General features: G+C 43.0%; 1 protein-coding gene across 1 annotated transcript; it reads right to left on the bottom strand.

The window, feature by feature from the left end:
- Nucleotides 1-69914: 69914 nt before the first annotated feature.
- On the bottom strand, nt 69915-227689 carry LOC126298181 (uncharacterized). The gene is made up of 4 exons (XM_049989489.1): nt 227611-227689; nt 113042-113276; nt 94253-94568; nt 69915-74026 (listed from the first exon to the last, which is right to left on the bottom strand). Exons 1-4 carry the CDS (start codon nt 227687-227689, stop codon nt 73361-73363), a joined length of 1296 nt encoding a protein of 431 aa, XP_049845446.1. The 3' UTR covers nt 69915-73360.
- Between the last annotated feature and the right edge of the window lie 60669 nt (nt 227690-288358).

The following is a 288358-nucleotide window of genomic DNA, read 5'->3' on the forward strand; positions in this document are numbered from 1 at the left end:
TGCCTGTTTCTCGTTGACAGACTGTTGATACACGCCGTTCTAATTACATTCGTCACGGTGACTACGCATACTGTATTTAGCATCCCTCGCATGTGTGAAATTCAAATTGTTCCTTGTGGACGGCTACTAACCACCCTAAAAGTATTGACTGTGGTATATGGTCTTTTATGCCACTGTCCCTACACTTAGGTTGTATCTGTTTCAAAGTTATTCCATGCTTATAATGTCCACACTTCGTAACCGAATTTTGCTGCACATTCTCTCAGTCTCTTACACTTTCACTATGAACCTTTGTGCTAACACTGACGTTATTGGAATGAGATTTTCACTCTGCAGCGGAGTGTGCGCTCATATGAAACTTCCTGGCAGATAAAAACTGCGTGCTGGACAGAGACTCGAACTCGGGACCTTTGCCTTTCACAGCCAAGTGCTCTACTGGAAGGTAGGAGACGAGATACTGGCAGAAGTAAAGCTGTGAGGACGGAGCGTGAGTCGTGCTTAGGTAGGTCAGTGGGTAGAGCACTTGCCCGCTAAATGTAAAGGTCCCCAGCTCGAGTCTCGGTCCGGCACACAGTTTTAAATTGACGTTATTGTTCGGGGTTGTTTGTTGCCTACAAAATGTTCAGTATCGCACATGCATCTTATCACTGTTCATAACCAGTCACAATTTTGTTATTTCACTGTTTGAGAGCTTGTTTACGAGTCCATAATAATATGTATTTACATTTTCAGTCGTGTAGAGACTGCCTTTTCTTGCATTGACATTTTAATATATATTTATATTCTCAGTATGAATATATTATATACATATATATGATGGGTATACAGCCCTCCATGTCAAATATTTGTCTCAAAGAGATTCTTATAACCTTCTGTGCAGACTCTGACCTGACTTTACAATAGCATTTATATTTTATCTTAATTATGAGATCTCGCTTTGTAATTTTATTTCTCACCTACTTAGGGCCGCAGTACATCTTCTCTACAGAGAAACAACACACAAATATCAGTTATAAAAATATGGTAAAAACAGATGTAACAGATGCTTCAAATTAGAAGCAGGCATACCATGAAGGCGTTAGTCTGATTCTAATAAAAAAATATTACTGGCTCATATGGGCTCTGAGAGCACACAAGATAGCTTATGGTGTCTCAAAACTCTGTTGTTATTACTCTATGAAACTCCTTCCTACTATGTCATATGACAATGAACTCATGTTTTTCAGAAACATAATTAATCAATTCACTATACATTTAGCAAGAACACTATAAGATAAAATATGACATTATTTCTTTTAAAGTTCCTTTGTAGCCTAACTTTTACTTTTTATTCGAGAATCGACTATGTTATCGCAAAACTTGTATGAATTAAAACATTAAAGCATCAGAAGATTTCATTCCCTATACAGGGTATACTGACAGGTTTATCTATTAAGGAATGTTATTCACTGACATTGCTTAATCAGATAAATATTCAACAATTTACATACATACTAGACACAAATACCATATACAAAAGAAATTAAAAACACTTATGAGTGCTATATAAAAATATCAAGTCACTATTTACAAACAGTTCTCGCTGGACATATTTTTTCAGATCATTGTAAGGATACAGATTTTTTTATTTTGACAGCTTCCACATTGGCCAGTAGGCATCTGCTTCCATATGGAATAAGATCTACTATGTATGATCTGGCATAAATTAATTGGCACTTTTTATTTCTCTTGTCTGGCACTGAAAACTTTGAGTGTACTTTCAGTAACACCAAATCGCATTGTTGTAAGAATGTGTTATTCTTACTTATTTTCTTATTGTGTTTCATTTTTCTAGTTTGAGGACATCATGCCAAGTTATCAAATACATCCTCTTCTATCTCCTTTTTAGTTTTTACTAACTGAGGTAGCTTAGGTAGATGTGCTGATCATCTGTTGTCTCCTTCTTCCCCCATCATGAGCCCAGCTGGTGAATGGCCAGTTGCTGAGTAGGGTAAGTTGTTATGTATACTCTCAAATATTGGTAATACTCTGCCCACTTTGTATGTTGGTTGGGTACTTATGTCCATATGTATGGTTAAATTCCTTAAAATAATGTCTATGAGGATGGCTTCAGGATAAAAGCGGGATGCTAATGTTTGTTTTACTCCCTGTTCCTCTAGAAATGCCATCCATTTATAGCTAGTGAACTATGTAGCATTGTCTCTCATAATGACCAGAGCTTTACCAATCCTTGGTATATACTCAGTTGCCATCTTCTTTACGATAGGTGCCACAGTGGCACTTTTTATCACATACAATTTGATGTATATAGTGAAGATGTCATATACTGCTAATACATATGTGACTCCTCTGACTCTTGGAAGGGGACCTGCAATATCCACGGGAGTTAAATTTAGTGGTCATATGGGAACTACAGGGCGTAATTCAGCCTTCCTTGCCCTATTTGAAGATTTTGTCTTTTGGTGTGTCATGCACATTCTCAACAATTGGTGGTCACAGAATTCCATGTTGGGCTAATGTCAGTACTTTTCAGTTATTGCTATGCATTTACTAGTGCCGCAATCTGCCCAAGTAAAGTTGGTATGCCACACAAAATCTCCTATATATGAATTTGATATAGACACACATCATCTACCTGAATTTGTATCTTTCACATGAAATAAAATGTTATTTTCCACCTTGAATTGTTTATGTTGTTCACAAGTCGGGATCTGGGCAATGGTCTTGCCACAGTGGCTACACCGGTTCCTGTGAGATCACCCAAGTTAAGCACTATTGGGTGTGGCTGGCACTTGGATTGGTGACCATCCAGGCCACCATGCGCAGTTGCCGTTTTTCAGGGTGCACTCAGCCTCATGATGCCAATTGAGGAGCTTCTCGACCGAATAGTAGCGGCTTCGGTCAAGAATACTGTCATAACAACAAGGTGAGCGGTGTGCTGACCCCATGCCCCTCCTATCCGCATCCTCCACTGAGAATGACACAGCGGTTGGATGATCCCGGTAGGCCACTCGTGGCCTGAAGACAGAGTGCTTTTAAAAACAAGTGGGGATCTGGTTTAAAGTTAATTTTATGTTACCCAGGTCTGGGTCTGCACCTGCAAGGTCGTGATGGTTTTGCACATTTTTAGGAATTTTTGCTTAAGTGTTTAACTCAGGTAATCCTCTGAGCAATCGAGATAATGCATCCATGACTGTGTTACCCTTGCCCTTAATATAAATTAATTGAAACTGTTATTCTTGCAGTGCTAAGGACCACTGGCTAACCTAGCATGCCACAATTTGCATGTTAATAAAAAGACTAATGCCTGATGGTCACAAAAGACTTTAATTCATTTTCCAGAGTTGTAGTAATGGTATTTCCTCATAGCCCACACTGCACAAAATGTTTCTAATCCTGCTACTGTGTACGCCCATTCACAACTAGAAAGGACCCTGCTTGAAAAGCTGATTACTCATGTCACCTTTGTATCATTCACTTCTTCTATCTGAAACACAGTGCCCCAACCCCCTTGAGGACACGTCTGTAGCAATGCAAAAATCCATTTTCCATATTGGTGCAGCACAAGATTTCTGCATTTCACAATGCTTGCCTCATTCTCACAAATTCTTCTTGGCACTCTGCTGATCAAACCGATGGTGTGTTTTTCTCTAACAGGTTTGGTAGTGCATCACTATTCATTACTTGATCTGGTGTGAATTGCCAGAAAAAAGAAACTAATCCAATGAAGGCATTCAATTGCTTTTTAGTTTGAGGCCAGGGAAATTCCCTTATTGCTATCAGTTTCATAGTGGGTGATATCCCAGTGGGTGAAATAATGTGACCTAAGAATTTTATGTCTTCCCTGCCAAACTTGGATTTTTCTAAGTTGGTGTCAGCACGTTTTTTTCAACACTCTTGCTAACATGTCCATATGTTCTTCCCAAGTGGTTGTGGTTGTTAAAAGATTGTCCACATAGAATGCCAGTTTCTCTAAAAGCCCTGGACCCAATATTGAGATTAAAGCAGTTATACATACTCCTTCAGTGTTCTTCAACCCAAATGGCAACACTCTGAACTGATAGCTGCTCCTACTAAAAATGAAAGCAGTATATTTCCTTGAACTTTCTGATAATAGGATCTGCCAGTGAGATGACTGGATGTCCAGTGAGGTTAAATATTTCCCACCAAAGAATTTTTAATGTACATGGCCAGGATTTCCGGTCTAGCGTGAACCAGGACTATGACTTTATCAATGTCACTAGCGTCTAGAATCGTCTAATTTTGCCTCCAACCGTAGCTACAGCGACTAGAGGACTGCTATATGGTGACACTGATGGTTCAATTATTCCCCAATGAATCAGTTTTCTAATCTCTTTTGTAACTGCTTACTTCTTTTACTATGGAACAGAGTAAGCAGCATGACAGAAGGTTTTGTGTATGGTATGTGGAGCTTTTGATTATTGCATGTTGCTCAGAAAATACCCATACATAATTGGTTAGTAATTGATTGAGATCGTTCTGTAGCTCTGTGGTTAAATATTTAGGTTTCTTAACTTTGGAGCTAATCAATTGTAGCTTGGCAGTTAATTCCTGTACCATGTCTGAGTAATATGAGTAATACTCTAATTCAGATAGTTCATGTGTGATATGCAGTACCTTCAGCCATTCATATTTTACTTGAATCTTCCCCAGTAAACAATACAGGCTACCACAAGCCCTTTAATACAAGAAAAGGGCATCAGTCACTTTTCTCTTATTTTAATCTCCACTTGTACTTGATGCTTTGTAGGTTGTGTCTGTACACCAACGGCCCAGCCACTTTACAGTTACAAACTGGAAATGGCAGTTTTTGCTACCTTGACATATTTTTTTAAGAATTGCATATCGATAATATTTACTTAGGTCACAATATCAATAATTAAATTTACAGGTACTTTACAGATATCTGCCTCAGCCACAACTTGTATCAGTTCGGTGTTGGATTGATTGCATTTGCGGTGTTTGGTCAACAGATCCCGTTCCATCCTGACATCCTCATTGTAGTGCAACATGTTAAATTCGTTTTCTGCATAATTGCTGGCGCTCTCACTCCATCTCACAGCCAACAATGGAGAGAAAATTGCGGCTGTCTCTAGTTTAATTGTAGTGAGGGTCCCGAACAGTTGCCATATGTTATCCAAACGATCAGAACATTATGATTTTAATTATAACATTGAGGCAGCGTGTTTATTTCTTGTTATACTCTGATTGTTAGGCGGTGGTATTTGGTTTTGCTCCCACTAACGTGGGTATCCACTTTGCCCTTAATCATGTGTTTTCCTACCTTTGGAAATGCTGTTATAATTTACATTATATGGGTCTTCATGCCTACGCTTCTTGTTGTAGTGGTATTGGCCATTCTCGTTCGGTGGCCTGCTGTTATGGTTGTACCCATTGCGTCTGCCATTAGCTTTATTGTTATGGTTTGGTGAATTATGCCGGTTCTCATGTCAGGAATGTTATTCACGACTATTTTCGTGACCGCTGTTCTTTTTGACATCTTTATGTATTAAATCGATGGAGCCTGACACTGAGAAAAGATGTTCAAGTTTATGTTCTAGTAGATCAATTAATTTTTTCTTCGCGTTATTCGGTAGCCATGCCTTCAGCAACCGAATCACGTCTCTGCTTGAGATAGGCTCATCCCAGTAACTGGTTTTGTTTATACACTTGCTCACAAGTATAACAGATATCAGCAGTTTCCATTGCCTGTAAGGTTGCGTCACCCTATATGTGCGAAATAATAAATTATATCTTTTTTCTTTCCGTCCATGCTGATAGTAAAATGTTTCTGAATCCCGTTATAAATACCACAGGGCGAACTGACTGTTTCTCGTCTGTGAACACTTCGAACTGGCGGTGCTTAATTTAACTTTCCTCGAACCTTACATCTTACTCGTTTAGTGTGAAGCAAAATCTTTAACATGCCTGGTAATAGACAAAAAATAAAAAAATTACGTGATTAACAGACATGTGTGCCAGCCATACATACTGTAATATATTCAGATGAAGGTATCAACGTCAAAATCTACATATGTAGGTACCCAGTAACTGCTGGTGATGGACTGGATGCGTCTGGTAATTATATAAATAATCGAAGCCAGCAGAGGACACTAAAGCTAGGACACATGAGTAAGCAGTATCATAAACTTAATAGTTAAAATGCAGTATACATAACCACTAATTAGTAGTACTTCATAAGGCAAAATGAGCGTCTGACAATAAAACATGAACTGACACACAATATGTGGAATTAGATCCATATCCAAAATCCACATAAATAGTGTAAATAGTAATAATGGGAGCAACGTTTCAGGACATCTAATTCCCAAGGAGTCCATTCCCCACTGAATCACTGCTTGCACCCAGGCCAGCTCTTCTTGGATAGCAGATGCAAATACGAAGTTGTTACGATGTTCCTGGTGAACAGTGTGGAACCCTCCCTTGTGATGGTGAAACATGATCGATGAACACAGTGCAATGCCACTAATCAGCAGTTCATGCTTCCCAGTCATGGCATCACTCCAAATGCAGTTCTTTGTGGTGTGGTGTTCACAGAAGCTCGCACAAAGGGCGTCGATTGGCTAGTCTGGTGGTGGATAATACAACCTTATTCCTTTGTGGTACCTCAACATGGTCGACAGGAACCTTGCTGACAAGTGTTCCTTTCCTCATATTCCAACACTGGACATCTATCACATACAAATGCCTCACAAATGGATGTTGTGTAATTTGACCACCAAGACAAATGGAGACCTGCAATGAGGACGCTTTGAGTTCTGTCAGGTGCAGTTCACACAAGCAGCATCTCCATGTACGTCACATTGAATACTTAACATCTGACACTGTTACTGCCCCTTATGCACCCAACAAGACCTGGTAACAACATTAGTCATGAACAGCACTGATCCACTTTGGTGACCATTCCACCTATCACAGGGAACTGCAAATATAATGATTTACATAATTCACCATGGTGTGTATGTGTACGAAGTTCCTTTGACATCCAACCACATTTTCTTGCAGCTCAATGTTTTCCGCCAGGCACTGTATAATTAAGCCTGGCTCCATAGCTGCCATGCAGGGGAACTGGGATTTTTCCTTGTTAGAAGGAGTAGAACAAATGCACTCAGCCTCGTGAGAGCAACTCAGGAGCTGATCAACCAATTAGTACTGGTTCCAAGATCAAGAAACACGACAGCGACCAGAAGAGTGGTGTGCTGACCACAGACCATTCTAAACTGCATCCAGTGTCACCACTGGTAGGGGACAACATGTCAGTCAGTTGGGCCCAATTGGCCTATTTAGGACGAGAAATGGAACTTTACCTACCTTTAGTGTATAATTAACACATAAAATAATAACAGGGTATCTAATCCTAATATAATATTTAAGTTTCACAAGTTCATTAGAAGAAACACAAAAAATATCTAAATTCATCTTATAAATTCATAATTTAATCACTAAATAACAAATTATTTTTTTAACCACTGATATTCACCTTTATCTGCTGTGTTGCTGTAGCTGCTGTCATGATTTATTCCGATGCTAAACCAAATGTAAATTCAAAAATCGCTTGATAATTACACCAGATTACTGCAGAAGAGAACACTTAGTTCAATGAAACTAACATACAATAGAAAGAGAAAGTCAACAAATAACTAAGAAATATTTTTGTGAATAAATATACAAATTGTAATATTGATTTTGAATTAATTAGTTTACAAAATAATTAAGAAAAAGGAAGAATAAAATAAAAATAGACTATAATATCTATATGGCCATAACAATGTATTTATTATATAAAATAAAGATAAATACTGGACTGGTATTGGAACAATTATTAATGAAGAAAGATTAAGTAATATAAATTAATATAATTCATACTTTGATATAATAAGTTTTAGTGTATAGTTAAATGTCTTATATTAAATCATAATAATATTAATAAATTAGGTTATTAAAACAGGTCAATGAAATTTATAATTTTGTATGGTAGGGCATCCCATTCTTCTATCAATGCAATTAATATATGCTTGATGGTCGTTGTGGATTGGTTGTATTGCAATACATTTCTGCAATGTGCTCATTGGAATCTGATTTGGTAGAATGTGCAGGCCAGTCCAACAGCAGTATATCTCCTCATTCCAAAAGCACCTCTGCTTGAACTGTTCTAAGTTCTTGCTCATTGTCAGCATACCTGTGCAACATGCTGTCTCCTCACATCAAAACACTGGCGGTATCGATGTCATGTGGTAACTGAACTGTTTTGTGTAAATGATGGATCTGAATGTTGCACATCGATGAGGAGGTCATTGTCAATCAACTTGGTGTTGAGATCTTCAGGGAGGAAATTGTAGATACCAAGTTGCAATGTGAAGACCAAAAGTACATCAGTAGTAGTGGGAGAGACGTTGGATGAAGTAGTGGGGTTAGCTTGGAAGGACTCCTCATTTGATAAAGCTCCTTACAGTGTCCACGCTGGCTTAGGATGGCTAACGGACACTTTCGTAGGTTTTGCATTAAACAATATGTCAGAGGTATGGCCATCACTTCAAAATACCTTGTGGGGACCTGCATATTGGGGTTGTAACGCTGGTCATTCTGTGCTATCGTGTAACATCATGAAATCGCAGTCTTTGAGAGCCTTCTGTATGAAATCTTTAGGACTTAGTGCAGAAGAGGGAGGTACATGGAGGTGTGTGATGTGTTGCTTAACTGATGAGACTTGATTGGACAGATGTAGAGGCTTAATCGATAATTCTAGGAGCACAAAGCTCACCAGAGGAGACAACACTTCCCTGTATAGAATTGCAACACACGAGGCTCCTAGTTGATATTAGTGGACTGTATGGACTCCCAGAAATAGCCACAATAATGCCACTGTCCAAGTCTACCATGTCACATAAGAGGCACAATTAATGTGGGGTGCCTCCACTTGATAAGTCCATTGCTCTGTGGGTGATACACAGTTGTTCTAAATTGCTGAGTACTGACCATGTTGCAGAGTTCAAGGAAGAGGCTTGGTTCAAACTACTGATCCTGTTCGGTTGTGACAGACATGGGCAGCCATAGTGTGAATACAGGGTTTGGCGGTGGACTTCGCTGTTATATGCTTAAGCAGTAGTGCTCCTAGCCATTGTGTGAAGTGGTCGATCACTGATGGAATGTTATGGGTAGCGGACCAACGAGGTCAACGTGCACATATTAAAAACGTCCCTTTGGGACTTCAGAGAGCCCCAGAGATGACTGAGCATTGCATGAAACTTCGCTCTTTTGGCACAGGACACACATATGCATCTAAAGCTTACAACCATTCTTCACACTAGGCCACACAAAATGCTACATCACGAGGAATATAGTCGGATTTACACCAGTGTTTGCCAAGTTATGTAACTGATCATAGCTGTTTACCATGTCTATAGAAACAGATGTAGTTCTTCATAGTCTGTAGTGCTGCATTTGTTGAGTGGTCTATGTACGCTGTGGTGTAGGGTGAACGCCAGAGGAATTTACTACATGACAGAGGAAAATGATTTCTTTCTTTCAAAGTGACAATTTCTGTTCTTTGATCACAACTCCGTTATCAATTCTTTTTAGATACAAACTATGAGAGTTATCATCCAGTGAGTAAATTAGGATATCGTCGAGATAGGTGTAACAGAACAGAAACTAGCGTACCATGCCACAAATAAAGCACTACCATGTTTAAAAAGCGTTCTTAAGTCTGTACAGCATAAACATACACTCAAATAAGCCAAAAGACGTAATAACAGCTGTTTTGTGAAACTCGTCTGGGAGTATAGCGATTTTCAGATGTGCTGTCTTGCAGTCAATGACACTAAACACAGAGGTGTTGACCAAATAATGAATGAAATCTTGGGTGTTCGGAACTGGGTAGTTACAGAGTACAGAGCGAGCACTGAAAACGCCAGTCACCACTCAACCTGATAGACACATCTTTTTTGGGAACTAATTTGATGGGTGAAGCCCAGGAACTATGAGAGGTACATACAATGCCAGCTCGAAGGAGTTCGTCTACTGCTACCTTAGCAACGTGGAGTAAATCCGGCGGTAGTCAACGCAGTCTGTCACGCACTGCAGATGTGAATGCAGTGACAGTCTTACGATCCATTACAGTTTTAATGGCTCACTGCACAAACCATTCTTGTGACGGAGACACTTTAGGGGTGTGTGTGTGAAATGCGCAGTACTAACTGTGGGGCATCCGTTGTGCTGTTTTGCATACCCCTATGATGCTAAAGTCCGATCTCTCGCGATACAAAGAGAAGAGAAGCACAACATATGATCATGAAAATTCATTAAAGGAACGATAATGTCGTACAATGTGACTTTTTGGGTACCACATCATGCACATTGACGTATTAACAAGAGCAGCGATAATCTAATCTATAATAGATACATATGGTCACTGTAACAGATTTGTACACGTAAAGTAAGGCACATGAGTTATCCACTACACTGTATAAACAATTAAACATCAAATACCTGGACAACAGGGTTCTAATACTGAACTGTAACCTTGGCACAGGAATGTAGGCTTAAGAAATGCACAGTTATGCAGATGATACACTAATACACACAGTGATTGTAAACATAGATAGTAAATTACAGGTAGAACACGGGAAAATAGGAACACACACCAGTGAGACCGACAAAGCGCACACAGAAAGCAAACTAGCTGACTGCGAAGTATTAAAACGGAATCACTGGCTGCTGATGGGAGTAACTAATATCGCGTCCCTGTGGAATTGCCGATTGCAAAGATGTTGCATCTTACCACACCCATACCGTAATGCAGAAGGCAGTGGCAGTAGCGGCTGGATGCTATGAGTTCAGCTCTCTCTCTGACCACAGTACTCAAAGAAACATCTGTCCGTATGACCGCAAGGCTCAGCTCATCAGTCGTCCAGCAGCCTCTATCATTACTCTGCCATAGCCTAGCGTGAAGTCATCACTCTCCAAGACCCTAACGAGACGTGTTCTCTTTTAGGACACTCTGTAACTTGGCTGCTTCTCCGTCAGAGCAGGAACTCACCTCCTAATACTCGCAAAGATTGCGAGTTCCGTCCAGTGAAACTGAAGTAAAGACTTTAAACAACCTCCTACTCTTTCGGATTTTTACTATTTATAAACAATGGTGCTCTGAGATGGGGAGGAGAACTGAAAAATCTCTCCCACTACAATGGCACAATATTCAAAAGGACCAATAGGAAGCCTGAACCCAGGTGCAGCCGAAAAACTGCGTGCTCTACGAAAAAATAAAGTGAGAACCAACTAGAACGCTGGATTCTATAAGTTTAAATCAAATGTTACTTCGAAGCGTCGTGAGTAAAATTCACAAAGTCGAATGGATAGCTGTCTCTTATTTTGCTGAACGGTTTCTGCAAACCATTCTACGTTATTTTTGACAGGAAGTGGCCGTCCTAAGTCCCCCCTGGATAGTGTACAGTGAGAGGGAACGGAATGATTATTCGTCTATCTGCGGCTGCGCCTCTATCTCGGATTTGGAACATTTTTATGGTAGCCAATTCCTCTTAAAAGGGTTCTTATCTTTCACTAGGCAGCCATTTGGCTTCCAGCTGAGGATTCCCTTCACTGCACTAAAAAGAGAAATGAGGAAAAAGCAGTAAAAGGGACAGGTACTGGAAGTACTGATTCTCGATTGCAATTTTTGTGGATAATCAGAAATCGACTTTGTGGTCAAGGGAAATGAGTGTAAAATACTCTAAAATATGTTGAGGAACAGTTCCACAGAAAAATGGCCTAAGATTACCCTCCTGGTTGCAAATAAAATGTATGCCGATGAGGTTATGCTAATAGTCATCTGCAGCATAAGTTCATCAAGGACATTTTAACATTTGTTTCGCACGCTCATCGTCTGATAAGTATCGTGCAATGGTTGAGAATATTTAGCCAAGTGTCTAGGTAAACATCCTGAAAATACGAAACACACATTAATATAAGAACTCGTATTCATACACTAGGACTTGTGCAATTGGATCTTTATTTGAGGAAACGTATAATAGTAAGGAGAACACCAGTAATTACAGTATCAGAAATTCATACCAGTTAGATTGATAATGTTCATCTATGAGGAGAGTCTCCTTATAGACCCCCCCTCCCCCCCCCCCTCCCCCAACACACACACACACACACACACACACATTGAGATAGCTTGTCGCTAAGATCCAGGTATACTCAATTCGGAGTATATAAATTACACCACACACACTAATAATTTTACTGCATCAGACCAGTCCCTCCCTGGAAATCATAGCCTACCACATAATACAGAGTGTTACAAAAAAGTACGGCCAAACTTTCAGGAAACATTCCTCACACACAGATAAAGAAAAGATGTTATGTAGATATGTGTCCGGAAACGCTTAATTTCCATGTCAGAGCTCATTTTAGCTCCGTCAGAATGTACTGTACTTCCTCCATTCACCGCCAGTTGGCCCAATTGAAGGAAGGTAATGTTGACTTTGGTGCTTGTGTTGACATGCGACCCATTGCTCTACAGTACTAGCATCAAGCACATCAGTACTAGCATCAACAGCTTAGTGTTCATCACGAACGTGGTTTTGCAGTCAGTGCAATGTTTACAAATGCGGAGTTGGCAGATGCCCATTTGATGTATGGATTAGCACGGGGCAATAGCCGTGGCGCGGTACGTTTGTATCGAGACAGATTTCCAGAACGAAGGTGTCCCGACAGGAAGACGTTCGAGGCAATTGATCGGCGTCTTAGGGAGCACGGAACATCCCAGCCTACGACTCGCGACTGGGGAAGACCTAGAACGAAGAGGACACCTGCAATGGACGAAGCAATTCTTCGTGCAGTTGACGATAACCCTAATGTCAGCGTCAGAGAAGTTGCTGCTGTACAAGGTAACGTTGACCACGACACTGTATGGAGAGTGCTACGGGAGAACCAGTTGTTTCTGTACCATGTACAGCGTGTGCAGGCACTATGAGCAGCTGATTGGCCTCGACGGGTACACTTCTGCGAATGGTTCATCCAACAATGTGTCAATCCTCATTTCAGTGCAAATGTTCTCTTTATGGATGAGGCTTCAGTCCAACGTGATCAAATTGTAAATTTTCACAATCAACATGTGTGGGCTGACGAGAATCCGCACGCAATTTGTGCAATCACGTCATCAACACAGATTTTCTGTGAACGTTTGGGCAGGCATTGTTGGTGATGTCTGGATTGTGCCCCGTGTTCTTCCACCTACGCTCAATGGAGCACGTTATCATGATTTCATACGGGATACTCTACCTGTGCTGCTAGAACATGTGCCTTTACAAGTACGACACAACATGTGGTTCATGCACGATGGAGCTTCTGCACATTTCAGTCGAAGTGTTCGTACACTTCTCAACAACAGATTCGGTGACCGATGGATTGGTAGAGGCGGACCAATTCCATGGCCTCCACGCTCTCCTGACCTCAACCCTCTTGTCTTTCATTTATGGGGGCATTTGAAAGCTCTTGTCTGCGCAGTCCCGGTACCAAATTTAGAGACTCTTCGTGCTCGTACAGTGGACAGCTGTGATACAATACGCTATTGTCCAGGGATGCATCAGCGCATCAGGGATTCCATGCAACGGAAGGTGGATGCATGTATTCTCGCTAACGGAGGACATTTTGAACATTTCCTGTAACAAAGTGTTTGAAGTCACGCTGGTATGTTCTGTTGCTGTGTGTTTCCATTTCATGATTAATGTGATTTGAAGAGAAGTAATAAAATGAGCTCTAACATGGAAAGTAAGCGTTTCCGCACACATGTCCACATAACATATTTTCTTTCTTTGTGTGTGAGGAATGTTTTCTGAAAGTTTGGCCGTTCCTTTTTGTGACACCCTGTATATGACGTTGCACAAGAGAATTACTTTGAAAGAAAAACATGAGCAGTAAAACATATACAACAATAAGTACGTAGTACTTCACGTCAGGTAAAAGCTTAGTACATATTAACATGCAGATGTGCAGCCCATCACATTTGTTAATGAAAGAATGACAATCATAGACACGTGTTCTAAACAAACAAGACATAACAAGTACAGTTATTATTATTCTTGGGTTACTGTGCGGTTGCGTACTAGTATAAATTAGTAAATTCTAGATGTTAAACATACAACAAATGAGGATTACAAAAACGACTGCTAACACTCTCGATGACTGCTTATACGCAAACACTTTGGTATCGGTATGGACAATGTGCACATCCACAAATGAGTAAAATGACTGCGACAGCATCGAGGATAACTGGTTCAAAATTCATCCCAAAAATGGCCAACTCAAGGCACTAACAAATTGCGGCATCTCTGATTGAAAGCGCAAAAATTTTACAATGTGCGTCGAGCCTAATAGCCAGTCTTTATCATTGTCCCTAAAAAGCACACAGAAAAGAACATTACAAAATACAAAGTATGACAATCACTTCACTATTCCCAAGCAGTACATTGTCCGTCACACGGATTGTTTCTGCAGTAAATTTGACGCATGAGAGAAGCAAAGAAGAAATGTTTAGTGGTCACAGTTTCAGTAGACATTCTCACGGAAGCGTGACACAGTTTACAAGTCCAGATTTATCAACTTGTCCAGAGGATACACCCTGACTATTATTAATATGTTGACTAGCATAAGGTTAATGTCCATAGTCTGTTTCTTATAACAATTATTCCTTCTCCACATCAATAAAAGTGCCCAGCTTCGTAAAGTTCGACAGTTCCCTGTTTTAAGATTTGATCAATCATCAACAGACTTGTGAGCAATCGCAAAAGTGTTCATGACTCACAAGAAATGATTTGAGATTGCGGCATGCCGAAAAAAAATGAGATCACTAGATATGGCCTGCACCTCAACAGGTATGGGAAGGGAAGGTTAGCAAAGCTTATAGGTGACAGCATAGGTGGGGTTGGTGGGATCACTCATGGGAAAATCCCTGCAGTAGTGGGAGTTAGAGCTGCACCTTTTTTAGACTGAAGTCAGCTGATAGGTATTCCTGCTTAAGGGAAGTCTCTCTAACAAAGGAACCACTTTTGACAAAGCTTAGGTATCCGAGTAATGAGGGAATAAGTATATTTCATCAAAATATACAAGGTATTAGAGATAAAGTTAGTGAATTGCTTATAGATGTTGACTCTGAAATTATTGGTGTATCTGAACACTTCTTAAATAAGGAGATAATTCAGAGGCTTCCTTTACCAGGATACAGGTTGCTGGCAGCTTTTCGAGGAGCTTTTTGCGGTGGGGGGAGTAGCCATGTATGTGAAAAACGGATTCCCATTTGAGTCAATTGATGTTTCAAAGTACTGCACTGAAAAGGTTTTTGAATGTTGTGCAGGTATGGTTAAATTTAATGGAGCTAAACTTCTAATTGTTGTTATTTATAGATCCCCAGACTCTGATTTCACAACATTTTTGCTAAAGCTAGAGGAGGTTCTTGGTTCACTTTATAGGAAATACAAACAGTTAGTTATATGTGGTGACTTTAATATTAATTGTATAAGTGAATATGTGGTGACTTTAATATTAATTGTATAAGTGATTGTGCAAGGAAGAGGATTCTGGTAGACCTCCTTAATTCATATAATCTTATGCAAACCGTATTCTTTCCAACGAGAGTGCAAAGGAACAGTAGAACAAACATAAACAACATTTTTGTTCATTCCTCATTACTAGAAGGGCATTCTGTTAGCAAAAAGGAGAATGGGGAGAATGGCCTTTCAGATCATTATGCACAAATTTTAACTCTAAAAGATTTTTGTGCTGCAACGCGTGTTAAATATAGTCATCAGCTGTTTAGGAAAGCTGATCCAGTTGCTGTAGAGACCTTTGTAAACCTTATCAAGGAAAAAGAGTGGCAAGATGTTTATAGCGCTGATACAGTAGACGATAAATATAATGCTTTTCTCAAGACTTTTCTAGTGCTCTTTGAAAGTTGCTTTCCGTTAGAACGGTCAAAACAGGGTACTAGCACAAACAGGCAGCCTGGGTGGCTGACTAGAGGGATAAGAATATCTTGTAGAACAAAGTGGCAATTATATCAAAACATTAGAAACAGGCAAGATCTAAATGCAGCAGCCCATTACAAACAGTATTTTAAATTGCTTAAAAATGTTATTAGGAAGGCAAAAAGTATGTGGTATGCAGATAGAAGAGCTAAGTCTCAGGATAAAATTAAAACCATATGGTCAGTCGTAAAGGAAGTGGCTGGTCTGCAGAGACAGGTCGAGGATATAGAATCAGTGCGTAGTGGGAATGTCCGTGTTACTGATAAGTCGCATATATGTACAGTATTTAATAATCACTTTCTGAATATAGCAGGTGAACTAAATAGAAACCTAGTCCCAACAGGGAATCATATAGCGCTCTTAGAAAAAAGTGTTCCGAGACTGTTACCTGAAATGCTCCTCCATGATACTGATAAGAGGAAGATTGAGTTAATAATTAAATCACTAAAGACCAAGAACTCTCATGGATATGATGGGGTATCTAGCTGAATACTGAAGTATTGTTCTATGTATGTTAGCTCAGTACTTAGCCATATCTGTAACTTTTCCTTTAGGAGTGGTCGGTTTCCTGACCGATTAAAGTACTCGGTAGTGAAGCCACTTTATAAAAAGGGAGACAGGGATAATATTGACAATTATAGACCTATTTCTATGCAATCGGAATTTGCTAAAGTTATCGAGAAGGTTGTATATACAAGGTTACTGGAGCATTTAAATTAATATAATTTGCTGTCAAGTGTTCAGTTTGGTTTTAGAAGTGGTTTAACAACTGAAAATGCTATATTCTCTTTTCTCTGTGAGGTTTTGGACGGATTAAATAAAAGGTTGCGAACGCTAGGAGTTTTCTTTGATTTAACGGAGGCTTTTGACTGTGTTGACCACAAAATATTACTGAAGAAGTTAGACCATTGTGGAGTAAGGGGAGTAGCTTACAATTGGTTCGCCTCTTACTTTAAGAACAGAAAGCAGAAGGTAATTCTCCGCAATATTGACAGTGGTAGTGATGTTCAGTTCCAATGGGGCACTGTTAAGTGGGGCGTTCCCCAAGGGTCGGTGCTCGGGTCACTGCTGTTTCTTATTTATATAAATGATATGCCTTCTAGTATTACAGGTGATTCGAAAATATTTCTGTTTGCTGATGACACCAGCTTGGTAGTGAAGGATCTTGTGTGTAATATTGAAACAGTATCAAATAATGTAGTTCATGAAATAAGTTCGTGGCTTGTGCAAAATAATTTGATGTTAAATCACAGTAAGATTCAGTTTTTACAGTTTCTGACTCACAATTCAACAAGAACCGTTCGGATAGATAGTAAGCTGTTGTGGAAAGACCATGCCCAGGATCTTGTTCAGAAACTAAATGCTGCTTTATTTACTATTAGAACAGTATCTGAAATAAGTGACACTTCAACATGAAAAGTAGTCTACTTCGCATATTTTCATACGCTTATGTCGTATGGTATTATTTTTTGAGGTAATTCTTCTGATTCAAAAAGGGTTTTTTTTGGCTCAAAAACAAGCTGTTCGAGCTATATGTGGTGTAAGTTCAAGAACCCTTGTCGACCCCTATTCAATAGTCTGGGAATTCTGACATTGCCCTCACAGTATATATTTTCTTTAATGTCGTTTGTTGTTTGCAATATTAGCCTATTCCCAAGAGTTTGCAGCTTTCACTCAGTTAATACTAGGCAGAAAGGAGTGCAGTATTCTGCTGCATCCATTTTCAATAAGCTACCACAAGAACTCAAAAATTTTAGCAGTAGCCCAAACTCTTTTAAGACTAAACTGAAGAGTTTCCTCATGGCTCACTCCTTCTATTCTGTCGAGGAGCTCCTGGAAGATCTAAAAATTAAGCAAATTCCTGTGTTACATTGTTGATTTTCTTTATTTAAACTTACTTGTCACCTGAATATGTTTTTTATATTTCATTTTACCTGTTTCTAATATCGTGTTATAATTTCAAGTATTGACTTGCTCCATGACCATGGAGAGTTATCCTTAATTTGGTCCCATGGAACAATAAATAAATCATAGTATCAGTACTGTGGATGTCTCTGAATAGCATAGTTCAGGGCCGTGTTGGATAACAAGACTTCATGTTGGTTGACAACTGTATGATTCAGGTCAACTCAAAGCATGCCTGACAGTTCACACTGGCCCAGTTGGTTTGGTGAACTTCGTTGCGTTGTCTCATAGTCTTCAGGTCAGGCGAGTGTGATGTTTGCAGTAAATGGATCTGGCACTCATTCATCCCCTGTAGTGGCATGTCCGCTCCAGTGGAGTGAGCTGGCCCTCTGGGCCAGGAATCAGGTTCGCAGGACACTGTCACTACTTGAGGCCAAAGCTGGTGCGTACATAGAAGAATGAAGCCTCCCCCGTTTGCTCCCAGGGGCTGAGGATGGCGGTCGGTATGCGCTGGCACTCAGCAGGGGATCTCCTTTGGAGGAGGCGGAGATTAATTTTGAACGTCCCATTGACAATGATGTCATTAGAGACGGAGCACAAGATAGGATTGAGGAAGGATGGGGAAAGAAATTGGCTGTGCCCTTTTCAAAAAATGGTTCAAATGGCTCTGAGCACTATGGGACTCAACATCTTAGGTCATAAGTCCCCTAGAACTTAGAACTACTTAAACCTAACTAACCTAAGGACATCACACACACTCCCATGCCCGAGGCAGGATTCGAACCTGCGACAGTAGCGGCCTCGCGGTTCCGGACTGCAGCGCCACAACCGCACGGCCACCGCGGCCGGCTGTGCCCTTTCAAAGGAACCATTCTGGAATTTGCCTGAAGTGGCTTAGGAAATTCATGGAAAACCTAAATCAGGTTGGCCAGACAAGGGTTTCAACTATCTTCCTCCCGAATGCGAGTGTAGTGATTTAACCACTGCGCCACCTCGCTCGGTGGTCTCCTTTGCAGCTTCGGTCCTGATGACTCAGCTGTCTCTGGTCAGGTGCATGCATCAACTTCACGTGTGATCACGTGTCTCTTTACTGGATGTACAAACCCTCCAAGAGATTGCAACATCACATTAGACGTGCACTAATGAAGTTCCAAACAAAACCATCACACATAGCACTCATTAGTACATCTGAAAAGAGAATTCTAACCAGTTTGGAGAAAACTACTTTTATCATTGAATAAATGCAGTGGCTCTTAGACTTTAAAACTCTTCTCAAATATTGTGGCTCTTGGCCTTCAAACACATAAAGAGTTTACACATCTTGTCAATACGACTTGGGCTCAATAGCCCAGCAAAATTTTACTCGGTGTCAGAAAACATTCGTATCCGATTACAGTTCGGAAATTATGGTAAGTTCACATTATCACCTATTAAATGATCGTCAGTGATGGTAAATGCAAGTGACGAAATGTGACGTCTTACGAGAGTAATTCTCTGTTCATTTCTTAACCACGAGATTTCATCACGAAAAATCGTCACCAGTGCCAGATGCTAGCCCAGACTGCTCTCTGTATTTAACATGAACCGGAAGTCAGGAATGATAACTTTGTGTTCCAACAAATACTTGACAACATAATCGAAGAGCAGTTAAGAGCTCTCCATAGTGATCCATGTTTAAGAGTACAAGTCGCACAGGTTCACCACAACTGAATGTTCAAAATTACTTGGCAGAAGCACATATTCGTTTTACAGTTGCTCCATATGCAGGTGGGATAGCAAAAGAGGCCAAAACTCCCCTCCCTCTTTCAGTGTGTGTGTTGAGAAGATCAAGAGATGCACATTCATCCTTCTGATGGTGGACTATTGCTATATTATAAATAACATTTCAACATGGGAAACAATCACCAGGACACAAAATACAACACTGATTATGTTTGACAGAAACCATTTATAGATTTATGAAGGTGTATAGTAGCAACTGTTAATGAAATTCATATCCAATTACATTTCGGAAATTATGGTCTTTCACATCAACCTCTATAAAATGATCGTCAGTGATAGTGTAAGTATGTTACGAAACAACAACATCTTTCAAGAGTACTAGATTGTTCACTTCTTATCCATGACAATTCAATATTAAAAGCAGCTGCCAGTGTCAGACACCAGACCACAATATACCCTGCATTTAACACCGACCAGAAGTGAGGAACTTCATGTTCCAATACACACTAGACGACATAATCGAAGAGTAGTTTAAGATATATATGTGGTGTCTGTACTTTCGGACAGATCCAAACAGCCGCAATTAATTAAGAAACACAGGAATAAAATAAATTAATGGCCTGTGGGCATTGGTTTATATCAATGGGACAAGTTGAAAATTTGAACGATCTGAACACAGGTCTCCTGCGTACCAGGCAGGTAAGCTGATCACTACAACATCCAGACACAGTGGTCGCCACAACTGTGCAGACTACCCTAGAACACCACCCATCAGACCCAAATTCTCAACTTATACCACACACTACTCATCTAGTGCCCATTAGCCTCGTTGCTCATGCCACCTTGCTGATTTCCACAGCAGTTCGTGCTTGGTGTGCATCTGGACTGAAGGGATCATTGGCCATCTTTGCCTTAATTATATGAATGTGATGTTTTTTCTTTCAGACATGTCTGGAAGGATGGATACCATTTTGATCCTGCAGCCTGCCCCATTGATAAAAATCAGTGCCTATTGGCAGCTAATGCCTTTAATTCCTTTCTATCTTGTAGGGTCAGGGGAAACTTTATTGACACATTCCTGGGGTCAGATACATCACATGATCACACTGACAGAACCACAGGCACATAGACACAGGCAACAGAGCATGCACAATGTCGGCACTAGTACAGTGTCTATACACCTTTCGCAGCAATGCAGGCTGCTATTCTCCCATGGAGACGATCGTAGAGATGCTGGATGTACTCCTGTGGAACGGCTTGCCATGCCATTTCCACCTGGCGCCTCAGTTGGACCAGCGTTCGTGCTGGACGTGCAGACCGCGTGAGACGACGCTTCATCCAGTCCCAAACATGCTCAATGGGGGACAGATCCGGAGATCTTGCTGGCCAGGGTAGTTGACTTACACCTTCTAGAGCACTTTGGGTGGCACGGGATACATGCGGACGTGCATTGTCCTGTTGGAACAGCAAGTTCCCTTGCCGGTCTAGGAATGGTAGAACGATGGGTTCTATGACAGTTTGGATGTACCGTGCACTATTCAGTGTCCCCTCGACGATCACCAGAGGTGTACAGCCAGTGTAGGAGATCGCTCCCCACACCATGATGCCGGGTGTGGCCCTGTGAGCATCGGTCGTATGCAGTCCTGATTGTGGCGCTCACCTGCACGGCGCCAAATACGCATACGACCATCATTGGCACCAAGGCAGAAGCGACTCTCATCGCTGAAGACGACACGTCTCCATTAGTCCCTCCATTCACGCCTGTCGCGACACCACTGGAGGCGGGCTGCACGATGTTGGGGCGTGAGTGGAAGACGGCCTAACGGTGTGCGGGACCATAGCCCAGCTTCATGGAGACAGTTGCGAATGGTCCTCGCCGATACCCCAAGAGCAACAGTGTCCCTAATTTGCTGGGAAGTGGCGGTGCGGTCCCCTACGGCACTGCGTAGGATCCTACTGTCTTGGCGTGCATCCGTACGTCGCTGCGGTCCGGTCCCAGGTCGACGGGCACGTGCACCTTTCGCCGACCACTGGCGACAACATCGATGTACTGTGGAGACCTCACGCCCCACGTGTTGAGCAATTCGGCGGTACGTCCACCCGGCCTCCCGCATGCCCACTATACGTCCTCGCTCAAAGTCCGTCAACTGCACATACGGTTCACGTCCACGCTGTCGCGGCATGCTACCAGTGTTAAAGACTGCGATGGAGCTTCGTATGCCACGGCAAACTAAACTGGCTGACACTGACGGCGGCGGTGCACAAATGCTGCGCAGCTAGCGCCATTCGACGGCCAACACCGCGGTTCCTGGTGTGTCCGCTGTGCCGTGCGTGTGATCATTGCTTGTACAGCCCTCTCGCAGTGTCCGGAGCAAGTACGGTTGGTCTGACACACCGGTGTCAATGTGTTCTTTTTTCCATTTCCAGGAGTATATATATATATATATATATATATATATATATATATATATATATTGGGGAGGGGGTTATATATATATGGGAGGAGGGGGTTGTCTGTTCTTTTGGAACAGAAACCATTTTGACCCTGCAGCAACTATATATGGTTTCTGTTCTTTTGGACATGTCCAAAAGAACAGACAACCCCCTCCCCCCTTATATATATATATATATATATATATATATATATATATATATATCAGAAACCATTTTGACCCTGCAGCCACTATGAAACAAGATACAAAGGAATTAAAGGCATTAGCTGCCAATAGGCACTGATTTTTATCAATGGGGCAGGCTGCAGGATCAAAATGGTATCCGTCCTTCCGGACATGTCATATATATATATATATATATATATATATATATATATATATATTGTGGGAGGAGGTTATATATTTATGGGGTATATATATATATATATATATATATATATATATATATATATATATATGACAGGATATCAGCCATCAAGCTTATGCTTCAAAAGACAAGACGGAACACTGGAGACAAGTCCGAAGAAAAACTGTGAAATATTAGCCAGATACTTTGAAACGTTACTTAACTGTGATAAACCAAAACAGAGATTACAGTTTACAAAACTAGAACCCAACCGGGACTCCGAACCCCCAATATATGAAGAAATCGTGAAAATAATAAAATCATTGAAAAATAACAGGGCACTAGGTGAAGATGGACTGATTGCAGAAATCTGGAAATTAGACCATGAAAACATTACACCCAAAATTCATAGTATAATCAAAAACATCTGGGAAACAGAAAAGATACCAGAAGAATGGAAGTCAGCCCCAATACACCCCCTCCACAAGAAAGGAGACAAAACAGACCCAAATAACTACAGAGGAATTTCGTTACTGCCGGTGGCATACAAAATTCTATCAAAAGCTCTGTTAAATCGCCTAGAACCTCAGATAGATCCACAGATCGGAGAATACCAAGGAAGGTTCAGGAAGGGAAGATCATGCAGTGAGCAGATCTGGTGTCTGAGAACATTATTAACAACGAGAAAGTCCAGAAACACCACAGTAACATTTGTTGATTTCAAGAAGGCTTACGATTCCATAGACAGAGAAACACTTTTTAATACACTAGAAGAAATGAAGGTATACAATAAGACCAGAAAACTAATTCAGGAAACATTAACAAGTACAAAGTCAAAAGTGAAGTTCATGGGTGAGATCTCAGAATCTTTCGAAATCAAGACAGCAGTGAGACAGGGAGATGGCCTGTCACCCATTTTATTTAACGCTGTTTTAGAGAAAATAATCAGGACGTGGGACAAAGGAGTCAATGGGGAAAGATGGGGAGAGAGAAAAATAGAACCGTCAACATAAAATGTCTGGCCTTTGCCGACGATATAGCCATCATTACAAATGACAGAAAAGAAGCCAGAGAAGCCCTAGAGATATTGCATGAAATCGCAGCCAGAGCAGGACTACAAATATCATATGAAAAAACACAGTACGTGGGCACAAAATCTACAGACAGAAGCCCATTGATAACAAAGTACGGAAAAATAACACAAGTAGAAAGTTTCAAATACCTGGGAGAGATTATACAGAAAACAGGACTGAATTCAACAGCCAATGAAGAAAGGGCTACAAAACTACAAAAAGCATACGGACTTACATGGAACCATTACAATAAAAGAAATATTTCCATCAATGCCAAATTAAGACATTACAAAACAGTAGTCTTACCTGAGGCCTTGTATGCCTCAGAAACAACAGTAATCAGAGGAAGAACTAAAATCAAGGAAATGGAAAAGGAAGAGAGGAAAATTCTGAGAAAGATCTATGGGCCAGTTCAGAGACAGGGGATCTGGATAAAGAGACCAACAAAGGAATTGTACAAACAGGCAGAGACAATTACAGACAATATCAGAAAAAGACGGGCAAAATTCTATGGGCACATTCATAGGATGAATGAAAATAGGCTGACCAAGAAGATTTTTAACATAGTGGTGACGAATAAGGTGAAAACTAACTGAGTAAAGGAAACCATGGAAGACCTTAAAAATCTTAACATCTCTACAGAAGAAATATCAAACAGAGGAAAATACAGAGAAAAAATCAACAAACAGAAATTCGATGAAACACCAAAAGAGGAGAAAGCAGGAAGGAAGTGGACAGAAGAGAGGAAGAAGAAGCACAGTAAATTTATATACACTCCTGGAAATAGAAATAAGAACACCGATAATTCATTGTCCCAGGAAGGGGAAACTTTATTGACACATTCCTGGGGTCAGATACATCACATGATCACACTGACAGAACCACAGGCACATAATCACAGGCAACAGAGCATGCACAATGTCGGCACTAGTACAGTGTATATCCACCTTTCGCAGCAATGCAGGCTGCTATTCTCCCATGGAGACGATCGTAGAGATGCTGGATGTAGTCCTGTGGAACGGCTTGCCATGCCATTTCCACCTGGCGCCTCAGTTGGACCAGCGTTCGTGCTGGACGTGCAGACCGCGTGAGACGACGCTTCATCCAGTCCCAAACATGCTCAATGGGGGACATATGCGGAGATCTTGCTGGCCAGGGTAGTTGACTTACACCTTCTAGAGCACGTTGGGTGGCACGGGATACATGCGTATTTGCATTGTCCCGTTGGAACAGCAAGTTCCCGTTCCGGTCTAGGAATGGTAGAACGATAGGTTCGATGACGGTTTGGATGTACCGTGCACTATTCAGTGTCCCCTCGACGATCACCAGAGGTGTACGGCCAGTGTAGGAGATCGCTCCCCACACCATGATGCCGGGTGTTGACCCTGTGTGCCTCGGTCGTATGCAGTCCTGATTGTGGCGCTAACCTGCACGGCGCCAAACACGCATACGACCATCATTGGCACCAAGGCAGAAGCGACTCTCATCGCTGAAGACGACACGTCTCCATTCGTCCCTCCATTCACGCCTGTCGCGATATCACTGGAGGCGGGCTGCACGATGTTGGGGCGTGACCGGAAGACGGCCTAACGGTGTGCGGGACCGTAGCCCAGCTTCATGAAGACGGTTGCGGATGGTCCTCGCCGATACCCCAGGAGCAACAGTGTCCCTAATTTGCTGGGAAGTGGCGGTGCGGTCCCCTACAGCACTGCGTAGGATCCTACGGTCTTGGCGTGCATCCGTACGTCGCTGCGGTCCGGTCCCAGGTCGACGGGCACGTGCACCTTTCGCCGACCACTGGCGACAACATCGATGTACTGTGGAGACCTCACGCCCCACGTGTTGAGCAATTTGGCGGTACGTCCACCCGGCCTCCCGCATGCCCACTATACGCCCTCGCTCAAAGTCCGTCAACTGCACATACGGTTCACGTCCACGCTGTCGCGGCATGCTACCAGTGTTAAAGACTGCGATGGAGCTCCGTATGCCACGGCAAACTGACTGACACTGACGGCGGCGGTGCACAAATGCTGCGCAGCTAGCGCCATTCGACGGCCAACACCACGGTTCCTGGTGTGTCCGCTGTGCCGTGCGTGTGATCATTGCTTGTACAGCCCTCTCGCAGTGTCCGGAGCAAGTATGGTGGGTCTGACACACTGGTGTCAATGTGTTCTTTTTTCCATTTCCAGGAGTGTATATAAAGTCTAAGATGGTCAATGATTCCTTCAGTGTAAATGCACGCAAAGCTCGAACTGTTACATGAACTAGTGAGATGCCAGAAGTAATTAGGGTAATGAGCATGGTTGCTAACATCAGCAGTGTGTGGTATAAGTCCAGAATTTGGGTGTGACAGGAGACATGCTAGGGTAGTCTGCGCAGTTGTAATGACCACTGTGTGACTGGTCAGTGCATGGGCCTACAAAGCAGGAGACCCAGGTTCAAACTCCAGTCCGGCTCATCATTGATAAAAATCAGTGCTCACTGGTAGCTAAAGTCTTTACTTCTTTTACGTCTTCAGTTTAAGATATGCCCCTCTTAGATTGAGCCTTTCCATAGGGATCCATGTAAAGGCTCACCACAACTAAGTGCTTAAAGTTACTTGACTATGTCATCACCTTGCAGGTACTAACCTACATGTTTCTGAGTTTAGAATTTATGACGTCTCTGAGGATGTCAGAATCCAAAAAGATTGAACTGAGGATATGGACGCTGTCCAAAATAGCTGTTCCAACTGCCATGGTATTGTGGTTGTCTACCTCCATCACTCATCCTCAGCACAGGCTTACTTGTGCTCTGTACTTCATAGTAAAAGACCTATCATCATCATCATCATCATTATGAGATGCCATCCGATATGTACCACCTTCATGGAGGAGAAACTGGCTCGCACACTTGATAGTAAGTGTTAAACCTCTCCTCTCTCTCTCTCTCTCTCTCTCTCTCTCTCTCTCTCTCTCTCAATGATCATTGTTCGTCATGTATAAATGCGTGTATGTGTCGTTTCTCAAACAGGTAAGAAATGGGAGTCGCTTTACTTTCCACTACCTTGTTTCGACTACTGTTCCCAGTCACCCAACTACCCACTTTCTGTTGCTTCGCTAGATAACCATTCAAAATACACATGTGCATTATCGTAAACAGCGGAGTATTTATGGACTTTTGCCTGAGTAAGGTGTGCTTGCAATGCAATGAGTAATTGGTTGACTTGGAAAAGTAGTCGAAACTAAGTAGTGACAAGTACTGCGACCTCAATATCTTACCTATATGGCCGAACAAGTGCTTAAAGTTTAGCAATTTTTTGCACAAAGAAGCAATATTCTGTACAAAAATAAAAATTTTCCACACTTTTCGATCATATAGGTATGAAACGAGGGCTGTCTTGCTTTCAACTACTTAGTTTCAAGTATTTTTCAAGCTTGCCGATGATCTATATGATGGGAAGTGCGTAGATCGGTGTTCTTGAAAAGTAGTCGAAACTGGGTAGTTTAAGGCAAGGCAACCATCGTTTCTTACCTATAAGAAGTGTAAAGTCTCATGGCAATTGTGTATGATGGAATATAACATATTTTCTTATAAAGTAATAATGTTATTGATTGATATACGCTGGTCAAAATAATTAGGAGCTCAGTTGAGACATCTAGGTTCTGAAGTATTGTCATCAGCAGAATGAACTAAAATGGTTGGACGTCGGTTCTATGAAGTGGGTACAACAACATTACGATCACCGAGATAGTGGTAATAACGGAAAGCTGTTGGGTTCAGATAGTATAGTGAGCAGACAGTGCAGTGCAACAACAACGTGACTTCCCGAAGCTATGGCATGGAGAGCGATAGGACGGTTGGAAGCGGGACAGACACAGAGGGAGGTGGCTGCAGCTATTGGAGTGTCCAAAAGCGTAATTTCCAAGACCTGTACGCGATTTCAAACAACAGGAACCGTTAAAAGAAGGCAAGGCCAAGGTCGTGCACAGGTAACATCAGAAAGAGATGACCGTTATCTCCGGTTAACAGCCCGTCGACAGGAGGCTGAATGCAACCCAGCTGCAACGCACCCTCCAGGTAGCAACTGGACGCGCAATATCAACATTAATGGTCCGAAATCGCCTTCGGGTATGTGGCCTCTACGCACGGAGGCATATGGTGCGTGTCTCATTAAAACCACGACACCGTTTAGCCCGCAGAAACTGGGCGGAGGAACATCACGATTGGAGTCGTAACGCATGGCGCCGGGTGCTGATCACAGATGTGCCAAGATTTTGTGTTCAGACGGACAATCGTCGTTCCCTCATCTGGCGAGAGCGTGGAACTCGAAACAATCCTGTTTATGGGCAGGAAACATCACCATATCATGTTGGTGACGAATGGTGTGGGTAGGAGTCAGTACTGGCGCACGTACGGACCTTTGTGCCGTTCAGAATGGCGCTTTGACTGCTCAGAGGTATGGAGACGAGATCCTTCGATCTTTTGTTGTGCCCTACGCTGGTGTCATAGGCGATGGGTTTCTTCCGGTGGACGACAACGCTCGTCCCCACAGATCTGCACTAATGGACAATACGCTTGAAGCTGAGGAAATTGATCGAATGGAGTGGCCAGCTTGTTCGCCGGACTTAAACCCAAATGAGCATGTCTGGGATGCACTTGGCAGACGCATTGCATTCAGACCAGTACCTCCCACAATGGTAGAAGAGCTGGATATTGCACCCATGGGAGAATGGCCAAATATCCCTCAAGAGCTGATTGATAACCTCATATTGTCCTTGCCACGCAGGTGTGCAATTGTGCTGGCCGTCCAAGGTGACCACACACCATGTTAGTGTTCAACGAGAATGACTGTTCCACTTTTATGATAGCCCCATGGTGCCTCGCTTTACGTAAACGCCATTTAAACAAAAATGGCTCTGAGCACTATGGGACTTAACATCTGTGGTCATCAGTCCCCTAGAACTTAGAACTACTTAAAGCTAACTAACCTAAGAACATCACACAAATCCATGCCCGAGGCCGGATTCGAACCTGCGACCGTAGCAGTCGCGCGGTTCCGGACTGAGCGTCTAGAACCGCTAGACCACCGCGGCCGGCGCCATTTAAACCTCAAGTAAAGAGTTGAGATAGCAAAATATCGTACTGTGTCACACACAAATTACAATTGTAATCGATATCTGAATAAAATATGTTACCATATGTCTATTGACTATTGTGTATGGTATCTCATCTGATGCCGTAATTGTGTATATATTTGCGATACAACTTCTATACGTTGTTAATACAGTTTTGGTAATTCGATCACTTGGGAAGTAAATAATAATCCTTAAAAAAGCATTTCCATTCTCTTTTTTCTACATCAACCTTACTCGTCACTCTGCAGTACTTTCCAAATAACTGTTTTTTATACCATTTAAATCCAGCATGTATTTCTCACATTCCAACTGGATCACTAATATACTCAAGAATGCCGTCTGTAAACTCGGTTTGCTTGGAATTTCTGTTTATAGGAGTAATACTAGAAGACTTAGGTATAGCACACATACACGCAACGCACCTATACATATAGCTCCTCGTCCTCATCATGAACTTTGTGTTCCAATAGAAACTTGATAATATCATCGAAAAACGGTTTAACGTACCTTCGCCATGGACTGAGTTTTACCATGGCGATCTGTATTGAATTGTACAGACCACACACGTGCATGACACTTGACACTTTAAATATCTACAATGTGTTGGACCTTGCGATGTTAACTTCATTTATCACTCCCACGCATTTCGACGATGGATATACCGTTCTTGCCGAAGATAATTACGTCTCAATGGAATGAACGGTTCTCGGTTGTAATGCGACCATTGATGTATTTCAGGTTGCTCCCTAGGTGATCCCACTCCATATGAATTGGACTGCACCTTTGTATCTCGCTGGAAATTCTCTATTTCCACTATAAATTTGAAATCTATATCAGGTGATAAACCAACATCAGCAGACTCTGATCAGTTGGTGGTCAGTTGATAAGTAGTGATGGACAACACTACACAGTAACTCGACGAGTGGTGCAGATTTTGGATACAGCGAAAAGTCGAGGAATGGAAGCAAATCCGTGTTGTGTTCCGATGTATCAGGTTCTGCATCAGGGAGCTTGTCCACATGCCGATTTAGTGGTGCCGAAGTCTGGAAATAATTCTCGTCCAGCGAAAAATGAGTGTCTTTTTGGATCTTGATGCTTCCATGTCAACTTTTTCTCATATTCCTCTTGCTGCCATGTACTTGTTCTCACGTATAATAATTTTCCTACACCAAGCCATATCACTGATGTCTTTCCAACCCTTTCGTCCATGTGAGCACTGTTCGTTATCACGTAGTACAGGAGACCCATGCTTTACAGCACTTGTTTGAGAGAGTCTTGGCAGGATGCAACAACCTCCAGGAGCACTTACTGAAAATACCCAGACGGCCAGAGTGGCCGTGCAGCTCTAGGAGCTACAGTCTGGAACCGCGTGACCGCTACGGTCGCAGGTTCGAATCCTGCCTCGGGCATGGATGTGTGTGATGTCCTTAGGTTAGTTAGGTTTAAGTAGTTCTGTGGGACTGATGATCACAGCAGTTAAGTCACATAGTGCTCAGAGTCATTTGAACTATTTTTGAAAATACCCAGATGCTCTTCTCCAATCTGAATGGCTGGAAGACCTATGTGTCAAACAATTTCCTAGTGCTGAGGAGAATCAAGACACCTAGCCTGTGTGAATATTGACATTCAATAATTTTTTTGGACACTATACACATATAAATGGATAATTACACTACTCGTCTGGAATGTGTATGTCTTGCAGCGTAAAGTTATTATGATCAGTGTTCCAACATGTGCAAAGAAAATGATGAGCATAGGCCTGTGTCCAGTTGTAAAGCAGGTGTAGATCTGACACGGAAAACTGCAATTTCAACTCATTGATGGCCATGAATGGTACGAAAGATGTAAGATGGAAGAGGAGGATATAGGTTTACACTGGAAATTGGTATTTCCCGAGCTACAGTCGTCATACGGAAATATTTCCGATACTTCACTTATTGTCGAATCTCACCAGATTAGTGCTGCAGTCGTAATATTTGATTGTAACTACACTGAAAAATATGAGGCTGGTATCCTACAACTCTGCCCGGCATCTGGGCGCGTGGTGCAGGTAGCTGGTGGCTTGAACAAATGAACATTTCTGGCTTAAGAAGCGAGCTGCTGCTGAGCCTCCCAAAGCAGACAGGCGTGGTGCAAGTGTGTAGTTGAGTTAACTGTATGGCCCCCTGGTTGGGTGAATAGTGAACTAATACTCAACATATACTGGGCGGTCTTAGCGATCATGTGGGTTGCAAGTATTCTCAGATTTTCTTTGTAAATCTGAGAAGATTCAATATGGCAAGTGGTTCCATTGGACGATTACTCCCCCCTCCCCCTCCCACTCCTAAATTAACTGGTTGACTGCTTGTCAGTTATGGCAACAATCTCCCCAGCCACTGAGCATTTGCAACGGCTGCAGATGTGCACACAAGTGCCAACACAGCTGATGAATGTACTGGCATTTCGCAACTGGCACGCTCCCAAAATAAAATTGTTATGTCCTGGCTGGCGCTGCCTGTCTCACCAGCATCAGCAGACAGCGCGCTTTGCATTTGCTAGTGTGCGCGATCGGAGTTTTTTTTTCGCTAGATATGTCTAGTGGAAATATTGTGGTAGAGGAAAGTGCCAGTGTTCCCAAACGCCGGTTCATGGAAGACCTTGTACATATTTAGTGCTATGGTGTAGTTGTGTCTGAAATTTAATAGCTTGATTTGAATAATATTTGTGTGTGAGTCTCAAACGTCGAAAATATGCTTTATTCCGAAACAGGAGCATCATAAGGTGGTAGTGTGTGCCGTAAGCGACCTATATGACTTCTGCAAACTGTTACACAATTAATTTGATATGGTAGTGCAAATGGACTAATTCCCACCATTTTTTATATCACAATTGCATGAGCTCTCCCTTTGTCCCCTGCATTAGCCAATAGGACCACAGTTTTCTGAGGAGGGATGAAAACCTCCATCTGCATCTTTGGAGATATTGGATCATGCACAAACAGGGGGTAGCCACTTGAGAGTGAGCGGATGTGGTTCCCCAGGTAGCAAATGTCAAAGGGCACCGAGTTCTGCTCCATGGTTACCGGACTGTCCAGATAGCAATGCTCGAGGTGCCCTCAGGGTGGGTGAATTGTGAACTACTGCTTAGTATGCATTTGGCTGCCTTCATGATAGTGTGGGTTATGAGCAGTGTGTGGAGGAAGGTGCTCATGTTCTCAAATGTCTCTGCATAGGAGATCCCTGATATATGGTGAGTGTTTTTGAAATTTAATTACTTGATTTGCTTTCATCTGTCTATACACATGAGAATGGACATCGTCACTCTTTCTGATGTAATCAGCAATCAGTAGTTCCCACTGATGTTAAATAGGGCACTGGGATCATTCACCAGTTGTCTGCAGGCCTGGACACAAAGCTTCTGGACACTGTCAGGCAGAGATGCTTTCCTGATGGTCCCAGCAAAGTGCAGCAGGTGATTAATTTATCTAGAACCATGTATCTGCTCAGAGCTGTTAGTGGGTGCATGTTTTACAGATACTATCCAGTATAAATGCTAGCTGGTTTTTTGTCATTTTTGTGGAATGTTACGTCTCTATTGGCGGTAATTTTTGTGATATGTTATTCCCACCAACAATCTGCAGCACTGTAATCAGAGCTGGATATCACATCTGATGTATGTGTCAGAAGAAAGCTAGTACCTTCTATCGCCTCCTAACTGTCAGCATAAGTGTGCAAAGGATTGCCATCGACTGAGATTTTGTTTTTGGGATTAGTGTGACGTGCAGTATGTGCACCACAAGCCAGCCAGCCCTGTATTTGGGTCTCTCTCCCAACCTGCATGAGACGGAATATGTGAGGCGGCCATTGCGGCTGTCCTGTGGTCTCTGTGAAGATGGAATAGGAAATTTTTTTTCGCCAGATGTGGGTTGTGGTGGTAGAGGAGGGTGCTTGTGTAGTCATGCATCAGTGCATACAACACCTCAGTTATATGACGACTTTCTTTTCGGAAATTGCAATATTCCACAAAGGCAATCAATTTGATGAGACATTTGCCATCAAATATGCAAGTGATCAGACAGCACTGTCTCAATATTTCCAGGCAACCTATGGGTTGTGGGATTGATACAGTAAGAATTTTGACCTAACTTCATCAGTATCCACGAATAGGATGAGAGGTGACATCATAAGAATGGAGGTACCACAACTGAGCTATTTCCCACCAGTAAGGAGCTTGTCTCCCTAGAACTGATTAAATAAAGAATATGCAGCGTTATGTTATCATCATTGACTGGTCCTTTCCCACTGAATTTCAAGATGGTGGGAGGGGAGATGGGGAGGGGAGAAGGGGAGGGGAGAAGGGGAGGGGAAGAGGGTGGGAGGTTTCTCAGAAGAACAGGTTTTCCCCATGGGTTCATAAGCCACTTAGCAGAACAAAATGTTAAGTGACCCCTGAGTCAAGGGGGGGGGGGGTTACATCAAAACCACTTAGCTGAACAGTAGGTTAACGTTATACATCAAGCAATTGTCTCTATTTAATAAACTGCTCACCGATAGATCTGTACCTACAGACTGGAAAATTGCGCAGGTCGCACTAGTGTTCAAGAAGGGTAGTAGGAGTAATCCATTTAACTACAGACCTATATCATTGACGTCGGTTTGCAGTAGGGTTTTGGAGCATATACTGTATTCAAACATTATGAATCACCTCGAAGGGAACGATCTATTGACACGTAATCAGCATGGCTTCAGAAAACATCGCTCTTGTGCAACGCAGCTAGCTCTTTATTCGCACGAAGTAATGGCCGCTATCGACAGGGGATCTCAAGTTGATTCCGTATTTCTAGATTTCCGAAAAGCTTTTGACACCGTTCCTCACAAGCGACTTCTAATCAAGCTGCGGAGCTGTGGGGTATCGTCTCAGTTGTGCGACTGGATTCGTGATTTCCTGTCAGGAAGGTCGCAGTTCGTAGTAATAGACGGCAAATCATCGAGTAAAACTGAAGTGATATCAGGTGTTCCCCAGGGAAGCGTCCTGGGACCTCTACTATTCCTGATCTATATAAATGACCTGGGTGACAATCTGAGCAGTTCTCTTAGACTGTTCGCAGATGATGCCGTAATTTATCGTCTAGTAAGGTCATCCGAAGACCAGTATCAGTTGCAAAGCGATTTAGAAAAGATTGCTGTATGGTGTGTCAGGTGGCAGTTGACGTTAAATAACGAAAGGTGTGAGATGATCCACATGAGTTCCAAAAGAAATCCGTTGGAATTCGATTACTCGATAAATAGTACAATTCTCAAGGCTGTCAATTCAACTAAGTACCTGGGTGTTAAAATTACGAACAACTTCAGTTGGAAGGACCACATAGATAATATTGTCGGGAAGGCGAGCCAAAGGTTGCGTTTCATTGGCAGGACACTTAGAAGATGCAACAAGTCCACTAAAGAGATAGCTTACACTACACTCGTTCGTCCTCTGTTAGAATATTGCTGCGCGGTGTGGGATCCTTACCAGGTGAGATTGACGGAGGACATCGAAAGGGTGCAAAAAAGGGCAGGTATGATACGCGAATTGGGATGGAAGTCATTACAGCAAAGACGTTTTTCGTCGCGGCGAGACCTTTTTACGAAATTTCAGTCACCAACTTTCTCTTCCGAATGCGAAAATATTTTGTTGAGCCCAACCTACATAGGAAGGAATGATCATCAAAATAAAATAAGAGAAATCAGAGCTCGAACATAAAGGTTTAGGTGTTCGTTTTTCCCGCTCGCTGTTCGGGAGTGGAATAGTAGAGAGATAGTATGATTGTGGTTCGATGAACCCTCTGCCAAGCACTTAAATGTGAATTGCAGAGTAGTCATGTAGATGTAGATGATTTGATGTAAAAGTACATCAGGATCCGCTTTGCCCTACTACTCTCACTATCTCCAAATGACAAAATGACAGTGAGAGAACTCAAATACCAACGCTGAATTACATATAAAAATGGCAGTCCATAAATAAATTCGTAATAACTAGCATTCTAACATACAAAACAAAATGACTGCAAAGTTATGCACCAACCTAACAATTTGAAAGCATTTCTACAATTGGAGCTCACTTTAAATAGTGTTATCGTGGTTTACAACAATATTAGCGGCTTCCTGCAAAGAGAAGTAGTGGCTTGATGTTAAGGAGTCAAACGTCCCTCCCATTTCGTTAACATGTCCCAGCAAAGTCTCACGTTACATCCACATCTGTAAGGTGACAGCTGTCTTCACGAAGCTGCTGCTATAGTCCAGACATTTGATCCATATAATTTAACGTGGACAAATCCCACTTTATATGACATAGCCAAAGATTTCTTTTTTTTTATTTCCTCGAAATGATTTTCAGTGTCTCCCAGATTGCGTTTTACTGATGCAGTAGTACCCACTTGTAATGGATAATGGCAGTCTCGTCTTGACACCATCTCACTAGAATATTCCATATTTCCACTATTAAAGCACACATGTGTGGAGTTGTCCCTCTTCTACAAGGACGTACTGAAAAGTAATAGCTCCGATTTTTTTTGCGTTCTCGATATTAGTTGACATATTACTTGTCGGGCATATTACTCGGTCGACATTCCCGCTTTGCTGAAGCAAGCTGCAATCCTCTGCCACTAAAGTGCTCCGAATAGGAGCAGATACATGGCGGTTGTAATTTAGCTTTGAGGGTGTGCTGAAAAGTAATACCTCCGAATTGTTTGTGTAAAAACTCGCAAACTCACCCCTACTAGCTTATTTGATTTCATCATATGCTATTATCGAGTCTGACTTTTATTCGCACACGAGCTTGGCTGATCATTTCTTAATAGTTTTGATGGTTATCGCATGATGCTACCTCTCACTGCTTGCTATGGCTAGTGACAACATAGCACCTTTCCAATTATAGCCCAATTAATGAAATGAATAATATTAATTAACTTATTTAACTTAGATTAACTGAAATTATGCACAACATATAATGCTCCCTGACACTGCATCAGCCAGTACAATCACTACGGGGGCGGGGAGAGATTTCCTTTTGCCCATAAACTGTTGTACTTCAACTTATGACTCTTCATCATTCTGAACCCAATTTCCTTCACTTATTTAGCTGTCCTCCTGAATAAAATACACTCGATTATTGGGAATTTACTTTGACTGGGAATCAATGAAGGTTTCCTTCATATCAAGAGCAACACAGAGATATTGCTACACAGAATTTATTTCTCAAATTGATACTTGTAACATAGTTTCATCTCCGCTTCGGGTTAGGTCTTTTACATCTGCAAGACTGCATGCAATAACTCCCAGTTGGGATTAATCTTGGTCTCCTACGGCTAATATCAACTCGTCGCGCTTTTGGGTAGCAGGAAGGTTTCATACAATGAAAATAATCTCGTCTCACAACACACAGTTCTCGCTAGCTTGCAAGTCACACTCTCTATATGAACTACTGCAGTCTGAATGTCACTGGCAGTGGGAAGGCCAAACATGGGAGATCAGCAGAGTACAATTCTGACAATCAGACATCATAACAATGTGACGGCACTCAAATGCTATCCTGTTGCTTGGATAATTAAGGAAGGTATCAGTCAATGTAAGCTACTCTTGATTACATTAACAAGAAATTGAATTAAATTTAAGTTTAGTAATCACTGCACAGAAAGTTTTCAAATATGTAGAGGCTATACTACCACTCTCGTGATTTATGGTAAATACAACTAATTGAAATTGTCAGAATTTCGTTACATGTGTGTGATGTTCTTAGAGAATCTACTGTGGTGGTCTGCCGAATTTGACACAGGGATTACAAAATTCTATGTTAGATAAACTACCACCACAATTTTGAAATTAAACTAAAATTCAGGCACTCAGAGTTCAATCACTATTCACCACACATTAAAGATCGCATAGTCAAGCTATAATGATTCTCTTATTCACTGAAGTAAACTTTCATCCTGAACCTCTGTACATTGCACAAAACATACGTAGAAACTCAAGGCAGACCATGTGGTGCCTCCAACCATCACAAAGAAAAGATGAAAAATAAACATCATTAATCAATAAAATACACTCACTGGGTTCTATTTTTCTTAGCAATGACAGAACGTTAATGAAAAAAAGACACTAATGATGACTGACCACTGATAACTGGCTCCCTAACTTGGCGCAAAGCAGATGGTTGCAAGGCAAGTAAAAAGAAAACGGTTTCTAATCTGCAAAATGATAAAGGAAAACTATCTGCAGCCCATCAATAGCTGTTCCAGAAAATACCCTTTAATTACAATGATTTCTCATAATTAATCTCCGTTATCAACAGGGGTGCAAGCCGTTACTCATCTCGGAGTCCGAAGATGTTAAAATTGATTCCTTTAAACTATTCTGATTAACCTTGTAACATATGTAACAATTATTAGTGGTTTGTAAGAGCCAGTTAAACTTTTAAATTTTAGAGCTTAAGGCTCCTTTATGTGTTTAGTGCCAAGTGCAAACACTATCACAAAAGGAAGATATGTGGCGTCTCTGCTGAAAGAGCACAATGCAGGTGCACACGCGAAGGTGCTATATTGTCGAACATGGAGCTCCGCAGCAGACCACCCCTATGTGTTCACATGTCGACACAACAGCATCCTCAGTTACGATTTCAGTGGGCACGGGACTATCGGGATTCGACCATCGATCAATGTAAACGTGTCGGCTCTTCGGGTAAACCACATTTTTGCTACACTAGGTCGCTGGTCATCTCCACAAATGCCGTCATAGAGGCGAATGGCGGCTCGATACGTGCAGCGCACCACGAACGCAGACTGGTGGGTCAGTATTATGCTATGATCGACATTCTCCTGCGCTTGCATGGAACCTATGGTAGTAATCGAAGGCACTCTGACAGTTGCCAACCACCTGCATCCCTTCATGCTTGATGTCTTCCCCGATGGCGATGTCATCTTTCAGCAGTATAACTGTGTCTCGGAGACAGAATCGTGCTACAGTGGTTTGAGGAGCATTATAGTCAACTCATGTTGATTCTCGGCGACCAAATTCACCTGATGTAAACTTTAAGGAACCAATCTGGGTCGCTATCGGGTGCCATCACGGCATATGCAAATCAGCGGCCCGTTCTTTACGCGAATTACATGACCTATGCGTAGACAAGTAACGCCACGTACCTCCACAAACATACCAATAAACTTTCGGATCCCTGAAATGCAGAATCAGTGATGTATTTCATTTCAAAGAGGGACAGAGAAGTCATTAAGCAGGTGATCATAATGTTTTGGTTCATCAGTTTATATACATAAGGCCCAATCAAAAAGTTACCATGTCCTTTGGCTTTCGGGTCAAGAGTAGAAGCATTTCAGAAATGCCTAAGTTTCTAAACTGTTCGTAGTCCTCTGAGGTTAAAGTATCCCACGCATAAGAAAATGATGCTATTCAAAACTTGCGCCGAGATAACTGTGATGCACGGTGATTCATATATGATAGGGGTGTGCGACAGCTGCAGAGATGTGTACGGGCGAACAGACGTGCAACTGTTGAGCAGCTGACAGACCAGATCAACCACGTGACTAACAACAGTGTCTGCTACACGACGGTTCAGCGAATGTTGCTCAGTATGGTCCTTTGCAGCATGAGCTGGTTCATGCACCTGTGCTGACTGCTTTTCATTGGCGACGAAAGATGGACACCAATACCGCAACTGGACGTCCATTGAGTGACGACAGGTGACCTTTTCAGATAATCACGTTTTATGCCCCATCGGACAGATGACTGTTGGTGTGTATGGCCCTGCAACAGTCGTCGGAAGGGCCCAGGCTGGAGGAGGGAGCGTTATGAACTGGAAAATGTTTCGTAGGATTCCATGGGTAATATTGTAATTCTGGAAGGCAGAATGTGTCAACAAAAGTATGCTTGGGTACCATGCCCACCACTTCATGCAGTTTGGTTTTTCCTTGGCGCGATGGCATCTACCAGCACGACAATGCAACGTACACACAGCTCGCAGTGTACTTGCGTTGTTCTAAGAGCACCATGATGAGTTTACCCCACTCCGCTGTCCACCAAACTTGCCGGATCCAATTGAGAATCTGTGGGACCACCTCGATATGGTTGAGCGCGCCATGGATCCTCACATGAGAAACGTAGCGCAACTGGCCACAGCACTGGAACTGCCATGCCTTCACATCCCTGTCTGTACCTTCCAGAACCTCACTGACTCTCTTCCTGCACGTCTTGCGCTGGAAAAGGTATTTATTCAGACTTTTGACTAATGTGACTAGACAGTGTATATACATATGTTGCATCATTGCATTCACAGCTGTGGAAAAAATTTCATATGGCAGAAGCATTCACAACAGTACGTGCAAGGCCACTCTCAATGACCCAGTGCCACTATCGTTATAATGACTTATAGCAACTTATGAATTTTTATTTTTAACAGACAGTAAGGAAGATAGTGCAAATGGCGCGCCTGCTTCCATTACACGGCGACAACATTCGGTTGGCACAGTAATTACAGCTGCCACGCTATCAATAAACAGGAGTGTATTGAGAAGACTGAGTGGCTCCTGTTTGGCACCCTTGGTGCGTGCTGGCAGCGACGCTGTTCTACACTCAGTCCACACCTTAATGAGTAGAGACTTCGTGGCACCTTCTGGGTTTCACAAATCCCTTCAGACATGCATCTTCAGATTTGAGAGAGTGTTCCATATGATCGGCGACCAGCCAGATCCATTTCCCTCATACAAATACCCCACGTAGCTTAAGCGAATATGGGACTTCGCCAAACATGAAAGGTTATGGAACAATGGGGTAGTTACCCAAGGTTGAGTCGTAATTTAGCGTCGAGGATTAGTTTTACCTACTTTTCTTCTTGTGTGCCCCTCAAATAGCTTACCGTTCAGCCAAAACAGTGGTTAAGAAAAAATGCAGGAGGAATTAAAGATCAAGGAGAAGTAATAAAAACTTTGATGTTTGCCGACTACATCATAATCCTGTCAGAAACAGCAAAGGCCTTAGAAGAGCAGTTGTGCGGGATGAACAGTCTCTTGAAAGGAGGATACAAGATGAAGATTGTTGTTGTTGTGGTCTTCAGTCCAGAGACTGGTTTGACGCAGCTCTCCATCCTACTCTATCCTGTGCAAGATTCTTCATCTCCCAGAACCTACTGCAACTTACATCCATCTGAATCTGCTCAGTGTATTCATCTCTTGGTCTCCCTCTACGATTGTTACCCTCCACGCTGCACTCCAATACTAAATTGGTGATCCCTTAATGCCTCAGAACTTGTCCTACCAACCGATCCCTTCTTCTAGTCAAGTTGTGCCACAAACTCCTCTTCTCCCCAATTCTATTTAGTACCTCATCGTTAGTTAAATGATCTACCCATCTAATCTTCTGCATTCTTCTGTAGCACCACATTTCGAAAGCTTCTATTCTCTTCTTGTCCAAACTATTTATCATCCATGTTTCACTTCCATACACACCATACAAATACTTTCAGAAACGACTTCCTGACACATAAATCTATATTCGATATCAGCAGATTTCTCTTCTTCAGAAACGCTTTCCTTGCCCTTGTAAGTCTACATATTATATCCTCTCTACGTCGACCATCATCAGTTATTTTTCTCCGCAAATAGCAAACTTCTCCTACTACTTTAAATGTCTCATTTACTAATCTAATTCCCTCAGCATCACCTGACTTAATTGACTACATTCCATTATTCTCGTTTTACTTTTGTTGATGTTCATCTTATATCCTCCTTTCAAGATACTGTCCATTGCATTCAGCTGCTCTTCCAGGTCCTTTGCTGTCTCTGACAGAGTTGCAATGTCATTGGCGAACCTCAAAGATTTATTTCTTCTCCATATATTTTAATTCCTATTCCGAATTTTTCTTTTCTTTCCTTTACTGCTTGCTCAATATACAGATTGAACAACATCGGGGACAGGCTACAACCATGTCTCACTCCGTTCCCAACCACTGTTTCCCTTTCATGTCCCTCGACTCTTATAACAGCCATCTGGTTTCTGTACAAATTGCAAATAGCCTTCGCTCTCTGTATTTTATCCTTACCACCTTCAGAATTTGAAAGAGAGTATTCCAGTCAACATTGTCAAAAGCTTTCTCTAAGTCTACAAATGCTGGAAACGTAGGTTTGCCTTTCCTTAATCTATCTTCTACGATAAGTCGTAGGATCAGTATTACCTCACGTGTTTCAACTTTTCTACGGATTCAAATGGTTCAAATGGCTCTGAGCACTATAGGACTTAACATGTATGGTCATCAGTCCCCTAGAACTTAGAACTACTTAAACCTAACTAACCTAAGGACATCACACAACACCCAGCCATCACGAGGCAGAGAAAATCCCTGACCCCGCCGGGAATCGAAGCCGGGAACCCGGGCGTGGGAAGCGAGAACGCTACCGCACGACCACGAGATGCGGGCTTTTCTACGGAATCGAAACCGATCTTCCCCGAGGTCGGCTTCTACCAGTTTTTCCATTCGTCTGTACAGAATTCATGTTAGTATTTTACAGCCGTGACTTATTAAATAGATAGTTCGGTAATTTTTACATCTGTCAACACCTACTTTCTTTGGGATTGGAATTATTATATTCTCCTGGAAGTCTGAGAGTATTTCGCCTGTCTCATACATCTTGCTCACATGATGGAAGAGTTTTGACAGGGATGGCTCTCAAAACGCTATCAATAGTTCTAATGGAATGTTGTCTGCTCCCGGGGCCTTGTTTCGACTGAGGTCTTTCAGTGCTCTGTCAAACTCTTCACGCAATATCACACCTCCCATTTCAAATTCATTTACATCCGCTTCCATTTTCACAATATTGTCCTCAAGTACATCCCCCTTGTATAGACCCTCTACATAGGCCTTCCAACTTTCTGCTTTCCCTTCTTTGCTTAGAACTGGGTTTCCATCTGAGCTCTTAATATTCATACAAGTGGTTTTCTTTTCTCCAAAGAACTATTTAATTTTCCTGTAGGCAGTGTCTATCTTACCCCTAGTGAGATATGCCTCTACATCCTTACATTTGTCCTCTAGCCATCCCTGATTATCCATTTTGCACTTCCTGTCGATCTCATTTTTGAGACGTTTGTATCTATTTTTGCCTGCTTCATTTCTTGCATTTTTATATTTTCTCGTTTCATCTATTAAATTCAATATATCTTTTGTTACCCAAGGATTTCTACTAGCCCTCGTCTTTTTACCTTCTTGATCCTCTGCTGCCTTCACTATTTCATCCCTCAAAGCTACCTATTCCTCTTCTACTGTATTTCTTTCCCCCATTTCTGTCAATCGTTCCCTAATGCTCTCCCTGAAACTCTGTACAACCTCTGGTTCTGTCAGTTTATCCAGGTCCCATCTCCTTAAATTCCCACTTTTTTGCAGTTTCTTCAGTTTTAATCTACAGTCATAACCAATAGATTGTGGTCAGAGTCCACATCTGCCGCTGGAAATATCTTACAATTTAAAAGTGGGTTTCTAAATCTCTGTCTTACCATTACATAATCTATCTGAAACCTTCCAGTATCTCCAGCCTCTTCCCTACATACAACCTTCTTTCATGATTCTTGAACCAAGTGTTAGCTATGATTAAGTTATGCTCTGTGCAAAATTCTACCAGACGGCTTCCTCTTTCATTTCTTACCCCCATTCCATATTCACCTAATACGTTTCCTGCTCTTCTTTTTCCAACTGTCGAATTCCAGTCACCCACAACTATTAAATTTTCGTCTCCCTTCACTATCTGAATAATTTCTTTTATCTCATCATACATTTTATTAATCTCTTTGTCATCTGCGGAGCTAGTTTCCATGTAAACTTGTACTACTGTGGTAGGCGTGGGCTTCGTGTTTATCTTGGCCACAATAATGCTGTTTGTAATAGCTTAACCGCACTCCTATTTTTTTTAAATTCATTATTAAACCTACTCCTGCAATACCCCTATTTGATTTTGTATTTATAACCCTGTATTCACCTGACCAAAAGTCTTGTTGCTCCTGCCACCGAACTTCCCTAATTCCCATTATATCTGACTTTAACCCAGCCATTTCACTTTTTAAATTTTCTAACCTACCAACACGATCCTTAGAACGCCAATAATGTTTCTCCTGATAACGATAACGAAGTCCTCCTGAGTAGTCCCCGCCCGGAGATCCGAATGGGGGACAATTTTACCTCCGGAATATTTTACCCAAGAGGACGCCATCATCTTTTAACCATACAGTAAAGCTGCATGCCCTCGGGTAAAATTACGGCTGTAGTTTCCCCTTGCTTTCAGCCGTTTGCAGTACCAGCATAGCAAGTCCATTTTGGTTAGTGTTACAAGGCCAGATCAGTCAATCATCCAGACTGTTGCCCCTGCAACTACTGAAAAGGCTGCTGCCCCTCTTCAGGAACCACACGTTTGTTTGGCCTCTCAGCAGATACCCCTCCGTTGTTGTAGCATTTACGGTACGGCTGGCTATCTGTATCGCTGAGGCACGCAAGCCTCCCAACTAACGGTAATGTCCATGGTTCATGGGGGGCAGATGAAGATTAACAAAAGCAAAACAAGGATGATGGAGTGTAGTCGAACTAAATCAAGCGATTCTGGGCGAATTAGAGGAAATGAGACACTAAAAGTAATAGACGAGTTTTGTTATTGAGCAGTAAAAAACTTATGATGGCAGAAATAAAGAGGATATAATATATAGACCTGGTAATAGCAAGAAGTGCGCTTCTGAAGAAGTGAAATTTGTTAACATAGAATATTTATTTGAATGTTAGGAATTGTTTTCTGGAGTGTAGCCTTGTACAGAAGCCAAAAATGGGTGATAAACAGCTCAGACAAGAAAACAATACAAAATTCTGAAATGTGGTGCTACAAAAGAATGTTGAAGAATAGGTGGGTAGATCGCGCGAGTAATGAGGAGGAACTGAGCAGAATTGCGGTGGAAAGAAATTTGTGGCATTACTTGACTAAAAGAAGGGATTGGTCGATACGACACATTCCGAGACATTAAGGAAGCCTGCATTTAGTACAGGAGGAAGGTATGGGGTAAAAATTGCAGAGGGAAACCAAGAGACGAGTACAGTAAGCAGGTTCAAACAAATGTAGGTTGCAGTACTTATCTGGAGAATGAGAGGCTTGCACAGGATACAGCAGCGTAGAGAGCTGCATCAAACCAGTAATCAGACTGAATACCGCAACAACAACAACAACAACAAGACAGTGGTAAGACAGCCCTTTGGCGGTAGCAGTGTTTAGTTCTGCCACGTTGTACATAAATAATTGCATATAGTTACAGGGATACTACGATGGCAAATGTGCGATGGGCTGACATCGTGTAATGGTATGCAGAAGATTTTGGGTAGCGTATGGACCTGAGATCCATGTGATGGATGATAATGTCAGATCATGCAACCCAGTGGGCGAGTAACTGTAACATGGGGAGAGTATGCGTCTAGAGCGGCCAGTTCGCCCACAGATTAGAATATAAAATAAAAGAGCACCGGAGATTATTGTTCATAGTTGAGCCTGATAGAATATTCATAGGTGGCTTTAGGACGAAGTAAAGCGGTGCTAACATGACAACTATACGTTGATACTGACCTGACTTGTTCATTTACGTGAGGTGTTAGCACAAAGCATACTGGATATTTGGTACAAGGTATGAGAAGTCACTGTGCGTCCTGTATTGTCAAGACAGGTTGTTGCACCTGCTATTGATGATCTATGTGACTCCACCCGAGTTACACCGTACACGGTAAGTGCATCCACTGATAACGTCTGATTTACTGGTACAGGATACATTCTAGTGGAGACACTATCGCTATGTATCACGTTGTTGCGGCGGTTCTTATTACAAGGCGCCGGATATTGTATTCATTTGCATAATTTTAATTCAAGTGAAGTTAGATACTGTAAAATATTGTAAAGGCATCTCCGTACGACACACGTGCAGGGCTGCAATTGAGAGACACCGAGTGGTCGTTGCCACGAATAGGAGAGCATAGGCGTCATATTCTATGCCCGATGATCTGCCATGGAGTCATGGTATAAGTATAAATCGACGTCGTGAGATAAGATGCTATCGTGACTACCGTACGCCGAGAAATTCTCGTCGTTTTGGTCCCAAATTGTAATATTTTATTAACAAATAACAACTATTCTAGGCAACGATCTCATGTGAGGACTGAGGGATGGCCTAAATCTCTTTATACACTTCCTGTATTATTGCTGACTCCAATAGCAATGAAAGTAACACTTTTAAAACAGCTGCCAGCATTATGCCAAAACAGAAAAAGGTGAATATGTTACCCGTAGCGTGATGGCTGGGTGTTGTGTGCTGTCCTTAGGTTAGTTAGGTTTAAGTAGTTCTAAGTACTAGGGGACTGATGACCTAAGATGTTAAGTCCCATAGTGCTCAGAGCCATTTGAACCATTTTTTTGTTACCCGTAGCAAAGTCACTCGGCGCTCACTTATGGTTGGTGTCACACCGTGCTTCACTTACTAGTAATTATTTTTTTCGGCAATATTTGTTTGGAGTGTATCTACCGCTCGAGTCAGGTTGAGGTCGGACCACATATGATTTAAATCTGTTACTATGTTTACAGGACACTGTCACGAAAAGCCTGGATGTGTGAATTAATTTTCTGTGCATTATGCACGTTCGAGGTGAGAATACAGTTGGCTTGTTTGAATAAACTTCATTAAATGACATCGTATTATTTTGAGGCGGTTATACGAGGACTCACACGTCAACTAGTTAGCCACCTATTTACAGGCTTTAATTCAAGGCAGCAAGCGCTACATCTGCGACGGACAACGCAGTGACCAGACTAACACCAGTTCAGGATGCAGTAAACTCCATGCGAACAAGCCTTGAAGGCCCAACAGTACCTACCGACCGCAGTGTCATTCTCAGTCTGCGGTGACAGAAGGGCGTGTGGCCAGCACACCGCTCTCCCGGCCACTGTCAACGCTTGTGACCTGGAGCCGCTGCTTCTCAATCAAGTAGTTCCTCAATTGGCGTAACAAGGGCTGAGTGCACCCCACTTGCCACCGGCGCTCGGCGGGACAGTTACCCATCCAAGTGCTAGCCAAACCCAACACCGCTTATCATCCGAGATCAGACGAGAATCTCTGTGACCACTGCGGCAAGGTCGTTAGGATGGTACAGTAAAGGTGAGTGTTTTATCTTAATAGTAGTTCCCAGTGTGATGTATCCGTCACAGTAATTTGTGGTGACGTCAGCGGAGGCTACAGGTAAAGTGATGGGCAGATTTATTGCAGACCGTGGAGGTAACTCACTCTGTTTTCTGTGTCTTGAACATTCATTAACTTAATGGGCATGAAGCACAGGCGCGTGATGTGTTAAGAGAGCTAGCTTATGAAAATTTTGCTTAACAGAAGGTATAGTTAGTATACCAATCTGCCGGAATAAAAACGTGGCCGCGCGGTGTAGCCACGCGGTCTATGGGGCGCCCTGTCACGGTTCGCGCGACTCCCTCGGTCGGAGGTTCGAGTCCTCCCTCGGACATGGGTGTGTGTGTGTGTGTATGTCGTCCCTAGCGTAAGTTAGTCTAAGTTAGATTAAGTACATCTACATTTATACGCCGCAAGCCACCCAACGGTGTGTGGCGGAGGGCACCTTATGTGCCACTGTCATTACCTCCTTTTTCTGTTCCAGTCGCGTATGGTTCGCGGGACGAACGACTGCCGGAAAACCTCCGTGCGCGCTCGAATCTCTCTGATTTTACATTCGTGATCTCCTCGGGAGGTATAAGTAGGGGGAAGCAATATATTCGATACCTCATTCTGAAACGCACCCTCTCGAAACCTGGACAGTAAGCTACACCGCTATGCAGAGCGCCTCTCTTGCAGAGTCTGCCACTTGAGTTTGCTAAATACCTCCGTAACGCTATCACGGTTACCAAATAACCCTCTGACGAAACGCGCCGCTCTTCTTTGGATCTTCTCTATCTCCTCTGTCAACCCGATGTGGTACGGATCCCACACTGATAAGCGATACACAAGTACAGATCGAACGAGTGTTTTGTAAGCCACCTACTTTGTTGATGGACTATATTTTCTAAGGACTCTCCCAATGAATCTCAACCTGGTACCCGCGTTACCAAGAATACATTTTATATGATCATTCCACTTCAAATTGTTCCGCACGCATACTCACAGATATTTTACGGAAGTAACTGCTACCAGTGTTTTTTTCCGCTATCATATAATCATACAATAAAGGATCCTTATTTCTATGTATTCGCAATACATTACATTTGTCTATGTTAAGGGTCAGTTGCCACTCCCTACACCAAGTGCCTATCCGCTGCAGATCTTCCTGCATTTCGCTGCAATTTTCTAATGCTGCAACTTCTCTGTATACTACAGCATCATCCGCGAAAAACCGCATGGAACTTCCGACACTATCTACTAGGTCATTTATATATATTGTGAAAAGCAATGGTCCCATAACACTCCCCTGTGGCACGCCAGAGGTTACCTTTACGTCGGTAGACGTCTCTCCATTGATAACAACATGCTGTGTTCTGTTTGCTAAAAACTCTTCAATCCAGTCACACAGCTGGTCTGATATTCCGTAGGCTCTTACTTTGCTTGTCAGGCGACAGTGCGGAACTGTATCGAACGCCTTCCGGAAGTCAAGGTAAATAGCATCTGCCTGGGAGCCTGTATCTAATATTTTCTGGGTCTCATGAACAAATAAAGCGAGTTGGGTCTCACACGATCGCTGTGGGTGGGTAAGCTTAGGGACAATGACCTCAGCAGTTAGGTCCCATAAGGCTTTGCCATAAATTTAAAATTTAATTCAATAAAAAGGTGAATATCGATGTTTTTCTCTTTAAAAAAAAGAGTAATGAGGTTATATAAATGCGTGGTGTCTGTTCTTTGGGACATCTTCGAATGAACGGACACCACTTATTCATATGACTGATTCGCCTCGACGGGTAATGAACCCACAACCTTCAGTGCGTATGCGCAACATGGTTCTACCTCCGGTGGGAATATAAAATTGGCGAGCATGGAGGACGTGGACGGGGATTGCGGGTAGGTGGCACTAGGTGGGAATGTGGGTCGGCGGGGAGCGTTCCGAGATAGTCCGTGCATTTGCAATAAGCACTACGTTCGGATGAAGCAGTGGTTAACGCAACTGTAAGAAAGAGAATCCGGAGTCGAGTCACGGTTCGCCACACATTTTCACTCATCGCCACCTATTCTGTATAAAGCACCGATGCGGCTGATATCACCAGTTCCTTCCCTTTCTTTTTCTTTCTCCCCCCTCCTCTTTCAGTTCACATAAAGCCTGTGAGAGTGAGAAAGACGGTACCTCAGCAGTAGATTATTAATCTTCTGTAAGCCTGCTTACGTGAAATTTATTTTCGTTAACATGCATATTAAAACTGAAGAAACTGCAAAACGGTGGGAACTTAAGGAGATGGGACCTGGATAAACTGACTAAACTGTGGTTGTACAGGGTTTCAGAAAGAGCATAATGGAACAATTGACAGGAATGGGGGAAGAATGGGTAGCTTTGAGGGATGAAGTAGTGAAGGCAGCAGAGGATAAAGTAGGTAAAAAGACGAGAGATAGTAGAAATCCTTGGGTAACAGAAGAAATATTGAATTTAATTGATGAAAGGAGAAAATATAAAAATGCAGTAAATGAAACAGGCAAAAAGGAATACAAGCGTCTCAAAAATGAGACGACAGGAAGTGCAAAATGGCTAAGCAGGCATACCTAGAGGACAAATGTAAGGATGTAGAGGCTTATCTCACTAGGGGTAAGATAAATACTGCCTACAGGAAAATTAAAGAGACCTTTGGAGAAAAGAGAGCCACTTGTATGAATATCAAGAGCTCAGATGGAAACCCAGTTCTAAGCAACGAAGGGAAAGCAGAAAGGTGGAAGGAGTATATAGAGGTTCTATACAAGGGCGATGTACTTGAGGACAATATTATGGAAATGGAAGAGGATGTAGATGAAGATGAAGATGAAGATGAAATGGGAGATACGATACTGCGTGAAGAGTTTGACAGAGCACTGAAAGACCTGAGTCGAAACAAGGCCACCGGGGTAGACAACATTCCATTGGAACTACTGACGGCCTTGGGAGAGTCAGTCCTGACAAAACTCTACCATCATGTGAGCAAGATGTATGAGACAGGCGAAATACCCTCAGACTTCAAGAGGAATTTAATAATTCCAATCCCAAAGAAAGCACGAGTTGACAGATGTGAAAATTACCGAACTATCAGTTTAATAAGTCACAGATGCAAAATACTAACGCGAATTCTTTACAGACGAATGAAAAAAACTAGTAGAAGCCACCTCGGGGAAGATCAGTTTGGATTCCATAGAAATGTTGGAACACGTGAGGCAATACTGACCCTACGACTTACTTTAGAAAATAGATTAATGTATGGCAAACGTATGTTTCTAGCATTTGTATACTTAGAGAAAGCTTTTGACAATGTTGACTGGAATACTCTCTTTCACATTCTGAAGGTGGCAGGGGCAAAATACAGAGGGCGATAGGCTATTTACAATTTGTACAGAAACCAGATGGCAGTTATAATAGTCGAGGGGCATAAAAGGGAAGCAGTGGTTGGGAAGGGAGTGAGATAGGGTTGTAGCCTCTCCCCAATGTTATTCAATCTGTATATTGAGCAAGCAGTAAAGGAAACAAAAGAAAAATTCGGAGTAGGTATTAAAATCCATGGAGAGGAAATAAAAACTTTAAGGTTCGCCAATGGCATTGTAATTATATCAGAGACAGCAAAGGACTTGGAAGAGCAGTTGAACGGAATGGACAGTGCCTGGAAAGGAGGATACAAGATGAACATCAACAGAAGCAAAACTAGGATAATGGAATGTAGTCGAATTAAGTCTGGTGATTCAGAGGGAATTAGATTAGAAAATGAGACACTTAAAGTAGTACAGGAGTTTCGCTATTTAGGGAGCAAAATAGCTGATGATGGTCGAAGTAGAGAGGATATAAAATGTAGACTTACAACGGCAAGGAAAGCGTTTCTGAAGAAGTGAAATCTGTTAACATCGAGTATAGATTTATGTGTCAGGAAGTCGTTTTTGAAAGTATTTGTTTGGTGTGTATGGAAGTGAAACATGGATTATAAATAGTTTGGACAAGAAGAGAACAGAAGCTTTCGAAATGTGGTGCTACAGAAGAATGCAGAAGATTAGATGGGTAGATCACATTACTAATGAGGAGGTACGGGATAGGATTAGGGAGAAGAAGAGTTTGTGGCACAACTTGACTAGATGAAAGGATTGGTTGGTAGGACATTTTCTGAGGCATCAAGGGATCACCGATGTGGTATTGGAGGGCGGCGTGGAGGGTAAAAATCGTAGAGGGCGACCAAGAGATGAATACACTAAGCAGATTCAGAAGGAAGTAGGTTGCAGTAGGTATTGGAAGACGAAGAAGCTTGCACAGGATAGAGTAGCATGGAGAACTGTATCAAACCGGTCCTAGGACTGAAGACTACAACAACAACAACAACAACAACATGTTTGCTACATCTTAAGAGAAGAGAAGGAAGATTAGATTTTAACGTCGCGTCTACAACGAGATCATTAGAGACGGAGCACAGACTTAGATTCTTTCCTTCTTTCCAGGATGGATAAGGATATCGGCCGTGCTCTATCAAAGGAACTATCTCGGCATTTCCCTGGAGCGATTTACGAAAATCACTGAAAACCTAAATCTAGATGGTCCTCCGGAACGCTAATCTAGTTACTACATGTAGGTGACTACTGAAACTGTCTACTGTGTTCTTACATTAGGGTGCTTTCTATCTATCTAATATTTGTCTCCATAAAAACACAGTGAGATGACAAAGGTCAAGGCAAAGTTATATGTACATATACAGATGGCGATAGTATGGTGTACGCAAGATATAAAAGAGCGGTGCATTGCCGGAGCTGTCATTTGTACTCAGGTGATTCATTTGAAAAAGTTCCCGAGAGATTATATCTACACGGCTGGAATTAACAGACTTTGAACGCAGAATGGTAGCTGCAGCTAGGCGCATGACACTTTCCATTTGCGAAATCGTTAGGGAATTCTGTATGTGGAGATCGACAGTGTCATGAGTGTGCCGAGAATACCAAATTTCAGACACTGCCTCTCATCTTGGACAACGAAACGTCCGACGGTTTCCGCTTAACGACCGAGAGCAGCGGCGTTTGGGTAGAAATTCGGAGATTTGTGGCAAGGTCTTATGGGACCAAACTGCTGAGGTCATCGGTCCTTAAGCTTACGCACAACTTTTTTCCTTTTTTTAAATAATAAAATCTTTATTCTTCAGATACAAGATACATAATAACCCACTACCTAATACATTAGTGGGTCCTAATTTATGCTTATTACAATTACACTTACTGCAGCTTATCTAGTTCTAGAATGTGGTGTTGTTCCTGTTTCCATTATGGGCATTACTTGCTGTGTCTGTGGGTTACCAGTGTTATACTTATTTACTACTTATTTCTAGTCTACTATGTCTGGAGCGATACAGGTGTGCCAGCGTTTATAAACCTGCATTGTTGGCCATGCCCACAGAGCTAATCCCAGTGGGCATGCCCCTGGCACCGGCCTGGCCCGGAATAGTGAATCGCCGGAGTGCTATGCTAATGGAGTTATCCTATCTTATCCCACGTGTAACGTAAAACTAAATTCTACAGTCATATTCGGTGAGTGTCTGAATCGGTTAGAATGTGCACACTTCCCCCTAATCCTAGACATGGCGTGAAGCGGCTGGCCAGGTCCACGCCTCGTCAGAACAGGATAGGTGTACGGAGTCTAAATCAGGTACGATCTATTAATGGTTGTTCCTTAGGAATTCTTTTATAACTTTGCTTGATATTTCATTTGCAAGTTTATTCGAGATTTGGAAGTGGTCCTCTTGCCTGAGCAGGTTGTACGTGTCGTAATTGGGAAGCTGTTGTCTTAAAATGTGCCGCTACATCGTCGAAGAGGTGGCACTCGTACACCACATGGTCCGGGGTGACTGGTGTGGCCCCACAATCACACGTTGGTGTAGCCTACTTCCCAAACCGGCGTATGTATGCCGGGTAGGGTCCATGTCCAGTAAGGAAGTGCAGCAGTCCTCTTGATGGCTTAAAGTATTGTAGCTGTAACCGCTCTAAGATGTTGGGCAGCAATTCGTATGTTGTACGACCCGTTTCGTCATTGTCCCACCTTTCCTGCCATAGCTCCTCCCCCCTACGTTTAATTTTTGATTTTTTCCCCACGTGAATCCCCATTAATTCGTTTATTTTGTCCCTTACGCACTACTTAATCTAACTTAAACTAAGTTACGCTAAAGGACAACACACACACACCCATACCCGAGGGAGAAGTTGAACATCCGACCGGGGGAGCCGCGCGGGCCGTGATAAACAAGACACCGTAGACCGCCCGGCTACCCAGCGTGGCGTTTAGGTAGAGTTTCAGTACTAACAGACAAACAACACAGCGTGAAATAAGTGCAGATATCAATGTGGGGCGTACTACAGAAGTATTCGTTAGGAGAGCGGCGATATTTGTCGTTAATCGGCTATGGCAGCATAAGACCGACGCTGGTGTCTTATCTAACAGCACGACTTCGCCTGCAGTGCCTCTCCTGGGTTCGTGACTATATCGGTTGACTGAAAAACCGTGGCCTGGTCAGATGACTACCGATTTCAGTTGCTAAGAGCTGACGGTAGGGTTCGAATGTGGCGCAGACCCCGTGAAGCCATCGACCAAAGTTGCTAACAAGACGCTGTGAAAGCTGGTGCTGGCTCCATAATCATGTGGGCCGTATTTACATGAAATGGACTGGGTTCTCTGGTCCAACTGCACCGATCACTGACTGGAAATGTTCATGTTCGGATAAGAAGCTGGAAACAATTTGCAGCCATTCATGGACCTCATGTTCCAAAACAACATAAACGAGTTCGTGCGCAAAATTCAGCAGCGGAAACATTTTCGCAATTATGGACAGCTACAGAGGGGCAATTGCTTGATACTTCTGCAGGGACTCGCATCGACTTACTGCACTTCACAGGGCAAAACAAGGTCCGTCACTGTATTAGGAGTTATCTTATGATTTACAGCTAGTTCCACAAGAAAGTGTGCGCCATAGTTTGAAACGTAACGTTCGCAGCCACATCTATAGAAGTGGTCTCGAATTTGTGCTCAATGCACTTTTGCACAGTGTATAGATACGCAATGTGAGAGTTGAATGTTTTGTTTTGTAGGTTGCAGTTTAAAATGTGTGCAGAATATAAGAAGCGTCACGAGGCAGTGTGCCTTGTAAATCATCCAAAGGGGCTAAGGCTTTCATATGGAGCTGCTGCTAAAATTCGTAGAAAGTCAAAGATATTAGTTGCGAAGTGTGTCAAGACAATAGGCTGTTAACGATAGATTGGCCCGCAATGTCTCCGGATGCAAAACTGATCGAAAATGTTTGGTCGCATATTAAGATGAAACTTAAGGGAAACCAAATATACAGGGTGGTCCATTGATCGTGACCTGGCCAAATATCTCACGAAATAAGCGTCAAACGAAAAAAACTACAAAGAACGAAACTTGTCTAGCTTGAAGGGGGAAACCAGACGACGCTATTGTTGGACCGCTAGATGCCGCTACCATAGGTCAAACGGATGTCAACTTTTTATTGCATGTTCGTGTGGTGCGTAAAGAAATAAAAATGTTTTAGTTGGACAATTTTTTCCGCTGTCTGATAGATGGCACTGTAATAGTCACGAACATACGGCTCACAATTTCAGACGAACAGTTGGTAACAGGTGGGTTTTTTAAATTGAAACACAGAACGTAGGTACGTTTGAACATTTCATTTCGGTTGTTCCAATGTGATATATGTACCTTTGTGAACTTATCATTTCTGAGGACGCATGCTGTTACAGCGTGATTACGTGTAAATACTACATTAATGCAATAAATGCTCAAAATGATATCCGTCAACCTCAATGCATTTGGCAATACGTGTAACAACATTCCTCTCAACAGCGAGTAGTTCGCCTTCAGTAATGTTCGCACATGCATTGACAATGCGCTGCCGCATGTTGTCAGGCGTTGTCGGTGGATCCTTCAGCTTTCCCCACAGATGAGAAATCCGGGGACGTCAGATCCGATGAGCGTGCGGGCCATGGTATGGTGCTTTGACGACCAATCCACCTCTCATGAAATATGCTATTCAATACCGCTTCAACCGCACGCGAGCTATGTGCCGGACATCCATAATGTTGGAAGTACATTGCCATTCTGTCATGCAGTGAAACATCTTGTAGTAACAACTATAGAACATTACGTAGGAAATCAGCATACATTGCACCATTTAGATTGCCATCGATAAAATGGGGGCCAATTATCTTTCCTCCCAGAATGCCGCACCATACATTAACCTGCCAAGGTCGCTGATGTTCCACTTGTCGCAGCCATCGTGGATTTTCCGTTGCCCAATACTGCATATTATGCTGGTTTACGTTACCGCTGTTAGTGAATGACGCTTCGCCGCTAAATAGAACGCGTGCAAAAAATTTGACATGGTCTCGTAATTTCTCTTGTGCCCAGCAGCAGAACTGTACACGAAGTTCAAAGTCGTCGCCATGCAATTCCTGGTGCATAGAAATATGGTACGGGTGCAATCGATGTTGATATAGCATTCTCAACCGCGACACTTTTGAGATTCCCGATTCTCGCGCAATTTGTCTGCTACTGATGTGCGGATTAGCCACGACAGCAGCTAAAACACCTACTAGGGGCATCATCATTTGTTGCAGTTCGTGGTTGACGTTTCACATGCGCACCGCACCGCAGACCATAGCGCCAGGTGTAGATCCAGTGTGTCTAGCACACAGATAGTTTGGCTGCAGACCCTCAACTGACCTTCTTCTAACCGACACACAGCCATCACTGGCACCGAGGCAGAACCAGCTTTCATCAGAAAACACAACAGACCTCCAACCTGCCCACCCATGAGCTCTCGCTTGACACGACTGAAGTCACAAATGGCGTTGCTTTGGGATCAGTGTAATGCACGCTGGCTATGAAGTAACCGATTTGTAATCGTTCGTTATGTCACAGTAGTGCCAACTGCTGCTCAAATTGCTGCTACAGAATGCAGCGCAATGCTCCAGTGACACACGCCGAACATGATGGTCTTCTCTCTCAGTAGTGCCACATGGCCGCACGGAGCCCGGTCTTCTTGCCATCATACACTCCTGGAAATGGAAAAAAGAACACATTGACACCGGTGTGTCAGACCCACCATACTTGCTCCGGACACTGCGAGAGGGCTGTACAAGCAATGATCACACGCACGGCACAGCGGACACACCAGGAACCGCGGTGTTGGCCGTCGAATGGCGCTAGCTGCGCAGCATTTGTGCACCGCCGTCGTCAGTGTCAGCCAGTTTGCCGTGGCATACGGAGCTCCATCGCAGTCTTTAACACTGGTAGCATGCCGCGACAGCGTGGACGTGAACCGTATGTGCAGTTGACGCACTTTGAGCGAGGGCGTATAGTGGGCATGCGGGAGGCCGGGTGGACGTACCGCCGAATTGCTCAACACGTGGGGCCTGAGGTCTCCACAGTACATCGATGTTGTCGCCAGTGGTCGGCGGAAGGTGCACGTGCCCGTCGACCTGGGACCGGACCGCAGCGACGCACGGATGCACGCCAAGACCGTAGGATCCTACGCAGTGCCGTAGGGGACCGCACCGCCACTTCCCAGCAAATTAGGGACACTGTTGCTCCTGGAGTATCGGCGAGGACCATTCGCAACCGTCTCCATGAAGCTGGGCTACGGTCCCGCACACCGTTAAGCCGTCTTCCGCTCACGCCCCAACATCGTGCAGCCCGCCTCCAGTGGTGTCGCGACAGGCGTGAATGGAGGGACGAATGGAGGCGTGTCGTCTTCAGCGATGAGAGTCGCTTCTGCCTTGGTGCCAATAATGGTCGTATGCGTGTTTGGCGCCGTGCAGGTGAGCGCCACAATCAGGACTGCATACGACCGAGGCACACAGGGCCAACACCCGGCATCATGGTGTGGGGAGCGATCTCCTACACTGGCCGTACACCTCTGGTGATCGTCGAGGGGACACTGAATAGTGCACGGTACATCCAAACCGTCATCGAACCCATCGTTCTACCATTCCTAGACCGGCAAGGGAACTTGCTGTTCCAACAGGACAATGCACGTCCGCATGTATACCGTGCCACCCAACGTGCTCTAGAAGGTGTAAGTCAACTACCCTGGCCAGCAAGATCTCCGGATCTGTCCCCCATTGAGCATGTTTGGGACTGGATGAAGCGTCGTCTCACGCGGTGTGCACGTCCAGCACGAACGCTGGTCCAACTGAGGCGCCAGGTGGAAATGGCATGGCAAGCCGTTCCACAGGATTACATCCAGCATCTCTACGATCGTCTCCATGGGAGAATAGCAGCCTGCATTGCTGCGAAAGGTGGATATACGCTGTACTAGTGCCGACATTGTGCATGCTCTGTTGCCTGTGTCTATGTGCCTGTGGTTCTGTCAGTGTGATCATGTGATGTATGTGACCCCAGGAATGTGTCAATAAAGTTTCCCCTTCCTGGGATAATGAATTCACGGTGTTCTTATTTCAATTTCCAGGAGTGTATATTCCCGCGACCACCGCCGCTAGCAATCATGTACAGTGGCTACATTCCTTCCAAGTCTTTCTGCAATATCGCAAGGTAAATCCAGCTTCTCGTAGCCCTATTACACCTCATTTAAACTCAGTGAGGTGTTGATAACGGCGTCTTTGACGCTTTCAAAGCATTCCTGAGTAACAACAGATCACGTCCACTCCCAAAGGTGACTAATGCTCACGACCGTTACAGCGTGTATTTAAAGCAAATATGATCCGCATCCTCTTAGTGGCGCTACTAGCACGACTCTTATGCAACTGGCGCGGCGTTTGGAGAGACATCATATTCCGATGTAGAAACACGCCTACCAATTTTCATTTAGGTAGCACAATTCTGTCTTGGTGTTACGATTTTTTCCCGTCAGTTAATAAATGTAGTCAAGGTTTTGTTCCCTTGGTATACAAGTCTCGTAATTCATTTGTTAATTCTGAGGTAATGTTTTGTGTTTCAACAAAGAAACATGGACATATTTCCAGTATTTCATTTTAATAATATATAACTATCAACAGATGATTATATAGGGTACTTACCAGTCTGCCATTACGTCACTGATTGATGTCTTTTTATTTCCTTTAAGGTAAAGATATACGAGAATTGGTTTCATTGTTGTGTATGTATGCAGAGTACAATGTTGCTATTTTTAGTGCGACTAGACAGCAGAACACCCGACGACCCATGATGTCATTAGATCGCCAGGAAAGCCTGAAGGGTTAGACGCACATTGTTTTCGAACCTCTAACAGTTTTTCAAAGTTAGATTCAAATAGTTTTTCTGTACCTTTATTTACAAGTTATCACACTGTTTGCACTCTACGATGTACTAATTGAATTAAACTTACAAATGATAATTTGAGCATTTTAATTTCAATCGTTTATGGAAAGTCTAGTTTCATTGGTTAGCCTCGAAAATGGCGTTGGGTGCAAATATGAAACATGTTGTTCCATATTACAACCCCTCTATCGTTTTGTAGGTGTTGCCATGCCAAGAAGCATGTTATTACATGGAAAAACGGGAATGCAACAGAAATAGCGCCCTGAATATATGTTTCAAGCAATAATGGTTGTCAGGGATGAAACTAAAACTCTAAATCAAGCAGCAAGATGTTTCAGTATACTAAAAGCTACACTCTTTAAAAAGGTGGCTAGAAAGGATATAGACTTAAATACTTTAATACATCAAGAATAAGGTAGAAAACCTATACTTCCCGAAAGAATTGAGAAAGACGTTGTTGAGTATTGCCTATTCATGGAAAAAAAGTTTTATGGGCTCACTCGTAATGAAGTGAGGAGAATGGCTTATTAGCTGGCAGTAAGAAACCAAATCAGCAACCGAGCGAGGTGGCGCAGTGGTTAGCACACTGGACTCGCATTCGGGAGGACGACGGTTCAATCCCGTCTCCAGCCATCCTGATTTAGGTTTTCCGTGATTTCCCTAAATCGTTTCAGGCAAATGCCGGGATGGTTCCTTTGAAAGGGCACGGCCGATTTCCTTCCCAATCCTTCCCTAACCTGAGCTTGCGCTCCGTCTCTAATGACCTCGTTGTCGACGGGACTTTAAACACTAACCACCACTACCACCAAATCAGCAATCTGTTCACTGACGATATGGCTGGAAGGCATGGTTCAATCATTTGATGAACAGACACAAGAATCAGCTTTCAGTACGAAAGCCTGAAGAAGCATCACTTGCTCGAGCCACCGGCTTCAACAGGCAGAGTGTCATAAAAAAATTTTAACTTCTGGAAGCCGAATACACTAAACAACGTTATCCTCCTGACCGGACCTTCAATTTTGACGAGTTGGTCTTAGGCTGGTATTACACTATCATATTTCTTTGTCAAAGTTGACATGTCAAATATTTATGTCAAAGAAATTTGGTGGTGTAATAGGGAACTTCATCAAATAAATATGATCGAATCTAGGGCCTCGCCGTAGATTTGATCATAATGGTTGTTCGTCTTATGTTCACTGCAGTGTTAAATGTAGCTGCTTGGAGCGCTGGCGTCGCAACAGCTATTTTACGTCTCTGTAGTATGTTTTCAAACATGGCTTCAAAGATGGTGTGTTTCTTCGACGTTTTTTTTTAATAAACTTGCTTCAGCTAGGGTGGGGGGAGGGGAGCAAAGGGCGCAGTACATGCTATTAATTGTTGTTGATGGGCAGGTGGAAAATGCTGCAAGCGTCTTCATATTCACAATCACAGCTACAGCCATCCATTTCTACATCTGGAAATATCCACGCAGCTTTTCAGCAAGCCGGATTAGAGGATGTGGTCACACTCTAAATTAAAAAATTCTTTCTTAGCTTTCCATTCTACTTTGTTTATTTTTGAACTCTGGATGCCAGAAGCTACAAAGCGCTACATCTGTTTCGTTCTTTTTATTAATTTTGTAGCTTTAGGAAAACTTAATTCAATTAATTAAATTATTCAAAAATAAAAATAGTTCTTATTGCCCATATAGTGTTGGGTTGGATTGTTTGGGAAGGACACCAGACAGCAAGGTCATCGGATTAGGGAAGGACGGGAAAGAAATTCGGCAGTGCCCTTCCAAAGGAACCATCCCGGAATTTGCCTGGAGCGATTTAGCGAAATCACGGAAAACCTAGATCAGGATGGCCGGACCCGTGATTAAACCGTCGTCCTCCCGAATGCGAGTCCCATATAGTGTGCTAAACATTTATTCATCTTCACATATTCCCCTCCAGTGCTTTATAAATCGCTTCACACTTTTCTGTTATTGTTTTTGATTAATGTGCAATGTAATATTCGAGTTTGTACTGTAAACCAGAGTAGCTCTTGTCTGTATTGAGAAAGCGCAGTATCACAGTTTGCCTGTCTTCTGCACATACAGCATTTCTCAAAAGAGAGTTCTGTTTTGTAATGTGAGAAGTCACTTTACAGAGCAAATTCTGAAATACACTCTCATCGATTCGTAAGTAATTTATATGTAAGACTCGACGTCCTCCACTTGTAGCTCTTGTAAAAATTTTTGCTGAATGTTTTTATTATCTCGACTTAATACCTATGGCTTCATCCAAGCATGTTTCTTTCTTTTTCGCTGCTTTTGTTCGAAATACCCACACAATGCTACTGCAGCGCATAATGACAAGTTGTTGTCCACCATCCTGAAATTTGACGAATAATATAACGGCAGTGTAATGTCACTTGTTAGCACTATGTCAAAGAACTTTGTCAAAGAAATTTCATTAATATTTGATTATATTTCTTTGTCAAAGAAATATGATAGTGTAATACCAGTCTTAGTGTAGTGCACACAAAAATTCCATAGTTAATTGGCATGAAGGGAAGGAAACAGATAGGAGCCCTCACTATTCGATTTTTCCATGCATCAACTGGACAGACAGACTGATGAAAAGTGCACCTCCGGAAGCTATTAGAAAATGTCATCCTTCAGGCTGGGTGCAGTTCTGTCTATTCGCTGAATGGTTTACCCACTTCATTAAACATATAAATCCTACAGCTGAATTCCAAGTCTTGCTCACACCAGGAATACAGATGTCATAATAAAAGCAAAAGATAATCTTGTGATCATTCTCTGCTTTCCACCTCATACTACACAGACTACAGCCCCTTGATAGGAATTTCATGGGTACACTAAAGACATACTACAGTGAAGAGATTAGGCAGGCACTAATAACAGGCGGTATGGACACCTATCATATGGCGGTGAAGTTCGAAAAGACATACTGCAGAGTCCAAAGCGGTGCAGTAGTAGTCAGTGGATTCAAATGAACCGGCATTTATCCGCTAAATAGAGCTGTTTCCACAGAAGCTGATTTTATTGCAGCTGAACATGAGGCAGAACAGGTTGCTAACAACGGCGAAGCAATTCGTTATGATGAAGATGATGACCTAAAAACTTCTGGGACTGACACCGGAGATGATTTGAAGGAAGGCGATAGGGGGCGAACGGAAGAGCATACAGCAGTTCCATAAACATCTGTAGGCTATGTCAAGCCACAACACATCTCTCCTGTCCCAAGTTCAGAAAAAAAGACATCAGGCAGAGGTCTGAAAGCACTTTCGGCTACAGTCCTGACCAGTTTGCACTGTAAAAACTCACTGAAGTTTTCCAAAGACAAGAAACAAATTTAACTGAATCTACGGAAGGAAAATTCAGGTATCTCTCCTATTGGCCTAACAAAGGTCATCAATACCAACCAGCAACCAGCTAAATCTCAAATATACCTACAAGAGGAAAGAATGTTGACACTGGGAAACTAAGACTGTTCTCCACAACAAAAAGAAATGAGGACGAAAGTTCTAGCAAGGACGAGGAAATAGAGCTATTTCTCATAGTTCAAACCTGATGGAATCTGTTAGGAAAGAAGTTCCTGAAAACGATGGTCCAGACTGTGTGTTTTGTGGTGAGGCATTCAAAAAATGAAAATCTGGGGAACTTTGGGTTCAGTGTGCCATGTGTCACGAATGGGCTCATATGCTGTGCAGTGGGTGTGAGACTGACTTGTTCATTTGCGACTTTTGTTAATGAAGAACTTTAAATTGTGAACCGCAATGGTTATTTATGGCTCACAAAAACAACTTTCCTACAAATTTACAAGGTAATTTGTGAGTTTTTCCATGTGGGGTCAAAATAAAATTTTATAATTTTAGTAATAAAAATGTAAACTGTCAGTGTTTTTTATTATTTTTTAAAAATCTGTTTCATATTGCCACCCCATTTCAGAATGCTCGTAATTTACAGGTTTCTCAACAAAATCATTACTGATTCTTTATAACAAATATATAAACCAATACAGGTCAAATTTTTGACAGAAAAGTCGCGTTTTAAATTCAGTATTTTCCTTTAAACAAAAAAGTGTTCCATATTACCACCATATTTTACTGTTTCATTTCAGATATGTAATAGAGCCAAATGTTATAGGTTACACTTGGTGCATCCGGTGGGGCAGGCCCTAGCATGAAGGTACAGGTGGTCAGTTTGTATGCTGCACGGCGCACGTTCCTAATGTATGATACTTCTCCCCATCATTATAAGCAGCAGCAGCAGCAGTAATCTGACATCAATTACTGGGTAATGGCCTCCTCTAGACTTTTGTACTCATTAGTCTTCAGCTATACACATCCATGTGACTCATGCATATTATGAAATGCCATCTAAACACCTATCATTAGTTTTCATCCGCAGTCATGTCGGCTTAAGAAAACCCTTGTCAGTTGCAATGGGCTGGACTCGGCAGCTTCGTGCGCCTACCTCAACCAATCACGTAACGCGATTTTCTAAACGTCTCTATGGCAACACCTTAGTGATGACAGACCTTTACACACGGCTATTGTTTTCGCCTGCAGCCGTTTGCGCATCGCCATCGAAACCTGCCAACAGCACTGCAAGCTATCACGGATCTGCTTACCCCTACTCGACTAGAGGTCTTTTCTTATCTCTTGGAGTCCAGCAAAGAATTCCCTTGGTGCACCTACTAGCCATTCACAGGCTACTTGTTCTGTCCGCCTCCGTCTCATTTACATTATGGTCGTAACTACGCCTACAGCTCCAGTCTGCTCTTTGATCGATTTCCTGTTTTTCCTGTTTCTGCTATTATTTCCCAACGTGGATCTCCATGCTCAAAATCCATGTCTGATTGTCACAAGTGAAACCTTGCGGTACAAACGTATTCTACACTTTACTTTTCAGGACATCAGAAATATAATTTTGAACATCATATTTGTTTCACCAAAAGTACTGCAGACCATTTTGATTCTTCAGTTTATTTCCTTTTCTCTCCATTCAGTGATTATCTTCAACTGTCCTGAATATAAAAATACGTCCACAGTTTCTATGACTTATTTGTTAATTTGCCATATTTTCTTTTTAATGTGTTGACTATACATTAGTTTAATGTAATTACAACTGATTAACCACCCTAGTTTCAAAAATTTTCTGCTTTGTTCTTAAGTTCGTTGTTGAAGTTTATGTACACTAGAGGCAAAAAGAAAAGTGTCATCAGCAAAAAGAAGGTGATTCAGGAGTTTTTTTATTAATACGCGTTCCTTCTTCTTTTTCAGTTTCAAGATGTGGACACTGCCTCTGGAAGTACAGAAATTAGTAATGGTGTTATGGAATCTATTTACCTGGTTCCCCTCTTTACCTGAATTCGCCCTATTAAGTCTAATGGAAGCTGTATCACTGACATGTGTACACGTCAGTACACTCACATTCGTTGAGTCAATGCCTTGTGACTTAAGGGCTGAAAATATTAACATCCAAACTATAGTCTGTGAGTATTTCCTTAGGAAATTGCGATGGGAAGACGCATAATCAAATAACGAATTGAATGATGTGATTTAAACTCATATTAGTAATAGAAAGAATGCAAATTATGCAAAGGTGGCCAAAGTTACTCGATTTATTTTGAAGGTGCGCAATCTGTGTGATAGAAGTGAATGGTCGTCATTACTTCAGGCTATTTGAGAACGTTATGTTCTAATATCTAGTATGGGTAATGTTGCAAATATTAGGTGGCCATTCGGGCTATGAATAGTCTGAAATATTTAATACAGTTTATCTTTTAAGCTGTGTCGCTAGTCCGATCCCCGAGTCTGTTAGGAATAGCGAATGGAGGCGATAATTCTTGATTGCTTGAGGATAGCTAACGTTCGAGACTACTAAAGCTAATTACAACTTAAACTGCAGTGGTCGCTCAAGAATACCAATAGACACTGCTGCTATTGGGACGACCCAAAACAGATAAAAGTAACGTTAATCGCTCATAATGGGAATAATACTAAACACTACATGGGATGAATGTAACACATCTTCCCTTTTTTGTCATAGGCAATCAGTACACATTTAATTTCGATATGGAGCTGTTTCGGCGTCATTGAGCATATTGTATGTTGGAAATCTGCTCTTGGATAGCCATGCACTGTTACTCTTGATGCTCAACGCTCGATCACATTGACCTTAGCAATGGCTAGACCCATTTTAGTGCTCTTTCTGCAAGTCTTTATCGGATATGTTTAACATTCCATTGTCTTAACTAATACAGTGCTACGCTTTGTTTTAGACAAAGTCCCTACAATATTATTGCTGTATTATAATACGTATCTAATGAAAGACTAAAGTATATGTGATGCTCAATTTCGGTTGAATTGTTGGACAAGAGTGGCTCAGGGTTGCAGCAGCGTTCCGATTTACTTATCTAAGTATTTTTATTCCGTACTCTTACGGGATGCCTGCTGAAGTTTGCAATATGAAAATACAATCGCATTTTGGTATGCAAATTATCCAGCTCGTGTAGAGATTGATAGTAAGGTCTGGTCAATATGCTAGCCGTTCTTCAGTGCGAGAATAGACTCTCTGTACAGTGTTTCCTCATTTACTCCTCCAACCTCATATCCGCAACACTGACAGTTCCCTGGTTTGAGAAATCTAAGAAGGCGGAAAAACTTAGTTGTCTTTAGATAGATGTGTCAGAGAATTTAAAATACGCCAATGACACTGCGATAAAATAGCGTTGTACGCACACAAGTCGAGGTGTACTCCCTCCGCCTGTCGTATCTTGCCTTTGCGCACACCTTCACAAATGACTTTCATCGTGAAAGTTGCCTGGTTCGAAGCACTGCGATAGTGCTTCTTATAACTTCCAGCATTGCTTCCGGCATTCTCACATGGTTTCACGATTTTTTACACTTTCCAAGCATTGCACAAGTGTACCACGTTACACCTGCACATTATATTGCCTTATACAGGTTTTGAGACCCTAGATGATACATTTTTACAGTTCTCACTACTTTAACAGTTTCCGTCTTTTCTATACTTTGTAACCATTATGTAACTGTTTCATTCAAATCACATTGCTTGAGCGAACCCAGTTCGCTAATTAGGCACTTTTCCTTGACTATTTCACTAATTCCGACTGATTCGCTAAGGATGTCACATGTACATCTCCGAACTGTTGTTGTTCTTGTCTTCAGTCCTGAGACTGGTTTGATGCAGCTCTCCATGCTACTCTATCCTGTGCAAGCTGCTTCATCTCCCAGTACCTACTGCAACCTACATCCTTCTGAATCTGCTTAGTGTACTCATCTCTCGGTCTCCATCTACGATTTTTACCATCCACGCTGCCCTCCAATGCTAAATTTGTGATCCCTTGATGCCTCAAAACATGTCCTACCAACCGATCCCTTCTTCTAGTCAAGTTGTGCCACAAACTTCTCTTCTCCCCAATCCTATTCAATACCTCCTCATTAGTTACGTGATCTATCCACTTTATCTTCAGTATTCTTCTGTAGCACCACATTTCGAAAGCTTCTATTCTCTTCTTGTCCAAACTAGTTATCGTCCATGTTTCAGTTCCATTCATGGCTACACTCCAAACAAATAATTTCAGAAACGACTTCCTGATACATAAATCTATATTCGATGTTAACAAATTTCTCTTCTTCAGAAACGCTTTCCTTGCCATTGCCAGTCTACATTTTATATCCTCTCTACTTCGACCATCATCAGTTATTTTACTTCCTAAATAGCAAAACTCCTTTACTACTTTAAGTGTCTCATTTCCTAATCTAATTCCCTCAGCATCACCCGATTTAATTTGACTACATTCCATTATCCTCGTTTTGCTTTTGTTAATGTTCATCTTATATCCTCCTTTCAAGACACTGTCCATTCCGTTCAACTGCTCTTCCAAGTCCTTTGCCGTCTCTGACAGAATTACAATGTCATCGGCGAACCTTAAAGTTTTTACTTCGTCTCCATGAATTTTAATACCTACTCCAAATTTTTCTTTTGTTTCCTTTACTGCTTGCTCAATATACAGATTGAATAACATCGGGGAGAGGTTACAACCCTGTCTCACTCCTTTCCCAACCACTGCTTCCCTTTCATGCCCCTCGACTCTTATGACTGCCATCTGGTTTCTGTACAAATTATAAATAGCCTTTCGCTCCCTGTATTTTACCCCTGCCACCTTTAGAATTTGAAAAAGAGTATTCCAGTCAACATTGTCAAAAGCTTTCTCTAAGTCTACAAATGCTAGAAACGTAGGTTTGCCTTTTCTTAATCTTTCTTCTAAGATAAGTTGTAAGGTCAGTATTGCCTCACGTGTTCCAACATTTCGACGGAATCCAAACTGATCCTCCCCGACGTCTGCATCTACCAGTTTTTCCATTCGTCTGTAAAGAATTCGCGTTAGTATTTTGCAGCCGTGGCTTATTAAACTGATAGTTCGGTAATTTTCACATCTGTCAGCACCTGCTTTCTTTGGGATTGGAATTATTATATTCTTCTTGAAGTCTGAGGGTATTTCGCCTGTCTCATACATCTTGCTCACCAGCTGGTAGAGTTTTCTCAGGACTGGTTGTCCCAAGGCCGTCTGTAGTTCTAATGGAATGTTGTCTACTCCGGGGGCCTTGTTTCGACTTAGGTCTTTCAGTGCTCTGTCAAACTCTTCACGCAGTATCGTATCTCCCATTTCGTCTTCATCTACATCCTCTTCCATTTCCATAATATTGTCCTCAAGTACATCGCCCTTGTATAAACCTTCTATATACTCCTTCCACCTTTCTGCCTTCCCTTCTTTGCTTAGAACTGGACTGCCATCTGAGCTCTTGATATTCATACACTTGGTTCTCTTCTCTCCAAAGGTCTCTTTAATTTTCCTGTAGGCAGTATCTATCTTACCCCTAGTGAGATAAGCTTCTACATCCTTACATTTGTCCTCTAGCCATCCCTGTTTAGCCATTTTGCACTTCCTGTCGATCTCATTTTTGAGACGTTTGTATTCCTTTTTGCCTGCTTCATTTACTGCATTTTTATATTTTCTCCTTTCATCAATTAAATTCAATATTTCTTCTGTTACCCAAGGATTTCTAGCAGCCCTCGTCTTTGTACCTACTTTATCCTCTGCTGCCTTCACTACTACATCCCTCAGAGCTACCCATTCTTCTTCTACTGTATTTCTTTCCCCTATTCCTGTCAATTGTTCCCTTATGCTCTCCCTGAAACTCTGTACAACCTCTGGTTCTTTCAGTTTATCCAGGTCCCATCTCCTTAATTTCCCACATTTTTGGAGTTTCTTCAGTTTTAATCTACAGGTCATAACCAATAGATTGTGGTCAGAGTCCACATCTGCCCCTGGAAATCTCTTACAACTTAAAACTTGGTTCCTAAATCTCTGTCTTACCATTATATAATCTATCTGATACCTTTTAGTATCTCCAGGGTTCTTCCACGTATACAACCTTCTTTCATGATTCTTAAACCAAGTGTTAGCTATGATTAAGTTGTGCTCTGTGCAAAATTCTACTAGGCGGCTTCCTCTTTCATTTCTTAGCCCCAATCCATATTCACCTACTATGTTTCCTTCTCTCCCTTTTCCTACACTCGAATTCCAGTCACCCATTACTATTAAATTTTCGTCTCCCTTCACTATCTGAATAATTTCTTTTATTTCATCGTACATTTCTTCAATTTCTTCATCATATGCAGAGCTAGTTGGCCTATAAACTTGTACTACTGTAGTAGGTGTGGGCTTCGTATCTATCTTGGCCACAATAATGCGTTCACTATGCTGTTTGTAGTAGCTTACCCGCATTCCTATTTTCCTATTCATTATTAAACCTACTCCCGCATTACCCCTATTTGATTTTGTGTTTATAACCCTGTAGTCACCTGACCAGAAGTCTTGTTCCTCCTGCCACCGAACTTCACTAATTCCCACTATATCTAACTGTAACCTATCCATTTCCCTTTTTAAATTTTCTAACCTACCTGCCCGATTAAGGGATCTGACATTCCACGCTCCGATCCGTAGAACGCCAGTTTTCTTTCTCCTGATAACGACATCCTCCTGAGTAGTCCCCGCCCGGAGATCCGAATGGGGGACTATTTTACCTCCGGAATATTTTACCCAAGAGGATGCCATCATCATTTAATCATACAGTAAAGCTGCATGTCCTCGGGAAAAATTACGGCTGTAGTTTCCCCTTGCTTTCAGCCATTCGCAGTACCAGCACAGCAAGGCCGTTTTGGTTAATGTTGCAAGGCCAGATCAGTCAATCATCCAGACTGATGCCCCTGCAACTACTGAAAAGGCTGCTGCCCCTCTTCAGGAACCACACGTTTGTCTGGCCTCTCAATAGATACCCCTCCGTTGTGGTTGCACCTACGGTACGGCCATCTGTATCGCTGAGGCACGCAAGCCTCTCCACCAACGGCAAGGTCCATGGTTCATGGGGAAGACATCTCCGAACAAACCCGTTAATTTCACATGCTCAAACGGTAGTTTCCTGTGCTTCAGTTATGGGGGTAGTAAATTGGGCGTACAATTAGTTGATAAAATGATGTCCACATGTTGATGCGAGAGATTCCACCAGCCGAGCCCAGAGCTGGATGACCCCTCCCCCCCCCCCCCCCAAAAAAAGGTCTCTGAGCACTATGGGACTTTACTTCTGAGGTCATCAGTCCCCTAGAACTTAGAACTACTTAAAACTAACTAACCTAAGGACATTACACACACCCATGCCCGAGGCAGGATTCGAATCTGCGACCGTAGCGGTCACGCGGTTTCAGACTGTAGCGCCTAGAACCGCTCGGCCACCACGGCAGGCGCGGGTTCTTAGCATACCTTTTTCTTTGAGATAATTAGTCATATACTTACCAAGTTTCGCTAAAATTGTCCCAGAGTTTCCAGAGCGTTGCAGCGCATACATACAATACTTATACAATGGAGACTCGTTTAACCGCCCCTCATTATTTCGAAGCTCTGGTTCATACGGGTCGACTTTATTTTTTCCACGTATCACCTGTACAGTATGTGATATTCTGGAGATAAGGGCAGCAATAATCGCAGACTGCAATCATTAAATTTAAATTTAAATTCAGTGAGTTGCAAGGCGTTGATTAAGAAGTTACCATTTAAGTGTACAGTAAGGGAGAGAGTTGTACCTAGTTATATTACACCTAATAATACATGACGTTTACTGGTCGGTGTTTCATTCTAGTAACGGATTTCAGAATCACATGTAGGAATTCGCACTACAGACTGCAATAAACAGTTTCTGGCATTTTATGTTGTTTTGGTTGTTGTTAGACTTGGGATTGTGTTTTGTGCAACATTTGTGAATATTTTGAGTTCTACACATGTAAGTGCTGTATAATACAATAAAGCTCTTTGGAAGATACACTTAATTCTTCAGTTACAGGATTTTACATCTTTTTAAAACTAGTTAAATAATTTGTTGACAGTTAGGCCATGCTTCGCCGGTCGTGCACCATATTGTACCTTGAAATGCAAGGTCTTTTACCATGCAAAATGTGAGATCCGGAAATGATCTCAGTTTCTTTAATTTCTCAACAATGTTATCTGTCTTGGAAATGAAAATTTGTTTTAGTTTTACAATAGCTTCAATTTCAAAAGATGTTTAACTTATAACCAGTTTTTGATAATACTTCTACTTAATTTGATGTCACTTATTGATTGTTGGTATGTAGTAATTATGTAGCAAATACGCTTTTAAAGCTATTAAATACAGTGCAGACAAGATTTTCACGACTGAAATTGACTTAAATTTGTTCCTAGGTACATGAACATATTGTACCTTGAAAAACATCTTCACATTTGGAAAAAAACTTACTATTCTGGAATAATTTTTACAATTGCAGAAGAAGCCTACAGTACTAAAAAAAGTGAATGCCATAATTTAAAAATGGAATCAGAAAATGTTTTAAACTTCTATTACAGGGCTGAGTTCAGGAGAAAATCTGAAATGTGTTTCAAAGTACAAGACCTTCACCTACCGTGTTGGCCCGCTGGTTTTGCGAGTATAAAATGATATCGCAGAACAAGGAGGTGGTTGTATTCACGAAAAGAGAAGTTGCACACACTGCAAAGATATTGAAGGAAAACGATATCGCTGAAGTATTTGCAAACTTTCCCGACTGCTCAGACATGGATGTTAATCACGAAAATGACTGACTGCGAAATGACAACGATACTGGCCAGGTACGATTTCTGATTACGAAATTATCGTCATTTGATCCTCTGCACACTTTGGTGATAGTGATGTGTGATTAAGTTGGCGCTCAGTATAAAGACATTATGACACATACAGAAGCCACAATGCAGATGGACAAATTAATGGTTTATTTTGGACGCTAGGCGGAAAGGAGTTAAAGCGAAAAATTGCTGTCGAAACACCTTCATGATCTTGCTGCCCGTGAACGACATAGGATCTGGCTTAAAGGAAGCATACTGATTATTTTGGGGTATAAAAGCTCTATATTTTTTCAATATTTGGACAGAACTTGCGTGTAAATAACGTGTAATTTGAGTGTTTATACGAAAATAATTATAACGCGTGTTTTATGGCATTTAACCCATGCCATTCTAACTTTCTGAATTTCCAGTTAATCCAGATTTTTATAATCCGTATGACTCAAGATTCCTCTGACTCTGGATAAATGAGGTTCCACTGTACAGCAATTTATATATATATATATATATATATATATATACATATTTATATTGTTAGCAGTCCTCATCTACAAAATGGTATCGACTTTATTTACAGAGTTTATAAAAACTACAATGGTGGAGTACACTTTTGTCTTATTTTAACACTACAGGGACAGCTACATGAATATGAGATACAACAGACAGGACTAGACAACAAAATGTAAAATGAGGAATTTATAAATTAGTAAATATTAACACTTATTTCCACATATATCTGTTACTGTCAAAACAGTGATAACTAATGTTTTATCTGCAGCATACTCGTACCAAAATTCATTTGTCTTTTGAATCAACTGGACGCTAGAAAATTACAATATAATACTTAAATATTATTTTATTCTCGTAAACACATGGCAGTAGTCAATGCGAACTAGAAGTAATATCTGTTTTAAAGGCAGTGTCAAGCAGCCTGAAACTGAAGAGCAGATTACATTGTTTTCTAAGATTACTGACGCTGGAAACGACTGATATTCCTGCTTTATCACAGATCTTATCTCAGGGTTTCTGCATTACAACAGAATTAATTAAATTTTGAAGTACGAAATAAAATATGTAATGTCTCTACATATGCCTTTTTATTGTGTATAGGTATAAGAGCACTACTGAAAACTGTCCATGAACGGAAAACGATGGAGAATAATTCGAAAAAATGACATGTAGATGATACGAGAGCTTGACCGATTAACTGCGACGCGGAAGTTAGCGGAATTACAGCATTCGTAAGAACGTTCGTGATTTATTTGCTAAGTCGACTTCATCATCAAACTAAATCTTTCCTGGTTATAAACACAGAAAAAAAGCTGCTACTCGTAAGAGAAACTATCACTTTTGACTGAGAGAATGCTTCCATTAGATGAACTGTTCCGCATAAAAGTGAAACTAATTAGCATAGCTGTTAATTTCACTCTAATTACAAACACACAGTAAAATCCTTAAACAGCTTCTGCACCGCCTTCTACATGTCTGCGGAGATGACAGGACAGATCAATGAGTACCAGCTGAATTGAATTCAATGTGGTGAAATGCGCGGAAACAGTGTTGATGATTTGAATGACATGCAGTTACATGAGACTGTATCTGTGAAGTTCACTCGGAAAATACTGGACTCCGCTGCGATGAATAAATTGTGACTAATGGAACATGTGAATGGAACCTGAATTTTCTGCTTTTTTGCAGTCAGTCAACCCAACCATTAGGCTACCTGACCAAAATTTTCGTTGTTACTGATGTTTCCACCTATTACTGTAGAAACTACTACCTATGGATTCAGTATTTCTGGCCACATCTGGCCCTTGCCATTACATCTTCGCTGATATCATATCCACTGCTTCTATCACTTTCGTCTCAGTGAATTCATTTCCGCTGGTATAAGAGTAAGTCGCAACCCTCCGACACATTAGTCTCCTGATGGTCATATTCCGGTGTAGAGACCCAGCTACGTTTTTCCGGAAGTAATAAGAGGAAACATCAGTGCCAATGAAAGTTTAAGTCAAGAGTGGAGGCTCGCTCAGATGATGCAATGGTTAGAGAACCTGCTCACAAAGAGGAGGAAATATGGGTTGCAGTACCAGTCTACCACAAACTGTCAGTAGTCATGATATATTCAGATCACTGAGTCGCATGTCGAAACTTATGCCTAACAAGAAACGATGACGCTTCATACTACTTTTGGCGTTTAGCTATTTGAGATACTTGAAAGACAGAGATCGGTGTATACTGTCACACAGCTGGTGACACAACAGTCGTAAACAAACGAATTCAAAGCTGTATTAACAGTGATACATCCAACCCAAATGATTCGACTGATCCATTAAGAAGCATCGAATGTGGCCATGAGTGATGCTAGCAGGAACTAGAATGCAGTGGGCTGCATACTATCTAGTTGATTGCTGCCTAAGGCGTGAAAGTCGCTCTTTGTCAACAGCGACGTTGGCATTCCGTATCTGCGACGACGCATCAAAAATGAGACTTTTTACTCGTAATCCGCGCGGTTAGGGGGTCACCTCCATGGATTTCCGTCATGATTACTTTTGTCTCTTTTCATATCTGTTCGTGGCAGATATCCAACGACGCTACAGATATTCATAGATATAAGCGCCGGCGGCTGCCACTAGCCCACCCCTTCGGCAGCAAACGTGACTTTGTATGCTGTCGGACCGTAGGCGCAACGTCTCGCGATGTTGTTTGTTATTCAGTGATCGCTACTGATTACCACGATCGCGAGTGGAGAAGATGTAGCTAGCTGCTGCATAGACAGGCCTTGTCTACTAGAATGCGATATTCTATTCGCTTGGATGACTGTTTCAGACATGGGTTTCCATCTGCAGTTTATTTTTCTCCAGTATACAAGAAACCCTCGGAGGTTTCAGAGTGTTAAAGGAGAAACATCAACTGCAGGTGAAAACCTGTGTCCAAACTCTTCATCCAGCAAGGCAACAGAACATCACATTCATAGCAGACAAGGCCTTTCTGTGCAGCACCTATCTCCATCTTCTCCACTGGCGATCGCTGCCAGTCGCTATCAATGAATAACAAACAACATTGCGAGACTTCCCACCCATGGTACGTCAGTACACAAAGTCACGTTTGCTGCTGAAGGGATGGCCTAATTGCAGACGTCAGCACCTATAACTTCGAAGCTCCATAGAGTCGTTGGATGACGTTCCTGGACACGGATTCCTATCCTCCGTTTGTTGCTCAAAGCAGCCTCTACATACCCTCGAAGTTTGTTGCAAAATTTCTTGGACACCCTGTGGGGGAAAGATACAAATAAGTGAATGAAGCACAGCACATTAAACTCTATGGATTCGGATTTAGATTCCAACAGCACATAATTTCTTAACTTGAAGCATTTGAGGAGAAATAAGTTTTCCTTCACTTCTTTTTAATATAATTATTTTCTTTAAAGAAATGCTGTATCTGAATTTCGTTGATAGGTTGAATTAAACTGCAAATACTCCATTTAATATTTCAGTACAGTTTTTTACGTCTGTTCAGCTTGGAGATACGTCTAGCTTCGGGGAAACCGAACTATTTCTGTAGCTTATGAGAGCTGTAACTGGCATTGTGTGCGGGCAGATTTTATTATAAGGAAACCTTTTGCTGCCGAATCACTTTAAAGGAAAACGCAGCTGGTTGCCAGCTACGTGCTGGGCAGTGTCAGTCTTCTGCTAGGATGTGATAAACTGTGTCGTGTGGTGTTCTATGGTTATTACAGGTTTACCTCAGCTCTAATCGTAGTTAATGTAGTACCTGCGTGTGGAAGAGGAAACTTTGCAGGAGGCGCCTCGAACACTGCACTTGCCGGCTCTATGCAGGGACCTGGGCGTGATGGGAGCAGAAACTGGAGAGTGTGTTTCATCAGCGCAAGCACTTCCTATACTCTGTGAAATTTAAAGTGTCTGTGTCAAATTTTAGTTTTACGACGAAGGATAATCGGAAATCTCAGGTCATACACGAACGGATTTTCTCTCTGCCAAAGGATCGTCTTCGGGAATTGTTTCCGTGAGTCTCTTCCTCTTGCGTAGCGGCCTGTCGGAACCGTGCCGTGGTGGTTGTGGCGGTGCTGGAGGTGGCGGAGGCGAAGTCGACGGCGGCGCGGGTGGTGGAGGCGGCGGTGGTGGCGGCGGCGGCGGCGGCGGCGGTGGAGGGGGCGGCGGAGGTGGCGGTGACGTACGGGGCGGAGAGCAGAGGCCGCTGCGTCGGGGGGCAGATTTACGGTCCGGCGCAAACAGCGGCAACGGGATGGGGATGGGGACCGGGATGGGCAGAGGGATGAGCACGGGGTAGGGCACCATGACGGTCACCGGCGGCAGCAGCGGCGGCGGCGGGGGTCCGGGCCGCGGCAGCCCGAAGGCGCGCGTGGGGGGCGGCGGTGGCGGACGCGGGGGCAGCGGCAGCGGGGGCGGAGGGTCGCCGAAGAGCAGCGACTTCGGCGGCGGTGGTGGCTGCGGCTGAGGGAAGGTTGGCCCCAGCAGAGGCGGCGGGGGCGGCGGCGGCCGCGGCGGCAGCGCCAGCGGCGAGGGTGGCGACGAGCTCCGTGGCGGCGCACCGCAGCCAGCCGTCCTCGCGCCGCGACGAGACCGCCACTGGCGCCGTGGCGTTTTGGCCTCCATCTGAGCAGACAGACACACACGAGTCAAACGACATTGCCGTACCGTGTGCGAGAGGTTTAAACAGAGAGCACAGATAAAGGCCTTTACAGATACGTAGCTCTCTGCCGCAGCAGTTCTGGCAGCCACGTCCATCCGAGGGAGGCCACACTAAGACCAGCCGGCCACAGAGACTGCCGCTGGTGCCTCAGCTGCTACATTGTGAAAAGAGGCAAAAACCACGACGGTATTCAGTTTGCTGGCGTCGTGCAGACTATTTGAAAACGTTACATAAGATAAGTACTCAGCATATTCATGAGTAATTCTGAAGAAGAATGACTAATCTCCATTCTGAAACTGCCTAACACTCCAGAGAAAACACTTTAGGCCAGCCATATATTAACTATAACATATAGTTAATATTCACAGGAAATCACACATGTCGTTGGAATGTCTTATATCTGATGGGTGCGCCAGATAGCTACTGAGAACAGTCAGTAATTCTAGGAAGTCTCCTGTATTACAGGTAGGGGGAAAACCGCTCCATGACCTCTGAACTGAAAATGAACCCTGAGATGTCTACAAGCATGTTGATCAGATTCCCTAAATTCGTACCCACTACGTTCGGAAATAAAACATTGCAAAACACTCAACAAATGTAATGAACTGGGGACAATGAAGCCGCAGCGGCAGCATCTAAATATATCTTGGCAGGCAGGACATTATACTTTTATTTTATGGCTTACAGCCGTTGAGCAGTTATGTCATGCAGGTTATTGGCCAAAATCGATTATAACCGGTTTCTTATTTCCAGAGAAGGTGAGGACAGTAGTAGCGTAGGGTTCCTACGAGCGTAGATAACGATCTTATCTCAAGGTCACAGATAAGATACGGTGGTATCAAAATAAACTTCCAGTGATACGCTACATACTAGGGATCCTTACATTGAAGGTAACCTCCCCTCCTCCCCCCTGGGGAATCACTGGCAATAGTTGTTGGTAACCCGGGGGAACCCCTGTCCTACGCATGCACCATAGGCAACTGGACTAGTTATATTCAAGGTCATAACGTAGCTCGATATTGGTCAAGTGGTCTCGTTTAATTTCAATTGGTGGGAAATACGTCCTATCTGTCAGTCACTGGAAGCACATTAAAATCGTGGGAAAACCCTCTCCTTCCCTCCCCCCTCCACTGTACCAGTAAGATTCAACTTCCTCTCCCCCTCCCAATCCTTTGCAGCTATTTCAGTTGCGTAGGCCTCTTCATTCGAGGCCTGTACATCATGCGAAGTGCGGGTTTGTTATTAAGGAATTATTATTAACAATATTCCACAGTGAAATGGTTTGGAAATAATAATAATGATGTAACAAATTAACTAATGGCGCGCTACTAACAATTTTTTGCAATACAATTAGCTAACAGTACTGTCTGATTTTTATTAACAGTTTTTTCTTTTGTGTTTGGTGGCATGTATACAGCAGCTTTTTTACATTTTTTTGGTGGTTCATTTACAAAGCTATTTGTTTCGCATATAAAACAATTTGCATAGCTAATGTGTATGGCATACATACACTGGTTATTCAGAGAGCTAATAATTTCTTCTGATGCTTTATATACATTATTAATACTATCAGGTAACTAAAAGCTTAAATATTATGTTTACCATAGAATTTTTTGTTTTTTTCATTCTGTATACGATATTTACATTTTAATCGTTTTCTTTCTATGTACGCCAACGGCCTTGCCGCAGTGGTAACAACGGTACGCATCAGGTGCCTCTCCATATCTGCCTTCCGTGACGTCTATGGGCTGAGGATGATACGGCGGTCGGTCAGTAGCATTGCTCCTTCCGATGCCTATTCAGACGTTTTTCACAGCACTTACATTTTCGTTCTGATCATTCTATGTACAGTATTTACATTTTAATCAGTGAGCAGTCTCTATACATTTTTCTAAGTGAGGACTAGGAGCAGCAATTGAAACAATTCCACCCTCCCCCTCCACACACACACACACACACACACACACACACACACACACACACACGCATGCTCACATTTGCATTCAGTATTTGCAGGCACATAGCGTGGACATGATTTGCAAGCACAAATGGCGTGACAGCACACATTCAAACACACAAATAGTTATGACAAGTGGTTCATTCAACTATTTTGCATACACAACCACTATTTACAAATAAATGAAAACACAGCCACACTCTCAAGCACTGAATGAAGAGTTTGCATACGGGAGGCTGCCAATCCTGTCCTCATAAAAGATCCATTTGTCGTAATGTCGAGACAGTTCCACTTTCAGCTGCAGTGCCGTGTGTACCTCCTGGCGCACCACAAGTGTTGTGGCGCCAACATCCTCGAACAGGCACCTCGATAATCTTTGAGGTCACATGATGCACATCCTTAGTCCGCCTCTGGGTGGCAGCTGCATCTATGCGGTATGCGTACATTTTCGATCTGAGCCCCATGAACTCGACAATCTGCAAACGATTCTCCTCGCCTATCGTCAGGCCGATAATTTTTTTGTGGTGTTATTCGATAAGGATTATCGAGTTGTAATCCAGACGTATCAAATTTTTCGGAATTGTACATAATTACTTCATATGAATCGTAGCCGTTCACACAGTAGATGAAACTGTCTGTATCCCTATAAAGTTCAGCTTTGAAAACTGATAGTGGAGTTGGTACACGTCGAGTTTGGAGAGATCCAGAAGACACGTACCGAAATATACAAGCTTCGTGAACTGCAATGAAATCGAGACCAATTCCACAGCGAGTTGTCGTCTATTGAAGGTGGTGTTCCACTTCATATTTGGTCAAGTTTTGTAATCTCGTCCACCAAAACAACTGCCTCCTCTATGCCACCGGTAAACTAAATGAATTTCCCTGTATTCCCTAACATTTTCCATTGTTTTCCCGAAAAAAATGAGTTGTTGATTAATTTGTAAATATCTTTTTCAAAGTCACACATCCCAAGAGGTATTTACATCATTGTACTCCATAAACCAGTGACATTGCTTGAAGGATATGGCACAGGTGATGCTAACAAGTTCCAGCCTTAATCTGAGACATTGCTGGTGTCCTCAACCAGCACATTTGTGTTTATGTGTATCATGCAAATGGGTGGGATATGTCAGTTCTGCCCCCAGAACATATTCCTGACGAGAATCATCGGCGAAATCATGCATCTTACCCTGGCTGTTTCCTGTTTGGACATCCATCATAACCCTGAAAATGGCAGCCTTCGTTGCATGGCATAACCAAGAAGTTGTTCAGATCTAAGTAAAGGAGGCAACTTAAATCGTCAGGCGGCCCGTACTCCTCCTTGGTCATTTGCAAGTTATTCTCTTTGGCAACCGGTGCAGGCACTGTCAAACTTCCTGTCCCACTGTTTCATCAAGTTTCTGAAGGAACGCTTACTTGAAATGTAGCTTATCCAGGAAGCGGAGTATTAAGTTTGAGTGGTTCGCTTGGAAAATGAAATGCACTCTTCACTGGTGTCAGGTATGACATTGACCCTTTCATCTTTCAAGCCAAAATCACTCAAATGTTGAACAAGGAAATGAGCATCACACCCACTCATATTATGTTAGAAGACGGTGTGTGTTGTGTCAGTTGATATTTCAAGTTGCATATTTTGTGAGCTGCAAGGTGGAACTTCCCCATCCGATGACAGTGGACTCTACTTGTAGTTTGCTCTTTTCTAACCAACGGTAACCCAAAAATATTACAGTCAATTGCCTTCATGTATAATGCGTCGTTTTCCTGCGAGCTGATCATGTGAATGTTGTTGCGAAGAATCCCATCAACTTCGTACGCACGTTTTTCGAAAAAAATGGTTCAAATGGCTCTGAGCACTATGGGACTTAACTTCTGTCATCATTCCCCTAGAGCTTAGAACTACTTAAACATAACTAACCTAAGGACATCACACACATCCACGACCGAGGCAGGATTCGAACCTGCGACCGCAGCGGTATCGCGGTTCCAGACTGAAGCACCTAGAACCGCTCGGCCACAACGGCCGGTAAGTTTTTCGAGTTTAAAAAACAGCCATCTAGCAGGATTATCACTAACTTATGATTCGATTTTGTTGAAGTTAGAGACATATGAGCACACATATTGATATGATGCCACATATCTGCCGTTCCGTAGGGTTGTAAGAGATGCATGGGCTTCGGCTTCACAGCGCATTGCAGCGACTAGGAGGCACTCGAAGTCAGCGTACATGATGAAGGAACATGCATGCTGGTCGTGGATGTTCTTAAACTTTAGCAACTTTTTAACCTCGGTGAGCATTTCCACACATACCGTTTCTTTCGTAAAGTAGTCAATAAGATGATTTCCTAGATACTCACTCTAGGTAAAAACTCCTTGCACCTTTATCTTTGGACAGTTGTGTGGACACATCTAGTGTTGCTTCTTTCCCTCTGGGTATAGCAGCAAATCTACATGTTTGGGACGCTGACCGGCAGATTTTTGATAGTAGAGGTGTCCAACTATTATATGCACTACTCCTTTCTGCACAGTGTTCTCCTCATAATCTTTTTCCGTCTTCCTATCATCAACATCCTGGCCATAATCGTGAATTCAATAATCAGCAAACCAGAAGTGACCATCTAATGCAATATTTATCCCCATTATCTGAATTCTGGACATTAATGCATGCTTTTTTAGCAGTAATATCTTTAGCATCGGAGATGAAACTGGACTATTAATGCGTGCTATTTTAGCAGCAATATCTTCGGAAGAGATATCGCACTGGGCGGCCCATTAAGCGGATCAAAGACATGCAAGTATGCATTTAGGCGAAGTATTCGGCTGGGCTCCTTAACAAACCCTCTTTCCCGCGTTTCAGAAAAATGGCGTAGTACGAAGCTGTTGGTAAAAATTCTGAACCATTCAGCAGTTGACTCACCCCACTATATCATACCAGTAGTTCGCAAAATTTGGACGATGTACTTTTCCCCAACAGCATCACTGCACTCTTTCTTGAGGGGGGACGAGGGGCATAAATATACCATACAAAACTACCTTACACTTAATAGCGCGATACTGTATCGATGAATCTGTGCTCATTTTCCAAAATGGCTTCGCAAGCATTAAAGAGAGTCTCAAGGTGTCGATACCCAGCATTAGTTCCTATCAGTGTGAGGTTCTCAGCAGTCACGGAGTAATAAAATTCCGCAATGTGATTTACCTGATGATACGTAACAGAGCAGGCTGTAGGGCTGCTACTGCTAGATCCATGGCGATGCCATAATGATGTCCGATGCCGGCTATTGCGAGATGATCTAGGGTGCAAAGAAAGTGGCAGCATTGACAAGGAGTTTATGTCCGATGGTGACGACTGCGAGGTGATCTAGGGTGCAAAGAAAGTGGTTGCATTGGCAAACGAGCTTGTGTCCTCATTAACGTGGTATGGGCTGATGATCGCAGCTCATTTGCCGGCGCAGCCATGCTGTGCGGGTCGTGCACAATCTCACAGTTGTCATGAACCTTTGTTTCTGGGGGGAGGGAGAGGTGCACTTGATGATAATATTGCGATGGATGTTGATACGCAGGATAAGATAGTGCGAGGGATCATGGCAAACAACTTGTGACGAGAGGCTTATGAACCTACTCAGAAGCTTTAAAAATTTGAATGTAAATAAAAAAACTAAAAATTATTTTTATAGATTTTTGCATATATCTTTTTTATACGTGATTATTATTTATATTTTTTTGGTTCTTTGCACATGTGAAGGACGTGTACAGACTCGAGCTTGCATCTACCACAACAACTCGATGGCCTGACACAATGATGATGTGTTTGTCACCCCAACTCGGTTCGTCAACGATGTATTCACCATGCACGCAAACACCACCACAGCCCGATACATCAGCAACATGGTAAGGGAGCTGACACCATCTCGTTTGTCGGTACAGCCGTTGTGCCCTAGACCATCTTGCAATCGTCGCCATCGGACATCATCACATCACCATAGACATGACAGTAGCAGCTGGGTTGCAGATTATCAGGTAAATCGCGCTTCCACATGGGACTACTCTGCTGGTGCTTTTGGAGACAAGAGCTCAGAAGCTCGTATTAACATCGCTAATGCTGAGCACCGACATCCTGAGACTTTCATTAATACTTCTGAAGCTGTTCTGGAAAGGGAGCCACCTGGGTTCGTCACCGACCCGCAGAACAGCTCCATTAAGTGTAAGGTAGTACTGTATTGTGAACTCACTCACGTCTCGAAAGAGGACACTCATGCTGTTGAGGAAAAATGCAGCGTCCAAATTTGGGGAGCTAATGATGTATTGTGAGATGAGTCACTCGCAGAGTGATTTGGAACTTTTACCAAGAGCATCATACTGCGCCAATCTTCCGAAATGCGGATAAGAGAATCTGGTGAGGCGTTCAGCGAGCACCCCACCTTAATGTATACTTGAATTTCATCCCTGTTCCAAAAGATTTTACAGCTAAGAAAAGCATGCATTTATGTCCAGAATTTAGATAAGGGAATGAATATTGGTTTGCATGGTCGCTTCTGGCTTGCAATATAATTATAGTGTTAATCCTGAGCATACTACTACATATCAAACCTCCTATGTCTGTGGCATTACAATTTCAAAAACTTTTCATTCACTGTAAAACTCCAGGACCTACCAAAATTCGAGAGATAGAACCCTGCGTATTAAATTCACGTTTATGGCTAAGATGTTGATGATATCAAGCCACAAGAAGATGACAGGCAAACACTGTGCAGAAAGAAGTAAAGCATAAAGTAGTTGAACCCCTCTACTTTTAAAAATTAGCCTGTCGGCGCTGCACACATGTAGATATCTAAATTTGTTAGTGCTCTTCTAGGATGAAAAGCAGCACTATGTTTGGATCAAAAAGATGTCCTGCCTACTTTCCTCACAATTTTCAGAAAATAAAGGTGCAAGGTATTTTTGCCATAGATGCCTCAATTCTTGTACTAAGAGCTAGTATCTAGAAAGACACTTTATTGACTGCTCTGCACAAGAAACGGTTTTTGTGAAAATGCCTACTGAGGATAAAATTTTCTTAAAGCTTGAGAACGGCCAGTGTTGGAATCGATGTCCCTTCACCTCATATATGCTAATTTTGAGTGCCTCCTAGCTCCTGTAGTGTGTGGTGGAGGTGGTTCCAGTGTCTCCCACACAACCTTCACAGAACTGCACGTGCTGAACACGACTTTGTACCAAGTTGTATGCTCGTAAGTACCTAACCTTAACAAAGTCGAATCATACGTCAGGGGTAGTTCTGTGAGATGGCTGCTCTCTGAACTCAATAAACGTGGGTGGGAAGTTGATGAGACATATCGCAAAAACAGTCAGATGACTGACTCTCAGGAGAATCATGCATTATACAGGTAGCCATATTTGTAGGTTGCCGTTGGATAGACAAGCAGGAATTCTACGTAAGGACTGCTGTCATCTAACAGGGAAGTTCCACAATGGAGTTCAAAACGGAAGCAACTTGGAATATCAACTGTCATAACATACATCCATATTCTTTGATAATTTGAGCTGATGTGTTGTTCGCTTCTTTGTTGAGCACTTGGATGATATCAGCTTGAAAGGTGACAAGATCAGTGTCGTACCAGAGAGCGCCGGTCGGGATAACCGAGCAGTTCTAGGCGCTACAGTTTGGAACCGCGACACCGTTACGACCGCAGGTTCGAATCCTGCCTCGGGGATGGATGTTTGTGATGTTCTTAGGTTAGATCAGTTTAATTAGTTCTAAGTTCGAGGGGACTGATTACCTCAGAAGTTAAGTCCCATAGTGCTCAGAGCCATTTGAACCATACCAAAAAGCGTTGCTGAAAAGAACTCCTATGAATTTTGTATTCTGTACTCAGAATCGGTTGAAGTATTACATATCAAGCACACTGTTCAGTCGACTTTCCCAATTCGCTGCCACAAGTTGCTGCCCTCTGCTACTAGATGGTTCCGAACTGTAGTGTGTAACATGGTGATGTACAATGTAACTATGTCGATGCATGAGAGACAGCGTGCGGTAATCGAGTTTCCAACTGCAGGAAACGTGCCTCCAACTGAAATCCTTAAAAGAATGAAATCTGTGTACGACTATGATTGTAACACATAGTAATGCGCGACGTTGAGTTATTAGTAATCGTAATGAAAGAAACCGTGATGTTAACCTCATTTGTGTGTCACAGAGCTTAGAGTGGACGACCATGCATGGCAACTGCTGAGACACTTTTGAATCGGGTTGATGAAGTGATGTGAAAAAATCGTCAGACAACACAGGAACAGCTCTCAGGTTAGTGTGTCGTATGACAAGAGCGTGCACAGGACATAACTACAGAACTGCAATGCAGAAAACAGTGTGCATCATGGGTGCCTCTAGCTTATTCCTGACGGGAAAGAGGGAAGACTGGACATCTCTCAACAACTTCTTTTGAGTTTTGAGCATGAAGGTGATAGGTTATTTAACAATATTGTGATAGGTGATGAAAAGTGGGTTCACTATTTTGTCCCTGAAAATACGAGAGTATCGGTGGAGTTCCACCACAAAAGATCGCCGAAGCCAAAAAAGTTCTACACTGTGCCATTAGCAGGCAATGTTAATCTCACAGCATTCAAGGTGTGGTGCATTTGGAATTATTGCCTTAAACCATCATCATAAACTCTACAAGGTATTGCGAGACAGTCTGGAAACTAAAAGCGCAAATTAGAAGAGTTCGTCCACACGAGGCGCATCCTCTCCTTCAGTATAACAATACGAGACAACACACAAGCGCTGCGACATCTACAACAATCCGACGCCTTTGGATCAGTGTCATTGCTGATTCTCCACACAGTCCCAATTCGGCCCCATACGATTTTCATCTGTTTACAAAACCTAAAAGAACACCCTCGAGTGCTTCACTTTGATAGGGACGACATAGTGCACATAGAGGTGAGGTTGTGGCTCTATCAACAAAGTCAAACATTCTACAGTGACGTCTTTATCAATAAACTGGTCACTCACAGGGAGAAATATGGTCGTCACTGGGGTGACTATATCGAGAAATAAATATATAGACATGATGAGGTCCCATACTCCGAGGAGCGTAGGGGACGATGCGGGAGACCCGCACCGCTGTACTAGCAAGGTCCTATGATGATGAAGACGACATAACAACACCCAGTCATCTCAAGGCAGGAAAAATCCCTGACCCCGCCAGGAATCGAACCCAGGACCCCATGCGCGGGAAGCGAGAACGCTACCGCACGACCACGAGCTGCGGACATAGACATAAAGAATAAAGATGTAGAATGTTAATTAAAATTATTTTATTTAAAAAGCTTTAAGAGCTTTGATACAAAAAATTTCTTTCCAGTACACCCTCATACATTTCATTTTCCACACGAATCAAGCCAAAAATAAACCTCCACACCTCCACTTTCAGTAAATTATCAGACACAGCTGTAACAGATGTGGAGTATGAGCAAGCGATGAATGTTTGGCAGCAGTTCGGCATCTGTTATTTAGGGGATATGCTATATTATATGTGAACACAGACGCACGCATACTTGCACAAAATTTTGCGAAATTCCAGAGTGTATGCGTGGGCACATTCTCTTTGGATCCTACCTTTCATGACACTGTGACAGGGGTTTAGTGGAAGCAATGTTAAGAAGAACACGTGTCAGCATTAAAATGTTGACCAGCATGCTGACTTTCTTCGAACGCGGGATTCGTGGGGACTTTGCCAGTGCATGCACAGGTATGCAAACGCTAACGACCCGCGAATGAGTGAAGAAGACAATTTAAGTTACATCCTTTACTTGGATTTAAACAAATTCTACGGGGTCGCCATGCAAAAAAAAAAATCTGCCATTTGGATGGTGTCGATGGACGTCTGAAGAGGAAAGCGCCAGATTTAAGGAGAGGATCCCTGATGTAGCCGCTGATTCTGATGAGGGATTGGTTCTGGAGGCTGAACTGATATATCACGCTGACGTGCATGCTGCGCCCAGCGCCTTGTCACCGTGTCCAGAGCGCGTAGTTCCGTGATGTAACTTGTTAGAATCACCAGCGTTGCTGGTTGAATGAGTACGTTGACGTAAACACCAAACAGAGGAATCTCGTGATTTATGATTTTGAAACAGACTTTTACAAATTAATGAACGAATCAATTTTGGGAAAAACCATGGAAAATGTTAGAGAATACCGCGAAACTGATTTAGTTTACGGTGAGAAGGGGGGGGGGGGGGGTCGGCGCAAGAGATTACATTGCCAAACCAAATTTCAAGCAGGTCACCATCTCAAATAAAAGACTAGTCGCTGTGGAGATGGCCAAGGTTCTAGTGCAGTTCACGAAACCTGTCCATATTGGTATGTGTGTTCTGGACCTCTCCAAACTCTACATGTACTGGTTACACTATCAGTCTGCGAAGTCAGACTTCACCCTTCCCAAGTTACTTTATATGGGTACAGATAGTTTCAACTGATGAGTGAATGGCTACGATCCGTATAAAGTAATTAGGTACTGTCCTGAAGAACTCGACACGTCTGGGTGTGTGGCCGATAATTCTTATGGAATAAAGCCACAAAACAATAACGTTATCGGCTTGATGAAAGACGAGGCGAATCGTTTGCAGATTGTAGGATTTGTGTGGCTCAGGTCGAAAATGTATGCAAACAGCACAGATGCAGGTGCCACCCAGAGGTAGCTATGTATGTGCATCATGCATGGCCATCATGGAAGTTATGCCTCCTCGAGCGTATTGGTGCTGGTCCATGAATGGTAAGCCAGGAAGTTACACAGTTGTGATGCCAAGAGGTAAATACAGCACTGCAGCTGAAAGTCGGTCTGACGTACCATGGCGACGAAAGATTCATCTCAGTGAACAGCATTTGGTCCTTGCCATATTCACACTACTCACTGAGTGACGGGATGTGTGGCTATTTATTTACTGTAAATAATGGTTGGTTGTGTGCATTTCGTATATATTTGAAAAATATACAGAGATTGATCAGCGATTGAAATGTTAATTATGTATATAGAATGATTAGAAATAAAATGATGTAAATATAAATACTGTATATAGAATGTACAAAATCAGTAATTACTATGGGAAATGTAGTGTTTAAGTTTTTAGTGTATGAGATAGTAGCAGAAAAAAACATAGCTTTGTAAATAAAGTAATGTGTGTATGTTATATAAATAGCTTTGCAAATTTCTGTACATGCGGAACAAACAGCTTCATAAATAAACCAACAAGTAAATTGTTAATTGAAAAATCAAACAATTGATTTAAGTAATTGTACTGCAAAATAATTATTAATTCACTGTTAATTAATTTGTTATATCATTGTTATTATGTCCAGAGTCTTTCACTATAGAATTACTGTTAGTAGTAATTTGTTTATACCAAACTAGTATGTCTCCCTATCATGTATAAATCTCGATTGAAGAGGACTATACGACAGAGCTAGGTATAAAGGTTGAGGAAGGGAAGGTGGAACTTGAATCTAGCTAGTCCATGGGACAGAGGGGAGGAAATCGTTACCTGCCATTTCAATATGCTCCCATTGGCTGGTAGATGGAAGTGGTTTCCTGCCAATTTTATACCATACTAGACCATCTGACCGGTATTAAGTTACATAATAAGTTTGAATATAACTAATTCAATTGTCTAAGGTGTGTGGGTAGTACAGGAGTTCCTTTGGGTTACCTTGAACAATTGCTGGTGATCCCCTGGGGCGAGGGGAGTGTGGGGTGATCTAGAATATGGCTACTTCAAGTGTGTAACCTGACACTTGGATTGTAACCTGATACCCCCTTATTGTATCTGTGACCTTGAGATAAAATAGTTATGTGGGCTCGTAAGAACCTTGCCCTCCTACTCTCCATACCTTGTCTAGAAGTAAGAAATCAGTTGTAACCTGTATACGTCCAAGAGCTTGCACTACACAAATACTATGCTGCACAATGAATGTTGGCATGTGCTGTGTTACCATGCTATATTGATGAGAAATGGGACAGCATTAAAAAAAGCACATCCATCTGTTGAAAAACTTATATTAGTTTCTATATCTCGATAAATGAAAGCCGGCCGGAGTGGCCGTGCGGTTCTAGGCGCTACAGTCTGGAGCCGAGCGACCGCTACGGTCGCAGGTTCGAATCCTGTCTCGGGCATGGATGTGTGTGATGTCCTTAGGTTAGTTAGGTTTAATTAGTTCTAAGTTCTAGGCGATTGATGACCTCAGAAATTAAGTCGAACAGTGCTCAGAGCCATTTGAACCATATGATAAATGAAAAACGTCCCGATTATTTATCATTATAACACAATATTCGCCTCTTTGCATAATATCGTTTGCCAAAAATCTTGATTCGATATTTAAAACTGTACATGGAATAATTTCTCCAGACAAAATATTTGTTATCCCCTTAAAAGAACCCAGTGGTCGCTATGGACGGCTATAGATGGCGTAAAGCTGGCATCTGACAGAGAACCCTCCACCATTTACGGCAGTGAAGCAGAGTGAATGTCCACTCTCCACCATTAGATGAGTTGGCTTGGAGACTTCACAAAACCAGAGAAGAGTGCTATCGAGTTGGACGTGCTCGATTTGTTGGTGTATTAACACCATCTGTCCAACATGCCTACAATGAATTGTGTATGACTTGCAGCCAAGTGACATGTTGTAAAAACAGTGGCCGTAAAATGAAAGTAAGTGGACGGGGAACCGAGGCTAGGGTTACACCTTATCACTGAGAGTCGGTTTCAAACCCGACAGCAATTGCTACCGTCAGTGAAGGGAGGCCCATTTGAATCAGCTTCCGAGCGAACAATGCGAAGGGAACTGTATGCAAGGGATCTTTGTAGTCAACAGCTCAGTGATACGTTTAAACTGCTGTGTGTGAAGGATGTGGCTCAGGTCGGAGGTGGTTCTTTGATGTTTTGAGGGGTCTCTTACATCTGTCAAATAGAATTACATTATTGAACAGTCGAGCCTTAAAGCAACCGAAAATAAAGAAATTTAAAATTAATACCCTATCATTAAACCCTTTTGATATATCTTACTGTAATGTGGACAGATACAACCACATGCCAAAATTCCTCAAATTTAGCTTGCGCTGCAATGCCTCTTAAAAACAATTTATTGCAGTAATTAGCATACAGTCTTCATGAGTGTAGTAATTCATTGGACAACATAATAACCAATAAAAGGAATTAATTCATATTTTACAACGAGAAAACAGCATGATTCCATCATGTAGTAATGACTTTGAAAATGAAAACGAAATAAACCCAAATGTATATTTATGTTAAAAATTAAAAATGGCTCTGAGCACTATGGGACTTAACAACTGAGGCCATCAGTCCCCTAGAACATAGAACTACTTAAACCTAACCAACCTAAGGACATCACACACATCCATGCCCGAGCGAGGATTCGAACCTGCAACCGTAGCGGTCGTGAAGTTCCAGACTGAAGCGCCTAGAACCGCTCGGCCACACCGACCAGCTTAAAAATTACACTATACTAGTTAAATGTTACAGAAAAATGTGACCTAAACCCGAATCATAGGATCAAAAATTGGCAACTATACCGACTGAAGCTCAAATACTCACCGGCGGACGTGGAGAATGATCACAAACCGACTGCGCATAATGCGTCTTTTATCCAAAAGAAGGCAAATGTTTGACAAACATAACAAATTAAACTAGGATGCGGATACGAATAGTATAATTTTCAAGCTCTATTTCTTTCTCAAAGGGTGCGTTTATCTATGAGAAAATATTGCCCAACAAAATTATGAAAGTTTCCGGGCAGGTCTAAAGAAAATACCATATTTGTGTAAAGACTGGCAACTAGCAGCAGATGTAGTGATTGTTAGTTTGTGTGCATTAAAAATTTTAGGACCTATGAGTGACAAGTGGAATTATCGCTGTCGTACAAATACATACGACAAACAATACGTTGGTTAAGGAGTTGCAACTGCAACATACTTTATGCTGTAGGAAAGGTGCGCGGATAGCTCCAGTTAATTGATAGATTACTGGAAAACTACATTTTTTTAGGAAATAGGTTACTGTCAAAGCACTTACAGTGCGTGAAATCTGTATTAGGTCGATACAAAAAGAGACAGTCAACATTCTAAAGACGGGCAAGCCCATGCTCACTTGATAATGATTCCAAACGCTGAAGAATTGGCCCAACTAGCGTCTTCTATATGATTTCCTTTACAGATGCATTCCACTTTCCGTGAACCCCTGCAATAAACCGGTCTTCCACTCTACTTTCCGTACCATAGTTTTAACACATCCATTCATTTTCCCGTAGCTTCTTAGTATTATCCACTCTGTAAACAATGTCACAGGTTCAAGACGTCCACCACTATTCGACTGATCGGATACTCTATTCCAGGCATTAACCTGCATTTATCAGGAGCTTTCATTTACGCTGAGGTGATAGCAGTCTTGAGATAGCGATATGCACGTATACAGATGGTGGTAATATAATAATACAAGGGCAGTTCATTGGAAGAGCTGTGATTTTTACTTAGGTGATTAATGTGAAAACGTGTCTGGCGTGATTATGGCCGCACGACAGGAATTAACAAACTTTGAAAGCAAAACTGTGGTTGACCCTAGACGCATGGGACATTAAATTTTGGAAATCGTTAGGTAAGTCAATATTCCGAGATCTACAGCTTCTAGAGTGTGCCGGGAATACCAAATTTCAGCACGACATCGTCTGCAGCACCTTGTGACCATATCGGTTGGAGCCTAGGCGACTAAGAAACTGTGGCCTGGTCAGATGAGTCCCGATTTCAATTGGTAGCAGCTGACGATAGGGTTCGAGTGTGGCGCAGAACCCACCAAGTCATGGACCTAAGTTGTCAACAAGATACTGTGCAAGGTGGTATTGGCTCCATAATGGTGTGGACTGTGTTTAAATGGAATGGACTTGGTACTCTGGTCCAACTGAACCGATCATTAAACATATGCAGTCGCTCATGTACTTCTTGTTCCCAAACAATAATGTAATTTTTATGGGTGACAATGCGCCATGTCACAAGATAACAACTGTTCGCTATTTGTTTGAAGATCATTGTGGATATTTAGCTTGAATGATTTGGCCACCCAGATCGCACGACATAAATCTCATCGTACAATTATGGGATTTAATTGAGAGGTCGGTTCGTATACAAAATACTGCACCGGCAACACTTTCGTAATTATGGACGGCTATAGAGGCAGCATGGCTCAACATTTCGGCAGGGGATATCCAACGACTTGTTGAGTCCATGCCATGGCGAGTTGCTGCACTACGCCGGACAAAGCGTAAATACGTCAAAGTCTTTCTGCATATCTTTCCGATCGGTACGGGCTTTTGTTGAAGTTTCGAGAACATATCTTCACCGAAGAGTCAAGCAGTATATTGCTCCCTCCTACGTATATCTCGCGAAGAGACCATGAGGATAAAATCAGATTGATTGGAGCCCACACAGAAGCATACCGACAAACCTTCTTTCCACGAACAATACGAGGCTGGAATAGAAGGGAGAACCGATAGAGGTACTCAAGGTACCCTCCACCACACACCGCCAGGTGGCTTGCTGAGTATGGATGTAGATGTAGATCGTTCAATGACGTTACTTTTCTTTAGATAAGAGCGTAATTAGCTATCAGTCTGATGACCCTATACATAGTTGATCTATACCCTTATCCTTTGTCCCTAGAAAGCAATAAGAAGCAGGAAGATGCATTGTGAGCGTCTGAAGATAATACACAGTTGGCATAAAAACGGTGCAAGACTGGAACACTAGAATTGAAGTAGTTATTGCATGTTATTTGACATAAATGTTGTTAAAGTCAAATATGTGAATTTTTAATTAGTGTTAGGAGATAAAGCAATTGAATTCCGAGGGGTGTGGCGATGATGATTAAGGCTAGACAAATCTGGCTGCGGGTAGCAGTGTTTTGTAGTCATCGCTCTTATAAGTTTATCCGTCTTACACCACCACAGTTGCTGTTCGTCTTAGAAAAGTTATAATTATTGCAAAATTGGGAGTGTGTTTCTCTTATGCAACGGTCAAGTAAAAATAGACAGGCCGTTTCAGACATTAATGTACTGTATTAAAAAATGAACACTCGAGAAGCATAGTACGTGATTAGGCTTCGCGAGAGCGTACGTATGTTTACCCCATTGTTCACACCGTGTGTGTGTGGGGGGGGGATTCCTAAGGGATTACTGAGGTCATCCGTCCCTAGACTTTCTAACTACTTAAAGTAACTTAAGCTAAGAACAACACACACACACACACACACACACACACACCGAACCTCCAGCGGGAGAGGCCGCGCAATCGTGAGATGGCGCCTCTAACCTCACGGCCACTCCGCGTGGCTCAGGCGACTGTCCTAACGTGGTGTACGTTCTTCCATACCTTCCCTTAAGATGGGTGAAGGCTGGTTCTGAAGCCATTCTTCCATATCCTCGTACCCTACTTGTTCAAAGTTGAAGTGATGACCTTTGCCATCCGTCTTTACGGGTCGGAAGACATGTTAGTCACAAGGCGATAGGTTACTACTTCAAGTCAATGATCCACCCACACATCCCGTCAGAAAAAAGGCAGAGTGTCCTGTGCTGCACTGTCAGAGCTCAGACTTGCTTTTTAGTGAAGGAAAATCACATTGCCTTTAATGGTTGTGCAGAGTGGCAGCATAACGAACAAATGTTTTTGGTTTGCAAATGAACGATATGGCCGGTCTTCAGATGAAGTACTACATGGTATACATCAGCCATCTTCCCATTTTTGAACACTGAACAGTGCCTGTTTTCCTTTCTTCCGTTTACAGAGTGGTGCGCTCTGAAAACTACGTCACTGAGCGATTACGAATGGAAACTTGAAGAGATGTTCTATCTATTGATATGTGTCATTTTTGTGTGTATCTTCCAGTTTTCGCACAGTCGTCTCCAGAAATCTGAGAGCCACTTATGAATAACCCTGCATTTAGGGCAGTTAAAGGTGAAGACTATGCTAACAGCAAAATAAATAGGGTAGTGATAATGGCCTAAACCGCTTCTGGTAAACTAAAAAAGGTTTTCGGCACAAAGCATCCAATGTTTCTGAAAAGGAAACCTCCCGCCGGAGGTTCGAGTCATCCCTCGGGCATGGGTGTGTGTTGTTCTTAGCATAAGTTAGTTTAAGTAGTGTGTAAGTCTAGGGACCGATGACCTAAGTAGTTTGGTCTCTTAGGAATTCGCAGACAGTTTTGAAAAAGAAAGTTTACAGTCAGTGAGCATTCCCAGTTTTCACTTGATACATGGAGTCTTAGTACGACAAAGTCTAAAAACTGGAGATTACCCAGCAACCAACAGAGAGACATGGTAAGAACTACCAGGGGAAAAAGTAAAAAGAACAACTAGATCAAGAAACACACTGAAGTTGAAGCCATAGCTATGACAGTAATAAAAATGAAACGATGGTTCGTGGGATATGTAGACAGAGATGGAAGGCAGATGGACAGACTAAAGTTACAATGAACCATATCTGCTTCTGGATTTCATGCCACTGTAAGTACGCCTCAACGGTCTATCTTGTCCACCCTCATTTACATCCTGTACACTGCAGACATTCCGACAAACCCCTCCCCTCCCCTCCCCCATCACCTACCTCCTGTAATATGCTGATGACACCACTTATCTACCTAGCTACTCATTCCCCCCACCAACTCTCCCATGCCTTCCCCCTACATTCTTTGCATCTCCTGTTTGAATGATGTAATATGTGAAAACTACAAGCAAATTCACATAAATGCCAAGCCACATTCCTTAGTAGCGTTAGTGTCGTCTCGACTGCCATATCTCCATCTACAGCCAGCCCTTCCCTCTGACAAACAGAAAAGTATTTAGGACTAAACCTCAGCAGAAAACTAGCATGGAATTCATACCTTCATACCGTCCAATATAAACCCGAAACTGACGAAAGCAATGGGTGGTTGGTTGGTTGATTTGGGGAGGGGACCAAACAGCGAGGTCATCGGTCCCATCGGATTAGGGAAGGGTGGGGAAGGAAGTCGGCTATTCCCTTTCAAAGAAACCATCCTGGCATTTGCCTGAAGCTAGACCAAAACAGCAACGAGGCCACACCAGGGGTGAGCAACCTCCTACCATCATCATTAACTACAAAACACATCTGCCCCATCCTAAATTACGATGATGTTGTTTGGATCTCTACCTCCCCTAAAAGCTTGAAATCCTGGATATAAGTACATGCCACCTCGCTTTCCCCATATGCATACCTTCGACTCACATCCTACATCAACTCATCCACTTCCCACACCTTCTTCTCTTCCACAGCACCTTTGGATCCAATACATCAACCACAAAACCCAGTCCCAGCACGCAGTATCCGACCCACTAATCAGCAATATAGATCCTTGCCATGTCACTACATCCAGATTACACTTTTCATGGACCTTTACGCATTATTCATACTTTTGCACTCTCCAATGATGAAATCCGTTCAGAGATATGCTCTCCTACCCAGCTGCGATCACAATGCTCCAACCGAGTGGAGTGGCCGTGTGGTTTGAGGCGCCATGTTACGGATTGCGCGGCCTCTCCCGCCGAAGGTTCGAGTCCTCCCTCGGCCATGGGTGTGTGTATGTTGTTCTTAGCATAACTTAGTTTAAGTTAGTTTAAGTAGTGTGTAAGTCTAGGGACCGATGACCTCAGCAGTTTGGTCCATAAGGAATTCACACACGTTTGAACATCTGAACAATGCTCCACCCCACGTCATCCTTCCACTTCCTTCTCCTTCTCTTCCTCCACTTCACTGACTTTTAGTCACTACCTCCAATTCCACAGAGCCCCATAGTCATACTCATCGAGACCATGACGATTCTCATGCACACCACCATTACAGCATAGCGCCTTTATCATCGGTGAACATGTTTCCACTGCAATATAAGATAATCTAAAAAGGATTAAAAATGTATACTAGTAATAAAAATTCTGACCGATGTAATGCAGCAACTCGATGTGGCATGGATTCAAGAAATCGTTGGAAGTCCCCTGCAGAAATATTGAGCCATTCTGCCTGAATAGCCGTCCATAACTGCGCTAGTGTTGCCGGTACAGGATTTTGTACAAGGACTCTCGATTATGTCCCATAAACGTTCGATAGGACTCATTTCGCACGATCTGGGTGGCCAAATCATTTGCTCGAATTTTCCAGAATGTGCTTTTAGCCAATCGAGAACAATTGTGGCCCTGTGGCATGGCGAATTGTCATCCATAAAAATTCTATCATTAATTGGGAACAAATGGTCTCCGAGTAGCCGAACATATCAAACTCCTGTCAGTGACGGGGTCAGTTGGGTCAGAGGACCAAGTCCATTCCAAGTAAATACAACCTATATCATTATGGAGCCTCCACAAGCTTGCACAGTGCCTTGTTGACCACTTGGGCCCATGGCTTCGCGGGGTTTGCGCTACACTCCAACCATACCATCACCTCTAACGAACTGATATTGGGACTCGTGTGACCAGGCCACGGTTTTTCAGTCACCCAGAGTCCAATCGATACAGTCACGAGCCCAGGAGAGGCGCCTTAGGCGATATCGTGCTGTTAGCAAAGGCACTTACGTCGGTCGTCTGCTGCTATAGATCAATAATGCAAAATTTCGCCCCACTGTCCTAACGGATACATTCGTCGTACGTCACACATTGATTTCTGAGGTTATTTCAAGCACTGTTGCTTGTATGTTAGCACTGACAACTCTACGGTAAAACGCTGCTGCTCTCGGTGGTTAAGTGAAGACCGTCAGCCACTGCTTTGTTCGCATTGAGAGCTGCTGCCTAAAATTTGATATTCTCGGCATACTCTTGGCACTGTGGTTCTCAGAATATTGAAAATGGAAGAACCGCTAATGCGCTGACCCTTTATACCTTGCGTACGTGATACTACTACCATTCGCTATGTGCGTATCGCTGTCCTATGACTTTTGTCACCAGAGTGTACACACTGCTTCACTGCGATGACTTAACGATAGCAGTGAGAGATCGTATGACCCCCTGGTACTTCATCTAAAGCGCTACCATGCGATTAGTGTGCCCCTTTAAGGGGGCGAAGAATATTTTTAGGGTGAATACGTGTCATCGTGGCCCAACACTCTGTCCAGTCTACTCATGCCGCAAACTCCCTAATAGATACGGATGTCTATGACAGGAGCGCAGTTTTGATACCAGAGGCAGCACGGGTTCCGCCGGCGGCAGCGACGGCGGCGGTGGCGGTGGCGGCGGGGGCGGCGTCACGGTGGCCTCGGCGTCTGCGGGGCTGGCGGTGGAGGCGTCCGCGTCGGAGCAGGATGGGGGTGGCGTGGGCGAGGCGGAGGCGGAGGCGGCAGGGGGGCGGCAGTCGCGCAGCCACAGGTCGGGTGTGATGAGCGCGCCCGACGAGCCCGCCCCCGCGACCGCACCCGCCGCCGCCGGGTGCAGCTGCAGGTGCGCCTGCGCCTCCTTGCAGAAGATGTTCATCTTGTACTGGTTCAGGCACTTGTCGCTGCAACACACCACATAAAGACGCCGTTACTCGCCTAGCTCGAGTAAATAGTTTAAATGGCTCTAAGCACTTTGGGACTTGACATCTGAGGTCACCAGTCTCCTAGATTTAGAACTACATAAACCTAACTAACCTAAGGACATCACACACATCCAGGATTCGAACCTGCGACCGTAGCAGCAGCGCGGTTCCTGACTGTAGCACCTAGAACCACTTGGCCACAGAGGCCAGCTAGCTCGAGTAAGATACCACAAGGCCTGGATCTGCAGCGTTTACTTTTAACAGACTATGATTCTTAATAACAGTGTTACTAATTTGTCAAAATTGTTGTTAACCTGCTTTGGATTGCACTGTCAATGCAGGGTCTGGCATGACGTGCAAAACTGTACTCGAGCACGATGTGCTGCACACATGCGGGCAGAGGCTTGACCTGTCTCGACTTTGCTAGGTCCTTCTCTGAAGTACTCGGTACAACGCGATACTTCATTTAGCACTGCGGTGTGGCATTTTTCGGTCGGCACGATATTCTTCAGTCCAACAGAAACGTGGTGTCTTCGCTGTTTACCTTTCACTATTTGTTTGTTGTATAAGGGAAGTTGACGGATCCAGTGTCTCTTTGCACAAAAAGTGGTAGTTTTATGATCCGTCGTCACAAGATTTTAAAAGATGACAGATGGCTCTGAGCACTATGGGACTTAACATCTGAGGTCATCAGTCCCCTAGACTTAGAACTACTTAAACCTAACTAACCTAAGGACATCACACACATCCATGCCCGAGGCAGGATTCGAGCCTGCGACCGTAGTGAAAAGATGACAGGAAAGCAAGGTGAGAACCCTCAGTATCCATGATGCAGTCACGTAATCGACAGGTACCGCAAATTTGCTCTGGAATAACGTTAAACGCCACGCAGAATTTTTTTAAAGATTTAGTTGATGATGAAGAACACTACAAAGCTCGACAGACGGGGTTCATTGTTATATAAATCGAGAAGCGCCTTGTGCTAAATCTGCAAGCATGGATTCTAAAGTGGCGCGCATTATTTAACTGTCAGTTACAGCATGTTTTGATAGGACTGAACGAAAAACATGAAGACTTTATACATTACTGCAAAGTACGATGGTTAAGTCAATGGTTTTTTTAATTTGAAACATGCTATTGCTGAGTGTATGAAGGGAAAAGAAAATTAGGAACGAAAATTAGGAAATCCAAAATAGATTGCAGACCTGGCATTTCAAATGGACCTGATTACGCACTGCTCACAGTGAGAAACTGCAAGGTGAGAAACAACTTATTTCTGATTTAATGGCAATCCATTTAAAAAGGTAATCACATTATGGAAGGGACGAATTTTGACAAGAAATGCCGACCATTTCCCTAACCTAACTGGCGTTAAAGAAAACGAGAGTTTAGAAGAATTCTTTGTGGTCTTGAAAAAATTACAAAGATAGTTTTCTAAATGTTTTGAGGACTTCGTCAATATTCATCTGTCTGAGAGCTGTTTTCAAGACTGTCTGTCATTTCAGTTCAAAGCACCTGTGCCCTTATGCAAATGGAACAGACAGATCTGCCATGTAATTTACGTTTAAAAGGCAAATTGTTTTACATTAAAACTGTCCAGAAGATATACGTTATTTTCTTCGGGATGAGTTTCCATGTCTACATAAGAGATAAAATATTTCAACATATATACGTTATATACTTTTAACGATTATGAAACGAAATAAGTCACGATTACGTTGCAACATGAGTGCAAAAATCTGTGAAATAGGCTGCATCTATCTGTCCATATTCCCACATTTTGACGAGACAGAAATTATACTACGTCCCTGTGCACCAAAAATAATGAAATAATACTGAAAATATATTATGACCAAGCTTTCATCGGAACAATATTTCATCGGAACTGTTGTGCACAGCGACTGTCGGATATTTCAAAAAGGGAAAAGGAATTCAGGAATCAGTCGCAAATTCAATCTCTATTTTCATTGCACATCTAGATTACAGCTATTGAATAGCTGTCTTCAGTGAGTTTAAATCGAGTCATACAGGGTCAGATAAAGTCAGAATCAGGCCATGTACGTCTTAATGTCGTATGGTCCCCATTTGTTATTACAGGCTTGACGAGTCTAAATTGCTCGATTTAAAGCGAAATCTGTGTGGGTCCTAGAAAATGCGGTCCTCATGGATTGTAGCCAACATGAGGGGGTGAAAGGTGGCTAAAACAGGAATCACCGAAAAAAAAATCTGGTGGGTCACTTGACTGCTCTGTCAAGAAGCCATTACCTTCTCATAGCGAAATAAAAAAATGCTCTAAAAATTTTCACAGAAAAGAACCGAATGGTGCTCAGGGGACTAGGAAGCATATTGTTTGAGTGAAGCCGGAATAGATTATCAAACAACTTCATGACACGAATGAGATTAATTCATGACGGTTTTTTATTTCTTAAAGGAATTTAAACAGGGTGGTCAGAAACTGCCTGAAAAACTCATAGGGTGCTGAATGGTAGGTTGTGCTGAGAACAAACTGTTACGAAAAAAAAAAAAAATGGAGACGTTGCGCCGTTTCCAATTCAATTAGTCGGGTAGTTGCGCCTGTAAATTCAAGCACCTGCCAGAGGTGGTGCTGCCCAAAGTGTTTTTCGTTTAGTTTCCTAAAACCGAACGAGAGAGCGGTACGCAAATTGGACATGGGGCGATAGTAAGGATCGAACCAGAGCCAGTAGCTGAGTAACCTTGTGTATTATCATATACGCTGTGAGAATAACTGATAATAATTGTATCTGACATGCTGCTTGAATTTGCGTGCAATGACATGTTTGGTTAACTTCAATGATAACTAAACTGGAAACGGCGGTACGTATCAAATTTTTTTGTTAACAATTATTTCTCTGCAAAACCTACCCTGCAACAAGCTTGTAAGTTTTTCAGACTGTTACAGACCATCCCATATAGTGCGACGAATCTGTATGTTTCATGGTTGATTAGTATATATGCTGTTGAGGCTTTCCACGTTTAGTTAAGCAAATCTGCTGTTCCACAATTTTCGCCTCAGAAAATATGATACGCAGACAGTTAAAAAACGACAGCATACAGAACTAAGTTTACACATTTCACAGACAGATAATGAACACGATTCCATAACTTAGCTTACCGGAAAACTGTGGTGATAGGAAGGGCACTCTGGTGCAACTTTAAAATTAAAGAAATTTGCCAAATCATGAAAACAGGGGACTTTCTACGACGGCGTAACCACTGAGAGAGTGATGCATGTATCTGAATACCTTAATGCACAAAGAAGTCTGTGGGAGACCTTTATCCATAAAGATGTTATGGAATATAAGTCTAATGAACATTAGCTACAGAGAGAGGAAATATGGTACAGTGTGGCTTCATCATAGCAGGAATGTTCACTTTGCACGATAATGTTTACTTAAATACCTATTCACTGGTATTAGTACGTCATCACACATATATTTCTACCAATTTCCATATTTAAGTAATGGTTTTCACTATTAACAACCTACGATGCAGTTTTATTAGTATTGTTGTTACTATTCTTGGAGAGCTGACCATTTAAGATCACGCTACAACTTCATTTTTTCCTCATTGTCCAGAGTTTCTTCTGTCTCCAACAATCCGTCATAAGTCTGTTTACTGTTGCTTTTGTTCTTCAGTTATTTGTAATTCTTCTTTCGACTCTGTATTCTGTTTCTACACACGTCCCCTTCTAAAATGAGTTCTTACGGAGTGCTGGGTCTCTGAAAGTCTTTCCCAGTGTCTTTAAATGCACGTCATGGTGGTCTTCTTGTTCCAGAAATAATCAAATATTTGATAGGATGGTCAATTTTTGTCGATTTTTTACAACTGTCTAAGAAACATCAGCATCCTTGGAGATCCTGTACACATTTCGGTAGCCTTCTTTGCTACTTCGAAGTCCCCAGTCGGCCTGAGTGTGGATCACATTCATAATTTTTGGTAAGTTTTTCCAACTTCTCTAGCTTGTAGCTCATCGACAGGCATTCAATGGCGTGCAGGCATTCTGTTTTCAGCACAGCATTATAGTGTCTTAGTTTGACGCTTCAGGAGATGCACGTCTTGTTGTAAAGGATTTTAGTGAGCTGACACGATCCGTCCAATTCTGAGATGCGATCATCTATCACAGCTTTTTCTAGTCCATTTTCCTGTGTGATATCGCCGAGGTATTTGAATTTCTTTACCCTCGTAATACGTCCTATCTCTATTTCAAGGAATGTCGGCCGATATTTGTCACTCATCTCGAATTTGATCTTTTCTATCCAGATCCTCAGCCCCGTCTGACTGGCGATGCTTTCTACAAAGTTGGATGTTCGTTATTCGCAAATGTCCGCCTTGATCGCATGTAACTATAGTATTCACAATATCCGGTTTCAGCTTACTGCCACCGTCAGATCTGTTACAAAATAGAAAAAAAACCACTAATGTGACACTAATACGGTCAGTTGGCTGAAGACCAAATATACAGAAAATGTAAGAATACATAAAAGGATTATTAGATTTTCTGTACATTTGGTATTCAGCCAATTGAACCTATTATTGTCACATTAGTATTTTTTCTTTTTTGTAACAAATCTGATAATGGCAGTAAGCCGAAACCAGTCACTGTAAAGCTATATGCGAACAAAACGAACATTTACAGATAAAGTGTCAAAGATGATCGCGAACTCGTTTACATTATATGTCTTCAATTAATTGGTCTGAATGATCACTTCCTCTGGGGTTATTTGAAAGTCATCTGCAAAGGTCATGCAACTGAATTCCTTCAGATTTTGTTCCTAAGGAGATCGGGCCTATTCCTTTATTTTCGAGTTTTGATTTCCAAATTTCTACAATCTTTTATAGAACACAGCTGATTAGTAGCGGTGATAGACCGCCATCTTGTCTCAAGCCTGTCTTTATTTTAGAGGGCCTGAACTATTCACCCATGAAATTCACCTTGGAGGTTGACACTGTTCGGGTCTCTTTGATTTTACTCGCCACTCTGGGTTTCACTCGGAATTCCCTGATGAACGCGTCCAGGGTTCACTGTCCACTGCGTCAAAAGGGTTTTTGAAATCTATGAAAGAAACCACAATTTTCCTGAAACTCAGCATTCTTTGATAGATTATTGAATTCAAATTACGGATTTGCTCAGCACAGTAGCAGCCGTTCCGGAGACGTCCACGATATTCCCTGAGCTGTGTATCTGGGGTCATCTCTGTTGTATTGAGAAGCGGGAAATAACTGCAGAAATCAATTTGGTACGTACGACTAAAGTATCCGTTAGGACAGTGCAGCGACATTTGTTGTTAACGGACTATGCGAGCAGCCGAACGTTGCGAGTGTCTTGGCTAACAGCACGACATCGCTCGCAGCGACAAATAACGATATTGTGTCACTGGGTCATAACTGTTCGCGATTGGTTTGAAGAACATTCTGCAAATTTATAGTGAATGATTTGGCCGCCCAGATCGACCGAATTGAATATCATAGAACAGTTATGGGACATAATCGAGTGGTTAGTGAGTGCACAACATCCTGCACCGGCAACGCAATTATGAACAGCCATAGAGGCAGGATAGCTCAATATTTCTGCATGGGACTTCCTGTTGAATCCGTGCCACGTCGAGTTTCTGCACTGCGCTGGGCAAAATGAGGTCCGGCACGATGTTCAGAGGTATCCCATGACTTTTTTCATCTCAGTGTAAATTCACCCTCGTAGGTACAGAAATACCTCGCAATCCAGCATATGGAATGCCGGAGTTAGGAGGTCAGAGGAAGGGAAAGCAGAGATAATAACAAAGGAAGGATGGGACAGCCAACGGGAACAAGATGGATTGGCTGTCCATGTTGTAATAAAGAAATTTTCACGTGAAATGAGGGTCTTCTGCAATAGAAGGTCAAGGCAGGACACAGCAAAAACTAAACCGATGCATCATAAGAACAATAACATTAATTTAACAAAGCAGTCTTGTAGAATGAAAGACTTAAACAGGGATATTTTAAAACAAGACACCAGTTATTAGTTATAACCTTATTCGGTGGCTGTATTGGCAATTACAAAATATATTTAAACTTTTATTTGTGGTCAGAAAAAACTGAATATTTGTGAAGAAAGGAAATGCAATTGAACTGAGTACTTCACTAATTCAACTGTAAAGAGGGGAAGTGCTGGTTAGATGTAGGAGAGATTTGGTATGTAGCTGCTTATAATGATGATACATTCCTTACGGTGATAGAAAGGAGAAAGTTGGGTGTATACATAGGGCAAATCAAGAAACAACCATTGTAATAATAAAAATGAGAAAACTGGGATTATTAGGGAGGGGTCCGTAGGATATTAACGAGATGAAAGTGGTGGGTTAGGAGAACATATTGAAAAAGTTTGACCCGGTACGTAACTCTTTAAGAGCAAAATTGACTCATAGAAGAGGAACAAGATCGCAAATTCCACGTTGGGCAACTGATTATTGGATGCAAAAAGAGAGAAATCTTGGTTGCATATAAAGGACGAGTTTAGTGCCATACTGCTATGTTTGTATGAAGGTGTCAGAACTCAATGACAAGTAGCAGAGGCTCGTGTGTCAGACATTTAGCTGTTAATACCCATAAGTATGCTGAGAAAAAGCGATAAGAAAATAAGTATATGTTATATGATTATTATTCGTATTGATGTGACTATTTGCTCGGAAATATTTCGCTGAGACAGAGTCAGGCAGCAGCAGCCGGCCGAGACACAAGCAGCAACAGGGAGATAACCGATTTTGTGGTATTTTACGAGTTCCTAACCGGGAGCGAATTGTATAGATTTCCAGGATATCAAGGGCCAGTTACAACATTTGCGGGTTAATTTGCCTCAGGAGAAGATACCAAGGCTTTATGATACGATTACCAACCGAAGCAGAGCATGAATATAGGCCAGAGCGATGCCATGTCGTACTGATATGTGCACTCATACTGCTAAGTTCTTTATAAATTTCACACGATTTTGTAAGGCGGCAAAGGCCTTGTTGTCGTGTGCCTCACCAACGTACCATCATCATCGACCCTGTAATCACTGTAATAACATCACACACTTTCTCAAACCTTGAAGTTTAATTTCGTTTCCTCCTCCCTTTCTGAATACTTCACTTTTGTCAGCAGTGCTTTTGCATTTCATGATTTCCGATGATCTAGCCAAACATTAATGAATCTCTTCGCCTATTTACATGAGTTGGATTAAGTTTGCTTATAGTGCAGGCACCTGGCAGGCTGTGCACCGAATATAACTTTGAAGACGTCGTTTTCTATGTATTTCACAACGATTTGCTAACGCTGCGTCTTACCTGTATACAACTGTATATTTTGTGATCAGCTTGAGAGCCACAGATGATATCTGGTAAGTGGTTTTTCATGTTCGATTCCTCAGGAACAATTGTACTGCCAGTAACCAGGTGCCAACTGTGTCTTGCTGCCCTACAAACTTTCATCCATACTGACATGGGCCTTTGCGGTACACACCACGTGCACTTCTCTTGAGCATCCGCATCGTAGATTTACACAAAAGTTGCGGGGTGACAATTATTGAGCATTATGGAATAAAATCGTCATAACTTCTGGACGATTTGCTTCAGGACGTTTAAACTGCACGGTTGGCCGCGAAGCATGATGGGAATTAGTATGCGCAGTATGGTTTGGATTAGAGACGAAGCCCTCTTTCATTTGGAGGGGTTCGTCAATAAGGAAAACTGGCGCATTTGGGAGACTGAGCAACCGCATTTCGCGATCGAGAAGTCTTTCGCCCTCAACAGGTGACTGTGTGATGTGGAATGTCCAGACAAGGAACAATCGGTGCGATATTCCTTGATGGCGCGGTGAGCACCGAGCGGTACGTGTGGGTTTGGGAAGATGATTCATCATCCCCATTATCCAAAGTGACCCCGATTTTGACAAGACGTGTTTCATGCAAGACTGAGCTCGACCCAGTCGAAGCAGGAGAGTGTTTGATGTCCTGGAGGAGCATTTTGGGGACCGCTTTCTGGCTTTGAGGTATCCAGAGGACACTGGCATGGACCTCGATTAGCCGCCATATTCTCTGGATCTGAACACATGCGACTCCTTTTTTTGGGGCTATATTAAAGATAACCCTAAAACCATTCCTGAGCTGAAAACAACCATTCAGGATGTCATCGGCAGCACTGATGTTCCGACTCTTCAGAGGGTCATGCAGAATTTCGCTATTAGTCCGCGCCACATCATCGCCAGTGATGGCAGGCATATAGAATGTGTCATAACCTATATCTGAATATCTGTAGTGACGTTTACATGTTGAACAAAGTGTGTGCACGCAGCTTTTTAACTAATCTATGTTTTTTTCATATAGTTCAATAATTGTCACCCGGTACATTTCTGAAGCGTTAGAGACGAACAATAATAAGCGATCTCCATTATGAATTTAAGAATGCCTCACATAACCATTCAGTAAAAACGAATGTAGGATGTAGCACTACGCTCAAAATTATGACGTTTTTCGAGAACGAAAATCTCCTCTGTAAAAATCAACATGGATTCCTCAAACAGTGATCTTGTGAAACTAACAAGACATTTGACACCGTCCCGCACTGCCGTTTAGTGAAAAAAATACGAGCTTATCGAGTATTGGTCCATATTTGCGACTGGATTCAAGACTTCCTTGCAGTAGAAGGCAAACTCTGTGTATGTAAAGGTAATTTCCGGAATACTCCAATGAAGTACGATATAGTCGTTACTGTTTTTAATGGATGTAAATGATCTAGTAGAAAGTGTCGAATGCTGCTCAATATTGTCGCAGATGATGCGGTTGTCTATAGCAGAATGGCAACGCCAGAAGATAGTATCGATTTCCAGAATGACCTACTGAGGGCTGATGAATTGTGCATACTCTGACAGTTGACCAAAACGTAAATAAATGTAACCTATTGCGAATACATAGGAAAAGAAATCCACTACTGCACAACTACACTATCGATGAAAAACTGCTGGAAACCATATCTACCGTAAAATATGAAGGAGTAATTATGAAGAGCGACCTTAAATGGAATAACCATATAAATCAAACAGTAGGAAAAGCACACGACAGACTTTGATTCATGAGTAAGAATGTTAAAGAAATGTAACTCATCCTCGAGGGAAGACGCTTATAAGGCGTTTGTTTGACCTGTTCTTGAGAATCGTTCATTAGCCTGTGATCCTTACCATGTAGGGACGACAGAAGAGATAGTGAAGATGCAACGAAGAGCGGAGCTTTTCGTCACGAGATCGTTTAGTGGACACGAGAGCGTAACCGAGATGCTGAACAAACTCCTCTGCCTCAGGAGCTTCGAGGCTGATTGCCAAGCGAAGGGGCCCGGGTTCGATTCCTGGTCGGGTCGGAGACTTTTCTCCACTCGCAGACTGGGTCTTATGTTGCTCTTACGCTCATATTCTCATAACTAATATTTCGGTATTGAGATGGTTGAATGTTCAGTTCCCGAAAGCCAATAATACAACAGAATAAACAAGAAAATTTAAAAAAAAGGCTCCATTGGTAGGCGTTACAAGAGAAGCGTTGTACACCATGGAGAAGTTTCCTGCTGAAATTTCAACAAAGCGCTTTCCCAGAGCCCGTCGCGGTGGCCGAGCGGTTCTAGGCGACTGCTACGGTCGCAGGTTTGAATCCTGCCTGGGGCACGGATGTGTGTGATGTCCTTAGGTTAGTTAGGTAGCTCTAAGTTCTGTGGGCTCTAAGTTCTATGGGCTGATAACCTCAGATGTCAAGTCCCATAGCGCTCAGAGACATTTTAACTTTCGCGGTTGAGCCCGACAACATATTTCTTCTGTCACATACATCTCACGTAATGAACACGACGAGAAAATCCGAGAAATTAGAGCCAATGCAGAGGCTTATCGACCATCATTCTTCCACTGCGCTATTCACGAGTGGAAAAGGATAAGGGGCCGGGGCGGTCGAAATCAATTAGTGGCACCAGAAGTACCCACAGCCACACACCATTATGTGGGTTTCGGAGTATGATTTAGGTGTAATTTTTAGTGGTCTGAAAGTGATTATGAGGCTAATTAACTTTAATAACATCCAGTGCGCCTTTCTTAAACAAGCGATTTGACTTAACTTTACGAGAAGGAAGAGCCACGTAGTAAACACATCTCATACCTACATCCATTCTCTGGGAATCACTGTAAAATATGTGGCAGAAGGTAGTGTGTTAAGACCTCTTGCCATTCCATTCACGACTGATGAGTGAGTAGAACGACTGCTTATATGCTTCTCTGCGAGCTGTTATTTGCCTAGCTTGGGAAAGGTTCGTAGGAAACTCATGAATATTCCTAGTTTCTACGACTAATACTATCCGCTAAGTCATCAATGTACAGCATGAATAGCAATCAAAGATTGTAATTAACAAGCATCTCAGGTGCTTATCTGTGAGTAAAGAATCTTGTTCTCATAGTGCTTATTTTAAATGTATTCTTGACCTCGCATTCAAATATTTAGTTTGGAATCGTTAAATATGTATCTAGGCTATTATGAGGCTTATGTCGCTTGCAGACGAAGCTAAACTCAAACGAGTAACAGTTAAAAATAACATGGAGTGGTGAAGACTTCGACGAAATGCAGAGGAGTAGGGAGTAGGGCACCGCTAGTGAATGAGCGGAACGGAGCCGATCGATTTGCCACGACAGCGGTAATTCCTAGAATCGTCGGACCTTCATTAAAGTTAAGCAGCAGCTTGTGACAGAAGCAGAGGGTTCTCGTCGAGCTCTCCTGGCTGACGTTGCCAGACTTATATATTTCTCCTTCTTACAAAAACTGTGAGATTCAAGCAGGCCGAACGAGTTGGCAGTTGTTCAGCAATGGATGTTTTAGCATGTTACAGCATGAAACACGTGGACCTTCACCAACTCAGTCAAGTATATTTCTGTCATTCCTTAACCTCCAGCATTATTTCTATAGTAATTTCCAAGTTCTTCTCAGCATTTCTCAGCTAGCTGCTGTTAACTTGATATTTTTTTATCAAACGCTTTTTGGCATCATCCATACAGCCAGTCTCAGCAGCATAAAAAACAACTATCCGTTACATGCACTGAAAGCGAGCTTACGTCAGTGATCTAGGAAAATCTATCTGATCGTATAATGTCGCTGTCATAAAGGTGAATTATGAAGTTTACTAGGGAATTCCGGGAAGATATTATAACGTGGCGCTATTTCCATGTTTACTGTAAGGTATTTGTGGTAGCTAACCGTTTAGTCGTATAGTAAGTTACACTCTTATTGGTTCAGGTGTTACGTAATTAATCTTCAATGTGTACGCTTCACTTAACACAGTTGACGTTTAAACGCTGCAGGTGAAGAACTTTGTGAGCAACTTATCGGGCTCTAGAGATAGCCATAATTATCTAGCAGTTTTACATGGCAGTATGGTGCTGTTTCATAAACTTCTGAGCTGACGTTAACAACAGTATAATACCATAGTATAGTCCCTATTACTGTGGTGATGGATCATCGGCCGATAGTCAAGTCCACCGTCAAACGTAAGGACGAAGTTCTTGTCCTGAAATTTACACACACTGAAATTAAATTACATTTCCAGATTCTAAAAGTCATCATCAACGTTGTAATATATTTCCAACAGCCTCTTGTTACTGATCCAAGTCCTTAGGGCATTTATGAAACAAGAAACACGTTTTACTTTTAACATTATCCTCGCTTGAAAACTTTTGAACTTAAATAATGATTACGACTATCCTCTTCGACAAGCTTGTCGAAAGCTGCTACGTGAAATACTATTTTTTAAATGTCAGTATATGTGTTTGAAGTATTTGTTTTTCTGTCTTAATAGGTGTGAGTATCTTTGTCGTGGAATCATCAAATGCAGGAGAAATACCGCTGTAATCTCTAAAGTATCCCAGTTACCCGTGTCTGTGTCCACTCAGAAACTTTTCCCTTGAAGAATTTTTGAGTAAACTGACGTAAGCGAGCCAAAATATGCAGTCCATACACGACTTCGACTGCGCCTTTTTGGAGCTGTGACGTGACTATATCTGCCCACTTAGCATTCACTGTCGCAACTGATAAGACTGTCTGATGAGACAATGATTAATATCCAAATACCTGCGGTCTATAAAGCTACTGTTGTGTTACTATAACAATCATCATTAAAGCCTAAAAATAAAAAGCTCAACAGTGAACTTTGTGGAATCGTAGAAGACGTTCATCTCACTGATTTTGACAATGAGGTCCTCACACATCAAAATGCTTACGTAGCCAAGGGAAACTCCCCAGTAGGTTCTAATGACACGCTCAAGCAAAAGAAGAAAGGATACGCGAAATAAATAAATAATTCTTCGGATAGCACAACCAGCTTTAGGTATACTGCCCGAACAGGTGATCGTATTCAGTTGCTTTCGTCGTAATCATAACGGAATGATTAGACGTTCGCTTGTTCCGGCAATGAGTTTGAAAACAGACATGGTCGACACATGTGACGCATAATGAAGCAACAGGGGCAATAGAAGACTGGAAGGGACAGTAGGGGTTGAGGTCCCGTCGACGACGATGTCATTAGACACGGAGCACGGACTCAGACTGGGGAATAATGGCGAAGGAAACTTGCCGTGTCCTTTTCAAAGAGGCTTTAAGCAATTTGTAAAAGTTACGACACACCTAAATCTGGGTGTCAGCGTGGAGACTTTAACTGTGGTCCACTTATATATGAGTCCACTGTTTTAACCATTGCTCCTTCTTTCTGGGTGAAAAGGGAGAATAATACTGCCAAAGTAGAATTATTTACATGGAGCTAGTATCATCGATACGGCTGTGGCACTAAACACTGTGTTCCAGGAACGAAACCAATAAAGCTCGCGTATATTCCAAGTGGACGAGACTTATTGTAAAGAATAATTAATATTCAAAATGTCAAATATTTTTGGGCCTGTTACGTATGACTTATCAATCTACTATAAACAGGTTTTTGGAACACAGTTGCTGCAGAGAGGTTGCAAGACGTCCTGGTGTAAAAGTAACCGTACATTTTATGACTTGTTGGTTATCTGGCGACTACTGGAAGATACTACTTTTATGTTTATTCACGATTTATTTGCCAATCTCTCTGAATCGGTTATATAAGTAATAACGGAAGCTCAAGTTAAGCTGCGCAACAAGGTGACGCAGTGGTGAGACATGGGACTCGCATTCGGTGGGATGACGGTTCAAATCCCCGTCCGGCGATCCAGATTGAAGTTTTCTGTGATCCCTCTAAAGCGCTCAAGAAAAATGATGGGATGGTTCCTACGGAAGGAGACAACGGATTTCGTTCCAAATCCTTCCCCCATGCCGAGCTTGTACTCCACCCCGAATGTCCTCTTTGCCTGCAGGACGTTGAACCCTAATCTTACTTCCCAAAGAGGAACGATCAGTGTCCAAAGTGTTTAACAGGAATAGTTGAATTATTAGATTAATGTATGCTGAAGCTGTGGCCGTGGTGATCTAGTGGGTGGAGCTCTAGACTCTGGCCTGGAGATCCTAGGTTGAATCCCGGACTGGAGCGGGGACTTTTCCTCCAGGACAGCCCCAGGTCCACTCAGTCTCCTATCAAATGAGAGCCACGGATCTTTCCCGTGTTCTCTACATACAGTCAGGCCAATAGTCAAGTAACGAGCTGTGCGCCACAACTTAAGTCTTATTTTCTGACCTTTGACATTTGTGTTACAAAGTGGAACTATGTATTGTTACCCTTTACGCTGTTATGCATGATGCTGTTGCTCTGCCTTTTGATGTCAAGAACAGCGCAAATCGTTCCTGATTAAAAGTGCACACCTCTTCCTACTAATAGGCGAATAGATTCTTGATTATCCTTAACGACATTAAGCAATTCAAAGAAATCAACAGTTTTACATGGAGAGACCACTGCAAACTAAATGAGTAGGCAACTGCCAACTGAACTGGCAACGTCAACAGTATTCTGTTTCATCAGTAAGATGCAGAACAGGAAAAGATGCATCGTAACATATTAAACGAGGAAAGGTGGATTATGATAATACTGAATAAGGGGAGTACATCTCCTGGCACTGAGTTTACAGTCAACTTATCGTTATAGATCTGCATGTGGATACGATGGTACATTACTATCAAAAGTAACGCATCACATGTGAGGAGTCACAAACTACACCGCGTTGTGGTTAAAAGGTGGTGTATGAATTATGAAAATAAAATGGACCAGAAGAGAAGACTGTCTTTAGGTTTCTATTCCTGGGACAGTGTGGCTTCCGAAAGGATCTGTTGCTTGCAAAATCTCACACTGCACGAAACTGAACTTGACAGACAATAGATTCCTTTGGAATATGGTCAGTGCCATACCGATACATCACTAAATCACAAACCGTGTATGATATCCATGTGGAAGGTTACTTACAGATTATATAAATTATTAGTTCGCACCGCTATGTGTGATTTCATTCCTTATCTCCTTGTCCAATCGGAGCGTACATTAAATGACATTTGACTATGAAGAAATTGTGAATAAATTTACATATAATATCTGAAATCAACTCACTACCAGCTATGAGTGACGTGTATCAATAAAACGTAACTTTTTTTAAAAAAGTCATTGTGTTTTGGAGACGCGGTGACCACATCTTGCTACAACAGAGTATTAACTGCCCTTCAGAATTACATTCCTACTTTTTGGTAGTTATCAGCTTCGAAATTTAGCAAACAATTTTTGGATCACATTAGTCCTTTCACTACAACAGTAATCGTCTATTCGTTGAGCTTGTTGTGTGGGATACTAGGAGTCTGAAATACACTCCTGGAAATTGAAATGAGAACACCGTGAATTCATTGTCCCAGGAAGGGGAAACTTTATTGACACATTCCTGGGGTCAGATACATCACATGATCACACTGACAGAACCACGGGCACATAGACGCAGGCAACAGAGCATGCACAATGTCGGCACTAGTACAGTGTATATCCACCTTTCGCAGGAATGCAGGCTGCCATTCTCCCATGTAGTCCTGTGGAACGGCTTGCCATGTCATTTCCACCTGTCGCCTCAGTTGGACCAGCGTTCGTGCTGGACGTGCAGACCGCGTGAGACGACGCTTCATCCAGTCCCAAACATGCTCAATGGGGGACAGATCCGGAGATCTTGCTGGCCAGGGTAGTTGACTTACACCTTCTAGAGCACTTTGGGTGGCACGGGATACATGCGGACGTGCATTGTCCTGTTGGAACAGCAAGTTCCCTTGCCGGTCTAGGAATGGTAGAACGATGGGTTCGATGACGGTTTGGATGTACCGTGCACTATTCAGTGTCCCCTCGACGATCACCAGAGGTGTACGGCCAGTGTAGGAGATCGCTCCCCACACCATGATGCCGGGTGTTGGCCCTGTGTGCCTCGGTCGTATGCAGTCCTGATTGTGGCGCTCACCTGCACGGCGCCAAACACGCATACGACCATCATTGGCACCAAGGCAGAGCGACTCTCATCGCTGAAGACGACACGTCTCCATTCGTCCCTCCATTCACGCCTGTCGCGACACCACTGGAGGCGGGCTGCACGATGTTGGGGCGTGAGCGGAAGACGGCCTAACGGTGTTCGGGACCATAGCCCAGCTTCATGGAGACGGTTGCGAATGGTCCTCGCCGATACCCCAGGAGCAACAGTGTCCCTAATTTGCTGGGAAGTGGGGTTCGGTCCCCTACGGCACTGCGTAGGATCCTACGGTCTTGGCGTGCATCAGTGGGTCGCTGCGGTCCGGTCCCAGGTCGACGGGCACGTGCACCTTCCGCCGACCACTGGCGACAACATCGATGTACTGTGGAGACCTCACGCCCCACGTGTTGAGCAATTCGGCGGTACGTCCACCCGGCCTCCCGCATGCCCACTATACGCCCTCGCTCAAAGTCCGTCAACTGCACATACGGTTCACGTCCACGCTGTCGCGGCATGCTACCAGTGTTAAAGACTGCGATGGAGCTCCGTATGCCACGGCAAACTGGCTGACACTGACGGCGGCGGTGCACAAATGCTGCGCAGCTAGCGCCATTCGACGGCCAACACCGCGGTTCCTGGTGTGTCCGCTGTGCCGTGCGTGTGATCCTTCCTTGTACAGCCCTCTCGCAGTGTCCGGAGCAAGTATGGTGGGTCTGACACACCGGTGTCAATGTGTTCTTTTTTCCATTTCCAGGAGTGTAGAATGAATGAACTCACTACTATCATAGTAGAAGGAATTGTTTGACGTGAGATGGATTGGTAAAACCCAAAAGTCGTAGAGACTTAAAAATTGTATTGTGATATTGACAATAAATAAAAAAACCTCAAATGAAATAAGATTCATGAAATAGTACAAGAAAAAGGTGTATTGCGGAACTAAATTAAAGAAATTCATGAAACACCCATACTCTATACTCCTGTTTTCCATGTTCGTAAACGACCGGTTGGATAGCGAGGCCAGTAATTTGAGAATGATTGCTAATGACACTGTTGTGCATAAGAAAGTATCGTTCTTGAATGACAGTAGACGAATTCACGTTCGGACAGAATTTCAGCTTGTCGTTAACCAATGTCGGCTTGCTTTAAATATGGATAAAATTAAGTTAATGCCGTTTGGTAGAAGAAACACTTCTTAAAGTTCGAATACATTATTAATGGTATGCTGCTCAACTCAGTCACTTAGACTAAATATTTAGACATAACTTAAGAAAAGTCATAAAATTGAATGAGTATATTAAGTTAACCTTAGCGAAGGCGAATGGTCGACTATAGTTTACTGGGAGAGTTTTGGGAAATACAGAGCACCTGTAAAAGAGACGACAGTGCGAGCTGCTCCTGAGTATTTCACAAGGGATTGGGATCCCCAAAAAATCGGATTTAATGCTGGTTTCGGAACAATTCAGATGCGTGGAGGTGTGTTGCTACACACTATCTGATCAAAAGGATCCGGACACCTATTGGTGGACATTAGCATGCAGTGTGTCCACCGTTCGCCTTTATGAGTGCTTAAACTCTGCTGGAAACACTTTCAATGAAGTGTATGAATCTCTGTGAAGTAATGACAGCCCATTCTTCCTCAAGAGCGGAAATCAGAGAAGGTATTGATGTAGGATGCCGGGGTCTGGAATGAAACTGACGTTCTGATTCATTTCAAAGGTGCTGCATTGGATTCAGGTCGGCAATCTGAGCAGACCTGTCCTGTTATTGTCGATAAACTATTTCCTTAGATACGCTGTCTTGTGGGACGGAGCTGATGCAAACAATGATCGTCTCCAAACTTATACCCTTCTGTAAGCAGTACACAATTCTCTGAAATGTGTTCATATCTTTACACATTTAGCGTTTTCTTAAGAACAGTAAGAGGACCATACTATAACCACTAAAAACAGCTTCTTCTTACTGCACTCTTGCTATTATACATAATGGCAAGTAGCGTTTATAAGGCATCCACCAAACTCCAACCGTTAAAACGGGTTACCATAAGGTATAGCGTGATTCATCACTCCAAATCACTCATTTCCAGTCACCCGGTGTTGACTGGAGTCGCTCTTTACATCACCACAAGCGTCATGTAACGTTGACTATAGAAATGTGTGGCTTATGGGGAAGTCCTCTATCATTGTAACCCATTCTTTACAACTCCCTGTGCACGGTCATTGGCCTAACTGGACTGTTGCTAGCACGTGGGACTCACAGAATACCCATTCCGCTAGTTTCATGTGATCTTTTACCACAACCCTCAGCAACCGTGAGTACGCGACATCTGTCTGGTCTTGTTTTAACCGTGGTTGTTCCACTGCTTTCCCTTTTCACAAACACACCACCAAGAGTCAACTTTGGCAGCTTTAGAAAGGTTGAAATTTTCATGGTACATTTGTTACTTAGGTGACATCCAACGACTAGTCCACGTTAGAAATCGCTTAGCTTTCCTGCCCCACCTATCTTGTTGTTTCTACTTCTCCACTGACAACACAGTGCTCCCTGCCTCCTTTTATATTGGTGGACCACATCTAGTGGTCAAATCTGCATTACATAGGGTGTCGGATTTTTTAAATCAGATTATGTATTTGTTGTTGGTCGGTTCGATCAGTACGAGAGTGTTGCGGGAATGCTCCGTGAGCTTAGATAGGAATCCTTGGAAGGAAGAGGACTATTTCTTTTGTGAAACGCTGTTGAGGAAGTGTTCAAGAACCGGCTTTTGCAACTAATTTCAGAAAAATTCCGCTGGCACCAACGTTCATTTTCGTAAGCACCTTGAGGATAAAATAAGTGAGATTAGACTGTGTGCAGGAGTTCACAGGTAGTCATATTTCCTTCGCTCCATCTGTGTACGGAACACGAACGGGGATGACTAACAGTGGTACAAAGTCTCCTCCAACACCCACATTCTTGTTCCTACAAACGGATACCAATTTCCCAAATTTGTGCAGAACGCGGACTGTTACCTGCAGAACTGCAGCTGATGCTCGCCGTCCTGGAAGTCGACGTAGCTGACGGTGTGTCGCACGTGCCGGCACCAGTCGCAGGTGCGGTTGCGCTTGAAGCTGGCGCGCCGGCACTGCGTGAAGCACACCTCGGAGCAGAACGCCTTGTGGCTGGGCGTGCCGCCGTCCGCCGCGGGCTGCAGCGCCAGCACCGGCTGCCGGGACACCTTCTGGCACCAGGCGCACAGCGCGCCGTCTGCAACAGCCACACTCGCGTCACCTCAACAGTGGGCGTCACTAGCCGGTAGCGGCGTGGCATCATCTCCCAGTGGAGTGCTTACAATATATTCAGGGTGTTTATTGCCCGGGGACAATGTTACACTAATACTAAACCGTAGAAAGCCCGCCCAGGTGGGCGTGCGGTCTAACGCGGGAAAGAGCGCCTGATCCCCGGAACGAATCCGCCCGGCGGATTTGTGTTGAGGTCCGGTCACCCGGCAAATCTGTGGATGGTTTTTAGGGGGTTTTCCATCTGCCTCGGCGAATGCGGGCTGGTTCCCTTTATTTCGCCTCAGCTACACTACGTCGACGACTGCTGCGCTAACAAGTTCTCCGCGTACGCGTACACCACCATTACTCTACCACGCAAATATAGGAGTTACACTCGTCTGGTGTGAGACGTTCCCTGGGGGGTCCACCGGGGGCTGAACCGCACAATAACCCTGGGTTCGGTATGGGGCGGCGGATGGGTGGAGTGGACTGCTGTAGTCGTCGTGGGGTTATGGACCACTGCGGCTGCGGCTGCGGCTCCGTCGTTTCTAGGTCCCCGGTTAACATACAGTACAAACCGTAGAAAGTTTACTACTCGACATTTCATTCAAAGGAAACGATAATTTATAGGTTACGTATTAGTGAATTACAATTACTAGATCTCCAATGGTATGTTACATACCAACCTAAGTACAAAATATCCTGTTTTTTATCCTATTGTCGTTACAAATTTTGTGACGATTTAGTAATCCAGGGCACTGATGATCTCGCCGTTTACCGCTCCACACCACTAATCGTCATCTTCATTTTTATTAATAAAGGAGATAAATTTCCTATATCAACACATGATCACCGTGAATAATTTTGGTAATAAAACCAACCATAACGCTTAATGAATTTCTCTATTACTACACCGTTTCGGCTACTGCCTTAATCAGATATCAAAAACTTGGATCTCACAAAACAAGGATCAGTGTCAGTATTAGAAACATATGCCTATTCGGGGCATAGTTCTTTCAAATGTGTGTGAAATCTTATGGGACTTAACTGCTAAGGTCATCAGTCCCTAAGCTTACACACTAATTAAACTAAATTATCCTAAGGACAAACACACACAATCATGCCCGAGGGGGGGGCTCGAACCTCCGCCGGGATCAGCCGAACAGTCCATGAGCGCAGTTTTTTAGTGCTGGCACTGAACCTAGTTTTGACGCTTCTGAGTTTATGATATCTGATGACTGCAGTAGCCGACACAGCGTAACAAAGGAATTTATTAAACGATACGGACGGTTTTATTCACAAAATCATATTGAGGATTCTTCTCACGCGCCGTTCACGAGCGGAACAGGGAAGGGAGGATCAGTTAGTCTTACCAGAAGTACCCTCCGCCACACAGCATTAGGTGCCTTGAGGAGTATGACGAAGATGTAGTTGTAGACTTGGGTGGTAGCATACAGTAACAGAAGAAAAAAACGTTGCAGTAAACATAGATCCGCGAAGGAGTAGTTTGGGAGATAATTGGGTATCTGTGGTAAGAGCCGCTCATGATTTCAGTATGAAATATTATCCGAGTTTGGACAAACGTATTTTAAATGTAGACTTCAGCATTAAGTCCCGGCCTAATTAGATTCAAATTTCACCCACGGCCTTAACCAGAACAATACAGCTACAGCACCCAACATGCCACAATTTACTGTACATTCGTACCTAGTGAACGAGGTGTTACGCATGTCCTCTCGCATCTGGATGCAATACTGCACTCATCTCTGCAATGAGTTACTAATTCTTTCGAACACTGGCGGATCATCTCCCGCACGGCCTTGATTTAATTTAAATGACCAAACACAGCTCAATACTCCCCCTCTTCTAAACTTTATTTAAACTTCACAGTTTTCAAATACTTCACATACTCTCCCTTTCATTCGATTAAACCATTTATTCTGTGTTAATTTATTTCATTATCATTGTCTACGTAGTCCATATATTCTGCTGTTGCAAACGCCAAGGCTATCTTTTACTCTGTTTCCAGTATCTGCTTACACAAATAATATCTCTTCAAACTATTTTTCAGTACTATCGTCGAATATTAATTTATTTTAAAATGTATTATAGGCACTGTTTCTGTGAGTGTAGTGTTGATTTATTTCTGGTTTGCTCCATTATAATTATTTACTGCTTCACTTTAATGTTTTTGATTGCGTTACCATTTAAGTGTGAAAGATGATATTTACTGTGTGTCCGTACATCACTCTCTATGTGTAACATGTTTTCCATGTTTTTCTTGAACACTGCACCCTCTTTGACGACGACAGTCAAAGTCTGATGATGAACTCGTAAGCCGAAAACTGGCGAACAAAATACATTAATGCTATAGAACAACGTAATAATGTTTTTCATTTATAATTATGAAGTTGTCCTGTTAAGAAACGACGGAAGAATCAGTCAACATCTATTAAAGCTTAACAACGTTGCATAATTCGTTGCCAGTTCTTCCACTGTATCACGGGGGGTGCTGTACGGCTCACTTTGTTTTATGCAGATGAGTAGGAAAAACAAACCCTTAATGTTCGAATAGAGCATTAGTAGAGTGGTGCTTGACACAGTAACGCCGATGAAATATCCAGGCGTAACGCTGCAGGGCAATATGAAATGGAACGAGCATGCAAGGATTGTAGTAAGGAGGGCGAATTGTCATATATGGCTTTTTGGGAGAATTATAGGAAAGTGTGATTCATGTCTGAAGGAGATAGCACATACGACACTAGTCCGATCCATTCTTGAGTACTGCTCGAGTGTTCTGGATCCGCACCATGTCGTATTAAAGGAAGACATCGAAGCAATGCAGAGGTGGGGTGCTAGATTTGTTACCCGTAGGTTCCAGCAACATGCAAGTATCGTGGAAGTGCTTAGAGAACTCAAATGGAATCCCTGAAAGGAAGGCGAAAATCGTTTCAAGGAACATTACTGAGAAAACTTAGAGAACCGGAATTTGAAGCTGACTGCAGAACGATTTTACTGCCGCCATCGTACATTTCGCGTAAGGATACGAGAAAACAGGGCTCGTACGGAGGCGCACACACTGCTGTTTTTGCATCGCTCTTTTTGCGAGTGAAATAGGAAAAGAAATGACTAGTAGTGTGACAGTGTACCCTTATGGTGGCTTGCGGAGTATGTATGCTGATGTAGATGATCCTAGACATAAATATAGAAGATAGAGGTCAAGTGTTCTTGGAGAGCAAGGTACAGGCCCTGCTCGACATATCCACCTTGGGTTACATTGGCGAGCTAGATATCTTACATCCGCACCGAAACAGGCCAGTCCCCCATCATACATGTGCCATGAATGAAATTTGAACCCAATTAGATGGGGAATTAATGGAAAAGTTTACATTTGAAATAGAGTTTTACTAACTATGAAAATATTTTATACCGAAGTGAGTGACGGTTCGTAAACACACTGTCCCGACCTATGTTTTTATTGGAACAGTTTTGATTCTGTTGTCATATACAGTCATTTCCGCTTTTAATTATATGCGCCCTTTATCAATAATTTAATGGATAACGTCGGGCCGCGAGGATTGAGGCGCCATTTCACGGATTGGGCGGCCCCTCCCGCCGGAGGTTTGAGTCCTCCCTCGGACATGAGTGTGTGTTGTTCTTAGCATAAGTTAGTTTACGTTGTGTGTACGTCTAGCAGTTTGGTCCCTTAGGGGGAAAAAATAACGTCGGACGCTCCATCAGGATGGTAATGGACTATGTTGTCACAGGAAAGCTGCTATTCCAGAAGTCTGTAGCAAAACGCAGGAAGACCTGTAGAGGCTCGACAATTACAGCAGGGTTTGTAAACTCACTCAAAAAGTAAATAAATGTAACATTTTGCGTATAAACCCACTGCTGATGGCATAAAAATACTCGGTCGGCCGATTTTTGAGAACTGCTTGTCAGTGTAGGACACTTACAAGTGAGGATTAATGGAAGAGATAAATGGACTCCAAAGAATATCGCCGCGTTCGTCTCAGGTCCGTTCAGTGACCACGAAAGCGTCACAGAAATGCCCATTAGACCCCAGTGGAAGACGCTAGACGGAGACGAAGAAGTTTACTGTTAAAATTCCGAGGGCATACGTTACAAGCAGAGTTGTTGTTGTTGTGTTGTTGTGGTCTTCAGTCCTCAGACTGATTTGATGCATCTCTCCATGCTACATTATCCTGTGCAAGCTTCTTCATCTCCCAGTACCTACTCCAACCTACATCCTTCTGAATCTGATTAGCGTATTCATCTCTCGGTCTCCCTCTACGATTTTTACCCTCCACGCTGCCCTCCAATACTAAATTGGTGATCCCTTGATGCCTCAGAACATGTCCTACCAACCGATCCCTTCTTCTGGTCAAGTTGTGCCACAAACTTCTCGTCTCCCCAATCCTATTCAATACTTCCTCATTAGTTATGTGATCTACCCATCTAATCTTCAGCATTCTTGTGCAGCACCACATTTCGAAAGCTTCTATTCTCTTCTTGTCCAAACTATTTATCGTCCATGTTTCACTTCCATACATGGCTACACTCCACACAAATACTTTCAGAAATGACTTCCTGACACTTAAATCTATACTCGATGTTAACAAATTTCTCTTTTTCAGAAACGCTTTCCTTGCCATTGCCAGTCTACATTTTATATCCTCTCTACTTCGACCATCATCAGTTATTTTGCTCCACAAATAGCAAAACTCCTTTAGTACTTTAAGTGTCTCATTTCCTAATCTAATTCCCTCAGCATCACCCGAATTAATTCGACTACATTCCATTATCATCATTTTGCTTTTGTTGATGTTCATCTTATATCCTCCTTTCAAGACACTGTCCATTCCATTCAACTGCTCTTCCAAGTCCTTTGCTGTCTCTGACAGAATTACAATGTCATCGGCGAACCTCAAAGTTTTTATTTCTTCTCCATGGACTTTAATAACTAGACTCCGAAATTTTCTTTTGTTTCCTTTACTGCTTGCTCAATATACAGATTGAATAACATCGGGGATAGGCTACAACACTGTCTCACTCCCTTCCCAACCACTGCCTCCCTTTCATGCCCCTCGACTATTATAACTACCATCTGGTTTCTGTACAAATTGTAAGTAGCCTTTCGCTCCCTGTATTTTACCCCTGCCACCTTTAGAATTTGAAAGAGAGTATTCCAGTCAACATTGTCAAAAGCTTTCTCTAAGTCTACAAATGCTAGAAACGTAGGTTTGCCTTTCCTTAATCTAGCTTCTAAGATAAGTCGTAAGGTCAGTATTGCCTCACGTGTTTCAGTATTTCTACGGAATCCAAACTGATCTTCCCCGAGGTCGGCTTCTACTAGTTTTTCCATTCGTCTGTAAAGAATTGGTGTTAGTATTTTGCAGCTGTGGCTTATTAAACTGATTGTTCGGTAATTTTCACATCTGTCAACACCTGCTTTCTTTGGGATTGGAATTATTATACTCTTCTTGAAGTCTGAGGGTATTTCGCCTGTTTCATCCATCTTGCTCACATGATGGTAGAGTTTTGTCAGGACTGGCTCTCCCAAGGCCGTCAGTAGTTCCAATGGAATGTTGTATACTCTGCGGGCCTTGTTTCGACTCAGGTCTTTCGGTGCTCTGTCAAATTCTTCACGCAGTATCGTATCTCCCATTTCATCTTCATCTACATCCTCTTCCATTTCCATAATATTGTCCTCAAGTACATCGCCCTTGTATAGACCCTCTATATACTCCTTCCACCTTTCTGCTTTCCCTTCTTTGCTTAGAACTTGGTTTTTATTTCATCATACATTTCTTCGTCATCTGCAGAGCTAGTTGGCATATAAACTTGTACTACTGTAGTAGGTGTGGGCTTCGTATCTATCTTGGCCACAATAATGCGTTCACTATGCTGTTTGTAGTAGCTTACCCACATTCCTATTTTCCTATTCATTATTAAACCTACTCCTTCATTACCGCTATTTGGTTTTGTGTTTATAACCCTGTAGTCACCTGACCAGAAGTCTTGTTCGTCGTGCCACCGAACTTCACTAATTCCCACTATATCTAGCTTTAACCTATCCATTTCCCTTTTTAAATTTTCTAACCTACCTGACATTCCACGCTCCGATCCGTAGAACGCCAGTTTTCTTTCTCCTGATAACTACATCCTCTTGAGTAGTCCCCGCCCGAAAATCCGAATCGGGGACTATTTTACTTTCGGAATATTTTACCCAAGAGGACGCCATCATCATTTAATCATACAGTAAAGTTGCATACCCTCGGGAAAAATTACGGCCGTAGTTTCCCTTTGCTTTCAGCCGTTCGCAGTACCAGCACAGCAAGGCCGTTTTGGTTATTGTTACAAGGCCAGATCAGTCAATCATCCAGACTGTTGCCCTTGCAACTACTGAAAAGGCTGCTGCCCCTCTTCAGGAACCACACGTTTGTCTGGCCTCTCAACAGATACACCTCCGTTGTGGTTGTACCTACGGTACGGCTATCTGTATCGCTGAGGCACGGAAGCCTCCCCACCAACGGCAAGGTCCAGGGTTCACGGGGGGGACAAGCAGAGTTACCAACCTGTTACTTACTCCCAGAGGCCTGTCATCAGTGGTTTCTTCCACGCATCACTCGTTAATACGACAGAAAAGGAGAGAAATGATAATGGTATCAAACGTGCTCTCCACCATACGGTAAGATGGCTTGGGTAATAGACATAGATTTAGATGAAAATTCTTTGCAAACGGCTGACAGGCCAGAAATTATCAGCTCGCGTCGCATAGACATGACACAAGTGTTTTTTCTTCTTTTAGACGTAGCGAGAGAGGTAACACAGTAGTTAGGATACTGGATTTGCAGTCGGGGGACGACGGTTCAAATCCAGATTTAGGTTTTCCGTAATTTCCCTAAATCAGTCTCTGCAAATGCCGAATGGTCTTTTTGAAAGGACACTCCCGATTTTCTTCTCCATTTCTGAAACACTCCAAGCATGTGCTCCGTCTCTGATGACCTCGATGTCAACGGGGCGTTAAATCCTTATTTTCTCTCCCTTTTCTTTTACACATCATTGTCTCGGCGAGGTACTAAGGCTGCCTTAGTTCAGTGACACATCTATGTGTTATACACACTTGATGCAGATGCCATTTTAGAATGCAGCCCTGGCTACTACTGACTGTCGCATGACTACGAGACCAACCCAACATTATCGAAATATTCAAAATTCAGCATTACATCCACAGAATCTGGCTTGCACACTCAGAGTCAAAAGAAGAAAATCGAAGGCGTTAGTTCCCGTTTGGCCCTTGTTGATAGCCGCAGTACAACAAGTGACGGTAGTGTGGCCTATGCCACAAGCGTGGCATGGCAGCCACAGAGTAAACTGCTGGAAAAGCCACGTTCTGGAAGTGGTGTACATGGGCGAACGCAGTGACCTGTGACTGATTTGTAGGGACCGACAAGGCCGCTCTCTGACTCTCGTCTGCTTACACTTTGTGTCGGCTGCTGGATCGTATCTAAATTTAGAGTTCCTCGAACCGTCTTATCCAACTGAACGTTGGTTTTGCTGGTGTAAGTACAGATTTCTTTGACAAGTCTCGGCTTTGTATTAACAACGCGCACATAGCTTCCACACGGACTGGTTTCAGCTGCCCTTCGAGTGACCTCGGATTTCGTTCAAATGGTTCAAATGGCTCTGAGCACGATGGGACTTAACATCTGTGGTCATCAGTCCCCTAGAACTTAGAACTACTTAAACCTAACTAACCTAAGGACATCACACACATCCATGCCCGAGGCAGGATTCGAACCTGCGACCGTAACAGTCGCGCGGTTCCCGACTGCGCGCCTAGAACCGCTAGACCACCCCGGCTGGCTCGGATTTCGTGGTCGTGGTTGTTATTTTGACTGTACCACTGTTTAAGTACGTGTGTTTCATACTGTGCAATAAAGAAGTTAAATACCTACACAAGAAGTAGGGTCTAGATGTGCTTACATACTGTGATTAATCTGTTTTAACACATAGGTAAATTCCGGCCAGTTACGTGTTTTAGTAAATGTTCATGGTATGGCTAGAATATCTCAGTAAGATTTATCACATTCTTTAAGAAAAGTCATAGCTTCTCTCAGACGAGAAAGTCATCAGAAATCTTTTACGAACTTATAAATAAACATTATACCAATTTACTTGTGATTTACTTGTGACTGTCACTTCAAGTGACGAATCATTAACTACGTTTGTCACTAAAGATAGCTGCGGAAGTAGGGAAGAGTAGACAAAACGTCTCATGAAAGCAGTTAGTCATGGAGGAAAACCGGAAAGGCATTACATAATTTCTCATAAACCAGATGTTTTAGGACTGGATGAAGCAGCTAGTACTCCGATGGAATTCTTTTCCCTTTTACTGTGATGACGAATTAATGGAATGAATTTTTATATATACTAATAAGCACATTATCAAAATTCGTACAGTTTGAAAATTTGAGACTACTTGGAAGGGAATTCACTATCGTCTTCTGAGGTACCCACGAACTTACAACTCGGGCGTACTTTCTGAGTTGACAAAAACAGTACAGAGGAGAGGAAACAAAAAAGCATGATAATTTAACTGTAGTGCTTTGACTCTTCGCAACAACGAATGATCAGTGTAAGAAGGCGTTTATTCTTGCAGGGTATGTGACAGCAGACGAGCAGTTTATTCTGTTTTGAAGACGAGGTCCCTTCCGATAACACCTATCCAAAAAGCAAAACAAATATGGCGTGTTTTTGGTTTGGTATACCGCTACGAACCTGATACTCCAGTAGTTCCGTGCCTGTGGGATATTTAAATTAAATTTTCATCTTTACGTGAGCTTATTTTCAGTATAGGAAAATGCTATCCTACAGAAGAAGAATGGTGTGATACATGATGACTGTCGGGAGGGTCTAACGTTACTGAAAATTTCCAGTCGGAGATCGTAACACATCACGCCTACACCACGTGCACGAGCAGCGTATCGCCACCTTTCGGATTATGTGAAAATTCGAACCATTAGAATAAAGGACAAAAGGGCACAGACAACTGGATGTAGTTCAATGACTGCAGAACGACTGGAGACAGGGTGGATTCAGGACAAAAAAGTGGCAAGAAGAGTAGGTAAAGGTTCTCCCTCAAGCACTACACCATGAGAAGATGGTTGGATATTTCGACTGCCTCTGACGAACAGACAGTTGAAACAGCTGAAATCCGGCCAGAGGTCATACGCAGAGACAACAGAGACTTGCATGGTGTAGAGCCAGAGTCAAATGGACCATTGAGTGGTGTACTGGGTTGTTCAGTGGTGAGTTTCTCTTCTGTTTATGGCTTTCAGATTAATTTCAGTATATCCGTAGACGGTCTGGTGAACTGTCAATGGAAACTGTGATTTTCGAGTCCCATACTTCTCCATCTCCTGAAACCGCGATGCGGGAAGCGGTTAGACATGACAACGGGGCTGATTTCGTAATTGTTTAATGTAGGCTGAATGCTCACCAGCGTAAGAGAAGAATGGCCCAGTTGTCATACTCTTCATGACCACGTTACCAAATCATCGAGATAATGGAAGACCCCATACTGCAGTTCACACCACAGACGCTTTGAGGAGATCCTTGAATGGTCTGTCCAGTCCACTAATTTGTCACCCATACACCATGTGTTGGATGAGATGGGAAGAGTTATACACTGATGCCAGCTTACAGCCAGCAATCTTCCTGAACTGACACAGTCTGTGTTTCAGGTATGGTACGAAAAGATAACATTCAGAAATTTCTTGTTTCAATGTTAAAATACACACAACAGTGTAGTCGTGCGTGAGAGGTCACACCGCATACTAATGTTGATGATGGACGTGAATTTCAGATGGTACGACAGTTTGGCTTAATTCCACTTATGTGATAAACATATTCCAAATACTGATAAATATCAACTGGTAGTCCGTGGACTAATACAGGGAGAGGTGCCAGTACGCAGGCATATGAATAAAAGCATCAAACAACAATGTCTAACCGAAAGACAAGGTGTTACATATACTCAAGTGCCAATGAGTCCAAGAATTGTACAGTAAGTACGATTAGTTACCTCCAACAGACGTAACGTTAATCTGACGCAACATCGCCTTGATACCGGATTCAGTCCGGCGCGGAAGAGCGTTCACAGGTTTATTCAGGATGCCATATTCAGCTTAGGCCACTGATTGATGATTAGATCGCCTAGAGCTGTCAAATCACATGGTTGTTGAGTGCTACGTTTCATCCATTAGTATTCCCAAACATTCTCTGGTGGATTAATATGAGATGATTTAATGAAACATTCTACGTGCGATAGAGTTCCTCAGTGTAGGTAAACCGAGAAACGCTTATGAAAAAGGTTATTGTCGTCTTGGGGGACAGGAGTGTCCACAACATACTAATTATGAAGATGTAAAAGAAAGGGCAAGACTTGATCGCTTAGAATGTTGAATCACACATCCTGGTTCATGCTCAAGGTGGCCTGAAAAATACCTTCGGCCTGAATTGCACTCTGCAAAAACCGCGGCTGAACTGTTTCAATTGGCCGTAGAGGAACTCGAAGTCCTGCATCATTTGAATAGGGGCAAAATCAAGACTCGTCAGTTGCTGTATAGTTTCTGTGTTGTTTGGCACATTGAAGAAATGCACTTTTATGTGGAACCATGTGAAATGGCCTTTTACTAGGTACCCAACTATAAATGATCACTGACTACAATTCCCTGTGGAATGTTTCCTCCGAAACTCTCTGAGATAGACATGCTTTCGCTGACAACAGCAATTTGTCTCGGGTTTGAAAGCGAGTGTCGCTGACACGCATTTCCGATTCCTCTTTTTACGACCATTGTTGGGCAGTGGTGCACCATTCCTTGTAGACAAATTGGACAATAGGTGGTGATAACCCGCCAAATTGACCGATTTCATGTATTGTGTCGTCGTGGGTACGTCCAAACATAGCTCCTTTCTTTACAAAATAGATTCGCATTGTGCGACTATGAATTGACGTTATCTGTTTGTGACAAAAGAAAATTTGTGCCGGAAAGGGACTCGAACCCGGACTTGTCACTTGTTGGGAGCAGTCGACTTAAACACAACTGCTATCCGAGCAGGTCACCAGGGCCTATTAAGATTTTCATATATCACGTAGTGACAACCCCATACGTTCGCGCAAGTCTTGATTCCCGCACAGAGAGACAAATATTATATCGTCATTTTAGCCTCTCAAAGCATACATACACGATGTGATAAAAGTATCCTGACACCTGGCTGAAAATGACTTACAAGTTCGCGGCGTCCTCCATCGGTAATGTTGGAATTCAATATGGCGTTGGCCCACCCTTAGCCTTGATGACAGCTTCCGCGCTCGCAGGCATACATTCAATCAGATGCTGGAAGGTTTCTTGGGGAATGGCAGACCACTCTTCACGGACTGCTGCACTGAGGAGAGGTATCGATGTCGGTCGGTGAGGCCTGGCACAAATTCGGCGTTCCAAAACATCCCAAAGGTGTTTATAGGATTCAGGTCAGGACTCTGTGCAGGCCAGTCCATTACAGGGATGTTATTGTCGTGTAACCACTCCACCACAGGCCGTGCATTATGAATAGGTGCTCGATCGTGTTGAAAGATACAATCGCCGTTTACGCACTACTCTTCAACATTTGGAAGCAAGAAGGTGTTTGAAACATCACTGTAGGTCTGTGCTGTAATAGTGCCACGCAAAACAACAAGGGGTGCAAGCCCCCTCCTGAAAAACACGACCACACCATAACACCACCGCCTCCGAATTATACTGCTTGCACTACACATGCTGGCAGATGACGTCCACCGAACATTCCCCATACCCACACCCTGCCATTGGATCGCCACATTGTGTACTGTGATTCGTCACTCCACACAACGTTTTTCCACTATTCAATCACATCGGAAACAGTGGACCTAGGGATGTCTAGGAGTGTGGAAATCTCGCGTATAGACGTATGACACAAGTGACACCCAATCACCCGACCACGTTGGAAGTCCTTGAGTTCCGCAGAGCGCCCTATTCTGCTCTCTCTCAATGTCTAATGATTACTGAGGTTGCTGATATGGAGTACCTGGCAGAAGGTGGCAGCACAATACTCCTATAATGAGAAACGTATGCTTTTGGGGGTGTCCGGATAATTTTGATCCCATAGTGTACATCATTGGTGGTTACGATGTCTGTGTCTATACTATGTCAGTATCTTCACATTACAATGTCCATCAGACATGCATGCATATCTGAGGGAACTACTGCCACTGACGATAACAGCTGTGATAAACGTTACGAAATAGATTCGTATCTCTCGAATTTTCATTGACGTCAGCCGTTTATGGCACATGAAAATTTTTGCCGGACCGGGATTGGAGCCCGGTTTTCCCGCCTATCGTGGGCGGTCGCATTAACTGCCTCGGCCATCCGATCACGCCTCCAGGCCCAATACAAAATTCCATATGCCACGTAGTCAAGTTATTAAGGCGACCGCTCACGATAAACGGAAATTCGCGTTCAAGTTCAGCATGATGCATGTCTGAAGGATATTGTATTGTGAAGGTACCGTTGCTGTACAAACATAGACATTGTAATCGTCAGTGAGCTTCTTCCTGCCATTTCATCATGCCTCCACGTCGATCCATATTACTGCGGTGATTGAATACTACCGAGTAGCACACATACGCTTCTTCACTGCCATTACCGACTGGTAACATTCATACACCAGGTAAAATTCATAAATCATCTACAGCTGTCTAAAGCGACCTCTGAGAAGGAAGGAAGGAAGAGTAAGGTTTAAAATTCCTTCGACATCGATGTTATTACAGACGGGCGACCACTCTGCTAATTTAAGGGTTTACTAATATTTTGTCCTTGACCTTATGTAAGAAATATATTAAGGTGATCTGCGCGTAATGAGAAGAAGACAGAAGATGTGACGATTTTACTCCATGGAATGTGATAAATAATCCTCTTTTTGTCGTAAACGTTACTGAATATCATGTTTAATTGGAAAGAAAATATTGCAGAAATGCAATTGAACGTTTGTTTTTCGTTTCGTAAAGGGATGAAATGTATTTTAAAGTACTTATCTCATGCAGTCATCGAACACTATATTTTTTATGTTTTAGTTTCAATTCAAATAAACCCGACAAGAATACTTGATATGCAATATTCATATCGCAATACATTGCTCACAAGAATACGCGGTGGATAGCTTTACCTCCGACAAATCCGTCCACCTGAACTATGAGATACCGACGGGCATTATCGCTTGAATACACGCGCAAGTGCTTGTTGTATCCGGAAAACAGAGAGACGAATGGTTCAACTGGCTCTGAGCACTATGGGACTTAACATCTGTGGTCATCAGTCCCCTAGAACTTAGAACTACTTAAACCTAACCAACCTAAGGACATCACGCACATCCATGCCCGAGGCAGGATTCGAACCTGCGACCGTAACAGTCGCGTGGTTCCGGACTGAGCGCCTAGAACCGCTAGACCACCGCGGCCGGCACAGAGAGACGGAGAGGTTCCGTGTCCGCCCACAGTTTTAATCTGCTCGGAGCTTTCAAAACAGGGCACACTGCACTGAAAATTGAAAAATTCATTCTGCAAACAATTCCCTAGCCTGGGGCTAAGCCATTTCTCCAACAATATCCTTTTTTTCCGGGAGAGCTAGTCCTACTAGGTATATTGGCGAACGTCCGTGAAGTACGGAAAGTACTAGCAGAAGTTGAGCTGTGAGAAAAGTTCGGTATCATAGTCTGTGAGAGTCTCGTTCGAGATTCCCGGTCCGGCATACAATTTTCATCTGCTACAAAATTCCAAAGCAGCGCACACGCCGCTTCGAAGTGAATGATTCATTTCGGAAATATTGTAATGCTTTTAGGTTAAAAAGAAGTGAAGTGAAATAGCCTGTTTCGGAAGAGAGAGAGAGAGAGAGAGAGGGGGGGGGGGGGGGGGGTCGCTGCTACGTTGGCAGCGATTTCTGATGGCTCACCTATTCGTTTACTTGTGAACGTAGATTTAATTTGGTGCTCGTTATATCCGTTTTTCTGAATAAATACTTCAGGTGTTTTAATTCAGACTGCAAATAATAACTGATATTGTCTAGGATCTGTGTATTAAAGTGCTCAGGACGGAATTACTCTGGGAATGACGGTGGTAACTTCGTTCGTTTGAATAGCGGTCTGTACGTGTCGGATTTCTGTACATGTAAGAGCCCAGCTGCAGACACTGCTGTTGAAGTCAGCGAGAGACTAGCTGCAGCTCCGTGTCAGCTACGTGGGGATTGTAACAGGAGCGACGGGCGAGGGGGCCTCACTTCCGCTACGCGCAAAGAGTAATCGGGCGTGCGTGCGACGCGCCGCTGCGCCTGTCCGGTGTGCAGTGTATCGCGCTGCCTCAGGTAGCTAATGGAGTGGAGTATCGTTTTTTCCGTTACCCATTCAAAGAAACAAAATGAAACCGATCATTCTGCTGGCAGGTTAAAATACCCCCTTCCTGGAAAAAAGTCATAAATAGAAAATGAAATATAGTTAAGGAAGCACGAATTTCGTCTTTGCATCCTAAAAAACACAGCTATGTTAATACAATAATACACACGGAATATATAAATAATGACAGGCATTTTCGATAAAACGTCTATGTAGCCCGCAAGACGATGATTTAGCGATGGTAGGGATAGGAAATAACACCAGTATCTGTCCAAGGCGAGATTCACATGTCGAGCGAGGCTGGTTCTGTCTAATTGGAATTTAGTAACGAATGCTATTTACCGTAGAATTTATGATTATATGTAATCTTCAGTTAGAGGGATTACTGGAAATTAATACAGTCTTTCTAACAGCTCACAAAAAAAGGATGTATATGCACCTGATGAGACAAACCATCATGAGCAGTTCCTACCGCGAGACTAAATGCCAAGGGGGGTGAAACTTCTATAGGGACTTCCAGTAACACAACCATGGTTCGCTGCCAAGCCACTTGGAGCGCTGCAACCTTAATCGTACAGTTTGCTTACTGTGTGATTTACAATGAAGAGCCAAAGAACCTGATACATCTGCTTAATATCGTGTAGGGCCCCCGCGAGCACGCGAAAGTGCCGCAACACGACGTGGCATGCACACAATTAATGTCTGAAGTCGTGCTGGAGGGAATTAACACCATGAATGCTGCAGAGCTCTTCCATAAATCCATAAGAGTACGACGGTTATGAAGACCTCTTCTGAACTGCCTGTTGTAAGGCATTCCAGGTACGCTCAATAATTTTCGTGTCTGGGGAGTCTGGTGGCCATCGGAAATGTTTAAACTCAGAAGGGTGTTCTTAAAGCCTAGCAATTCTGGATGTGTGGGGTATCACATTGTCCCACTGGAATAGCAGAAGTCCGTCGGAATGCATAATGGACATGGATGGATGCAAGTATCAGACAGGATGCTTACACAGGTGTCACCTGTCAGAGTCGTGTCTACACGTATCAGTGGTCCCACATCAATCCAACTGCACATGCCCCACACCATTACAGAGCCTCCACCAGCTTGAACAGTCCCCTGCTGATATGCGGGGTCCATGGGTTCATGAGGTTGTCTCCATACTCGTACACGTCCATCCACTCGATACAATTTGAAACGAGACTCGTCCTACCAGACAACATGTTTCCAGTCATCAACAGTCCAAGTTCTGTGCTGAAGGGCCAGGCGAGGCGTAAAGCTTTGTGTCGTGCAGTCATCAAAGGTACACGAGTGGGCCTTCGGCTCCGAAAGTCCATATTGATGATGTTTCGTTGAATGGTTTGCCGGCTGACACTTTTTTATGGCCCAGCATTGAAACCTGAAGCAATTTGCGGAAGGGTTGCACTTCTATCACGCTGAACGATTCTCTTTAGTCGTCGTGGTCCCGTTCTTGCAGGATCTTTTTCCGGCCTCAACGATGTCGGAAATTTGATGTTTTACCAGATTCCTGATCTTGATGGTACACTCGTGAAATGGTCGTACGGGAAAATCGTCACTTCATTGCTAGCACGGAGATGCTGTGTCGTATCGCTCGTGCACCGAGTGTAACACTACCTTCAAACACTTTTAAATCTTGATAACCTGCCACTGTAGCAGCAGTAACCGATCTATCAAAGGCGCTAGACACTTTCTGTCCTATATAGGCGTTGCCTACCGCATCGCCGTATTCTGCCTGTTTACATATCTCTGTATTTGAACACACATGCCTATGTCAGTTTCTTTCACGCTTCTGTATAAATTCTTCTGGTTTTTTCCTTGCTTCATATACAACAAAAGTTGGTCTCATCAAACGGTGTTCTGTGAACTCATTTATATTTGTCCCTGCTTACGAATGCGTATGTGTACTACTCAGATTAATTTTATTGTAAGTAAACTGCTCGTATTCTACTGTTTTTCTGTTTGTATCTATCTATCTTACATTCTAAAACGTAAATTTTACTTAATATGTATGTAACATGAATAACTTTATCTAATAGTATGGAAATGATTTGTGACTAATATTACTTCTTAGCGTGGGAATTACGAATGGAACTGCTATTTTGGTCCTCATTAGTCTTGGTAGAATGCCAGCAAAATTGTCGAGACATCTTCCGTTTTTCATTTCAGTTTTTTGTTGATAAGGTTGTCTGGCTAATTTTAAAATTTTCAAACTCATCATTTTGTAACACTTTTTAATAATTTTATTTCATGTTATTTTATTAGTTCCTTTCTTTAGGTATACAATGAAATCGTTAGACATCCTCTCTTTTATTATTTTTTCAAGACAAGGTAAAATAAAATATATCCTTGCACATTTCTCGCCTTGTGTGCACCAATGAAATGTTAAAACTGTCAAAACATTAAGTATAGCTGCATTTTATGAACCACTACGAAAGGGGACACAGAACGTAAAGACTTTGTCAGTTTAGAGACTTGGAAAATTTAAGGGTACGTAAAATTTCAAAATTTCCCGGCGAATCAACTGTTCAAAAAGATTTCGGACTTTTAGCTGGTTGTCGTAAACTCCATTGCACGATATTTCGGCTGGACAACTGCCAGCCATCTTCAGGTGATCCAGTCCTCGTTCGGCTCACCGGAAGATGGCTGGCAGTTGTCCAGCCGAAATATCGTGCATTGAAGTTTACGACGACCGGCTGCAAGCCGAAATCTTTTTCGACACTTAAGAAGTACTTTCCGATAATCTACCTTCACACCAGTTCGTTTTGCCGGCCGCGGTGGTCTAGCGGTTCTAGGTGCTCAGTCAGGAACTGCGCGACTGCTGCGGTCGCAGGTTCGAATCCTGCCTCGGACATGGATGTGTGTGATGTCCTTAGGTTAGTTACGTTTGAGTAGCTCTAAGTTGTAGGGGACTTATGACCACAGATGTTGAGTCCCATAGTGCTCAGAGCCATTTGAACCATTTGAACCAGTTCGTTCTCATTTGGTATTAGTAACATAGTGTACTTTTCCAAACAGTTACTAGAAATTGGCTTCACAAGCCGAGACCGATGGTGAAAAGAAAGAAAGATTAACTGAATAACAGCCTGAGTGGGAAAAAATGACTCTTGTCATTCAAAAGGAAGATTTGTGCCCAAAATCTTAAAAAGAGGAAGAAGTATAAAACTTTTAATGAACTTTGTATTTCATTATTCATCATATCGATGGTAGGCAATGAAAACCTGACAGCCGGCCAGAGTGGTCGAGCGGTTCTAGGCGCTACAGTCTGGAACCGCGCGACCGCTACGGTCGCAGGTTCGAATCCTTCCTCGGGCATGGATGTGTGTGATGTCCCTAGGTTAGTTAGGTTTAAGTAGTTCTAAGTTCTAGGGGACTGATGACCAAAGAAGTTAAGTCCCATAGTGCTCAGAGCCATTTGAACCATTTCTTTTTGAAAACCTGACAACTCCATCTGTTTGCAAAACTCTCGTAAGTCCAGTAACCTGTAACTCCATTATCAAGGAGAGTTATGAGAGTGCTTGGATTTCTCTAATCTGTCAGTAACTAGGCTTCTACTACATAGTTACACATGTAGCAAATTTATCTGTATCACTTTATGTTATCTTCCCGTACAATTTAAAGAAATAGAGTTATGAGGTTTCCATTGCCTGCCATTGATATCCAGTATTACGGTATCTCCCTAATGCATATACAAATGTGTGCTGTTGATCCGATCTAAACTTGCAGATCTACAAACTAGCAGTGATTACCATACCTACAATACAGTCAACTGCGGATCATTCTATACGTGAACAAGAACAACTCAGACATGTTAGCCACAATGGTGTCATACTTACTGTCAGTATTAACAAGATGTTGGAGGGAAGGGATTTTAGAGCAGCATTAAAAAAAATCTTCTTGAGAAGTGCTTCTACAATTAAACTGAATATGTTGGCTCACAGAAATGCTAAGTGCTCATGAAATTACTGACTATATTTTTAATCTAATGTGTGTGACCGTATGCAAATGAATGTTTCTGCTGTTGGTTTCTTGTTCTTTCTGTTCCAGATGTAGGTGTCAATATTCGAACTTGATGATGGGAATCTGATAGGAGAATCATGAAATGTGTTGAATAAAGTACTGTTTGGAGAAATTTGTGTTCGTTTTCAGTAGAGCACTGAATAAAGTTTTCAAACGACAAATAAAGGTGTTAAAATAGATTGAATTTATATCTCATGCCATTATTTAAAAAGACGGGGCACAGCGAAGAAAGCTGCGTAGCTGGGGGGAAAACGATTAAAATGATAAATTTTTATCACGTGGTAAGTTTTGTTAACATTTGAATCTATCAAAATATTTTGGCTACATCCATGCAATGTGTACCTTCCTACACCTACAGTTTGCTTTTCAGTCGATGTAAGGAAGAATTTTGTGAGTTCTTAAGTTTGATTTGTTTGAAAGAGACTGCACAATAGGACGATTTTAGGCGACAGAATATGGATAAATATTAATCAATAAAAATTGAAATAAACGATTTAAGAAGTCATTAGAGAACATCCTTATTTTCAATATAGAATGTCATGCTTCCTTTTTAAATGACATCACGGTCGCCTTTCGATTGCAAAATTACTCGTATTTATCCATACAACCCACTATTCCAATTTCGACTGTGTGACCATTATTAATTGGAGATAATTGAACTTTAGTACATTTCAGATCCTAAAAATCATCTGATGTATATGCAGGTAATGTCAGATGATTTTTAGGATTTGATATATACTAAAGCGCATTTAGTTTTATTTGAAAATGGCCACAAGGTCGAAATAACAAAATTGGACTTTACAAATTAATAATTTTGCAGTCAAAAGACGATCATGCTATTATTTACAAAATTTTACACGAGTGTGAACTCCACCTACGAGAAATTAATCTTCGTTTTTACTGAAAAATCATGCCGGAAAGCTTTTCACAAGAATCACCTGAGTACAAATGACGGCTCAGTCAATGCACTGGCCTTTTATACCTTGCGTAAATGATACTGCCGCCATCTATATGTGTGCATATCGCTATCCCAAGACTTTTGTAACGTCAGTGTAGCGTGAGGGCTACCGAAATCGCGGTGGTGATCAGACCACAGCGTGCAGCCGTTACACTTAGTGACCACTTCGTGCTATTCGAAAGGAGTAGCATATGTGCTGGTGCTTTGTTTCATCCTCTCCGTTCTGTTTTTACATCACCATCAAGAGGAACAGGACCCTGCGCTCAGGATGCACTCATTAAAGTGACACACATTCCAAGTTACACTGAACCCACAACACTCAAGTTCACAACGGAAAGGCGCGCAATAGATGCGAGTAAAAGGCAGTCTTTCCGATTTAGGCGGGTGAAAACACAGGACATGTTTCAGTCATCAGTACCACAGAACATTTACAATTTTAACAGGTTGAAAGAAATGGCTCAAGTAAACACGAGGCAGACTGACATATTTCTTTTGTCGGGGTGTTGTAAAGGTAATCCAGCGGGAGTGTAATTTCTGATTTTTCTTTAAAAGTTTTACAGTCATTTGTGGTTTATGTACCGAGGTAGGAGTATGTTTGTTCCACTGAATTGCTGACAAAGAATGTAGACCCTATACTTTCGATGAGCGGCAACAAAGAACTAGTAGAGGAGTCGTGTGTTGGCTCATGACAGTAATTAAGGAGCGTCAGACGCGGTCGCTAGGTCTCTCTGGTACCGGCACCCTGCTAGTTAGGACATGGTTCGATGCTTACGCCTACATGGATCTAAGGCGCATCTATTCGAAGTAAGCCCTCCACTGCGATAACTGAGACCTGATGGTGGTTTGGCAGTTCGCCAGGGCGAGTATAATTATAGCCCGAAAGGGAATAAAGCAATATTCTAAAAACAACTTACCGTTTTCACTTTTAACGCTTCTTAACTAGAACTTTGCCTTTCTTGACCAGGTCCACACTCATAGCCTGTGCAGTCTCATCTGCAACCCATGAAGACTCAAATAAAGTATAATGGAGGAGTTGTATGATATCAACAGAGTTTCGTGCGTACCATATGCCATAGATCGTATAGGGAAAGTACTACTAGGAACCTGGGAGGCCAAAGTATGCCACATTTGCATGTGAGAGGGCTCTTTTCGTGAAAAGGAAATGTGATTTCCGTAACTTGTATTAACCACGACGACGTTTAATCTTGTGTCGATGGACGCCAGAGACAATACGTTGGCCATTCAGCACACAGGCAGATCACTGGCGCTTTTGCTTTCGAACTAATTCGCCAGCCGCGCTTGCCATACGAATCGTACCTGGAAACTTTCTGTTCGTTACGTTAGAGGAGAGCGGTTTTTCATTAAAAAAATTTCCGGTATGGCATTTCACTTGACAACTGCGTAATGACATTCGTGGGAAACTGTACATGCTTCCATTAAAATACTATCTTACACATGTGCAACTAGTCACACAACTCGATTCACTTCAGTCTGATGCCATACGTTCTAGACATGTTATCTGGAAACCCTAAATAGAAACAGTAAATACAATTCTTATGCAGCACTGTTGTTCACTTCTTCTCGTATTGCATATACAGGGTGGAACAAGAAAACCTTTAACATAATTTCTTTACATATCCTTCAAACAAAGGAGAAAGACTGGAAACGCTTTATTTTTCGTATTGGTCCTTATTTTCTACTACTCTTCATAGCACATGAATCACGGAGTGCCGGTATTCCACACAAAACTCTTTCTGTATGACATATTCAAAATGGTATCCCTGTTACGTATGGCTGTTTTTAATTACTCATATGGCCCTTACTATAGACGTCGTAATTCCTCCACATTTAGTGCAAATGCTCATAGGCTTCAAAGTAACAGATTGTGGACATATGGAGAATAGGGGGTGGGCCAGTTCTCTTGGTTCTACGTTTTCTACATGTATACCGGCTAAACATTTGTTTTTTGTAGCAGGGGTCCAAGGAGGAATGGTAAATATTCAGGGCTATGACAGGAACGATCATTCGAAGCAAAAAAATCTAGTAAACATGGGCTGTAAAATGCCTACCTTAAGAGCTATGAGCTCTTGTTCATCTTCGCTAATGTTAAACCCATCTCTTCTGTTGAACAAGTGCTCATAGTTCTTAAGGTATGCATTTTACAGCCCATTTTTTCTAGACAATTTTTTCTTGTATTGATCTATACTACTACCTCCCAAAATATGGGAGCGATGCGCACTTGTTCTGTAGAAGAGATGTTTTTGACAGTAGCGATGATGAACAAGTGCTCACAGTTCTTAAGGTATACATTTTAGAGCCCATTATACCGGATTTTTTTCTTGATTTGCTCCATACTGTAAACTGCGTACCCTGTAATCATAGCGATTTTGCATCAGCTCGGATCCGAGTGTTCCGGAACCTGTACAGAAAATTGGAATAGAGATCAACATAAACATCATTTCTGCCCTTCTGCCCATTTTATTGCCCATGAAAACCACACATTGCATGTGGTACCACCATACAGCGAGACATTCAGAGGTGGTTGTCCAGATTGCTGTACACACCGGTACTTCTAATAACCAGTAGCACGTCCACTTGCATTGATGCATGCCTGTATTCGTCGTGGCATGCTATCCGCAAGTTCATCAAGGCACTTATGGTCCAGATTGCCCTACTCGACAAACCGCGATTCGGTGTAGACCCCTCAGGGTTGTTGAAGGGTTAGGTCGACTATAACAGCCCTTTTCAATCTATCCCAGGCATGTTCGATGGGGTTCATGTCTGGAGAACTTACTGACCACTCTAGTCGAGCAATGTCGATATCTTGAAGAAAGTCATTTACAAGATGTGCCCGATGGAGGCGCGAATTGTTGTCCATGAAAGGGAATGCCTCGCCAATATGCTGTTGATATGGTTTGCACTATTGGTCGGGGAATGGCATTCACGTATTGTACAGCCGTTATAGCGCCTTCCATGACCACCAGCGGCGTACGTCGGCCCCACTTAATGCCACCACAAAACAGCAGGGAACCTCCACCTTGCTACACTCTCTGGACAGTGTGTCTAAGTCGTTCAGCCTGACCGGGTTGCCTCCAAACACGTCTCCTACGACTGTCTGGTTGAAGGCATATGCGACACTCATCCGTAAAGAGAACGTGATGCCAATCCTGAGCGGTCCATTCGGCATGTTGTTGGGCCCATATGAACCGCGCTGCACGGTGTCGTGGTTGCAAAGACGGACATCGCCATGGACGTCGGGAGTGAAGTTGCGCATCATGCAGCCTATTGCCCACAGTTTGAGTAGCAACACGACGTCCTATGACTGCGTGAAAAGCATTATTCAACATGGTGGCGTTGTTGTCAGGGTTCCTCCGAGCCATAATCCGTAGGTAGCGGTCATCCACTGCAGTAGTACCCCTTGGACGGCCTGATCGAGGCATGTCATCGACAGTTCCTGTCTCTATGTATCTCCTCCATGTCCGAGCAACATCGCTTTGGTTCACTCTGAGACGCCTGGACACTTCCATTGTTGAGAGCTCTTCCTAGCACAAAGTTACAATGCGAACGTGATCGAACCGCTGTACTGACCATCTAGGCACGGTTGAACTACAGACAACTCGAGCCGTGTACCTCCTTCCTGGTGGAATGACTGGAACTGATCGACTGTCGGACCCCCTCCGTCTAATAGGCTCTGCTCATGCATGGTTGTTTACATCTTTGGTTGGGTTTAGTGACATCTCTGACAAGTCAAAGGGATTGTGTCTGTGATACAATATCCACATTCAACGTCTGTCTTCAGAAGTTCTGGGAACCGGGGTGATGCAAAACGTTTTTTGATGTGTGTATTTTCGAACTGTTTGCAAAACAACCGCATGGCCTTCAAAATACTCTCCACTACAGCTAATACACTCATTCCACCGCCGCGCCACTTCCACTGTAAGAAACATTTGTTGTGGTCATCCTTAGAAATGGCTGACAGCTCCTCCATCGTTTTTTCCTTGACTTTTTCAGTGTTGTCAAGCAGGTATCCTTCCATGCCCCTTTTCTTGCATGGAAATAAGGAAAAGTCACACGCAGCTAGGTGAGGCGAGTAAGGTGCATGAGGTAGCGGAATCAGAAACTGTGTGTGTGCAGGTGCGTTGTCGTGGTGGAATAACTGATATGCTGTCTGCCACAAATCTTCCGTTAAAATTCGCGGAACCGAGCTCCGAGATAATCCTCTAATCTCTGACAGTTGATCAGTTGTCTGTCCACGGTCTGTGAGAACAAGCCTTCGAATTTTTGCAATATTTTCGTCGTGTGTGTGTGTGTGTGTGTGTGTGTGTGTGTGTGTGTGTGTGAGTGTGTGTGTGTGTGTGTGTGAATACCTAAGGGACCAATCAATCCGTGTCATAGCGCTTCAAACCGCGCGACCACTTCGCGCGGCAATATTTTCGTTGATTTGTATTCCACTTCCAGAGGTATCATAAAGATTTTCGATTACAAGTTTCGATTCGGTCTTTCCAGATTAGAGTCCCATACTCAGCTTTATACATTTACCCTTCTACAGCACCCCTGAAAATTTGTAATATCATCACGTAATAAACCCTCATATAAACGATATTTTGGATAACACTGGAAGGTCAATGAGGCTGTTTGTGAACGATGGTGTTGTTTAAAAGATACAATGCGACCCCTGGAAACTGTAGGGAGATTCTTACTGTTGGTGAAAGGACTCGTAGTCGATGTTAAACGTAAATGAATGTAACATATTGAGCACAAACAATTGGAACGGTACAGTGCTGTTCAGTTGCACGACTAGAGATAAATGAATGGAAACAGAGACAACGTAAAAATCAAGAGGCAACAATCTGCAAGAACCTAAAGTGGCCACATAAACTAGTTACAGGAAGTGCAGATACTAGGTTGAGATTCATTAGTAGAATTCTAACCTAGCACAATTCATCTACAAACGAAGCTTGCAAAACACATGTTCGCTAAATCTTGAATATTGCTCACCAGTATGGGATCATTACCAGGTATGATTAATGCAGGAAACTGACAAGTTCAAAAGAAGAGGTTGCGTTTCATTGCGGGTTCATTTAGTATGTGCGAGGACAGAGCGTCAATGGGAGTTTTCATCAAACTCTAATAGTGTATGCTACATGACAGCTGTTCTGGATTGCATAGAATTTTATTGTTAAATACTCAGAGTGTACGATCGAAGAAGACTCCGGCACTGTGTAACTCCAACATACAAAGTTGCAAATGACCAGGACAGGAAAATCGGAGAAATGAAGCTCGTATGGAGGATTACTACGTTTGTTCTTCCCAGATGCCACTCACAACTGGAACAGAAAAAGGAAAAATGATTGTGTTATTGGAGCGCCATGCACTCTGCCTCGCCTTCCGTATTCGCCTCCTGTCCCCCATGCAGATCCTGTATGACCCGACTACTTTCCCCCATCTGCTCCTATTCCTCGAACACATCTGCACACTCTACACCTCTCGCTACCTTGATCTCCCTCGTCCCCTGGCTGCTCCTCTCCTCTCCAACTCCCGCCCTCTGCCGCACCTTCACTGTTGTGTCCCCACTACCCACCATCTCAACACCCTTCATCTCCTTTCCCAAGGTGGGCTCCGTCGACTCCCCCTCCCAGATGACGCCCTCTCTCCCTCCATTTATCCCTCTTATCAACTCTGATCCTCACCTACCCCTCCTTTCCTTTGTCCTTTTCCCAGGCTCCCTCTTCCCCCCTTCCATCCTGTTTTTTCCTTGCCTACCTTCTCTCTGCCTCCCTTCTCTCCATTGAGTCCTTTTGCGTTTCCTTCCTCTGCCTTTCCCCATTCCCTCTCGCATCTGCCCCCCCCCCCCCACCCACCTTCTGAGTGCTCTCCTTTTGTCGGTTTCCCCCCACCTTTCATTTTTCCTCTTCTCCCCTCTTTTTTCCCCCTCATCTTTCCAGGTTCGCCCCCCCCCCCCCCATCTGCCGTTGCCTGTGGTGTGTCATCTTCGTGCCGACTTTTTAGTGCAGTGTCTCCAGTGATCGTTAAGTGTTGTGCGTCTTTCCGAAGTGTTGTGAACAAACATCATACTGTCGGAGGGTGTGTTTTTATATCTCTTCCGAAAAGAAACCAGACTGTCGCCGTGTTTATTCATTGTCTGCCTACTATTTTCCCTGTCTGCTTCCTGTGTATTTTATTATCATCGCCCACCATTTGTTTTATGTTTTAACTTTCCAAAATTTTCCGCCGTTTTACAATTTGCGTCACCGTTTTATCGCCTGCTTTATTTTTTCTTCTCTTCTTATGTTTTAAAAATTCTTTAGGCTGAAGAGCAGCGTACTAAACTGCTGCCAGCCCGCCCCCTCTGGGGGGAATCGAAATCCAATGAAGGAAAAAAAAAAGTGTTATTGGAGGTACCCTCGCTCCACGCTGCAAAGTGTAGATGTAGGTGGTATTTTAGTTTTCAGTGGAATAGACATCTGAACGAGAGACCTCTCGTCCATAATTCCTTGACGAAATGGTTTCAGATATCGGTTAGAGAGGTAAACAAAACAAGCAGGATGTTGCACATACAAGAACGTTCGACGATCACCTACGATCTTTCTTCTTTCCTTTGTTTTCCTGTTAGTATCAGTTAAAACAAGCCACAAATAATCACGCGCAGTCAACCAACGGCAACAAACTTAAAAATTCAAGTGAAAGAGTTCAGTTGCTATCAGCGGTGTAACAGTAGCTCCTTCAGGCTTGGGTGTGAGAGTCATTCGGATCTTTGAATTGCAGTTTGAGGTGCCAGAATCGATGGTTACTGAACCGCTCCGACCATATGGAACGGTACTTAGTCATCTGCCTGAACGCTGGGCAAGTGTTAGCACCTATCCCGTGCTGAACGGCGTCCGACAGGTGCGGATCGTCCTTAACAAACATATCCCTTCTTACTTATACATTGGAGAATGTCGAGCTATTGTGATTTACGATGGCCAGCCACGCACATGTTCTGACTGTGGTGGAGAAGGAAATATCCGCTCGGAGTGCATACAACGCTGCGTCGTGCAACTGCCACATGGAGGAGCGTCACAGCGAGAAGTTCCCACGCAACTGCCGATGACCTACGTGTCGGTGGCACACCGGGAGGTGTCGCCAAGTTCGGAGAGTGACAAGGACGTGTTTATGCAAGAGCAGACCGAGTTAGGCGGCGCCTATGGCAGTAGAGGGCAGGGCACGCAAACAGCGATCGCCGAAGCGTCGCAAAAAGCTTCGCCATAGTTCGGATGACACCCCCCCCCCACCCTCCCCAGCCTAGGGGACACGGAAGTTACTCTAGCCGAAGAACTGTCTGACACGGAACAAGTGCCTTTAGAGGACGCTGACAGGATTCCTTTAGATGGTTACCGGATGTCCTGCCTTTCAGACGGTCGCTCTTCATTGACACCGACTGACCGAGCACTGTCGACGGAGGAGTCAGGGACACCAATGTCCCGGCAGCCACATCGAAATACATCAGATGACGTTTATGGGATTGATGACCATTGCGACTGGGCGGACCCAGTCGAAGACATAAAGGAATTGGCACCCACTATTGATGACACTCACTCACAGGATGCACACCACGGAACGAAAACAACGGAGGGCAACCCGTTGGCGGGCACCCCTCTGAGTACGAATAGTGGACTAACGCCCATGGAGTTCACAATGGCATGACAAAGCATGACAACGACAACGGACCAAGCACATAAGGTGGGCACAGTGAACATTAACACCCCACGTTCGGTTGCAAAGATGCAACTTTTTCGGGACATGATTTATGCCACAGACGTTGATAATCTGCTGGTGCAGGAAACCTGCAATGCTGCTTTTCTGAGCGTGCGTGGCTACAACACTTATCTAGCGCCGACTCCAGATGGAGGACGTGGCACAGCGATATTAGTCCGGGAAGGGATTCCGATGTGTGACCTCGATTACCTCCCTTCAGCTCGGGGTTTGGCTATGACCGTGAACGGCATTCATGTCGTCAACAACTATGCACCCTCTGGATCTGACTATAGACGGGCTCGAGCACGATTCTACTCGGAGGAGATTGCCCCCCTCCCCCTTATTCCATAGGATGTATGACCACATCTTGGTAGGAGAGGATTTTAACTGTCTTCTCACACCGAAGGATCAAACTCCTAATTTCAGGTCCTGCCACGCATTGAACACGATCTGCCGGGACGTGGCACTAATGGACACGTGGGGGAAGATCAATGGGCAGCGAGAGGGCTACACGTATTTTACTAGCCACTCGGCGAGCAGGCTGGATCGGATTTATGTTTCTGACAGGTTAAGGAATCACTTGTTGGCTGCTGAACGTTGGCCCACAGCTTTTACGGATCACCTTGCATATTTATGCACGTTAACCCTCCCACGGCCGCGGGTCTGGCTGAACCGTAGTTAATGGAAAATAAATTCATCCTTATTGGTGGATCTCGAATGTTGGCGGCGGATCGAAGAAACATGGCAGACATGCACTCGCCGTCTGCCGCTGCACCGTACGGTTCTTTCATGGTGGCTGCAATGTGCAAAACTGGCGATACGAAAAGCTCTCATAACGTACGGCAAGGAAAAAGTGAAATGGCTCCGAGATACACTTGATTATTACTATATGGTGCTCCGTGACCTGTCCTCCAGGGCCCCATTGCCCGAGCGTCAAGCGGAAGTCCATCGTATTCAGGCGTGCATTTTATCGATCACGAGACGTCGACTGGAAGGACTTTCGATCCATGCTCGGTGCTTGGACAACGTCGATGGAGAACGTATTAGCACGCATCATGTGTCCAAGGGACATAAGCGTAATCGCCTTTCCTTGATCGCAGAGCTCCATGATGACGATGGTCGGCCCTTGTCCCAACAGGACATTGCTGCTGGATTTCAGGAGCATTACCGCCTCCTTTTCACTGGGACGCCGACGGACAATCGGATAGGAGAAGAAATTTTGCGACAGATGGTCCGGATGCAGAGGCGCTATTCGAACCCCTAACGGAAGATGACATATGGAGGGTACTCACGAAGGGTGCAGTGCATAAATACCCTGGGCCAAATGGGTTGACACTCGAATCGCGCATTTGCGGATTTAATTATGTCTCAATTGGTGTTGATGTATAATGAGTTATTGAGCCCTGACGCGGACGTTCCGTTGCAGTTCATGGCGGGACTGCTTATTCCAATACCGAAATCGACAGCGAGTGTCAGCGCTCATCAATTCAGACCGCTCACAATGCTCAATACTGACTATAAGGTCTTTGCGCGAATGTTGGTGGCAAGGCTCAAGACTGTAATATCCAAGACAATACCACCAGACCAGGCTTGTCTATGGGTTCGGAGCAACATCCATTCTATCCTAGGCGAATACCGTGACATAATTTCCCTGACGGAAGCTTGTCGCATGCGAGCGGATTTCGTATCGGTGGATTTTGATCATGCCTTTGACAAGGCAAGGATTTAATTGCCATCCTCATGCCCCTCGTTCGCGGCGCTTCTTCGACGGTGAGAGTAAATGTCAGGGAGGTAGGAACGATTCCTGTTTGCAGCTCAGTTAGGCAAGGATGTCCCTTGTCGATGATACTGTTTGCAATAGCGCTCGAACCACTTATGTAGACTCTTAGACGTACTCTTACAGGCGTCCGACTCCATGCGAGCTCCTTCATGTGTCGTGCATATGCCAACGACTTGATGATACTCGCTCGGTATGAGAACGAGGTAAGTACGGTGGTTACCCTTCTTACTACGTACGGAGTAGCTGCGGGAAGCAGGGTCAGCATGAATAAAACCAAGATCATGCACATCGGACGAGGGCTGGACGCTCTGCACAGTCCGTTTACGACGGTGCACATCTTGCGATGCTTAGGTGTATTGTTCACTCGATCGTTACGGCTATCAGCGGCGGCGAGCTACCGACGTCTCCTCCAGCACGTCCGACTGCACATACACTACAATTCACTCCGAACGTACAACCTGCCCCAAAGGGTGGAATATACTAATTTTCATCTGGCCTCACGACGGCCGCACCCAGCACAGGTACTGCCAATGCCACATGGTATTGCTGACAGATTAATGGCGGCCTTTGGATACTATGTCAGTCAAGGAATGTTGTTTACGATCAAATACGAGACTTTAACTCTCCCACACTATTCTGGAGGACTTAATCTCACGAATGTGCGGATCAAGGCTCTAACTCCATACCTGCGAGCGACGCTACGAACTTGGAACCAGCGGCAACACGCCATCACGTCGGCGATCCTGGACGTGTTTCTCCCCCCGTCCTTTGAACCACCGGTGGCGGTAGGCACAATATCGCTCTCTTTTTCTCACGTCGCGCGATGGTTTGTTGATTTTAGTTACTTTCAGTTACAGATACCTTCTACAAGAATCCCCACTACCCATGAGATATATCGATACTTGCATCGTCATCATGGCATCAATGTTGTGGAACTTAAATATTCAACGCGAGACTGGCGACAGATTTGGCGAGCTATCCATGCGGCTCTCCTCACCACGGCAGCGAGATCGCCATCGTATACATTAATCAACCGCAAGACAGTCAACCGCCAACGATTGTACGACATTCGCATGGTAGATTCCCCGCTCTGTCTTATATGTGGCATGCAGGACACCGATGAACATTCTCTGCAGCGCGGTCAGGCAAAGGATGTTTGGCGGCTGACGCAACGCATCATGACTCTCCTCCGACGCACCGACGAATCCACGATCACGACGGGCGCTTTGTTTTTCCCTGACGCTGTCTTTTTCCCCTCACAGAAAATATCGGCAATCCGCTGGATTGGACGACACGCATCGCACTACGTGCTCTCGCAGACCTTGATATCGGGCATGGACTATTGGCATTATCTACTAGAACAACACGAGATCATCCGACGCCACTCTAAATATAAAATGCACTTTGAGAACTTTCTAGGCAGCATGTTTCATGACCCCCAGAAGCGGTGGGGAGTCCCAGGTTTACGTTCTTTCGAGGGATAGGATAATATTCCCAGTGAAGTGACGAGGATGTCACCTCGGCCCTATATTTCTTTCCTTTCTTTTTCATATATGATTTTTCTTCTGGGAAATTAAAATTAAATAAATAAGAAAATAATAATGATAATAAAAAAAAGCATTACATACATGCAAAATGTTTCCTTCCCACTGCCTCTCCGTTATCCTGTCAGGAGACAGGGATACCGTGGCCAGGCCTCCTACTACACTTTCCAAAAAAAAAAGTCGTGGCTGTGGCACAAATTTTAATTCATTTTTTCAGTTTTCATCATTATCATAGATAAAGTTGAGATTTATATGTCTTAAGGAGATCATGGTATTTATAGGATGAAAGGAATAACAGTGGATCATTGACAAGGTTGGGGAAAACAGCGAATCTAGGACTAAGCATTGCAGCACCCCCGACAGGTTTTGCTTGGAGTTTCAGACTCAACACTCTGTTACCTAAGTATCTGCTCTATTGTATGAATACCAAACGGCTATTTTATTCTTAAAATGTGTCAAGACACCAGAGACTGTCAGTTTCGTAGCCCATCAATTGTCTATGGAGTGTTTTAGGCCATTAGGCATTTTAATTAGTCCAGTCTTAATACTACAGTTTGATGACGCCTGGCCTAGCACGTGTCTTTCATCTTATAAATATTCAAGCTTGTATTAAAATTTGACACATGTTGAACACTAGGGTAATTCTATGCGAGAACGCCGCCGCTGAAAATTTAGGAGTCTGTTACACAGTCGGTGGTAGACAATTGGTTTCAGTGGTTAGTGGTTCATCTACATCGGATGAAAACCTGATTGACTCGTAATTTATGTGGGAGAAAATTTTTTTTTTCTTTTGCGATTGATGTTTTATGTCTCACAGTTCCTGAGACAGTCGATGGGTAGACTGAGTGGGAACTGAGCATTGCACAAACGCTTATAACAGACATTTAAAGATGTTGTTTTTCTCTGTAGTCTCATGCGAATTCTCTAGTTCGGTTTTATTATTTGTATAATTCTACTAATCATGTTGGCAACAACTTGCTACAATATGGATGTATAGTATCCTGCCGAAGGCAGTGTAACGAAGGGTAAATAATAAAATCGCGGGAATGAAGTTTCTTTACGTGACATTACCCATAGTCTATAGACATACTTTAAGTATACACTCTTGTTTCTATATGGAAATGTTTCTTTAGTGCTTATTGGCTTGTGTGTAACTTTATAATCTGTCGTACGAAACTTTATTGCTCAAAATGATCCACCGACAAATCATCATCAAGAGCCTATATTTCCTAACGGAAGATTCAAATAGCATCACGCAGGTACTTTGTTTGGTGATTCAGGAGTTAAATTCGAGAGCCCACTTGGCACCCACAGGTGGCACAAGTGTATACCACAGTAAAAGAGGGGTTCGTTGGAGGCACTTGTCTACTTGCTTGTTTTGCAGCTAAGTTGTTGAGCCAGGCGCTGTGGTGGAACTTGTTGCCATCTTTGATGCGTTTTCTTCATCTGCTGTGGTCTTCGGCGAGCTCCTGTCATTTGTAGCAGTCAATATTAAATACGTTCATGAAGGGCTTGACGCAATCTTTAAAACACAAACCAGATCTTCCAGGGGGTCTCTTGACATGCGCGCGTGACGTAAGACGAGAGTGGTCCACAAGATGTAAGTGTCTTAGCCTCCCTAGGCGATACTCCTTGAGAGTGGCGGTGATACGCAGTAGCTTTGTAGCATTCGGGACCATCTCATTTCTCATATGGTCCCTCCATGTTATGCCTACACTGTTTCGTAAGCACAGCAGGTGAAAGGTGTTGAGTATACGTTCTTGTTTGGCGTATGATGCCCAGGTCTCAGCACCATACAAGGGGGTGGTCAGCACGCATGAGTGATAGATGAGCATTTTTATGGTCACCGTAAGGTGTTTGGTGTCCCATCCTCTTTTGCGGAGCTTCACGAAAGTGTTCGCCGCTTTGCCTGCTCTTGTGTTTATTTCGTCATCTAGAGAAAAATCTCTGACACTAGCGAAACGAGGTAGCAGAATTTGTTGACTACATTTAACAATGAGTCATCAAACCTTATGGCAGGCATATCTGTGTATCATAACCGCTATCTTCCTTATATTCACAAACATGGAGAATAGCTTGCTTGCAGCAGCAAATTTCTCCATGAGCGTTTGACGGTCGTCTTGAATATGTGCTGTGAATGATGCATCGTCAGAGAATAAAAGATTGTCTTTTAAATAAATCTTTACAACAGCACTTGGATCTGAGTAACGAGATGTTGTAAAGTTTCCCTGATATGTAGATAAATACCCAGATTTGTTTAATCGAAAGTGACGTTGAAACGTAAAGAGAAGAACATACTAAATAAGATTGGAGCCACTACGCATCCTTAATGTACTTCCCTTGTCGCAAGAAAATGATCTTATGTACGTCCTCCAAATATCGCAGCACCCTCCATACCTAAAGGTTCTTTTAAATTACCGCTACCAGTCACAAACTTTGTCAACTATTGTATTACTTATTTATTTAGCGACATGTTTCGAGGGTTATACCACATCTTCAGGCTGAATGGCATTACAAAAACAACTTTACATAAGGTCACACTGATGTTGCATAGTATTTTCGTAAATGCTGTGGTCATCCCGTGGAACAAGAGAAAACTTAGTAAGAGGCGATGTCACTTTGGAAGCTGGACTATGCTACATCAGTATGGCCTTATGGTATAACCCTCGAAACATGTCGCTAAATAAAAAAGTAATACAATAGTTGACAAAGTTAGTGGGCGGCCGGTGTGGCCGAGCGGTTCTAGGCGCTTCAGTCGGGAACCGCGTGACCACTACGGTCGCAGGTTCGAATCCTGACTCGGGCATGGATGTGTGTGACATCCTTAGGTTAGTTAGGTTTAAGTAGTTCTAAGTTCTAGCCGACTGATGACCTCAAAAAAAAAACCTTTATATATTTATTGAGACAGTCACAGTAAAAAATAGTCAAAATGGCTTCAAACCTTACACATCGTTATGAAAAACCCTGGTCATGTTCAAGAGTTTTGGAGCACACCCTATCTTCACTCATAGAGTCCCTCTCTGCTGATTGTGTCAAATGATTTATTTAGAAAGTTCAAAGCAATCAACAACGGAGTCTTTTGCTTGTGGCATGTTCTCTGAATTTCTTGGAGTGTGAAGGTCATAATAACAGTAGATCGATGAGCTTGAGACCCACATTGAGACTCAAGGTACACACGCTCGCAAGCTTCGCCAGTCTACCCAGTACGATACGAGAAAACGCTTTTCCGACAATACTAAGCGGTGAAATTCTGCGGTAGCAACTTCAGTCACCATGATCGCCTTTACATTTGTATAGAGTGAAAATATTGGCATCGCGCATATCATACGGCACACCACCATCAGCCCAAAATTTCAATAAAAGGTTGTAGAGAGTAGGGAAGAAGGGAGTCAGTTTGATAAGTTCTGTGTGGATGTTGTCTTTACTAGCGCATTTCCCGCGTTTAAGGCACGCAACAGATCTCTCAAGCTCCTCCTTAGTAGACGCGGCTTCCAGCTCGTGCCAGATTGGCAGTTGAGATACCTCTCCTACTGCTTTTGCGCTGATATTGATCGGGTGTGAGCAGAGGTTGGAACAGTGTTCCGCCAATCATTGAAATTGTCGATTGCATGCTATGATGACTGTTTCATCGATGTCCTTAAGTGGGTCAGTCTTCTTAGGGGTGGACGCAATAGCCCGTTTGATAGCCGAATACACTCCGTCGATGTTTCCAGTGTCGGCACGCTCCTATGTACTTGCGCAAAGTTTCTCCCAGTTAACGCAGCTACGGACTGTGCGCTGAACGATTGCTTTTGCTTTGCTTACACCCCTGCGGTTGGCGTTGCAAGGAATTTAATGGCAGTTAATAGTTATCTGACGCAGATAATCAACAAGAGGTTTCAAGACATGAATGAATTCGAGGAGCCAATACTGGGATTTCGGTTTAAAAGTACCAAATGTAGTACCGGCCGCAACGGTAAGGAGTGACTTGATTTTCAGCCAGTCTTCAGCTATGGGTGCGTTTGGGTCCCAGGCGTCAACTTCGACGAGTAATACTGGTGTTAATAGTGATAAGTCACGCATGAGAATCTTACCACAGTTTCCAAAGCTCAGACTCAAAGAAAACGTGTCTTGAGTTCCAGTGTCTCTCGGAGTAATGTTACAGTTAATAGAAAAAAAATCGAGGCTAAAGCGGCTGTAGGGAAACGTGACACTCTACATGTTTCAAAATATTCTCCGTCTACATGAATAACAAAAAAACTATGTACAAACTATGAATACATGATTCTCACACATACAAGAAGAAAACATATCAGATGGAACTAGTCCACCGTAAATTCGCAACAGAGACACAAATATGGGCTGACGTGAAACTTCATCAACCGTTCAAGCAGAACACTAACAAAAAGTTTCTGTCAATGTTAAGTCTGGGAAATATACACCCTGACCACAATGAATCGATACCTCATTCGCAAACAGTGCAGTTTCTGTAAAATGAAGATTAACATATCAATGGATAAACGATTCGTACAAGTATAACTGTGCACAGCTGGCCGTCCTTTTAGGCCTCTCACAATCGCAAGTAGCGGGCTTAAACGCCCTAGGCTCCATAACCATCCGCTTTCTGAAAGCACACACTACCGTCAGCTAAACAGTTCATCAAATGGACATATACCAACTCCCATTTGCGTGCACTTTCATTCGACTGTTCCAGGAACCAAGTACATGACGAACACTTGTAAATCGTTCTGCGCTCGCGTTGTCTGTAATGACCACTAAAACAATTGATATTACGTGTAATTAGGGCAGTGAGGTAAGTCGGATGTCAACAAAAGCAATGACAACAGTACCCTGTTAATATTGCCTTAGGTGAAAATTAATGCGAAACGCTGACTGTGAACATAAGAATTACCAATTAACCAGAGTTACCAAAAGGAAATTTTGTACAAGAATTTAATGTAGCATACTGGGACAGTCGGTTCCTGTGTGTTTCCTATGATGTACGCACTACGAACAGCTTTAGAAATTCTAACACGAACATGTTGCGTTTCCGGGGTTATGTCCATGTAATATATATTCTTCTTCTACGTGTTCTCAAAGTTTGTACGTAACTTAACGTTATTCTCTGTCTCCGATATTAGATTGTGTCTAGGCGCGCAGTCCGGAACCGCGCCACTGCTACGGTCGCAGGTTCGAATCCTGCCTCGGGCATGGATGTGTGTGATGTCCTTAGGTTAGTTAGGTTTAAGTAGTTCTAAGTTCTAACAGACTAATGACCACAGCAGTTGAGTCCCATAGTGCTCAGAGTCATTTTTTATTAGATTGTGTACCAATTGTGTTACCGTATTGAGAGTAGTTTAGATACTGCAAAAATAAATGACATAGTTCATCTATATGTTAGGTCTGAGACCCAGTCTGTTCACTAACAATGTAGTTGCAATAAGATGTATTTACCGTGAGGAGACGTCACAAAAAATTTGAAATGCATTTATGAAAATACCCATCACCGTAATAATACGGGAAGCAGTTGGAGCAAGCCATACTGGGCAATAGAACGGACTGGAGCGTAACAAGTTGAAACCGGTAGAAGAAGGCACGTGGGTGGGAGTTACAAGACGGCTGGCTGCGAGGCGCGGATCATCTCAGGTTGCAGCGTGCGTTTGATTAGAGCAAATCCTTTTAAATGCGCGCCGGTGGATCGAATTCCACGCACCGTCTCCACTACCGCATATTTTTAATTGGTTTCAAAAGTTCGGCTGCTGCTCACGTTGCTAAACTCCACGGGAGGCAAATGAAACTTGATCGCAGCGAGTACAGCGTTACCGACACACACACACACACACACACACACACACACACACACAGCGAGAGAGCGAGAGAGAGAGAGAGAGAGAGAGAGAGAGAGAGAGAGGGGGGGGGGGACGGTAATGCTCTATCTCCGAGTTTTCCGTGGTAATGAATGACTTCATTGCACATTAATTATGTGCATGAAGAACAATTATGTATTTTGTTTGCCAGTTTGTAGCTGCAGTTGATTAAACCTGTAGCTCAGAGGGTCGCTTTTAATTTAGCTTGTTATTCGAATGAGGGAATGGTTTTTCTTCTGTAACCCTTCCACAGTGAAACCGGTTGAAGTTCATTAAGCGAGTTAATCGTAGCACAGACGAGATTGCAGTCCAGAAACAAAGCTCAGATCAGTTTCATTATCCTTAGAAAAAAATAATGCTTTAATTGCTTCCGATGCTTGTCCAGAGCAGCCGCGAAAGTACGAAATCGCTGTACGCAGTGTGTTACTACGGACAACTAATTCAGTGGGAACAATCTTTTTAGGAAGTATGCTATATGACATCAACAGCCGTGTAATATTAGGAAAAGGGAGACTATATATAGAAATAAAGACTGATGCGACATACTTTCTAGAGACGACAGACAGAATTCACAACTCTATAAGCAGAAATGTTTCCGAAGAATTCTTGAATGCTTCAAGTACTGTGGCATTCATTAACTTGCTGTAAACCTGAAAAGTGATCTATCGCTGCAACTAAACAAATTTGATACAAATGGAGTCTGAAAACGAAGTACACAATTAAATCAAAAGTTCTTCGTATTAAAATTCTTCTCCAAACGAAGTTTTCTACATCGATAGCAATTAAAAAAGCAAGGATTATTATGAATTTGTATTTATCGTGTTACAAAATCATTTATTAAGATTTTGGCAATTATTTACTGGAAGTGTGTAGTTTCAACTCTTTCTTTCGGATTTATGGACGACTGTGTTACTTTTGAGCTTTGCTGACTAGTTCTTACCGCAGCAGACTTCCGTCGTGTATTCAAAGCTATAACGAGCACAAAGGAATTAACTAAGCACATTAGGACTAGATTTTATGTTTTAATGGTGATACCCCGACGGTACAAAGAAAATAATTATGCTTTAGTGACTTCAGTACGTGATTATCAACTGTAATTAGGAATATTCTGAAGGTAGCACTGGAGTTTTTCTAGATTCGATAAAAAATATCCTGGATAGCTGATGTGGCTTTAGGTTTGATACTGCAAATTAGTTATTAATTTTATAGGTTACGTTTAGTATCATGGTGAATTTTCATGTGTTCTTTTATTTTATTAGGTAATTATTCTGGCATACATGCAACAGTTGTTAATATGAAGCCCAGTCAGACATATCCATCTTTTTGTAAGTTATAATCACTCACATTAGACGGTGCCGATTACTCGTAATTATGTGCGTTTCAGTTTTGAATCTTCCATTGTGACATGAGAACATGATGATTCTCGATCGATTGTTAGTAAAAGTTTTTGGCAGACAGGAGAATGATAAGACGAGGACCCTCGAATAAACATTTGTGTTTCTATTATTCTTGAGTTTCTCCCGGCGTATTTGATAATCAAAATATCCACGGGTGTACTGCCGGTCTATAGTGTCCAACGGGCCCGTTGGACACTATAGACCGGCAGTACACCCGTGGATATTTTGATTATTTGTGTTTCTTTTTAACTACTAGCTAGTGTCAAGGTTTAGCTCGTCTTAACTACGTTCAGCGTTTGTTTCTTTAATTCGAGTCTGTGGTCACAAAATTGTCGACAGGGCATCGATCTCTGTCTGTAGTGATCACCTGCAGATATGCAGAAAACGAGGAAAACCAAATATAGCTACTGGAAACTTTACATCTTGTGAAACAATAAATTATGACATAATAAAAATGTTCTAATTTCATATATATAGAATACATGAACCTTAAAATTCTGTAATATTAGGGAAATTTTTGTGATGGGAATCAAAGAAACAAATTCTATACTTTCTGGATCACTGTTTTTATATGCGACTATTTCGCATCTTGTATAACGAAGTTCATGACAGCCCGCTGCTGAAAATGTTAGGAAGACCATGAACATTGCTTCGACCGCCACTGTTAACATTGTTTCTTTTTATTTACTCACAGGGCTTGTTTAGAGATTTTCAGTCTCATTATTAAGCTTACATGGGTCATTATGTAGGGTACCTGAAATTAGATAAAGCGATACAGAGCAGCTGAATGTACTCATTTGCTTGTTATGGTTATTAATAAAATCCCATATAGTGAAAGGAACTGTATCTCTATCTTTCATGAAGTGTGTGCCTGAAATATTAAATCGATAATTTTTGCTGCTCACTTCAATTCCCTCCCATAAGGGGGCGATTGTGCTGGCAGCAGGTAGTTTTTGGAGGAAACGACATTCTGGCTATTGAGCCTGAATCACAGAATAAGTTTACAACTGTGGTCGGATTCGATCATACATCGCCCAGCTTCACACTCTGCAGAGTGGTCCATACGTGTGGAACCACCATTCTAAACCAAAAATAAGTATGTAAAAAGAAATTTAAAATTATTGTAAGTACACTACTGGCCATTAAAATTGCTACACTACGAAGATGACGTGCTACAGACGCAAAATTTAACCGACAGGAAGAAAATGCTGTGATATGCAAATGACTAGCTTCTCAGAGCATTCACACAAGGTTGGCGCCGGTAGCGACACCTACAACGTGCTAACATGAGTAAAGTTCCCAACCGATTTCTCATACACAAACAGCAGTTGACCGGCGTTGCCTGGTGAAACGTTGTTGTGATGTCTCGTGTATGGAGGAGAAATGCGTACCATAACGTTTCCGACTTTGATAAAGGTCGGATTGTAGCCTATCGCGATTGTGGTTTATCGTATCTCACCATTGCTGCTCGCGTTGGTCGCGATCCAATGACTGTTCGCAGAATATGGAATCAGTAGGTTCAGGAGGGTAATACGGAACGCCGTGCTCGTATCACTAGCAGTCGAGATGACAGGCATCTTATCCGCATGGCTGTAACGGATCGTACAGCCACGTCTGAGTCAACAGATGGGGACATTAGCAAGACAACAACCATCTGCACGAACAGTTCGACGACGTTTGCAGCAGCATGGACTATCAGCTCGGAGACCGTGGCTGCGGTAACCCTTGACGCTGCATCACAGACAGAAGCGCCTTCGATGGTGTACCCAACGACGAATTTGGGTGCATGAATGGCAAGACGTCATTTTTTCGGATGAATCCAGGTTCTGTTTACAGCATCATGATGGTCGCATCCGTGTTTGGCGACATCGCGGTGAACGCACATTGGAAGCGTGTATTCGTCATCGCCATACTGGCGTATCACCCGGAGTGATGGTATGGGGTGCCATTGGTTACACGTCTCGGTCACCTCTTGTTTGCATTGACGGCACTTTCAAAAATTGACAATGGAAACATGAACATCAAGATGATATGGAATCAACAACCAAAAGCCACACCAAAACCTAATTTAGACATCGAACGACTGGAGGAACTGTCTGTTAAAGAAGCCTATGCGACTGAAATAAATAACCGATTTACGGCATTGCAAGAAGCTGAGGAGGAAAATAGTGTCGAGAAGGCTTGGGAAAGAATAAAGACTGTAATAACAGATGCAGCAGAAAAAAACACTGGGCAAGAAAAAGAAAACGAAGAAACAGAAACGGTTTAACGAAAAGTGTCAGAGAGCAGTAGAAAGGAGAAAAGAGGCCAGGATGCTGTGGCTGCATAATAAGGAAAGTGAGGATAGGAGACAGACCTTCAAGGCAGTTTGAAGAGAAACAGCAAGAGTTCTACGAACAGAGAAAAGGAAATATCTAACTGGAGTACTAGAATCTATAGAAGTGGAAAGCAGGAATGGAAACTCAAAGAAGTTGTTTCGGTATACAAAGAAAAGTAAGAGAGGTTATCAAAGTGAAAACCTATTCATAAAAGATAAAAATCAAAATATGCTAACGCAGCTGGAAGATATCCTAGAAAGATGGAAAGAGTATTTCTCAGAAATGTTAAATTGTACGCAATGTCTGAGAGTGACAGCATTAATAATGACGAATGTAGAATCACAGAACAGGAAGTGATCCACACCATTCAAAAGCTCCAGCAGGCGAGGACCAGACATCAGCAGAGATGTTAAAAGAGGGCGGAAGCAAACTACACAAAAAATCTATAACGTTATCACAATGATCTGGAAAACTGAAACGCTGTTGGAAGATTGGAAAACTGCAATAATTTGTCGAATACACAAGAAAGGAAACAGAATGGAATGTGAAAATTACAGAGGAATCATTTTGCTGAACATAACATACAAAATCCTCTCAATGATAATTCTGGAAAAACTTAAACCTTACACAGAAAATATTATTCAAGATCACCAGGCTGGATTTCGAAAAAACCGTTCCACAACTGATAATTTGTTTACTATACGACGGATTTTTGAGAAATACTGGGAATTTAACAAAACACATCCACTGTATCTTCATTGACTTCCAGCGGGCCTACGACAGCATCCACAGCAGTAGCCTCTACAACACATTTCGAGAATTTAGTATACCCAGTAAAATCATTAGGATGATACAACTGTGCATGGATGGCTCCCAGGTAGCAGTGAAGTTCAGAGGATCCATATCCCCCACTTTTCCAATAAAAAAAGGCTTACAACAGGGAGACGCTCTTCCATGTGTCCTCTTCAACCTTGCGTTAGAGAAAGTGGTTCGGGAAAGTAATTGACAACTATACAATGGTCTGCGATTCGAACACAGTGAAGAAAAACGCCTGGCTTGTGCAGATGATATAGTATTGCTGAGTGAAACTGAAGAAGAACTGAAAGACATGTACAGATCTCTCAGGCACAGTGTCAGCAAAATGGGGCTTTTGATTAACCAAGAGAAAAACCAAATATATGGAGATAGGTCGAGTCATAAACCCAAATCCTTACTTTGAAATTGACCAGAATTCTAAATTCACAGAAGTCCTCCAGTTTAAATACCTTGGATCACGTTTCAACAGTAAAAATATCATACCAATGGATATAAATGAAAGAATAGCCTCAGGGTCAAGATGTCTGTACTCACTAAGCAATCCACTAAAAAGAAAAGCTTTGTCAATTACCACAAAGATGAAGATATACAACACTATCATCTACGGTTCAGAAAGCTGGACACTTACAAATAATGAAAGAGAAAAACTGAATGTTTTCGAAAGAAAAGTAATGAAAAAAATCTGGGGACCTGTGTTGGAGAATGGTGTATGGAGAATTCGAAATAACAATGAAATTTAACGTTAAGGAAGCAACCTACTATCATCCAGAAACTAAAAAGTAGGAGACTGCAATGGGCTGGACATGTGGCTAGAGTGGAAAACAATAGAATCACCATGAAAGCATTTGAAGGAACTCTCCAGGTAACAAGACCATTGGGCCGACCTCGTACAAGGTGGAAAGACGACATAGAGAAGGACATCGCAGCATTAGGAACTTACACAGGGTGGAGAGAGGCTGCAAGAGATAGAAGGCAGTGGAAGCAGAGCGTTGATGCAGCGCGTGGTCTACAGGGCCTGTGATCGCTGAGAAGAGAGAAGAGAGAGAGGGTTGTAAGAATAGTATCATAAGAAAAAGCTAGCTTGAAACCGAAAATCGTGGAATATTAGCTATCCACGAAATGCTCAAAGTCTGATGAACTTCGATGTGCAACACCGTTAAACTAATTTTTAACAAAGAGTCTTCACAAAGAGTGCCGATTTACCAAACTATTACTTGAACAACACACAAATTATTATAGATAATATCCCAATTATATAGGAGCAACTGAAAATAGTACAAGGAAGACTGCTAGCGAAAGTGCAGGTGATTTTCCAATAGGTCTGAGCAGCTCAGAAATGCAATTAATGGAAACTGCTGAATACTAAATCCAACTCTGAATTAATATAAATGCAACACAAGTTGCGATTTAAAGGACACGCAAGCAGTGACTTGCTCAGAGGTTAAAGGAGCGTGCTGCTGCTGATAAACTGCGACACTTACTCAAGCGGTAAATCCATCTAAGGCTGAAAACCAGTGTTCCTGCGATCGAAAATCGGACCTTACGGACCCACGCGCCCCTCTTCGCCCCCCTACAACCACCTCACTGCTTCAGAACACCTCGTCTTCGAGGGAAGAGTCTACCCCGATTACCAGACTCACAACCCAAGAGCTCTCTTTCCAGCAAAAATCGCAGAGGAAAATTTGCTAAAATTCTTGAATAGCGTCCACTGTGTATTCCTTAGTTGTCTGAAGGTTGGCACAGGGACTGCTGTCTAGTCGCTCACTCGGCTAACGAATAGTAGAGGTCGGTGGCTGCTGGAGTTCCCAGAATACGAAAATTTCTCACGCTGTGGAAGCAAAAAATGGCAGAGCCGCTTACTTCAGTGCCTTACGGGCGAGCGGATTCGTCACGCTTGCGAACACTACCGGGACTCAACGGAACATCCTGACTTCAAAGGGAGCGCTCTGTACTGCCGACAGACGCGAACGACCACAGGCGTCCTGTGAGTTCTTAGAACTTCGCAGCCCATGCGAAAAGCTTAAGGAAAGAGCCCTGTGTTCCGAAGCGACCAGACCTCCCAGGCAAGTTGTTAACCCACCTGAACTACTTCACACAAGAGAAAATATTGTACTTGGCTCCAACAGTTACTAAATCTATCGGTTCCCGCAGCACAGTAAGAAAACACAGATATCTTCATGTAGAACAAAGATGGTGTAGCGACATGAAACAAATCAGTTATGTTACAATATGTCGCACCATGCACGTACACAATATGATAACAAGTATCCGGATAAATGGCTGAAAATGACTTACAAGTTCGTGGCGCCGTCCAGCGGTGATGCTGGAATTCAATATGGTGTTGGCCCATCCTTAGCCTTGATAACAGCTTCCACTCTCGCACACATATGTTCAATCAGTTGCTGGAAGGATTCTTGGGGAATGGCAGCCCTTTCCTCACGGAGTGCTGCACTGAGGAGAGGTATCGATGTCGGTCGGTGTTGCCTGGCACGAAGTCGGCGTTCCAAAATATCCCAAAGGTGTTCTATAGGATTCAGGTCAGGACTCTGTGCAGGCCAGTCCATTACAGGGATGTTATTGTCATATAATCACTCCGCCGCAGTCCTTGTATTATGAAAAGGTAGTCGATCGTGTTGAAAGATGAAATCGTCATCCCAGAATTGCTCTTCAACAGTGAGAAGCAAGAAGGTTCTTAAAAAATCAATGTAGGCCTGTGCTGTGATAGTGCAACGCAAAGCAACAAGGGGTGCAAGCCCCCTCCACGAAAATCACAACCACACCATAACAGGTCGCGCGGAGTAGCCGCGCGGTCTTGGGCGCCTTGTCACGGTCCGTGCAGCTTCCCCCTACAGAGGTTCGAGTCCTCCCTCGGACATAGGTGTGTGTGTGTGTGTGTGTGTGTGTGTGTGTGTGTGTGTTTTGTCCATAGCGTAAGTTAGTATAAGTTAGATTAAGTAGTGTGTAGGCTTAGAGACCGATGACCTCAGTAGTTTGGTCCAATAAGACCTTGCCACAAATTTCGAATTTCCACACCATAACACCACCGCCTCCGAATTTTACTGTTGGCACTACACACGCTGGCAGATGACTTCCACCGACATTCGCCATACCGACAACCTGCCATCGTATCGCCACATTTTGTACTGTGAGTAGTCACTCCACACAACGTCTTTCCACTGTTCGATCGTCCAATGTTTACGCTCCTTACACCAAACAAGGCGTCGTTTGACATTTACCGGCGTGATTTGTGACTTACGAGCAGCCGCTCGACCATGAAATCCTAGTTCTCTCACCTCCCACCTAACTGTCATAGTACTTGTAGTGGATCCTGATGCAGTTAGGAATTCCTGTGTGATGGTCTGTATAGATGTCTGCCTATTACACATTACGACCCTCTTCAACTGTCGGCGGTCTCTCTCAGTCAGCAGACGAGGTCGGCCTGTATGTTTTTGTGCTCTACGTGCCCCTTCACGTTTCCACTCCACTGTCAAATCGGAAACAGTGGAGCTGGGAATGCTTAGGAGTGTGTAAAACTCGCGTACAGGCGTATGACACAAGTGACACCCAATCACCTGACCACGTTCAAATGAAATGACAATGAAATTCAGACCATTAGCTGCTTACAGGCGTTGATAAATATCAACGAGGACAGTTGAAGATGTGTGCCCAGACCGGGACTCGAACACGGAATCTCCAGCTTACTAGGCAGACGCTCTATCCGACTGAGCCTTCGAGGACACAGACGATAGTGCGACTGCACGGACTTATCTCTGGTACGTCCCCCTTGAGATCCACATTTCCAACATACTGTCCACACACTATATTAGTAGTGCCCTGCCCACTACACTCATTACTCGCGGTAGTCAATCTACCGATTCCAGTAAGAATTTGAGCAATATCAGTGCATCTGCACTGAAGAAGATCACTGGCCGACATGCCTTATGGATATGAAGATGATATCTGTTCTTTCGGACATGTCCGAAAGAACAGATACCATTTGTGTTCTTGCATGTCCGAAAGAAAAGATACCATCTTCATATGATCACATTCTAAGTCCGTGAGTTCCGCAGAGGACCCCATTCTGCTCTCTCACAATGTCTAATAGACTACTGAGGTAACTGATGTGGAGTGCCTGGCAGTAGGTTGAAGCAAAATGCACCTAATATGAAAAACGTATGTTTTTGGAGGTGTCCAGATACATTTGATCACATAATGTACCACATTCCCAAAAGGAGCGCAAAGGGAGCACCCGAAAGCAATCTTGGAAGATTCCGCTACACAAACTGAAGGTAGCCTCGTCCACCAAAATTTCTTGGATAATTTTGTGGGCCAATGAGACGATCACCTAGCACCAATAACTACACATGACATGAGAAACGTTGATTACTTATGAACAATACTCCAAAAATGTCTGTAGAGAAAATAAAAAACTGTTGTTGTTGTGGTCTTAAGTCCTGAGACTTTTTTGATGCAGCTCTCCATGCTACTCTATCCTGTGCAAGCTTCTTCATCTCCCAGTACCTACTGCAACCTACATCCTTCTGAATCTGCTTAGTGTATTCATCTCTTGGTCTCCCTCTACGATTTTTACCCTCCACGCTGCCCTCCAATACGAAATTGGTGATCCTTGATGCCTCAGAACATGTCCTACCCACCGATCCCTTCTTCTGGTCAAGTTGTGCCACAAACTTCTCTTCTCCCCAATCCGATTCAATACTTCCTCATTAGTTATGTGATCTACCCATCTAATCTTCAGAATTCTTCTGTAGCACCAGATTTCGAAAGCTTCTACTCTCTTCTTGTCCAAACTATTTATCGTCCACGTTTCACTTCCATACAAAATCTTTCAGAAATGACTTCCTGACACTCAAATCTATACTCGATGTTAATAAATATCTCTTCTTCAGAAACGCTTTCCTTGTCATTGCCAGTCTACATTTGATATCCTCTCTATTTCGACCATCATCAGTTATTTTGCTCCACAAATAGCAAAACTCCTTTAGTACTTTAAGTGTCTCATTTCCTAATCTAATTCCCTCAGCATCATCCGACTTAATTCGAGTACATTACATTATCGTCGTTTTGCTTTTGTTGATGTTCATCATATATCGTCCTTTCAAGATCCTATCCATTCTGTTTAACTGCTCTTCCAAGTCCTTTGCTGTCTCTGACAGAATTACGATGTCAGCGGCGAACCTCAAAGTTTTATTTCTTCTCCATAGATTTTAATACCTACTCCAAAATTTTCTTTGGTTTCCTTTACTGCTTGCTCAATATACAGAATGAATAACATCGGGGAGAGACTGCAACCCTGTCTCACTCCCTTCCCAAGCACTGCTTCCCTTTCATGTCCCTCGACTCTTATAACTGCCATCTGGTTTCTGTACAAATTGTAAATAGCCTTTCGCTCCCTGTATTTTACCCCTGCCACCTTTAAAATTTGAAAGAGAGTATTCCAGTCAACATTGTCAAAAGCTTTTTCTAAGTCTACAAATGCTAGAAACGTAGGTTTGCCCTTCCTTAATCTAGCTTCTAAGATAAGTCGTAGGGTCCGTATTGCCTCACGTGTTCCAATATTTCTACGGAATCCAAACTGATCTTCCCCGAGTTCGGCTTCTATCAGTTTTTCCATTCGTCTGTAAAGAATTCGCGTTAGTATTTTGCAGCTGTGACTTATTAAACTGATAGTTCGGTAATTTTCACATCTGTCAACACCTGCTTTCTTTGGGATTGGAATTATTATATTCTTCTTGAAGTCTGAGGGTATTTTGCCTGTTTCATACATCTTGCTCACATGATGGTAGAGTTTTGTCAGGACTGGCTCTCCCAAGGCCGTCAGTAGTTCCAATGGAATGTTGTCTACTCCGGGGGCCTTGTTTCGACTCAGGTCTTTCAGTGCTCTGTCAAATTCTTCACGCAGTACCGTATCTCCCATTTCATCTTCATCTACATCCTCTTCTATTCCCATAATATTGTCCTCAAGTACATCGCCCTTGTATAGACCCTCTATATACTCCTTCCACCTTTCTGCTTTCCCTTCTTTGCTTAGATCTGGGTTTCCATCTGAGCTCTTGATGTTCATACAAGTGGTTCTCTTATCTCCAAAGGTCTCTTTAATTTTCCTGTAGGCAGTATCTATCTTACCCCTAGTGAGATAAGCCTCTACGTCTTACATTTGTACTCTAGCCATCCCTGCTTAGCCATTTTGCACTTCCTGTCAATCTCATTTTTGAGACGTTTGTATTTCTTTTTGTCTGCTTCATTTACTGCATTTTTATATTTTCTCCTTTCATCAATTAAATTCAATATTTCTTCTGTTACCCAAGGATTTCTACTAGCCCTCGTCTTTTTACCTTCTTGACCCTCTGCTACCTTCACTACTTCATCCCTCAAAGCTACCCATTCTTCTTCTACTCTATTTCTTTCTCCAATTTCTGTCAGTTGTTCCCTTATGCTATTCCTGAAACTCTGGTTCTTTCAGTTTATCCAGGTCCCATCTCCTTAAATTCCCACCTTTTTGCAGTTTTTTCGGTTTTAATCTACAGGTCATAACCAATAGATTGTGGTCAGAGTCCACATCTGCCCCTAGAAGTGTCCTACAATTTAAAATCTGGTTCCTAAATCTCTGTCTTATATAATCTATCTGATACCTTTTAGTATCTCCAGGATTCTTCCATGTATACAACCTTCTTTTATGATCTTGAACCAAGTGTTAGCTATAATTAAGTTATGCTCTGTGCAAAATACTACCAGACGGCTTCCTCTTTCATTTCTTAGCCCCAATCCATATTCACCTACTACGTTTCCTTCTCTCCCTTTTCCTACTGTCGAATTCCAGTCACCCATGACTATCAAATTTTCGGCTCCCTTCACTACCTGAATAATTTCTTTTATCTCATCATACATTTCTTCAATTTCTTCGTCATCTGCAGAGCTACTTGGCATATAAACTTGCACTACTGTAGTAGGTTTTGGCTTCGTATCTATCTTGGCCACAATAATGCGTTCACTATGCTGTTTGTAGTAGCTTACCCGCATTCCTATTTTCCTATTCATTATTAAACCCACTCCTGCAATACTCCTATTTGATTTTGTGTTTATAAGCCTGTAGTCACCTGACCAGAAGTCTTGTTCCTCCTGCCACCGAACTTCACTGATTCCCACTACATCTATCTTTAATCTATCCATTTCCCTTTTTAAATTTTCTAACCTACCTGCCCGATTAAGGGATCTGACATTCCACGCTCCGATCCGTAGAACACCGGTTTTCTTTCTCCTGATAACGACATCCTCTTGAGTAGTACCCGCCCGGAGATGCGAATGGGGGACTATTTTACCTCCGGAATATTTTACCCAAGAGGACGCCATAATCATTTAATCATACAGTAAAGCTGTATACCCTCAGGAAAAATTACGGCCGTAGTTTCCCCTTGCTTTCAGCCGTTCGCAGTACCAAAACAGCAAGGCCGTTTTGGTTAGTGTTACAGGGCCAGATCAGTCAATCATCCAGACTGCTGCCCCTGCAAGTACTGAAAAGGCTGCTGCCCCTCTTCAGGAACCACACGTTTGTCTGGCCTCTCAACAGATACCCCTCTGTTGTGGTTGCACCTACGGTACGGTTATCTGTATCGCTGAGGCAAGCAAGCCTGCGCACCAACGGCAAGGTCCATGGTTCATGGTATGTAAATTCCGCTTGCTTCATAAATAAAATGTTATTTGCCACCAGCTGGATTGTTATAAATATGTGTCATTCAGTTTGTCTCCGATCAGGATATTTTTGTCGGTACAAACGTGACGTTTCCTGTACTCTGCCGTCAGTTCTACTTCATATGTAATGTGTGGCTGAATTCACCTACATCTACAGTTACATGGATACTCTGTAAATCACATTCAAGTGCCCGACACATGGTTCATCGAACCACCATCCAATAATTCTTTAGTTTTGCAATCTCTTATAGCGCGCAGGGAAAACGAACACCTATACCTTTGGGTGTGAACTCTAATTTCCCTTATTTTATTATAATGATCGTTTTTTCCTACGAAGGTCAGCGTCAACAAAATATTTACGAATTCGAAGGAGAAAATTGGTATTGGAATTTCGTGAGATTCCACCACAACGAAAGATGCCTTTGTTTTAATGATGCCCACCCCAAATCCTATATTATTCGAGTGACACCCTCTCCCCTATTTCGTAACAATACAGAACGTGCTGCCCTTCTTTAAACTTTCTCGATATACTCGTTCAATCCTATCTGGTAAGGATCCCACACTGCGCAGCAGTATTCTACAAGAGGACGGACAAGCGTAATGTAGGCAGTCTCTTTAGTTGATCTGTTGCATTTTCTAAATGTCCTGCCAATAAAAGTCAGTCGTTGGTTAGCCTTCCCCACAACATTTTCTGTGTGTTCTTTCCCCTTTTAAGTCATTCTTAATTGTAATTCCTAGGTATTTAGTTGAATTTACGGACTTCAAATTTGAGTGATTTCCGTGTAACCGAAGTTCAACTGGTTCCTTTTAGCAGTCATGTGAATGACCTCGCACTTTTCGTTATTTAAGATCAATTGCCAATTTTTGCACCATACATATATCTTTTCTAAATCGTTTTGCAATTTGTTTTGAACTTCTGATGCCTTTACTAGTCGGTAAACAACAGCATCATCTGCTAACAATCTAAGACGGTCACTCAGATTGTCTCGTAAATAGCTTCTATAGATAAGGAACAGAAAAGGGCACTACTTTGGGAAACGCCAGAAATTACTTCCGTTTTACTCCATGACTTTCCGTCAGTTACTACCAACTGTGACCTCTCTGACAGCAAATTATGATATTCCATAAGCAGGGAATTTCATTACAAGCCGCTTGTGTGGTACAGTGCCGAAGGCCTTCTGGAATTCTAGAAACGCGGATTCCGCTTGAAATCACTTGTCAATAGTACTCAACACTTCATGTGAGTAAAGAGCTAGTTGTGTTTCATTAGAACTATGTTTTCTAAACCCTTGTTGACTGTGTGCCAATAGACCGTTCTCGTCGAAGTAATTCATAATGTTAGAACACAATATATGTTCCAATATCCTGCTGCATTCCGACGTTAATGATATGGGCCTGTTATTTAGTGGATTATTCCTACTACATTTCTTGAATATTGGTGTGACCTGTCCAACTTTCTAGTCATTGGGTATGGATCTTTCGTCTAGCGAATGGTTGTATGTGATCGTTAAGCATGCAGCTATTGTATCAGCATACTCTGAAAGGATCTTAACTGGTTTACGATCTCAACAGGGAGACTTGCTTTTATTAAGTGATTTAAGTTGCTTCACTACTCTGAGGATATCTACAAATACGTTACTCATGTTGGTAGCTGTTCTTCATTCGAATTCTACAATATTTCCTTCGTCTTCTTTGGTGAAGGAATTTCGTAATGTTGTGTTTAGTACCTCTGCTTTGGCATCACTGTCTTCGATAATATTTCCATTGCTATTGAGTAGAGAAGGCATTGATTGTGTCTTACCGGTAGCATATTTTACATACGATCAGAATCTCTTTGGATTTTATGCCAGGTTTCGAGACAAAGTTTCGTTGTGGACACTATTATAAGCATCTCGCATTGAAGTCCGCTCTAAATTTCGAGCTTTTGTAGAAGATCGCCAATCTTGGAGATTTCACGACCTTTTTAATTTGGCATGTGTTTTTCGTTGTTTCTGGAACAGTCTTCTGACCCATTTTGTGTACCAAGGAGGATCATTTCCATCGTTTCTTAATTTATTTGGTATAAATCTCTTGTTAATTTGGAAGGAGTGGATATTGTCTCTCAGGAAGGCGTCAAGTGAATTTTTATCTACATTTTAGGATAGCTATATTTTCTTTTATTTCTGGAGGATTTTGGGGTTACAATATTCAGTCTCGCTACGACAACGCTGTGTTTACGAATGCCTGCATCCGTTTTGATGGTTGTTATTAGCTCAGGATTATTTGTTGCTAAGAGGTCAAGTGTATTTTCATAACCGTTTACTATTAGCGTGGGCTCATGAAGTAACTGCTCGAAATATTTTTCAGAAAACTCATTTAGCATAATTTCGGATGGTGTTTTATGCGTACTTCCGGATTTAAACATGTATTTTCGCCAATATGTCGAGGGTAAATTAAATCCACTGTATGAGTCGGTTACGTTGTTTGAAATTAACCTCAAGTTTTTTTTAACCTTTCAGCAATTGTATCATCAGGATTGGGAGATCGCTAATAATATACGATTATAATTGTATTCCGGTTTCCAAGAATGACATCTACCCATACTAACTCACAGGAACCATCTACTTCAAATTCGAATTTCGCTGCCAGATAAACTATTTCTGAAAGTAACAAACACGCTACTGCCAACTGTGTTTAGCCTATCCTTTATGAACATCTTTAGGTCCTTCGCAAAAATTTCGGCAGAAATTGTCTCCGGCTTTAAGCAGTTTTCAGTGCCTATAACGATTTGAGCATCAGTGCTTTCTATTAGCGCTTGGAGTTCTGGTAGAGTCCACACAGCTATGACAATTTGTATCTGTTATACTGATGGTTCGTGGATGTACGTTCTTCCTGTATTCGACCTGCACCCGTTGAGACTGAAGCCTTTATTGTGTTTCCCAGAGGCCTTTTAACCTAAAAAACCGCCGAGACCACACCACATCTCTGATAGCCGTGTAGCCGCTTCCAGCTTGTAGTGGACTCCTGAGCTATTTAGCTGAAACCGAAACCCAACCACCTTATGGCGCAAGTCGAGGAATCTGCAGCCTACACGGTCGGAGAACCGTCTGAGGCTCTGATTCAGACCCTCCATTTGGCTTTGTAACACAGGTCCACAATCGGTCATTTCGACTATTCTGCAAATGGTGAGCAATCCATTCATCTCGCAAGCAAGACTGGCAGCCTTTACCACTTCTGAAAGCCGCTCTAAACCGGAGAGAATCTTTCCGGATCCAAATCGACACACATCATTGGTACCGACGTGAGGCACCACCTGCAGCTGGCTGCACCCTGCGCTCTTCATGGCATCCGGAAGGAGCCGTTCCACGTGTGGAATGACTCCACCCGGTACGCACACTGATTACACATTGGCTTTCTTCCCATTCTTGGCAGGCACGCCCCTAAAGGGCCTCATATTGCGCCTAACATTGGAGCTCCCAATTACCAATAATCCCATCCTATATTGCCCGGAACTTTCAGGTTGAGAGGTTTCCTCTGAAACAGGACAGGCGACTGCATCTGACTGAGCGATAGTGTCAGCCACAGACAGCACCTGAAACCTCTTTATCAGACTAACCGGGAAGGCCTTACATGCGGCCCCCTGGGAAGTCTTTTGCCGCCCGCCACGCGCCGATCCCACCTCACACTCGATCACATGTGTGGGGTCAACCTCACTGCGTGCAGTAACTGGGCTGGTAACCTGTGAGAACCGATCGGACGTGCTGGACGTCCGTCGGATCCCCACGGCTGGCCGAGAACAGTGATGCCCATCCACTGGTTTCAAGCTGTGTAATCGAAGCCGACGCAGCCTGGAGCTGAGAGCTAAGTGTCACCAACTCGGCTAGCATCCGCACTCAACAATCACAGTCCCTATCCATACTAAAGACCGTGGAAAATTTCACTGCTCAGAAAAGCGGACTACCGACACGTGCTGCGGAACTCTCCTGTAGACCCTGACGAAAACGCAAGAACTGTGCCTAATAAATTAGATTAATACGTCGAGATTCAAAAACTGAATTACCGAAGCAATGAGACTAAATCATTCGCTCCTGATTTGGAACTTCTACTATATCACAAAATCGGTTTACTTTTCGACACAAAAGAAAACGGTAGAACTGTGTCTCTTAGATAATAAATTAACACGCAGAAACTCAAGAAAACTAAAATATCAAAGCATACAGATAAAATATACAATTCGCTCCTGGTTAGGAACTCGTAAAAGTCACAAAATCGGTTACTTCTCTGTTGGTACTTCTGTTTCGGCCGGTTGCTGCTGCCTTTACTTTGAGGTTTCGTTGAGACTACATCTCACACCGCTCAGATAAGTGAATGACTGTTACGACTGTGCATTGCATCTATCCTGTCCGTCCTGTACGAATGGCGAGCTTTCGTCTATGTTCCTTTCTGTATACAACATCATACTGTGAACAACTTCTTGCGTGCAATGAGTAAATCATAACTATATTTACAGTGAATAACACATTCGCAAGAGCCATGTTTAGTGAAACGTTTTTCCTTCTGTATGGATAATACAGGCATCGCCTGCAGGGGACACAACGAGCGTTTTAAGTATTTTACAGAGCACAGCCACAAATATTTTGACGAGTTTTTCTAGTAAGGTGCGAGAAATGTGATAAATTCATTACCCTAGTGGTAACACGTTATGAGTTTAAAGTACCGCTCGCCACAGTTGCCAACATTACGAGCCATAGAAGCCATCGATTCGCTGATCAACGTTAAGTATATCGGAGGCATGATTAAAGGGTTCGACAAGAATGTGAAACATAGTAACATGTGTAATAACTTTCGGACCAGAATTTTTCACAGAAAGTGTTTCATTACACGCAGCGCGGTGCACATTCCACCCGTTCGGCAATGCTTAAAAATAAAAAAGTTCAAATGGCTCTGTGCACTATGGGACTTAACTTCTGAGGTCATCAGTCTCCTAGCTAACTAACCTAAGAACATTACACACATCCATGCCCGAGAAAGATTCGAACCTGAGACCGTAGCAGTCGCGCGGTTCCAGACTGTAGCGCCTAGAGCCGCTCCGCCACCCCGGCCGGCTATGCTTCATCTTCGATTCCCGGCGGGGTCAGGGATTTTCTCTGCCACGTGATGGCTGGGTGTTGTGTGATGTCCTTAGGTTAGTTAGGTTTAAGTAGTTCTAAGTTCTAGGGGACTGATGACCTTAGATGTTAAGTCCCATAGTGCTCAGAACCATTTTTACGCTTCATCTTCCTAAGATTTAAAGCCCAAAGAAGGCAGTGTCGATAGCAGTTTCATTGTTCAACCTGTGGTGCAATTTACGAAGACTTCCAGTGCGCGTTTAAATCAAACAGCACCGGTTCACGATTTACCAGTAATCAGCAACAGTTGAAACATATCTTTAGGGCGAATGGAATTTTTTTTTTTTTTGTAAATTTCGAAGATAAATTATGTGTTAATCAGAGGAGTGTTGAATTCACAGGTTGTGTACAGCGAAAACCACCAAACACTGTATCTAAATGATATTCATTTTTAAAACAAAAGTAAGGAAGCATGGGGCTCTTTTTCTGATCTTCACTTCTTCTTGTATAGCATTAGCGAATAGAGACATATCTAATTTCTGTGTCTAATTTGTAATTGTCCGCCGCTCGTGGTCTCGCGGTGGCGGTCTCGCTTCCCGAACACGGGATCCCGGATGCGATTCCCGGCGGGGTCAGGGATTTTCACCTGCCTCGAGGTAACTAGGTGATGTTGTGTCGTCTTCACCATCATCGTTCATGACCATTACGGTCGGAGGAAGGCAACGGCAAACCACCTCCATTAGGGCCTTGCCTAGAACGGCGGTACGGGACTCCCGCATCGCTCCCCTACGCTCTGTCAAGAAGCATGCGACTTCATTTCCATTCCAATTTGTAATTATTAATGAATAATACCGTAATTTATTAAAAATATGTCTGTAGTCATTCGTAGAAGCCTTTGGAATTATGCATTTTAATCTTGCTTATGACTTTTAACATGTCAGATCTTTGTATCAGGATTGTGCAAGCATTGTGGAATCAAAACGACCGACAGTTTATTGCATCGGGTTGTTTTACCTTTACATGATATGTATTATTTTTCAATGAAGCCCGATTTCATACTTCTTGAAACTTTCTTCATGGAAATCGATATAGCCGGCCGGAGAGGCCGAGCGGTACTAGGCGCTTCGGGGTCTGGAACTGCGCCACCGCTACGGTCGCAGGTTCGAATCCTGCATCGGGCATGGATGTGTGTGCTGTCCTTCGGTTAGATAGGTGTAAGTAGTTCTAAGTTCTAGGGGACTGATGACCTCAGATGTTAAGTCCCATAGTGCTCAGAGCCATTTGAGCCATTTGAAATCGATATAACATATTTTAAAGGCCAATGATTTCAAACAATTACGACACACAATAGCCACCAGAGCGTGATACTCTGCGAGAACGTTAAAATAGCGACGGCAATTGTAAGATACTGAAGGTGGTGAAAGTTAACCAAATAGTGACAAGTTTTGTGGTGTATATTAAACTAGTAACGGCACCGGCGGGGGTTCGAGTCCTCCCTCGGGCATGGGTGTGTGTGTTTGTCCTTAGGATAATTTAGGTTAGGTAGTGTGTAAGCTTAGGGACTGATGACCTTAGCAGTTAAGTACCATAAGATTTCACACACATTTTTAGTAACCGCATCGTGTCATTGCATCTGTGACGTGTTTTTCCCGAAGCAAACCTTTCTTAAGTGCATTGTATACACTTTGGTAACAGCCTGTCAGTAAGTTACACAGTATGTAACGCAGTTGGCACGCTATTGCAACACTGGCACACTCTCAGAGAGTGCCTAGCCACACAAACAGTACACTCCGGAGCCCCTTGTCATTGTCTTATAGGAAATGCTCATCTTCGGAGAGACGAGCGTAGCGCCAGTGTAACAAAGCATGCAAAATTCGAAAAATAATGCCCATCTTATAGAAAAACAAGTTAGCAGTTGAGTGGTATCGGTGAGGGTGGGATTTATTACATTCGCTTGTATAATATGATTTAGCGAAACCCGTTCAGGAGTGCTGAATCTGAAATGAACGGATACGTTGTGAATATTGAAAATATGTGCAGGTGTGGTATTCGAACCCAGATCCTCCAATCTTCATGATCACTTGCCTTGACTTTGGTTTTGTTTCCTTCGCCTCTCTATTCTCATTTTCTGCCCAAAATAGTTTTCAGTGGCGTCGGCCCTTGAGCACCGAAAATAAACTTTCCTTTTTCTGTAGTTTGGACAGATATCGTTTTTCTTCTATTAAAACAACTTAATTCTTCTTCCGTGTACAAAGATTTTCTTCGAGTGGCGTATAAAACAACTAATAAACCTTCCGCCAAATTTCAAAACTTAATGTAAAAATAGTACAAACTTTTCTTACCTTCCCTCACTATTGTTTATAACAAGAGCTTCTCATTAAATTCTTTTGGAACACCATTGGGCTCCTGATCAATCCTTATGACACGATTCAAATTTTAAATGCCACTCATGATTTCACCGATATTATTTCATGTGATCGATTCCATTCGCTTCATTTTAGTGAATTTAATTCAGTTTGTGTACATCGAAATTATCCTAAAATTGGATCCCTTTTATTTCGTGAATTGTTCAAAATACCGAAATCAGTTTTTCTGAAAATAAAAGTTGGCGTGGAGGTACGAGACTGCGTTGCCTCTTGTACCAACCGAGACAGCGAAACAAGTATGGTTTTTTTTTTAATAGAACGAAATACTTCTTCACAGCATTCGAAAGCTTTTGAAAAGAAGAGTACAGTGATGTGAAGCATGTTACTGTTCACAATGTTCGCAATTTTCGCACATTCGAGAGACGTGCTAAAACTGAAAGGCAATGTAGGCGAAATCGGCTGTTGGGGCTATTTACTCTGCCTAGGAGAGGTGGGTTCCTCCTTTTTATAAAACAATTCGGTTGTTTACTTGTTTCCACAAAAGCTGTTCACTTAAACATGAGTATGCACATATATTTTCCTAAGCACCTTCTGAAAGTTAGCATACAGAGTGAAAATTAATAAAACCGACAAACTGCAGGGGTGGATGGATACCTGACTGAAAATGGAGGAAAAAAGGTTCTATGAACATGTGTCCGGAAATGCATCTTAACCGCGGTAGATGGCGCTGACGAATGACAGTTCCTCTGACCAAGTGCCATGTTTTCCTTGTGTGTTGCAGACTGTATGACTGACGCAGTATACTGTAAGCAGCAGAGTGGTCCCATGTGCATGTCAGGAACAAGCCCAGATGACGTCTGTGTGCGACCAAGCAGCAGAACCCGGTCCTCCAAATCTAGTGCACGCACAGTGCGTCACCTACCTGCAAGTTCGACTGTCTGAAGGGGCCCATGATCACACAAAGGCTTAAAAAGGGCTTGAAATGTTGTGTAATGTGCTTGCGTCTGTGAGGGTACTTTTTCTGGTATAGCTCACGCAGGATACGGTGACTGAAGCGCAGTGACCAATTTTCGTCCAAGTCCCTGGGCGAGTTCATTCGTTTGTCCGGTAGGGAAGGTCGGTAAGTATTTCCCATCTATCGGCCAGTCAGCGATGATAGGGTCGAGGCGCTCAACCTGCAGTCTTTCTCAAATGATTGTACAGAAACTATTGGGTAAAAAACTGCATTTTTCCTTACTTATAGCGTTATATGTCAGGTTCATGATCATGTGCCCATAATTTCGTTAATGGTAATTGTTATTGCGACATTTACGGGAAAGTAATGCACAGCGCGAAATTCGGAGTAGTGTGCAATGAGAAATAGAGGTCGCTATGATTTTGCGTTTGCTACATAATATATTGTTGTGTATGAAATTTAGCTAACATACTGACTTTTTCTTTAGACTAGGGTAGTGGTACCTATTTCTCACTAATCTCAAGAAAACTGATCTGATGTAGTACACTCATTTGCGATCGCGCCGCGCCAGCGATAAAGCCAGAGTGAAATATCCACAAGATTCCTCATATTTCATAAACGGTTTGAGATATCGAAATGAGACTTTGGCAAATGATAGCACACAAAGCGTATCGTTTCTATGTAAAACTTCATTATCTACCTGTTATTCCATTATCTACAGTCTCTTTTAGTGAAAGAATGTAATTTTTAAGGGCCATCGATAGCTAGTGAAACGAGAAATGCTATGGGTTTGTTGAACAACATATATGAAAACATTACACTTCTTTTGTACCGAGAATGTGCATTTTCATAAGCTTATACTTCTCTTTTCCTCAGTTTCTTACTTAATAGCAAATGTTGACATGGCAACCGGAGAAATGTATAGATTTTACTCGAATTTCGCCTCTCGTGACACTTCTCTGAAAGTTACAAATGGTTAGCAATCCAGGAGAAAATAAATCGCTGCATTTTAGGCGAAATTCTCTTTAGATACTAACGAAAGCAGAGGTGACAGCAGATCTTTTTGAATGGTCACCACGCAAATCTGGGCATAGAAGGTCTCCACTTAAAATTTACAAAAAAGTGAGCGTAGGCTACAGTTTAGAAAGGCACTTCCACTCCAGCACCTGGCATTTCCCCTACATCGCTCTGAGCGACCCCTCGCCGATACTGCTCTCCCCGCACTTCCCCAACTGACAGCGCATCTAGCAGCCACGACATTTTGCGAGCACTAAATAACAGTGCTACTTCTCGACTCCCCCCCCCCCCCCCCCCATGAACCAAGGAACTTGCCGTTGGTGGGGAGGTTTGCGTGATTCAAAGATACAAATAGCCGTACCGTAGGTGCAACCACAACGGAGGGGTATCTGTTGAGAGGCCAGACAAACGTGTGGTTCCTGAAGAGGGCAGCAGCCTTTTCAGTAGTTGCAGGGGCAACAGTCTGGATGATTGACTGATCTGGCCCTGTAACACTAACCAAAACGGCCTTGCTGTTTTGGTACTGCGAACGGCTAAAAGCAAGGGGAAACTACAGCCATAATTTTTCCCGAGGGCATGCAGCTTTACTGTATGATTAAATGATGATGGCGTCCTCTTGGGTAAAATATTCCGGAGGTAAAATAGTCCCCCATTTGGATCTCCGGGCGGGGACTACTCAGAAGGACGTTGTTATCAGGAGAAAGAAAACTGGCATTCTACGCATCGGAGCGTGGAATGTCAGATCCCTTAATCCGGCAGGTAGGTTAGAAAATTTAAAAAGGGAAATGGTTCAAATGGCTCTGAGCACTATGGGACTTAACATCTATGGTCATCAGTCCCCTAGAACTTAGAACTACTTACCTAACTAACCTAAGGACAGCACGCAACACCCAGCCATCACGAGGCAGAGAAAATCCCTCACCCCGCCGGGAATCGAACCCGGGAACCCGGGCGTGGGAAGCGAGAACGCTACCGCACGACCACGAGATGCGGGCGGGAAATGGATAGGTTAAAGTTAGATATAGTGGGAATCAGTGAAGTTCGGTGGCAGGAGGAACAAGACTTCTGGTCACGTGACTACAGGGTTATAAACACAAAATCAAATAGGGGTAATGCAGGAGTAGGTTTAATAATGAATAGGAAAATAGGAATGCGGGTAAGCTACTACAAACAGCATAGTGAACGTATTATTGTGGCCAAGATAGACACGAAGCCCATGCCTACTACAGCAGTACAAGTTTATATGCCAACTAGCTCTGCAGATAACGAAGAAATTGAAGAAATGTATGATGAGATAAAAGAAATTATTCAGCTAGTGAAGAGAGACGAAAATTTGATAGTCATGGGTGACTGGAATTCGACAGTAGGAAAAGGGAGAGAAGGAAACGTAGTAGGTGAATATGGATTGGGGCTAAGAAATGAAAGAGGAAGCCGTCTGGTAGCATTTTGCACAGAGCATAACTTAATTATAGCTAACACTTGGTTCAAGAATCATAAAAGAAGGTTGTATACATGGAAGAATCATGGAGATACTAAAAGGTATCAGATAGATTATATAATGGTAAGACAGAGATTTAGGAACCAGGTTTTAAATTGTAGGACATTTCCAGGGGCAGATGTGGACTCTGACCACAATCTATTGGTTATGACCTGTAGATTCAAACTGAAGAAATTGCAAAAAGGTGGGAATTTAAGGAGATGGGACCTGGATAAACTGACTAAACCAGATGTTGTACAGAGTTTCAGGGAGAGCATAAGGGAACAATTGACAGGAATGAGGGAAAGAAATACAGTAGAAGAACAATGGGTAGCTCTGAGGGATGAAGTAGTGAAGGTAGCACAGGATGAAGTAGGTAAAATGACGAGGGCTAGTAGAAATCCTTGGGTAACAGAAGAAATATTGCATTTATTTGATGAAAGGAGAAAATATAAAATTGCAGTAAATGAAGCAGGCAAAAAGGAATACAAACATCTCAAAAATGAGATCGACAGGAAGTGCAAAATGGCTAAGCAGGCATGGCTAGAGGACAAATGTAAGGATGTAGAGGCTTATCTCAATAGGGGTAAGATAGATACTGCCTACAGGAAAATTAAAGAGACCTTTGGAGAAAAGAGAGCCACTTGTATGAACATCAAGAGCTCAGATGGAAACCCAGTTCTAAGCAAAGAAGGGAAAGCAGAAAGGTGGAAGGAGTATATAGAGGGTCTATACAATGGCGATGTACTTGAGGACAATATTATGGAAATAGAAGAGGATGTAGATGAAATGAGAGATACGATACTGGGGGGTGAAGAGTTTGACACAGCACTGAAAGACCTGAGTCGAAACAAGGCCCGGGGGTAGACAGCATTCCGTTAGAACTGCTGACAACCTTGGGAGAGCCAGTCCTGACAAAACTCTACCATCTGGTGAGCAAGATGTACGAGACAGGTAAAATACCCTCAGACTTCAAGAAGAATATAATAATTCCAATCCCAAAGGAAGCAGGTGTTGACAGATGTGAAAATTACCGAACTATCAGTTTAATAAGTCACAGCTGCAAAATACTAACGCGAATTCTTTACAGACGAATGGAAAAACTGGTAGAAGCCGACCTCGGGGAAGATCAGTTTGGATTCCGTAGAAATGTTGTAACACGTGAGGCAATAATGACCTTACGACTTACCTTAGAAGGAAGATTAAGGAAAGGCAAACCAACGTTTCTAGCATTTGTGGACTTAGAGAAAGCTTTTGACAATGTTGACTGGAATACTCTCTTTCAAATTTTAAAGGTGGCAGGGGTAAAATACAGGGAGCGAAAGGCTATTTACAATTTGTACAGAAACCAGATGGCAGTTAAAAGAGTCGAGGGGCATGAAAGGGAAGCAGTGGTTGGGAAGGGAGTGAGACAGGGTTGTAGCCTCTTCCCGATGTTATTCAGTCTGTATATTCAGTAAGAAGTGAAGGAAACAAGAGAAAAATTTGCAGTAGATATTAAAATCCAGGGAGAAGAAATAAAAACTTTGAGGTTCGCCGATGACATTGTAATTCTGTCAGAGACAGCAAAGGACTTGGAAGAGCAGTTGAACGGAATGGACAGTGTCCTGAAAGGAGGGTATAAGATGAACATCAACAAAAGCAAAACGAGGATAATGGAATGTAGTCGAATTAAGTCGGGTGATGCTGAGGGAATAACATTAGGAAATGAGACACTTAAAGTAGTAAAGGAGTTTTGCTATTTGTGGAGCAAAATAACTGATGGTGGTCGACGTAGAGAGGATATAAAATGTAAACTGGCAATGGCAAGGAAAGCTTTTCTGAAGAAGAGAAATTTGTTAACCTCGGGTATATATTTAAGTGTCAGGATGTCGCTTCTGAAAGTATTTGTATGGAGTGTAGCCATGTATGGAAGTGAAACACGGACGATAAATAGTTTGGACAAAAAGAGAATAGAAGCTTTCGAAATGTGGTGCGACAGAAGAATGTTGAAGATAAGATGGGTAGATCACATAACTAATGAGGAGGTATTGAATAGAACTGGAGAGAAGAGGAGTTTGTGGCACAACTTGACTAGAAGAAGGGATCAGTTGGTAGGACATGTCCTCAGGCATCAAGGGATCACAAATTTAGCATTGGTGGGCAGTGTGGAGGGTAAAAATCGTAGAGGGAGACCAAGAGATGAATACACTAAGCAGATTCAGAAGGATGTAGGTTGCAGTAGGTACTGGGAGATGAAGGAACTTGCACAGGATAGATTAGCGTGGAGAGCTGCATCAAAACAGTCTCAGGACTGAAGACCACAACAACAACTTCTCTACTGTTTCCATCTGCTTGGCTGTACACAAGTGCAGAGCAACGTTCAATGAATGTTACTTGGTCTGCCATAACTGTGTGTAGCTTTGAAGTCCCCTCCTATTACACAGGTGTGATGTAGAGCCAAGCAGTTGTGTGGTGTGTGGCTCGACTGAGATTCACACAGAAAGTTGCCATTGTGGGAAGCCTTTACCTCTCAATAGTCCGGTTTACATACTCAAACATAGAGCGATTAAATATAGAAAAAATAATTTTTTTGGCTATTGGCTTATTTGATATATGGTAGTTTGTCAGAAAGTGACATAATGAGAAGGTATCTGTGTTGAAATGTGTGCTGATTCCTTCTGTCGACAAATAGTAATGTTATAGATAAAACAGTAATGTTATAGAATATCTAGGTCTTCAAAAATTGGTATGTAGTGGATTCCACGAGAATGCGGCATGTCTTACGTGGGGCACATTACGAGAACAGTCGAGGATAGGTGCAAGGAACATATATGGCCCACTCTATTGTTACATCCTAGCAAATCAGCTGTCACGTAGCACTGCTTCCAATATAATGATGAACTGATACAGATTGCATGATACGAACAGTTAGTTTGTGGGAAAGCCTAATTAATGAGTCTGTCTACATACAGATATGGAAAATTTAACAAACTGGGATGGAGATTTTAATTTAAAATAATCTTCGAGTCCATCACTCAATTCATTAAAATCTCGACGACTATCTCTTCAACTGCAGCTGGGAAAACGTGTGAGAATGTGCATTTTTTGGAATAACACTGCGGTCTATGAAAAACGAACGAGCATCAAAGGGCATAGCGACTGCAGGGAGTCGAACTCGGTTACATTAAAAGCGATGCGGTACCACCGACATTTCAGTCTAGTTGGAGCCCAGGTATCGAGCACGCGTAACAACACAGCTCGCAACACCTGAAGAAGATGACTAAATCGGTCTTTGAAATATTGTGACAGAAATAATAAAGGCAAAATGACGTAAAATTCAATTATGCATGTTCTCAGTGCGTTCAGCGAGGATATGAGCGTATACATATGTTGTTGAAATGATACAGGATTCTCACTCCCATTATCTCCGACAGATATTGAAATTTCATAATTCAGTTTTCTGTATACTTTTAGCAGGCAGTAGCTGTAAATGTCCACTGTTTTTCACACATCCTCTCAACTAATATTAACAAAATGAAAGTTCGTTCAAGTAGTATTAGTATCATATATAAGGTAAACAATGGTTTTAATGAATTTACTTACATTTTTGGCACTCTAGATATATCACACATATTTGTGTCTCACACTCTATATAAACCTGAACAACTGGTTTAATTGACCATGTACTTGGAACTGGTCAGTCAGTGAATCTGCAGAGATCTTTGTGTGTGTGTGGGGGGGGGGGGGGGGGGGAGACAAACATCTGGTTCCCAAAGAGGGAAAGCAGCTTTTTCAGTAGTCTCAAGGGCAACAGTCTGGATGATTGGCTGATCTGTTCTTGTAACATCAGCCAAAATGACCTTGCAGTGCTGGTAGTGCAAATGGCTGGAAACAAGGGAAACTATAGCCATTACTTTTTCCCTAGGACTTACAACTCTACTGTACAGTTAAATGATGATGGCATCCTCTTGTGTAAAATATTCCTGAGGTAAAATAGTCCCACATCCGGATATTCGGATGGGGACTACTCAGCAGGGTATCGTCATCAGGAGAAAAAAAACCTGGCATTCTACGAATCAGAGCATGAAATATTAGATTTCTGAACTGGGTAAGTAGGTCAGAATTTTTGAAAACGAGAAACTGATAGGTTGAAATTAGATATGATGCGGATTAGTGTTGTTCGGTATCAGGAACAGAACTTTTGGTCAGGTGAGTCTAGGGTTCTAAATACAAAACCAGATAGAAGTAATGCAATGAATAAGAAAGTAGGAATACTGGAAAGCTGCTGTGAGTAGCGTAGTGAATGCATTATCATAGCCAAGATAGTCACAAAGCCGACACCCACCACAGTAGCACAAGTTTATATACCTACTAGTTTCACAAGAGATGAGGACATTGGAAGTATGTATGATGAGATAAAAAGAAGTTACTTACATAGTTAAGGGAAAGGGAGACTTAATTGTGATGGGGGACTGCAGTTCGAAGTAGGAAGAGAAGGAAAACATGTACGTGAGTATGGACCAGGGGAAAGTGATGAAAGAAGGAAACCGTTTAGTAGAATTTTGCATAGAACATAATTAAATCATCGTTAAGATTTGGTTTGAGAATCATGAAAGAAGGCTGTGTACTTGGAAGAGGCTGAAGACACTGGAAGGTTTCAGATTGATTATATAATGTTACCAAAGAGATTTCGAAACCCGATTTTCAACTGCAAGACATTTCCACAATTAATTGAGTATGAACTCTTGGTTAAAGAATTTGCAAAACGGCAGAAAATTAAGGAGATAGGAAGTGTATAAATTGTAAGAACCAGAGGTTGTTGAGAGTTTTAAAGGGAACATTAGGGAACGACAGACTGAAACAGAGGAAAGGAACTCAATAGGAGATGAATGGGCAGCTTTGAGAGATGAAACAATGTAGGCATCAGAGTATCAAGCAGGTAAAAACCAAGGTCGGTCAGAGGACCTTGCATATCACAGGAGATATTGAATTCAAGTTATGAATGGAGAAATTATAAGAATGCAGCAACTGAAGAAGCCGAAAGTGGATGCAAACGTCTAAAAAATGAGGCTGACAGGAAGTTCAAAATGGCAGAGCAGGAGTGTCCGCAGGACAAATTTAAGTCTGCAGAAGCGTCTGTTACATGGGAAAATATAGGTACCGACTACAGGAAAATTAAAGAGACATTTGGAGAAAAGAGCAGTTGTATAAACATGAAGAGCTCAGATGGAAAACGAGTACTAAACAAAGGAGGGAAAACGGAAAGGTGGAACTAATATATAGAGGGACAATGCAAGGGAAATGAACTTGAAGGCAATGTTATAAACATGAAACAGTAAGTTGATGAAGGTAAGATGGCAAGACCACAAAGACTTAAGGCAAAGGCCAGTGGACTAGACGACATCCGTCATAAAACATGATTTTCTTGGGAGAGTCAGCCGTTACAGAACAAGTCCATCTAGTGTGCAAGATGTATGAAATTCCCTCAGACATCAATGACAATGTAATAATTTCAATTCCAAAGAAAGTAGGCGCTGACAGGTGTGATTATTATCTAATTATCAGTTTAGTAAGTCCTGGTTGCAAAATAATGACAAGAATTATTTACAGAAGAGCGGAAAAAGTGATAGAAGCCGAATTCGGGAAAGATGAGTTTGAGTTCTAGAGAAATATTGGAACACCAGAGGTTATATTCACAATACGGATTATCTTAGAAGACAGGTTAACGAAAGGCAAGCCTACGTTTGTAGCATTTGAGGATTTGGAGAAAGCTTCTGACAATGCTGACTGGAACAGAAAGCAGTTAGTAGTTATAGGAATTGAAGGACATGAATGGGAAGCAGTGGTTGGGAAGGGAGTGGGAGAAGATTGTAGCCTATCTCCAATGTTATTCAGTCTGTACATTAAACAAGCTGTGAAAGAAAGCAAGAGGAAATTTGAAAAACGTATTAAGGGTCAAGGAGAAGAATTAAAATTTTGCGGTTTGTCAATGACATTAAAATTCTGTAAGATGCAGTGAATGTCTTGTCACAACACCTGAATGGAAAGGACACTCTCTTAAATGAAGGATACAAGTTGATTATTAACAAAAGCGAAACTAGGTAATGGAATGTAGTGGAATTAAATCAGAGGGTCCTGCGGTAATTAGATTAGGAAATGAGAGTCAAAGTATTAGATGAAGTTTGCTATTTGCGGAGAGATTGTCCACTGTACCCAGGTAAGTATTCGTTCTCTCGGGTGCAGTGCATCCTTTATTCCTATGGCCAGGTGCCTTACCTGTCGTTATTCGTCATTTTCCACAAGCTGAAAGGGAGATTGGTGTCCGCCTTCGGTCTGCAAATTGTTTAAAATTTAGTTGGTGAATGACGCAACTAGCATGGTTGCTTCATTCACCAAGTATCGTCAACGGCTGGGGAGTTCACAAGATCCAACGTGAATAAAATAACGTGTAAATTTTGCGTTGTGAGTGTGGTTAGAAGCTTTAATTGGTTTTAAAGCGAGGATGGAGGACCAGTCTGATATTTATCACGACACATGTGTAAACGCGTCTAAAGCTAACCCTTAGGCGCGTGGTGTTTGTATACACACGGTCGTTCATCTGACGCATTAGCTCTACGAGCAGTTAGACTCTAGTCATCCTCTCCGCTGCTACAATATTTACAACTTCATGGGCGAAACTTGTTCAGCCATCAACACAGTCGTTGTGTACGTAATATATAACTTCGAACGTTACTTACGGCACATTATATCACACTAAAATTACGTAAGTCTGATTCTGTGACGTCTACTAGGATGTGGAAATAAGTCAAAGATATACATTCACTTAAATGCAATACCATGTGTTGACTTAACATTAAGAATGATGATTGTATTACAGTGCTAATGCCACATACAAATAATCTAAAATCTTAATTTTTAAGAGTATCTATGAAGATTCTATTGAAAAGAGAGGAAGAAGTTGGCCTATAGAATGTTTCTGCTCTGTATGAATGACATTTATTATATTTTGGCAGGTTGCTGAACACACACACTAATGTATCTAAGCCCTTTATGTACTAATGTTGAACCCTTAAAATCGTTGAAGAGTTTGATTTTAGTGCTAGTGTTACAGTAATCCTTTTTTAGTATTTTTTGAAAAGAGAAAAATATTGATAATGACAATAGACATTAATGAATGTAGCCTATACTGTGAAGTAGTTCTCAGAATACCAAGTTCTTTGAAGGGCTCTCTGCAGGATGCTCTAGAACTAAAGCCGCATGTAGTTCTTATAGAACTCTTCTGTATTCTGAAAATACTCATAAATTAGTTATCTCTAAAAAATTATTCTATTGATCTTAACTGAATAAAAATATAGAGAATAAGCTTTTTTTTCAATTTTATACCATCTTTAGCAGACAGTATGCGTTCTGCAAGTATGACTCAACTAAAGCACATTGTTAATTCTATACAGTGGGTTTTCCGTCTGTGTTGTTATTTGTCTGTAGATCTAAGAACTTAACACTATTAGCTTTTTGTATGTCACTGTTTAAGATGCACATGTTTGTAACCTGAGGCTACTATAATACGTACTGAATTATATGTACTTTTCAAAATGTAATGATAATCAATTTGCCTTGAACCATCTATTAATGTTTTCAAATATGTTGTTAGCTGCCTTTTAGGATTTGATGTAGCTTTTTATTTATGTAGCTGTGTCATCTACAAAAAGGAAAACACTGCTCGTAAATCTGAAACATCAATGAAGTCAAAATAAAACCCTGTGGTACAGCATACCTTGCGGTCTATAAAAATTGAACGCCATTAGGACACCTTACAACTCTGCCAATATTGTGGAAAGCGACGGATATGGAAGCGCCAGTATCTCGTTTGAGACTGCATCATGTTAAGATGTGATTCCAATGCAGCATCTATGGCGTCTGTAGTTGCGTGGAATCAGATACCAAAGCGGCGAGAGACTTGACTGCTTTAGAACAGTCTTTAGGGAGGGGGGAGGGGGGGTGGGCGGGACATGCAACTTCTGAACATATATTGATTTTTATATATTTACACTGCAATAAAATGTTTTATTTATATTACGTACAATATACTGCCAGGATTTCATTTGAAATGATGGTATCTAGTACAGCATTGTAATGCAAAGAAACGCCTCCTTCGCATGGTTAAGAGGACTGCTTTGCTCTGTGACCTAAAGACAACGATAAGCCAACAATCCATCTCACAAAATTACGGCTGTCAGCACTATGAGCGGTCGCGCGGTTCCAGACTGTAGCACCTAGAACCGCTCGACCACCACGGCCGGCACCTTTCTAACAGTTATGGCGCTCATATGTAGCGTTTTTCCATTGAAGCAAGATTTTTTAAAGTCAAATCGCTGTGTCCAGTATGGTGTTTATCCAACCATTTGGCACTCCTGTCCGTTAGGGTGTCAGAAAAATCTCAAATGTCACTATATTTATTCTGAAATTGTTTCGCTCTTGTGCGTCCTCTGATTGGATGTCCAGTCACTCGAGATATATGTTGAGGGTCATGTACCAGGGTATTCTTATTTTCGGTTCGATTTAAAGATACAGCTTGCACGTTGCAAATTATTCATACCTTGTCATTAAAACGAACACTCCGTTTGAGCATTGCCTCTGTAATAAATGTCTTGTTCGAATTTTTTGGTGTAAATCAATTTTTTTATAATTTGGACCCAACATACTGTACAAGATATTTTCCTCTTTTCATTCAAAACGTAACTGCTCTAGTGTTTGACACTCTAATGCGTATTGAGATAGCTGTACTGGGTTTATGACACCTAATGGATTTTTGGTATGTGTGGAAAAGCACTGATTGATTTACAAGTTTCGTGTGATTTGGAAAGCTATTTCCTTGTTTATGGCTCTTGGTTTGGAAGCTTTTGTATCTGGCCTATTGGCTATAATTCATACGCCCACGTATCTAAAGCTATTTATACCTGGTTTATATTTGGTGACTTAGTTGTTCTATCCTTAATATTTGACATTACTTTAGGGTTTTTGGAAAGATATTTGCAATCCAGTGTTTCAACTACTTCTTTCAGTACATTAATTAATCTGTTGCTGTTCAACATCTTATTTCACTCTGATTACATCGCATGAAAAAGCCAAACATTTCACTCCACACCACTCTTGTTCACCCCAATACCTAAACAAAATCATTAAAAAGCTTCAGAAGTTTTAATTCGTACCCCAGTCCTCTATCGTTTAGTCTGATGCGTAGTTGAACAAGAATGGTCAGAGTTAGTTTCCACCTCGAACTCACGTTTTTACTGTATTTCACACCTTTTGAAGATTTATCTTTCAGATTTTGTTTTAGACTTGATGCTAACTAATTTAAATTGTTCTAATAATCAGCACTGACTGTCTGAAATCTACAAAGGCAGATGAATATTATTATCCAAAATGTGTCATTTACGTTTTCAGATATGGTATTTGTTCTACTTACGACTGTAATTATCTTTGATATTGTCCCAGTTTCTGCTCGACTTCAATGAAATTTAAGATTGTCAAATTGCAGCACGCATATCTATTTGAAGCAGACTCTTTTATTGAGAAATATCTTTGTCGCTTTTGGCACATATATAACAGTTAACCGGGTTGGTCTCTAATGAACCATAAGAACTAAAATTCTAGAAAAGACAACAATGCAAAATTACTACTAAACACAAACAGTTAGAAAATTTTTAAAAAGTACAAGATAAAGATAAAAATAAAGTATACCTGATACGTTGTTGTGGAAGTAACTTGTCAAGGCGAGAACCAGCACTCATTGTAGTTACTTAAAATCAACTGCCGTGCCTTCTCATGAGTCGTATATTAAAATTGAAATAGTTATGTTCGTAGAAGATGCTTGTGCATGCTTGGTTTAGATGTGCGAGAAGTGCAACGCAAAATATTGTATACGTTTAAAAAGCTATAAAAGTAGTCAATTGTTTTTAGATACAGTCAATTCCAGTATCAGTATTGAAAGAAACTTACATAAACAGGAGCCACACGTCTAATAAAATGAAAAGAACATTTTATTTCAATACAGTGGGCGTGTTGCAAAGTAATTCCTCCGTATTTTTATGTGAAAACTCTTAAAGATTTTTTAAAATAAAACAAACGATATTAACACTCAACATCATTATGTTTCATGTCTACATGTTTATTTCTCAACATAATTACAATGATGACGTACACATTTTTCCCAAAGAGAGACCAGTTTCTTGATACCGGCACTGTGGAATATTTGACTTTGTTTACATTACATTACCTCAATATTTGTTCCATAGATCATGAATAAAACATTTGGTAATGAGGTGGAACGTGTCAGTTCAACATATTTTTTTACACAACGTCACTTTTGTTTGCACCGCTTCATCACTATGCGAACGAAGTCCTCAAAAGTGTTCTTTAAGTTTTGATAGTGGCCGAGCGGTTCTACGCGCTTCAGTCTGGAACCATGCGCCCGCTACGGTCGCAGGTTCAAATCCTGCATCGGTCATGGATGTGTGTGATGTCCTTAGGTTAGTTAGGTTTAAGTAGTTCTACGTTCTAGGGGACTGATGACCTCAGAAGTTAAGTCCCGTAGTGCTCAGAGCCATTTGAACCGTTTTAAGTTCTGATAACAGATGAAAATCGGATTGTGCCAAGTCATGTATATATGGAGGATGATCGATGACAGTGGACCCAAAGTGTCGGGTTGTTGCAGATGCCCCAGCGCTCGTGAATTCTAGCATCGTCATGCTGAAAGAGAGGGTGCTCTATGTGTGGACGAACTCTTCGAATTCGAAAATCGATTTAGCTTAAAGCACGCTGTTTCTCACGCGTAGATGTAGGTACTTTACACACCACCATGTTATACGCTACAATTCGAAGCCTTCTAGCGGCAGAGGGTAGCAGCTTGCGTCAGCTAGGGGGGAAAGTCGATCGGCTAACATGCATCACATTTAATACCTTAACCGATACTGATAATAAAATAAAAATTTGTGAGATGTTACTTCTCAGCACGCCCTTGTATGAAAATTAAAAAAGACAGGGAAGGAACGAAGCACAAGTAAAAATATTATTGTTAAAAACATATAATTTAGCTAGAAAAGGATTACCAAATGGAAAAGAGTTCTATGACGAATGTTCACTGTGGTCGCCAGGGTTCGTCATCAGCAGGTGGACTCTTGTATCCTCGTTATTGCTTTCAGTTGGCGTTTTGAGACGACAGTGTGTAAGTGTGCAGGGGGAACGTACAGTTGGAACTGCAGCGTGAGCTGTTGTGCACCATGGAAAGCACACGACAAACATATTATCACGAGGCACTCCTGTAGAGGATAGAATGAACGCATTGGATGCAAGAAATCATCGGGAAATTAATTCTTTAAATATTCATGAGTGTTTGATCGTGTCTTGACGTGATTCTTCCATAACAAGATATTTTCCAGTAATCTTGCAGTTCTACTTTCACCCATATGTTTGCTATGCTTTTATGTCAAATGTCTATTGCTTCTTCAGACGCATGATTCCATGCTCCAACTATTGTGAAATCTTCACTAGCAACTTTGTTGTGACTACATGTGACTACAGCGTTAAATTTCGTCGTTATCCTGGGATGAGGTGGCCTATTTTTTCTCTCTAGCTCTATGGAATGTGAGGAAAAACTGGTAAAACACACACACACATATATATATAGGCAGATATATAAATATCTGCCTAAACACACACACACACACACACACACACACACACACACACACACACACACATATATATATATATATATATATATATATATATATATATATATATATATATCGGGTGTCTCTCCTAAGAGTCGTAAGGTTATTTTATCTGGTGTTTAGGCAGATATTTGCAATTTAGTTTTTGCATTGTGTAACTGGATTCAGCTCAGAAAATTACTGCTCGTCACGTCATTCATTCGGCGCCCAGTGACAGTGTTTTCCCTGCTAGAGTGCTGACCATTATTAGAGTTTTACTGTCCCTATCAGTAGATATAGCTAAAACTAATAACATCCTAGACTAATATTGAACCGCTCTATCGAGTGGGTAATTAACATTCCGCTTAAAAGCCCATTTTGTTTGTAACAGGAAGCATAATGCTTTCCGTCGTCAATGTGCCTCGCATGAAAGACTTGACAAACGGTATTAGTTACGGCTGACTCCAACTTCACAGTACAAAAACGAAACTGCCAATATTTCCTGAGAAACCATACAAAATGCGCCTGACAACTTGTAGGAGAGACTCTATTTATATCTTGGGCTGATATTTCAGCGAGATAATGCCCGCCAACATAGAGCGAAAGTTTCTACTGCTTCACTTCGAGCTTGTCAAACCCTGCCTTGTCCTGCAAAGTCGTCGGATCTCTCCCAATTAAGAATGTTTGGAGCATTATGGGCAGGGCCCGATATCTCTCAGGAGGATATGCAGTGAATCTGTCAATCAATGCCAAGCCAAAGAACAGCTTGCATATCGGCCCTACGTGGACCAACGCATTATCGACGTGACCCGTTCGTAAATTCCTAAAATGTTATTTTTACTCTTTTCTGCGCATTTTAAATGTGTGAATACCACCTTTATTTCACATCGCTTCAGCCGCAGCAAAAGTGCTACCGTACCATATCTCAAAATCTACGGTTCTGATTTTTTTATCGTCAGGTACCGCTACGGCGTACTGGTGCCTATCGTCACAAGTCAAGCAGTATATACAGGGTGTTACAAAAAGGTGCGGCCAAACTTTCAGGAAACATTCCTCACACACATAAAAAGGAAATATGTTATGTGGACATGTGTCCGGAAACAATCACTTTCCATGTTAGAGCTCATTTTACTACTTCTCTTCAAATTACATTAATCATAGAATGGAAACACACAGCAACAGAACGTACTAGCGTGACTTCAAACACTTTGTTACAGGAAATGTTCAAAATGTCCTCCGTTAGCGAGGATACATGCATCCACCCTCCGTCGCATGGAATCCCTGATGCACTGATGCAGCCCTGGACAATGGCGTCTTGTATCACAGCCGTCCACAATACGAGCACGAAGAGTCTCTACATTTGGTACCGGGGTTGCGTAGACAAGAGCTTTCAAATGCCCCCATAAATGAAAGTCAAGAGGGTTGGGGTCAGGATAGCATGGAGGCCATGGAATTGGTCCGCCTCTGCCAATCCATCGGTCACCGAATTGTCGTTGAGAAGCGTACGAACACTTCGACTGAAATGTGCAGGAGCTCCAGCGTGCATGAACCACATGTTGTGTCGTACTTGTAAAGGCACATGTTCTAGCAGCACAGGTAGCGTATCCCATATGAAATCATGATAACGTGCTCCATTGAACGTAGGTGGAAGAACATACTGACGAAACTAAAATGAGCTCTAACATGGAAATTAAGCGTTTCCGGACACTTGTCCACATAACATCTTTTCTTTATTTGCGTGTGAGGGATGTTTCCTGAAAGTTTGGCCGTACCTTTTTGTAACACCCTGTATATATAGTGTGTCCCAAAAACACACCGTCTAACTTTAGCGTCAGGTTCCTTATACAGAAATAAGTAACTAATGTCTTGAAAACATGGGCTCTAAAATGTATATCTTAAGAGGATGAGTACTTGTTCATCTTCGATACTATGAAACGGATCTCTTCTACTGCAAAGTCTTTGCACGGAACGTGAAATCACGAACAGTGTTCACTAATGCAGAATATAACCACATTGGCGGAATAACAACTACCAAGTAAAACTCAGGTACAGACTATAAAACAGAATCTTTAGTTAGGCATAAGTATAAGTCACCATCAACCAGGAGCAGTGCTTGGAGTCGCGTGGTCGTCTGGAGGCAACGTATGGGACTTATACAAAATGTGGAAGTAGAAACAGGCAAATTTCCGTCGCGTCATTCGTGTGATACAATTCAGCAGAGATACTTCCATATCACACACTACATCGAGGATGGATGTATGCACGGTGACATAGACTACTACGGAGCCAGGCAAATAAAAAAAATAAAAAAACGTGTATAAATGGGCCAGGTTTCAAACTGGTATCTTATTCAGAATGGTAGCTTTGAGAGGAAATCTTCCAGCTAGATGCTGACAATGCATACGCACACGTGGACATTCCAAATCATCAATGGATAATTGTGGTATTCAGCACCAGAATACCGATAGTAATGAAACAGCCATATAGATGGAAACATGTAAGCTTAGCACTCACACTAACACGCCTCAAAACAGTAATAAGACACAAAGCCCTAACGCAAAATGTGGACCTTCTATAAAGCCAGCTGGTTTTACTTATGGAGGATCTTGACACAGTCAACACATTCAAGTACCTGTAATAGACAACTCAGCGACATGTGAAGAGAATAAAAATAAATCAAGGGTTAAAACGACACCAGTAACAGTTTGTCGAAAGGAAGACAACAGTAGTGTAGATGCCACAAATACATACACGGACACGAGATCCATACAACCATAAAACACATGAAAATACAAATACTGCAAACAAAGACAATTCGCAGCCATCTATGTTATGTATATTTTCAGGAGACGCAGAGTAACCCAAATAAATACCAGAAACAGATACAGATTCTACAAACCCACTCCTAACCAATAAGACAATCATCAGGGTTTATCAAGACGCAGGCCAGAAACGTGGACGTGACATAATTAATATAATCGATTATGATGACATTGCGACAAAGCTAAGTACCAGTTGGCTCGAAAATAGTGATACATTTCAAACGGCACTGCGCTTAGTTACACGTCTCAATCATCCAAACGGAGCAGACAGATCGTATGATCCACCGAATTGTAAACCTCCCAACCAACAAACGTGAGCTCTGCAACCTCATGATGGCCTATGTTGTTCGCTAGGTTGAGGGAGATGCAACTACCAAATGCCCTATATAACAGCTTACTAGACTGTTGCAAAAATAGGACAGCAGAGTGGGTAGGAGGACACCACAACGTAGTCAAGAAAATAACAAAAAGATGGCGGCAAGGCTCAATCTGTGTACCAATGTTTTGAGACATTGCTATCGAGCCACTCGTAAACAACTTGAGAGCGGATAGCAGGGTAACGGGACAGTCGCTTACGCGAATGACTTATTATTTGTTTCCTACCGAGCGAGGTGGCGCAGTGGTTAGCACACTGGACTCGCATTCTGGAGGACGACGGTTCAATCCCGTCTCCGGCCATCCTGATTTAGGTTTTCCGTGATTTCCCTAAATCGCTTCAGGCAAATGCCGGGATGGTTCCTTTGAATGGGCACGGCCGGTTTCCTTCCCCATCTTTCCCTCACCCGAGCTTGCGCTCCGTCTCTAATGACCTCGTTGTCGACGTGACGTTAAACACTAAGATCCTCCTCCTGCTCCATTATTTGTTGTATCAGCAAACTCACGAGTACACCTCGAAATCAAACTTCTCATAAGTAACTAGTGTAGGAATAAAAATTTCCACAAACAAAACAATATAACTATTACTCAAAGGGACACTGAAACGGAACCCAATTATTAAACTAGCTAACGTTAACATAAGTAGGAAACAAGTTACACGCTGTTTAGGAATACATATTGACGAACAGCTTAATTTGAATGTGGACAAAAGAATGGCAATTGATAATGCGACGAAACCGATGAAAAAGCTTGCATGGCTAAATACCACACAATATATACCACCTTTGAAGACGCTGCGAACGTATGACACAGCTATCTTGGAAGCCACAGTATGCTTTGCAGCAAATGCATGAGCGCATCATCTGTGTCTAGTGCCCTATAGAAAAACAGAGGCGAGGACAGAGGAGCATACTACGCAGAATGTTGCCCTTTTCGACACCACATCAATAGATGTCGCTTGTGCGTGCTTCTGTGGACTTGTCCCGTTGGCTTCACTATCCGCCACAAAGCAACGGCGTACTGGCTAAAGAGGGGCAGACACGACAAGGTTCTAGAAATACCAGTACACATGCGTCAATTAAACAGCTGCCACCTTGGCAACGGGGCTAGGAGACGACCGTTAAAGGCTGTCGCGTTTTCTCCTTCTTCCCCAATATACGGGAACGGCTGAAGCTGAAGCATGTGAATCCGAGCCGCGTCATGGTTCACTTTTCAGCCGCCCATTGCCCGTACCCAGCAGATTTGAAGAGCTTGGGCCTTAGCCTGAGGGCTACATGAACATGCGGGGCATATGCTTCTTTTGAACACGTGGTTCTTCTGAATACGCAAGACCTGTAACAGAATATGTGACATCAAAGAAATGCTACGCGACCCAGATGAATGGTATGCCCTAGGCAATATGGCTGATAGGTTTCAAGAACACTGCATGACACCTACACACGAGAAAATCCATAAGGAAAATCTATGAAAATCAAAGCAAATTAAGTCCAATTGGTGCGTTAGATTGTCAAAATTCCGAGCTGGTTGGAGGGCCCTGCCCATAATTTTCCAAACATTCTCTGTTGGGGAGAGAATTGGCGTCCTTTCTGGCCAAGGTAGGGTTCGGCAAGCACGAAGGTAAACAGTAGAAACTCTCACTGTGTGCGGGCTTGAATTATCTCATTGAAATGTAAGGTCAGGATGATTTGCCATGAAGGGAACAAATCAGGACGTATATTATCGTCGACATTACACTGTGCTGTAAGGGTGTGTGGATAACAACCAAAAGGGCCCTGATATGAAAAGAAATCCTCCTGGTTGTCGGGCCGTATGACGGGCGACAGTTGATATCTCACCGCTGTCCAGGGCGTCTTGAGACACGTCTTCGTCCTGGACTGTCATTGACTGAAGTTGAATTGTCTTCAATGATGAGTCGCGCTTCAAACTGAGCACCGATGACAAGCGATGACATGTCTGCATACGCTCTGGACAGCGGTGGGACGCCAACCTGACTGTCACCCGCCATATAGCCCTACAAGCAGGAGTGATGGTCTGGGGTTCCATTTACTTTCATAGGAGGATCTCTGTGATTGTCATCCGTGGTACCCTTAGGCTTACAGAACACCACGTTGTTTTGTCCTTCATGGCAAGCCATCCTGGGCTTATATTTCAGCCTCCACGTACACAGCGAGAGTTTCTGCTGCTTGCTTTCGTGCTTGTCAAACTCTACCTTGGCCAGCGAGATCGCCAGATCTCTCTCCGCCTAGCTCGGGATTATGACTGTCTTACGATACAGTTGGACATAAATTGCCATTATATCCCTCAGAACTCTACCAATCAATGACAGACCGAATAGGTGCTTGCGTAAGAGCAGAGGTGTGCCATCGCGTTATGGATTTGCTCAATTTGTGAAGCTCTTTCTCTTGAATAAATAGTGCAATTTTTCTGAAATTGTAATCATTTGTTTGTCTGCACATCTACCGATTTCCGTCCGATTCGGTTAAGTCTTTCCTGGTGCGTTGTTTCGTTTTAGAGTGTACAGTACCTATTTCACAGTCCGTATTGTCTTTTCTTCGAAACGACAGCTAGCTGGAGCGCTGCACAAGACACTGTGTGCCTGCGAGCACGTTTCCTGGTAATGGCCTTGAAATGTATAAGCGACGAGGCTATGGGTGTTCTGGTTGTACGCGAAGTACCACTGCGCTGTGACCGTCTGACTTCAGAATACGCTAGTGGTTTTCTTCAAACTGAATGACTGGGGTTGTGTGCGTGTTTCCTGTGTATTGGTGTTTCATGTGTAAGGGTTAATTTTGGGCGTTTGTGAGAAGCTTCTGCTGGTTCGTTTCCTAAATTTTGTATGAAAGGTATAAGCAAGGCGCTGTGATAGTATCGACTCCATTTGGCCGCTTGTGACGTCACACCAAGCTCGCGTGAAAGTAATTCACAATGTTTTAATTCAGAGCATACATGGTGTTATGCTCTCCGAAATAAAAACTCAGATGAAAGAAGCAACAGTCGTTGCTGTTTTAATAGGTGAAACATCGGATGTCACAAATCTTTCGCAGTTAGCAAATGTATTCAGATCTATATACAAGGGAAATATCTATGAAAGATTTGTAAGGCGTAGTGACGTTAGAGGTGATGGAGCGGCAGAGACCATAGCAAAGGTTGCAACAGACCGTTTTTAAGAATTTAAATGCACAAATAAGTTGGTCGTGCAGACCTACGATGGGACAGCTGGCATGACGGGACAATCGAACAGTGTGCGAACGGAAGTTATAGAAGTAATTCCACATCTCACATTGTGCACGTTCACGCCATCAAGTTTAATTTGGTTTTATCACAGGTAGTATCGTGCATGAGTGCCTGTAGGGTGTTTTCTTCTAATCTTAGTGGTTTTGTAACCTCTTTTGTCTATTCCTCGAAAACAACAAATACCTTAGATACAATAGCGGAGAGGAGATTTTCTGAACTTGCAGCAGCAAGATCGAGATATTCAAATTGCTCGGTACAAACTGTGATAGATTATACGGTTGTACTTAAAGATTTGTACGAGTACATTTTGGAAAATCCACGAAATTTGGGCAGAACTACTATTAATGAAGCACATGGATTTCCTATGATGTTACAAAATTTTGAATTTTACTAGCGTTTGCACTTGTTAGAAGAATTGGTTTCTGTGACAGAAGCTACATTAAGCACTGTGCAATCAAAATCCTTAAGCATTACATTTTGCAGCGAGGAAATGGAAGACTTGAGGAAAAGTTGCGCACTTAGAGATACAAGTAAATTCAGTAAAATGCTGAAAGCACTTACGATTCTCCAAGGAATAGAAGAGAGGAAAACTGTACAGGAATATCTGTAAAAGATGACTGCAGGAGGATATACCTTGAGATATTAGAATCATGAAGTTTACATAAAATTCGTTTAGTTGCTGACTTACAGTTTTTTGAAATTTTTAACAAGTTCTTAAGCTTTGCAGATGTGTTTCCCGAGGAACCGTTTGAAAAATTAGGGACAGTGTGTAGGAATTTCTTTGATACTCTTAGGTTCATGTGTGAAGTAAATGCTATTTGTATGTCACACCATCTTGAAGCCATGTCTGTGAAGGATATATGAACGCCACAAAGGACTTCCAGAGCTATATAAACTCTTTAAACTAATTTCAATCGTGCTGGCTACATCGTCATCAGTAGAACTATCTTTTTTCAGCACTGGAAAGCATAAAGACCTTCATCAGGAATGAACAAGGACAAAGTCGTCCGTTCTAAGTCTGTCTGAAGTCCATAGAAAAGGATCTGTTGGTGCAGATGAAAGTTGGACGCCGTTACTGAGGAGTTCTGCTAGAAAAACCACAGAGCGGAGTTCCAATACAGATAGTTCCATGCTGGGTGAGCAATATCACATATACACAAAACTGTTACGTTCCTTGTTGCATGCCTTACCAACATTTTCAGAATACGCCATTGATCATATATATTCCTTAGAGTAAGTTTGTAATCGATTTGAGCAAAGATGGGCTATTGTAACAAGCGCTAAGACGAATACATTGCATTGTAATAATATTTATGCTTTGTCATCGCCAATATTATGGCACAGAACAACGTAAAACTTTTAAAATTTTATGTGGTCACTCTTATTTGGATGCTGCTTTAATAGTCTCTCAAGCTAGTTAGTGTAAGTACTAGAACGTAGTTTTTCGCACAATATACTTGGGTAAACGTTTTTCGGTAGTCTTCCCACGTCATATTACTTTGTGTTGCAGGCTGTGTGATTGACGCAGCGTGCTGTAAGCAGCAGAATGGTCCAGTATTCATTTCTGGAACAAGCCAAGATGGTGTTTGTGTACGGCGAAGCAGATGGAAATGGTTGGTGGGCAGAACAGCTGTACCATAACAAGCACCCTCACAGACACCGACCACATCACGCAACATTTAAAGTTCTGTTGTGCGATTGTGTGGTCATGGGTCCTTTCAGACAGACGAATGTGCAGGGAGGCGGCGGACTGTGCTTACACCAGATTTGGAGGACTAAAGTCTACACGGTACTGAGATGAACTCTAGTACAAGCTCCAGGCAAATGGCCCGCCAATATAGTGTAAGCCAAAGTACGATTATGTGTGTCCTGCATGACAACCGCTACTATCCCTGTCACCAGCAATCCCATGGACGCCACTTTGAACATCTGTTGTGAGGTGGATGCGATGCAGCACTGTACTGTGTTCCGGGACGATCTGTTGTCTTTGCACGCACACCGTTCAATTCCGCACACATGTTCATAGGCCCCTTTTTCCTCAAAAATGGCTCTGAGCACTATGGGACTTAACAGCTGAGGTCATCAGTCCCCTAGACTTAAAACTATTTAAACCTAACTAACCTAAGGACATCACACACATCCATGCCCCAGGCAGGATTCGAACCTGCGACCATAGCGGTCGCGCGGTTCCAAACTGTAGCGCCTAGAACCGCTCGGCCACCCCGGCCGGCCTTTTTTCCTCCATTTCCAGTCTGGAATCCGTCCCTGCAGTTTGTCAGTTTTATTAATGATCACCCTTCATTCTGCAGTTGGCCAAGTTACGTCATGGAGACGTCATGAAATTACTGAAGTTCCATATGCTACTAAAGATTATGTTGATGACTGTAGTTGAGTAACATTAGTTCCGATGCTGATTCCGTTAGATAGTAGATAAGTCAACTTATTTCTGCGTAGACTTACAGCATACGGAAAGCTGACGTCACAAGCTTAAACACTGCCTGTATTCCAAGTTAAAAGTGAAGATTGTTTCATTATTACTTGTAATCAAATTGCATACCGAGGGAGTATCGTCTGTTGTGCGACTGGTTTAGTGATTTCCTGTAAGAAAGGTCACAGTTCGTAGTAGCTGACGGAAAGTGATTGAGTAAAACAGAAGTAATATATGGCCTCCCCAGGGAAGTATTACAGTCCTTCTGCTGTTCCTGATCTACATATATCATTTATGAGACAATCTGAATAGCACTCTTAGATTGTCTGCAGACGTCGTTGCCATTTACCGTCTTATAAAGTCATCAGATGATAAAAAACGCAGCAAAACGATTTGGACAAGATATGTGTATGGTACGAAAAGTGGCAATTGACTCTAAATTATGAAAAGTGTCAAGTCATCCACATGAGCCCCCAAAAGAAACCGCCAAATTTCGATTATACGATAAATCACACAAATCTGAAGGCTGTACATTCAACTAAATACTTAGGGATTACAATTACGAATAACTTCAGTTGAAACCATCGCACAGATAATTTTGCCTTTAAAGCTGATCAAAGACGACGATTTATTGGCAGAACACTGAGATAATGGAACCGGTCTACTAAAAAAACTGCCAACACTACGCTTGTACGTCCTCTTCTGGAGTAATGCGGTGTGGTGTGCGATCCGTGTCAGATAGGATCGACGGAGGACGTCGAAAAAATTCAGAGAAGGGCAGCTCGTTTTGTACTGTTGCGCGATAGAAGAGATAGCACCGCGGATGCAATACGTGAAATGGGGTGGGAATCATTAAAACAAAGGCCTATTTCGTTACGACAGGATCTTCTCATGATATTTCAATCACCAACTTTCTCCTCAGAGTGAGAAAATATTTTATGGTTACCCACCTACACAGGGAGGAATGATCATAGATGTAAATGTTCTTGAAGATGGTTCCAGGAACCCTCTGCCAGGCACTTAACTCGGAATTACAGGGGAATCATGTAAATGTAGATGTGGTAAAATGTAACACGTGGTCAAACGATTTGCTATTAGAAGACTTTGTGTGTTTCTAGATGCATATGGGCCTGCAAGCCAGCTGAGAGACAAAGCATGACAACACAGGCTGACCTGGTGGATGACAACCTACAACATGAGAACATCACACGACTAGCCAGCCAGCTCGCTATAGGACACAAATAGGACACACTAGTACGAGTTAGCACAGAAATTTACTGTTTTCTTGAGCGTGCTTGTGTAGAAAATTTCAGCGTTACAGGAAGCCTGATGCACAGTACGGGGAGCCGTTGGGAATTAGAGTCTTGCAATGACACAGTAAGGCATCATTGTAGCTCAGCGTGTTCGGTCAGAGGACTAGCTGTCCTCTGTAATAATAATAATAATAATAATAATAATAATAATAATAATAATAATAATATTTTCACTTTGTAACGGAGTGTGTGCTGATATGAAACTTCCTGGCAGTTTAAAACTGTGTGCCGGACTGAGACAAGAACTCGGGACCTTTGCCTTTAGCAGGCAAGTGCTCTACCAACTGAGCTACCCAAGCAGGACTCACGGCCCGTCCTCACAGGTCCCGAGTTCGAGTCTCGGTCAGGTACACAGTTTTAATCTTCCAGGAAGTTTCAATAACAACAATAATAATAAAACTGAAAGGAGTATTGAATGATGAACTTGAGGGGATGTCATTTGACGTCCACCTAGACCAAATGCCGAGAACAATGACGAAAAAACTGAAGGAGATGAAGAAAAAAACTAAGCCAACACAAAATGCGAGACAAGCCTAGCACAGCACCAGTTGTTGACCGAATCCTATCATAGGTTTACTCCATAAACGCTATACTTGTCCTTATGCGTGAATGACTGCATCCAGCACAATGTTTCAAAGGACTGGGCCAAGAATTAATAAATCTAGGTACACATTATGGAGAAGTCAGCGCTTCAGATATCGTGCCATATCCCTCTACTGTAAGCAAACATGTCAAAGAACAGACTGATGCACTTAGAAACACCATAATGTATTCTGTGATCATGGAAGTTATTAATAAAACATCTGCCCCGGCAGTTGATCCGTGGACTTCTTGCATCAGTTGATGCTTGCAGCACATTACATAAACACGGATTGGCCCCTGGTGAATAATGTTTCATCTACATCGCATTTCCCGGATACTAAGAAGACAAGAATAAATGTTATGGAGGAAAGAGAAGAAAGAATGGTTGACAGGAACATTTCGCCGGACGTGCTTCAAAATTCTGATCTTGTCTGCGACCAAGGTGCCGATATAATAAAAGCTTTGGAAAATCATGAAAGCATATCTTCTGGCAGTCATTGTATAAATACAGCCCTTAGCCACACTTTCGGTGAAGATAGCTTCTTGTTAAATAATGACCTGAACACCTCAGCAACAACAGATACTGCAAAATCCAGTATACAGTACATGAAAGAAAGTGGACACTGTACATCTTAGAAATCTTCTTTGAAAAGAGAGATCAGGACACCCTGGAATAGATTGTACACTATGCTAGAGTATTCACATACACTGTACAACGAAGCTGCTACTTTATTCGCGAAAAAGAATTCTGCACACAGATTTCCGGGATACGATAATGAACTTGCAGAAAGGATTGTGGATTGTTTGGAACCATTTAAAATGAATTAGAATACATAAAATAGCCTACAATCCACTAAGTTCTTCTGTATCACAAACTTCAGCAAATATATGTCAATGGCAATGGGTGTGACGTGAATTTAATTACTGCTGTTTCATTATCACACCAGGAAAGGATAGATTTGTAATAAACCAGCATAATCGATCTATACTTAGAGATACGAATTTTTAACAGGAGATAGGCTACAAGGGATTAAAAATGTAGCTCCAACTTTTGTGTGTGAAAAAGACTGCAATTGCTTCCAAATATAAAATTGCCATGCTCCTTCGGCCGCGTTTCTGTAATCTCAGTGTGCTTGACATAAATGAAAAGCAGAAAATTCTTAGCTGTGTGAGACAAATCTGTGTACGTTATTCAGGTACAACATGTAATCTTCAACGTAAGCATTTTTGGATGGTTAGTGCACAGTGTCTTATAGTCAAGCGGAAGTATATAATTCGTTTAATATTTCTTCAAGAAAAAAAAAATTTTTTGCGGGTACACCTTCACGTTTTCCACATTTCTCTCTCTCTCTCTCTCTCTCTCTCTCTCTCTCTCTCTCTCTCTCTCTCTCTCTCTCTCTCTCTCTCTAGTTTATTAATGTAGAGCCTTCTGGTGCAGTGTTATTACAACCCAAAAGGAAAGATCGTTTCAAGGACGGGGGGAATAACAAACACTTTGTCGCACTTGTCGCAGATTAAGTAGATCTCTTCATTTAATGCAACCCTGTGATAATAGTGACATCTTAAAGTAGTGGAATAGACTTGGAAAGGACCTAACAGGGCTGGTTGCAGTTGCAAGACTTATCTTATACATCCTAGGAACAAGCGCGCCTACTGAATTGTGCTTTAGTAAAGTAGGCATGTTATTAACAAAATGTCACAGCCAATTTAAACCAGAACGCATGCATGCTCTACTGCTGATCAGCAGTAACTATAAATTTTCTTCTCCATCAAACAAGTGAAAAGCTGAAAAGTAGTAGCTGCTAGTAAGCAATGTTCTTGAAAATGGACAGTCATCTCCTGAATTTCAGGGATAGTATTCATTTAATATGTACGTAGTTTCGCTTTATTGACAGGCACAATAAAGTTTATGCCGGAAAGTGAGTTTCGTCTTTTTTCTGTGATTGCACTGAAATATAAAATTATTTTTCACGTGCTGTATGAACATAACTCACAACTGCGGTGTGTATGTGTTCTTGGTAATGTAGCATTTGAGAGAGAGAGAGAGAGAGAGAGAGAGAGAGAGAGAGAGAGGTGGGGGGGGGGGGAGGGAGGTGAGAAGGAAGAAAGATATGGTCAGGCGAGGTGGGGCAAGAAGAGGTGAGGCGTCAGCGGAGACGGGACACTTCCGAACGGACCTGGAGCGAGTACGCGACCGAGGAATCATGTGGGGCGAGACACCACCATCTCTGTTACGATTTCAGTGGACGCACCGCCTCCGGTCAGACATAGAGCGATGCAGTGCTTTATTGTGCATGTTGCCTTACCATGCAAGAGCATCACACGCCGTGGTGGCGTTCTGTCTGCCAGCGGCGTAGGGGCATAATACGCGGTAAGAGTCACCAATGGTCCATGGCCAGATATCCGTTCGATCCATTTCCTATACTCTACATCTACATTTGCAGCTCCGCCAGCCAATTTATAGTTGGTGGCCGAGGGTACTTCACTATATTTACCTCCTTCCCTGTTCTATTCACGAATAGTGCTTTGCAAGAATAAATGGTTCAAATGGCTCTGAGCACTATGGGACTTAATATGTGAGGTCACCAGTCCCCTAGCGCTTAGAACTACTTAAACCTAACTAACCTAAGGACATCACACACAGCCATGCCCGAGGCAGGATTCGAACCTGTGCCCGTAGCGGCCGCGCGGTTCCAGATTGTAGCGCCTAGAACCGCTTGGCCACTCCGGCCGGCTTGCAAGAATAAACAGACGGTAAAGTTCCGTGTGAACTTTGATCTCTGTTATCTTCTCATTGTGAACATTTTGATAGATGTATGCAGGTGGAAGTAACATGTTGCCTAACTCTTTTGTCCAGTACCCTGTTGGTGGTCTGGAGGTTGATATTTGCTATGCATGTTACAGAGCGATCGGTTCTCTTCATGCAATATTGTAAGAGCCTATCAAAAAGTTTCGTTTCCAAGGCCGTCCAGTCCACAATCGGTATGCCAATAATACAAAATCGCCATGAGCACTGAGGCAATCACTTCATCGGCGGACCAGAGTGAAGATACGCGTTTCGTAAAACATCGTGTTCTGCTGCTTGAAGAAGTCTTTAGTTGTCAGCTACATACCACCGTCCGATAGCAATCACCGATCCTTCGAGGACTTTTCTAAGGGACCGAAGGCATGGAAATCGCATGGGAAGGTTGCTCGATGCTCTCGCTTGAATTGACGTAACTTCTACGTTACAACATTTGTGATACGGGGATGTACGTTCATGAAGCAGCAGCGGCACCCCTTGTCCACAAGGGTGATTTTCGGCACACAAGCTGTACCATACATATCCTTCATTCTTCTATGGATGTCTACTAGTGTTTATCCTTAGGCAGCCATGAAAAGAATGACAGCACGTTGGTCCTGCTTGGACGCATTTCATAATAATGTTGCCATAGTTCATGTTTCCGTATTTACCGCACGCACGTCGGAAGGACACGGATCCTACACTAACTCCTTTCTTACCTGTCTGTGCTTATATACAAGTATCGGCGTCGCGCTGTGTTGATTATACGCTACTGCAACGCCCTGAAACAGAAAATTTTTGTTCGCCCCTTATGCTCCCAGGTCGTCTTCTGACATCACTGGCTTCCATTCGGTGGAATATTCAACTCATCAATTACTTTCTTTCCTTTGCAGTTAATTAAGCACGGAAAGACTGCTACATTTCTTTGTTTACAGACATTCGTCGACTTACTAAAGAACCAATTTTTTAAATTTTCTTCCTTAAACCGGTCGGTCTGTATGTTTCCTCTTCCTTTCGCAGTTTCACATCTACAATTATACCCCATGAATCACTACTGAGGGACATGGCAAAAATTACTTTTTATTGTGTCATACACTAAGGTTTATTCGCGTTTCGTTGACGGATGGAGCTTACGAGGAATGACTGACTGCACGTTTCTGTGAGAATTGTTATTTGCTTAGTTTTACAGGTACAATCTCAGCAGGACAGTCATGCAGAGAGCTGAAAAATATTTGTAGTTTTGCACTAAAAGACGGCTCTTGAAGGTGCTTTCCAAACAGGTTGTTAGCGAGGCGTAAGCTGCCTTTCTTCGAGTGTCTACCAGACAGTATTTTTCAGCCCTGTAACACCTTGTAGCCAATGAAACAGGTCTGTGACCATTTTCACCGTCTACATTTGTCAGTCTTTGTGTTTTCCCGAGTTCGTCAGACGAGACATGAGTTCCATACACTTGAAAGCAGCATTAGCTGTTGCACTATAGAAGTTTTTTTTGTAGGCAATCTCTTTTGTAGACAAACTACAAGATCTCAGTATGTGTCCAATGAATGGTAATTGTCGTTTACGTTACCTACAACTGAGTTTATGTTGTCGTTCCACTTCATATCTCTACAAACTGTTAGCTCCTAATTTTTTTTCTTTTTTGTTGTTACCAACCGGCATATGAAGAGAACAAAGAATATTTTGTGAAAAAGAAACAGTCACTAAGGAACCTTGGGCAGTAATAGGCTGGATAAAAGATAACTCGACAGCTGCCTACCGTTCGTGCAGTCATCGTTCCTGGAATTGGGAGGAAGAGGGGACCACGTAATTTCATCGCCGCAAACTTGCTTCGTAACGTTCCGGATGAGATACGCTCGATTAGAAAAAAATATACCTACATAGGGGGCGGACTGCGGCTGTTAACAGTCCCACCTGTGAAGTTTTTGGCCAATTCCGACACGTTGCACGTCGAAATATATGTGGGAAATACCCCAAGTGCAGGAATTTCCATCTGTGTATTAGTTAAAATTCTTGTGTTTTTCTCGATAGAAGTATTCAAGGTTTTACGCCTTCAGGATCACTGTAAAATTATTCGATTATTGAATGCTATATAACTGGTGGAAAGAAACACTATCATTCTCATACACACGTATTTTGTAAACAAAAACATGAATTTTTCGCTACAAGTGAACGTGCTACCAAGCTAAAGATATTAAGAAAATACTTTTACAGGGGGTGAAAGCTGTCATACATCTATTGCTGTGGGAGTCCAGCACTTCTATCTTAATTGGTTCAAGTGAAAGACAGCATTCATTACGTATTCAACTATGAGTCTTAAGTCATATTTTGGATTAAGATCGAACATAAATTAATAGAGTAGAGTCTTAAAAACGTCCCTAGCAGAACGACAGTTACAATGGTTTCAAATCACAGTTTCGAATTACCTGCTCGAACTAAGTTTGCAAGAAGAAGACAATATGTGTGACATTTAAAAATAGCAATATCTACTTTTCCCCTAAAATAAAAAATTGTAGAACTAATTTGTTGATCCATGGCATATTTTTTTTGCGTTTTAAGCGCAAAGTTTTTTCCTGGCGCTAAAATGTCGTGTGTTATATTTTTATGAAGAAATTAATAATTAAATCTGGTAATAGTATGTAATTCAACGTTTTACTGGAATTTGATAACCTGCATCGAGTTAGTTTGCCACCATACATCGTTTGAATTGAAATAGTCATTGTGTTATATCATGTAACCAAAATAATGCAATGCATCAACGAAGTCTTCCAGTAGATGTTATCATTATCTTCCGACCACACAAAACTAAGAGTTAAACGAGTACACTTGACTATCTCACAGACAGCAACACTAGTAATGTGTTTAGCGTGTTTGATAGGAAATAAATCAGAAACTTGGACAAAATTAAAGTGTTTTTAGAACTATAGTGCGTGCAATCTAACTGAAATGTTACGTAAATTTAAGTTATGTCGCAAAGAAATTCGAGTTCACAGGAACTATTTATCGATCTTCTGCATGTAATCGATCTATTAAGCATGAAAGAAAGAAAATAAGTGAAACTGTACAACACATCCAACTAAGAAATAAATTAAATAAGTTACCAAATGGGATGTAACGTACAAGAAACTGGTAGGGGACACTAATTTATCGGTACGATAGAGCTGAGCAGGAGTTGGCTTGTATAGCTGAGGAGACTAATGCGAACATGCAACCGAATGAATACTGCAATCCGAGAAGAGTGGCTTCACGAAGCCCCCAATGGCCGCGCCGACTGCCAACGGAGTATCTGTCCGCTTTGTAACTGGTGTTTCTCGTTGGCAGTTCCACAGAACGCGTTGCTGTCGTTGTAGTCTCCGTTGTCCTACTGTGAACAAACACTAGCACACTCAGCAACATCGATTCAGAGCAGGTTTCTCGTTAGTACATTTATTATGAGGGAAAATTAGTATATTTTGAAAAGCTGTCACATAACACGTGTTGCAATCAGTGATTTATCGAGGGATATAATTTTTTTTAACCTAGAAAATGTCTTAAGAACTATTCAAAGAATTTTAAGATTTGACTGATCAGTTACGTATTACGCAAATTATTCCATTTGTCAAAGGATCAAAACGTAAGTTAAAACTTTTTTGTCAATACCCATTTTGCATTATATTGGGAAGTAATGATGTACAATTTTGTAGCGCCCTAAGTATTGCAGGATTACTTCGTTATCAAAAGACACTTCGTCGTGGGCTGTCCGTGACCCTAAGTTTGAGGTTCATATTATTTTTTACCAGTAATACATGGTCTTCCGTCAAAACATTTTATTTGTCTCGGAAAAATTGACCCGTTTCACAGTTACAAGGATTACACTGACGTTTTATAGAGTTACATCTGAGAATCAAATTCTCCGTAAGTAGAAAAATAAAACATTGCATCGAAAAACGGCGTATTATTAGTAAAAATATTCCAAACACACATACGCGTATTAACAAAAGGACGGTAGTGCATTGTATCCAACGAAATTTGTTAGCGAATTGAGGCTTTCTTGGTAGTGAGGACGCAGCATGTTACCTTGGATGCATAATCATTAACTTACACAATCTTCTCAAAAGTATCCAGACACCTATCAGTGGACGTTAATATATGGTGTGTCCACCCTTCATCTCTCCTACGACTTGAACTCTGCTGGGGACACATCCACTGAGGAGTCCGAATGCCTGTGGTGGAATGGCAAACCATTCGTCTGCAAGAGCCGGAACTAGAGAAAGTCAAAGGATCTGGATGGAAGTCGATATAGTAACTCACCCAAAAAATTCCATTGGTTCAGGCCGGGACTACATCTACATCTACATTTATACTCCGCAAGCCACCCAACGATGTGTGGCGGAGGGCACTTCACGTGCCACAGTCATTACCTCCCTTTTCTGTTCCAGTCGCGTATAGTTCGCGGGAAGAACGACTGTCTGAAAGCCTCCATGTGCGCTCGAATCTCTCTAATTTTACATTCGTGATCTCCTCGGGAAGTATAAGTAGGGGGAAGCAATATATTCCATACCTCATACAGAAACGCACCCTCTCGAAACCTGGACAGCAAGCTACACAGCATTGCAGAGCTCCTCTCTTGCAGAGTCTGCCACTTGAGTTTGCTAAACATCTCCGTAACGCTATCACGATTACCAAATAACCCTGTGACGAATCGCGCCGCTCTTCTTTTGATCTTCTCTATCTCCTCCGTCAACCCGATTTGGTACGGATCCCACATTGATCAGCAATACTCAAGTATAGGTCGAACGAGTGTTTTGTAAGCCACCTCTTTTGTTGATGGACAACATTTTCTAAGGACTCTCCCAATGAATCTCAACCTGGTATCCGCCTTACCAACAATTAATTTTATATGATCATTCCACTTCAAATCGTACCGCACGCATACTCCCAGATATTTTACAGAAGTAACTGAAGTAACTGCTACCAGTGTTTGTTCCGCTATCATATAATCATACAATAAAGGATCCTTCTTTCTACGTATTCGCAATGCATTACATTTGCCTATGTTAAGGGTCAGTTGCCACTCCCTACACCAAGTGCCTATCCGCTGCAGATCTTCCTGCATTTCGCAACAATTTTCTAATGCTGCAACTTCTCTGTATACTACAGCATCATCCGCGAAAAGCAGCATAGAACTTCCGACACTATCTACTGGGTCATTTATATATATTGTGAAAAGCAATGGTCCCATAACACTCCACTGTGGTACGCCAGAGGTTACTTTTACGTCTGTAGACGTCTCTCCATTGAAAACAACATGCCGTGTCCTGTTCGCTAAAAACTCTTCCATCCAGCCACACAGCTGGTCTGATATTTCGTAGGCTCTTACATTGTTTATCAGGCGACAGTGCGGAACTGTATCGAACGCCTTCCGGAAGTCAAGGAAAAATAAGCATCTACCTGGGAGCCTGTATCTAATATTTTCTGGGTCTCATGAACAAATAAAGCGAGTTGGGTCTCTCACGATCGCTATTTCCGGAATCCATGTTGATTCCTACAGAGTAGATTCTGGGTTTCCAAAAACGAAATGATACGCGAGCAAAAAACTTGTTCTAAAATTCTACAACAGATCGACGTGAGAGATATAGGTCTATAGCTTTGCTCATCTGCTCGATGACCCTTCTTGAAGACTGGGACTACCTGTGCTCTTTTCCAATCATTTGGAACCATCCGTTCCTCTAGAGACATGCGGTACATGGCTGTTAGAAGGGGAGCAAGCGTACTCTGTGTAGAATCGAATTGGTATCCCGCCAGGTCCAGTGGACTTTCCTCTGTTGAGTGATTCCAGTTGCTTTTCTGTTCCTTTGACACTTATTTCGATGTCAGCCATTTTTTCGTTTGTGCGAGGATTTAGAGAAGGAACTGCAGTGCGGTCTTCCTCTGTGAAACAGATTTGGAAAAAGGTGTTTATTATTTCAGCTTTACGCGTGTCATCCTCTGTTTCAATGCCATCATCATCCCGGAGTGTCTGGATATGCTGTTTCGAGCCACTTACTGATTTAACGTAAGACCAGAACTTCCTAGGATTTTCTGTCAAGTCGGTACATAGAATTTTACTTTCGAATTCACTGAACGCTTCACGCATAGCCCTCCTTACGCTAACTTTGACATCGTTTAGCTTCTGTTTGTCTGAGAGGTTTTGGCTGCGTTCACACTTGCAGGCAGTCCATTTCAGGAATGTTATTATCCACAAACCATTACCTCACACATGCTGACTTATGTGATGGTGCATTGTCAGAGCTTATGCAGTCATCATCTCCACACTGTTGTTCTACTGTACGCAGTACACAGTACAGTAAAATGTGGTCGTATCATTCCGTATTTAGCGTTTTCTGCAACGTAGTAAGGGGACCAAACCCCAACGGTGAAAAACATTGCCGTTCCGTTACACCCCATCAACCTTACTTCGCTGCTGCAACTACACATAATGGTTGGTAATTTTCTACACCAATAACGCCAAACCCAAACCCTTCCATGGGATTATCACAGGCTACAGCGTGATTCATCACTCCTAGTTACTCGTATCCGGTCACACACTGTGCAGTGACGTCGCGCTTTACGCCACCTAATCCATTTCTTAGCACTGACTACAGCCGGCCGCGGTGACCGAGCGGATCTAGGAGCTTCAGTCTGGAACCGCGCTGCTGCTACGGTCGCAGGTTCGAATCGTGCCTCGGGGATGGATGTGTGTGATGTCCTTAGGTTACTTAGGTTTAAGTAGTTCTAAGTCTAGGGGACTGATGACCTCAGATGTTAAGCCCCATAGTGCTTAGAGCCATTTGAACCATTTTGTTCCTTCGCGTTTCGACTTACCAAACGCACCACCGACAGTCGAAAAATGGTTCAAATGGCTATGAGCACTATGGGACTTAACTGCTGAGGTCATCAGTCCCCTAGAACTTGGAACTACTTAAACCTAACTAACCTAAGGATATCACAGACATCCATGCCGGAGGCAGGATTCGAATCTGCGACCGTAGCGGTCGCGCGGTTCCATACTGTAGCGGTCACCCCGGCCGGCCCGACAGTCGACTTGGGCAGTCTTAGAAGAGCTGAAATTTCCCTGATGGCTCTGCTACTCAGGTGCTGACCGTGAACAGTCCACGTTCGAAGTCACTGATCTCTGCTGGCCGATGCATACTGCTGTTACTGCTTCTCTATTGACATCACAATTCACCCTGCCTCTTTTATTCTGTCGGGTCCGCCTCTAGTGACATCTAGTGGTTAACTAAGCATACTTTTGATCGGATAATGCATGTTCAAGTAACTGCAAGAGTGCCACAGGAAAATGTGTTGGGTAACCGTACTGTTCATGTTGAATATCAACGGCCGTGCAGAAAATATTAATAGTAACTGTAGACTTTTTGCAGATGGTGAAGTTACCTATAACGCAGCAGCCAAAACAGTGCACGGAACTTCGGTGCGGTCTCGATAAGATTTGAAAGTGTTGAAAATATTAGTGACTTGGCTTAAACGTTTAGAAATGTAGAACTGAGCAGTTCACAAAACTAGGAAATTTAGTATCGCATGGCTAAAATATTAATGAGTCACAACAGGAATCAGTCAATTCATACCAATACCTGGATGTAACAATTCGTGGGGATGTGAAGTGGAATGATCACATAGGCTCAGTCGTAGGTAAAGGGGGGTCCAGACTTCCGTTCATGGCTAGGATAATGAGAAAATGCAATCAATTTACAAAGCAGATGGCTTACAAAGCTCTCGTGTGCTCCATTATAGAATATTTCTCAAGTATGTGAGGGTCACACCAAATAGGCTTGACTCGCGAAATTATGCCTGTACGTACAAAGAATGTCAGAAAGAATGGTGACAGGTTTGTCCGACCCATGGAAGAGCTGAAAAACCTGAGCTGGCAGACGCTTGAAGGTAGAAGGCAGCTATACCACGAAACCCTACTTACAAAATTTCAAGAGGTACATAGGAATATACGAATACATCTACATATCATTCCTGTATAACAACATTAGAATAATTACAGCATTTAAGCAGTCAATCTGGGCGCGCTCCACACGCAAATGGTACAGAAAGAAACACTAACATGTGGTAGTATGGGAAGTACTCTGCCATTCACTTCACAGTGCAGAGTATGGAGGAAGCAGATGTATATCTCTAGTACACATTACTTCGATATTCATCTGTAAGCGATAGTCAAAAACTTTCGTTCGAAGGCCGTACAGTTCAGAATCGATAGACTAGTGAAGTAAAATCACCGCGAGCATTGAGGCATTCATCTCACGAACAGACCAGGGTGAAGATAACAGTTTGGTAAAATACCGTGTCCCGCTGCGTGAAGAAGTCTGTAACTGCCTGCATCACATCGTCGTCCGACAGGAACCGTCGACCCTTCAAGGCTTTTTTTTTTAAGGGACCGAAGGCGTGACCATCGCTTGAGGATAGGTCAGGACTATAGTGCGGGTGCTCGAATGTCTCCATCTTCAGTTGGCATAACTTCTGCTTTACTATATGTACGGTATGGGGTATCATGAAACAGCAGCACCTCTTGTCCACAACGGTGATTTTCGACATACATACTGTCCCATACACATTCTTCATTTTCGGATGGAAATCTGCCGCTGTTGGACGCATTTGGTAATAACGTCGCCATAGTTCACGTTTCCGCATTTGTCGCATACACGTCGGAAAGACACGAACGAATGCCACACTAATCCTCTGCCTACATGTCGGTGCTTTTAAACCCTCATGGGAATCGTTCTACGTTACATATACGCTGTAGCAACGACTTCAAACGGAAACTTTGTGATTGTCCCTTGTATTATTATAAGTACTGTAAACAAAAACTTACAAAAATTTGATAACAAGTTAGAAATTTTTTCCATGGTGGAATAAAAAAAACAAATGCACCAGCACCAATTCTCCAAACAGAATTATTTGCCTATGCAAACTCTGAATGCCAATAAGCAATGACATAGTGAGATTATGACCAAAATCCCTCAAAATATTGGCAGTCCGCGGTAGCATAAAGTATATATGGAGTTACGAACTTGCTTCGAAACTCTTTTCAGTAAACAGTGCCTCACCGAAATTAAATCAGTTGCAGTTTACTTAGGCACTTGTGCCCTCCACAATGAGGGCAAGACCCACATCACTCACTCACCTTGCATTTTTTAGTACAAAACTATGCAGTTTGCATATGGTTTTGCGGAATCATTCTGAATATTTCTAGTTATCTTCACACAGGTGTAACCAAGGGGGACAAGTGGTGATTAAATGTCGCATTTCACGCAAATAGCCAATCTCTTAGCAGATGAAAATAATTCAGTTACCTTCTGCTCCTGCGACTGAGACACAACGAGGGAACGGCCGAGTCGGGGCGGTTTATAACGACCTGCACGGGTGGCCCGAGAGAAAGCCAGCACACACGCCGCCCCCAACTGGCGGCAGCCTTTTTACAGGATGAGTCACTAAGTATTGCCACTATGAGTAACTCTGAAATTATGATAGGAGCTGAAAATTTTGTGGGACAAAAGTTGCATGGGACAACGGGGGCCATAATATGACGTTGGTTCTTTGTTTCTAGGTTGGGTCACTTCAGAGATATCAAGGCCAACTTCGGATTTTTTTTAATGGTATGCTATAGTTTGATACTTATTTTCTGATAGTGGCCATCGAAGATCACAAAGGTAGCATGAACGTCCATTTACAGAAGGTGTTCGAAGTGATGACCATTGGTATCAATGCACTACTGCAAACTTCTTATCATGAATTGAGTGGTAGTCCTTATTACTTAGGCACTTATCGAATCACATGCTCTGGCAGTTGTCTCTCGCATATCTTCAGGTGTAGTTGGAACGTCTTTATAAACATTGTCTTTAACGAATCACCACAAAAAAAGAAAAAAAATCCAGAGGCGTCAAATCTGGCGAACGAGTCGGCCACGACACATCTGCCCCGCGTCCAATCCGACGATGTTAGAATTGTCTCTGCAACTAATTTCTAGTCATCTGCGAAAAACGTGCCGGACACCCATCGTGCTGATACCACATTTTGTTCCTTGTTCCTAATGTATTTCTTCCAATAACAGACCTAATGTTTCTTGCAGGAATGTGGTGTACTTCCTACCACTAAGAGTTCCTTCGATGAAATACGGGTCTATAATTCTGTCCTCCAGAATCCCATACCATACATTCACTGACCACGGTTTTTGGTGTGCAACTTGCCGTAGCCAACATGGATTTTCAGTTGCCCAATAATGCATGTTATGCAGACTGACATTTCCATGGTTCGCGAATGTAGCCTCGTCAGTGAATAAAATCAAATTAATACATGTGTCATCCCTCTGAATCTGACTCACCCTTGCCGGCCGGAGTGGCCGAGCGGTTCTAGGCGCTTCAGTCCGGAACCGCGCGACCGCTACGGTCGCAGGTTTGAATCCTTCCTCGGGCATGGATGTGTGTGATGTACTTAGGTTAGTTAAGTTTAAGTAGTTCTAAATTCTAGGGGACTGATGACCTCAGAAGTTAAGTCCCATAGTGCTCAGAGCCATTTGAAGCATTTCTGATTCACCCCGTACCGTAAAACTCAAACCTGCGATTTCTCCACTACGTGGAAAGCTGTGTCAGACTCGGCTTTTGCGGCCAAGGCGCCGTATTAACACAAAAGACGGTTATGGCGCCGCTACGGGCTGTGTTGGCGAGGTGCGCTCCTTATAATCCCCTCACACATCTGATCTTGGCGTAGAACTGTGCATAAATATTCCGATGGTTCCGTTAGCGGCGCAGAAGCCTCGAGAACGTTTCAACTTAAAACGCCTACCGGAAGCCAGCCATTGGATGAAATTGTGTGACGTGGGGTGATGATTCCCTCTCACACAATGTTTGGAAGGAAGTCAGGGGATTGGTGGAAATTTTGTTGCAAGAAGATGAGTGGGCAGCTGCTGATGCTGAGTCGGAGAAACTGAGGCTACGCTCGATATGAGAAAATGTGATTCGTGTTCTGATTGCTATAGTGAGCAGACGTAGTACTCTATATTATCCGCTAGACAGTGCGGAGATAGTAGTTTTACCTAGGAACACGTCGTTTACCACGATCCCGCATCGTCGTAGTTGCAGCTTCGTCGATCATCTACATAGGAACCCATCGAGCAAAGCAGGCAGTCGATGGCGACACCGGGTACAGCTGCAGTTATTACTGGTAGATACACACAGCGACGGCGCACTTTGATCAACCTTGTTCCATCCTGGCCGAGCGGTTCTAGGCGCTATAGTCCGGAACCGCGTGGCCGCTACGGTCGCAGGTTCGAATCCTTCCTCGGGCATGGATGTGTGTGATGTCCTTAGGTTAGTTAGGTTTAAGTAGTTCTAAGTTCTAGGGGACTGATGACCTCAGCAGTTAAGTCCCATAGTGCTCATAGCCATTTGAACCATTTTTGGTCCATCTTGATAGAGCGATAGAACTCACGACATTTGATTGCCACTTCGCACCAGTGGTGATCGCCACTTTGAGCCATTTTTTCCCGATAGACTTGCGATAGGATACACATAGAATTTTGTGCAGTACATCTAGACAGGGAGAGTGCCAGCCGTCACATAAGCTGTTTCAAAGTTACTGTATAGATTTTAACTGTTCTCTTCTTACCACTTAGAAAAAAACTCTTAGCAACAAACTAATTGATTTGTCTCTGCTGAACTGAATAAATTCAATAATTATTCTGGTCCTCACAACACTCATCTGTTCAGAATATCCGTTCCTTGGCACCTACCTATCATCAATTTTGGAGGGCTATAAAAAAGATACGAGGAAACTGGTCACACTCAAGTTAGTTGCATGGCAGGGAGACCACAGCAACGTCAGATAGCGTGTTGTGCGGTTAAATATGCTCCTCTCTTTGGTTAATTATTTGAATCCCGAATCTAAATTGCAATCGTTTGCATAGTAAATTGTAGCTTTTTTGTGCCGACTCGGTGGCAAGTTGCCACAGTGGCAGTGACATAGGAAGGAAAGTACACCAATAGGAGACATTTCATACTGACGGACACTGTTTCCCTTGGCACACACAAAGGCACTCACATGACAACTAAATCGTTGTGTACTTTTGCAAGCATAATACGGTGCTTCATTCTTTTCGAATCATTCACTGTCGCAGCTTTAACAGTACACCACATTTTGCAAAACGTCTTTGTTTTACCTTCAGCTAGCCGAATTCGTCGGGTATCTCCCTGGCGTTCACGCGCTGGTTAAACGAACTCGTGACGAAATGCGCCTCTCTCCTTCGCGTCTTTTCTACCTCCTTTATCTTTCCTATGTGAGAAGGCTTCCAGACTGACAAGCACTACTCAAATCTCGATTAAGCGTGAGTTATTAAGGCACTCCATTCGTGGATGAAATACGTTTCTTTAGGATTCTTCCTTTCTTCCAATGAATCTCCACGTGGTATCTGTTCCTACTTCAGTTAAATGTACGTGGTCGTTTCACTTTAGGACCCTCCGAATAGGAACTCATTGAAGGTTTACGTTTGTTACCGTTTCCAGTGATCCCCATAGTACAATCAAACGGCAGTGGGTCTTTCCACCTGTTTATTTTATATGTCGATCTCTGCATCAAATCGTCGATCACCTGCAGGTCTGCTCACGTTTCATTACAGTTTTCTGGCATTGCAACTTTCTTATATGAAACTACGTCATTCACAAAGTTCCTCATGGGATTTCCGACGCTATTCACCACATCATTTATTAGCTACATATACTTGTATTGCGATAACTGTCTCATGATGCAGCTCCTACTCGAAAATTTGGAAAAAATGTGTTGCAAGATGTTAAAGGTAGATATTACGTACGAACTTTATTCTACACTCCATTATGTATATACTAATCGAAAAAAGAGGCGATGGAGAAGTTTCCGTTCGAAGGCAACATAAACCCCTTCCCTATATGTCGGTGCTTATACACCGGCATCGGAGTCGCGCTTTGTTGCATATACACTGGAGCAAGGCCCACAAGCGGAAAATTTCTGATCGTCCTTATACATATCGTCCAATTGAACTCTGACAAGGAACCCCTGGCGTCTGCTTCACGTCTGCTGTGCAGCGAACTACCTTAATTAAGTATTAACTGTATTTTTCTTACTTGTCACTTCTTCTTCCGTGTGTTTTTGCTTTTAGGAAGCTTTAATTGTCGAGTGATAGTAATAGTGTTCCATAGATTTCGTGTTTGTTTTGAATACAGTCAGAGAGAGTCCATTTAGTCAACCATAGTGCCAGTAGTGCTAGTGTTTGCTTTCAATACAGTCCAGTGACAGGTAGTGCTATTTTCATTGTTTTCTACAAGAAGTGGCTAGCAATCACAGTTTAGTCAACAATCAGCCGCCTTTAGTGAATTAGCAGTCTAGTTAAAAGTTGATTAACTCTCTACAGTAAATTGATTTCATAGGATGTGGGACTGATGTGTACGAATGCAGGAGGAGCTGGCCACTGTTCGCGAACAGCTGCACGTGTTGATGGCCGCGGTCAGCCGTCTTCAGGCTGCTGCCTCGGAGTGTAGCGGCAGTGGGGAGTTTGGTGCGTCGCATGGTACACCCCAAGTGTTACATGCTTCACCTACTGTCCCTGCTGTCGAGACATCTTCGCGGGTACCGGGCGCGGTTGGGCCGCCCTTCCCCCAAGGGGAGTGGTGGGTTCAACTGCGTTCGCGGCGCACGAGGCGGAGGGTCAATGTGGAGGCTGGCTGTGTGGCATCGCCCGCTCTGCCTATGAGTGAACATGTGGCCGCTCCTTCAGCGAAGTCCGAGCAGGTACACGGGGGGAGGGGTTTATTAGTTATTGGGAGCTCCAACGTTAGGTGGGTGGTGGAGCACCTTAGGGAAATAGCGGAAAGGTTGGGGAAGAAGACCAGTGTTCACTCTGTCTGCTTGCCGGGGGGTTACATCCAAGATGTGGAGGCGGCCCTGCCAGCACTGGGGGCACCCGACTGCAAATTGTTGCTCATGTTGGCACCAATGACTCCTGCCGTCTGGGTTCAGAGGTAATCCTGAGTTCGTACAGGCGGTTGGCGGAATTGAAGGCGGAAAGCCTCACTCGCGGGGTGGAACAAGAACTAACTATTCGTAGTATCGTTCCCAGATCCGATCGCGGTCCTCTGGTTTAGAGACGAGTGGAAGGCTTAAACCAGAGGCTCAGACGATTCTGCAGAGATCTAGGGTGCAAATTTCTCGACCTCCGCTATCGGGTGGAGAAATGTAGCGTCCCCCTGAATAGGTCAGGCGTGCACTACACGCCGTAAGTGGCTACTAGGGTAGCGGAGTACGTGTGGAGTGCACATGTGGGTTTTTTTGTTAGAAAATTCCCTCCCTAGGCCCGATAAGACGCCTCCTGAGACGCGGCAATGTAAGAGTAGGCAAAATGCAACAGGGAATAACAATATTAATGTGCTAATAGTAAACTGCAGGAGCGTCTATAGAAAGGTCCCAGAACTGCTCTCATTAATAAACGGTCACAACGCCCATATAGTACTAGGGACAGAAAGTTGCCTGAAACCATACGTAAACAGTAATGAAATCCTAAACTCAGATTGGAATGTATACCGCAGAGACAGGCTGGACAGTGAAGGGGCAGGCGTGTTTATAGCGATAAGAAGTGAAATAGTGTCGAAGGAAATTGACAGAGATCCGAAATGTGAAATAATTGGGGTGAAGGTCACGATTAAAGCAGGCTCAGACATGGTAATTGGATGTCTCTATAGGCCCCCTGGCTCAGTAGCTGTTGTGGCTGAGCACCTGAAGGATAATTTGGATAATATTTTGAGTAGATTTCCCCACCATGTTATAGTTCTGGGTGGAGATTTTAATTTGCCGGATATAGACTGGGAGACTCAAACGTTCATAACGGGTGGCAGGGACAAAGAATCCAGTGAAATTTTTTCAAGTGCTTTATCTGAAAACCACCTTGAGCAGTTAAACAGAGAACCGACTCGTGGCGATAACATATTAGACCATCTGATGACAAACAGGCCCGAACTATTTGAAACAGTTAACGCAGAACAAGGAATCAGTGATCATAAAGCGATTACTGCATCGATTATTTCAGCCGTAAATAGAAATATTAAAAAAGGTAGGAAGATTTTTATGTTTAGCAAAAGTGACAAAGCCGGCCGCGGTTGTCTCGCGGTTCTAGGGGAGCAGTCCGGAACCGAGTGACTGCTACGGTCGCAGGTTCGAATCCTGCCTCGGGCATGGATGTGTGTGATGTCCTTAGGTTAGTTAGGTTTAAGTAGTTCTAAGTTCTAGGGGACTGATAACCACAGCAGTTGAGTCCCATAGTGCTCAGAGCCAGTTGAACCATTTTTGAAAAGTGACAAAAAGCAGATTACAGAGTACCTGACGGCTCAACACAAAAGTTTTGTCTGAAGTACAGATAGTGTTGAGGATCAGTGGACAAAGTTCAAAACCATCGTACAATATGCGTTAGATGAGTATGTACCAAGCAAGATCGTAAGAGATGGAAAAGAGCCACCATGGTACAACAACCGAGTTAGGAAACTGCTGCGGAAGCAAAGGGAACTTCACAGCAAACATAAACATAGCCAAAGCCTTGCAGACAAACAAAAATTACGCGAAACGAAATGCAGTGTGAGGAGGGCTATGCGAGAGGCGTTCAATGAATTCGAAAGTAAAGTTCTATGTACTGACTTGGCAGGAAATCCTAAGAAATTTTGGTCTTATGTCAAAGCGGTAGGTGGATCAAAACAAAATGTCCAGACACACTGTGACCAAATGGTACTGAAACAGAGGATGGAAGACTAAACGCCTAAATAATAAATGTCTTTTTCCAAAGCTGTTTCACAGAGAAAGACTGCACTGTATTTCCTTCTCTAGATTGTCGCACAGATGACAAAATGGCAGATATCGAAATAGACGACTGACGGATAGAGAAACAATTAAAATCACTCAAAAGAGGAAAGGCCGCTGGACCTAATAGGATACCAGTTCGATTTTACACAGAGTACGCGAAGGAACTTGCCCCCCCCCCCCCTCCCCCTTCTTGCAGCGGTGTACCGTAGATCTCTAGAAGAGCGTAGCGTTCCAAAGGAATGGAAAAGGGCACAGGTCATCCCCGTTTTCAAGAAGGGACGTCGAACAGATGTGCAGAACTATAGAATTATATCTCTAACGTCGATCAGTTGTAGAAGTTTGGAACACGTATTATGTTCGAGTATAATGACGTTTCTGGAGACTAGAAATCTACTCTGTAGGAATCAGCACGGGTTTCGAAAAAGACGGTCGTGTGAAACCCAGCTCGCGCTATTCGTCTACGAGACTCAGAGACCCACAGACACGGGTTCACAGGTAGATGCCGTGTTTCTTGACTTCCGCAAGGCGTTCGATACAGTTCCCCCCAGTCGTTTAATGAACAAAGTAAGAGCATACGGACTATCAGACTTCCTAGATAACAGAACGCAGCATGTCATTCTCAATGGAGAGAAGTCTTCCGAAGTAAGAGTGATTTCAGGTGTGCCGCAGGTGAGTGTCGTAGGACCGTTGCTATTCACAATATACATAAATGACCTTGTGGCTGACATCGGAAGTTCATTGAGGCTTTTTGCGGATGATGCTGTGGTATATCGAGAGGTTGTAACAGTGGAAAACTCTACTGAAATGCAGGAGGATCTGCAGCGAATTGACGCATGGTGCAGGGAATGGCAATTGAATCTCAATGTAGACAAGTGTAATGTGCTGCAAATACATAGAAAGATAGATCCCTTATCATTTAGCTACAAAATAGCAGGTCAGCAACTGGAAGCAGTTAATTCCATAAATTATCTGGGAGTACGCATTAGGAGTGATTTAAAATGGAATGATCATATAAAGTTGATCGTCGGTAAAGCAGATGCCAGACTGAGATTCATTGGAAGAATCCTAAGGAAACGCAATCCGAAAACAAAGGAAGTAGGTTACAGTACGCTTGTTCGCCCACTGCTTGAATACTGCTCAACAGTGTGGGATCCGTACCAGATAGGGTTGATAGAAGAGGTAGAGGAGATCCAACGGAGAGCAGCGCGCTTCGTTACAGGCTCATTTAGTAATCGCGAAAGCATTACGGAGATGATAGATAAACTCCAGTGGAAGACTCTGCAGGGGAGTCGCTCAGTAGCTCGGTACGGGCTTTTGTTAAAGTTTCGAGAGCATACCTTCACCGGGGAGTCAAGCAGTATATTGCCCCCTCCTACGTATATCTCGCGAAGAGACCATGAGGATAAAATCAGAGAGGTTAGAGCCCACGCAGAAGCATACCGACAATCTTTCTTCCCACGAACAATACGAGACTGGAATAGAAGGGAGAACCGATAGAGGTACTCTGGGTACCCTCCGCCACACACCGTCAGGTGGCTTGCGGAGTATGGATGTAGATGTAGATGTCGTAAAAGGCCAATGATGTTTAGGGCATTCGACGCCATATGTGTTGTCTACCATGCAGCCACAACACTGGCTGCTATTGGCAACAAGAAGCAGGACTGGAGGTATCCAATGGTGAGCACAGCATGAGGCTACGGAGCTTAGTTGAACTGCTTAGTCGAGAAGTTACTCTCTACATTGCTACAGTGCTAGTAACGTTGATACAAAGCAGAGCAATGGCTACGATAAACAAGGTAAACATTGAGTTTATATCAACAGTTTCAGAAGTTGACATTTCATCGGAAGGAACCCAAGGACGATGTACTGTACATGAGTACGAAGATGACAATACGTGCGTAACAAGTGAAAGTGATATTGAAACAGCTGTGGAGCCATGTGGTTCATCATCCTTGTCAGACAGGGAGCCACAAACACCGTCTCCAGTGAAAGTTAGTAAAGAACAGTCGTTGTCCAAGGAGCGGGTACTAAACATAATTACGTACATGAAAGACATCCGCAGCATATAAAAACACAATTATGAGCAGATGTCGAATAAGTCCAAACAATATTACCGCGTAGTGCATAAAAAAACTACCGATATTCAAGAAAGGCCAACGCACATTTGTTACCAAAACTGGTGTTTGTGCATTTCAAGTATGCTCGAATCCATTTACAGGATGTGCATGATACTTACCTGTTACGTTACGCACATAAAATTGCACGTGACATAGATCACAGTGATTTCAAGGGAAACACTGGATAGTTGCATAACTTCAAACACTGCTGCAGAGCTGGAAGACGTAAAATAACGAAATCGTCAACTTGACGATGAGGAGCAAACAGCGGAATTGGACCGAGAATTTGTAGGTGAGATAAGCAAACTTATCCAATCGTTCAGGAAGGAACTTTTTTCGACTCCAACCAATCGAGATTTGAAGAGGATGTCGTATGAAAGGAGACAACTAATACCAATTCATTTACGCATTCGTATACGATTGTACTGATGTAAATGGGGATGGTAAATAGGCTGTAAAGTTATTTATTGTGGTGCGAGATATTGGAGGGGCTCTGCCCCTTACAATTCTGTCTCATGTACCTGATTTTGCAAAGGCAGTATAGAATATTTACGAGGGATATTCGGAAAGTAAGGTCAGATGGGAACCGCGGTGAAAATCTGATGAAAGATTGTATAGATGTGTTGGACAGTGTGTCTAGTATACCCGCCAATCACTTCACGTTCAGTTCCGAGCGCACAGTGAGCACGGAAAGATACCCAGAAAATAGTGTCTCTCGCCTAGTGTGAGTGCCTACATTCAGATTTCGCCTGATTTCACGCAGTCCACACAACGTAAGTGTTACGCATTTCCTTCGCCATCATAGTTCTCAGCCGCACACTGCAGGGGCAATGAGGACGCTCCTGTAACATTTTCGATGGGAAGTGTTCGATCAGCCACCACACAGCTCGGACCTGGCTCCTTCCGGTTTTCGTCTCTGCTTAGATGAACCATTGGCTATGAAGACAACATTTTGGCACAGACAACAAGCTGCAGATCAGCGTAGAGAGGTAGCAGAAAGGATAGGTGGCTGCCTTCTATGATGAGGGTATTGGAAAATTAGTACAATGCTACGACAAGCGTCTCAGCCGGAGCTGCGACTATGTAGAGAAGTTGCTGAAAGGTGTAGCAAATTGTTGCAAATAAAATATTTTTCCCGGCCAATCGGCCCTAATTTTCCGAATAGCCCTCGTAAGTCACGACAAGAAACAGTGGGAAAATGGATCTAAGAGAACTGCAACTATGGTATGAGCACCGTGTTCGGCCAATAGCTGGTCAAAATAACTTCTTGTTGCTTGATTCCTGGTCTGCATATAATAATCACACTCCTTTAGAGCAAACTATCTCTCCTGAAAAGTGTGTGTCATTGCAGTTCATACCACCAAGAACCATTGGACAAATTGAGCCTCTGTGTGTCTGTTTTTTCCGTGACTATAAAACATGTTATCGTACTATCTGCAACAATGCCTGAAAGGATAGCCAGTTCCTCGATAAGCTCCACGACCGGGTGTTTCGCATTCTGTTGCATGCATCACATTCCATCAGTTATCATCATCCGGTTACACAACTTGATTCTATACGTATTCTTTAAGAGTGGATTCCTAATTGAACGTCCTTCACGGTTTGTAACTTCCAAGGAATTCATCTCCGATATTGATAGTGTGAACCTTTCCTGTCTGCGTGGCACGCCATTTTTCATTCGGTTTTCATGGTATAAGTTAATGTTCTGTTTTGAACATTTTTCGAATGTCGGCGACGGCCATTTTGTAAAGTGTAATACATACATCCCATAGAAGATTGATCTCTGCATCTCGCACACACTCATTTTCTATTGCCATCCTGACGCACATGGTAAGTCATTAGCATCTAATATTTTTCCTTTCATAAATGGTTAACTTGAGAAAATGGTGTATAATGCTCAACAAAAGAAGAATGAAAGTCCCAGATGAAGATTTTAGTGGATGGTCATCACAAATTAAGGTCACCTGGAAACAGAAATATGATGAAAAATTCACAGATAATGCCAGTTTTACTTTGGAATCACTACTCCGGTCTTTTCTAGGAATTTCGAGATAAGCTCTAATTGGAGCAAATGTTATCATTTCCATCATTTCCTTGGAGCTTTTGTCCCACTGCAACGCGGGGTCGGACATGTTACTATAGATTTGGCAGTGATAGTTGCAGTGGGTGGCCGGATGCTCTTCCTGCCAGAACCCCCAGGACGGAATTTGGTTACCCCAGCTGTCTGTGTCTAGTGAAAGCCATGTAATAGTGCGAACGTTTTCAAATGTCTGCGAGTTGTGTAACTGAGGCGGAACGCGAGGACCTGCCCGGTATTCACGTAGCGGGATGTGAAAAACCACATCCAGGCTGGCCGGCATACCGGCCCTCGTCGTAAATCCGCCGGGCGGATTCGAGCGGGGGCTGACGCGCCTACCCGACTCCAGAAAGCAGCGCATTAGCGCTCTCGGCTACCCTGTCGGGTCAATTACAGCAAATGTTATCTAGGCTACAAAAAAGAATGTGTTCGTTGGGTTCATATACAACTGTCAGATTGTCACACTATTCGACGAATTGCAGTTTTTTTTAGATGTCCTTAGCCTGCACGAGAAAGATGCTCATGCATTTCTGGCCTGCACGGGAGATGAAAGCCAAGCTCCCGCCATTAGAGTGATGAAAAGGGTTTATTGGGGTAACAGCGGATTAAACCTAGTGGAAAACAATACAAGACTGAAGATAATATCTTCGGATTGGATTGGATTTTTTGGGGGAGGGGACCAGACAGCGAGGTCATCGGTCTCATCGGATTAGGGAGGGACGCGGAAGGAAGTCGGCCGTGCCCTTTCAAAGGAACCATCCCGGCATTTGCCTGGAGTGATTTAGGGAAACCACGGAAAACCTAAATCAGGATGGCCGGAAGCGGGATTGAACCGTCGTCCTCCCGAATGCGAGTCCAGTGTACTAACCACTGCGCCACCTCGCTCGGGAATATCTTCGGTAACCTACTGTTAGACTCGTCGAAACTTCTGTACGCCACTCAAAACTGAAGACGTGGTAGAGACTGTTTTGAATCATGTTAACTCTCGGTGCAACAACCAGACGGGGTTGTAAACCGTCGGCTGGGGCAATCCTTCACAGCTTTAGCTTGGTGCCTGGTAATTTTAATCTTTTTCCGAAAACTAAAGAGTTTTTAGTGCAAAACGCTTCTAAAATGACGAAGCGCTCAAAGAATCAAAACTATGCAGTGATTTTGTTGAGAGGTGGATGAGTATAATCATATTATTGAGAAAGTTGTGTGAACGAAGTTTTTCTTTTGGTTGAGATAATTCCCAAATGTTTTTTTGCTTTCTGCACAGCTCTAGTAAATGGCATCAGCGAGAACCATGGTTGGAAGGCGCCAGATTTACTGTGTTCTAGTTCTTGGTCACAGCAAGATTCAAGCTGACCCGTGAAGTACTGCTTACAGGAACTATCCTGTCATCGAAAAACACCTCGTAATACTGCCATAGATGCACAGGATGTGTATGCCCTTGCAGTGCCCTGCATGAAAGAACATAGGTCTTTGCGTTAGTTGTTAGTTCTCTGCAGGATGGTTGCAGTGTGTTGTTCAAATGCTTATTAGAACTTACAGACTGGTGCAAAAAGATCGGTCCAGTAATTCGCGTTGCACTAACTGTAGACCACACAAGTATCTGCGCTTCATAAGGAGGCTCTTGATGTAAGTGATGAAAATTTTCAGAATTCCATAGTCGACTGGACTGCAAGTTCGTGCACCCCATAAATGCCGCCATACTGCCTTAAAAAAATCGAACACTTTCGGATCAACCTCTCCACCGTGCAGCCAGCTGCAGTACTCACGCCGGAAGACAATATCTGACTTGGTCATCGATGCACTTCCATTACTTTATAAAGCAGTTTGTGTATAGCTTGTGAACAGATCCGTCTGATTCTCCATTAAAGGGCACATTGTCTTTCTCGGACGTCTTTGAAAGGCCGCTCCTGTCTCATACAGTTTTTTATTATTGGCTTTTAGGTCTCTATCCACACGACCATCTACATACAAAGTTTAATATTTAGTATTTCATTATTAATATTTCTATGATGTTTTTAACTGGCTTAAGTAGGGTAGATACAACATTTTTGCTTAAGTACGTGGGGAGATATTACCACGTAGAACGAAGGGCCAGAATTAAGCAGAATGTGATACTGCGTTTTTACGCCAGTTAAAACAAAATAGTAAAATAGGGAGAAAACCGTAATGGAAGGTGCGCACTGCATAGCTAGATGATTAACAGATATACATTACTGATAAAGGAACTACAAATATATTTGCTACAAACGCACCAGAAGAGCCAGTTGTAACTGATTGTATTAACTCGTGTAAATTAAGAGGCAATTAAAAATTATAAGTCTCTTTAATCTCAAAAGTGATTGATCCAACTGAATATATCTATACTACGTATTTAATGTATCCGTGATTCCACGTTCCCAAAGCGCTGATTCAACGAAAAGAATGCGGTTTGGTGCTGTCGGTAGAATACATGATTGAACCTCAATCGTGCTGTATGTGGATACAAACTTTCTTCTTCGCCAGAAATGCATCTGTTTCCCAAACTTGAAGAACGCGTTCGAGGACTTCACATTGAAAGTGATGAAACGGTTCAAGCAGAGGCGAAGTTGTCGCTCCATTAAACAAAGTTACACATTCTACAGCGATGGTGTCAACAACCTGGTCTCTTGTTGGCAGAAATGTGTTCGTCGTGAGAGTTCCTATGTTGAGGAATAAATATGTAGACATGAAGAATAAAGATGCACAATGTTGATAACGTCTGTTTTAGTTAAAAAGTTGAAAGAGTTTTCACATACAAAAATCTTAGGCATTTCTTCTAAGCACGCCCTAGTAGTGTCACATAAGGATGAAACTTTAATCTACACAGGGTGGACCATTGATAGCGACCGGGTCAAATATCTCACGAAATAAACATCAAATGAAAAAACTACAAAGAACGAAACTAGCCTAGCTTGCAGGGGGAAACCTTCACCGCCTTATTAGATACGTATCATTACTATCCGAATAACGGTAACATTTATTCAGATACGCAGTACGATTGACTACGTTTTCTATGAAGATAACTAATTTGGCAGCAGATTACAAGAAAGTACTTTCGATCAGTCATCAGGAAGGGAAGTGAGTTTAGAATCGATAGTCATTTGGGAGCTGAATTTGGTGTGATTACGCTGTGCACCAGCCTTCTGAATCTTGTCAGTGTTTTTTTATGTGTGTGTGAAGGGACCTGTATTAAACTGCGACACTGAGTGTCAGGCATTTTATTATTGTGTGAGCGCTCATGCCAGTGACATGCAGTCGCAGTATAAAAACATCTGCAAAATTTGTGCAGTACACTTGTAATTATACTTGCTTTGAACGTTAACTGTAAAATCTTCGCTTTTCAACTACCACAGATTGGTACGCTTTCCAGCTGTCGTGCACCATCGAACAGTTCAAAAACAGAAACGAAGGGTGGCACCTGTTCTGGAGAAGAAAAAAGTAATCTCTCAATACAATGTTGCTATACGAGTAGATTCTAGCAGAAAAATATGTATCTACGTAGAGTGATCACGGTCTCAAACCCTCACTCATCATTCTGTTCCATTTGATACCGGTTAGCATAACCGTTCACTGTTTTACATTAATAGGTGCTATGAATAAGGAATATTTAATTAAAAATGTAACTCAAAAGAACTACTCCGAATTTCAGCCACGATGAAGTAATTATTCCCAAAATTTTAATTAATGTCTTTTAAGATAAACGCTTTTGCATCCTTACTCCAGTGGACACACTTCGAAGCAATTATCACTTTAGCAACTTGAGATGATAAAAATTAACATTTTATGGATTCTTCCGTCGTTGCTTGTCGAAAAATTTCACATAAACAAATGAGAAACACGGAATGAAGGTGTTCTACAATATTTATTTATTAAGTGAACCGATTTTCGGATTAGAAGGCCGCTTTTGTAAGTCACTAATGATCGTCTTCAAAAACTTCGAAAATGGAATTAAGCATGGAGACAGTGCTACACGAAAATAATGAATTTCAATTTGCAGTGCAACTGTGACATAGTTGAAAATCTGTAAGGTAAACAGTACATAAATCGATATAGAACAGCCTAGAAAACACTAAGACTAAACATTAAAAAAATTGTTTGTAAAGGGGATGAGCTGGGGTGGGGGCTGGCAAAGACAATATAATTCTAATAAGGCTACATCTGAATATAAATGTTCTTTGCTACCAAAACAATGTGGAGCTGAAGTCGGAACATATTCGCAATTGTGAAGACATTTGTTTGTATTTCGTACACCCAGCGATAGCAGCCGTGTTCTTTCCTTCAAAAAATTATTCAAATGGATCTAAACACTATGGGACTTAACATCTGAGGTCATCAGTCCCCTAGACTTAGAACTACTTAAACCTAACTAACCTAAGGAAATCACACACATCCATGCCCGAGGCAGGATTCGAACCTGCGACAGTTGCAGCAGCGCGGTTCCGGACTGAAGCGCCTAGAACCGTTCGGCCACAGCGGCCGGTCAAGCGATGGTCCTCGCAGACGCTGCGTGAGACGGGCCCCGCACACGAGATGACCTTTAACTTGTGTGTCGGCCGCCCCGGTAACGAGAAGACGTTCAGTCCACGGTCACGGTGATGCCATGGTCATTCACAACTAACCTAATTAATTGCGATACACAAGAATGTCGCATATGTACCATTAACATCAAAGACATTCGCACTCCGGTAAAGGTACAAATATTAAGGGATTCCCTACGAGCGGCGGACATGGATATTGTTTCCCTCCAAGAGATGCGACCAGACGTAAGGCTGGACTTTACGGTTGCGACGCTTATAGTTTACCAACCGCAGAAGGTAGTGGTGACACGGCCATACTGTTGAGGGAAGGGACTGAGGCGTCGGACGCGACTTACCTTCTGTCGGCGAGCCGTGTCGCGCCGACTGTCGTGCAAATGGTTCAAATGGCTCTGAGCACTATGGGACTTGGCATCTGTGGTCATCAGTCCCCTAGAACTTAGAACTACTTAAACCTAACCAACCTAAGGACATCACACACATCCATGCCCGAGGCAGGATTCGAACCTGCGACCGTAGCAGTCTCGCGGTTCCGGACTGAGCGCCTAGAACCGCTAGACCACCACGGCCGGCACTGTCGTGCAGTGTATGTGCCATCAGACTCGTCGGAGCGCCGAGAAAGGACCTTCTTCTATCCGAGGAGGTAACCTCCTTGTTTCAAGGAAATGCGGAGCATTACATAGTGGGCAGCGATTTCAGCTGTGTTCTGCTGCCCAAGAACCAGTGCACGCACTTCGTCTCCTGAAAAGCGTTGCACGCACTGGTACGGGATCTCGCATTGCAAGACGCCTGGATCCTACAACACGGTGACAGTCGCAGGAACACGTTTCTTACCAGCCACTCGGCCAGTCGCTTAGATAGGGTGTCCATTTCACGAGGGCTCCGCGCGGTGATAGTTGGCATTGAGATATGGCCAACGGCGTTTACTGATCACCAAGCTCATATCTGCTCGGTTGCCTTGCCTCGACAACAGAGAAGCGTAGTAGGGGACCAGAGAAGCTGAACGTCTCCCACCTCGGCGATGACGCCTGTAACCGTGATATTGAGGGTACTTGGCGCCTATGCCAACGGCCCCAACGAGCTTAGAGTTCCAATTTGCAGTAGTGGTTTAGTTGTGTCAAACCTGCCGTACGCCGGGCATTTATCGGCCATGGCAGAGATAAGTCCGGGTGACAACGGGTGACTTCAAACTTTTATTACACAGTATTAAAGGAAACGACAATGCAACCGCCGTCACCATACCATCAACGCATCAAAGCCCGCCTGCTCCAACTCGCTGCGGTGCGAATGGAAGGCGTCAGAGTCCGTGCGAAAGTGCAAGACAGTTTTCATGGCGAACGAGCATCGTTGCATCACACAGTCAGAGACGTCTGCGGAAACGCAAGCTCATTACGACATTCGAAAGGGTGGAAGGACGGCAAGCTGCGACACAAACAGATATTGCCCGCGTTCAGCAATTACTATCGCAAATTTAAGGTGGGGGCTGAAGAAGCAACATGAGACTGGAAGACATACTGTACGACATTCCAGCAACCGAGGCTGTGCAGGGTGACGACGCGCTTTTGGCAGACTTTACACAGGACAAACTGGATATGGCCCTCAAGAGTGGTGCTTTCAACGAATCACGTGAGCCTAATGATCCCCCTATAGAGTTTTACCTCTCTTTCTCCGGTTTATGGGCCCGAATGTACACTCCTGGAAATTGAAATAAGAACACCGTGAATTCATTGTCCCAGGAAGGGGAAACTTTATTGACACATTCCTGGGGTCAGATACATCACATGATCACACTGACAGAACCACAGGCACATAGACACAGGCAACAGAGCATGCACAATGTCGGCACTAGTACAGTGTATATCCACCTTTCGCAGCAATGCAGGCTGCTATTCTCCCATGGAGACGATCATAGAGATGCTGGATGTAGTCCTGTGGAACGGCTTGCCATGCCATTTCCACCTGGCGCCTCAGTTGGACCAGCGTACGTGCTTGACGTGCAGACCGTGTGAGACGACGCTTCATCCAGTCCCAAACATGCTCAATGGGGGACAGATCCGGAGATCTTGCTGGCCAGGGTAGTTGACTTACACCTTCTAGAGCACGTTGGGTGGCAGGGGATACATGCGGACGTGCACTGTCATGTTGGAACAGCAAGTTCCCTTGCCGGTCTAGGAATGGTAGAACGATGGGTTCGATGACGGTTTGGATGTACCGTGCACTATTCAGTGTCCCCTCGACGATCACCAGAGGTGTACGGCCAGTGTAGGAGATCGCTCCCCACACCATGATGCCGGGTGTTGGCCCTGTGTGCCTCGGTCTTATGCAGTCCTGATTGTGGCGCTCACCTGCACGGCGCCAAACACGCATACGACCATCATTGGCACCAAGGCAGAAGCGACTCTCATCGCTGAAGACGACACGTCTCCATTCGTCCCTCCATTCACGCCTGTCGCGACACCACTGGAGGCGGGCTGCACGATGTTGGGGCGTGAGCGGAAGACGGCCTAACGGTGTGCGAGACCGTAGCCCAGCTTCATGGAGACGGTTGCGAATGGTCCTCGCCGATACCCCAGAAACAACAGTGTCACTAATTTGCTGGGAAGTGGCGGTGCGGTCCCCTACGGCACTGCGTAGGATCCTACGGTCTTGGCGTGCATCCGTGCGTCGCTGCGGTCCGGTCCCAGGTCGACGGGTACGTGCACCTTCCGCCGACCACTGGCGACAACATCGATGTACTGTGGAGACCTCACGCCCCACGTGTTGAGCAATTCGGCGGTACGTCCACCCGGCCTCCCGCATGCCCACTATACGCCTTCGCTCAAAGTCCGTCAACTGCACATACGGTTCACGTCCACGCTGTCGCGACATGCTACCAGTGTTAAAGACTGCGATGGAGCTCCGTATGCCACGGCAAACTGGCTGACACTGACGGCGGCGGTGCACAAATGCTGCGCAGCTAGCGCCGTTCGACGGCCAACACCGCGGTTCCTGGTGAGTCCGCTGTGCCGTGCGTGTGATCATTTCTTGTACAGTCCTCTCGCAGTGTCCGGAGCAAGTATGGTGGGTCTGACACACCGATGTCAATGTGTTCTTTTTTCCATTTCCAGGAGTGTATAAAGAACTTATGCTACTCACCCACCGACTTCCCATAAAATTTACAGCAGGCATCATCATCCATGTGCCTAAACCTGGCGGAGACCGGCGCCCGCAGGACTATCGGCCCCTGGCTTTGTTAAACGCCGACTATAAGCTTTTTACACACAGCCTCCGTGCCCATCTGCAATCCACAGTCAAGGGTGCAATACATGCCAATAAAATGTTACTTGGTGGAAAGAGCAATATTCATACGGCGTTGGGATCGTATAGGGACGTAATCGCACTTATGTGGGCATACGACCTCAGGGGCGCCTTTGTCCTGGTTGATTTCGATCACGCATTCGAACGCGTCGATTACAGTTTCCTGCGTGCCGTCATGGAACGCATAGGCCTCCCCCGATTTTTTGTCGATGTGGTCCTGCGCTTGATTCACGGAGCAAATTAGAGGGTAATGGTGAACGGTTATCAATCAGAGCCCTTTGCTATCGAACGCTCCGTGAGGCAAGGCTGCCCCTTGTCCACCGTTTCATTTGCAGTAGCTCTCGAGCGATCCCTATATGACCTTAGCTGACACTTGGAAAGGATATGCCGACGATGTCCTATTCCTGGCCAGACCAGGGGATGACATACAACGGCGCAACGATGGCTTCAACAGAACGGTACTGTTGCGGGCAGTATCATCAACCTGCGGAAGACGAAGTATATGGATGTCGACAGGGGGCTGGCCCCGGGAACGACCGTGCCCGTCACTGAAGTACCGCGCTCATATGTTTAGGGGTACTCTTTCATGGCCATATTCAACGTACTGCAGCGATCACATATCGTTGGCTGATACAAAAAATACATGCACTTGTGCTACCGATGCCCATTAGGACTGCTACAAGGCTACAAGCTGCATTTCGATTTTTTTGTATGCTGAACATATTTTTAAAATATGTGACGACACCCTCACATTGCCCTCACATGAATGTGGCGTAGGTTTGACCAATGTCAGTAACAGAGCGCGGGCACTGTTTCTTGGAACCATACGCCAACTGTGGCATTCTGAGCAAGTCAACCTGAAAGACACCGTGATCGACGCAGTGGCGCCACAGTCGCTGCACCCTCCAATTCCTGTCAGTCATACTTCACCGCCATTTAATCATGTTTGGACGTTCCCAGTGGACTATGGTTATTTGCTGGATGTCCTGCGCTCTACACGATCACCCGCGACGAAGGATTATTACCTCCAATTGGAAAGAGATCAACAAGCCAAATGGTTTAACGACGCTACCTCGCCGCACGATGGAAGGTATGGCATGCGAGTCGTCTATCCTTTCTCCGCACGGAAGTTCGGACTTCGTGGTTCGTGATGGAGAATGACAAATTCGATAATCACCAACGGTTACACTCAATTCATATGATGGACTTGCCTTTGTGCCCACTTTGGGCAGTAACTGATTCTGACGCTCATAGGTTGATATATAGTACAGCGGATGTATGTTCGTTGCCCACACAATGAATGTTAGTTCTACTGTTACCCGCGTCGATTGATTCCGAAGCTCTTTTCCACCCCGATGCCATCTACTTCCCAGCCGTCCGGACAAAAATTCAAATGGCTTTAAGCACTATGGGACTTAATATCTGAGGTCATCAGTCCCACAGACTTAGAACTACTTAAACCTAACTAAACTAAGGACATCATACACATCCACGCTCGAGGTAGGATTCGAACCTGCGACCGTAGCAGCAGCGCGGTTCCAGACTGAAGCGCCTAGAACCGCTCGGCCATCAGGACAAATGCAGTCAATCGGACGATCTCCGTCCTCAGCTGTTGTAGAGTTTCTTTATCTAGTTAGTATGTTACTTACTTTGTCATTAAAACAAAAATAAATAAATCAATCAATAAAAAGAAGAACCCTTTGTATCTTTCCCTTCGCCCTCTTTTCCCAGAACCATAAGCAGGACGACACGGTAGCCAGGCCTCTCCGCCGCCATGATCCACCTCTCCCCCCCCCCCCCCCAACCATGCCCCACCTCAATACTAAAAGAAAGATAAAAGGGGAGGCTTTTTTTTTAAAAAAAAAAAAAGTGGTTAAGGCAACTTGTTACCAATACATTGTGCAGCTGAAGTCTGATCATATTTGCAAACTAAGAAAACTTTTTTTAAAATTTCATACAGGTATCGATCGCTACAGTGCATGCACGTCTAAAGAAAATTGCATAGTATACAGTAAAAAAAACAGGCACTAAAATATAGTATTTGTAACTATCATGGCACGTAGATCACGTGTTGTTAATGTAAAATCAAGTTTCTCTATGTTTAAGAGCAAATGATAACTGATTTTTAACTCTGGGTATTCGTGATTGTGATTAGAATAAAAAGAAATGTAAAGACACGTCAATCACTATAAAGTTTCGTGCTATACGAAAAAAATGCAAATCTTCAAAACAACTCGAATAAGTTACCTGGCATCATGGTATTCAAAGCATTCAACAGTTGATGAACAATTCGTCTCGTAAATACAATACATCCACAACATGGTTAAAAGACGTTAGAAACCAATGCACCAAGAAACAATAAAAATTGTGAAAGAAAAATGTTGTTATACATCTTATAATACAACCATGGTACCCTTATAATGTCGTCTACTGACAAAACAGAATGAAAGTTGTGGTTGTCGAATGCAGCACGGTTGGAAATTGCAAGATAAGCTACACTGGTGTCCAAAATTAAAGCAACAAACTGCTATTTCCTCATCCTGTGTCTAATTCACGATATAATCATACAACCTGTCAACAGGTGTCATTACGATCGTGTTCTGCACGGAAGATGGCATTCCGATCAACGGACAACCACGCCAGCAATGACGCCGGGGCACCGATCAAGCGGGGTAGTGTTTTCAGGGAAGCCCCATATCCACAATCGCTGTGTACACTGTCACAACAGTCACAGACGGTGTAGTATGACACAGAAAAGACGCCTACAGACTCTCTGTTGTGGAGGGCCATAGGTAAAATGGAAGCAGGAGAGTCGCAAACTGATGTAGCCCGATGGCTTAATGTGAAAGGTTCTGTTTACAGCCACCAAACTGTTTCCCGGTGACCAGAAAGAAGGGACCGTTATTTGGCTGTAAGGCACGACGGTCTGACTTAGTACTGCACTGCACTGCAACTGGCATCTGACCACGCAGCACCCCCTCGTGTTGTATCAAAGCAAACGGTGCACAGAAGGCTTCAGCAGAATGGCCTTTATTGTTGGAGACTCGATGTCTGTTTACCTCCGGCGAGTCTTTACAGGAGGTAACGTCTAGAGTGGAGCCTTCAACATGCCACCTGGATGGTCGAACGGCGGCTAAATGTTCTTTTCACAGATGAGTCCCAATTTGATCTGGAGAGTGATTCTCAATTGATTCGCATTTAGACCGCACGTGAAACACGATTTTGGGACTCAAACATAGCGGCAAGAGACCGATATTGATGAGGACCCCTAATGGTGTAAGCAGGGATTATACTGATCACTCGAACACTTCTTCATGAAACTGTACAGGTGAATAAGCAAGACTAAACTGCTATCAGGTACCGTGAGGAGATCTTGGGATGTCATGTGCGGTTGTTGCGAGATGTTGTGGGTCCAGACTTTGTACTGATGAACGATAATGCTCGACGTCATAGAGCACGGGTGGTTGATGGTTTTTTTTGGAAACGGAAGATATTGCATCATAGTGTGGCCTGCTCGCTCTACCGATTTGAATCCCATGGAGCATGTCTGGGATGAATTAGGGAGATGGTTTTCATCAAGTCAGCATCCACCAATCACTCTTCAACACTTGTGAGCAGCTCTGCAGGAAGAATGGGTGTTATTTCCTCAACATGAGATAGATGACATCATTCACAGTATGCTTCGTCGTTGTCAGGCCTGTATTGGTGCCAGAGGTGGTCACAACCCATACTCAACACATTAACCAGTTGTCAGAATGTGTGTGCAAATCTGTTGAGTTGGAAAAAAGTGAACATTTCTCTCTATCATTATGCACGTTGCCATTGATTACGTTGCGTATTCTTTATATGGTTTCTACTTTACTATCTCTTGTTTATAATGTTTTATGGCAAAATAAACGCAACCCTGCAAAATTTCCAATTGTTACTTGAATTTTGGATACCAGTGTATATACACTCCTGGAAATTGAAATAAGAACACCGTGAATTCATTGTCCCAGGAAGGGGAAACTTTATTGACACATTCCTGGGGTCAGATACATCACATGATCACACTGACAGAACCACAGGCACATACACACAGGCAACAGAGCATGCACAATGTCAGCACTAGTACAGTGTATATCCACCTTTCGCAGCAATGCAGGCTGCTATTCTCCCATGGAGACGATCGTAGAGATGCTGGATGTAGTCCTGTGGAACGGCTTGCCATGCCATTTCCACCTGGCGCCTCAGTTGGACCAGCGTTCGTGCTGGACGTGCAGACCGCGTGAGACGACGCTTCATCCAGTCCCAAACATGCTCAATGGGGACAGATCCGGAGATCTTGCTGGCCAGGGTAGTTGACTTACACCTTCTAGAGCACGTTGGGTGGCATGGGATACATGCGGACGTGCATTGTCATGTTGGAACAGCAAGTTCCCTTGCCGGTCTAGGAATGGTAGAACGATGGGTTCGATGACGGTTTGGATGTACCGTGCACTATTCAGTGTCCCCTCGACGATCACCAGAGGTGTACGGCCAGTGTAGGAGATCGCTCCCCACACCATGATGCCGGGTGTTGGCCCTGTGTGCCTCGGTCGTATGCAGTCCTGATTGTGGCGCTCACCTGCACGGCGCCAAACACGCATACGACCATCATTGGCACCAAGGCAGAAGCGACTCTCATCGCTGAAGACGACACGTCTCCATTCGTCCCTCCATTCACGCCTGTCGCGACACCACTGGAGGCGGGCTGCACGATGTTGGGGCGTGAGCGGAAGACGGCCTAACGGTGTGCGGGACCGTGGCCCAGCTTCATGGAGACGGTTGCGAATGGTCCTCGCCGATACCCCAGGAGCAACAGTGTCCCTAATTTGCTGGAAAGTGGCGGTGCGGTCCCCTACAGCACTGCGTAGGATCCTACGGTCTTGGCGTGCATCCGTGCGTCGCTGCGGTCCGGTCCCAGGTCGACGGGCACGTGCACCTTCCGCCGACCACTGGCGACAACATCGATGTACTGTGGAGACGTCACGTCCCACGTGTTGAGCAATTCGGCGGTACGTCCACCCGGCCTCCCGCATGCCCACTATACGCCCTCGCGCAAAGTCCGCCAACTGCACATACGGTTCACGTCCACGCTGTCGCGGCATGCTACCAGTGTTAAAGACTGCGATGGAGCTCCGTATGCCACGGCAAACTGGCTGACACTGACGGCGGCGGTGCACAAATGCTGCGGAGCTAGCGCCATTCGACGGCCAACACCGCGGTTCCTGGTGTGTCCGCTGTGCCGTGCGTGTGATAATTGCTTGTACAGCCCTCTCGCAGTGTCCGGAGCAAGTATGGTGGGTCTGACACACCGGTGTCAATGTGTTCTTTTTTCCATTTCCAGGAGTGTACATTGTCACATTAATGTGATCAGCTGCCAAAAGCCTGAATAAGCACCTTTTGCAGTGCGGACCGCTGCGAAATATGCCCAATTGTTATTGAGTACAGAGCTACAATTGTTCTAGTTTAATCAAAACTCATATTCATAGAACATGTTAAGCAAAGACAAATGAATACGTTCAAAGTATTTCATGCACCCCACCTCTGACTTCAATGCGCTTTCGAATGCTCTTACATAATCATGTGCAGCTATTCTGAAGTCGTCTTGGTGTTCTTATATGATGGAAGTACTATTCATAATCCGAACGATAAATTCGTGTCGTGTGTTTACTTTCTCTTTGCAGATGTCGCCTTTCTACCATATCCACCGGCAAAAACCTAAAGGGGATCTTGTTGGCTAATGAAAGTACCTATTTCTCCCGATTCATCTACCAGGGAAAGTTAGGTATGGATGAAGTGTCCCCTGACGACCAGAATGTGAGCGGGACTCATCATGTTGCAGGAATATGCCCGTCATGTAGCCAAAGGAACCTCTTCCAATAATTCTGGAAGCTCGGTTTCAAGAAATCCTAGATAACGGGATCCTATAAGACGATTTAGTAACACAACACGTGCAGTCAAGTGACTGTGTATCATACCACCTCACACGGTTACAGAGATATGTTTATGAGGTATGAGTGATATTGATACCGTCAAGAGTGAAAATGGTTTCATATGTAAACAGTAATATTGGGATTACTCGACGATTAACAATTAGGCAACCACAACATTTCAATCGTCTACCTTCACCTTCTCGAAAATGCAGAATGCGCTGTAAAAGATAACGATAGAGGACGTACTTACGCGATGTGCTTCACGTTCTTGTATTTGGAACACCGATATGTGCAGAAATTCTGCGTGTGCTTCCTGAAGGGCACGCTATACCAACAGGCTAATGTCTTCTGCTTCATTCACAGTCCGTTCATTTGGAAATTCAGATGGATGCTGGGCACTGCATCAGTCTCAAGCAGTTTAGTGACAAGACGAGTAAGCCCTGTCCGCCTACTTAGTGGAGTGGTCAGCACGTCTGACTGCCATGAAACGGTCCCATGTTTGATTCATCCTAGGAGGGGGGGGGGGGGGGGGCGGGGCTGGGTGTTGGGTTGTCATTATCATCGACACGCAAGTCGCCCAATGTGGCGTGAACTGAAAAGACTAGCAACTCGGCTGCCGAATGTCCCCAGATGGGGACTTCTGGCCATAAATGTCATACGGTTATTTCATTTTTCTGTGGTTATATACTCTAGAATCTGGTATTCTGCGCTTAGGAAATCGTCTGCCATATTCTTTAGAAGCAGTAAAAGTGTTGCCATTACAAAAACCGTACATAAGTACCACATTGGCATACTCAGCATTTGTAAATATATTCTGCATGCTTAAAAGATACAATACACTTATCTAACAAATGACAGTCACAGTTGAGAAATTCAGTTACAATAACTCAAGCAATACTTGACAAACTGAACGTAAAAACAAAAATGACATTCGATAAGCAAGCCCACAGTAAATGGAGTAACAACACGTGAAATAAAAAAAAAAGTATCTCTAGAATCAGCCGTTTCTCTGTAGGGAAGAGAGTTGTAGGTGGAGGACAGTGTACCTATCAACACATGTTTCCTGGTCGGTTTTCCAATCTAGTGTCTGGTTCTTAGAATCCCGTAAAGGAACACGCACTAGAAATCGCCCTAAGCCGCTTCCGGCACTTTCCACTGTTTTTGTTGTTGTGAGGCAGATGGTTGTGCCCTGTGCAACGTTTGTAAACATATTTAGGTGCTGTATCCACACATACACTCTAAGACAAGAAAATGAACTATGCTCCACGAAGGAATTATGCAAATCGAAGAAAATAAGTAGGTGTGATGTACTTGTACAGACAAGCAAATGGTTACAATATCAGAAAAGATGATTTATTCAAGAGAAAGAGCTTCGCAAATTGAGCAAGTCAGTAGAACACTGTTCCATCTCTGGCCATTACGCACGCAGTTGTTCGGTTTGGCATTCATTGACAGAGTTGTTGGATGTCCTCCTGAAGGATTTTATGTCTAATTCTGTCCAAATGGCGCGTCAGATCGTCCAAATCCCGAGGTTTGGGGGGAGATCCGGCGATGTTGCTGGCCAAGGTAGGATTTAGCAAGGACGAAAACGAGTAGTAGAACCTCTCGCCGTGTGCGGGCGGTTGTTATATTGCTGAAATGTAAGCCCAAGATAGCATTCCATGAAGGGCAACAAAACGGGGCGTAGAATATAGTCAGCGTACCGCTGTGCTGTAGTGGTGCCGCGACTGACGGCCAAAGGGGTGCTGCTTTGAAGAGACCCCAGACCATCACTCTTGGTTGTCGGTCCGCATAGCGGGCGACAGTCAAGTTAGTGTCCCACCGCTGTCCAGAGCGTCTCCAGACACGTTGTCTCTGGTCAAAGGGGCCCACTTCGATGCACAACTCATCACTGAAGACAATATTTTACTCCAGTAAATGAGATTCCATACCCAATCCATAGACTGTACCGACAAGTACTTCTCGATTGAAACACTTTTAAACTGTGGCAGAATATTTGTTTCTAGATACGTGAGAATGTTGAATCTTTGAATAGTTTTTCACATTTGGAAAAACCTTACTTACCGGAGTAGTATTTTTTTCAAATTTCAGAAAAATTCTAGAGCACACGTAAACTGAATGAATGAAATGGGATAAAAATGTGTTAAACTTCCGTTATTGGGAAAAGGTATAGAAAATGTCTCAAGGTACAGCACTGCCCTCACCCTGAGCCAATAAAATTGGGTACATATTATATGAAATGTTTTATTCGAATTAGTTTATACTACCACCCCATAAAGTATTTATCATTCCTCACGAAACACCTTGTTCATACTGAAGACGTAGAAAGCAGATAGACACTTTTAGCTCCTAGTATAAGGAACGTTAGGCCGGAATCATTTCGCAGCTGTTCGGACGATCTTGCTGTATTGCAGGATAACAAAGGTTGCCAATAAAGAACTTGTTACTAACTGTGCAGACTAGCAAAGATTAAGATTTGGTAGTTCATTCAATAAAACGAAAGCAATGGCATTTCATGGGTAGGAACTAATAGGAACTAAAGTCTGCTTGAATAACGATCTAATGCAGCAGGTCAGCAGATCTAATTATTTTGTCTGTGGCATCTGTTTTGGCAGGAGTCACGATATAATTAATGAGACACACGGCTTCTAACGTTCGTGTGGTACATTCGAAACGTCACTCAAGAATTCAGTGGGAAAGGATATAGAAATATAACAATACTGGTTCTGAATTTTCGCTGTGAAGTTTGAATATTAAGTAAAAGGAACATATCTTATAATCAAACAAACGAAATGAGACTTTTAAGCAGTGTTTTATGGCGTAATGAGGCTGACAGAATACGAAATAGTACCATCAGGGAAGGCCATAATTGAAGGATACAACATTAAATGAAAATCTGATAAATTCCGAGGTTGGCACAGGAGTACCGATCTGTCGGACGATGACCACTGAGAAGACAGCGTGAAAGATGGTGTCACTTACTCGGAATTGGTCGAAAACGCCAGTGCCTTGAAGGGAAACAACTAAAACAGCTACTGGTAGGACTAAGTTTCTAGAAGGCTGACACAGTACAAAATTACGGTGTGTATGTAGGGACTGTGGAGCTACTTTCTTCAGTAGCCACTGAGAAGAACTTAGAAGGAAGGAAGTTAGGTTAGGATTAACGTCCCATGACGACGAGATCGTTCGCGATGATCACAAGATCGTATTGGACAAGGACAGAAAATTAAATCGAGTGCGTCATTTTCAAATGTCATTCATCATGAGCCATTTAAGGCGACAAAGGAAAACTTGAGTCTGTATTGGCGGACGGATGTTTGAACCCCATCGCAGCCGAATACGAGTCCAAAGTCTTAACTACTGCGGCCTTTGCTCAGTGCGAGGTTGGACCTACCAAGAGACCTCTAAATTGTGTTAGCTTCTGTGCGTCCATTGTTCTGTTTGACGTGACATATGGAACAACACAGGTTGCCAGGAGCTCCGCGCTGTTGATCTCGGAACATTCACGTCATACCGCTTTAGCCTTTATTCAACAGTGCATTCTCATTATTTTGTTTCACAGTGTTTCGCATACTCGTGCATATAATATCGATACTCGCACTACAACAATAGGTCTTTATACTGATATCCATATGGTTTCAAATCACTTTTTGCAGGTAATTGAATGACAGAGTCCCTAAATCCGCATGAAATCCCGATTCGGTTTTTCAAAGAGTACTCTACGGCATTGGCCCTTTACTTAGCTTGCATTTATAGTGAATTTCTAGCTCAGTGTAACGTCCCAAGTGACCAGAAAATTTAGAGAACCGGCATTTGAAGTTAACTGCAGAACGTTTCTGTTGTCTTCAACATACATTGCGCGTAAAGACTACGTAGATAATATACTAGAAATTAGGCTCATAAGGAGGCATATGGAGTGTCGATTTTCCCTCGTTCTACTAGAAAATGGAACAGGAAAGGAAATGACCATAGTGGTACGGGGTACCCTCAGCCGCGCTCCGAAGGTGGATTGCGGAGTATCGATGTAGACGTTGATGCAGATGTAACAACAATCATAAAAAGTTTTTCTACTAGTAAATTACAGTTTAAAGGAAACCTAAAAAAATATTAGCGCGAATCCCTATTCCGTTAGTAAATTTATGATCAGAATAAACTGAAGCAGTCGTAACTTGAGTACTATGTAAAAACCTGACTTCAACACTGCTTCGGTGCAGTAACGAAATTTGTGCAAGTAAGCCTTAGAAACTGTATTTGACGATAGTTGGGTGTAATAACCTTAAAATTATGGCATGTATTGTAGCACGCATACATTTACATGCTAGTTGTAAGGTTTTTATTAATGTATAAATGAGAAAATGCATAAAAGTTTCAACTTTTTCCCCACTTTTGAGGAACATCTAACTTAAGGTCTGTGGAAGCACATTTGTATATTAGATCCTCGATAAATACGTACTATCTGATTTTGTTTTTGAGAAAAATTCGACATCATTGAGGATGTCCGCAATCGGGGATCGTAGAACAAGCAGTGTATCTTATCTATAAAGGGCAGTCAAATGACAACGAGACAGATGGAAGACAAAAAGTAGACTATTGATTACTTCAAAAGTAATCGTCATAGCTGTTAACACATTTATCCCATTGTGAGACAAGACAGTCAATGCCTTCATAGCGAAATGTTTGTCGTTGGCGGCGGAACCGTGGTTGTACCCAGGTGTGTACCTCTTCGTCAGAAGCAAATCGGCTGCTACGCATGTATTCCTTCAGGGATCCAAAAATGTAGAAACCACTTGGGGAGAGTCGGTACTATATGGAGGATGTATAAGGGCTTCCCACCGAAGCTTCTGCAGCGTAGTCGAAACAGCCTTCGCAACACATGGGCACTCCTGGGTACAATAATGGCTTAGTAGGTAACTTGCAGAAATTTTTCCATGAAGGCACTGACCGTCTCGTCTAAGAGGGGGATAAATGTGTTAATAGTTATAAAGATTACCTTTGAAGCAATAGACAGTTTACTTACTTTTCTACATCTGTCGCACTTTCATTTTACTGCCCCTTATAATCTAAACTCACTGTCACTAAATAGTAGTGGTCTTGTTAACTTTTAGTGTTAATTAGCTTGATTTTGAAGATAGTGACAGGTATTCAGGTATAGCATTTTATTTCCCTGACAATTTCGATCATAAAACATTAGCTTCACATAAAGAAACCGTCACAACCTGGAAATGATCATTCCTTGACGATTCAGATACTATATGGCCAAATGTGCTTAAAAAACTATTATACCCAATAATAAATTTTATAATGAAGCAAAAGAGAAGAATGTGTCGTGAATAACAATAATTCCAGGTTCATTAATGAAGACAAAACCTCGTCTGTGACGAGATAAGAAGTTGTTAGAACGTGAGATGTGCATTGCTATGGTACGTTGCAATCGTTTTGAAGGAATTAAGTCTCGCGGTTCTAGGCGCGCAGTCCGGAACCGTGGGACTGCTACGGTCGCAGGTTCGAATCCTGCCTCGGGCATGGATGTGTGTGATGTCCTTAGGTTAGTTAGGTTTAAGTAGTTCTAAGTTCTAGGGGACTGATGACCACAGCAGTTGAGTCCCATAGTGCTCAGAGCCATTTTTGAAGGAATTAATTTTCAAATAATGATGTCGTCAACGCATTTTCATACTGATGTTGGACGATAATGGTTAGTTGTCCGAACCAACTATCTACATCTACATGGCTACTCTGCAATTCACATGTAAGTGCTTGGCAGAGGGTTCATCGAACCACAAGCATACTATCTCTCTACCATTCCACTACCGAACTAAGAGAAACATTCTAGAATAGGTCGAAATAATGTTTTGTATGCAACTTCTTTTGTAGTTGAATTCCTTAAGATTCTTTCAATGATTATCAGCCTTGCTTTTCACAGCTAGTTTTACATGGCCATTCTACTTCATGTCTGTCGGAAAAGTTACTCCTACGTATTTTCTGGTTGTTACAATAAGGGGCGATTAAAAACTTTCCGTTCGTAGATCCTACAGTCCAGAATAGGTTTGCCACAGCACCGAGGCAATCATCCCCCGACGCAACAGGCTGAAGATACTCGTTGGGTAAAACGCCCTGTCCTGCTGTGTGAACAAGTGCGTAACTGTCTGTTGCACATCCTCATTCGGCAGGAATCGTCGATTCATCAAGACGTTTTTTAAGGAAATGAAGGTGTGATAATCGCATGAGGAAGCATCAGGACTATAAAGCGGGTGCTCGAATGTCTCCCACTTGAATTGCCGCTACTTATGCGTAGCGATAGACCGGTGTTTTTTGTCGAATCGCGACCAGCACGGAACTTGGCATGTTGCCCCATACACATTCTTCATTCTCCTATGGATGTCTAACGGTGTTTGTCCTTTGGGAGCCAGAAAAAACATGTTCGTCTTCTTTGGAAGTATTTATTAATAAAGTCGCCAAAGATCACGTTTCTGTACATACCGCACGCACGTTGGAAAGACACGAATGCTGCACTGATCTATTGCCTACAAGTCGGTGCGTGTAATTACACCCGAAGTCCGTTATGTTGTATATACGCTGCAGCAACGCCCTCAAACGTAAACTTTTTGATGGCCTCATTTATCGTCAGAAGAGCAATCGAACGGTAATGAATCTTTACGCCTATTTGTGGACAATACGTTAAAGATCGTCGTTCAGGGTCAAATTCCAATTCCCGTACCAATCATCGATACTATTCAGCTAATCCCGCGTGTCGCTACAGTCTTCTGGTTCTGCAGCCTTACTATAGACAGCGAAATTGTCAGCAGCAGTCTTCACGTAGCTTCCGACGTTAGCCAGTAGATCATTTACATATACGGGAAACAGTGAAGGACGTATAACAGTTCCTCCGGGTGTCTGAAATTACCTGTAGACCTGCTGACTTCGACCCATTAAGAATGATGTGTTGAGTTCCATTAAGAAAGAGGAACCAAACACAAATTTGGTCCGATACTCTGTGAGCTCTTAATTTGTTTATTTAACAGTCCCGAAAACGGACACGGACCCACTGTCTACGGTGCTCTGGATCTCATGGACGAACAGAAGACTGAATTTTACGCAATCTAAGTTCAGCAATTCAGTGTTGATTTTTATAGAGGAGACTTTCGTTCTTCTAAAAGCTCATAATGCGTGAACAAAAAAGAAAAATGTTTGTAGTAATTCTGCAACCGACTGAAGTTAGAATAAATGATCTACAACTATACAGGGTGTTTCAGAATGACGTTTTAAAAATTTGAGGACAGGTTCCTTACATAAAAACAAGGAAAAATGTTCAGTAAACATCGGCCCTAAAACGTATACTTTAAGAACTGTGAGCACTTGTCGTTTCGATACTGTGAAACATATTTCTTCTACTGCAAGCTCTTTGCTTTCCATATTTTGGAAGGAGGTATTATGGACCAAAACAAGAATAAATGTTCAGTAAACAAGGACTCTAGAGGGCGTACGTTAAAAGCTGTGAGCACTTTTTCAGTAGTAGTGATGTGTTTCACAGTATCGGGGACGAATAAGTGCTCATAGCTCTTAAGGTATGCACTTTAAAACCCACGTTTACTGGCTTCTTTTCTGTTTTGGTGTAAGGATACTGTCCCAAAATATTTGAAACGTAGTTCTGAAACCCCCTACATGCTTCTGTCCGACCACCCTTCTAGAAACGAAACCGATCTTTTCACGTTCCTCGTCGCTTTATACCATCCGTTGTTCCTCGGAGAGTTGTTGCTACAAGGGGAGAAAGTACTTGCACAGTCTTTGTAGAATCTGACAGGCATCTCATCCAGTCCAGATGCCTTTCCACAGTTGAGTGATTTTAGTTGATTTTATATTTCGCGATGGCTTTTCTCAATATCTGCCGTTTTCGACGTTCGTGCAATGACTGAAAGGAAGAATAGTAATACGGTCTTCCGCAATGAAACACATCCGGAAGACCGGATGCAATATTACGGCTTTCTCTCTGTCATCTTCTCCTTCCGTGCCACTATGTCACTAAACGACAGAACAGATGATTTCGGTTTGCTTAGTGGTTTGACGTAAAACTTCTTAGGATATTTGGACAGAATGGTGGGCAAAATTTTACATTCGGTTTAATTGTTAACTAAGTTTTGACCTCACTTAAATCTGAGATGTAGCTCTTTACTTTTATAGTGAGAAATACGACGGGTCTTTCCCATCTCTCCCAACCATACTTGGCACATATTACTCTATGGTATACTGTACAATAGCTATGAATTTCATCTGTTTGTCTCCACATCTTCGTCCTCAGAGCTGAATATTTCATGTTGACTGCCTACATATTCTACAGTTTGTATCGTGTTACACTTCATACGCAAAAGTGTTTATACACCTTTCTTAACACTCCTTGTAACACCTGTAGTCACTGATGGAGTAACTATCTTGTGGTCACTGATTCCCTCCTCTACGTTAACTATTTCGAAAATTTCCTGCTAGTTAGTTAGTAGAAGATCTAAGAACTTGGGCTCACGAGTGGGTTTTCTAACTGCTCGAAGTGTTTCTCAGAAAAAAATGTTCACGACACAAATCTCTGGCAACAGTTTTCAGCTCATGATTCTCCAAACTGTAGTTGACAAACTGAAGTTTTCCCTTCTACAACAACATATCACGAAACTTCCTTACAATATGCACCAAGTTTCTCTAAAGTGCTCTACCACTACGGCTCCTGAGGCAAGTAGTCTATAAAAGCTTCCGATTGCCATGTTCGACACATCGATGCTTGCCTTCACCAAGATTATTTTGCATTAGGCATCTGTGATAAAACCACTAGATACTACAGAGTTCTATTTCGCGATAAATACGCCTCCACTATCCTTCTGATGTAGTATATATTCCAGTCTGAGTTTAGGAGTTCGCTGCTATTCATTTCCAGTTTTAGCCAGCTTCCCGTTCCCAGTACTAAGTAGAAATTATACTTCCTGTAATTAACGATCCTAATTTTGGTATCTTACCGCTGATGTCCCGGCAGTTAATGTGTTCCTTACTGATCTGCAAAGATTAGCCTTCTCCACCGGGTGTAACATAGCTTGGCTTTCTCCCGACGTTTTTTTTGATCTGACGCCATGACTGTTTATGCGTGGGATGCCAAGGTAACGGTTCCTGGTATGAAGGTAATGATGAAGCGATAAAGCGATTCGCTTTAGCGCCTGTGTTTTGCACGATTTTCTTTAAACGTTCAATAACTACTGTGTAACGCTTATCGACAATAATCGTAATTTTGCGTTTACCCAGTTAGTCTCTGATTTTGGCGTTAGTCACGATTTCTTGATTTAATACGTATCTCCTGCTACGAAAGGCAGAACAGAAGACACATTCCATTGTTCTGGTCAACATTTCGACGGCGAGCCAGTCGTCTCCGTCAGGTGGAGTGAGTGATGGTCGCCGTCTGGACTCCAGCCAGACGGTGAGGTATTGTTGGCAGCGCGCCGCTATTTATACCTCGGAGAGCGATGGTTTACGGAACGCCCGAGGCGGCGTCGGCTCGAGAACAAACGTGCGCCGAAGGGCGTGGCTGGCGCCGGGAGTCGAACTCGGGAGTGTATAGCGCCGCTTTGCCAACAGTGGCTCACGCTGTCCTTGGAACCGAGAAGGCGACCATGTCCAGAACTACCGCCACTATGCAACCGATATAATTCTCCATACTCATCGCTAGAAGTCAACTGAGAAAATCTAACGACAATTTTGACATAGTGAGTCCGACCGCTTAGGTATGTAAAATAATCAGTTTATATAATAATTTATGTCAAGATCGGTTAATAAATCGAATGTTTACTTTATCGTTTTCGACAGTTGACTGTCATCTTCACATGTAAATAATCCATTAATAGCTTGGTTATGATACATAACAACTCCCAGTTGTGCACTTTGAACATCACGTCACGTAGTAAAAGAGACTTTTAAAATAATCGGGGTTTTGAGTAAATATTACCTTTCTGTTTCGAGCAAGGAAAATTTCAGTAATCGAAATAGAAGAAGTTCTTTTTTCATACCAAAACTGATGGACTTACCGCACTCCGTTTGCTGCATATGGGACCATCATACAAAGAAGACAAACAGATTTGAATTCCATCGATCACTGTCCCATCTCGAAAGTGTGAGATGATAAAGTCGACAGCAGTCAGACCTCACACATACAGGATTTAAAGACAGCCTGCGACGTATGTAGAACGTCGGCTGAATCGTAGGATGTCGGCTCCGCTCTGTGTGGAGTCTAGGATTGCCGCGAACCTAGACCAACCGTGGACATATTGTGCAGAGGAGCGGAATCGTCAATCCGGTGGATAAGTAATAATTTGTCTTCTTTCAGTCACATTAATAAAGAAAAGGGAAGATTAGGGCCCAACATCCCGTTGACAGTGAGGTCATTAACGACGGAGCACAAGCTCGGAGTTTGGAAAGGATGGGGAAGGATGTCAGTTGTGCCCTGTCGAGGGAATGACCCTTAGTTACCTTCAACGTTTTTGGGAAAATCACGGATAACATATACCTGCATGGCGGGACGGGAAACTGAGCTCCCATCCTTCCGAACAGGACTCAACTTCATACCTCTTCGCCGACTCTTATCGGCAATGACATTCGGTAAAAGGTCATATAACGCAATATTGCTAGAAACACCAACAATTTTAACAAGACTCATACAGGATGAAAATTCTAATAGCGAACATGGGATTATATTGCCTTTAATTCCTCCGTCAGAAGACCTGTTCGTAGGCCAGTTACTATATGTACAGTCACTAAGCCAGTTTACAGTGTATCGGCTAGGGTAAATAGCGTGCAACCTTACTGTTCCATTCACTGATGGTTCGCGAGAAGGATGATTGCCGGCATCTCTGTACGAGTCGTAATTTCTCTAATTTCTCTAATTTTGATCGTTACACTAGATGTATATTAGGATAAGTAATATTTTTTTCTCGTACTCTAACGTAGGCTCTCATAATGTTGAGAGAATGACCCTCTGCGACGTACACCGTCTTTCTTACAGCGTCTCCCACTGCAGTTCGTGGCTTTCTCGCACTGACGAAACAAACCCGTCACGAATCACGTAGCTCTTCCCTGAGCTTTTTCAATACTCAAGAACCGTACGCACTATGATCGTATAAGAGACCTGCCTCGCGTGTAAATTTCTTCGGATTCTTCGAATAAATCTGAGTCAGCAAAATTCGGGTCGTCGTTCCGTCTTCAATCATTCCGGACAATTACTCGAAGAAACTTGAACTTATGAGTGGTGGCCTATAGTGTAGTCAAACTACGTAGGACCCTTTCATCATTACATGACGTTTTCTTTGTTCAGAGCTAGCTGCGAATATATTCCCAAGGCACTGATAATCTGGAAGATTTTCTGCATTTTGAAAGAAGTTTTTAGCGATTTCACTTTCTTAATAAACTGCGTCTTCTGTACACAGCCTCATGGGGCTACAAATTTATCAGCAGCTGTTCACGATACACAGAGTGAACCAGAACGCCATCGACAATCCTTCAGAAGTTGTTCAGTGATACCTTCCGAGTATTATTTTGTTAGGGACCCACGGTCTACGGTGGCTCGTTTCAGGGTTACTGCATTTCGTTTGGTTCCTTGCCACGACCATCTTTGTATGTGTATTGCACTGAAAATAGTGCACAACAGTGCAAAGGTCGACGGTATGTGCCCTTTGTCCTGTTTGGAAAAAAAATATGTTCCATTGACTCATGATACTCGCCGTTGACAACAGTAATGCCCATTTTAGACTACGCCCTCAAGCTTGCATTCATCACAGCTCGCGTATTGCTCGGGTTTGTTTTTCCGGCAATGTCAGTTGTTCTTTAGCAGTGACACACAGGATTAAGGATAAATCTAGCGACGAAGAGTAGGCCTCTTGCATTGATTCATTGACTGCAATGAAAGAGTGGCAGGGACGCTATTCTGAGCTGTTCCTGGTTGGTTGGTTGGTTTGGGGGAGGGGACGAAACAGCGACGTCATGGGTCCCATCGGATTAGGGAAGGATGGGGAAGGAAGTCGGCCGTGCTCTTTCAGAGCAACCATCGCGGCATATGCCTGAAGAGATTTAGGGAAATCACGGAAAACATAAATCAGGATGGCCAGACGCGGGTTTCAACCGTCGTTATCCCGAATACGAGTCCAATGCCGGCCGCGGTGGTCTCGCGGTTCTAGGCGCGCAGTCCGGAACTGTGCGACTGCTACGGTCGCAGGTTCGAATCCTGCCTTGGGCATGGATGTGTGTGATGTCCTTAGGTTAGTTAGGTTTAAGTAGTTCTAAGTTCTAGGGGACTGATGACCGCAGATGTTAAGTCCCATAGTGCTCAGAGCCATTTGAACCATTTTGAATCTTCACAGAAGAAAAGGTGATGGGACTAACAAACCGAAAGAATCACAATTCCATTATCACTCTGTAACGAGCCGTCAGAGAATATATACCCCTCACGCCAAAATTCTCATAAGGTGTCCCTGATAACATTTGTAAGTTTTTCGGTGGAGTTCTCGTAAACAAAAATACAAAAACACAAAACATTATCTTGCCCGGTAAGTTGTAAGAAATCCGTTGACATTAAAACAGCTTCCAGTCGTCTCGGAATGGATAAATACAGGTAATGTATGGTTTTCAAGGGACTCTCATACCATTCTTCCTGTAAAATACTGGCAGGTTGAGAGAAAGATGATGCAGGTGGATAGCGATCATAGACTCATCTCTCCATGCAGAACACGAAGCCTCAAATCGTTCCTGAACCTTCGCCACGTTTTACTCTTGGGGCGGAAACTCGGTCAAAAGTTGGAAACAATGTGAAACAAAACTCATACGACGAAGTGACTTTCTTCTATTGCTGCATACTCTACGTTTTATGGCTACGGCAGCACATTTTCCTCTTGGTGCATTTTCATCACTGATGAGTGGTTTTGGAATTCCATCTTACCCCACAGTTCCCAGCCTATGGAGAGCCCTTCGCGTTGTTTTGGTGCTGAAAACGTTCGTCAGTGCGATATTCAGTTCTGCAGTGACTTTTGCAATTGTTGTCCTCTTATACACTCCACACACAATTTCGGCCGCATTGTGACTTAGTGGATGCTGTTTTCCCGCATTCCCTGCACGCGGTATAAATCTTAAGTACAGCGCCTCTAGAAACACCAAACACTCTGGCTATCTTGGTTGCGGAAGCGCACACAATAGTAGCACCACCAATTTGCCCGAGTTCGAATTCACTTAGCCCCGACATAATGCACTCACAACTACACAGAATACTGTTCAGACCACGAATTACACTTGAAACATATTAAGGACATTGCACAGGTACCGTTCGCAGTCAAGTAAAATGTCGCAATGTCGCAGTTGGCTAGCATCTGCATTTATGTTCAAGCACGCATGTCTTGCATTCATATTTTTGTACAACCCCTGTATACAGCGGCTCTCCTATGTGTGCTCAGGCGCACTTTCTCTCTTACTTCAGCAAGTACTTGCAATTACGTATTTGCAGTTCAGCCCAAACAAATACTGCTTATCACGTTCTTCACTCGACGCCCAGAATCAACTGAAAGCTTCGATTTGTTTGCGTTACAAACAAAATGTTTTTAAAGTGAAATTTTATTTGTCCATTCCATAGAGCGGTCGAAAATTAGTCTCGTCAAATATTAGCTTTATGGATAAGTGTTAAGAGGCACAGTAACTACAAAGAGTAAACAGTACTCGAAAAGCGACTCGCTTGCCCCGCCCCGCGCTGTCTACTACTGCCACGCAGCAGCTCTAGTCAGATGTGTTCCATTACTGTGACAGAAAAAGGGGCCTAGGTTTTCGTTATGTCATATTACCTTGACTACTTTCACATTTAACTTTTAACTACCGCTATTAGTACTGTTACAAAGCTTGTAGTACTACAACAAAAACAAAGAAGATAATTATTACATATAAAAAAGGCCCTATTTCTACTAATACCACCTAGCAAGTACTGCTGCTGAAAATGCTCCATGCCCTGCGCTCGTTGGTAGCACACCGCTTCTTGCACGCGTCCACCGCTGCGCTCCGGGTCACAGCACCAAGTTACGTCACCTGAAGATAAGCATATAAGGGCCCGAAACCGATCGTGTGTTAAGTAAAAGAACCTTACAACTGTAGCGGTATTTTCAACTTCTGGTGCTGAAAGTTTGATACACTGATACTACTACAAATATTTCTACTACGATTACTTATGATAATGTTAGGGTCAGTGACCCTCGGAAGACAGTTGAATAGTATATTGTCTTGTGTGGCTTCACAGTTTCTCTTTACTATGGTCTGAGACACACACAAGTGCGCGCGCTCTTGCGCACGCACATAACTTACTGCCGTCGCAATTTAGCTAGTATCTACCTACTTTCTGTACCAGACCGGCCACCCTATCAGATCCAGAAATATTTTGGTGCCTCCAGCCAGTATGACGACGGATCAGAGCACTTCATCTTTATTTCAATGAGTCTTCTCATTCTTGTTATGTACTCTTGTGGTCATCTCCTTTCACTCTTCCGTTAATGAGCCAAGCGATCGTAGAGCTGTTGGACTTCGTTCTCGCGATCTACGTTCCTGAGACTGACGCGCGTGGCAGTGACACCACTGATGAACCATCGGAAAAATGTTCCTATCGGAACACATAAAAGGCTAATATGCTCATGTTTTAAAATACTCTGACTGGAAAGTGGGGTACCAGCTGTCTCGTACTATATTCCTCAGCACCTTTAAAATTTTTCCCAAAAATGTTGGCATGCGAACGTATTCGCGCTCTTTTTAACAAGAAACTCACTTCTCACTCTCACATGCTCCCCCTACTGTAACTCCCTCACACCCACTAGTCCATCGCTGTAAGTCGCTTACACCCATCCACACCATCTTCCCCATTCTCACTCAGATTTCGAAGGATGGGAGAGTTCCACCAGAGAGTACTATCACACATGCAGTTCATGTGGCAGTTCTGTGCCAATCTCTCTGTAGGTTTGTTTTACCGGCCCCGTGGGTAGCCTGGAGCAATGGATGTCAGACAACCGGCGTGGTGACTGCCGAAGGAGAGGCTGGTCGCGGGACACTGCCTGGCTCGTGCCTCGAGTGTTACTCCGCGTCCTGCCTGCCGAGAGAGAGGCTGTTTGCTGGGACGGTGCCTGCCACAGGCTTCGTCTCCGCTGGGGATGAAATACACGGACGATAGTCTGTTTGCACGCCTAAGAGCAAGAATTTACCTCGTACCTGGCTTTCATATCGCTCCTTATTTTTCGTCATCACTGTCAATTTTAGAAATTAATTTATTGACAATATACCACTGGTTGGGCCTCTTTCAGTGTAAAACGTCCAGTAAGCCAAAATATTACTGTGTCATGGATTTCCACACCACATGCTGGCTAGAGACCGTAAGGTATCTTAGTTTATCTAATTAAAAGGGGTACGACATACCTAACGTTTACGAGACACGACTATTGTTTTACCTGATAACGTAAGAGATACCTATTTGATTTAGGTCTGACAAGTTTGCACTTTTATTTTCACTCTGCAAAACCATCTCCTTCGTGACAAATCTATCTAAGAATTTCTGTTGTGTTTTCTGTATTAACTATGAATGACATATCTGGTTTTCTCTGAATACGCAACTATAATGAGCCTAGATTTCGTTAACTTTGGTTAGTCATTTCTTCGTACCTGATTTTTCTATTCCAGCAAGAACCAAGTTTGTTATATAGTGAATACTTTCTAATTTAGTAGTATCTTGAGAATGAAACAGCGCATTTCAATAATACAGTAGTATTTTCATGTTTGCAAAACCACGACGATTTGCTGGCACTCTTATTCATTATATGTCCCTAACGTTAAAATATCCGATATGTCATAAAATGTGTATATTAGCATCATCTCCAGTAGTTACAAATCATCTACATGCCCATTTATATTAAATTTTAAATATCATATTAAATTTACGCTGCGTTTGTACGTTTACAAGGATCAGACGCGTCTTAATTTAATATCAAACTGTTGCATTACCGAGCGAGGTGGCGCAATGGTTAGCACACTGGACTCGCATTCGGGAGGACGAGAGTTCAGTCCCGCGTCTGGAAATCCTTATTTAGATTTTCCGTGATTTCCCTAAATAGCTTCAGGCAAATGCCGGAGTGGTTCGGTTAAAATGATGGGCCGACTTCTTTCCTCATCCTTTCCTAATCCGATGGAACTGATGACTTCGCTGTTTCGTCCCCTCCCCCCAATCAACCAACTGTTACATTTGTATTCACCGTTAGTCTGATTAGGCAAAACATTTGGAGAAACATTAGTTTACATAGCCCCTTCTGCCCATTCAAGGAGAGACCTGGTGCAGCTGCAATCGGGCATCGAAATAATTCGATGGTGAAGGTGAAAATTTGTGCCGGGCCGGGACGCGAAATCGGTTCTCCGGCATTACGCGAGAGGTTGACTTAATCGTCTCGGACTTGCGGACACGCTTCCCGTCCGACTCAGATTACCAACTTCTGCCACGACAATAACGTCCGCTGTTCAATCACCTACTTGATCGCAGCGGATCCTGTATTCCAGCGAGAGGCACGAAACCTGTTGCGCATCCACACGTAAGTTACCAACGCAGGCAAGCCTACAGATATACAATATACGCTTGAAGAACCAAAGAAACTGGTACACCTGCCTAATATCGTGTACGACCCCCGCGAACGGGCAGAAGTGCAGCAACACGACGTGGCGTGGACTCGAGTAATGTCTGAAGTAGTGCTGGAGGGAAATGACACCTTGAATCCTGCAAGGCTGTCCATGAATCCAAAAGAGTGCGAAGGGGTTGAGATTTCTTCTGAACAGCACGTTGCGAGGCATCCCAGATATGCTCAATAATGTTCAGTTCTGGGGAATTTGGTGGCCATCGGAAACGTTTAAACTCAGGAGAATGCTCCTGGAGCCACTCTAGCAATTTTGGACGTGTGGGGCGTCGCATTGTCTTGCTGCAATTGCCCAATTCCGTTGGAATGCAGAATGTACATGAATGGAAGGTATGTGTTGTTCGACATGTCCGACAGATAAACTATTATTTGTGTGATATCTGTTCTGTCGGACATGTCCGACATACAGAGACCACACATATATACACTGAAGTGCCAAAGAAACTGGTATAGGCATGCTTATTGAAATATAGAGATATGGAAAAAGGCAGAATATGGCGCTGCGATCGGCAAAGCCTATATAAGACAATAACTGTCTAGAGGAGTTGTTACATCGTTTACTGATGCTACAATGGCAGGTTATTGAGATTTAAGTGAGTTTGAACGTGGCGTTACAGTTGGCGCACGAGCGATGGGACGCAACCATCTCACGAGTGTACCGTGAATATCAGGAATCCGGTGAAACATCAACACTACAACATCGCTGCAGCCAGAGAAAGATTCTGCAAGAACGGGACCAACGACGACTGAAGAGACTCGTTGGAAGTGATAGAAGTGCAACCTCTCCACAAATTTCTGCAGATTTCAGTGCCTGACCATCAACAAGTGTCAGCGTGCGAACCATTCATTCAACGAAAGGGCTTTCGGAGCCGAAGGTCCACTCGTGTAATCTTGATGACTGCACGACACAAAGCTTTACGCCTCGCCTGGACGCGTCAGCACTGACAATGGACTATTGATGACTGGAAACATATTGAGTGGTTGGACGAGTCTCGTTTCCAATTGTATCGAGCGGATCCATCCATTCATGTCCATTGTACATTCCGATGGACTTTGGCAATTCCAGCAAGACAATGCGACATCCCACACGTCCAGAATTGCTAGAGAGGGGCTCCAGGAGCACTCATCTGAGTTTAAACATTTCCGCTGGCTACCCGACTCCCTGGACATGAACGTTATTGAGCATATCTGGGATGCTTTGAAACGTGCTGTTCAGATCAGATCTCCACCCCCTCGTTCTCTTATAGATTTATGGACAGCCCTGCAGGATTAATGGTGTCAATTCCCTCCAGTGCTACTTCAGACATTAGTCGAGTCCACTGCCACGTGGTGTTGTGGCACCTCTGCGTGCTCGTGGGGCCCTACACGATATTAGGCAGGTGTTCCAATTTCTTTGGCTCTTGAGTGTATATATTGTATCTGTAGGCGTGACTGCCTTCATAACTTCAATTGAGAGGCACTACAGGATCCGTGCCTCATGCAACAGTACAGGACTCGCTGTGGGCAAGTAGGTGAATGGACGATAGACGCTACCGGCGTGTGAAAAACTGAGAATTAGGGTCAGGCGGGAAACGCATCCGTATGGCCGATGCGGTTAAGGCAATCACTGGCTTTAAGCGGGAGATCCGGATTCAAGACGCCTGGCACAAATTTTCAACTTTCGCCATCGAATTATTTTGACGCCCGATTGCAGCTGGAGTCGCTTTCTCCCTCGAAATTTGGTATGTACGACTGCTGTATCAAACAGCATTATGATCTCTGTTCTGTGGAACATGTTCATTAGGTGAGACACCTCACATACCTACATAGTATTTTTATAGTTTCATTGCCTTGACAGCGTGAGTGTAGATAAACGACAGGGTTTGGGCCTCTAACAGAAATACAGGACTCGCTGAGCACAAGTAGGTGAATATACACTGACGCTACTGTCCTGTAAAAGTTGTGAACTTCGGTCGGACGGTTCGTTCGAGACGGTTAAGGCAACCACTCGCCTTAAACGGGAGATCCGGGTGCAAGATCCGGCCTGGGACAAATTTTCATCATTCGCCATCGAACTATGTCGACGCCTGATTGCAGATGAAATCGTTCTCTCCGTCGAAATTTGTATGTACGAGTGCAGTATCAAACGACAGTGTGTTGTGTCGGACATATTCAAGAGATGAGATACCACACACACATATATACACTCCTGGAAATGGAAAAAAGAACACATTGACACCGGTGTGTCAGACCCACCATACTTGCTCCGGACACTGCGAGAGGGCTGTACAAGCAATGATCACACGCACGGCACAGCGGACACACCAGGAACCGCGGTGTTGGCCGTCGAATGGCGCTAGCTGCGCAGCATTTGTGCACCGCCGCCGTCAGTGTCAGCCAGTTTGCCGTGGCATACGAAGCTCCATCGCTGTCTTTAACACTGGTAGCATGCCGCGACAGCGTGGACGTGAACCGTATGTGCAGCTGACGGACTTTGAGCGAGGGCGTATAGTGGGCATGCGGGAGGCCGGGTGGACGTACCGCCGAATTACTCAACACGTGGGGCGTGAGGTCTCCACAGTACATCGATGTTGTCGCCAGTGGTTGGCGGAAGGTGCACGTGCCCGTCGACCTGGGACCGGACCGCAGCGACGCACGGATACACGCCAAGACCGTAGGATCCTACGCAGTGCCGTAGGGGACCGCACCGCCACTTCCCAGCAAATTAGGGACACTGTTGCTCCTGGGGTATCGGCGAGAACCATTCGCAACCGTCTCCATGAAGCTGGGCTACGGTCCCGCACACCGTTAGGCCGTCTTCCTCTCACGCCCCAACATCGTGCAGCCCGCCTCCAGTGGTGTCGCGACAGGCGTGAATGGAGGGACGAATGGAGACGTGTCGTCTTCAGCGATGAGAGTCGCTTCTGCCTTGGTGCCAATGATGGTCGTATGCGTGTTTGGCGCCGTGCAGGTGAGCGCCACAATCAGGGCTGCATACGACCGAGGCACACAGGGCCAACACCCGGCATCATGGTGTGGGGAGCGATCTCCTACACTGGCCGTACACCTCTGGTGATCGTCGAGGGGACACTGAATAGTGCACGGTACATCCAAACCGTCATCGAACCCATCGTTCTACCATTCCTAGACCGGCAAGGGAACTTGCTGTTCCAACAGGGCAATGCACGTCCGCATGTATCCCGTGCCACCCAAAGTGCTCTAGAAGGTGTAAGTCAACTACCCTGGCCAGCAAGATCTCCGGATCTGTCCCCCGTTGAGCATGTTTGGGACTGGATGAAGCGTCGTCTCACGCGGTCTGCACGTCCAGCACGAACGCTGGTCCAACTGAGGCGCCAGGTGGAAATGGCATGGCAAGCCGTTCCATAGGACTACATCCAGCATCTCTACGATCGTCTCCATGGGAGAATAGCAGCCTGCATTGCTGCGAAAGGTGGATATACACTGTACTAGTGCCGACATTGTGCATTCTCTGTTGCCTGTGTGTATGTGTCTGTGGTTCTGTCAGTGTGATCATGTGATGTATCTGACCCCAGGAATGTGTCAATAAAGTTTCCCCTTCCTGGGACAATGAATTCACGGTGTTCTTATTTCAATTTCCAGGAGTGTAGTTTATCTGTAAGGTAAGATTGCCTTGATAACTTCAGTGTGGATGGAAGACAGGCTCCGTGCCTCTTGCGGTAATTAAAGACTTACTGCGAGAAAGTAGGAGAATGGACATTGTACACTCTTACCTGGTGACAGGTGGAGAATTTGAGTCAGACGGGAACCATGACATTGCGGCCGAGGCAACAAGCACTATGAAAGCTCCATAATGATGTGGGCTGTGTTTACATGGAACTGGCAGTGTCCTCTGATCCAACTGAACTGATCAACTACTGGTAATAGTTGGTTGTTTGGGGAAGGAGACCAGACAGCGTGGTCATCGGTCTCATCGGAGTACGGAATGATGGGGAAGGAAGTCGGCCGTGCCCTTTCAGAGGAACCATCCTGGCATTACTGGAAATAGTTATGTTCGGCTACTTGGAGACCATTTGCAGCCATTCAAGGATTTCAAGCTCCCAAAGAGCGACGGAATTTTTTTGGATGTCAATGCGCCATGTCACTGGGCCACAACTGTTCACGGTTAGTTTGAAGAATATTCTGGACAATTTGAGCGAATGATTTGGCTCCCCAGATCGCCCGATATGAATCCCATCGAACATTTATGGGACGTAATGGAGAGGTTGGTTCATGCACAAAATCCTGCACCGGCAACACTTTCGCAATTATGGACAGCTATAGAGGCAGTTTGGCTAAATATTCCTCCAGGGGCCTTCCAGTGACTTGCTGAGTTCATGCCACGTCGAGCTGCTGCAGTGCGCCGTTCAAAAGGAGGTCCAACAAGATATTAGGATATACCCCAAGACTTTTGTCACGCCAGTGTATATTGCATATCTGTGCGCATAATAAATAGCCTTGATAGCGTCAGTGTGCATAGGTCCGTGCGTTTTGAGAGAATGCAGATCTTGCTGTGAGCAAGTAGTTGACTCGACAGTTGAGACTAGTGTCGTGTGGCAAATTGAGAATTTGGGTCACACGGGAAGCGTGTCCGGATGGCCGAAGTCATTAAGGTGACAGTTCGCGTAAAGCAAGAAATCTGGGTTCGAGTCCCGGTCCAGCACAACTATTCACTGTAGTCATTCCAATATACAGCAGGTGGTCCATATTCGTAAGTACGAGTAAATTTCCTGTACTCTTAGAGAAAGAAGGATAAAAGTTAATGCATATAATCGGTAGCATGAACAAGAACAGATTCGCAAGGCAAATCTTCGAGATAGCAAATATATACAAAATTAACACAAAATTGATAAGTGAAATAGAAGGATACTCATTTTACTAAGGTTTGAAGTTCCTCTTCCCGTTCTTCCGTGTTTGCTATTTAAAAACTGCGTTATTTCGGAAATCAACTTTATGCAAACACAACTAGTTTATTTTTATTTTTCCCCAGACATGTTTCGATACCAATATGTCATCTTCTGTGGATTAACTTTTATTTTCTTAAAATCACATCGCTAATTGAACTGAACTGTATTATTAACATCGATTTTAGTGCTCGTTTTCATCGTGTTTTTTTTGACAGCATGTCATCTGAAAAATTTTCCGTCTTCCTTAGTGTCCTTGGTTGGTGTTTCAATCAGCTACTATTATATTATTTTGTGCATTGCTGTCACTCAGTTCTTCAGAAATGTCCGCTCACTGCTTCACTTCACAAGCACTTACACAGAATGTGGCGAAATGTGATCTCGTCGTGTAACTTATATCACTTCGAGTAAATAAATAAATAGTGCAGTAAAAAACTTGTACTTAAAATAAAATATGTCCTATTTTTCACCATAATATCCGTTCAATGCGACGGCCTCACACCACGTTGCTGGGAGAGTCTGTATGGCCATATTGTTCCATGGTACTGGTGGCTATCGCAGCCAACTTTTGCTGCATCAATAAACTGTGCTTCCCGAGCGGAAGGCATCTTTCACTGGGCCAACAGATGGAAGTTGGAAGGTGCCAGATGCGGGCTGTAGAGTGGACGAGGAAGAACAGTCGTATGAAGTTTTTTGAGCTCCTCTCGGGTGTGCAAACTTGTGTTGGGCCTTGCACTGCCATGAAGAAGTAGTTCGTTTGCATTTTTGTGGCGACGAACACGCTGAAGTCATTTCTTCAATTTCCTGTGGGTGTGTGGGGCCTGTTGACACACGGGAAATCGGACAGGTTTGCGCGACTTTGTTGCGATGATGACAGACGCCTCGCCAAACGACTCACCACCCTTTTGTTCACTGCCAGGTCTCCGTAGATATTCTCCAAGTGCTTGTAAAAATCTGCGATACTCTGATTTTTCACCAAAAGAAACTCAATTACAGCTCTCTGCTTAGAACGAGCCTCCGCTATTAACGCTACTTTGAAAGCTACATCTAACGCAGCCACTTATCAAAACTTCATGAAAATATAGGGACTGAAGCGGGAACATTCCACTATGTCCCACAACAAATTTTGCATTTTTTCAACCTTAACTGGCCGAGAAAAAAATGTGTTACATTACATATTGAACGCCCCTCGTACTAATACACTGGAAAGGAAATCATGGCAGGGAGTTGAGCCGCCGTATTTTGTTTGGTACCGGAATATAAACCGTCCTGCTTCACCGTAAAACACAGGCAATGGCTAAATTTCACGTTTCACGAACTCCTAACAGTGCATTAGTGCTATATTACGTTACCAATCTCGCAGACGCACTAAAACAACCCTCCGGCGGTAAGAAGCAGATTGATCTCTGAGCTACATCAGGCGACAGCACTTCGGTAGTGCTAACTGACCTAACAGGAGGCACTATGATGTGAAACTTAAATAATTTAATTTGATCAGTACTACAACTTCACATAAAGTACCAACCTAAATGATTGTGATCACTGCTCACTGCTAGATTAAACGCCTCCAAGTGGCGTCGGGGACACGTGACGCAATAAGGAAAGTATGTAAGCGGAGCGTAGAAGAATGAGGGATCATCCTAGCGACGATACGGTCCGTAAATGTGGACAAAGGGATAACTGTTGCGCCATGGTGCCTGGGAATGAGCATCTCAGAAATGGCGAGGCTCGGCGGCTGTTTGCGGGCTGCAGTAGTGAGCCTCTAAGGAAAATGGTTCAAGGACGATGAAAACACGAGAATGCGACAAGTGTTTCGGAGCACCTCGTTCAGTGCACGTTGTTCAACATAGTGCTCCATAGCAGACGACACCTAAGAGTTCTCACATAAACCTATCGACATCGTTAATTACAAGTGAAGGAGGCCACGGGATCATCAACATTGAAACGTAGGCTAATGGACACGTGCCACCTGGTCGGGTAAATCACGACGTTTCTTATTTCACCAGGTCGATGGTTGTGTCCGGATGCACAACAACCCAGGCGAGCGGCTGTTTGAAATATGGAAACGCATAGCGCCAGGGATGCAAACTGGGGTGGGGGCACAGCTGTGGACTACGTGAACATTATTGCCGAACGCATGCATCCATTCATGACTGATGTCTCCCCGAAGGCGATGGCATCCTCCACAGGATAATTGTCCGCCTCACATTGCCAGGATCAAGCTAAAGTGGTTTGAGTAGCACGATAGTAAACTGATGTTGTTACCTTGATATCCAGATTCTCGTGATCTGAACCCAATGGAACACATCTGAGACGCTATCGAGCGCCATCTCCGTGACCATAAACCAGCGCCCGTAATTTACAGGAATATAATGACCTTTGAGTAGACATCTGCTGACACATCCCAAACAGAATTATGGCTGTACTGCGTTCCAAAGACGGACCAACTCTCTATTAAACGGGTGGTCATAAATTTTGGCTTACCAGTGTACGAGGAATGGAGTTTGGTGATTTTTCGCCCCGTGGGGAAAAAAATTTACACGTTTGACTAGTGAAACAGGGAAAATATAAAGACTTGCTAAGCATGCTGCCACTGTTGCCAGTGCACGCAGAATATTTAGTTTGTATAGTTGACAAAGCCCAGAGGGAAGGAAGATTTGGTTTAACGTCCCGTCAACATCGAGGTTATTAGCGACGGAGCACAATTTCAGATGGTGTCAAGGATGGGGAATTACCCATTCCGGCATATGCCTGGAGCTATTTAGTGAAATCACAGAAAACGTAAATCTGAATGGCCAGACACGGGTTTGAACCGTCGTCCTCCCTAATGCGAGTACAGTGCGCTAACCACTGCTCCACCTGGCTCAGTGACAATGCCCAGAGACGTGGAAACCAGTGAAGACGTGGAAACCAGGGACTCCTCTTGAAGAGCACCAAGTGGACCATTTAGCTTATTATCCATATCTATCGGTTAAATAACCTGTTATAGCGCATGCTCTCACTCCATGAAAGAAGGCGAACGATTTAGGAACTAACGAAGGACGCTGACTGACAGCTTTGTGAGCAGGAACTGTCTTCTTACCAGCCATGGTGATGAAATTCCTTCCATCAGGCTTCGAAACGATTACCCCCAGCTCCAGCACTTACGGAATAGAGTGCTTGGCAAACTTAGGTTAAGTGGTGAGTACGTACTGCATATTGACACAAAGCACGGCATGAAAGAAAAACAAGTGGTTGGAGGGATATGGAAAAGGTGTGGGTACGTCTTATCCGATCTTCAATTTGTATTCACATTTTCCAAGTAGCATTCTGGGCACAGAATACTGTTGAATGAGGCTCATATTTGAAGGGTACTGCTTTGTGGTCCGTGAAACCGAGTTGTACTTTAGTCAAGATTACAATACCAATACATGCATCGCCTGGTTTTCACTGGTCCTATTAATGACGTATGGTGAGGAGTATCATACGTGAGAGCGCAGGTGGCGGCTCGCCAGCCCAGCACGGGTATCAATAGCCTGGCAACCTGCTCTTCTATTGTTTCGCACACCTGCCGCATATCAGCTTTGCTGTAACACCTTCGACTGTTGCTTTCTCCTCTATAGAAAATTCTTTACAGACGAATGGAAAAACTAGTAGAAGCCGACCTCGGGTAAGATCAGTTTGGCTTCCGTAGAAATGTTGGAACACGTGAGGCAATACTGACCCTACGACTTATCTTAGAAGAAAGATTAAGGAAAGGCAAACCCACGTTTCTAGCATTTGTAGACTTAGAGAAAGCTTTTGACGATGTTGACTGGAATACTCTCCTTCAAATTCTGAAGGTGGCAGGGGTAAAATACAGGGAGCGAAAGGCTTTTTACAATTTGTACGGAAACCAGATGGCAGTTATAAGAGTCGAGGGACATGAAAGGGAAGCACTGGTTGGGAAGGGACTGAGACAGGGTTGTAGCCTCTCCCCGATGTTATTCAATCTGTATATTGAGCAAGCAGTAAAGGAAACAAAAGGAAAAATTTGGAGTAGGTATTAAAATCCATGGAGAAGAAATAAAAACTTTGAGGTTCGCTGATGACATCGATATTCTGTCAGAGACAGCAAACGAATTGGAAGAGCAGTTGAACGGAATGGATAGTGTCTTGAAAGGAGGATATAAAATGAACATCAACAAAAGCAAAACGAGGATAATGGAATGTAGTCGAATTCAGTCGGGTGATGTTGAGGGTATTAGATTAGGAAATGAGACACTTAAAGTCGTAAAGGAGTTTTGCTATTTGGGGAGCAAAATAACTGATGATGGTCGAAGTAGAGAGGATATAAAATGTAGACTGGCAATGGCAAGGAAAGCGTTTCTGAAAAAGAGAAATTTGTTAACATCGAGTATAGATTTAAGTGTCAGGAAGTCATTTCTGAAAGTATTTGTATGGAGTGTAGCCATGTATGGAAGTGAAACATGGACGATAAATAGTTTGGACAAGAAGAGAATAGAAGCTTTCGAAATGTGGTGCTACAGAAGAATGCTGAAGATTAAATGGGTAGATCACATAACTAATGAAGAAGTATTGAATAGGATTGGGGAGAAGAGAAGTTTGTGGCACAACTTGACCAGAAGAAGGGATCGGTTGGTAGGACATGTTCTGAGGCATCAAGGGATCACCAATTTAGTATTGGAGGGCACCGTGGATGGTAAAAATCGTAGAGGGAGACCAAGAGATGAATACAGTAAGCAGATTCAGAAGGACGTAGGTTGCAGTAAGTACTGGGAGTTGAAGAAGCTTGCACAGGATAGAGTAGCATGGGGAGCTGCATCAAACCAGTCTCAGGACTGAAAACCACAACAACAACAGAAAGACTGGAAACCATTCAGTTGAGAGATAACCGAAGTCGAGAATTGTCTGCAAAGTGACGAATAAAACAGACGGTTCATTTATGTTCTCTGCGTCCAGAAAAGTATCGAGAACTGTGTGATGAGCGTCACAAAGCAGAACATATTATTCTTAGGAGTGCAGCAAACTGTGGTAATGAACGCGCCGACTGCATGTCGGTAAAATAGACTTCTTCATATTCATCGTAAGGTGTTGCAGTGTGTCATGAGCGTCATCACGGGCGCAGTGAAAAAGGAGAATCGCGCCGTTCAAGACGACGGATAGTTTAGGATTAGCATAGCGCTGGATAAATCTCTAGAAATACCACCCATAGTCGTGTAATTATCCACCCTCAGTGTGTTCTGCATTCCTCTGTGAAAACACTGACCTTCTTGAATCTTGTTGGGGCTTTGCTTTTGGAAAATACTTGCTAGATAAAGCAGGTTGGGGTCCGATAATTGGCCCGGCACACAATTAATAGCCTCAGCATGCACAGCGCAAATTTAGTTCTGCACCAGCATACCTTGTAACATAAATAATTGCACTGACAAACATTCCATCGCATTCTGTATTATGGAATACTGGATCTTCAGGCTATAATATCAATAAGGGGACAGAGGGACTTTTGCTGGTAGACGGTTTGAGGCTGATGGGGATCTTTGGAATACTGTCATAGACTAACGACAGTGTAGTATGAGGGGAGAAAATCGGTTTAGAGGAGCGAAAAAAGCAAGGCCTGAGTTCATCGTGTTAACGACGTGCAAATGGTTGCGATTATAGCATCACAAAACTTACAAAGGAACAGTTCGACCTGGCATATCGAAACCTCGTTTGTTTTCTTTTCCACTGGTAATTAATTTTGTAAGGAGTAAATTTGCAGAATCATTGCTCCCAGACTCAACTGCAAGTAACTGAAGGAAAGAAAATATGATATTTTCCTTCTTTTTTTGTCTACTGTCCAGCCCGAGATTCATATGTTCCACGACGCCGTGATCGCTTTTCATTGTTTCATTGATTTGCAAGATTGTTACAAGAAATTAAAAGAAAGACAGTAACATTTCACAAAAATGCTGTTTATAATTTAACTATACAATATTCTCTCCAAACTAGTAGGTAACATACATTATAAACACAATAGTTATACAACGGTGAAATTTATTCGCTGGAGTTGTTGTAAAAAAGTAAAATATTGTTACAATATTTTCATCATGTTTTTTTGCATTGTGGAAGGAAACTAACAACAATATTTAACAGCATTTTGAATTACATAAAATATTTGATCTTTTTCTGCGGAGCATCGACAAATGACTTGTGATTCATCTGCATGTTTCAAGAAATTCCACACTCATTTATTCGGAATCTTAAATTCGAGAGATGAGAAGTGATATTTTACTAATGACTGTTATGTGAGTAAACTGAAGCGATATGAGACATAAATCTGTAAGGAACTGTCAATAATAAAGTCATTTGTTAATGATTTGTAAAATGTCTTCCAATTCTCGTGTTTCAGGTCGAAATATACACTCCTGGAAATTGAAATAAGAACACCGTGAATTCATTGTCCCAGGAAGGGGAAACTTTATTGACACATTCCTGGGGTCAGATACATCACATGATCACACTGACAGAACCACAGACACATACACACAGGCAACAGAGAATGCACAATGTCGGCACTAGTACAGTGTATATCCACCTTTCGCAGCAATGCAGGCTGCTATTCTCCCATGGAGACGATCGTAGAGATGCTGGATGTAGTCCTATGGAACGGCTTGCCATGCCATTTCCACCTGGCGCCTCAGTTGGACCAGCGTTCGTGCTGGACGTGCAGACCGCGTGAGACGACGCTTCATCCAGTCCCAAACATGCTCAACGGGGGACAGATCTGGAGATCTTGCTGGCCAGGGTAGTTGACTTACACCTTCTAGAGCACTTTGGGTGGCACGGGATACATGCGGACGTGCATTGCCCTGTTGGAACAGCAAGTTCCCTTGCCGGTCTAGGAATGGTAGAACGATGGGTTCGATGACGGTTTGGATGTACCGTGCACTATTCAGTGTCCCCTCGACGATCACCAGAGGTGTACGGCCAGTGTAGGAGATCGCTCTCCACACCATGATGCCGGGTGTTGGCCCTGTGTGCCTCGGTCGTATGCAGCCCTGATTGTGGCGCTCACCTGCACGGCGCCAAACACGCATACGACCATCATTGGCACCAAGGCAGAAGCGACTCTCATCGCTGAAGACGACACGTCTCCATTCGTCCCTCCATTCACGCCTGTCGCGACACCACTGGAGGCGGGCTGCACGATGTTGGGGCGTGAGAGGAAGACGGCCTAACGGTGTGCGGGACCGTAGCCCAGCTTCATGGAGACGGTTGCGAATGGTCCTCACTGATACCCCAGGAGCAACAGTGTCCCTAATTTGCTGGGGAGTGGCGGTGCGGTCCCCTACGGCACTGCGTAGGATCCTACGGTCTTGGCGTGCATCCGTGCGTCGCTGCGGTCCGGTCCCAGGTCGACGGGCACGTGCACCTTCCGCCGACCACTGGCGACAACATCGATGTACTGTGGAGACCTCACGCCCCACGTGTTGAGCAATTCGACGGTACGTCCACCCGGCCTCCCGCATTCCCACTATACGCCCTCGCTCAAAGTCCGTCAACTGCACATACGGTTCACGTCCACGCTGTCGCGGCATGCTACCAGTGTTAAAGACTGCGATGGAGCTCCGTATGCCACGGCAAACTGGCTGACACTGACGGCGGCGGTGCACAAATGCTGCGCAGCTAGCGCCATTCGACGGCCAACACCGCGGTTCCTGGTGTGTCCGCTGTGCCGTGCGTGTGATCATTGCTTGTACAGCCCTCTCGCAGTGTCCGGAGCAAGTATGGTGGGTCTGACACACCGGTGTCAATGTGTTCTTTTTTCCATTTCCAGGAGTGTACATATACATTTCCTTGCCATTGTAAGTTCTAAATGCTGTGGCTATTATTATAGGACTTCGATGTGTCTACAAGATTTTCTAAGGAGAATATTGACCTAAGAACACGTCATTTTAAGTTTCCTGGCTACTCTTAGAGGAAACCATAAAACACAGTCAAAAGGATACATACACGCTGATCGCGGGTTCAAAATGGTTCAAATGGCTCTAAGCACTATAGGACTTAACATCTGAGGTCATCAGCCCCCTAGACTTAGAACTACTTAAATCTAACTAACCTAAGGACATCACACACACCCATGCCCGAGGCAGGATTCGAACCTGCGACCGTAGAAGCAACGAGGTTCCGGACTGAAGCGCCTAGAACCGCTCGGCCACAGCGGCCGGCCTGATCATGGGTATTATAGGGTGTGAATATGAGGATATTTTGCGAATGGACTGGCCTGCCTATTCGCCCCACTTTAACCCCACGGAACACGTGTAGGATGCGTTGGGAAGACGTGTTGTAGCACGTCCACATGCACCAACGGCCATCCAGCAGTTGTCAACCGCGTTGCAAGAGGGATGGGACGCCTTACCAGAACAACTCTTTACCAACCTTGTGGCCAGCTTGGGAGCATGCTGCAGAGCATGAACTGCTGTCCACAGTGACCACACACCTTATTAAGAACCAAGTTCAACCTTCGGAAATCTCCAGAGGGTATCATAAATCGCGGTGATTTCAGAGTAATTATTGTCTTCGAATAAAAGTGTCATTTCTGCTCGTCTCCTTGCATACCTCTTTCAGTTTCCATCTGTACAATACTATAGTAGTTCTTTTTATTATGGACTAAATTTAATAGAGTTACGTTACTTGGCAGTGGCACATCATGTGAAAATTAGCTTCGTACGTAAAGTTTTGCACACCAGTGTGCTACTGTGGTTCAACAAATGTGTTGTATGTAGTAAAAAAATAAATATTCATCACAGGTCTAAACTAACAAGATAATTCTTCAAAAACTCAATCTGAATGAATGCAAAAATGACCTTAAGGAGAACAAAAGGCTAAAAACACCCAATGAATTCGAAAGTACAATTTTATCCAACGATATGACAAACATCCTAATATGTTATTGTCTTAGATAAAGGCAGTTAAAAGATCAAATTTACCTATGCCGTTTTTCACTGATGATAATGGCACCGAAATGAAGAATAGCGGATAGAAGTCTGAAATAAAGAAGCAGATGTTTCGAAATTGTTTGACTAAAAAGAGCGCAATGGGGTTTATCCTCCTATTCATCACATGTCCTCCCTAACAGTCGCTGAATGGAACAGCAATTGCCGGCCGGTGTGGCCGTGCGGTTCTAGGCACTTCAATCTGGAACGGCGTGACCGCTACGCTCGCAGGTTCGAATCCTGCCTCGGGCATGGATGTGTGTGATGTCCTTAGGTTAATTAGGTTTAAGTAGTTCTAAGTTCTAGGGGACTGATGACCACAGACGTTAAGTCCCATAATGCTCAGACCCATTTGAACCATTTTTTTTTTTTTTTTGAAAAGCAATTACATTCCCTTATGACGTGATGTCATTCTTATGCGATAGTACACTATGTGATCAAAAGTATGCGAACACCTGAATAAAATGACGTGGCGCCCTCCATCGGTAATGCTGGAATTTAGTATGGTGTTGGCCCACCTTTGGCCTTGACGACAGCTTCCACTGTCGCAGGCATACGTTCAGTCGGGTGCTCGAAGGTTTCTTGGGGAATGGCAGCCCATTATTCACGAAGTCATGCACTGAGGAGAGGTATCGATGTCGGTCGGTGAGGCCTGGCACGAAGTCGGCGTTCCAAAACATCCCAAAGGTGTTCTATAGGATTCAGGTCACGACTCTGTGTAGGCCAGTCCATTACAGGGATGTTATCGAAGTGTAATCACTCTGCCACAGGCCGTGCATTATGAACAGGTGGTCGATCGTGTTGAAAGGTGCAATGGCCTCCTCTGAATTACTCTTCAACAGGGGGAAGCAAGAAGGTGCTTAAAATATCTATGTAGGCCTGTGCTGTGATAGTGCCACGCAAAACAACAGGGCCTTCAACCCCCTTCATGAAAAACACGACCACACCATAACACCACCGCCTCCGAATTTTACTATTGGCACTACAACGCTTGCAGATGACGTTCGCCAGGCAATCGACATACACACACGCTCCCATCGTTTCGCCTCAATGTGTACCGTGATTCGTCACTCCACACAACGTTTTTCCACTGTTCAATCGTACAATGTTTACCGTCCTTACACCAAGCGAGGCATCGTTTGTCATTTACCGGCGTGATGTGTGGCTTATGAGCAGCCGGTTTACCATGAAATCCAAGTTTTCTCACCTGCTGCCTAAATGTCACAGTACTTGCAGTGGATCCTGATGCAGTGTGGAATTGCTGAGTGATGTTCTGGACAGATGTCTGCCTATTACACATTACGACCCTATTCAACTGTCAGCGGTGTCTGTCAGTCAACAGGCGAAGTCGGCCTGTACACTTTTGTGCTGTACGTGTCCCTTCACGTTTCCATTTCACGATCACATCCTTAACAGTGGACCTAGCGGTGTTTATGAGTGTGGAAATCTCGCGTACAGAAGTATGACGCAGGTGACACCCAATCACCTGATCACGTTCGAAGTCCGTGAGTTCCGCAGAGCGCCACTTTTGATCAATTAGTGTGTGTAACGCTTATAACCCTCCTCTTCATCTGCATATAGTTTATGACAGATCTCTGAGCGATAAAATGGCTGAAGCATCTGAATCTTAAAATATTGCGAACATTTAGTCATGGGTTGAGTTTCTGAAGTTGAAGTGACCTTTTCTCTTTATTTTTTCTTTCACTTACGATCATAGAAGTTTGGTTGGAGACTGTTTGTATCCCGTCACGTCACAGATCCAAGAGATACTGTAACATTATTATCGATATGATCTACTTATTTAAATGGCTTGTCGGTTTTTACTTAACGTGACTTCTGTATTACCAAACTATTTGTTATAACGTCTGAATAAATGTTTTATTCATCATTTAATCTATGGATGTAATTTCAAAAGTAACATACTGTAAAAGAACGAAAATGTTAAAACTTTACTTGTAATACGAGTTCATACATAGGGAAAGAAGGTTTGTAGTCATGTAAAAATTGGAGGGAAGTCCCTCTGCAACAGAACTGGCTAGGTGGGAATAGAAAAGCTGGATCTGGTGGTCGAACTGCAAGGCTCCTGTGTGGCATGAGTCAGTCGGTGACTAGCAGCGATGTGTGCGCATGTTGTGAACTGAAAAAGACGAGAAGAACTGCAAATTATGTAATATAGCATTGGACGCGGAAATAATTTGGCTTATTATACACGGCATACTTTGGTTAGCTCTGTACTAAGGAATTCCGACCCTAAGAAGAGAATTTTCAGAACTTTTTACACCGTCGTTTTTGAATTGCACAGGAGATCGATACAGCCACCACCTTCATCTCAAATTATTAGTTGAGTAGTGTATAATTGCATGGACCAGTTATATGCTTTCTTTTTCAATAACAAGTTTGTGTTCTGTAAACTTTGTGTGGAGCCACCGTATTTTATCCTTAGTCGTTTACCTAGACAGGGTCCTGTCCTACGATAATTCTGAGTGTCCTATATCACTGAACTGAAAAGCAATTACCTTCCTTCACAGAAGATAATAAACTTTGTGGAGCTGTAAAGTGCATAATTATTTAGTGAGCATACAGTAAACCAGAATGCCCTCAGGAAAAATTGCGGCTGTAGTTTCCCCTTGATTTCAGCCGTTCGCAGTACCAAAACAGCAAGGCCGTTTTGGTTAATGTTACAGGGCCACATCAGTCAATCATCCAGACTGTTGCCCCTGCAACTACTGAAAAGCCTGCTGCCCTTCTTCAGGAACCACACTTTTGCCTGGCCTCTCAACAGATACCCCTCCGTTGTGGTTGCACCTACGGTACGGCTATCTGTATCGTTGAGGCACGCAAGCCTCCCAACCAACGGCAAGGTCCATGGTTCATGGAGGGAGGGGGGTGGGGGAAGGTGTTTCCGCCCGGGAGCATAAGTTTTGAAATACGCCATGTAATTTTCATAGAAAGATAGTTAAAGTTTCACCAAAATACAATTACTAACAGAATATTTAAAGTATTCAGCTAAAGATTCTTCTTATTGCAAGAACACTGTTTATTATTTAATGTGTTATACAGTTAACAGTGTTGCTAATGTCGTGTTGTAACTAAGATGTTCAGCCTAGATCAGAACCTAGTGATGACTAGTTTGTGGATCCCCATGGTAAAACTTGAGCGAGATTTAGATATATCATGTTACAACAACAATACTCATGAAGTAAAGCTTGCATTCTTGTCACTTGTATGTATTATAGTAAACAAACAGCTACAGCTATTCAAACTGTATTACATTCAGGTATCACATGTCCCACCTGAGCTAAATCGTATAAAGAAGAGAATGTTCCTTGAGAATACAAATAATTAAACTACGAAAAGAATCCCTTGTCCAAGTTAGTACTGCTCCACCATTAGTAGTCATTTATCTATAATCATCATTAGCTTCGTACTGGAATGGTTCAAATGGCTCTGAGCACTATGAGACTTAACATCTGAGGTCATCAGTCCCCTAGAACTTAGAACTACTTAAATCTAAGTAACCTAAGGACATCACACACAACCATGCCCGAGGCAGGATTCGAACCTGCGACCGTAGTGGTCGTGCGGTTCCAGACTGAAGCGCCCAGAACCTCTCGGCCACAGTGGCCGACCCTACTGTAATGTACAGATAGTGTTATTGAGAGTCAGTTGCTGCCTAAACGTTTTAATACTCCTCCTGTGTAGCTCATGTCACATCACTGGTACAATATTTGCTAAATTGCGCCACTGTCTTGTATCTTATCAGCAAAACAGAATTTCAGTATCAGGTAAAGTCAATGATAATAGTTAATTTTCTTTATGAACCATGCTAGTACTTGCTACAGCTTTGCTTAATTAGGCTGATAATTGTTTCCTTTTACGTAATTATTAATAGAACCGTAGTTCGGGTCTCGTTTGTTCTGCTACTGATTCCTTTCTACAGAAATCTATAGAGAAACAAATATAGTTTGAAACCTTTCCATTACACACTATCACTGTCAGCAGGAGTAACATTGACCGTATATTGCCAATTTAGTAGTAGCCGGTGGTGTTCAAAGAAGATCGTGTACGTTGTTAGAACAAATATTGTTTAGATCTGATTTGATCTGGATTTTGAAAAATTTCTAATAATGACCTTGGCACTATTCCCACCCTACATAAAGCCAAAAGTGCTTCTAAGGGATATCCTGAAGAGGTATGCTGTAGACCAGAATCTGTGGGCAGGTAATGAACAGTTCTGACTCAGTGTTCAACCCATTTGTCGAGGTGGTTCCATGTCGATCTATAACAGTTGATTTCTGAAGAGAGTATTAGGAACATTTCCTGTGTCTTTTGTTCTTTCTTTGTGTTTTTGATTATATTACATATTTTATGCACTTCATGTTGGCATTTCTTATCGTTACATTGCCTCACAATATATAATAACAGTTATAATCCAGTCTTGAGGATACTTTTAAAGTGGCAGTGTGGATGATATCGTACGGCTCGCGGCCTATTGTTGATGACAGTATTGAGGCCTATGTTATGTTAGGCATACGTGACAGTAATGAGAGCTGTTTACTATCATACCACGATACTTTGGACTTGGGCTGCCTATGGCCATTATCGGAAACACACGATGACGTTAAAATGAACAAGAACAGTGATAACTGAGGAAACCGCATCGCGCTCTGAATGATTTCAATACAGTTGTCGGTATACTATCAAGTGAATGAGCATGTCCTCGTGAAATACCACGGTAAGAGTTCACGGTAAGTCAACCGAAGCACCCTCACTCCCAGATTCAATACTCTCGTGTTGTATGGTGGCGGAGGAAGGGAGAGAGTGAAACTTGGTGCCAACACACAGCCTACTGCTCCCGAGTAGTGCGAAGGGTAATGTCGGGCCGCATCATCCTCACACTTGATGCTCTACCGAGAGGTTTTGGCATTTCACTCAGGACAAGGAGGTAGAGTTTGGTGGCCACGAAACGTACCTCACTAGTTCTCTTCCAAGTGTAAAATGGTGATGAAAGTACTTTTCAAACCAGAATTATATATGGCTACCTTCGAGATGAGTAACCGCACAAGTAAAGAGTTAATAATATCGGCTACGGAGGAAGCATTTCATTAGACTAATGATACCGAATTTTAACACCAGCAGCTTTAATGTTGTCGTGTTTACTAACTGTCTGGTGTATAAGTTTCCTATCCATATTCAAATTTTTAGTACCTTCATAGGAATCTTCAGTCGTTATGTAATACTTAAGTTACGCAATATGGGAGGTAAAGCACCTAGTACCTTGGGAAGTCTGAAGGAAACAATCGAGCATAAATATAATCTATACCTATTAGAGTACATTAGGTGTCTTTCACCTACTAGGTTATTAAACATGGATTTACTATTTCTGTTTTTATCTGAATAAAATAATTATATTAGAATCACTAAAAACACAGAATGTATATCCGAAGAAAACATAGGTTTCTTACAATACTGTGTGCCTGCATTGACACAGCTCACCACGAAGGCAATATAGGATTGGACTGATTTAGGGGGAGGAGACCAAACTGCGAGGTCATCGGTCTCAGGCCGGCCGGAGTGGCCGTGCGGTTCTAGGCGCTACAGTCTGGAACCGAGCGACCGCTACGGTCGCAGGTTCGAATCCTGCCTCGGGCATGGATGTGTGTGATGTCCTTAGGTTACTTAGGTTTAAGTAGTTCTAAGTTCTAGGCGACTGATGACCTCAGAAGTTAAGTCGCATAGTGCTCAGAGCCATTTGAACCATCATCGGTCTCATCGGATTAGGGAAGGAAGTCGGCAGTGCCCTTTCAGAGTAACATCCCTGCATTTGTCTGAGGCGATGTAGGAAAATCACGGAAAACCTAAATCAGGATGGCCGGATGCGGGATTGGACCGTCGTCCTTCCTAATGTGAGTCCAGTGTGGTAACCACTGCGCCACCTCACTCGGTAAAATAATATTCAATGATTGTTTGATTATTACCACAAGCATTTCCTTCCTATGATATTTGTGCATATAAGACGCTCCATGTCAAGTAGCGTGAATCAACAATTTCAAGAAAATAATATGGAATTACGATCACTAATTATGTCGCTTCATATATCTGTGCGTAGGATGCTTCGTGGATTTGTTATTGTTAAAATGAAACGGAAGGAACATCTATGGAGCTCTGAAGAATATCTATGTTGACGAAGAACGTGCAATTCTAGTACGAAGCTAGTATGGCGATTGAAAGACAAAGAGGGAGCCGAACCTGTGATATATTGGCGTGACCGTACTACTGTACACCCCTCTCCAATGTATCATGTCTATTTTGGTTGATCTCTCGCTGGGAGGAATTCTACGCAGCTAGCTCAGAGGAACCTGATATGCGAGGGTATAAATAATGGGAGTTACCAAGGCACTGCCTGCCACTCTCGTTTCTCCTTCTGTAGTCATTTCACCACTTCTAGCGCAATGCAGAGCTAACAATTCTATGAATGAGGCGGAACTCTAGACCGAGCATTAATGTAACTAGAGACTGCAAAATTCTGAGACTAAAGTTACTATGCCTTTCACTCCCGCACTTTGATACACCTGCTATCTGTACCGCAGCAGAACACACTTTGCAGGAAATACAGAACATGTACTCTCTTCTGGCAATTCACAACTCTCGTTGCGCAATGGTATGAGAGTGGGACGACATGTGTAACCCAGTTTTTGACGTCCCCTGGTAAATACTAGCACGTGTCTTCCATTTCGTAAGTGAAGGATGAAAACTTAATCTGTTGATTGCCGTTGAAATCAGTAAACATCTGACATTTATCCTCATATTGATTTGTTTTCTAGATCGAAACACAGTTCGTTAGCAAATTGTTGGTTTTTACTTACAATTTCTGCTTGATTTTCGCCTACATCAGAAAATGTCGTCTGCTAGCATGTCTTTGGTTTCTTTCTTCGTTAGGGACAGGTAATTGTGGTATACTTTCAGTGTTGTAGTGTTGCCAACATTGCCGATAGTTTTTATTTGATCTATAAATATTTCTCTGTAGTTTATTATACATTAGGATGACTGGCAGCACATTTGACGGAAGATATAAATAACAAATCAGAGCATAGAAATAGATACAAACCGTTAAACATTTGCAGACCATCTAAAACAGAAATACAACAGGCCAATCACGATTGAAAAAACCGTACGGGGTAGCCGCACGGTCAGGGGCGCCTTGTACGGTCCTTGTGGCTCCCCTCGTCGGAGGTTCGAGTCCTACCTCGGCCATGGGTGTGTGCGTTGTCCATAGCGTAAATTAGTTTAAGTTACAAAAAGTAGTGTACAGGCTTAGGGGCCGATGACCTCTGCAGTTTGGTACCATAAGACCTTATCACAAATTTCCGGATTTTTACTCTTGAAAAATGTGTGAACATCATAATAGTCAGTAAATACAGACGCCTCCTTCCCTTCCTAGAAAATTTCCACATTCACAGAGCATTAACACAAAATAAACACTTTCTCAATCACCAAATAAATATTAGAAGCCAGACACTATATAAAATAACTGAAGAAATCACATAAAAAAGAAAAGGGCCTTTTCCATCCTTCACCCTCTCACTTAGCTCAGCCCCCCTTCATCTCTCCTCCCCCCCTCCCCCCATTTCGTACTTCGTTTCATATCTTGCCCCTCACCTTTCTAACTCAATCTCCACAGCACTACTATGCACTTATGTCCACTGATCTTTGCATCACCCTCCCCGACCTACGCGCCACAAGAAAGAACATCACTATTCCTAAATTTATCCTTACCCGGTATATAAATACACAGTAACATAAGTGAATAGAGCAGCACACATATAATGAACTACAGAAAGAAAAAAATATAGATCGAAGAAGAATGCTGGGAACCCTACAAAACACAATACACACTTAGTATTATACAAATAGTGAATAGTGGTATACGAAATTGTGTTGTGTTAAACGAAAAAATAGCATAGTTCTGCAAATCAGCGTAAAATTACAACACAGTTACCAGTGCTTAACGAAGAAGGAAAGCAAAGACGTGCTAGCAAACAGCATTCCTGGATGTAGACGAGAAATCGAGCAGGAAACACCGTAAGTAGAAACCAACAATTTGCTAACCAACTGTTTTTCGATCTAGAAAACAAATCACCTTGTAAATATCTTTAATTATTGACCACTGATAACGCTTTACTTCAAAAAAGAGAAACGCGTCTGGTGAGAAATACACGCACAATAACCCTGGGTTCGGTGTGGGGCTGCGGTGGGGTGGGTGGACAGCTGCGGCCTGTTGTGGGGTTATGAACCACTGAGGGCTATGGAGGGACGAAGCCTCTCCGTCGTTTACACACAATAACATTTAATATGTTTTGAGTCTTATTTTTCTTTCAGCTTACCGTTCTTTGTGATAGCCACGTGACTGTAACCAACAACGAATCCCCCCAAACAGATCAAACAAATAAAAATGGATCAAAAGTTATCTAATAAATGGAACAACTTCTCTCTATCCCTAAGCCTACTGTCACAAAAAATGAACAACATATTTTTTGACAGTGACGATAACTCTTTAATTTCTCCTCGAAGGTAGATAATCAGCAACTATTGCCCTATCAGCCACCAATGAAGGAACAGTTATAGCAACCCGTACACATGCATCGGTTCAGTTGACAATGATGATGAATACAAACTTTTTTAAAACATAAGTAAATTTTATATTTTTATGGTTTCCATATAACCCTTGGTGAACTGTATTATTTATATTAAATTTGTAAAGTTAACTACCGTTAATAAGAGGATACAAAAATGTTTTAAGTATGTTTCTAGCTTTCTTTAGTTTTGTAAGCAATGCAGAACTGACTGACACGTTTCAGTAATTGTCTGACCCAAAACCTGAGGTGCAATAGTTGTAGGACCTTCTGCGTCCGTTGCCTAGTAGTAAATTGCGTGTCATCTGAACACAATGTCTGCGGTAGAGACCGCTTAGTGCCTAATTTTCTATAGCACCTTTCGTCAAAATAACTGAAGTCATAAGTGTAATGGAAACACAGCTAAATCGTATTTCATTTTCTGGCACACCAATTTTGCGACAGATTTCTTGGCAGACAGTCTGCCTGTGAACGTCGCGTGCGCTAGAGCTGCATGGGACCCATTAGCTGGTACACGCTAGCGGCTCCAGCGGCGGGTTTGTGCTCCCTCGCCTTTTGTCGAAAGCGCCAGCTACGCTCGTCGCTGTAGATGGTATAAAACGCTTCACTGATGTTGAATGATACTCCACAAAAATGCCTGCGACTTGCATTTCACGCTCGATAGCAACAGAGGCAGACGACCCGTATTTATATGATGAATACTGTGTTATACTAATATGCAAGACATGAGTATGGCTCGGAATTAATTATTTAGCTTGTTATTCAATCACAATGCCATATTACGTTAATTAATGTTACTATTAAAGTTTGTATCTCGCTCCTTTTCATTTTAGAAACGAATCCTTATGCAGTTTTTTTTTCAGAAATTCGTACGTTTTCTTGGGTCACAGTGAGTACCTCTTGTGTAACGTGTTTTACTGTAATTGTCTGTGATACCTTGCAGTAAATATTTGCGATAAACTGTGTGAAAACCTTGCTGTGCATTTTCTAAGTGATGCAGGCACACTGCACACTGTGAAGTCCATGTACGGATTCATGGAGAACTTAGCGCTAATAGAAAGTGATATTTAAGGTATTCAGTTACATTTAAAACGAAAAAAAGTGCCCCGTAATGAAGCTACCCAGAGTGGAAAGAAGCTGGTAAGTCCAGTGTTAGCAAACGCCTACAAGAATGCCTAATTACTATTACAGAGATAAAGCACAGAGGAACTATACCAGTCAGTGATGTGTCAGCACAACATGGAATTCAACTTTTACACAACGACACAAGCTGAGCACAAGAGGCTGTGGGGTGGTAGGACTGGACCAAGTAACACATCAGGCCGTCACCATCGACAATTGGACTGAACATTTATTTCGCACATTTAAACAATACAAATAACAAATAAAATCATCAACACATTATTAAAATCACCATTTAGGTGAGATCAAGTTACTTCAAAATTTAAACATTCATAAGCAACGGTACTGATGACTTATTACACAATCAGTGAAATGAGTTAAAAGTTATTTACTCAAAAAATATGATCAACCTGAAGAACAATTTACTAAAATTTAACGAGGAGATGTAGTCTTTCGTTACTGCAGTGATTGGTATTGCCAAAGAAATTCAGAGTACAGGCAGCAACAAAAAATGGTTCTGAGCACTATGGGACTTAACATCTGAGGTCATCAGTCCCCTAGAACTCAGAATTACTTAAACCTAACTAACCTAAGGACATCACACACATCCATGCCCGAGGCAGGATTCGAACCTGCGACCGTAGCGGTCGCGCGGTTCCAGACTGAAGCGCTGAGAACTGCTTAGCCACACTGGCCGGCCAGGCAACAACAAATAAGATACCATGGCACACAACCACGTTACTTAAATGGCAGGTACCCTACAATGTAGGATATAAAATATAAAATTTCATGTGACCAAGCAACCTCGTGGGATTCAACAAACTACGCCCAGAAGCGGACGCCCGCCCACTCAGCTGTTTCCAATACAGACTCGGCATGGACCCCAAAACGGGAGTAGCAACGGTCACGAACAGGTACGAAAAATCCCAGAACTAGTGGGTATCTACAACAGACTGACATCTGTCTTAAGTAACTAGAAACACAATAATTCATTACAGCACATCATCTGTAGAATTAATCATCCTATTAATGAACATCAGCTAAGCAGTACAACTACGGCGCTGAAGTCATGGGCTATGCGGCTGGTCCCGGCGGGGGTTCGAGTCCTCCCTCGGGCATGGGTGTGTGTTTGTCCTTAGGATAATTTAGGCTAAGTATTGTGTAAGCTTAGGGACTGATGACCTTAGTAGTTAAGTCTCATAAGATTTCACACATTAAGCAGTACAAATCTATTATCTTACGTGAGTAGGACGAATTATACATTAAGTCGCTAGCGAACTAGATACACGGCGAGCCGGCACGAGCGGGCAAAGGGGGCGGAAAGAACACAACAGCACAAGCAGAACGCTACCCAGGACCCCGTACCCGCTACCAAGACAAACAGCGGAAGTCCCGATAAAGTGAAATCAAGTGCTAGTAACTAGCGTGCAGGCTAACGGTACTTCGAGACACCCCCCCCCCCACCCCCACCCCCACCCGAAGCAAATAGCCACACTTAAATTTGTTATTAAATCCGAATTAATTACCATATCCACATACTGTCATTGAAGGAATTCTTGTACTTTCATTAACAGAATCAGTTTCAAACTATTTAAACACACAATAACTACTGGCCTCTCAGTAACTTGTAAGAATTTACGAAACTACTCATTTAGAGTTAGACACCTCTGTAGTAGTTTTCTGACACTGGTGTTAGCGCGCGGGATTAGCCGAGCGGTCTCAGGCGCTGCAGTCATGGACTGTGCGGCTGGTCCCGGCGAAGGTTCGAGTCCTCCCTCGGGCATTGGTGTGTGTGTGTGTGTGTGTGTGTGTTTGTCCTTAGGGTAATTTACGTTAAGTAGGGTGCAAACTTACAGACTGATGACCTTAGCAGTTAAGTCCCACAAGATTTCACACACTGGCATTAGCAACTTCCTTTCATTCTCGTTAGCTTAGAAACAAGGTACTTAGTTGATTTAAATCTAATTGAATACCTTAATTATCACTTACGAGAAGCACTAATATTTGCATGAATCCGTACATGGTCTTCGAAATACGCAGTGTGGCCGTGTTACTTAGAGCATGCACAGCATGGTATTCACACAGTTTATCGCATAAATTTATCGTAAGGAATCAAACACTGAGAGTAAAACGCATTGCACCACAATTTTTCAATATGTTTTGACAAAAACAAACGAATTCCTGACGAAAAAATTGCGTGAAGTATCGCTTCTAAAAGAAAAAGAAACGAGATTTAAAGCGCTAATAACAACATTATATAATGTAGTGAGGTACTGTGACTGGACTGATGACCTCAGAAGTTAAGTCCCACAGTGCTCAGAGCCATTTGTATAATTCAATTCGAGCCATACTAATGTCCTGCATATTAGTGTAATACAATACTCATGATATAAAAACTGGTCGTCTGCTTCCATAGCTATCAGCGTGAAATGCAAGTCGCAAACATTTTTTGTGGAGCATCACTCAACAACAGTAAAGCATTTTTTACTATCCAGAGCGATGAGCGATGCTGGCGCTTCGACAGAGTACGAGGGAGCGCAGCGCCATATTGCTTTAAATAGTGTATGGTGAAATCTAGTTATGACTGTGGAATATGAAATATCTGATTTATAGTAAACAGCAATGGAAATTGTTTCTGTATCAAAGTACTGGCCGAAATCAATGGAATCGTGAACGTTTACTGCATTAAATGACACACGAAGAATTACTTATAAATCTCTATTCCCATTTGAATCGGTTTATAAATACTGGACCGTTACATTCTACCTGAGAGTGATGGACTGCATCTTGTGCACATAGCTACAGAATAGCCGTTTGTGGGGTAACTGATGGCGTAACTACATTTAATGGACAGTCGTTAGAATAAGTTGTAAACTTTCAGTTCTGTTCAGAAATTCTGCAAGACTGTATAGGAGAAGAGCTGTTAGCGTACACACAGGAAGAGGGGCAAGACTTTAACAATAGTTTCATCGAGGAAATAAGTGACAAAACTAAAATTCTCGATTGCTCTCGCCTAGAAGAACTGCAAGAAGGAACAGAGTTATTTGTTAAAACCACAAAACAGATATTTTACAGGAAGGAATTTAGATTTGTATTAGAATTCGAAAATAATGATAATTGTGGTGCAATGCGTTGATCTTTGTATTTGTCGAATTACTGACTGGAGATAGAAACAACTGATTCAGATGAGGATTTAAGTTGTAAATTAAAAATTAAGATGATTGTTATTGGTACCACACCAAACAAAAATAAAGAAATAGTTTTTTCCTGTGTGTAAATGTATATGCAAAATTAATAAAGACTTTATACGAGAATATTTATTATTATTCGCTACCCTGTCAAAAATCTTTAAATATCTCTTACACACACGTATGTCTTTTGGGCGGAGAAAGTGGGTAGCTGCATTATCCTGAAAAGAAGTTGAAACCACGTATCTGAAAGTGAACGACCCACGTTTCATACCTATGTGAAGCAGCGCCGCCACATTTATACTAATCACTGTATGATTCTAGTGAGAGTTGAGTAATTAATAACACAACTGTGGAACAATGATGTATACTCCACGGTTCTTCAAGGGAGAGAGGCTGATGATTCAAATTCAATATGGAGGTCTATAGTGCATGTCTTGATACCACACTCTCATTTCACTTTGTGCAGTCGATGATGACAACTGATACTATTTCTTTAAACTTCTGTCGGCTGAGCATGCATCCAAATACACCGCCCTCATGGTATGAGAAGCTATACCTTGGTTACATATCATACAATAGACCAATATTTTCACTGTTCCAGTCAAGTTGTAGATAATCTTATTGGTAATAATAGAATTCAGGAACAATTTTGCATTCTTTATAACTGTCGAATATGCTGGAATCCTTGTTAACATTATCTTTCCTGTCTGTCTGCAGTGCCAGAGTAATGAACCGAGGTGTTTCTAATTGAACAGCCATCTTTATTGATGATCTGTGTCTTGATGTCATTGGTATAACTGGATGCTCAAAGAATTCTCACGAACAGTAACTTAATGGCAGCTGAAATCCGGAATTTAGTCACATAATGGCTTCGGATGATCCTCATCTTATACCGATATGTGTGATACTTTCCGCACCAACTTATCGAAAACAATTTTATTTCCTGCTGCTTGCACTTCTTGAATGCATGCATTATTATCTGCAGTACTTGGAATGAGACTCAATTCCTGTGTGGCGCTCATAATGATGCATTTATTTTCCTCAAAGAACCACAGAAATATTTTGAGAGGGATACACATACTAAAGTGATGACTTATTGATACACAAGTTTTGCGTGTTGATGTGATTCCAATGTGTGTCATGCAGTCAGCTATGATGCCATTAAGTTTTTATCATCTTTCATGAAACAGAAGACCGAAAACTTTATGTGTAAGTCACCAAGTTTCTGGTGAAGAACTTACATCATTCTTCATAAATGTTTCTTCGAAGTGTAGAAAACTGCTGCTTAGAATTGTTAAGTCATCTTGATTTTAAATAAAGATGGCACTGGCGGGTCCATGCTGATGCTTCCTCCTTTCACTATGAAGAACAGACCTTGATTACGGGGAACCCATGGAAAAATAGATTCTTAATATACGAATTCCGAGGGAAGGGGGGAAAGGGGAAGCTTGGTTCCTATTGGTACTATTACTCCTTTTTTTAAGCGTTGGTATTGATCCTGTGGGAAACGGAGGGGGGCTGGGTGTGTGAACAGGATGTTGTAATATGATACACCCTCTCAAGGCCATTTGTATGCAGTATGCCTACAGTCAAATGTAGCCTGACATCGGAAGTCCGTATCAGGTGTTGGGGCAGGTCTGGGGCTGTGGGAGGGTGGTAATGACCTTGGATATAACCCGCCCTGTTCAATCAGCTGTAATGTGATGCCCCCTCTCGTTGTCATTTGTATCCAATACCAACATGATCAAGTGTAACGTGACATCAGAAGTGACGTTATTCAAGGTCATTTGTATCCAGATACCACGCTATTTTCCTACATATATGCACAATAAGTCTGCATGTTTCCTTTGCTTGAACCGTAACATGGGCATTGTTACCACATCAGTCTGGGTACAAATACGTACAATAATCACAGTAAATTACCGTCTCTCTTTCATCCATCAGATGCAAGTGAACTGAATTACAAACCGTCAAAGCATTTGCTTGAAATATAGCAACACCCTATTCATCAACCCGTACAAATATTTACAAGTTAAAATAGCAGGTAATTCCTGAGATTAATTTATTCTTGTACAGTTTTCGGCTCATAATCTAATTTACGTTTCAGAAACCATAAAAATTTTAGTAATGGTACAGTTTAAGAGTATAAGGCATATGTTTGTGGCCAATTCATTTTAAATCATTTATGATTTTTTTACCAAAGCCAGTTGATATTCACATAATATGAGTTCTGTGTGATATCTTACTTTAGCACACCTTCAGTGCAGAAATGCTGCCTGTGTAAGCAAACCTTATTAACTGTTTTTGTCTTGATAACCTTGGAACTATCTTGCTCACATTAGCATGTATAGCTTTGAACGTTTATGGTAAGCTTTTTAATTAATGTATAAATGAAGACTATATCAAATATTTTCACTTTTGTTTCATTTTTGTGGACCATTTCACTTAACGTCGGTGTAAGGAACTTTACCATATCAGTCCTTTTGTAACTATACTGACGGAAAAAATCAGAACACCAAGAAGGAGTTGTGCGACATAAACAAAAGTTGGTAGGCTTGTTGCTACATCTAAAAGACATTATCTATTCAAATTTCGCGGCAGTCGCGTAAGAAAGGCGCTAGTAGCGCCACTATGAGGATGCAAATCAGGTTTGCTTTAAAGACGCACTGTAATGGTTGTGATGTTAGTTACCTTTGAGATTGGACATGGTGAGGTGATGTTAGTCAAGAATGCCTAGAAGGCGAGAAAGACGCCAGTATCAACACCTCACGGAGTTTGGACGAGGTCACGTAATAGTGTTGAGAGAAGCTGGATATTCCTTCTGCGATACTGCAGAGAGACTTGACAGAAATGGAGTCACTATACATGATTGCTGGCGCTGGTGGTCACGAGAATGTACCGTTGCAGGAAGATCGGCCCGCACACTGGCTCGTGGAACTACCGACAGGGAAGACCATCGTGTTCGGCGTTTGGCTCTGGCTCGTCGTACTACATCTGCAGTAGCAATTTGAGCAGCAGCTGGCATCACAGTGACTCAGCGCAGTGTTACAAATCGGTTACTTCAAGATCAGCTGCGAGCCGCACGCAATGTAGCGTGCATTCCATTGACATCAAAGCACTGCCATTTGAGACTTCAGTGGTGTCAAGCGAGAGTTCATTGGAGGGCAGGGTGAAGGTCTGGTTCTGCCTCGTTGTCAGTGATGGCCGTGTGTTGGTTGTAAGAGGCCAGTTGAGGAACTGCAACAAACTTGTCTGACTGCTAGACACACTGGACCTTAATTTAAAAACTTGATGAAGTACAATACAAAGCTGTTAGAATATTTCTTGGTGCACCCTCAAAAACATACGTTTTTCATATTAGGTAAATTTTGCTGCCAGATACTGCCAGGTACTCAATATCAGCGACCTCAGTGGTCATTAGACATCGTGAGAGAGCAAAACGGGGGGCTCTGAGGAACTCACGGTCTTCGAATGTAATCAGGTGATTGGGTGCCACTTTCGTCATACGTCAGTAGACGAGATTTCCACACTCCTAAACATCCCAAGGTCCACTGTTTCAGATGTAATAGTGAAGTAGAAACGTAAAGGGACAAGTACAGCACACAAGTGTACAGGCCGACCGCGTCTGTTGGAAATGGAAAAGCCGTGTGGCTAGGACCTACCGCTGGGTAGACCGTTCGCCTGGTGCAAGTCTTTTAAGTTGACGCCACTTCGGCGATTTGCGTGTCGATGGGGATGAAAGGATGATAAGGACAACACAACACCCAGTCCCTGAGTGAAGAAAATCTCCGATCCAGCCGGAAATCGAACCCGGGCTGTTAGGTATGACATTCCGTTGCCCTGACCACGCAGCTACCAAGGACACCTCGTCTGTTGACTGACAGAGATCGCCGACAGTTGAAGAGGGTCGTAATGTATAGTAGGCAGACATCTATTCAGACCATCACACAGGAATTCCAAACTGCATCAGGATCCACTGCAAGTACTATGACATTTAGGCAGCAGGTGAGAAAACTTGGATTTCATGGTCGAGTGGTTGCTCATATGCCACACATCACGCCGGTAAATGCCAAAAGACGCTTCGCGTGGTGTAAGGAGCGTAAACATTGGACAATTGAACAGTGTAAAAACGTTGTGTGGAGTGACGAATCACGGTACACAATGTGTCGAAACGAAGGTAGCGTGTGGGTATGGCGAATGCCTGGTGAACGTCGTCTGTTACCGTGTGTAGTGCCAACAGTAAAATTTGAAGATGGTGGTGTTATGGTGTTGTCGTGTTTTTCATGGAGGGGGATTTTGCGTGACATTATCACAGCACAGGCCTACATTGATGTTTTAAGCACCTTCTAGCTTCCTACTGCTGAAGAGCAATGCGAAGATGGCGACTGCATCTTTCATCAAGATCGAGCACCTGATAATGCACGGCCTGTGTCGGAGTGGTTACACGACTATGACATCCCTGTAATGTACTGGTCTGCACGGAGTCCTGACCTGAATCCTATAGAACACCTTTAGGATGTTCTGGAACGCCGACATCGTGCCAGGTCTCACCGACCAACATCGATACCTCCCCTTAGTGCAGCACTCCGTGAGGAACGGTATGTAATTCCCCAAGAAACCTTCCAGCACCTGCGAGAGTGCAAGCTGCCATCAAGGCAAAGGGTGGGTCAACACCATATTGAATTCCAGCATTACCAATGGAGGGCGCCACGAAATTTTAAGTCATTTCCAGCCATGTGTCAGGATAATTTTGATCACATAGTGTATATTGTCGAATACGACAGACAAGAAATGATATTTTATAACAGTGGCATAAAAGTGATGCGTCTAGGATGACGCTTTAGCGCTATGCATAGCATTGAGGAGCACGGCAACAAGCCCTCCCCCCCCCCCCCCCCCCCCCCTTATCGTGCAAATCACCGAAGTGAAGCAGTGGTGCACGCTCCGACCAAGCTAACGGAGTCAGTGTGAAAAGTCGTGTTAGTGGAGCGCAAAATGTTGCAACGCGATAACATGAAGTTGTGCTTCAACGGTGGCGGACACTCATGAAACGTTAATGAAGTTTCAGTTCAACTGAGCTGAATTCAATTCAGTTTACTGCCATCTAGAAATCCTAAATAGGTCATACATATAATGATTTATACGTTGATGGTTGGGGAGACAACATTGCAGTTATAGGTAATCTGAGAAACCAAATATAGATGTTGGCCTCTGATACATGGGATATACCGGTGGTGTTAACCCACTGAGGCCTGAAGAAGGTGCACTGAAGCATCGAACTGGTAGCCATACAATAAATGACTTCACAAGGAGGGCAGTAGGTGTTTCATTGTCTTACAAAAGGAAACGGCCGAAGTGTTACAGACCTCCAATCACAAGGATGGACAAACAAAAACTATACTGTTTTATGTTATGTATGCAGTAATAAATCATGTTAATAGCAACCACTGGTGATATTAATAAAGAAAGAAAGCTGAACATTTAAAAAGCAAGAACTAATTTTAAAAAATATAACATGAAATAAAAGGAATTAACTCAAGTTCGAAGCAAATAACCTCCAGCTTATATTACTAGGTATGTTACTGGCAGCCTCGGAATAACTCGATGTATGCCGACTAACTACAACTATACCTACTTCTAAACCTATTGTTGCTGCACTGTACTACATTCCCACACTGGTTTCTGCGTGTCTTGGCAATCCTCGAATCTACGCGTACTCATGTGGGTGGCAGTAACAGTCTATCTTTTCTTTTTTTCTTTTTTGTTTTTTGTTTTATGTATGAAGTCTCACTTAATTAAATTTATATGTGCCTATCAGTATCTATAATTGAGGAAACACGCCTTTTAATCTGCTGACATATTTTGATATTAAGTGCATCCACTTGATCTTGTAGACTGAAAGTTAAGGAGTTGTATTTTAGATATACGAACTTGTCGCTCTCCATCTGAAAAAGGGGGCCTCTGAGAACGACAAGATCAGCGGAACCTATCCACATTCACAGAATGGTGTGTTACTACAGCCACTCGATGCAAATGTTTGAGGTATTCACCGTGACCTGTTAATAGGTGCACTATACCTCGAGTAGAGGCAAAGTCTTGCTGTTTGAGACTGTTCCTGATTCCTGGGAAAATGCTGTAAACACGCCTTGCAGTGCTCCTAGTGCCTCAGTCAGACTGCCATTCATCTAACTTCTAGACTTGTAAATGACTTTTATCAGTAATATGAGTTCCTGTGACCTCGTACACACGATCCTGTTGTTCGCGCTCCAACCAATACAGCCCTGCCCTGTATCGTACCAAGATATCCATCGGACATATCCCGAGAATCACCAGTAAACCCTATATAGGTCTAGTGTGAAAAGCACCGGCGAGCCTCAGATGTACGCTCAGATGAATTCGTTGCCGTATTGTTTTGAAGCTATCTAGTCTAAGGCGATACGCCCAGACGTTGGCAGCGAAGCTCACAATGGCGTTGAAGATAGCTTCGTGATACGACCGCATCACATGCAGCAGTAATTTATAGTCACCAGAGCCAACATGTGCAATCTCATGCATAACTGTGGCTGCTTTATGAGTAACAGATTTTACATGTTCTACAAAGACTATGTTCTCGTCTAGGAGAATGCCTAAATATCTACAAATAGTGCTGCGTTTTACAGATATTCCGTCAAGCATCAGGGAAGCATTTCTGGCAAGAGAAAGTCTTCCCTTCAGAAGTATGTACGTGGTTTTACGAAGAACTGCAGTCAATCTGTTGCTCTTGCTCCAATGCTACATCATTCACTTTTTCTCAAGTTTCGCCCTGGAATCTGCATACACAATTACTAGAAAGTCATATGCATACGCTACGACACCTTCAGTTGCATCTACTCTGTCTAATATACGGGGTCATTATAATTAAAGTTAAACTTTCAAAACGCTGTAGAAATAACACCACTGGTCAGAATGACGTCAAATTGCAACGGAATATTATCAGAGAAGGGGGGGGGGGGGGAAATGTATGGCAGAATGAAAAAAAATAGTGTGAAAATTGATCAATAGATGGAGCTGTATGTGTCAGAATACGTAAATGAAAACACGTCATGCGCACGGCCCACTGAAGTTGGTATAAACATGCCGGCTACACAGCTTTCCCCCCCCTTTTTTTTCTTTTCTCTCCTCCCCCCCTTTTTCCACCTCTTAGGTCCAGGTCCCTCCCCTCCCCCTCCCCCAACATCTGCCGCCGTGTCACAGGTATAGTGCTGTTATAAGTGAGTGTTCAGTGTCGTGCGTCCCTGCCAGTGTTGTGGACAGCTACCATACTGTCGTTAGCTGTTTTTTTTATCTCGTGCGAACAGAAACCAGACTGTCGCTGTGGTTTTTAATTGTGCCTGTCTCCTTCTTGTGTATCTTCAACCGCATCGTCACCGCAGTGTTTTTATATTTTAAGTTCCACAACTTTCCGCCATTTTACAGTTTATTACAATGTCACCGTTTTATCGCCTGTTTTTCTTGTTTGTTTTATATATTCTCATTATGTTTTTTTTAACTTTGCTGCAGAGCAGCATATTACGCTGCTGCCAGATAAAAAGGCTATTCGCGTCTGCGACGTTTGCAATGATTGCCTGAATGCAGGATCGCGCTCTGCTTGTAAAGCTGTATTCCAAGAATGATGATTGCGCACACGTTGCTCTGCAGAAGTTCCGGACACTGAAGGGTTTGAAAGAACGCGTAGGTCCGATGACTGCCGTGGGTCTGAAGAAACTTCGAAAAGACGGGTTCTTTTGATGAGCAACCTGGTAGAGGAAGGAAACGACTTGATTCGACGTCAGTGGAAGCAGTGATCACAGCAATGCAGGAGCACACGAGTGGTGGTGTGCGAACGTGTAGTGCACGGAGAATTGCCCGAACATTGGACATAGCCGTGAGCACGGTGCGTAAAATTCAGCGAAACATACTTCTTCGCTATCCATTCAAAATTACCTATGTGAACGAGTTGTTCTCAGTTGACCTGCTAGCAAGAGAGACCTTTGCTTTAGAATTTCTTGCTCTCATGGAAGTGGACAATGAGTGGCTGTGGAAGATTTTGTGGATAGACGAAGTCCACTTCCATCTGAAAGGATATGTCAATACACAGAATTGTGGAATATGGGCAACGGAATGTCCACACACAAATCAACCAGTACAACTTCATCCTGAAAAGGTCACTCTATGGTGCGGGTTTACTGCACCATTTATCACAGGGCCATATCTATTCGAAGAGACAGGTGCTTCTGGTCCTGTTATCTGCACTGTCACTGGCAAGCGCTATGAGTGTCTTTGACGCAACCACGTCATTCCAGCTCTCCAACAGCGTGGATGTGTGGATGGCATCATTTTTATGCAAGATGGCGCTCCTCCACACATTGCAAATTCAGTTAAGCAGCTGCTGAAGCGCCATTTCAGAAATGCTAGAATTGTCAGCCGCCATTTACCTACAGCCTGGCCGTCCCGATCACCTGATCTTAATCCATGTGACTTCTAGCTGTGGGCTATCTGAAAGATGTCGTGTTCAGTGTTACGATTACAAAACTTAGCTCCATTGAATGCAGGCATTGCGCAACACATTCTGAACGTGACCCTGGGAACACTTCGATCAGTTGTGGAACATGCTGTTTCTCGATTTCAGCTTGACGCAGAAAACGGTGGACAGCGTATTGAACATGTTTTGCGCTATCCACACGTAAATTAATAATACTATTTGATTTTGATTTATGCTTTTTATCCGGTTTTTGGCCTCAGGACAATTATAAAAAACCGATTTTTCCCATGATATGACCGTGGTGGATGGACTTACGGAACTACCAGTATCACACCTGTACACCCATGCATACTGAGTAGAACTGTTTGTTTAATGTCAAACGTACACCTTAGGCATAGTTGTATTATTCACTTGTCATTTGTAGTCGATCACTTTTAAATTATAATGCTCAGAGTTTCATCTATTTATTTTGTAACTATTTATTTTTCTCCTGCCATACGTTTTCCCCCTTCTCCGATAATATCCCGTTGCAAATAAAATAAAATAAAATAAAAATTATGGAAATTGGTGGTAAGATCTTATGGGACCAAACTGCTGAGGTCATCGGTCCCTAAGCTTACACACTACTTACGTACGACGTGTATATTTCTATTGCCTATTGTCAAATCACAATTTATGAAAGATGTTCATATTTTATTAATAGGGTTAAGTAGGAATAGTTAATATTTGTTGTGCTGGAAATAATTGTGGTAGCAGGGTATGTCTGCACCAAAGTATCGTTGAAAAGAGAGACCGCAAATTGATATAATTTTAAAAAGGGCCGGAGAGACCGCGTATGGATACATTTTAAGAAAAGATCGGGAAAGACCGCGCACTGATATATTTTGTAATGGTAGCAGGGATTGTCTGCACCAGACAAGTGTTGGCAGGAGAAACCGCACTTTAGCGTTCGCAAGAAGTCAGTAGTAAGCGAGATGTGAAGCGAGTCGGTATCAGGTCTGAAGCGAGAGGTTGAGAGGAGCGGTGTGCCTGCCAGCCACTAGCTATGATTTACAAGAGAATATAAACGGATGTACAGACACATCAGCTAACTATTATAATAAGAGGAACTAATATTATTGAATTAATTTTTTGAGAAACTCAAGACTACTGAAGGTGTGTTTGCGCATTGTTAGTTGTAAGATTATTGTAAAAAGTAAGTCCCATTTGAACGTTTGTAAAATCATTTCATTACCAACAGTAAATATTTGAAGCGTTAATTAAAGAATAGCGTCAGCTTTGGTAATAAATACAGCCACTTATTATGACAGCCCACCAGCAGTTAATAGAGTATAGTAAACCAGAGTAAGTATATTCGTGTCGCAGTTCGATGTAGCAGTCAGATGGTGATCCAGTAACAGTAAAAAAAAAGGTAAGGAACAGTTTTGGGTTATTGCAGATAACGACTGAGGGCCACAAAGACGACACATTCTATGTTTCATCGAAATAATCAGAAAATCACTTTTAATAATCAGCAATTAAATTTGTATGCGAAGATTGAGAAAGAGAATAAATTTCAAAGGGAAGATTTCATTTGTTATTATTAAGCAAGGGATAGAAATCCTAAGGGAAGGTTACATAGGTTATTGTAAAAGAGGAGGTTATCATAACAAAAGAGGTATAGAGGAGACGGGAAGGTTTCACTTAATCTAACTTAAACTAACTTACGCTAAGGACAACACACACCCATGTCCGCATGTCCGAGGGAGGACTCGAATCTCAGACGGGTGGAGCCGCGCGCACCATGACAAGGCGACCCTGACCGCGCGGCTACCCCGCTCGGCATTCCATAGCAATTTGATATCATTCTGACCAGTGGAGTTATTTCTTTGAAAGTTTAGCTTTAATTATAATCACCTTATATGTACTCGTAATAAGGGTTCAATACTAAGATCCCAGAGCAGGGACCACTAATGGAGCCTTGAGGACAGCCCTCGGTAATCTACACTCCTGGAAATGGAAAAAAGAACACATTGACACCGGTGTGTCAGACCCACCATACTTGCTCCGGACACTGCGAGAGGGCTGTACAAGCAATGATCACACGCACGGCACAGCGGACACACCAGGAACCGCGGTGTTGGCCGTCGAATGGCGCTAGCTGCGCAGAATTTGTGCACCGCCGCCGTCAGTGTCAGCCAGTTTGCCGTGGCATACGGAGCTCCATCGCAGTCTTTAACACTGGTAGCATGCCGCGACAGCGTGGACGTGAACCGTATGTGCAGTTGACGGACTTTGAGCGAGAGCGTATAGTGGGCATGCGGGAGGCCGGGTGGACGTACCGCCGAATTACTCAACACGTGGGGCGTGAGGTCTCCACAGTACATCGATGTTGTCGCCAGTGGTCGGCGGAAGGTGCACGTACCCGTCGACCTGGGACCGGACCGCAGCGACGCACGGATGCACGCCAAGACCGTAGGATCCTACGCAGTGCCGTAGGGGACCGCACCGCCACTTCCCAGCAAATTAGGGACACTGTTGCTCCTGGGGTATCGGCGAGGACCATTCGCAACCGTCTTCATGAAGCTGGGCTATGGTCCCGCACACCGTTAGGCCGTCTTCCGCTCACGCCCCAACATCGAGCAGCCCGCCTCCAGTGGTGTCGCGACAGGCGTGAATGGAGGGACGAATGGAGACGTGTCGTCTTCAGCGATGAGAGTCGCTTCTGCCTTGGTGCCAATGATGGTCGTATGCGTGTTTGGCGCCGTGCAGGTGAGCGCCACAATCAGGACTGCATACAACCGAGGCACACAGGGCCAACACCCGGCATCATGGTGTGGGGAGCGATCTCCTACACTGGCCGTACACCTCTGGTGATCGTCGAGGGGACACTGAATAGTGCACGGTACATCCAAACCGTCATCGAACCCATCATTCTACCATTCCTTGACCGGCAAGGGAACTTGCTGTTCCAACAGGACAATGCACGTCCGCATGTATCCCGTGCCACCCAACGTGCTCTAGAAGGTGTAAGTCAACTACCCTGGCGAGCAAGATCTCCGGATCTGTCCCCCATTGAGCATGTTTGGGACTGGATGAAGCGTCGTCTCACGCGGTCTGCACGTCCAGCACGAACGCTGGTCCAACTGATGCGCCAGGTGGAAATGGCTTGGCAAGCCGTTCCACAGGACAACATCCAGCATCTCTACGATCGTCTCCATGGGAGAATAGCAGCCTGCATTGCTGCGAAAGGTGGATATACACTGTACTAGTGCCGACATTGTGCATGCTCTGTTGCCTGTGTCTATGTGCCTGTGGTTCTGTCAGTGTGATCATGTGATGTATCTGACCCCAGGAATGTGTCAATAAAGTTTCCCCTTCCTGGGACAATGAATTCACGGTGTTCTTATTTCAATTTCCAGGAGTGTAGTTTGAGTATCTTGCTCTGGCCCGCAAACACTGGGCGTTGCGTCTGCTGCAACAATCTACAAAGCTCTCATACCGACGTTTGGGGGCCCTAAAATCTCGAAGTCGTGCGAACATAGCAGGCCACAAAAGATTATCGAATGCGCCTCCGATGTCAATCATGAGGGCGATTGCATATTTCGTTGTTGAGTTTTCTACAATCTGGAGGGCTCTATTAACCACATCATCTATAGATGTCCATTTTCTGAATCCATAGTGACACTGGTTTACATCCAAGAGCTCACCATGCGCCTGAAACCGATCACAGAACAGACGCTGCTGATCTCTGGCCAAGACGATTAATAAGGAAATAGGTCGACAGCTTTTCTGTGATGCCGAGTCTTTATACTTTCCCTTTTCAATCACTACTGCTCTAGCTGTGTTCCATATCGCTGGGATCCTATTTATTTGCAACGCATCGTTTAATAATGCTTTCAAACATGGCACAATCCGCACGACTTCAGGGTAGACACCAGGTGTCTTTCCACTTTTGAGCTTGGAAATTGAGACACCAACGTCTCATTGACCGAAAGATATCACTAACATATAACTGTCGTATTCGTTATCTAGTACGTGCATTTCAGTATCTGAGTCTGTATTGTTATCAGGAAGTAGAGAGATTATTAGATATTCTGCTGAATCCCTCCATCCAGCCCTCATTGAGCCATCCTTTTTACGAACTGTGGACATGACAGAAGATCCCTTAACCTTTTCATTCAATAATTTATACGGTCTTGCCCTTATGTCAAATTGCAATTGTCTTCGTAGAAATTCCTCCCAGTGCATTCTTTTAGGTTCCTGAAGCAATGCTTTGTAGCGCATCTTAATGGCCCTGTACTTATGGAGCTAGCAGCGCGCTTTGACTATCCTAAAGTACGTTGATAAGCTTTTCTACGTGATCTTAGACTTTGCCTCGGCGTGGGATGTTCTGGGCTCCAAGGGATTGTAGCCCGACTGTTTACCTTTTTCTTGGGGACTAAAAGTCTTGTGCTCTGTGCAAGAATTCAGTTAGTAGCTGGCACTAAAGTCTGAATGTG

The sequence above is a fragment of the Schistocerca gregaria genome, chromosome X (genome assembly GCF_023897955.1).
Source record: "Schistocerca gregaria isolate iqSchGreg1 chromosome X, iqSchGreg1.2, whole genome shotgun sequence".
NCBI classification, from domain to species: domain Eukaryota; kingdom Metazoa; phylum Arthropoda; class Insecta; order Orthoptera; family Acrididae; genus Schistocerca; species Schistocerca gregaria.

What these genes read in the sequence shown, in the direction of transcription:
- LOC126298181 (XM_049989489.1), bottom strand. Translation starts at nt 227,689, where the DNA reads ATGGCGGCGGAGAGGCCTGGCTACCGTGTCGTCCTGCTTATGGTTCTG. An exon ending in CGAAGGGAAAGATACAAAGG is followed by an intron (nt 113,277 to 227,610) that starts GTTCTTCTTTTT and finishes TGGCTGTTGCAG; the next exon opens with ACGGCGCGCTGTGCGCCTGG. An exon ending in CGGAACCCGTGCTGCCTCTG is followed by an intron (nt 74,027 to 94,252) that starts GTATCAAAACTG and finishes CTGTCTGCTCAG; the next exon opens with ATGGAGGCCAAAACGCCACG.